A 277,471-nucleotide genomic window follows, 5' to 3' on the forward strand; every position below is an offset into this window, starting at 1 on the left:
GCTTTTTCCTCCCATCTCACTCTGTCCTAATTGCCACCCACATATAACTGCTTTTCTCCCTGGAGATCTTATGGGGCATCATGGTTATTACCCTTCATTCAGACACTCGCTCTGTGACCCTCCTTTACACTGTCACAGCAGTAATGCTTTGCTGTCCTCTACAGATCATGTTTTCTCCCCCTTCTTTTACTGACTTTACTAATCTCCTCTTTACAGCCTATTTGAGCCCCTGGAGGCGTCTCATACTCATTGACTTCAGCATTCATGTCTCTGTGAGTTATGCCCCTTTCACCAGTAATTTTGTGGTTTTATTGGATTCCTTCAGCCTCACTCAGTACATTTCATCGGCTACTCAGACAGGTAGACACACTCTGGATCTAGATTTTTATTGACTAATTAAAGTATAGATGATCTAGTTATTTCAGGCCACTTACTTCCCTGTGTTTTAAACAGGTCTTCTGACATCCACAGCCAGCAATCGCTCCATTTCTTACCTCCTCTTAAAGAGACCCCACCGCTTAAACTGGCGGAATGTGTATTTGCTCTGTCACCAGTCAGAAGTCTTCAGGCCCCATTTCTGTGGTGGAAATGAAATGAAGTACTGGCTACCTGCATTCCTGACTGGTTTCATTTACACCCCCGCCCTTCCTCCCCACTTGCATTAAACTGGAGAGTACAAATATTCATCGATCAATTTTACATGTGGTTCTTTCATAACTCCATAATATATACTATAACTAACTTATCTGCTTCCTGAAACACTGCATCTATATCGCAGTGATAACCGCTTTTCTATATCAATATTATAACTATCAGGCATCTTCCTATAACTTGTAAAGGTAAGTTTAGCAACACTCCAGATTCTGAAGTCATTAATCAGTCCATTTGATTCTTTCCCTTTTGAAACAAAGTGACGTAGTTAGTGGTCATTTATTAGTCTAACCCAGACTGTACTTATATAATGAATAAATAGCTGCTAGAACAGAAATTACTGCTTAACGAATGAGAGATCTGCTCCTGGTTTTATTGAATGATCAGACTGGAATTGATTTGGTGGATAAGAACATAAAAATGGCCATACTGGGTCAGATCAAAGGTCCATCCAGCCCAGTATCCTGTCTGCCAGCAGTGACCAATGCCAAGTGCCCCAGAGATAATGATCAAGTGATCTCTCTCCTGCCATCTATCTCCACCCTCTGACAAACAGAGGCTAGGGACACCATTCCTTACCCATCCTGGCTAATAGCCATTAATGGACTTAACCTCCATGAACTAGATAAATTCATGAACAATATGCAGGATCTGGTCCTCAATGTGATTTGGATTCACATGTGAGTTGTAAATTGATCATCAGAAATCTCTTGCTAGCGTTATTCCTGCATCATTATATGAAAGAATACCTTCAGAGTAATGTTGAATAGCCATATTTTCAATGGCTTTTCCATGGAGCAGATTGAAAAATGGAAACTTGTTGTGGACAAAATTCAGAATTTTGATGTTTACAATTCACAGTGTTAGAAACAGAACAATTCTGCAGATTGGCAAAATGAAAATTTTCCTAAGTGGTGAATGTTTTGAAAAGTTAGAGTGGAAAAGGGGATGGGGAAAGGGAATTTCTGTGTGTGTTCTATTGCACTCAGTGCAAAAAAGGAAAGAAGGGGGGAAGCCAGGAAGAACGATTTTGAAACTATGTTGGCTTTCAAATTTTCCTAGAAGTGTAGAACTGGACCTCAAAGGGTCTTCTAATCCAGTTCCCTGCACTCAAGGCAGGACTAAGTATTATCTAGACATTCCCTGACAGGTGTTTGTCTAACCTGCTCCTAAAAATCTATTCCACAACCTCCCTAGGCAATTTATTCCAGTGCTTAAACAGCCTGACAGCTAGGAAGTTTATCCTAATGTCCAACTTAAACATCCCTTGCTGCAATTTAAGCCCATAGCATCTGAGGATAGGACAAGAAGTAAAAGAGAACAATTTTTCTCCCTCTTCCTTGTAACAACCTTTTATGTACTTGAAAACTGTTATCATGTCCCCTCTCAGTCTTCTCATGTCATGCTTAGAACACTCCTGCTAATACATCCCAGAATGATGTTCTGGTTTTTTGCATCAGTTTTACACTGTTGATTCATATTTAGCTTGTAATCCACTATGATCTCCAATCCCTGTTATCAATGGTACCAGATGACAGAACAAGGAGAAATGGTCTCAAGTTGCTGTGGGGGAGGATTAGGTTGGATATTAGGAAAAACTTTTTCACTAGGAGGGTGGTGAAGCTCTGGAATGGGTTACCTAGGGAAGTGGTGGAATCTCCTTCCTTAGAGGTTTTTAAGGTCAGGTTTGACGAAGCCCTGGCTGGGATGATTTAGTTGGGGATTGGTCCTGCTTTGAGCAGGGGGTTGGACTAGATGACCTCCTGAGGTCCCTTCCAACCCTGATATTCTATGATTCTATGATCCCTTTCTGCAGTACTCCTTCCTAAGCAGCCATTTCCCATTTTGTATGTGTGCATCTGATTGTTCCTTCCTAAGTGGAGTACTTTGCATTTGTCCTTATTGAATTCCATCCTATTTACTTCAAACCATTTCTCCAGTTTGTCCAGGTCATTTTGAATTTTAATTCTATCCTCCAAGGCACCTGTAACAACTCCAAGCTTGGTATTGACTGCAAACTTTATAAGTGTACTCTCTGTCATTATCTAAAGCATTGATGAAGATACTGAACAGAATCAGACCCAGAACTTGTTTAAAAATTCCCTGTCAAAAATGGAGAAGTGTTAGTTTTCGGTGAAACACTGCTTTTTTTGGCAGGGAAACTTTTCAGCTGAAAATCTTTGACCACATCTAGTAAAGAATCAGAAGAGATGGAAAGTCTGCATTCATAGCTGACACCTGCCATTTTCTGTTACTGATGCCCATCTCAGTAACTCCCAGTAAACCTAAAATTCCTCTAATATGAATTTTAAAATGTCAGCCCCTTGAAATCAACCACACTAGATTAGTAAGTGGTGAAAATGAGCTGCACGTAGCGGCTGAAGCATGAGGAGAAAAATCACAGTGTAAAAGTAGTGGAAAAAGACATGGTGAACTTTCACTCTTGCAAAGAGCATTGCTTGGAAGAAAGGGGAGGGGGAGAGAGGGTGGTTACCCCCAGAAAAGCCCAGAGTTCCTAAAAATAAAATTGGAGTTGACAGAAAAGTTCATATTAAAGCAGAGAAACCCACAGAGGTGACACCCAGGCCTTATGTACGTCAAGTCTTGTAATTGAACCAGTTGTGTTACATCAGTTCACGCACATGATTGGTTCCTTCTGTATTAGCCATGCAGAATCAGTTTAAAAACCATGTCACATCTGCTGCCAGGGGTTAAAATAGAGGAATAAGAGTTGCTCAAGGATAGCTTCCCCTTTTCCTGGCTTGAGTTATCACCTTTTCTTATGGCTCCCTCTCCTCCTTGGCTGGTGTGGTGAGAGAGACCTCCCCTTTCCTGATTGGATCTAATGTAACCACTGTTTACCCTACTGCTGTCCTAAATCAATTCAGTTGCAATGTCCCCTGGGTACCTATTCTACAATTCATGACTCAGTTTCCAGAAGCAGTGTTTTCTGGGAAATCTTACAAGGCTGCTGGTTAATTTGTGGGACAGTAACAGGAGGACTAATTGAACCATTTCAGCTAATCTGCATCCACATTGGCACTGAAGCGGTTCAGGCTGAAATTATATTCATCCCTGGAATACTGAGGTTTTCTTGGCTATGACTGTTCTAGAGAGCTTATAGCAGTGCAGTGTAGCTGCTCTCAGCTGATGGGAGAGAGCACTCCTGCAGACTTAATTAATCGACCTACAATGAGCGGCGGCAGGAGAAGTTTTCCCACCAACATAGCACTGTCCACGTTAGCGTTTAGGTTGGTATAACTCATGTCACTCGGGGTTGGCTTATTCATACCCCCAAGTGACATATGTGGTAGTGTAGACATAGCCGTAGTATGATTTATTGCATGCTTATAAACAGTTTGGAGCAATTCACTGCATGGCTGCAGTACATTACAAGTCCAGAAGAAGGTTAAAATGGCACTCAGCACTGAAAATTGCTCTAGCCTAAACAAATCCCAAGAAAGAAATGAGATATAAGGAATGCACGTGAATTTTATTACTGATAGGCATGACCTTCCGGGTGTGATTTTTTTGCCTTAGCCACGCATCCATGCTCCCTATTGAAATCAGTAAGAGTCATGCACAGGATTTGGCTGTAGATTGTATTTCAAGTATATTCACTGTTGCCAACTCTTGCAGTTGTTACTGAGTATTATGGTACTAGGTGTCCTTAAAGACCCAGCTTCTAGAATCATGTGATTATTTGAGAATCTCATTTTTCATTTAAAAGGAAAGTACATTTCTAGACCTCAGGGCTGCAAACACAACCTTCAATATGTGACCTGGGCGCTTAAAAAACAATGCAAAGAAAAATCAAATGCATTTTTAAGTCTCCTGAGTTTTAAGGGTTTGCCTCCTGTCTTTGAACATCTGGGTTTGGCAAATACTGACTGTTTAAGTGACTATATAGAGATTGGGCCCATAGCATATTTATATAATGTTTATATCCATACAAGCTTTTTTCCCTCTACAAAAGAAATCTAAGGCTTTGGTTATACTTGAGATTCAGTCATTTTCTATATAGACCTTGTCTATGCTTGGGATTATCCCTGATTCAGCAGTCAGTGTCCAGCAGCTGGTGTGGCTGTGCTGGTGCAAACTCGAAGCAGAGACATGAAAAACTATGATTTATATCAATTAAGTTTACCCTAGTTTCAAGGTACTATATTGGTTGTTGGTCACTGATTGCTGAATCAGGGCTAATCCCAATCATAGACTAGGCCTATATTGAAAATGGCTGACTTCCAAGTATAACCAAGGCCTTAGTTTCCTTCTATAGAGAAAAACAGCTCATGTGGCTATAAGCATTATATATACATGCACTATAGGCCAATTCTCTTCTCAGCTATACCCACTCACTGAACTCAAAGGGTTTGATGCTGTTTTCATTAAAGTTAGTGGCAGTTTTGCCATTTACTTCAATGGGAGAAGAGGCATTCTTATTTGAGGATAGAATTTGGTGACCTGAAATAATCATGTGGCAGAAAATTTCCTAGTATATTTATTTCCTTACTAAACTTCCCTGAAGGGTATAACTTATTCATCATTCTTTATTTAGTGTGGCGACTGGAATATAGACAGAATACATTCAAAACATGCATTAGTTACTTAGTGGCCTCTTACTGAGCGATTGCAGTGTAATGTGTACATGTGTATTTTGGCTCAAAACACAAGTACCCCTATGAAACTTCTTGGTAAAAGGAAAGTCACTGCCCATGCACATTAATTACTTTGCCTAAAGGGGAGCCACAAATGGTTTTTTTGTTTGTGTGTTTTAATTAACTGCAGGATTATGCAATCAATGCTCCAAATAGCAAGAGGGAGATGGACACCTGAAAACCAGTCATATTTTCTTTGTTTTTTTCCCCAAATGCTTTTCCAGTCCCAAGAAGGGTGCAAACAATTTTTTTTCAAGTGATTTCTGGTTTATAAGAATGACAACATCCTTCCTTTGAGGGGAACAAGGAAATGGATGTTTTTAAAGAGACAAATCCGCCTCTGTTAATTAGCAAGGCCTCAATGCAACATCCCCCTAGAATGAGTGTGTGAACACCCTCACAAGGGGTGTGATTTCCCCTGCTCGTATATACACACTCATCCTAAATCTTATCCAACTTGTGCAAGTATAAGTGGCAGTGGTTAGTGGCAGCAGAGGCATGGCTGAGCCAGGCCAAGTGCATACCCCTCACAGGCCAATTTCTACTTGGCACAGCTCAGCTGCTGCTATGCATATTACTGTGGCTACATTGCCATTTATACCTGTGTTAGGTCGACGAGAGCTAGAATGAATATGTGCATGTGAGCTGGGGAATCGCACCCCTGGCTCTTTGTGTAGATGTAGCCTAATGGTATAAAGACCCATAGCACAATCACGACTGGCTGGGATCAGCTGGCTTGGGCTGTGGGGCTATCAAATAGCAGTGTAGATGTTCAGGCTCTGAACCTCCGAAAAGGGGGTGGGTCTAGGAGCCCAGGCTCTAACCAGACTCCAAACAGTGGTATGGGGTTTTTAACACAGTGTTGACATCCCATTAGAGACAGTCACTGAGGAAGTTCTCCTAAAAGAAATGTGTGTGAGATAGATCTAGATCATCATCTGTTTGGACACTGTAAATAGTTCCTAATCTTGTGAGAACAATGTTTTTTCCTCTCTGGATTCCCACACTAACAAGCGGAGGTTCACTCCATACGCAGTCGACTTAGCTGATTCTTCACTGCCTTGCACTTAGTCTATGAATGGATGCTTGTGCAATATGAAAATTCTGATGTCAGGTTTTATTCTTTTTTTCATGTGTGCCAGTGGGAGTATTTAATGACAGGTTTCAGAGTAGCAGCCGTGTTAGTCTGTATCCGCAAAAAAAACAGGAGTACTTGTGGCACCTTAAAGACTAACAAATTTATTTTAGCATATTTAGTATTTAATGTCTGCTTTGTATGGGTGTAGAGAACTACGCAAGGTGCAATGTAGGTGAGAATCAGACCCTATATCTGGTATGTGCTCAGGGCCTGATCCAAAACCCACTGAAGTTGGTGAAAAAGCCTCTGGACCTTGATTCTGGTCTCTCTCATACCAGAGTAACTCCACTGAAGTCAATGGTTAGTTTTGATTGACACTAGTGTAAGAAAAGAACCAGGGCCTGAATTTGCAATGATGAAGGCTATGCAAGCACTTGTAGTTGAGCATAGTACTTACTACAAGTAGTCCCACAGAAGCCTGAATCAGTGAGATTAGTTACAGTAGTTAATGCTACACTTGGTCCCAAGTGTCTGCAGGATCGAGAATACGACTTCCATAGACAGCCAGCTGCTGAGTGAATGCTTTGGACCTGATTCACCACTCCCTTAAATAAATGGGGTTAAACAACCATAAAACTGGGGGAACAACATGGTGAATCTGTCCCAGCATATTACAATTACCCCTTGGCTTGTAAAATCTAATAAGGGGGTAGTGATCCTTTAAAAAGGAAATAGAATACAGCACATCTATGCAAAGGAGTTATCAATTAATATTTTAACATACATGATAAATAAAGGGCACTAATTTCTTGGACTATATCCAGTGGGCCCAATTTTCCTCATACTTACAATGGAGTAAATTGGGAGTAATTCCACTGACACCAAAATACTTAGCTTGTAAGCTGTTTGTGGCAGGGGTCCATCTCTTCATTCTGTGTCTGTACGGTGCCTGGCACAATGGGATCCTGGCCCATGACGAGGCATGGACCACAAAACAAATAATTAAGTAAATAGTAAGTTCAAATGGTATGAAACCAGTATAAATAGGAGAATCGTGGACTCTTCTCACTCCTTCAAATATGATTCTGGGCTCTGTATTGTCTCAAAGCCCAGCAATGTGTTTCTCATGTAACAGCCACTCTGTGTACGTAGAGCAAGCATTTTCAAAAAAATCTTTTCATTGTTCCATGCTGTATAGAAATCCATATGTTGTCCTGAATCTCACTCTGTTCCTCATGCAGCAGGAGAACAGAGGAACTAGCATGTATTTATTAAAGTCATATTGCTTCAGATAGCTAAACCACTACATTATCCATTCTATTTAAGATATTGGTGTTGTATTTTATGCTGTTTCACAACTGCATTTCAGATTGTCCTCTTTGGTTTGTTAGTGGCCCATGCTAATAGGTGCTTCGGGGAGAAAGGGAAGGGCATTGTGTAACGGGTCTTCAACATTATACCTAGTTTTATGTTTTGTTGGGATCCGGCAGTCACCACATGACAGCCTCCCATGGGCATGAAGCTAAGGGAATATTAGTCAACTGCAAGAATGAGTAACTAAATATAGTGCACATCTTGGAGGAAAGGAGCCAAGTCCTGGTTCTGTGTCCTCCATCTCATGCCCAGGGCATTTTATCGAGTAAGGCTGAGGGGAAACATTTTAAAAAGAAAAAATTGAGCGAGCATGATTTATCATGTGATTGGAAAGAGTATATTGGAAAAGGTGACTGGCCAAGTCCCATGTTGACTAAGTAGATCAAGAATGCATGCCACAGATATGGCTTGGTTTTAAATGCCTGTTTTCTGCTCTCATTAATCTGCTAAATTACCCAGCTCAGATTGCTTATGTGTAAGCATTACATCAAGGTACACTATTTTGTATTAGCTGCCATATAAAAAGGAAACAGCCACAGAAGGTAAGGGAGAGGGAGAGTGAGTTATTGGCTGTAAAATAATCTGGTAACAAAGTACTTACTCACGGGGAAACAAAAATTGCCAAGAAATGTTCACGTTGGTATCTAGTAATATCTAATTTGTTCCCATAGTCACACATCGTTGTTTCTGTACACTCGAGGAAGACACAAAAACAGAGGAAGACGCTCACACATAATAAACACACAAGCATGCATAGAGTCCGGTATTATATCTCAGATACAGTGCAGACATAGCATAGGAAATGTTTATTATGAGCACTGATAGAAAAGCTTTGACATTAGGGTTAGATGATCCACCGTTATGAACAACAATCCCAAAATTATCCATGGCAATCACTTCTTGCAAAGGAAATGAATTGTTGCAACACAATACATCCTTGTTGTATCGATATGATTAGCTAGTTATCCATAACGTGTTGTAATTTGTTTTGATTTTTAAGTATTCTTTAGCCGCAGAGCCCTAATGAGGCTTCTGTAAATTGATTTGGTACTCCTAAATGCAGCATGGCTCACAGATTATTTCAAAAAGCTGTCAAGATCCTGTGACTTTCATTTCATTGGATTTAATGATCGTTGGAAAAGGTGTGCATTACAGCCAGATACAATCACATTTGTCAGCATGATCCTTTTAAGTGCAATTCAATTAAAGTGTTATTCTCTAATTTTATTATTGCTCAAGCTGAGTGCTAATGCTGGCTAACAATAAAGCTACAGGTAGATAATGGTATACAATTTAATTTAACTAATTGGAGTTTAGTGATCTAACATGCTTTTCATATCTTAATTCTTTGAATAATCTTTGCTTTATTTTTTTTGCATCTACTACAGTTCTTTTAATGGAAAAGGTCAACCCAAAACATCAGTTACATTTCAGATTAAATTATCTAGCAACATCTGCCTTTAACAGTATATCAGTATGCACAAGAATTTTCTTCTATTACCTGCCACTTGCATCCATTTTCCATTGTCAGTGTGCTTGACCTTGAAATTAATTTATCTAACTGTGCTTACATTCCTTATTAAGTTAACTGCAGCCTTGGAGTGCCAGAAACATTCTCACTGAGGGGATTCTGGCTAAATGACAAATTAAAGGGTCAGGATCAGAGATAAACCAGTCCCTCTAACTAGACAAAGACAGAAGTTTGTACTTACAATTCTAAATGGTTAGAGATAGATAAATGAGTGCATATGCAAGAACACATAGGTACATGGAAGCAAGAAGTTTCTCTTCCTGTATATGTTTCTTTCTTATGCCAACATCTTCACTAGTAAATATCTCCTTTATTGCAAGAAGTGGATATTAGTACTTAAAATCAAGGGAATGGTTAGGTAAGTTATATTTACAGGAAACTTTTAACAAGAAACTGTATGATTGCAGTGCCTCAAGTCCTGCAGGTCAGATAAGGTATATTGCAGTGAACTGACTGAACCTTATGAGATTGCATCAAGACACAAGAAAAATTAAACTTAAATGTGGTCCTGTCCCGTTTTTTCCTACAGCTCTCTCTTTTTGCCTTCTTTGAGCACTACCATCAATGTACCCAGGGCCTCCTGCTGTATCTTTTGGGCAATGGCATTCTGAGTTTTAAACTTTCTATTTTCTGTCAATTATTTTCACCTGGTTTGCAGGCACTTGCTATGTGGGGGAATGCCTGTACAAAAAAGTAGTTCTCTTTTTTCCTCAACCCTATTGTCAGGTTTCCTAAAGAGTATGTGAGTTATTGCACTAACAAAGACGCTGTGGGACATATCCTCAACTGGTGTAAACCAGCATAGGTGCTGTGTAGTGGCCACAGGATTGTTGGAATGTGTTCTGCTATCTATCATAACTACTTACATACCCACCTCGTCTAACATCCCATCACAGACCATTGGGCATATTTACCTGCTAATAATCAAAGATGAATTAATTGCCATCATACCATCCCCTCCATAAACTTATCAAGCTTAGTCTTGAAGCCAGATATGTCTTTTGCCCCCACTACTCCCCTTGGAAGGCTGTTCCAGAACTTCACTCCTCTAACGGTTAGAAACCTTCATCTAATTTCAAGGGTAAACTTCCTAGTGTCCAGTTTATATCCATTTGTTCTTGTGTCCATATTGGTATTAAGCTTAAAATAATTCCTCTTCCTCCCTGATATTTATCCCTCTGATATATTTATAAAGAGCAATCAGATCCCCCCTCAGCCTTCTTTTGGTTAGGCTAAACAAGCCAAGCTCTTTGAGTCTCCTTTCATAAGACAGGTTTTCCATTCCTTGGATCATCCTAGTAGCCCTTCTCTGTACCGGTTCTAGTTTGAATTCATCCTTCTTAAACATGGGAGACCAGAACTGCACACAATATTCCAGATGAGGTCTCACCAGCGCCTTGTATAACGATACTAACACCTCCTTATCTCTACTGGAAATACCTCGCCTGATGCATCCCAAGACCGCATTAGCTTTTTTAACCGCAATATCACATTGGCGGCTCATAGTTTTCCTGTGATCAGCCAATACTCCGAGGTCCTTCTCCTCCTCTGTTACTTCCAACTGATGCGTCCCCAATTTATAACCAAAATTCTTGTTATTAATACCTAAATGCATGACCTTGCACTTTTCACTATTAAATTTCATCCTATTACTATTACTCCAGTTTACAAGGTCATCCAGATCTGCCTGTATGATATCCCAGTCCTTCTCTGTGTTAGGAATATCTCCCAGCTTTGTGTCATCTGCAAACTTTATTAGCACATTCCCACTTTTTGTGCCAAGGTCAGTAATAAAAAGATTGGTCCCAAAGCCGATCCCTGAGGAACTCCACTAGTAACCTCCTTCCAGCCTGACAGTTCACCTTTCAGTATGACCCGTTGTAGTCTCCCCTTTAACCAGTTCCTTATTCACCTTTCAATTTTCATATTGATCCTCATCTTTTCCAATTTAGCTAATAATTCCCCATGCGGAACCGTATCAAATGCCTTACTGAAATTGAGGTAAATTAGATCCACTGCATTTCCTTTGTCTAAAAAATCTGTTACCTTCTCAAAGAAGGAGATCAGGTTGGTTTGGCACGATCTACCTTTTGTAAATCCATGTTGTACTTTGTCCCAATTACCATTGACCTCAATGTCCTTAACTACTTTCTCCTTCAAAATTTTTTCCAAGACCTTGCATACTACAGATGTCAAACTAACAGGCTTATAGTTACTCAGATCACTTTTTTTTTCCTTTCTTAAAAATAGGAACTATGTTAGCAATTCTCCAGTCGTATGGTACAACACCTGAGTTTACTGATTCATTAAAAATTCTTGCTAATGGGCTTGCAATTTCATGTGCCAGTTCCTTTAATATTCATCCTACCATTATCCCTAAGCTCCTCATTAGCCTCATTAAAGACTGAGGCAAAGTATTTGTTTAGATATTTGGCCATGCCAAGATTATCCTTAACCTCTACTCCATCCTCAGTGTTTAGCAGTCCCACTTCTTCTTTCTGTGTTTTCTTCTTATTTATATGGCTATAGAACCTTTTACTATTGGTTTTAATTCCCTTTGCAAGGTCCAACTCTACATGGCTTTTGGCCTTTCTCACTTTATCCCTACATGTTCTGACTTCAATAAGGTAGCTTTCCTAGCTGATCCCTCCCATCTTCCACTCCTTGTAGGCTTTCTGCTTTTTCTTAATCACCTCTCTGAGATGCTTGCTCATCCACCTTGGTCTACAACTCCTGCCTATGAATTTTTTCCCCTTTCTTGGGATGCAGGCTTCTGATAGTTTCTGCAACTTTGACTTGAAGTAATTCCAGGCCTCCTCCGCCTTTAGATCCACAAGTTCTTCAGTCCAATCCACTTCCCTAACTAATTTTCTTAATTCTTTAAAGTTAGCCCTTTTGAAATCAAAAACCCTAGTCCCAGATCTATTTTTGTTTATCCTTCCATCTAGTTTGAACTGAATTAGCTCATGATCACTCGAACCAAGGTTGTCCCCTACAACCATTTCTTCTGTGAGGTCCTCACTACTCACCAAAACCAAATCTAAAATGGTATCCCCTCTTGTTGGTTCTTCAACTACTTGGTGAAGGAATCCATCAGCTATCGCATCCAGGAAAATCTGAGCCCTATAATTATTGCTAGCACTTGTTCTCCAGTCTATATCTGGGAAGTTAGTCTCCCATGATCACACAATTCCATTAGTGTTTACCTCATTAAAAACATTAAAGAGGTCTCTATCCATATCCAAATCAGATCCCAGCGGTCTGTAGCACACCCCAAGCACTGTCTCAGGGGAGGCTCTAGTAGCTTTCTTTCCCAATGTGATTTTTGCCCAGACAGATTCTGTCTTATCCATTCCATCACTTCTTATTTCTTTACAATCTACCTCATCATTGATATAAAATGCTACTCCACCACCTTTGCCTTTATTTCTGTCTTTCCTAAACAGCACATAGCCTTCAAAACCTGTACTCTAGTCATGACTACTATTCCACCATGTTTCTGTTATCCCTATAATATCTGGTTTCACTTCCTGCACCAGTAGCTCTAGTTCCTCCATTTTGTTACCTAGGCTCCTTGCATTAGTGTACAAACATCTTCATTTTTGCCGTTTGGCTTCACTGACATTCTTTACCCAATTAGGCACAGACATTCTACCACCAGTATCACCTATTAGACTGGTATCTACACTACCCTTCCTCCTTATGTCCATTCTCATACCCACGGCTGTATCCTTTCTTACTTTGTTTTCTTCCCTCTCAATGTTAAATTCCAGCGTGGAGATTACCTGGACATCTCTCAACCATCTCCCCCAAATTCCTAGTTTAAAGCTCTCTTAATCAGTTGTGCCAGCCTCCATCCTAGAAGTCTATTTCCCTCAGGTGAAGCCCATCCTGAGAGAACAATCCCCTGTCCATGAATGCCTCCCAGTGGCCATACATCCCAAAGCCCTCCTTATAGCACCACTGCCTGAGCCATCTGTTGATCGCCATAATCTTGTCACACCTTTGTTGCCCTTCTCTAGGAACAGGCAGAATCCCACTGAAAGTCACCTGAGCCTTGATTTCCTTAAGCGTCTTCCCCAGCCTGGCATAGTCTCCCTTGATACAAGAACAATCAGCAGATTCTTTCCCGCTCCCGCTAGGATCCTTTTCAGCCTCAGGTCCACATCCCGTATCTTAGCACCTGGCAGACAGCACACCCTTCTGTTCTTCGGATCAGCTCTAGTTACAGGCCTGTCTATTCTTCTCAGTAAGGAGTCCCCAATCACGTAGACCTGCCTTTTCCTGGTGATGGTGTGATTCTCCGGTCTATCCCCTGTTCCCTCTGGCTGCAAGTCCTCTCGATTCCTATTGTCCCTTGCAATCCTCTGCAACCCATCCCGTATCCTCCTGGGGCTCATATTTGGTGGTGTTATCTCCATTGACTCTTCCCCTCTTCCTATAGGACTAGGTGCTCTTCTCTTCTTCCTTGCCCTCTCACCTTCAGCGACCACCTGCTGTGCCCCTTCTTCATTTTCCAACTCCACAAACCTGTTCCTGAGCTCTATTTCTCCTTCACTGGCCCATCTTTTCCTCTGCCTGGTTCTCTTAGTCACATGCTTCCACTGTCCACTTTCCTCACCCAGCAGTCTCCCCTTAGAGTTCTTTGGTCCTGCTTCCTTCTGCAAGTCTAAGTTTTTCCCTTCAGCCTCCTCATGTCTTTGCTCCATCATCTGCTCGAACCCCCTTCTAAACTCAACCAGAGTTTCCACCTGCATCTCCAGTCCTCGGATCTTTTGTTCCATCAGCTCTATCAGGCAGCACTTCATGCAGACAAAACTCTTATCAAGTACCCCCTCCAGGATCATGTACATACCGCAGCTTCCACATCCAGTCATCTTCATTGTGTCTTCCACTGCTGCCTCTGTATCGGTCATAGCCTTCCCACAAACCAAACCACCACCACCCACAGCAAAACAAAGCCCCAACGGGCACCAGAACACTGGCAGACCACCACCCACTCCCTTCACTAGCCTGTCTATTCCTCTGCCTAGCTCTCTTAGTCTCCCCCGCAAACTCCCCTTGCAAACTCCCACTGAAACTCCCCTGTTTACAGCTCTGTTTGCTGGCTCCTGTGCTGCTACAGCTGTCTATGCCGCTGTCTCACTGGCTGGCTACCTTTATAGGACCCCTAAGCAGAGATCTGATCCAAGTCCCGCTGAAGACCATGAGTCTTTGCCTGGATCAGACCCTAGATTAGCAGCTATATATCTGAATAGCTGGTATAGTACCTGTCTCATGTCCATCTCCGATCAAAATAAAGTAACATATATTTTAGACAAAGTGCCAGGACTGGCTATACATGCTGGTGGGTGTTCAAGGGGACAGAGACTTCAGGCTAAAGTTGGCTGCAACACACTTTCAAACACACACATGCATTCGCTTGGTTCACCTCAGTCGTTTGTCTCAATGACCGGATGCATGTCAGACAAACTCTTAAAGTACAAAGAATACATTAACCAGTGATATATTCACTGTCTTTCAAACAGCTCTATTTAGATTTTCCAACTGGGATAAATAGAGGAAATATATCTAGATCTAAGTACTTTGTCACGATTCATTGAGGTGTAGTCTGTACACCAGACCTAGGATACTGTTAGATGATGCTGTTGCAGATCATGTACAATACCAGGAGAATTAGAGATAGGGGTTAATTTCATGTATATTACTTTTTTGTTTTTCCTTCTATATTTTCAGAAATGTTATATATTGCTTCTATCAATTGAAAGAGTACATAACATTTTAATGACAAAGCAGTAAAATAAATGACCTCCAAATATTACTGCAGCTCCCCTGATAGATTTCTGTGCACTCTGCAACCTTTGGCTGAGCTAATTAAATAACCAACAGAATAATTCTGGGACTGCTTATGGTCAACACTGCTGTGATACTATTTCCAGAATAGATTTTTCCCACCCCCTAAGATTCCTCTTTTAAGAGTGATCTAAAATCATAGCAGTATAACCTATGATAGGTACTCTTGGGAGGGAATAGCTAAATCCACCCACAATAATCAGATATCCCAAGTGCAAAATAGCATGAAGGGAAAGAAAGAATCAAGAATATAGTAATATAAAGTATTGTCAGATCTGTTTACAACTGATTACAGACATAAGTAGAATGTCTGTTTGGTTCTGATACATTAACGATCTTCTTAAGTCCTTGCTAAAAAGATAGAGGGCAAGTAGATTGCCAAATGCCATGTGTTCCATTTGTGATGCTCCTGTTTCTCATTTGAGGAATAAATAGCATATTCAATGGCTTTACCACTAGCATTAGTCTTTGACAAAATTCTAAAGAGCAGAAGAGATGTGATCTAGTGCCAGGAATATTTAAATTCAATCCCAGAGGCTGGCAGTGTTTGTTACAATAGTGCCCAGAATTCGTAACTGGGTTCGGGGCCCCGTTGTGGTAGGCATTGCATGAGCACATCAAATAAGAGAATCCGTGCCCTGACAAGTGTTTTCCAAAATGGAGGAAACAGACCAAGGGTGGGGGATGAACTGCCCACCCACTGTCATACCAGCAGGTACTTGGGTAAGCTGAGTGTAAAACCCAGATCTCCTGACTTCCAGTCCAGTGCCCTACCCCCGTGTGGTGATGCTGTTGACTTGATCAAGTCACTTTACCTCTGTTCCCCATCTGTGAAACAGAGAAGAATATTTACCTACCTCACAGGTTTGTTTTGAGTCTGAGTTGCTAGCATGGCAGTTGTCCAAGCACTATGTTTAATTAGATAAACAAGCATTCTGAAAAATAAAAAGCATTTCAAATTACCCAATCGTAACACAGATGTATTACTGAGTATTAGCATGGACCCACTGTTCAAGTCACTGGGGGCCTGTATGCCTTTAAAAACATAATTTAAATAATAAATACATATAGGGTATTGACAACAGGCAATCCACAAACTCATTTGTGGTAACCACAAGAAAAGGCAACTCAACCCCACATCCCACCCTACTGCCCAAGCAGTGGTTCTTCACCTCCCAACACACACACTGTCTGGTGTGCATTAGTGTGAAGGAACAAGCCTGAGTCACCTAAAGTTCAACAGCCAGAGACTCTGACAGGCCCACAAAGGGATTTCATTCCCTCCATCAAAAATACCCTGCTGCCAGAGTTGAGATACTCAATTGCTAACTCCTTAGCTGATCTCAACAGTGAGGAGGGTGCTGATCTCAGCTTTAGAGATCGGCCTCTGAGACAGCCAAGAGGGACCATGTAGGGTTTTATAGATTAAAGTCATTACCTTGAATTACACTCCGAAGAAAACAGCAGGTTCAAGCACCATGCTGAGCCCAGATGTAATGTGCTTGGCATAGCTTATGTGTTTAAGCAAATGCAGTGTCTTCCTCTGAACTGACTGAAGCTTCTGGTGTAAATTCTTGGCGGTGGGGACTTGTGAAGCACTTACCACAGCCATCAGAAGATCCTCTGTCCCTGCAGTACTGCTTGGGGGAAAAGAGGGCATAGCCAGGATGTTCAAACTGCTGGAACACTTCTTGGGGCCATAATCAAACCTGCATTATTTAAAATGGCCCCCAGGTTGCTCTAAATAGCACCAAAAGGCTGGACTGGATTCCCCACACCTAGGGAAATAAAAAGGTGGTTTAGAGCCAATGCTGTACATACCCCCTCCTGAGCAGGGTCAAGCATTTCTCAGCCAGAACTGAGGATCGGGCCCATCATCGGAATAAACACTGAAGCCTGCGAGGAACACTAATTCTTTATTTTAATCTGCAGTGTAATCACTTGGTTCCCCCTCACTCCGCTTTGGGGGTGTATTTTGAGATTCCTATAGTGGCCCCATATTTCCCAGTATACATCTGACTCTGACACTTCAAGGAAACTTTTAAACTAAGACAGGAATTTATTTTAATCAGATCTTAGAATCATAGAATATCAGGGTTGGAAGGGACCTCAGGAGGTATCTAGTCCAACCCCCTGCTCAAAGCAGGACCAATCCCTGGCAGATTTTTACCCCAGTTTCTTCTCCAAGGCAAGACATTCAAATACTCTCTGAATTTGCTGCAGTTGGCGGGGTTGATATTTTGCTGCACACAGTACAACCTACCTCCTGCTCTGGTGATGACGTGGTTTTGCCATCCTTCCCAGAATCACAGACCTCTCCCTTCCAGAGCAGTAATTCCAGGAACGATGATGCTTTAGAGCGGCTGCCTGAGGCACCCTGAGGGATACAGGTATTTTAGGACACTTGTGGGCTGGCTAGCTTCTGGATTGCGGTGTTGTATATTTTTGTTCCTATTTTTAACTCCTGTGCCAGTTTGCAAAGCTGTTCAGTATAATGTCTGTGTCACTGCTTATACTGCAGCACATGTATAGTAAATCACCATGCAATACAGCTGAGTACTGCTTTAGAAAGCCATGTGGGGTCTGTGCGTGTGGCAAACTATAAATATTAACGAATGAAAAAGTACTGCACCCCTTGTATTTTACACATTGGCACTTCTGATCTAGCGACTCCATGTTAGAGGCCCATTGGGTGAATCTGAGGGGGACAGAAATACCTTTATATCACATCATGAACATCTCTCTCCTAGTTGTGGGAAGCAGCTGCGGGCCAGGTCACCCCGCAGCACAAGTTACATCAGTCCCAGGGCTGCACACCATAAGTAACAGCTTCCTAAAGATTACTTAGTTGGACCGGGATTGGCAGAGCACAATTACCTCTAGCCATCCACCTGCCTGGTTCCTGGGGGCCAGAACGGAATGGCATAGAGCCTACACTGGCTTTCACCTCCGGGGATCTGCCTTGTGTAGTGGAATTGCCAGCTACTCCGGTGGGGCAACTTTTAGTCCCTTTTGTGCTGCCCAAACAGTGTGAATGGAGCACAGTCAGGGACAGAATCTGGCTCCACGCAGCAAAGAAACATCATGAAAGCGGCAATGTACTAAATCCTTAAATCAGGGCACACCCCCAGCAAATGGGAAGCCAGGGAAGTCTAATCTCGACCATCCCATACAGTTGTCTCTGATCATCTTCTTTAAATGAACATTTGTTTCCACATTTAAAAGTGTTGGGTTTTTTTCAAACTCATTAACATAAAACTCTGAGACATTAAAGACCTTTCTTCGTTGCATTGCAGAGAGCTGGCTCCCTCAGGGTAACAGTAAAATGGATGGCAGTTTCCCTCAGTTCAGCCACCATCCGAATGGGCACCAGTTTACGATAGTCACAGTAGGCAGTGTTAGGCCAAGTGGTGAATGAGCATGGAGCAATCCTGCCATTCCATGGCCCTCCTGGTCAGGCTTGAAGGGATGCGAGAGCTGGCACTGCCCATGCTATCCCTGCTTAGTAACTGTGAATTACGAGCACCATGCGTGTTGAAAGCATTATACGTATACCATCTCACCAGTCCTCACAACAGCCCTGTGGAGGAAATAGGTAAGTAGCATTCCCATTATGTGGCTGGAGTTGCACGCTTGCCTCCCAGTAACAGAGTCCCTGAAACTTCCAGGGTTTTGTAAGCTGCTCCCCACAGTGTGTGGAAACCCTGAGAATATGTAATGAAAAGACCACTTGCCCTCCTCCAGCCTGACCCTGTGGGGTGCCGGAGACAAGCCGCTGTAAACCACACCAGCTTGTACCAGCAAGAGTGAATCTAGCCCAGAAAGGTCACCCGAATTGCCATGTCAAAGGCTGGATTACAATTCAGCTCTGACTTCAATCCACTAGACTGTGCTGCTTCCTTTCATAAATGCTCTTCTCTTGTTCATGTCCCTGTGGCCTGTCTTGTTTGGCTGCTTGAGGGGAAAACCTCACAAGAGTCAGCTTTATGCAGTACATTTCACCAATCAGGAAGCAGGGGGTTCTGGTTTATACCTAATTACTCAGGTCAGTGGAAATAATGACATGGTTTTCCTTAGATTTGCATTCAGAGAAGTCTGCTGTTAAGATTTCTATCAAAAATGAAAAACAGTGTGCAGCAAAATAATTATTTTTGGGAGGCTTTTCAGGTTTTACCAATGAGGAGGGAAACAGCAGGAGTTCGCGAAAGGGAATATATTTTATTGATGGCAAAGGTTTATTGCATCATTGTTTTAGAACTTCAGGGCCGTTTAAATGCTCAGGACAGTGAAACATTACATTGTTATGGAATAACGGCACCTTTGAATATGGGGGGGAAAGCGCTTTGATGTTATGCTGAAGTTGTTTCTAAAATTATTTTAGCCATTTGGATTTATGCCGCTGCATAAGGAGGCATTGGACTACTCTCCCTCCCCTTCCTCTGCCAATTGGGCACTGTATTTTTTGTGGAGGAAGATAGCATTAAAATGGGCCCTATTTTTTTTTTTAAGCTGGGTTAAAAATGAGCCCATCTATTAAAAATCCAGGGTGGGAATTGCCGTTCAGTCACTGACATGAATCTGGGCTTCTCGTGAGTGTTTTGTTCAAGTAAATTAGTAGGTTTTGGCCTCTTTTTAATGTCTCACTTCAGTGTGCTAATAAACTAAATACCAAATTTCATTCCAGGTGATTCAGCGAGGGGACCCCTGGGCTAAACACTGTTTATAAAATTGTTGCCTTGCTTCAGAACAGGCAGCAGCAGGATGGTGCTAAATGAGAAACCTGAGGAAAGACTAGAAGGAACTTGCTGATGGCTTCCTTCTAAGGGCAGTGGGATTGATCAAAGCATGTTCGGGAACTTTTAGTGTGTGATGGCAGAGTCCATCCTGAGACGTAGTGCGCAGCGGGCTAGGGCAAGGTACATTTACACCCCTGTTTCCTGTGAACTAAGTGTTTGTTTAGGCAAGGCCAGACAGCTGAACTCTCACTGAAGGAACCCAACACTTCACAGCCATTGAAACTAAGCAGAGACAAACTAAATGGCCTATTCACGGGGTCCCAACTGAGTACTGTTCCTGAGCCCATGTCCTTAACCTGCTAAAAAGTCCAGAGGAGAAGCTATTAAAGTCTTTGGACATGAAGCTGAGGCAGTATTAGGCAGAAGTGAATTACAAAGCTGCTACTCTTCAGGCTGTAATTCCATCCTTCCTCTTTGAAAAAATTAATAAAATAATGCGGTCCCACCCTTACATCCCTGAAACCATGCAAGACTCCTTGACCTACTATTCTTAACCTTTACTGACAAAAAAGATTGTAATATAAACAGAACATTTATAAACCAGCATTGGAAGTCTCTTCTGTTGTGTGATTATCTGCAAAGTGTTATTACCCCCTTTTTGCACAGGAAAATATGCCTGGATTTTCATTGATCCATCTTGAATCGATGCTTTTAAAAATCTTAGACACATTTTGCTTAAGAGCAAAAGCATGCATTTTATGTTTTGACATGGTGTTATTGATTGGAAAGGAGAGAGCAGTGCTTGCCACCTGACTGTCTCTTCAGCTTCCTAGTCTGGCAGTGTCTGGTAGCACGACGTCCTTAATGGCTTTGCTCCCGTTTTCTCTGCTGGTTCCCTTTCCTCTTTATCCTCCCAGACCTCAGCACGGTGCCTTTCTCAGTTTTTTAAAGTAATCAATATTGTGCTGAAACCTCCTGCTGTTTGCCGTCACTCATATTTGGCACAGTTATAAATTATGTATGGGTCTCTCTCAACCCATATAAAATTTCTATTGCATTTGTCAATTGCTAATCGATAGTTCACTTTTCTTATCCTCAAAGACACACACACGTTTTGAACTTTTAATGCAAATGTTTCCCCCTCCTGTCCCCCCAAATCTAGGAAAGGAGAATAAAATAGATTCAAATAGGAAGCCAGAAACTGCAAGGGTACAAGTTCAGAGATCTGCTGTAGTGCTTGATATGACATTAACTCAAATACTATATCTGAAGATGGAGAGTTCAGCTTCAATCTCTGTATTCAGCTGTGTAGCAAATGTATCCTAGGCAATATTTTACCCTGGCTGTGCTTACCTGTGACCCTTTCAGCCTTTGCTGCACAAGATGCTCACAGTGGTAGACTCTTTGAACTTCCAGAGCTAATGGCATCTGACATTTAAGTCAACCTTAAAGAAATCTCAGCAAACCCAGTCACTTAAACTAATATGGCCAGTGTCTCTTTAAGGAGGCATATTGATATTCTTTGTAAAATGTCATGTTATGGTGATGTCTCAATCAAGTGCACCACTCTCCTCGCTAGCTTTGAAATTGGGTTGTAAACCAAAAGTGAGCAAATAATCTTTTATAGAAAAGTATGGATTAAAAAAAAAATTGTCATCATCTGAAATAAATTCTCTAGCCCTGTAGCATCAACTTCGGTTGCAATGTCTTTAATATGGTGTTAGCTGAGGCAAGGAGAAGGCACTGGTCGAGTGAGACTGCTTGAAACCGGGTTTTGCTTTAGGCGAAACAGAGTGCTAAAAGAGTTGAAAACAAAAAAAGCGGCCTACTGCTGTCCCTGGAACATTAAACATCAGAACTGGAACCATTTGCTACTGCAGTTTAGTGGCATGGATAAATGCTTTAGTTCTGAGGCCCCACTGGTCACGGTGATGAGAAACAGAACTTGTTCATCCAAATATTAACAGCTCTAGTCACTACAAAAGATCGATGGCCTTCCAAGCAGTAGCCTCGCTCAGGCCTCAGTGTCACTGATCTGGGATCCTCATGTGGTGTTGGGATTCACAAGGGCATTTGCAATGTAGGGCCCTCCACTCTACAACAGCTCGGCTAACCAGAGTAGTGAAGCTGCAGCAGCCTGGACTTCAGCTGCTTGAGTAATCTGGGCAGGTTTGTACAGCCCATACTGAAGGCCAGTACCCGAGCAAGCTTAATTAAAGCAAGCCTCAATCACTACCTGTGAACAGTGTAAACCTACCCTGAGTTTGATCTTCAAAGGCAAAGGCCTCTTCACTGTGGGTCATATGGTGCCACCTTTGTTCATCCTGAGGAGGGTTTACTCCTCCAGTTTGCCCTGTTCATTTCGATGAGACAGTTGGGCTCAGTGACCCGGTCAGCCTGTCTTGGGTTGGGTTGAGGAGGTGTGTTAAAGTGAAGGGTGGGAGGACTGCGTCTCTGGCAAGGAGACAGCACTTTTGGTGTTAAGTGCCCAAATGTGATGTAGGTGCTTCACAGAATCAAGGCCCTGGCCCTGTAGATACTACGATGTTTAAGTAAGACATGACACGAGAAGTGAGGATTGTAGAAACAAAAATGGTCTGGGAGAAGGAGGATGGGGTTCCAAACAAAGCTGATGAGTGCTGCATACATTGACTGTTTTTATTGTAAGTGTGAGTGGAGGTTTGTGACAGAAATGTGATTTAAGTATTAATGGAACTAGATATATTGATTCCCAAGAAAGTGATTCACTGTGATTGGTTTAATCTTCTTCCAGGTTGATTGAAGTTGTTGGGGACACTATCATGTATGAGTGGAGGTATCCAGTGCACTGGACAGTGAGTCATTTACCCAGGTAAATCTGGAGTAACTGCATTGGATTCAGTAGATTGAGTGTAATAGAGCAACATTTTGGTGCTTATTTATATTTCAGTAGTGCCTAGAGGCTCCGTTGTGTTTCAGAGTCGTAGCTGTGTTAGTCTGTATGAGCAAAAACAACGAGGAGTCCTTGTGGCACCTTAGAGATTAACAAATTTATTTGGGCATAAGCTTTTGTGGGCTAAAACCCACTTCATTAGATGCTTGTTTTTACAAACACACAGTTATAGGCCCTGCCCTGAAGAGCTTATTATAGTCTAAATAGATAAGACAAAAGGTGAAGAAGCAAACAGAAAGGAAGTGATGTACCCAGCGTCACACAGCAGGTCAGTGGCAGAACCAGGAATAGACACCCGGTCTCTGACTTCCAGACCATTACCCCAGCTACAGAAGTGGTGATCAGTATCACTTCTGGGTTAGCTGTACACTTAACTTAGTTGGTGTTGATCCTGCTTGGAGCAGGGGATTGGTCTAGATGACCTCCTAAGGTCTATTCTATGATTCTATGATTAACCCTGTGGGAACCACACTTGCCTTGTGTGCTCCTTACTCCTCCCTGTCCCACAGTGCAGCTCTGTGTCAGCAGTGACTGGATTACCACCCCTCCAGAAGAAGAGACCAAGAGGAAAGGAAGAAAAACAGAGTAAACATAACTCCTTTATAGTGAGAGGGGGATGTTTGTGTGCTTGCACCATGGCACAACAGGAAATAATCCACTGTTTGCCAACATTTGCAATCTGTCAGCGAGTCCTGCCATGTTTGGTGTTTTCCTTGAAGCCCCAGCTCCTAGAGTCATGTGACTTTGTGAGACTCTTGGCTTTAATTTCTAAAAAATACAGTAAGTTTCCTCATGGTTAGGGACTGAGTGAGGGGGAAGCTTGAAAACATGAGCCCTTCAATGAAAAAACAGACAAATAAAAAAATTCAGCGCTTACATTTTAAAAATCTCATGTTTTTAAAGTCAGTCTCAGAACTTTTGAGGGGAATCATGATTTTTTTGAACACTTTGAAGTTGGAGCAGTGGCGTGTCTCAAGCCCTCTCTTTTTTGTCACCTTTTTGTTCTCACAAGGCCTTGTCTACACTACACATGGAGATCGATCCAAGTTATGCAACTTCACCTACGTGAATAATGTAGCTGAAGTTGACGTACTTAGATCTACTTACCGCAGGGTCCACACTGTGCTACGTCAATGGGAGATGATCGCCCATCAACTCCCCTTGCGCTTCTCATTCAGGTGGAGTACAGGAGTCAACGGGAGAGCAATCAGCGGTCCATTTAGCAGGTCTTAACTAGACCCGCTAAATCAACCGCCGATGCAGCAATCGCCACTTGTCAATCCCCCAGTAAGTGTAGACTTTCATTCCCTTTTTATTTTGTGCAGAGCATTAAGCAATTATTAAGCCCCCATATGCCTCCCCCCATTCAAGGACAGGCAGAGAAGAAACTGTGATGTAGTCAAACATCACCAAGGATTAAATATTGGCCAACTTCTCCCCAATTGTACAGGGCCTGTGGGGGTGCAATGTTAATAGGCTACGTGGTCAGCAAAAGCTGTAGAGGCTGGAGATCCATGAGAAACACCAGCCCCAGTAACTCAACAGGGTCTAGGCCAGACATGTAAAGAGGCTCCCCATCCACATCCTTCAGCCTGCTATGGAAGTGTAAGCAGTGGAAATGCCAAGCTTCTGTTCGCTACAGAGCATCTTCTGTCCTCTGTGATCCCTCAAAGGTGTGTTAGTTAATGCACCTCTGGACAGCATTGATCAATCTCCCATTTTCATATGATTTCAATCCATGCAGCAGGGGAAGCCTGGTTCTTCCCTCCTCCCCCTGGCTTCCAGGCCCCTCTCCCATTTGTCTGAGTGCATTGTTTGCAAATGGGCTAGGTAGCTATGAAAGGATTAGAGAAAAGGAAATATTAAGCTTTGGAACATGTTCAAATCTTGGTGATAGGTGGACTCCAGCTCTGTGTTGGTTTCCTTCAATGTAGACCCTAAGAGAGGCTCCGAAGACGCATGATGTGCCAGGAATGGAGTTTACAGTGGTAAAAAAACCACAGCTTCCATTAACTGTACTGGGAGCTTAGTGGGTTCTGCTGGCTAGGAAAGGAAGTAGCCATATTATGCCCTGATCCATTGTATCTCAACAGGGGCTCCCGCACATGAGGCCTAAGCCCATTTGAAGTCAAGGGGAGTCTTTCCATTGATTTCAATGGGCATTGGATCAAGGCCATGGAATTCCTATGGAGTGTATGTGAAAGCTACAGCTGCTGGTAGAAAATGCAAATAGAAGCAACAGTGGAATAGCCACTATTCTCCCTTAGAGTGAATGCCCATTGTGATGCAGGGAGATGTAATGTATGCCTCCCTGCAGTGAATATGTGACCATTGGAATTAATTCTCCACATCACAGGTTTGTGTTGCCTGACCCTTGATTCATGCTGAATGCTTCAGAATCCCGTAACTGGCAGCGGCAGATCCCAGAATCATGTTCCTTACAAACTCTCTTGTACTGATCTTCTGTGATAGCCTCCCTCTTAGCCAGCACTGGGGACTGAACCAGGGCCCTCCAGACCTAAATGCATGAGTCTCTAGAGCTTGAGGTAAACAGCCAAGTTCCACAGCTGAGGCCTGTAACAACCTTCTCTCCTGTGTGGCTCAGGCACAGAGGTGACCACACAATACATAGTGACTAGTGAGTTACAACTGCACAGAGTTCTGTTTCTCAGAGTTTGGTTTCTATCCCAGCTGGTGGATTTAGGGGCAGCTCCACCGCTGGTATAAACTGTCATAGCTCCGATTGACTTCAATGGTGTTCTTTCAATGGCTCATACATTTCTCTCTGTCTCCACGCTTTCAAAAACTTCCCAAAAACAGGCTTTTTATCACTCTTCTCCCCTTATGAATTATCTTCCCTTCTCTCCTTTTACTGAGTCATGCTGGAGCCACTTTATTTGGCCACGTTGCATGCAAAAGAGCCCTTATGAAGCCCCATTGAAGTCAGTAGGAGTTTCATATGGGAGCAGGGTCCACCCAAGCAGATGAGTTTGCAGCATAAGGGTTTGGGTTTTTTCCTCTCATGTGCTTTAACAAGGTATTTTCCTGGCTCTGTGTCTAATTTTTATAATACTGTTGTTGCGCTGTTGTGCAGTGCCCAGAGCACTTCCATGTAAGCCACTTGATAAATATTGCTCTTTTATTTTATTATTTTTAAGATACTTAGCCAAATGAAGGCACAGCTGAACTTTCTTTGACCTACCAATTCAGCTCAGTGTCCATCCACAAGCAGCGCTCAGCACGCACCCTTTGGCCAAAACTTGCATTGCAGCCAACTTGTTACAGAATGGACTTACATGTGATATCTGGTTTTACTTCCTTTATTTATAGACGTATTTTTTTTTGTGTTAAAAATAGCTAGTGTGAAATGTCTGTCTTATTTCATTTGTAAATGCTTTGATTTTCTATGTTTTTACCTCTTATCTTAATTTTGAATTTCAATAAAAATACAGGCTCATTAGGAGGTCCCTGGAGACATGTCCCTCAGGAGCCACTTTGTCCCTGGGCCCTAAGGATCCCATAGTTTGACTTTCTCTGAAACCTGAACTGGGGCAGCCATCCTTCCAGCCACAGAGCACTGACTTCAGAGCTTATCAACGCCATTCCTGAATAAGCCAGAGCATTTGCTGTTGAAAGATGGGAAACATTTCCTCTCCCTTAACTGAGATGCCTCCACAGCACTTCCAATCCTGGCTGATCCAGACAGCAAGAAAGCTGGACCAGAGGCCCTGGTCTTTCCTCCAGATGATCTGTCTAATTCCTGTGGAATCAATAATAGCTATTCATATTCTGCAGTGGGAGGATTAGGACACCCAGGGTCAGAAACCCAAATCATCTTCAACAATGGAGCTATATCAGTTCATCCCACATAAAGATCTGGTCCCAAGTCACCTACTTTGCAATCAAATTAATTGCTACTGGACAATCAAGCTGGTTCAGTTCCTATTGACTATGATTTCCCCCTTTGTTCTATTTTTGGATAGTAGGCTTTTTAATTAGTAATTGGGGTGAATTTATAACGTTGTGACTTATGCACCCCCCCTCCCAGAACATGAATTATGAGAGCACACTGGAAAAAAACGCAGGAGTAATTTAATGCCAGATCACTGTGTGCCCAATTCATAAAAACGTTATACATTTTTATGTGGGAAAAGGGAACTTCCATTTTGGGGCTTAGAATTCATTGACTCTTCTTCCTTATGACTCTTCTTCCTTAAGCATAAAAGTTGCCAGCTGCTCATTATTCATTGAAGGGATTCATAACTCAAAAGAAGGGAAGAGGCAGAAGAAAAATGAGCATGCCCTACATAACATGTAAAATCCAAATATTAAAAAAAAGAGAGAGACCTGGCAAGGAAAGAGAGTAAGTAAATCACCCTTTTTGAAAAAGAGAAACCCTCCATTAATTTCCTAAATAAAAGGTTTGTGGCAGATAACTATCCAAATCAGACATACTGTACCTGGAACTCCCCTTCCGGATAATAAAAAACAAGTGTTATGATTTGTGCAACAACCAGGTTATTTTTCTTAAATTGTATCCTTCAAACACAACTTTAAAATATTTACTGGGGGAGCTGCATGGAGGAAATAAGGTATTGGGGGAAGATGTTTGTCCATTTACAGTGATCCTAGAAGAGAATACAGAGAAAACGCATTAAGAAGCACTTCACATTTTTCCTTTTCCTTTAACCCAACCCAATCTCATACCCACAAGGGACAACCTCCTTTGATCATTCCAGATCCATATTGACATGTCCCATGCCATACTTCACTCTCTAATCTTTCAGCGCTGTGCACATTGAACACATTGCAGTACATACGTTCATTACCTCTCTGAGCCAGAAACCACGCATGCTGTACCAGAGACCACAACTAGACAGAAGTCACTGGTCAAAGATCTTTTACATTTCTTTTCTGCTGTTTCTGCTGCCTCTAGAGGAGGCTCTGATTTGTCCAGAGAATTGAGTTGAGTACTCTTGCATTGTACTTTGCTTCCTTACACTTTGGTGGGGCCATGGGAATGTAGGCATGAGAACTGGCTTATTCTTTTTATTCAATCATCTGACCTTGTGTGTGCATCTCATGCTCTGTTACTCTGCCTCTGGTCACCCATCTCAAATGAGAGAGCAGCTGGAAGAGACAGAATGGCACAGAGCACATGTCATGACTCAAAGTGCAAAAGTCCTTAAGGAGCAGAGCAGGTCCAGTTGTGCAGTGTGACATGCGGAGAATTGCTGTATCAAATGGCAAAATCATATAGACTCTGTGTAATATAGTTCTGCAAAACAGGGTGTTATTCTGCTACATTTGTGTCAATGAAGTGTAGCGTACTATTGTTTTGAGGTTTTGAACCATTAGATGGGAAATAATGTTGATTTCAAGGAAAGGGAAAAAAATCAAAGGACAACATTCAGGTGTGTTGGAGCTCTGAAGGAGTTGAGTGTTTTAACATTAACTTTGCGCCTCTGTGGTGGTGGTGGGTTTTAGTATGCAATATTTCTGAACAATGCTGGCATATCTTGTCTCATTAGCTGCATCAGTCATTCTGACACTTCCAGAGGAACCTCCAGTTCACTGTTCACAGTAGTTAACCTTGTATCAGGCCTATGTAACCACAACCACCTTAAATGATCTTATCCGTTCTTCCTCCAGTACCTGGAGAGAGAGCGTCAGCGGCAAGGCATGTGTGCTCCATGAGATCACAACCATGACACACAGAGTTTAGGTTTAATTGAATATGAATGAAATAATGCTATTACAGTATCCACCATTGCTCATCTTCCTGCATGTATTGATGGTACCCTAGGGCACAGGGGCATTTGCTGAGGCCACACCCACTTTTGCTGAGACCATGCCCCTTAATTGCAGGCTACCCACAAGTATATGCAAAAGAAGCTCATCAAGAAACCCAGTGAAGTGGACAGACAATTTTAACAGATCGCCATTTGACGTGAAGAAAATTGCTCTCATGGCTGACTTAGGAGGGTTTGGGCCCAATGCTGGCTCTCCAGGTGGAGTGTCACTAACTTTAAGCTTGTTTGAACCCAATCTTGATTCCATGGAAGTCAGTCGAAAGTTTGTCATTGACTTCCAATGGGTCCAGAACTGGGCCCTTAATGAGGTCAGCTGTGTGGATTGCATAGGATCACATGGGACTGACATCATAAGCAGCTCCTGAACTGCTCATTATTGGGTCTCTGAAGGAAATGTGCTCTGTCTGGCTTTCACATTCTGTAAAAGAGCAAATCCAACAGCTCATTCTTGGAGGGTGTGTGGTGTGTTTTGTTTTGTTAACAAATGAGATTCAAAAGTCAAACTATGAAGTAGCTGATAATCTCATGTCAGTTAATGTATAGTGTTCCTCTGCTCTGTTGAACAACTGCCATGTTCCACCCCAGAAGTGGCTGCATTTCAGTGGTGATTTCTGGATATGTAAAGTTTTTATAATATTTTCTACTGCGATGAGAAGTGCTATGAGACTATGAGATGTTATTTTATGGTGCATCTGATTCTGATCTCATTTTCAAAAGTTTTATACTGGAGTGACTCCACTGACTTCAAGGGAGTTACTTCCAATTTACTTTGGAGTTATTTCTAGTTTACTTTTGGTGTCCCTATAATTATATATCATGATTCTCAGCTGCTGGAAATTGGCATAGTTCCATCGAAGTTAATGTACTATGCTAATTTATACCATCTGAGAATCTGACTCATGCTATTTATACATTATGACTGTATTATATAACTATACTGATAAAATATTGTGTTCATATGTATCATTCTGTGTGTATGTAAACCTACTAACATACAGTGTTGCTAATTATTATGCTTATCCACTAACAAATTAAGAATGAAAGAAGTAGTTCATGAAAGACATCTTGCCAAGATGAGAACTATGTATCATTCCAGTGACTTGGTTTGGTGGACTGGTATTTGCTGAGGCCTAGAGGTGTCACATTGCCTACATTTTTTCAATTCTAACCTATCAACACATGTCAGAGTCAAATTTATGGCTGGGACTAAGTTTGGAGTTTGATCCAGGTTAGATGACTTCTATTAGCTAATGAACCGGTCTAAAAATAGTGGGAAGTCTGCCCTTTTAATCAGTGCTTAGGTAGTAGAGAAAAGTGAAGAGATTGGCAGCTTTGTTCAAAATAGATTATAGGAGGATTGACCACAAATTATAGTTATTAATTTCCATCCTTCTTTGAGTCTAAAAATATCTGGGCAAGTGGTGCTGTTGAACGTTTCAGCAGGATTTTGAAGAAAGATCTGAAGGCACATATTTTGAACAGCTCTAAGACATACTTTTCTCCACATTGCCATGCGAGTCTCACTAACTTGTCTGATGACTGGTAGCAAGTTTAAACAGCTACTGCATCAGCTGAAGACAGATGCCCAGGATGATTCAGGATAGGAGACATGGTTAGGAAGAACACGGGATGGATATCTTTAGTGCTACTAGGAATTTTTTCTAAATTCCATACAGACATCTGAATTTCCAGAAGATGGCAAATTGATGTATGATGGTATTTAAGTTCAGCTAAGTCTTTCGCTTAGCAGGCTGCTGCTCTAAGATGCTGTGACTAGAACTGAGAGAATCATTCACAATGAACAACTTGCCCAGTGCATTTAGCCTCTTATTTTTCTCTCTGAATATATTTCTTTGTTTGTGTGTATCCAGTGATTTTTGTATTTTAATTCTGTGGCATGGTGGCCAGTAGTTAGGCAAACATTCAGTATTCGTTTTTGCTTGATGAGCCATGGTGGTTAGTTGCGGTGGGTTAGCAAAAGCACACGTTCTTGGTTTTGTTCCCTCTCTGGATGAGTGCACATGGAGTTTCAGCACACATGCTCATGTATGTTATAAAATTTGTTTAAAGTGAATACTGGTGAAGGTGACTTTGAATTTTGTTCTCCACAAACATTTTTTGTGCCAGTGTAATTGGATCACGTGAATGTTGATGGAAAGCAAACACATAGTGAGTGCAAGCATGCTCAGAGCTTATGTGTTTAACAATTGAGATGTATCTTCTTTTTGTCACTTCCCTATTTGGGATTGATGACTTTTATATCCTCCTTCCAAAACTTTTGATTGTGTGCCTGGCAACTGTGAAAAGTGGTCTCTCTAAGGTCTGCTGATATCCAGTCCACGTATTGAGTCTTTGGCCTCCCTTTTGGTCATCTTTGATCATTGCAAGGGCCATCCTACTGATATAACTCTTGGGTGTCTGCTGGACAAGTCCATACCAATATACCCTAGCCTCCCTTACTTGTCTTCAGTTGGAGCAACCCACATAAGGCCCCTCACCTCATTTTATTTCCTATCGTGGATTGTCCAACCATTTGATCATCTCAACATCTTCATTTCCATGGTGGAGAGTGTACTGATTTATTTTCTTGTGACTGGCCAAATCTCTGTTCCATATATTAGAATGGGTCGAATTAGTTTTATACACCCTACCTTTTAACTTCAATGGCATCTTTTTATCACAGAGAACTGGGGTCAGCTCCGCTATTTGCACCAAGCAGCTTTGGTAGGAGACCAGGGCTCACTCAGGAGGGCACCATTGTCAGCAACAATTGATCCTAGGTACTTTAAATTATTTCACTCTCCTAAACTTATGGCCTGTTATATCATTTTTGGTTGGTCCTCCTCCCTCAGTGAAAAAGCCTCAGTCTACCAACATTTACCCTAAGTCCTGCATGCTCAAATCTGTGTTTCCACTGTTCTAAGTCAGTTTTCAGATTTGTACAATCTTCTGCATATCTTCTGCAATTCTCTGCTGTAGCCCCATTTGGTTTTTGACTTTGGTAACCACTCCATGTATGTGTTGGATAAGATGGATGTATCCTTCTGGAACACTTCTCCATCACAAACTCCACCAACTAATTCTCCTGGTACACTACTGTATGCCTTCTCCAAGTCCACAAAGACCCAGATGCTGTCTCTTTTCTCTAAACTTCTCTATAAGGGTTCAGAGACCAAATATGGCATCAACTGTACTCCTTCCTGGCATATATCCATATTGACCCTCCTAAATTTCAACTGTTCCATGCAGACACTTTTCAGTAATCTTCTCCCATAATTTCATAGCAGGTCGTCTTATTTGGGTGATAATTAGCACAGTGTAATATCTCCTTTATGTTTAAAAATGGGCACCACACATTTTTATACCACCCGGCATTTTCTCTTTCTTAAGAATATCATTGAACAGACTTGTAAAATACTTCAGTGCCTTCCCTTCCCAATTGCTTCAGCACATCCACTGCACTTCATCAGGGCCGGGTGCTTTGTTCTTTCCCATTTTCCTAAGTGCCTCCACAGCCTCTTCCTCCTGTACGCAATCTATCACACCCCAATTTGGCTTACGTGTTCTCAGTTCCTCCCTTGGGTTCTCATTCATTACTCTTTCAAAATAATCACTCCAGACTTTGTTGATTTATTCACCATTTGCTTGCAATATACTGTGTTCATTTCTAAATCTATGCAAACTCGTTCACATCCCTCATTACTTTCTTTCTTATAGATTCATAGATTCTAGGACTGGAAGGGACCTCGAGAGGTCATCGAGTCCAGTCCCCTGCCCTCATGGCAGGACCAAATACTGTCTAGACCATCCCAGATAGATATTTATCTAACCTACTCTTAAATATCTCCAGAGATGGAGATTCCACAACCTCCCTGGGCAATTTATTCCAGTGTTTAACCACCCTGACAGTTAGGAACTTTTTTCCTAATGTCCAACCTAAATCTCTTTTGCTGCAGTTTAAGCCCCTTACTTCTTGTTCTATCATTAGAGGCTAAGGTGAACAAGTTTTCTCCCTCCTCCTGATGACACCCTTTTAGATACCTGAAAATTGCTATCATGTCCCCTCTCAGTCTTCTCTTTTCCAAACTAAACAAACCCAATTCTTTCAGCCTTCCTTCATAGGTCATGTTCTCAAGACCTTTAATCATTCTTGTTGCTCTTCTCTGGACCCTCTCCAATTTCTCCACATCTTTCTTGAAAGGCGGTGCCCAGAACTGGACACAATACTCCAGTTGAGGCCTAACCAGCACAGAGTAGAGCGGAAGAATGACTTCTCGTGTCTTGCTCACAACACACCTGTTAATGCATCCCAGAATCACGTTTGCTTTTTTTGCAACAGCATCACACTGTTGACTCATATTTAGCTTGTGGTCCATTATAACCCCTAGATCCCTTTCTGCCATACTCCTTCCTAGACAGTCTCTTCCCATTCTGTATGTGTGAAACTGATTGTTCTTTCCTAAGTGGAGCACTTTGCATTTATCTTTATTAAACTTCATCTGGTTTACCTCAGACCATTTCTCCAATTTGTCCAGATCATTTTGAATTATGACCCTGTCCTCCAAAGCAGTTGCAATCTCTCCCAGTTTGGTATCATCTGCAAACTTAATAAACGTACTTTCTATGCCAACATCTAAGTCGTTGATGAAGATATTGAACAGAGTCGGTCCCAAAACAGACCCCTGTGGAACCCCACTTGTTATACCTTTCCAGCAGGATTGGGAACCATTAACAACTACTCTCTGAGTACAGTTATCCAGCCAATTATGCACCCACCTTATAGTAGCTCCATCTAAATTGTATTTGCCTAGTTTATCGATAAGAATATCATGCGAGACTCTATCAAATGCCTTACTAAAGTCTAGGTATGCCACATCCACCGCTTCTCCCTTATCCACAAGACTCATTATTCTATCAAAGAAAGCTATCAGATTGGTTTGACACGATTTGTTCTTTACAAATCCATGCTGGCTATTCCCTATCACCTTACCACCTTCCAAGTGTTTGCAGATGATTTCCTTAATTACTTGCTCCATTATCTTCCCTGGCACAGAAGTTAAACTAACTGGTCTGTAGTTTCCTGGGTTGTTTTTATTTCTCTTTTTATAGATGGGCACAATATTTGCCCTTTTCCAGTTTTCTGGAATCTCTCCCATCTCCCATGATTTTCCAAAGATAATAGCTAGAGGTTCAGATACCACCTCTATTAGCTCCTTGAGTATTCTAGGATGCATTTCATCAGGCCCTGGTGACTTGCAGGCGTCTAACTTTTCTAAGTGATTTTTAACTTGTTCTTTTTTTATTTTAACTTCTAAACCTACCCCCTTCCCATAAGCATTCACCATGTTAGGCATTCCTTCAGACCTCTCAGTGAAGACCGAAACAAAGAAGTCATTAAGCATCTCTGCCATTTCCAAGTTTCCTATTACTGTTTCTCCCTCCTCACTGAGCAGTGGGCCTACCCTGTCCTTGGTCTTCCTCTTGCTTCTAATGTATTGATAAAAAGTCTTCTTGTTTCCCTTTATTCCCGTAGCTAGTTTGAGCTCATTTTGTGCCTTTGCCTTTCTAATCTTGCCCCTCCGTTCCTGTGTTGTTTGCCTATATTCATCCTTTGTAATCTGACCTAGTTTCCATTTTTATATGACTCCTTTTTACTTTTTAGATCATGCAAGGTCTCGTGGTTAAGCCAAGATGGTCTTTTGCCACATTTTCTATCTTTCCTACCCAGCGGAATAGCTTGCTTTTGGGCCCTTAATAGTGTCCTTTTGAAAAACTGCCAACTCTCCTCGGTTGTTTTTCGCCTCAGTCTTGATTCCCATGGGACCTTACCTATCAGCTCTCTGAGCTTACCAAAATCCGCCTTCCTGAAATCCATTGTCTCTATTTTGCTGTACTCCCTGCTACCCTTCGTTAGAATTGCAAACTCTATGATTTCATGCCTTACTGAGTTTGTGGATGGTCTTTTCTCCCTCATCTCCTCCTCCTCCTCCTCCTCTGTCATATAGCCCTTCACAGGCCAAATTTTTAGCTGTTGCCATGCTTATTTTGTCCTCCTCTTTTTGCCTCCATGTGCCACATCCCATTCCTGCTCTAGCCACTGGTGTGTCATTTTTTAAAGGTTATCTATTTTTTTCTCTACAGATTCTTTAACTTGAGGATTCCACCACCAAATCGCCCTTTTTATCCTTTTCAGCACTGGTTTTGTCACTCCTAGGACTTCATGTGCCATTTCCAGCAGCGTTGGCTCTACTTTGAATCAGTTGTCCTCCACACATCCCTATGTTTAGTCAGGAAGTCTACTCATTACTACTTGTTTAAAGATTTTTTTCATTCCCATCTTTGTTTCCACCACTTAGGCTTTTTCTATGCCTGGGGGTTCTACAGACTTGTTTGGCACTGGACATGGGTATTGCAAACACAAGATCTGACCCTATATCTGGATTTTTTAAAATTTCTTTTTACCGCCAGTTCTCTAGTTTCTGCTTTTAGTACTCACTGGTAATATTAGCTACACACTTTCTTCATTGATTTTGGTTAAAATGTTCCATGACTCATGAGCTTGGCAACCTTTTTTCTGTGTTTAAACAAGCTTGCTTGTCGAACAGGTTTGCCCAATGTCACAAGTCTGTTGACAGAGAATTGCTGCTGCTTATCCAGGATGAGATCAGATGACTTGACAAGTAAGATGGATCAGAGCCATGAAGTTCAGATCAGAATCCAAACTTTCCCTTAATTCAAGGATTTTTGAAGTAAGTTCTGCTCTGCCCTTTCATAGAGATAGGCCTAAACTGTAAAGTTCAGATGTGGATCCAAATTCTCCCATCACTCAGGGGGCTTCTAATCTGTTATATGCAGTGATTGGAACTGGCGAAACCTGTTCAGATGCGGGGAGGGGAACACACATCTTGAACCAAAATTTTGTGTCAAAATAGTTTAACTCTGTGTTAAATACTACATATTTCTGAGCATGCGACTGATTTCTACTCAAATAACAGAGGGCTGCCATAATAGTGGGTCAATAACCCAGCCAAAAGCTGGAATTACTGGAAACCTCATGAAAACTACGTCTTGTGAGATTTCCAGTTGAGCTTTGCAGACTCAATAGGATTTGGTTATTCACATATGCTCATTTGTGCTATATGAATTTCTGGGTGCACATCCAAATCTCTGAACCATTTTTGAGGTTTGACTCATCACTAATACAGAATAATCCAGAAATTGATCCATATCATTCATGTGACAGTGTTTCCAAACATACTTTGCAGGAAAAAAAAATTAATAATGGAACTGCAAGGTCATTATACTGTAATGAATGGTCTTACCTTGATACTTTTTAATAGCAAGGGCAGCTATCGTCTTGTACAAAGCACTCTTGCATTGGCAAATATTTAACATGTTTCATCCGAGAAGAAATTCAAGTTTATAATTGTGAAACTGGAATTACTTTGGAAATGGCACTAAATTGTGTAACTGTGGCTTGGTACCTTATACAACATAAGCAAATGAATGTAACCTGTTGGAACTCTCTGAAGTTTACTTCATGCCAGGACTTCAAGGAACTTTTTGCTCCTTTTCCCCTAGCTAAATCTCAATGTAATCTCAGTGATGTAAGGTGAGCACTGTCCTAGCTAGTAGTGTGTTTCAAAGCCCCCCCCCCCCCCCGGCCTTAGGTAGACACCTCACCTTCTGCCTCTGAGGCCAGAATTCACCCAGGAATCACATCAATACCATTAACTGTCAGCTTGATTAGCCACCAACTCAATCTGAATCCAAACTGCCCCAGCTCCAGTCTATGGTGTGAACTCAGTGTGCTGAGTCTGCATCTACATCAAGGGCATTGGTGTCCAACTGCCCTTGGGTCAACCCCTCAGCAGTGAGTTCCAGCAGTCCTGCTCCCTGCTTTCTCTCCAGAGGCTGCAGCAACATACAGTCCAACATCGCCCGCCCACCCACATCAGACACAAAAGGCACTGTGCATCTGCCCTGCTCAGTCACCAATCCAGGGTCTCCTTCCCTCTGCGGTTCTGACTCTTAACTGCAGTGTGGTGCAGGCTCACTTGGGGTCGCAGGCTCAGGCTGCTTTTTGGACCTGTTCCCCAGTCCAGAGCTGGCGCTCAATCTCGTGGACCCTTGCAGCAGCCGCAACCACCCAGCATTCACACCGCTGCATCCTTCCCCTTCTTTCCAGGCCGCCTTGTTAAGGAAGTTGGGCTGGAATTTCCTGCTATCTCTGCCCAGTTCCTGTTTGCTCCTCCCCCTCTTCAATCAGGGCCTTGCTGCAATGTGAATGCACACACCTTCACAGTGGACTCTTCGTCAAGGCATTTTCAAAGACATTGTCTAAAAGAAAGTTTCTCCAATTATAGTCTATGGGCCATTAGTGATCTGCAGAGCATGCGCTAGTGGTCCCATGGTGCTGGCTCTCGTTTCCAGCTGTAAATTGCAATAAAAGAAGAATACTTTTCTAATACAATTTTTTTTTTGTAGTTGACACAACAATGTGACGTGATTGTCTTAGACAGATCACCTCCCACTGGCAATCCCTCTCCATTAAGATGTGGTCCACACCTTCAAAAATCTTGGGAACCTTAACATAAAACAAAGGTTCTATGAATTAAGTATGGTCTTCTAATCCGGCGGGGATAGGCTGTCAGGGATTCTGTGGCGGAGTCCCAGCTGTTCCAGTGCCTCAGCCCTTTAACTCTATCCCTCCATTTTTCTCATCTATAAAATGGCTTTAATGATACTTACCACATGGATGCTGTGAATATCCATTACTTTTGTAAAGATCCTTTGAGAGGTAATATCTAGAGGACCCCATACTATCGACATCAGTGGGACTAGCAAGCTCTGCATCCTGTAGCAATAGCTAGCAGGCTTGGGCCCTAAATGCTACTTGTTAGCACTAGTATTCCTTTCTTCTTCATCTATTCGCATATAAGGAGTTATATATAAATAAACTCTTACTGAGTTATTCCAGGTATATTCAGGGGGCAAGTTTCTATTCTTTCCTGTTTGCATTTCTCTTAAATTAAATGTTTAAGCTTGGCTATTACCAGCTGGAATCAGGGAGAAAAAATTTTAAGGGGCTTTTAACATGTGGTGTTTAACTAATTGCTAATTATCTCTGAGTAGTCGTGTCATTTCCAGCAGCTGCACATAAAGGGAATTTGGATTCTGGTTTTTTGGTGCTGCCAATGATGGCATGTGCCAGTGTGAAAATATTAGTTCAACCTATTGATTTAGGTAAAGAAGATAGATACCTTCTATTTTAGAAGATTTAAGGAGAAAATGTGGATTAAAATATGGTCTGGTACGGGTTCTTGGGTATAAATCTTGTAACAGCAGGATGGCTTGTGATCTAAACAATCTTGAATTTATTATCCTCCAGGTCCCCTTGCTATCCACAGCATTTCCTCAATACAGTGAATACAGCAAAATCTGCTGTAGATGTTACTCTTGAAGCCTTCACTCAGAATTTCGGATGTATTTTTGTGCCAATGGGCATACCTGTCTCTGTTCCCTAGGCATGTTGTAACCGCTCTCATTTCTGTCTCTTCACATTTTCAACCATGCTTCTGCGCTAGAAGGCTTTAAAGCAAGTGCTGTGATGTGAGTTTATACACAGTGCCAGATTGTGTTAAGTACATGAGAGAACCCTGGTGCCAGAACGTTACTAATTGTCTCTTCTGGCTGTGTCTGTTAGGGTTCTTGGGACAGCCAAATGTACAGACCATTGTAATTGTTAATCTTATATTTAAGGTCCCACGTTTTCTTTGTTAACAAACATGTTGACTCTTATCTTGATTTTGTATGCAGTCCAGGCAGTTATCATTAACAATGTTTTCTCTACTTCTTCCTCAATGAGCGTCTAACAGTTACATATGTTGCCTTCCAAAAATGCAGGTTTTTTTCTGTACTTCAGTAAAACCAAGCATCTGGCTGATTTGCCCCATATTTAATACTAAAGATGATACATTTGCTCCAGTAAATCCAGAAGGAAAACTTAGGGCCCTGATCTTGCAAACACTTTATGCATGTGCTTAATTTTATGCACATGTGCAGGCCCATAATTTTACTCATATCTGTGCATGAAGTTAAGCACATGGATAAGTGCTTGCAGGGTTGAGGCCCAAGACTCCAAACTCATCCTGGGCTTGCTTACACAGGGATACGTTAATTCTTAATGAGTGTATTCACACAGCGGCTTAATGAGTTTAATTAACTAAAAATGTGAATTAAAAGCAAATTAATTCAGATTAACTTTCCTGAGTTTGCATGTCCACTTTTCACTTTCTTGAAAGAGGTTTTCCTTTTATTATCCTTCTGCACACAAAGGGACTGATCCTGCTTGTCTTTACTCACATGAGTAGTCCCATTTAATTCAAGGGGACTGCTCATATGAGTAAGATTTTGCAAGTCATTAACTTATATAGACTCCTCTGGGTTCTTTCCTGAAAACCTTTACTCCCCTAAAGATTAAGAGAAACATGTCCTTTAGGCAGAAGACTGTCATTCAATATATACTCCACAGATTCTCACCTGGTGTAAATTGGTATCGCTCAGTTGATTTCAGTGGAGCCGTAGCAATATACACCAACTGACGTCCTGACCCTTAGAGTAGCTTATTTTCTGTACAGTGACATCTTAGTCTCACCATGACTTCCTAACTTGATCACATCCTCTCCATGAACCCAATCTAAAACCTGTATCTCAATCATTTGATCATCCTTAAGAATTGCTAATTAAAAAAACAGATGTTTAAAAATCTATTTTGATGTTTTCCATTTGGCAGAGTATTATGTTATGAATAATATAGTATGCACTTCAAGATCTTGTTAATTTTGATGTGATAATGAATGGGAATTCCTAGCGGAGTTTTTGAATGGTATTAGCTCAACAGTTATATGATTAAGTAATAAGACCTGCTGAGGCAGGCACTTTTTGAGGATGATTGACTGCTGTAATTGATTGACATCCAGAGGTAAAGTCAAGGGCACCAATTTACAGATCAGGTCAATTATCTCCTGGTAATGTCCACTTGGTATGTCTTATTGGTATGCTAATATTAACTGTTATTGAAACATTTTAATGAGTTTTTAATTTAAAAGTGGTAAATTTAAAAGGGGTGAACATTAAATTATTCATTTTGAAATAATGGGAATTGAAATATTCTGATTCACTAATAGTGATCTAAAAGTTTTGTTTTGCATACCAATTCTTGGAGAGATTATTTTATTTCATCTTCAGTTTTCTTCAGCATTATAAGAATCCATGAGCCAGCATGAAATACCTAGAAATTCCTGAGCAAACCACAGAGCCTGAAAAATGAGTGGATGCTGTCATATCTTAATGTCATTCCTGGAAAAGCCACCTTAGGGAGACTGTAGCAGGGTGAACCTCTGCTCCTGCTGTGAGGGGCTTAAAAGTGGCCTGGCAGGGCTTGAGAGCGGCTGCTCTCAAGGCTGGGCTGATTGGGGGAAGTGGCTGCAGCTGGGGCCACACCCCAAACTGAGCCAAGGGCCTTATAAAAAAAGGCCAGGGAAGCCAGAAGCCCAGGCAGTCTCTCTCTGCCTTCAGAGAGAGAAGGGCCTAGCTGCAGGGCAGTAGAGACTGGATACCTGAGTGAAGCAGGGCTGGGGACAGGCTGAGGAGCTGGGGAGCTCCAGCCTGGAAAACCCCAGGCTGCGGCCTAACAGTGGGCCAACAGGTACTAGGGGTTGCAGAGGCAGCCCAGGGGTAAGCCAAGGCAGCAGGTCCAAACCCCTTTGCCCGTGATGAGTAGGCTGATACTGCAGTCTGCCCCAGAGTGTGGGGCTAGACAATGACTGGCAGTAGCCAATACTGAGGCAAGGTGGGGATAGAGGGTGGGGATTCCCCAAGAAGAGGAGATCCTAAGAGAAAAGGGGTTACTGCCAGGGGGCAGCACCCCATGTAAAAGGGCACCGGGTCCAGGAAGGGACACAGGGGCCAGAAGACAGGCAGATCACCAGCCTGCAGAGGGCGCTCCAGTGCTGGATAGAGCTAATTCCCAGAGTCACCAGCAGGAGGCGCCGCAGGGGTGAGTCCGGCCTGTCTACAGAGACAGAATAATGATGTTGGAGCCCTGCTATGGAGACAGTGGAGAAGCTAGAATGTGCCTTTGTACCTCTGAATAGACGCTTGTCAACATGAAATTAACTGAAATGGGAGTTGTTCAAGTTTTTTACATGGAGGAGCAGGTTTTCAATTAAAAAAAATGGACCTGGGGTAGTTGGGCGCTGTATCTAAAAGCATGCTTGCCACACGTATGCATGGATATTGGGTATATGCAAGCCAAGTCGGTTCTAAAACACACACACAAACACTATCCAATTTGCACCCACTTACTAGAAGGGTGTATGCAGATGTAGGTGCACAGAAAAAAAACATTTGGAACCCGAGGTTGGTTGGTTTGGGGTTTTTTTCCCCTTGAATTATGCCAGATCATCATCAGCATCCCACTGTAGTTGTGTCTTTCTTTTCATAGAATCATAGAGTTGGAAGAGACCTCATGAGGTCATCTAGTCCAATCCCTGCTCAAAGCTTTTGTAAGTTTCTGCAAATAATCTTTAAGCACATAAAACTTGCGATAATTTGCGGGGTCTCACTCCTATAATCTAACCCATATTTTTCCAAGAAACATTACTTTCAAAGCGATATATCCCTTTCTGTAGAAAAGGACGTGATACGCATTCAGGATAGAAGAACCATTCTATAAAGCGGGGCTGGCACAAGTAGGTGCCCTATAGTCAAACTATAGAATGGATTTATTTTTCATTGGACTATTTTTCCTTCTCCCTCCCTTTGCTCCCTTTGTCAGTCTATTTAACAGAAGACACACTCAGTATCTTTAGAATTCAAGTCAAGCTAGTCAACCTACAGTGTTTCAGTAGGTGCTAAAGGAAGCCAAGCAAGTTTGCTCATCCCAGGCTGGAATAGGATTGTACAACTTCTGTCTCTGAGATCTTCACAAAAACTAGACATCGGTCATCAAAGTGAGGAGAATCTTAAATGAAAGATTAAGGGAAACATGTATCATGTGAACGAAGCTTTTACTGACCTCTATCTGCAGTAGTGGGATGGTGCCAATTGTGCAGTGGCATTTAAGGCAGCATTGTCTCTTCCATTATAAGGGGCTTGTCTTCACTACCAGGTTAAGTTGACCTAAGTAACACTACTCTAGCTATGTGAATAACGTAGCTGGAGTCAATGTAGCTTAGGTTGACTTTCCCCCAGTGTCTTCACTGCGCTGTATCAATGGAAGATGCTCTCCGGTCGACTTCCCTTACTTTTCTCGGAGAGATAGAGTACCAAGGTCGATCAGAGAATGCTCTGCCATCGATTTAGTTGGGTCTTCATTAGACCTGTTAAATGGACCCCTGCTTCATCAATTGCAGCAGTGTTAGTGAAAACCAGCCCAAATTCTGGGTTCTGAAATTCTGTTCCCAAAAAAACTTCTCTTTGGACGCAGCATGGCTCTCTAGATAGGTCATGGACTGGGAGTTGGAGAAACCTGGGTTTGTATTCTAAGCTCTGCCAGTGACTCACTGTGTGACCTTGGTCAAGTTTACTTCCCCTTTCTGTGCCTCAGCTTCTCTATCTGTAAAAAGGAGGCAGAAGTACCTTCCCTCCTTCCTTTTGTAAAGTGCTTTGAGTTCTGTCCTAAATATTAAATCACATTAAGCTTAACATTTAGGTAACAAGTTTTTACCCTAGAGTTTTTTAAAACAAATCAATCCACTGTAATGACACTCTGGAGTTACAAAATGTCTAAATTACATCATTAGCCCTGCTGTAAGCATGAATTGCACTTATGAAAAATTATGTTGATGCAGGCCACATTTCTATATTCTTTAGGTGCTTTACAAAAATACCCTTTTTATGCCCTTGAATTTGGAATAATGCATGGCAAAGGATCAAGAGTGATGTGAAGATGAGCTTCAGGCCACTCTTGACCCCTGCCATTAAGTTATTCAAAACTCAATGAAAGATCAGTTCCAGATCAAGCCATACTGAAATCCTAATCCGTGTGCTGTCATCAGCCAATAGTGAGTTTGGAACATGCCCTATAGAGGCATGGCAGATGTTGCAAATCATGCTGCTTCTTTCCTGGTTTCTCTTCAGGCATGTAACCTTATTGTAATGTATAGGAATAGGGTCAAGTCAGCCTCAGTCAATAACCACTTTTGGATTGCTTCATTTTCCATACCCATGCACTAATTGGTCCCTTAATGCATCCTTTAATCTCTCTCCAAACCGGCATTGCTCTGTTAATTTCTGTAATCCAGCCACCTAGTCAGAAATTATTTCATTTTGGTTTTGAGTCCGTTTATAGAAGGAGAAACTTTCAACCGTCACCAGTGACTTTGGGGATTTTACAGAATATCTCCAATCTCAGCAAACGTTCTGTCTCTGGGTTTAATAGGAGCTGTTAAACTGCACAATAGACTCTACGTTTCCCCCCCACACCTCCAACTTACACTTAGTAGAACAGCCACACTTTCTCATTGTTTATACCATTAGCAATTAGGTGCTATTGCGGTTTCTTTATATAGCTGATCCAGGCTGTTACTAAGTGATCAAACAAGTCAATTTTCAACAGACAGATATTTTAAACCCTTTTTTCCCTTCCCAAATGAGCAGTTTACTTATAGTCTCAGTGGCTGCAGGCTGCAGTTTCCTTTTCATCTTTACTTTCCCTAGACCTCTGCAGTCCCATCCGTCCTCAGCATAGGTTGTTGTCTTTTGTTCTTTCCACAACAATGATGGGAATGAACCATTCAGGCATGGTCAGTTCCAAATGATTGTGTTTTTCAGAGTATACCCAACATGCAAGATCTAACCACATATACACGCTGCTACTCTGGATGGGTTCTGGCAGCTTCTATAGAACATTGAGCGCCATTAGATGGCACACAAACTACTTAAAGGGATACTGCCCTATTCCTAATCACCACATTTTTACCACTTTCCATTTTGTAAATAGGCTTGAAATTCATGCCGGGGGAGGGGGTGCATGCGTGTGTGTGTGTGTAAATATGTTGTAGATCTTGGTCTATGCATCCCCTTTAGTGGGTTTTTTGGGGTGGGGGTAATCAAGGTCTTATATATATATATATATTTTTAAATCTTGTGGTAATAAATCACTGAAGAGTCCTGAAATGACTTGGGCCCTGGTCCTGCAATGAGCTCCAGGCAACTGTCTCTCTGGTGAGCTCCATGGAGAATCCAATAGGTCCACCTGTGTGGTGTGCCTAGTAGGATCAGAACTTAAGATGTCAGTGCAGTACACCTGATGACTTATTGTAGGGTCATATATCACTGGACAATGTTACATTCCACTGAGAAAGCATGTTTTCCACTATGCAACTATGTGAACATGCACAGATCTTTTGTACACAATTTATCCTAGAGCAGAGGTGGGCAAACTATGGCCAGCAGGCCACATCCAGCCCATGGGACAGTCCTGCCCAGCCCTTGACCTCCTGGCCCCTCTCCTGCTGTCCCTCCTCCCCCGCAGCCACACCGCTGCACGGGCAGTGCTCTGGGAGGCGGGGTTGTGCGCTCCTGCCAAGCAGCGCTGCAGCATGTCTGGCTCTGGCCAGACGGTGCGGCTGCCAGACATGCTGCTTTGAGCAGCATGGTAAGGGGGCCGGGGGATTGGATAAGGGGCGGGGGTCCCGGGGGACAATTAGAGGACAGGGAGCAGGGGGCGGTTGAATGGGCCGGAGGTTCTGGGTGGTGGTCAGGGGATGGGGAACGGAGGGGGGTTGGATAGGTGTGGGGTCCCGGTGGGCCTGTCAGGGGGCAGGGGTGTGGACAGGGGACTGGGAGCAGGGGGGTTGGATGGGGGCTGTTAGGGGTGGGGAGTCCCAGGAGGGGGCAGTCAGGGGACAAGGAGCGGAGGGGGGGGTTTGGTGGGTTGGGGGTTCTGAGGGGGGCAGGAAGTGGGAGGGGTCGGATAGGGGCCAGGGGCCAGGCTGTTTCAGGATGCACAGCCTTCACTACCCGGCCCTCCATACAGTTTTGCAACCCCAATGTTTGCCCACCCCGTCCTACAGCATTATAAAGTACAGCACTCTGTACTAAATGTGATGTCGCCCACTCTTATGAGAGGCTTTGGAGAAGGATACCGTGCTACAACACCCAAGCATAACTAGTTTGTGCCTCAGCCTTAAATATTGTTTTAACTTTATTGGTTTAATTCATACAGCGTGATCACTGACAACTCCACATTTCACATCACTGGAGCTGCAAGAGAAAAGGGGAAAACATATGATTTGTACCAAACTATTCAGAAGTAATATAGATTAGCTGCAAGCAGGGCCATTTGCTGTGTACAGGTATCTGCAGATAACCTAGCACATTATTTATTACATCTCTGCAATTCGCTCTTGTTCTCTCTCTTTCATCACATTCAATTATGTGTAGTCACTCAGAGGTACATTTTTAAAACACTGCATGGGTGATACGTGCAGGGCGGGGAAACTAAGAAGCAAATACCTGGAATGTTTCTGAGCACACGATTCCATGTCTCAGTTATTTTGACAATTCATCTCTTCATGTCATCTGTCTCACACTGTCATGCTGAGTCCTACTGTGTTATCTCAAAACAACATATTTGGAGTCATTAGCGCCTTTTAAAAAAAATCCACATACTTATTCATTATATTCAAGGTTGACATGTCTGCCTAGAGAAAATATTGGTTGGTTTATTCTTGTTCCACTACCTCTTTCGAGTTCTCTCTCTCCTATCTGCAGCCAGGGAAAAGATCCATATTCTAATGAATCCACACAGTGACACTGCACACTTAAGGGAGGGTCAAGGTCAAGTGACTCATCTGCATCTGGATACAACACTTCTAGCTGCAGCATGATTTTCACACACACTCATGATGTAGCCTATTGCTAAACTGCTCCTTTCAGACGGTGCAAGATAACAAGGTGGCTAAGAATAGGCAGAGATGACAGTGGTATCAAATATTAATACAGATGTATACAAAGCAATCTGCAGACTTCCTGCAGATGCTATTGTGTTTTATAGTTTATTATGTTAAAGGGACACAATCAAATTGCAATCTAGTCAATTTCAAAAGAGTTACCTGTAGGTTTTAGGTACTGCTTCAGCCACTGGGTACCCTGCCAATATTTTACAACAAGGTTTTAATCTTTTCCATGGCTTTTGATGAAGGGGAAACCCACCCAAACCAAAGGGGAACAGATTGAATATACAGGGGCAGCAATGAAACTGTCTACACACACACTGCTGTGAAATGCACAAAGTAAATACACCCTTAGGGGAGGGGATATTTTCCCCTATGTTCTTGTCTTAAATCTATTGTTTTGTTAAAGGTAACACATGTAGGTAAATATATTGTACAAAAGTGCAATTTTTTTTAAGTTTAACCCTTTAAATGATTGGACTAACAAAATAACATGCCTGGCAAACTGTTTTTTTTTTTTTTTTTTACTTTCTATTCTCCTGCATTGGTATGGAATTCATTTGCCATGTTGTCCTAGTTTCCATTTCCTGTGTTTGAAGCAATAACTCAGTCAGCTAAGTTATGCATAATTAGTTACATTTTTCAGATACTTCAAGGCACTTGGTTGGTGGGCTCTGTAGGGACAGGTCCCACATTACAAGCATTGAGAACTATGCTAATGAGCTGATGTAATGATCGTATGCAAGTGACTGTGCTAATACCTGTGTTACGCCTCTGAGCATGAACGGGATCTTATTCAAAACCCATTGTAGTGGATGGAAGAACTCCCATTGATTCTAATCACACCCTAAGAGTATGTCTACATTGCAATTAAACACTCGTGGCTGGCCCATGTCCGCTGACTCTGACACGGGGGGATCAGGCTGCAGGGCTCTAAACTTTCTGTGTAGATGTTCAGGCTTGGGCTGGAACAAGGGCTCTGGGACCCTATGAAGTGTGGAGGGTCCCAGAGCTCAGGCTCCAGTCGGAACCCGACTGTCTATGCTGCAATTTAAATGTTTCCAGAAGCTGGAGTGGGCTAGCTGACCTGGCTGCTTATAGAATCAAGATTAGTGCTGTGTTTTCTCTGTCTCCAACTCAAACATGGAGTGCTTGTGAAACATTACAGCTTTGTGCCGCGCGAGACGCCTAAGGACTGTGGACACCTCAGTAGAACTGCAGTTGTCAAGCCAACCAGAAAGGACAAAATCAGTGCTGCTCACACTAGCTCCATAACCTAGGTGTACAAGACAAGAGGAGGTCTGAAAGAACCTTCCCTACCGTCTTGTGCCTCTGGCATAGCACTCTTGCCATTATGGAGAGCTTAGGAGCTGCTTCCCTCCTAGCCTTCCCCAAGGCACAAGTCACCCCAGAGAGAGCTGGCAGAGGTAAGGACTATGGTCCTTTTCACACTAGCTCATGGAGCTTGCTATGAAGCAGTGAGAACACAGGCTATCTATGCACTTGGGGCAATGTGAGTTCTCTTTCTGCAAGCTGATGATAGATAGGAAGTGGGATTGTGAGTCTTCCATCTGTAAAGTGAGGTGGATGATTCTTTCCTCTCTGGCAGGACTGCTGGGAAGATGAATTTGTATTAATACAGTCCTTTAACAAAACAAAAATGGGTATGAAATCATATTTATAATATCTGGGATGTCTGCATCTAGTGTTCACCCTCTGGATATTACAAAACTACCAACTAAGTTGTAAAAGCTAGATTCAGACTAAATAGAGTAAACAATTTGTGGAGATCAAGTATTAATGGCAAGGGATTTATTTATTAATCATGAGTTAGTTCTATGGGGAGAACTGGTTCAGTTTTGTTTGTTTTTAAATAGGTTCTACATTACAATGAGATCATCTCAGAACTCACAATTATTATGAGGTTCTCAAATTTCTTGGATGGATTCTTCTGTTTCTTTAAAGCATATTCTTCTCTAGTAAGATTTACTTTAAAAGCTATTCTTCTACAGCAAGGCTGACCTAACCCTGTGTGAAACTGTACATGCTAAGAGTCATGCCCCTGAACTGAAAAGAAGGGCATCAGTTATGTGGTATGATTGTGGATCTCTGAATAATAAGTCGTTGAGTTAATTATCTAGTGTGAATGGTGCATCTGATTGCATTTAGAAGATTCCTTTACTGCAAACAGTGAGAATTGAAGCCCCAGTACAGGAGTTGCACAAGCAATTTAACATGTGGCTTCCATCCATTTCCCCTTCTTTATATAAAACAATAACAACAACATATTCCATGTGTGGGGTTGTGGCTAATAATAATAACTGGAAGGGCTGAGCAGCTGGAAGAGCAGTCATAGCTTAGTAGCAGATCACTGGTCTTGGAGGCTGGAGACCCACATTTAATCCAAACAATGGGTTTTCCATGTAAGATTCCTGTATTTATTGCTATGTAATTCTGTTTACCCCAGAGAAGCGTATTACTCAGTCAGACTTTGTAATATAGCCTGTGATTCTTAAACAGCAGGACTCTTGTTTAATCTTTTTTCCCTTATTAGTGACACATCACCCCAATACCCTCTAGAAATACTGTCCTGCATCTGAACTGTTGGATTCTCCCCAAGTCTTGTTACCCTTTTCTAAATCTTGGAAGTTCTTAGTTCCACTCCAGAGCAGGTGTTCTCTACTCATCATTCTCTGCTTGCTTGTACTGTCACTTGTGATTTCTAATCTTTCTGCTTTAGAAATGAAATGCTGCCTTCAGGCAGTATCTATAAGAGAAGTCCCCCAAAACTGACCAAGGAACGGGGCAGAAATAGGCAGGAACACAGTCTGGGAACCCCCTCCAGCTTTAGTTGTACCAAACCCAAGAACCTACACCAGAGTGAGTGAAAGAAAATGGCACAGAGAGCTAGATCCTCAGCAGGTGTAAATTGGATATAGTTCCTTATCCTCTTCTGGAGCAAGGCATAGCTTCCATGGAATTCTTACTGCTTTATCACGTGGAGTGCAATGGAACCACGCCAATTTACGCCCCCAGGGATCTGGTCTGCAGTCCTCTTCATCCTTGACCAGTGCCATGACAACCTCACATCCCCAGCTGAGGAAACCCTGTGATCCTCTGCCTATCTCTTTTGTTCTTCTGTGGCAACACCCAGAGACATCAATGGTGGAAGCTGTTGAGAGTTTATTTTAGGATCAAGCAACAGGTGTTAAAAAGGTTATTAATGTTTTCCAAGTAAAATTTTGTTTGCTTCTCAAAGCCTCTGTCAAGTCTGTCTGACGTGTATTCATCACCAAATGCTCTGGATACCGAGTACAATAATCTAGGTAGCAGATTTTCAGATATAATTTGTGACACATAATTAACAGATCAGAGGAGGGTCTCATTTTTTATTATCTGAAGTTTTCAGAGTAGCTACATTTGAACTCTGCTGCTCATAATAAACAACAAATGTTCACATTTTAGCAGATTTGAGTGTCTCACCATTCAATACTGGATTACCTGAAAAACACCCTAGTAAAATTATAAAAGAGCTTTCCCTGACAAATGTTACTTTGCTAATAGTGATCATGTTACCTACATCACTCCCAATGCTACTTTGGCAAAATACTACTCTCTAGGCCTACTGTATTAGAAATGCAAAGGAGAAGGCAGGAAGTCATATTATTGGCAGAATGGATGTGTCAAAAAACGGTGCTCTTAAAATAGTCAAATATGTGATCATAGCAGTTTAATTGGTGTGCAGTTCTCATTGGAACTGCTCTGTTTAATTTGAAAGGAGATACGCAAAACTGTTACATTTTCAAAGCAAATCATAAATATTAACTTATGGGCCTGGTTTTTCAAGAAGTTGCTGCACACCTAACTTGTGCATGCTATTGCGAGTGGAAATCTGGTACACGTGTGGCAGATGATATCCTGTAGTCATGTGCAGTCACAGGAACCAAGGGTGGGTGGACAAATCAGGCATTCGGTTGCATAAATTCTTTCACATGCAATTGTATACCTGAATTTTTGAAAATCAGGCCCTTCGTTTTAGTCACCTTGTGCAGTTTTACAGTCTGTTTATAGCTATACACTTTCCATCTCTCCTCATCCATCCATTCATTCCAGTCACTTTCAATACTCTTCTCTGAGCTGCTCCCAAAGTGTCAATATCCTTCTGGTAATGAGATTTCCAGAACGGAATACAATACAATCATGTCAGAGAAACGGGGAGAGGGGGAATGGGACTCTTACTTCTGGCCCCTGACATGATTCCTCCGCCAATACAACCCAAAATCTCATTGGTTTCTTTTCCTACTATATCACATTGCAAATTATTTTTTAATTCATGGCCACTCCCACCTCTCTAGCAGATTACTCCAGCCCATTGAATGTAGTTGCAGATTATCTCCTCCCCCTGTCTCTCCCCATCCCCCATATTCTGTGTCAAATGAATGAAAGGGCAATGGATTATATTCTAACAACAACTAGGGACCAGGTTCGGCCACCCCTTCTTATGTTGCTTTGCAAAAAGCTTTGCAGGGGGTAAAAAAGGGATTGTCTGCGGAGTAAGGTTACAACTCAGTGTGAGCAAGTGTGGCAGAATCTAACCGTAAATCCTCAGCTAGTGCGGAAGGAGGGCTAATCAGCATGAGGGCAGGATCCTTAGCTAGTGTGAATAGGCATATTGAAGTCAAAAGTACTGTGCAATGTGAATTTGTATCAGCTGAAGATCTAGGCCCTATTTTACATGTGTAGTAAAATGCTGGCCTTATATTAACTAATCACAGCTCGATCTTACCTCTTGTAAATGGTTTTTATAGCACAGTGTGTGAGATCTTTTGACTTCCTCGTAGCTGGAGTATTTTATCAGAGTTTAGAATCTGTCCTCGGGAAACATTTTCTGACAATTGTATTACAGATGCAGTTACAACCATGAAGTAGTGAAATTCAGAATAAAACATCCTGTAATGTGTACTTAGTGACATTTATATCCTGCAGATCTTAGTATAGAGTAGTATCTTTCCTAAATTTCTGTAGGCATTCAGTTCAGGTATAATTTCGATAGGTTAAGTATAGAGATGTGAGACCTTATTTCAGTTACTTGAAAGAGGCTTATATTGTCATTACAGAAAGAAAAATAGAGCACATATAAAAATACATCATGTAATTTATAGAGTAGGGTTAAAAGCCTATGTGCATTGGTTAAAAGCAACCTATTCCTGGTCGGCTCCTGTTCTCAAAATATTGGCTGGCACAGAACATGAAGGAGGTGGCTTCAACAAACACAATCTCTGTTACGGGAGCTTGAATATAAATATATAAATAGATGCTTTTCTGTACATCAGTCTCCTAGACTAGACTCCGTGACAGCTTCTATTTTAACCTTTCAAGCTAATAAAGATCTGCTTAAAAACAGGTACATTTTTCATATTAAAGACATTCTTAACTGGAGTGAGAATTTTTCTCCTACAATGATTAGGTCAGATTCTCTAGTCTGGCTAAAGTATACTCAGAACAGCACTGGAGAGGGGAGGGCAAAGATGGCTTTATGCCACCATTGTGGAGCCTTCTTGGGACTTCCTCAGAGGCTGCTTTTACTTATGCCCACAGCTCCAGTGACAGCTGGGGGATAGCTGGAGAGCTGAGGCACCCTGGCCATATCCCCTTTATCCCAGGAATGCACTAGCATGAAAGGAGAAGAGGGGATGAGACAGCACCTCTGTGCCATCCAAGGACACCCATCATGCCAGGAAACTCCTGAGTCTTGTTTTCTAAGTGATTTAATTTGAGACCAGGATATATTGGTGGGTATAATCAGTTAATCACATCCTCTGAAGAAGTGTCCCTAGCCTCATACATCTGGGCTTCAGAACCTTGAACGCTTACATTCAAGCTATTTCCTAGACTTGTACTTGAAGCCAACATATTAACTACAATGTGTATATTCTGTCTTCATCTACGTAGGTATAAGTTGCACAATTGATTGTAAAGGCCTAGGAATAAACTGGCTTGGAAATGGAACTATCCCTCACCCCGTGTGGGAAGTTCTTGTCTGATCAGTTATGAGATCTTTGGTGGGTAATATGGGAAGTCTGGTGCTGCTTCTGCCCCTCAGTACTTGGCCTGTGACTGCTGGTAAAGGGAGTTTAAAGTGCATTAATGCCAGTTCATCAGACACGCTATGAGAAAATAACCAACATGGAATCTGGAAAGTGTAAAGCTTAAATGAAACGTGAATGAGAGAAAAGAATCCTCACCTGGCAGAGTCTGGAAGTAGAAGATTAAGGAGCCCCACTGACTGGCTTGAATTGAACTTCCATCCAATGTTCTTGGTCCTGAAGGATGACACTCATAACATGGTGAGAATTTGAGAAGCTTGGGGAAATGGTGAATACTTGGAGCAGAACCACCAGCCTCCAGGAATGAAAAGGAAAAGTGCAGTGCTCAAATTTGGGGATGGAGCACAGTTAGAGATGCCACATTACTTAGGTTGTGTGGGTAACCTATACTACACTGGCTTACTGTCATCTAGTGGCTCGACATCATAGAGCTTTGAGTTGGCTCCCGAGTCCACTTTACCAGATCTGGTTTGTTGTCTCAAGCAGTTATAAGATCCAGAGGTTCTGGGTTCAGTCCCTGGTGACTACCTGTCCAGAAAGACAGTTACATGAGTTCTTTGGGGCTGGGACTCTCTACTTTTGTGTCCAGTTGTGCTTAGCGCAATGGGGTCTTGATCCTTGTTTGGGCCTCTAGGTCCTACTTCAATATAAATAATTAATACTTTCCCATATCTCCATTCCGTCAACTGGAAAATACATTAATTTAGAGCATATACTTACATCTGTCCTGCCATTTGAGCACTGGGGTAAACATGACGTATGGGGAAAAAGAAAAAAAAAAGTTCAGCGACATTATGTCCTTTACCACATAAATTGCAGTAATGATTCCTGATCTGTATTTTGCGCTGAGTGTTCTTGCAATAATGTTAAAAAAAAATACAGAGTACAAGAATAAGTGTTGTGAGTTAGAACTACCCTGGAGCATCTCTGAATTCTACACCCTAATGTGCAGGAGAAAGTCAGGTTTTTTTCAGTTTTTAATACCATATTTCACTGTATGTAATACAAGAACAAAACATAACTTTGGGGGATATTTTGTTTGTGCTGAATCTGCCCAGATTCTTTTGCTTACTGACCTCCACAGCACTCTTACAAAGTCTGGCATCTTTTCATGTTGTAGAGGAAACCAGGAAGCTAGCTAGGCTTGTCTTCACTCAGAGCACTGCAGCGGCACAAGTCTACACTGACAGTGCTGCGCTGATGCAGTTGTGCTGTTACAGTGATGGAGGTGTAGACAAGCCCTGAGACTTGAACGTAATTTTTTTTTAATCTAGTTAACATCATTGAGGGGAAAATATCTTATTTGCATAATAAATCTTATTTAGCATGTGTACCACTGTACACATCAAACCACGACACAATCATTAACAAATTAATCTTCAAAATGTTCCTTTGAGGCAGGTAAGTTTGTCAGGCTAATTGAGGTACCGGGAAGCTAAGACCTTGTGTACACAAGGAGTGCTTTGCTGGTATAGAAATACCAATACACTCTACCAATAAAAGAAAGTGTGGCTGCAGTTTCTGCTGGCAGAGTTGTGCTTCTATCACTATTGCTTATTTCACCACCCCCAAACTTCACAAGCAATCCCCAAAAAAGTGCAGTTTTAGCAGTTTAACTGCATCTACACTAGGGCTTCTGCTGCCACAGGTCTGTTAGTCATAAATCACATCTCCTCGTACCCCTGAGCACCAGCAATATGTAGTCACGTGCCTTCAGAAAGTTTGCCCCCAGGCCAAAGAGTGAGTTAATGGCAGAGTCAAGATTAGAACCCAGAAGTTTCTGGTTCTTCAGCCTTATCTACACTACAAATGCTTTGAAAGATTAGCTCCCTACTGTAGACACAGTGTATGCCAACAGAAGGAGTTTTTCTGCCGGTATAGTAACATCACATCTCCAGATGACATTAGCTATGCTGCCAGAACTCCTCTTGTGTTGGCATAGTTGTCAGAATAGTTGTCAATTGGGAAGGTGTTTTTTCACACAGTAGTTTGAGCATTGGTCTGCTAAACCTAGAGTTGTGAGTTCAATCCTTGAGGGGGCCACTTAGGGATCTAGGGCAAAAATCTGTCTGGGGATTGGTCCTGCTTTGAGTAGGGGGTTGGACTAGATGACCTCCTGAGGTCCCTTCCAACCCTGATAGTCTCTGAATAGAAGTCTATGTTGCCAAAACATTGTAGTGCAAACCTGGCCTCAGTCATAAGGCCCCCCTCTCATTTTATCTGAGTTTTATATACACTGTGCATGGATACAAGAGACAGATAATGCATGCCAGTGTGGTGTGGTACAAAGTCTGTTTGTGGAAGCCATGTTACACGTGAGTGGAGAAACCACAAATGAATTCAAGAGCTACCAAAGGAGTATTAATATAACCTTTGTCACACATGCACATCCTGCATTTTTTTTATATTCCTCACAAATGACAGAAAGTTATTTTAGGGATGTTTTTGACTTTTAAGTATTATAGGATTTATTTATTTTTTTACCCTTTCACCTGTGAAGCTTGGTATCTTAGTTATTGTGAATCTAACCACATGGGTCAGAGGGAGCCAGTAAAAACCTTTAAAAGCAAACTAATATAGTATTTCTGTTGGTAATTATGTCATGATTTTCAAGTCTGCCCTTATGGAAAGACTGGGTTTTTCACATAAAATCTGTCTTTGTGTGAAGGCCAGCTCCTCAGCAATTTCCTGTGCAGGGATTTGAGGACAAGGCAGTAGGAGAACAGAGCCAGGGCATTCACCACTTCCTGGATCCAACTCTTGCTCCCTGCAGAATGGAGGTGTTCAAGCACTGTGAAGTCTCCTCCAGCTATGAAGGCCTATTCCAAATAGTCCTTCTGAATAGATGATGGGGATCCTAAGCCAACTACTTGGCTCTGACGCTGGGGCTAAGATTTTTTCCCCTTAGTGTGCATCTGAGGCAGCCAGTCTGGCAAGAGCAATTATGGCTCTGGTGCCAGCTGTTGAGTTAACAATCCATTAACTAATAAAGATTTACATGATACATTTTGATTAAATCAAATCCAGTTTTAACCCTTAGCAAGATGCATCCTCAAGTTTGCCTGACAAATAAATGCCTTGGAGGTGGTTCTGTCTCCAAAGGGTTAAAAAGTACATCACTGGAACTGTCATCTCTATTAGGTAAATATAAGCCATTCTCCAAACCAGAATGCTTACCCCACAAGCTCTAGATCGGGGTGGGCAAACTTTTTGGCCCGAGGGCCACATTGGGGTTGCAAAACTGTATGGAGGGCAGAGTAGTGAAGGCTGTGCCTCCTGAAACAGCCTAGTCTCTGCCCCTGCCCACTTCCCACCCCCTGACTGCCCCCCTCAGAATCCCTGACCCATCCAACCCCCCTTGCTCCTTGTCCCCTAACTGCCCCTTCCTGGGACACCCCCGTCCCTAACTGCCCCCAGAACCCCACCCCCATTCAACCCCCCTTCTCCCAGTCCCCTGACTGCCCCGACCCCTATCCACACCCCTGTCCCCTGACAGGCCCCTCAGGACCCCATGCCTATCCAACCCCCCTGTTCCCCATCCCCGACCCCTATCTACACCCCTGCCCCCTGAGACTCCCATGCTTATCCAACCCATACCCCATGTTCCCTGTCCCCTGATCGCCCCCAGAACCTCCATCCTATCCAACTGCCCCCTGCTTCCTGTCCCCTGATTGCCCCCCAGGACCCCTGCCCCTTATCCAACCCCCCAGCCCCTTTACCATGCTGCTCAGAGCAGCGTGTCTGGCAGCTGCGCTGCCCAGCCGGAGTCAGACACGCTGCCGCATTGCTCGGCAGGAGCGCACGACCCTGCCACCCAGAGCGCTGCCCGCGTGGCGACGTGGCTGAGGGGGAGGCAGGACAGCGGGGGAGGGGCCGGGAGCTCAAGAGCCCAGCAGGACAGTCCCGCAGGCCGTAGTTTGCCCACCTCTGATCTAGAGCCATTGCATTCTACTGCGTAAAAAATATGTGTGATACACATACCAAATACTATCTGCACAGTTAGTAGAATGCAAGGGTTTTGGAAAAGAACTTAAACATGTGGTTAACTGACGTGGCAGACCAACTTTTTCTGCCATTCAGTTCTTTGGTAGATAATAATTGGATAATATTTGGTTATTTTAAAAACAAAATGAAATAAAAATAAATCCCTGTGGACATGATTCTCCCCGTCTCTCTAGCCTTATATCAGCATAACCTCACCAAAATCAAAGTTACACTGGTGTAAATCTGGAGTAATGCAGTGCAGAATCAGGACAATTATTTCACACCTGGGTCATATTAATGATAAAAACAACCACAGCTTTGAAATTCACAATTCAAGGAGTCACTTCGTTCTTCCTTATCCCTTCCCTAAATTTTATTAATTTATGTCACAATCCTCCCCTTGTTTAATCAGAGTGTTTGCATTTAATATTCGTTTCCCCACTTCCTCCATTCTCATTACTTATAATAATTCTTGCCTCAACACTGAAAGGTAATGTGGTTGTGATGGTGCCAAGAGCACTGCAGGGTAATTATGCTGACAATTGTTAGTATGATCAACTATCATTTTAAAACATAAGTTGAAATTTGTGGGTACTAAATGGAATCTTTTTCTTCACAAAAGCAGAATTTCATAAGTGAACTCTAGTAACAAATATTTCTATCTGCTTTCCTTGCTCTGCTACTAAGGAATAGTAGTAAGTGTCTTGGGTCTGATTCTCCAACTGCAAGATGTAAGTCAATCCCATTGGCTCCCATTGCAGCTACTCATATCCTACACAGGAGACTAGAGTCTTCACTGAGTAGCTGATTATTCAAGTTCTGCTGTGATCCTATCAAAGGACAGGATGTAGCCTTTGTGCAGAATCTATCCAGCAAGAGTACAGTTTGTAGCCACATAGAACCTGTGCTGTCAAAACCTATACTCACTCCTATACTGCAATACCTCTAAGAGACCAGGTGCTGAAGTCTGAAGGAAATAGACGACATGGATTGCTGGGAAAGTTTTTGGAAAAAGGTATGTGAAGCATAGAAAGTATATTCCAAAATGTTAAAGGAACACACCACACGTGCATTAGAGAGACAGAAGTTGAAAATCAGAAAAGCTTGGGAATATCCCATAACAACAATATTCGGGCTGAAGTCAAAAGTGAGAGCAGTGGTTATACAGTTTAGCGTCTGATAAAAATCTGTTCTGTAACTGCTCCTGAAAGACACTCTAACTTGCCCCATATTTAAGATGGATGAGAAGTTTGCTGTCAAACAGACAAGGCTTAAAAGAGTAGAGGAACTGAAGGTTTGATCTTTAACACCAGATGGAGAAGAGAAAGATGAAAGAAAAGTTAAGCAAAGCCTTTTCCTAAGCTGTACTGATTACTAGAAAGCTTTTGACATGGTCTGCAGTATAAGCAGAAGTGAGTGGTGACCCTTGATATTAACCAGCTCACCCAACAGTTGTTCCCCACCCCCAACTTTAACAGCCCAGTCAATATAGTGCTGGTACGTTGTTTTCAATTTTCCATTGTAAAAGCTGGCACAGTATTTTCTCTTCATGCCCCCAAAATGACAAAATGTTGTGGTACCTTCAAAGTCCAGTTTAGCTCCTATGAACACCCACAGTTCTGTAAGGTCTCACTTCACACAAGTGTATCGTTTCTCCTTAAGTATAAGTAGTAATCCATTACTAAGAGTATTAGTTCAGTTACTTAAGGAATGATTACTGACTCAAAGGGTTAATGTTGGCTGAAGATGGCTTGATCAAGCATGGTATCACTGGTGAAGATCTAGTAAAAGCAGGAAAGAGTCTTGTGGCACCTTATAGACCTTATAGACTAACATGTTTTGGAGCATGAGCTTTCGTGGGTGAATACCCACTTCGTCGGATGCATGGTGAAGATCTAATGATATTGGTTCGTTTTGAAAAGGTGTAGCTCAGGCTGCATGTGACATTACCTACTTGATTAGAATGAGGAAAAGAGTTGTAGGATTTTATTGCATCCATGGGTATGATGCTTTCTTCCGACATTGGTCTTGTAGGTCTTCACAAAAACCCTCCCTGCTATCCTGGAAGATCCCATCTATATATGAAGATAGTGAACTCTATACTCATTCACACCAAAGCCTTCTGCAGAGGCTGCCACCAAGGAATGCCAGTTCAGATTGTGGGGTGGTTTACAGGCATCTACATAACCAGAATTGGCCTAAGAGTTGTTGATACCAAATGAATGCGCCCTACCTCTTTCCTAGCCATCACTACCAACCTGTTCCAGATTCGAACCAGTACCTTAATAGCTCTTCTATCCAAGTAGTTACAAAGTCTCAGACCCACTTTACGTGCCTAAATCTCAGTTATAGGGGCCTAAATCCTGGTGTTAGCTCCCCTGCAATCCACAAAACACCTACCAAACCTGGTAGGTGCCTAAACTCACTCTGCACCTAAACTTTCAGGGTAAAAATTCCCTAGGTGCCTAAGTTTCTGCCTCTGGACATGTGCACTGCTGCCTCCCCCTAGGTGTCTGAACTCCTATCTCCCACCTGAGCCTCAGAGCAATTCAGAAAGCATGGGAAGACAAGCCACCAATGCTTGTGGGGGCCCAATTCATTAGTTGTGCCTACTAGCTTGGGTCCCATTCAAAACTGAGGCAGGAGGTACCCACATTGTGACTTTTACTCCAGTGGCTGGAGTACTCGCTTGAGATGTGGGTGATCCAGATTCAATTCTTCCCTCTCTTCTACAGGGGAAGAAAGGATTTGAACAGGGGTCTCCCTCCTCAGGGAAGGGTGTTGTAACCACTGAGCTATGGGATATTTTGATGTGGGCTTCCCTCTGTCTTTCCTGTTGAAGCTGTTCTCCTGTGGATAAATAATGAAAGCATGATTGGAGCAGGGTGACTGGACCCATGGTCCTCAGCTTCCAGGTGGTTGCTATAACCCAGTGGTTCTCATCCTTTCCAGACTACAGTACCCCTTTCAGGAGTCTGATTTGTCTTGCGTACCGCCAAGTTTCACCTCACTTAAAAATGACTTGCTTACAAAATCAGATATAAAAATACAAAAGTGTCACAGCGCACTAGTACTGAAAATTATTTCTCATTTTTACCATATCATTGTAAAATAAATCAATTGGAATTTAAACACTGCACTTACATTTCAGTGTACAGTATATAGATCAGTATAAACAAGTCATTGTCTGTGTGAAATTTCAGTTTCCACTGACTTCTTTACTGCTTTTTATGTAGCGCATTGTAAAACTAGGCAAATATCTACTTGAGTTGATGTACCCCCGGAAGACATCTGAGTACCCCCAAGGGTATGCGTACCACTGAGCTATGGGATACTGCAGTCATTCTCTCATATTTAACATCACAACCCTAGGTATGTAATCATTGGGAAGTAGCATGATCCCCTGTTTACAGATGGAGAACTGATGCATAGAGTGGTGGTCATTTGCTCAAGTAGTTACACAGTCCGTGACAGAGCTGAAAACTGAACCTAGATCAGGGGTGGGCAAACTTTTTGGCCTGAGGGCCACATTGGCGTTGCAAAACTGTATGGAGCGCCAGGTAGTGAAGGCTGTGCCTCCTGAAACAGCCTGGCCCCTGTCCCCTATCCAACCCCTCGTACTTCCCACCCCCTGACTGCTCCCCTCAGAAGCCCCAACCCATCCAACCCCCCCCCCACTCTTTGTCCCCTAACTGCCTCCTCCCAGGACCCTCCACTCCAACCTCCCCCCAGGACCCACCCCCATCTTACTCCCCTGCTCCCAATCCCCTGACTGCCCCGACCCCTATCCACACTCTCGCCCCCTGACAGGCCCACCGGGACTCCACACCTATCCAACCCGCCCCACCATTCCCCGTCCCCAGACCCCATCCACACTCCCACACCCTGAGACTCCCACGCTTATCCAACACCCCCAATCCATTCCCCATCCCCTGACTGCACCTCAGAACTTCCGCCCCATCCAACTGCCCCCTACTCCCTGTCCCTTGACTGCCCCCGCTCCGCCTGGCTGGAGCTAGACACACTACCAACACTGCTCAGCAGGAGCGTGCAACCCCACTGCCCAGAGCACTGCCCACGCGGTGGCGTGGCTGCAGGGGTGGGGGGGACAGGAGTTCAAGGGCCCAACAGGACAGTCCCGCGAGCCACCGTAGTTTACCCACCTCTGACCTAGATCTTTCAAATCCCAGTCTGGTGCCTTAACCACAAGATCGTCCTTTCCTCCCATTTCTAATGTCTAAGTTCTATCACTCCCTTATGAGTTGAGCTATTCCAGTGGTTCCCAGACTTGAAGCAGTTATCTGTTCATCGTTTTGTCAGCAGATCCATGGCATGGATTTTGACTCATCCATTGAAAGCATATGGGCTTTTGCAAGCAAACAAGTGAGCCTACAAGCTTGGAAACGCATGTGAACCAGAGTTTGACTCTCAGCCAAACAATTTGTTCTGGCTTTAATCAAGATGTCTTCTTTTAACTTCAAATATTATTTTTTTTAAATCCCATATCAAAACTTTTAGTATCATATTATGAAATGAATAAATGCTACTAGTCATTTAACTTTCAGACACTTCAAAGCAGTCTAACTGAGTGATAGCCATTATGTTTTTTAAAATACTCATCAAAGTGATGTAGTTAATAAGCTGGCAGAACAAAATTAATAGTAACAAAGAAATATGGGAATTATATTTTGAACTTGCAAAACCTTCCACACACACACACACACAGAGCTTGATTTTTATTTATTTTATTCCTGCTTTTGCAAATGAGAATTCTCTCTTTCTCCCTTCCACCTCTCCCAACCTCGTGTTGCCACCTTCTCCCATTTGTTCTCATCCTAACTTGACACGCTAGTCATGCAACCGGTGCCAGCCATAGTGTGTAGACCATAAGCAGCCATTTGATTCCGCAAGTAGTGTTGGTAAAGTAGGGCCCTTAGATCCACCCTAAATAAATGATCACGTCTATGATGCTATGGACTAGATTGTCGTATACTTATTTGTTTTGGTCCTAATTCAGGAAAACACCCCCAATTCAGGGCAACAGTTGAGGTATGCATTTAAGTCCCATTGACTTCAATGGGGTTTAGGCATATGCCTAAAGTTAAGCACCTGATCAGGTGCTTTCTTGGAGTAGTACTCCGTGTAAACAAAGGCATCAAAATCTGGCCCTAGGTAATGAATTTATAATAACCTTATTTTATTGCAATTTTTATTTAGCACTTGAATTCACAGGTGTAATACTTACAGGGTAGATGTTTTGACCAATAATTATTTTAAAAATCCTTATAATAGTTAAGACAGAGTAAATGCTGTTCAAGCTAAATATTTGTACTTGTTTCTTGCTAGATTCTGCTGATGTAAGTTTTTTTCTTTAGATTTATAAAATAATCAATGGGAGATAGACACCTAAATACCTCCAAGATCTGGGCCCTGAATACCTTTGAAGATCGAGGCCTAGATATTTCTGGTGCATACTTAAAATACCGATCAGAAGCAGCAGCCCTGGAGAAACACATAATAATACTGAATAGCCAGCAGCACAAAAAGAAACCCAACCCTGCTAGATCTGCCAATTCTGGAAGTTGATGATCACAATTCAAAAGCCCAAGACACCAAATGGAATATGGAAGATGTGCTTGTGGCAGCCAGGCAGCTCTGGCTAATGTACATTGTGCAGGCTTTCAAAGTCCCATTACATCCAGCTATGTTCCACATTGCAAAACTGCATCATCATTGTACTCAGCAGCAGTTTCCTGCATAAACTCTGAGCCCTTGTGGTTCTCAGTCACTTCAATGGGCTTTGTGAATGCACCACACCTCTGTAAATCAACACACTAATCTAAAATCCAGACTAAACATGGATTTAGGCGCTTAATTTTGGGCACCCATGTTTGAGACATGTTAGCTTTTATTTAGGTGAAAAACAATGGAACAGTACCTGCAGCCCAATCTTTCCCCACAGTAGATAACAGGGGATCCATTGCACAGGTATCAAGATAGAGCAGCAAGGGAAACCCGTTCTGCCATCTAGTCATCGTCGGCCATCTTTTGGGTGCTGTTTTCATTGGTCTCTCCCTTGCCACTGATTGGCTGGCCAAGAAATGAACAGCATGTGAAGTGGGCCATTCCATTCTCCACCCGCTCCTTTGGTGAGCTCTGGTCTGTCAGGCAGCATCACTGCACTGATTTTTCAGTACACATGTTGCAAAGGTGTAAACTGGTGACTATTTGCTGTAGGCACTAACTGTGGCTTCCCCTTTTCCTTACCAAGTAACTAGAGCCAGTCAAGCATCAGAGGGGTAGCTGCATTAGTCTGTATCCACAAAAACAACGAGGAGTCCGGTGGCACCTTAAAGACTAACAGATTTATTTGGGCATAAGCTTTCGTGGGTAAAAAACCCACTTCTTCAGATGCTGGTCAGAACCTCAAATATGCGTTCTGTGGGACATTCCAACATTTGTTTTCATTCCAGATCGGAACAATACCAAAACATTTCCAGTGTAATGAAACTTTCCAAGAACGTTTAGTTTCCAAAAAGTCAATCAAACCTTCTGTTTTGATAAAAATCAAATGTTTCTTTCAGATGTCAACTTTTTCCATATCTATAATAATAGAATGCAAAATCATTTTGTAAATGAAAAGTTGTTTCAAATCCAAATATTTAATTCCAATGAAATAAAGGCACAACATTTCAACCTTATCTTTTAAAAATATTTTTCTAAATTAAATTTCATCAACATAGACACCTTCTCACAGAAAGTTGTGATTTTTAATTTCAACAAAACAGTATTTTCTAATGGAAAAACATTCAGCTGGAAAAATGTTGAACAGTTCTATGACATTAAGTATTTGGCACTCATGGGTAACTATTAGAATTATTTTTCCACTATCTCCCTTTTCTGTAATGTGCACAACCAGGGCAGGGAGTTGTATGCGCCCATGGAGCCCATGCTCCAGGAATATTCAGAGCACGGGGGCCCAGCTCCACAAGTCTTTCCCCTGGCCACACCTGCCGCCCCGCACACATCCCTCAGAGCATCTCCCGGCCCTGCCTGCCACCCCCATGTGATTTAAAAGGGCCGGGGGCCCCCACTGCCACCACCAGCAGCGCAGTGAGGCTAAAGCTGCTTCCTGTCTGCCCTCTCTCTGCGCCACTCCCAGAAGCAGCCAGCACATCCCTGCAGCCCCTCGGAGGGGGGTGTCTCCACGCGCTGCTCCAGCCCCGAGCACCGACTCTGCCATTGGAACTGCGGCCAATGGGAGCTGCGGGGGCGGTACCTGAAGGCAGCGGCACACGGAGACACCCGGCCTTCCCACCCAAGAGCCGCTCCCAGAGGGGCATGCAGGTCACTTTCGGGAGCTACCCTAGGTAAGCGCCTCATCCCCTCCCGCACCCCAACCCCCTGCCCCAGCCCAGAGCCTGCACCCCACACCCAAACTCCCTCCCAGAGCCTGCCTACCCATACTGTCTCCTGCACCCAAACCCCTCCTGCACCCCAACCCCCTGCCCCAGCCCAGAGCCCACACCTGCACCCCAACCCCCAGCCCCGAGCCCACACCTGCACCCCAACCCTCTGCCCCAGCCCAGAGTCCACACCCCTCCTGCACCCAAACTCCCTCCCAGAGTTTTAGGCAGATGGGGGTGGGGACTTAGACCCATTCTGGGCACCACCAAGAATTATACAAACCTACTGCCCCTACAACTTGTAATATATATTCTGGCAAGGGGCTAAAATTCTGTGATGGCTTCAACTGTGGAGTGGTTGTCAGTGTCTGCCTTTGTAGTTGGCATTATTCTATGCTACCAGCTGACTTCAAAACCTACTAAAAGTAGCGACTGCACCTACCCTGATAGCAGTTTATTATTTCTATAGGAGTGGAGCATTCCAGGCCCTGAACACACAGACTATACTGGGACTGAAGCAGAGTGCACTCTGGCATTCCCCACCTAATTTATGGTCCTTTGGGGACTGCAGCCAGATGGCATAAATTAGAGCAGTCGAGAGAATCTGAGAAAACATTTGAGAATCTGGGCCTTAGTGTTTTTTGTTTAATAATCTCTCTTGAGGGGCTTTGTGAAAGACATTTTGAAATTGTCAACCACTTTACTGTTATCCTTTATCCACTACCGAATTGACATGCTCCTAGAGCCAAGATTTTCCTTTACAGAACCCTTGTTGGTTATTTTCATGTCATGCTCATCTAAATGTTTACAGTTCTATTTTGAATGAGCCTGGTATGGCTCACTAGTCTGTTATTCCCAGGGGGCGGGAGATGGGGTGTATCTGAGATTAAGTAAAATAGGTACAATGCTTGATACCCTCCCATCCTTTGGTTTAGTGACAGATTTTGAGTGAATATTTTTGTAAGCAACTCAGCTACTTCATTCTTAAGTTCTTTCACGAGCTCGTGGCTGATTACAATGGGTCCTACTGAACCATTGCTCATGTGTTTGGCAATTGTTGGAGTCCTGCATTCTCCATGATGTGCACACTCAAAGGAACTTGGAAAGATGCATTTATACGTCACATGTGTGTTTCATGACTTTGTATGTAGGATAGCATATAAATGCCATTATTACTAAGATATGGAATGCATATAGATCAACTAAACTATCCGTAGTCAATCAGTTTTTCACATTGTTATGTGACTGGAGACCTGTCGTTTAGGATAGAAAGTGAACTACATCCAAGGGCAGAGTCTCACCCTGATTTGCAAGAAAACTACATGCATTTTAAAAAAAAAGCCATGCAAAAGGAAAATGACGGGTTCCCAGGTGTTTGGGTTTTGTTAGAGTTTTCACAGTGTCTTTCTGAATGTCTCCCAGTTGGGAAATGAGGCTTGTTTTCCCAGCACAGACTTCATATTTTAAGTTTTTGACTTTTTAAAGGAAGACTTCTGTTTTGGAAATGTAGTGAATTATCATGGTTTGATTTCTGCCCAGCTATATGATGTGAGATGCCTCATCTTCCCTTTGCATCTCACCATGTAGGAATATGCAAGTTTGTTCCAAAACCCTTTTCTGAAGGTGTAAATCATTGCAAATGTACTGTAGCTTCTCAGAGGGTGTTTCGTCTTTCTGGTCACACACTGGCTCCACTCCCTGAAGTCAGCTTTGTAAATCAAAGTCTTCACAGAGCTCAAATCAAAATTGATCTACCTTCGTCTATTAAACATTCACTCATGGAGCCTTTATGTATAGTACTTTTCTTATTTTTCTGTAAGAACAGCTTTTACTACATGATAATGTGATCTGCTAAAGCCTATCCTGCATTGATGATACAAATCAAAAAGAGCTGTGGTGAAGAACCTGAGAAGTACTGATATTTCATACATAAATATATATAATTACAGCTCTTAGCAATGGCAAAATGCTCTGTTTTCCTAGCTCTGCCTTGGCACACTTTATCCCATTACCACTCAAACAGCCTACATTTCACATGGTCAAGAACTATCAAGCTTGGATCCTCAGTGCTTTGGCAAGAAAGCGTAAATGGATGTAGTTCATTTGAGAAAGTTTTCGAAAGTAAAGAAAAATAAAGTTTTCAATGTAATTTTTCCACTGTTGGTTTCAAAGACAAAATTAATGGGCTCGCTGCTACAAAGGAGAAGTCAGAAGATTGGCAGAAATATTATTTAGTCCTACTTTCAGGCAAAAGAAAAGTGTTTTTTTTTCCTTTTCCCTGTGCACCATTACCCCTCACCTCTGAACTAAGAAAGACTTTACGTGGTGTCATAATTTAGCAAATTACTTCCTCAAAGGAAGGTCAAACATTTTACCATTCGATCAATAGGAAGCGACTTACAAATCATGTGTATTGATCATTGTAATCATTCAGAGGAATGTAGGGCAGACACTAAAATCGCATGCACTTAGTCTTAATTGCCCACATTAAAGCAATTACGCCCCAAAACTGTCATTGTCTAATGCTGTGCACACTATGCAGCTTGGTAACTTTTAGCAATACATATTTAATCATATAAGTCAGCCTTTTAGGTCAGTTGCACTAAAGACCTACAATATTGCCGTAATTATGCAGATATAGGTACGTCTTTTTTCATCGGAGTGTAAAATCTTGTTGCTTTGGCGGATGGGAGGGGCGGGGCGGGAAATAAGCCACTATAGTATTGCAGCTGGTATTCAATATGTATATTTTACAGCTGCACTATGTGCTGGTGACACAGGTACTGAACGTGACCTGAAATTGCTAATGAACAGAGAGCATTTGTAAAAGCAGTCACAGGTCAAGGACTTGAAGATAAAACTTGTTGAGCTGTATGCTGATGGGAGGTTTGTGTCAGGGGTGTTATTTGAACGTGTTTATAAACTTTTATTTCCCAGGGGATAATTTTAGCTAAAAATGTCGCAGACAAGGGACAAGCAGCCAATTTGCCAGCGTTAAAATACATGTTTTCTGCTCTTTTAAACATCAGGTGAGTGCCTGGTTCGTTATGTCACAGGCAGACTCCAGATTCCAGACAAATCGCCCCCAAATGCGCATCCCCTTCGCTGGGAGGGGGCTGATCCCAAAGCCCATTGACATCGACAGGAGTTTTTTCCCCCCTGTCTCCAGGTTCAGGCAACAAATTCGGTACAATGGCTTTAGACAATAGCATGCTGAGAGGCAGGCTCCCTCCCACTAGATTGATCCTGAAGCAGAGAGACCACTAGAAGAGGGTCCTCTGATGCCTAGCCCAAGGCAGTGGTGAACATAAGAATGGCCATACTGGGTCAGACCAAAGGTCCACCCAGCCCAGTATCCTGTCTGCCACCAGTGGCCAATGCCAGGTGCCCCAGAGGGAGCGAACCTAACAGGTAATGATCACGTGCTCATAGGCAAGGAGAAGAACGGGGGCCGCTCATCAGGACAGATAGGTGAGAGCATGGGCAGGGGCCTTTTCCTTTCCGAATCGCGTCCATGGATCACATCACAGTCCATGGGCTCGGGCTGGAGAGTGGGGGGGAGGAAAGGAAAGGCTAAAAGGGGGGGGGGCACTAACCCCCCCCCCAATGCTGCTGTGATCTCCAAGCCCTTTTGTACTCTAGTTACCTACTTCTCCGAACTTCATCAGAGGCTAAAATGTCCCATGTTATTTTAGCAAAATCATCAGGAATTCTGCAAAACAGATACGCCCCCATGTTATCTTCCTTTGGAGACCCTCGGTACTAGTGAAAAGCAGACGTGAGGGGTAAATGTGTTCTCACACTTGGCAAGATGTTTAACTCCAGCGCGCAAAGAAAGCTCAATCTCTAGGAGCTATTGGGGAAAATAGTATTTTAACTGATGCGTTGTGATCGCAGCAGTAAGTATGGCAGCTGTTCCTTTATGCAGCCACGGGCATTTAGAAAAACGGAATCGCGGGTGATTTGCACTTTCATAGGTACTTAAGGTGTTTATAGCTCCTCCTAACTCTTCGGAAGGAGAACATGCTCACGTGCCCCCAAATAATCATTCAAGCACTAGCACCATTCAGGGGAAGCCATTTCAGCGTAAGAAAAAGAACCGCAGTCAATGGGATCGCATCACTGGTGACGAGTCCGACCGGAGCACTAATCTAATGTTAAATATTGGACGCAAACTGGGCGTGTTTTGCTGCAAAGGCCACATCGCCGAGCTAAGTGCGGTGCGTGCGCTTAGCAGTTCCACGCCTTTCCCTGTGCTCTTTCATTCCAGCAGCAATAAAGTTGCTTGGCTCGATCCAACTTTATGAAAGTTAAAACTGGTTTGTCTCCCCCCCTCCCCCTTCTCACACCTTATCTAGTTTCTACATTCTTCCCACTTCAGTAGTCAAAGTGATTGAAAAGCCGAAAACTGAGCAGATCCATCCCTCCAGCAACTTTCCTCACATTTCTCATTTACCATTTTATCAAACAGGCCCTTTGTCTGCGCAGTCCCCTGATGCTGCCTCTGTTACACGGAGATATTCTTCAGGTCATGTGGGTTAAAAGGGGGCTAAAAAGGAGATCATATTGGACTTGCTTTACACAGACATGTAGCATGAGACCCCCACGTCCAATAGAGGAAAGATATACTACTCCTGTTTGATGAGCAGCCGGCCAATAAATTCATTAATCATCATTTTATGCCTCATCAAACACTTCCCAAGTTCCTCCATGGGAGTTATACAAATTAGCCACTGAAAAGGCAGTAATTTTAGTTTAGCTAGGTAAGTGCTTTTTGATTGCCTTCCTGAACAATGCTTCCCTTGACAAGCTAATAAATCAGCCCTTTCTGAATCAGAAGTGCAGCAAGTGCGAACAATAACTCCACATAGTTTCTGCGCTGATTTCAGCTGGAAAGGCCTAAGAGGATGATCTGGGATCAAAGTCTCTTACTTTATTGCAGAGCGAAAGCTTTCTTTATGAAGAAGAGCTGACGGGGGGGGGGCTTTTTTAATCAATTAATGAGCATTAAAAAGGTCTTGAAACAAAAAGCAGGGCTGAGGCTCCCGCTGCAATGACGTCAGATGACCTTGTGCGTGGCGGGGCCCGCGCTCCATCTCACCCCGTTGTTCTGGGGAAGCGGTAGCGATATCACTGCTGGAGCGCGGTGAAATATATTCCGCGTGAGCCAGGTGGACAGGTGAGGGGTGGCTGCATAAATCTAGAGGCTGCTGCTGTCAGGAGTAACAGATTACCCGGGAAAGTCGTAACAGAGACTGTATTTAATCTGCGACCAATTGATTCCTAGAATGTTTCAGGTATTTGTAGTGTAGGTTTAGATTTGTTGGGTGGCTTTCCAGAGGAAAGCCTGGAGGGTGCGCAGTCTTATCGTCTTTTCAAATTGCTGCCTTTGACGGTATCATCCTATTTAAAACACACACACACACACACACAACTTGGCCGTAAATCATTTCACTAATCAGCTGTCACCAGCCAACATGCAGGCATTGGCATTCAGCCGGTGAATTTGTTTTGGAAGGCCGTTAGCAACCAAAACTGTGTTTGTATCAATAACCGTCTGTTAATGTCTCGTGCATAAGGATGTAGAACACGGAGAAGAAACAAGGAAAGACCGAATTAAAGGGGAACAATTTAAGGGGGGTGAGTATTAATTGCCTGTTGAAGCAAATCCCTTCCCCACCTAGGCTAAGGTAGACTAATTGCCTGGAGCAATTATTCTATTAGAAAAACCGCAGGGTTTAGTGATTCAGTATCAATAGAACGCTCAGCTAGAGCTGTAGGGAAGCGAGTGACCACGTGCAAGGTGCTAAGTTCCAATACTTTAACAAAGGGTGTTGCTGATTCCCCTTCTCCAAACACCACTTGTCCTAATAAGCGGCAAATAATTACTCTGCTCAAAAGTGGTAAAGGCTAGGCGTCCTCTCCACTCGTCTAGACCCAAGGTATTTTAAGTACAGTGTGTCTCTTCTCCTCTCCTCTCCATTAACTTTCCTTCCACACATCACTGCATGCCTCTGAAAATAACTTGGCAAACTGGGAGCCCGTTTATCTCTTTTATCTTGGGACCTGATCCAATTAAATAAGTGCACATTTAAAGTTGTATCCATCAAGCACGAGTGTGGGGAGTTCTGTAGTTTGCTTTAAGCAAATAAGTTAATTTCATTGAGAGAGGTTTCTGGACAAAATATCCCAGCTCATGTTAAATAAGGGTGACTTTAGAATCCCCTGAAGTGAAGGTGGGAGGCCAAGGAGATTTAAAAGTAATACCGTGGAACAGGTGAAAGTCAGCAAACGGTGTCTGCAAAGATGCTCGTTAACCAAAACACCTTTTTCATAAGTCTACAGAAACCGACACAAGAGAAGAAGAGAGAGGATTATTCCACAATAGCCTGCATCAACCAAGCAGACCTGTTCTCAGAACACTCTTTGCAAGTTCCAACATGCTCTAATTATAACAGATGAGTAACAGTGTGGTGAGGACATTTATTTTCTGGTATTTGGGGGCGAACTGATTTCTGAAGCTTTTACAAGTAGTCTATCAAACCACTAGAGTTCCTTGGCATGAGGTTTACTGTCAGTCAAAAAACACTGACGGCTTTCCAAACACAAGGGTTTTATTTATTTTAAATCGATGGAGTCAACGTACAGAACATTAAGTCTGGATCTGTACTTGTCTTGCTCGCTTACACATGGTTCTGCCACTGGAAATACACCAAACCTGCTCTCTTTTTTTAAAAAAAAAAAGGGGGGGTGAGTACGGAAGAAGAGTTAGCCAACAGAAAACAAAGGAAGGAATAGCTTCCTTAAATTGGTGCCACCAAAAGGCGTACAATTTGTAATTCGGTTCTCAGCCTGTTTGTAGAAGCGTTGTACATTTTGAACGTAAGCACTGAAAACTCAGTTAAATAATCATTTGGCTGCCTCTCTTACGTGTTTCTGTAAACTAACCGTAAAAAATAATACAGATTGCTTTCATCTGAGGCAATTAAGACAATTAAACAAATCCACCACCCTCAAAGAAACTATCTACAGCCAAGTGATGCTGTTTCCTGGAGTATTTTCTGGGGGTGGCAATATACCTGTAGGCCAAACTAATACGTATAATATATACGTTACAAAAATCAGCTAATTGTCTCCAGAATGTTTTAAAACACTGTATCTAAAATCAGAATGAGATAAACCATCTGATAGATCGGGCTCGCTAACAAATTAGTTCAAAACGCTGGTTGCTGGTAGTTATGGGTTGGAAACTCTTTCCAAGACCCCGAGTCCAGTTTCCTCTTCCAAACAAACAAACAATAGGTTGGTTAGTGTTGTAGCGCGTTTTGAGACCCTTGCGAACCCCCCCTCCCCCCGGTGGAATCTCGGTGGTTCGAACCGAGCACTGCTTTAGAAACTCTGGTCCCAATCCTGCTCCCCTGGAAGCTGGCAAGGACTTCCATGACTTCAGGACTGCGTCGTCTGGGCCTGATCCTGCGTTCCTTTAGCATTCAACACTAGTCCCTGCGAGCATGGGGAATGCTGGGTCCGAAAGGATCAGAGCCTATTCCCGGTGCCTTATACACTGTAACACAGGGAGGAGCAACAGCAGGTTTGAAAGAAACGTTGCGCCTGTTTTTGCCAGCAAATGCATAGAGCAGTGTCCTGTGAAATAACGTAAGTAACTATTGAATAAGGTAACTTAAATAGGGTAAAAGTCGTGAATAACGTAATCAAACTATTGGAACCAAATACATTCGAGCGAGGTGGGAAATCCCCAGTGACCAAAGAACAAGTGTGAAAAATCGGGGGAGGGAGTGGGGGGTACTAGGAGGCTATATAGGAAAAAGACCCAAAATCAGGACTGTCCCTATAAAATCAGGACATCTACCCCCCCCCCCCCCAGTTAGTACTAAATGACTCGATGCAAATAGATGATGTCTGTAAAGCTGAATCGAATTTCTCTCGCTGATTCAACCAAACGAGTTGGGTATGGGGTGGGGTTACAGTCTGGTGCTGCGCTAACTTTTTCTTCTTGAATCCTGCTGCTGGGTGACAGTGGCCTGGGTATTAAGGGTTGGCAGCGCGTTCAAAGTGCATCTCTAGGCACGGATTTCGTTCTGTTCTGCTACACAGAAATAAATCCGTACCGTGCTCAATCTTCGCTCTGTCGTGTATTGCACGAGACCGATTCTGCAGCCCTCCCCGGGGTAAGCCTCTGCAGGATCGGGCCCCACGTGGCTGCAGAACGGATCCCTTTAAACCAGAGGGCAGCTGGCGCTCTCAAAAACCAGAAGCGTGAGCAGGGGAAGGAGACATCGCGCAGAGTGTGTGTTAGATAGTAAAATGCAGCGCTTATTAATAGGAGCTGTCTGGTTTGAGGCAAGGATTTTGTTACTGGGCAGCAGCTTTCTTATGAACCCTCAAACAGCTGCAAGAATCCTGTGCAGCCTTTACCCACGAGCAGAACTCTGAGATTTAGGAAAACCCCGGGCTGGGTTGTTTATTTTTGTTACTTTTGTTTGTTTTTATGGTTAAGTTTCTCTCACAATCTATTTAAAGTAGCAGTCGGCTGTAATTGCCCTCTCCCACTTCACCCAGACAAGGATTTATTCATAAATATTTGTAAAGCAGATTTTTTAAAAAGCGACGGGAGAGAGGGCATTGCCGGCTCATTAATAGTCAAGAACTTGCTTGGACAAATTATTTTTAAAAATCCTGGCTAGGTACAGGGTAGAGGAATGCAGGGGGACAATAACCCATCTGTCAGTTACAGGTTCATTTCGTGGCTAGAAGTATCATGGAGGGGGGATGATTTATAGTGAATGTGATTTAGAAGATCTCAGCATAGACTTTGTCTTTGTCGGAGCCAAGTAAAAAGAAACAGCTGGCCTGAATTTTTAGCACCCATAATTAATTAAAAGCTTCATTCCTGGGATTTGATGATTCAATAAAGCAAGACCCTTATTCCCCTATGTGATTTCAGTGAATATCTACTCCACTCCAATTCTTTTGGGTCCCAAGATAGGGCAGATTAACGCTCTTTTTCTGTGGGAGAGAGGGCGAAAAATGCCTCAAGAGTGCATCTAAGGCACACACAAAAGGTAAATTCAAAACTGCCACTTGTTCTCTGCAAAGGCTCCTTATTCTCCGCTATTGATGTATTTGTGCCAGGTTTTAAAGAAACCAGAGGGGGGGATGAGGCATTAACATATTGCTCATTTGGAAAAACAGACGGTTCTGTTTTTGGTAACACTTGTTCCACTGCCAGCCACAGATGTCCTTGCTAATAATCTAAGCAAGTCATATAAAAAGGGGAAAGGGGAGGGGAGGAGGTCTCTTTACACTTTCTGTGCTGAATTCGATTCCGCGCTAGAGACCAGGCTGGCTCGAGTATGTTTCTCTAGTGATTTGGTTAATGCAAAGCCGGACGTAAGAAACCTGACTTCTACATCTGCGTAATAACAATAATTAACAGCACAGCGCTCTGTTTGTCAACAGAACCGAGCTGTATGATTAAATAGCCAAGCTATCCGCAATCAGCTGATTGAGTTGTGGGATTGGGTGTCTGGCTGCCGTTTACAGCGTCTCGTTTGAGCTACTCTACCTTTTTGACCTATGTAAACTCCTTTTTTTTTTTTTTTTTGCAGCCTATCTTCTATCAAGCCGATTCTTATGGGGTTTGTGGGTTGTCGGTTGTGTGGTTTTTTTTTTAAACATTCATACTGGCCAGATTTGGGGAGAGGCGGGGAATCCGTTTTAAACAATGATTCCTTTGCTTCCGAAACGAAGGCTAAATGTATTTGCAATCGCCTTTTAAACCTGCTGACCAAGTGCATTTCCTTGCTCTGGAAGAGCTTGGAAGTCGTTCCTAGGCATGACTAGAAAATATTCTGTTTAGATCATCTTACTAGAGGAAGGGAAGGGGTAAAAAAATACTGTTAAGCCAATTATATCAAAACATGCCTTCCAACAGAAAGCTAGATGCTGTTACTGTGCTCGCTCTCCGAGTAGTATTCGGTATGCTAGATGGCAAGGACAGTCTAGATGGTTAATAGAGACAATTGAAATGTATGTAAACGCGGTACAGTGTGCTGCGGATCGGAATTAGGCTTTGTTTTCTATTTCAAACGTGGGAGGAACCAGCAGGCTGCGGGATAATCGGAGTCTGTCAGTGACTCTCACTGAAGAGCTGAACTTTATTTTGGGGAGGGAAAAGGAACATTTCAATCCCAGCTGACTCTGGGGTGCGGTAGCCTTGGATCTTTTCCATCCAGGTCCTCTCAGCAAGAATAGATGCATCCTCCATCCCCGGGTTTTGTTATTGTTAAGTTTCCTAATGGACTTAACAAGTATTTGCTGTGGGGAAAAATACGGCGACTGAGGTCCCATTATGGCTTAGTGTTATTGACCAGGCCTTTCGTGGCCGCGCCCAGACGCTTCCTGATTATGGTTCCGATAGTGTGTTCAGTGAACGCGAACTCCAGGGTGCTCTGGATCCCACGCTGGGGGGGTACTTTGCTTTCGACAGGCGGGGGGAGGCTCGCTAAGCTCGAACAGGTGAGCAGCTCCTCTGCTTTGGACGCCGTGTTCATTTGCAAATATGCTTTAGGGTGAGGGGCAGACACGCCCCTCCCCCCTTGCGGAGGACAGCTGCCAGATGGGAAAGCCCCTCTCGTTGGAGCCTAGGGCTGTCTGACACACACACACACAAAGGGAACGGGTTAGGCGAGTTTAAAAATCACAGCGAACTTTCTGTTCCCCCTGGAGCGGACCTAGAACGCTGCATTTCTAGGGGAGTTTCTCCCCCTGCGCCCCCCCCCCCCAGTCAAAAGCAGAAAGGAGCCGCAGCGACGCTACTTTACCAACCGCTTTTAACACCTCTGACCTTCCTGGGTTCACCTGCACATCAGTGCACTCCTTTTTATTCTGCGTAAGGTCTCGGCTGATTCAGTTCCTAGCGTCCTGCAGCTGAGGACTGGGGAAGTCAGGCCCAAGTAGTGCCCCAGTCTCTGGGATGGCTTCACCCACTCACTCCCTGAGTGGGTGCCCGCCCGTGTGCGGGTGCCCTGCCCTTACAGCGACCAGTGTGCCTGTCCCGGGGGAGGGGCAGCGGGGCCCTTGCCTACAATGGGGGAGTCGCACGAGCCAGCGGACTGGATCCGGCTCCCGTTGGAGCTGATGGGAGTGTGGCCACGGATCGCGGGGAGAGCAGGATCGGGCTCCGAGCGGCTCTGTCTCCGTCCGCAGACAGCGGAGTCCTTCCTCGCCAGGCCCCGCACGTGCGCACCCCGCGGGGTTCTGGATTCCCGCAGGCCCCCAGGGGAACGCGGACCGGGCCCAGCCCAACTTCTGGCAAAGTTGGGCGAACTTAAGTCGCTCCTGCGGGAGATCTCGCCCAGTTTAACCTTCTCGCCCCTGGCCTTGCGCCGCAGACGAAGGAACCGACGCCACGGAGAGCGGGAGGGATGAGGATGGGGAAATCTGGTTCTAATGGGAATTAAGAGCGAATCTTTTTTAAGTTTCCCCGAGAGTTGGCAGCATCTCCGAGTTGCTGTTTGACGTGCTTTTACCTGGCCAGCAGCGTGATACTGAAGAGTGCTCCGTGTTCTAGGCGTGTTTCACACGCAACAGCGCTATCAAACCCACATCCCAATCGCCTAATCAGCCTGGGTCCTATAGCTGAGTATAAAACCGCATCCCTTCTTCCAGCCAAACGGCTTTTCCCTCACCCCTAGCTGGACCCATGGCTGTGAGAGAACACGGGAACGCGCAAGCACAGAGGCAGTAAAGGGAAGCATCTGAGAGCAAGATTCCTGGTAGATTATTAACATGTTAACACCCTGTTTCTGCAGGCTAGGGGACGCCTTAACCCCCTCGGCTTCCTCACAATAGCCCCCAACAGCAGCTCGGACACAACTGCCCCTTCCTCCAGCCCTACCCTACCCCCAGGAAACCTGCAACGCCCACTCAGAAACTGGCTGACGGGCCATTCTGCTGGCCACCTTTCTGGGCACTCTTAATTGGGCTGGAATGAGAAGATCGTTTTTTTCTGCACCATGCCAGCACCAGGAACTGGCTGCGTGAACGACTGAAAATGCGTGGACTGGTCTCGAATTTTAAAATGTCAGGATATCGGTATTAGGTTTTATTATTTAAAAACCCCGTAGCATTTTAAATGTGTTTGTATCCTTGTTGTCAAAGAGACGTGAAGGATTTGGGTGGACCTACATACACGTGTTAGATTCACCTGAACCTATAAAGGTAGCACAATTAACGATTACAATGATACAGCATCGTAATGTGATTTAGCTTTGAAGAAAATGCTCTCTGCCAATGGCTGCTTTAATAATACAAGTCACCACCAAACCTCCATCGTATGCCCCTTTCACTGGGCCAGTCACCGCACTTGGCAGAGGTGGCTCAAGAGTTGCATTGTTGTGTCTATATTATACCGATTCCGTGACAACACTGACATTTCCGAGCAAAACCAGAGAGATGCAGGTTGGAGAAAAGGCCAAGCTTTCCTAGCAAATCATTCAGTTTGAGAAATCTGTCAGGGAACCCCCTCAAAATATTGAGTGAACTGCCTTCTATTGACTGTATTTAAACATACATACGTATTTTTTTTAAAACCACCCTGAAACCAGTCTTGAGAGAACCCTTATTGTCACTCCTAGTTTCTCATCTACTCTGCATTTAAACCATTTACTTAAATACTCTGCAGCAAGAAAATAAAACCTCGTCTTAAATATCTGCAGCAAAATAGTTAAACCTAATTTGTGTTTATCATAACAAAAATACAGTCAGACTCGTATGCATACAGTATGTATATGGCTGTATATACCAGCCTTATGTAAATAATCATGTTACGTTATAACGGTGATATTTATAAACAGTCAGATATTTCAAAAGTCATTGATGGATTTTTAGATATTAATCACCGCACTCTGGGCCAACAGTCTGTGAAGAAGTTGACCCTAAGTAAGATATTTCAATTTAAAGAGACTGCATAAAAGTAACATCGGAGTTGCAAAATTGAGAGGTCATCTCAACTTGTCAAAAATAGATGAACGCTGCTTTTCTTTCTTTTTTTTTTTTTTAAAAAAGGAAAAAATGCTCCTTTAATTAGAAAAATAACATTATGCTGACATTAAGACCAAACAATTACATCTAAGATTTCATACAGGAGAGGGATGAGGGAAGCTCAGAACTATTTTTATTAAATCTACAATCATAGTTAAGACTGAACTAGGTACAACCAGGCGACAAACTGAATAGCTGCAATCTAGAGGAATTGGATTAGTTCCCTTAGGAATTTATACATCAAACGAAAACCCTATTGAGATTGCTAATAGACCTATTCAAAATACGCCTTCTTATAAGGGACTTGGTTTTTTAAACAAACGAGGTTCCTAAACTTATTCCCAAAGTAGTTTTTCAGGGGTAGAAAGAGCATCTGGGAGAAAGGTGTATATAGTGGAAGGTAAAACAAAATCCATCGCTAAATGACTAAGTACAAAAGTTTAATTTTAGGAATGCTTGTTTAACTGTATAACCTGCTGTCTCTAAAGCACCGTTGTGTGGGATTATCAACTTTCCTATTCCAATGACTTTGGACGTTTTAACGTAGGGTTCAACAAACTACCCTCTCCATCTTTAATAAGAGGGCTCCGAGAGATTAGGCTTTATAAAATACTAAGTGATTTTTTAAAAAAGGCAATCTGATGCCACGAACTGATGTCACTGTTTTGCAGTTCGTTTACCAGAACTAGCCAAACTTTCTCCTAATTTAAACAAGGCAAGTGAGTTAAATAAATTTGATTTAGTCTCAATCCCCTCCCCATCACCCAAAAAGCAGCTCAGTATAATTTTTTCACCAATGTAAATAAATGATCCGATTGTGGAATTCAATATTTTTTTTTAAAAAATTCATTTATAATTTATAAAGTGACAAAATAACATACTATTATCCCATGAATATTTGATTATTTACACTTTCAGCTTGAAACAATTTTGACTTTAAACCAGATTATCGACAAAGATGGTATAGCAAGTGAACATTTACTGTATTTTTAAAACATAATATACAAACTACTATTTAATATCCCATAAAATGTAAATATGCATGAATAAACCTGTTACAGCTAATAAATAGCTCTGACAAAGTTGAAGCGATTACAAAATAATTATCTGGCTTGTAAAAAACAAAAACAAAAAATAATTTAAAAAATAAATGGGTGTTTCAGTACTCTTGTTTAAGTGGTACCAGATATACCCCAGTCAAATTAATGTCACTGATATGTTCGAATACAATTGACACCCAGAAAATCCGATGTGAATAGAGCAAATTTGTTGCTATAGCTTTGTGGTGTAACAGTTTTTGAACATTAGAAAATTTGCTCTGGAATAAAACACACTGCTTAGTTAATTGCAAAGGCAGGGAAAGTCAAGATTTGAGAACCTGAAATACCCATGGGAGGTAGTTTGAAGTGCAGGCTTCAATTAATGTAGAATATCTAATTTGACTATGGATTTCCTTTTTTACTTTGGTTTTAAAGTGATAGAAAAACAGATTTTTTTAAATGGTTAAAATTGCTTCTTTTTTTAATTTACAAAAGAGAGATGACAAAATTCCTAAACTGTTAAATGTTACCAGTTTGCTAAACTGATCTGCTAAACAGAGCATTAAACTTTCCTGGCCCAATTTGTATCTAGTAAAGTTGAGATCTATCTTCCTTTGTTTTCGAGTCGTATAGTATAGTGGAATTGTGTATTTGAAGGCTCCTTGATTACGTTTTGATTCTCTCTCTTCCATCCCCCCCCCCTTTTTTTTTAGCACCAGTTTCAAAGTGGGTAGGTTTGAAATTCAGGACAAGTGTGACACCTACCTGTGAATGTGGGGAAACATTCCAATCCGACCCTCAACCTCCGTTTATATATGGTAATCTCCGGACAGACAGATTTACAAATCCTATCAATGCTTGCAATATGCAGCGGCGATGAAGCACTAATTTAATCAAATTAACCAAATATATCAATGCAAAATTCGGAGGGGGGGGGATGAGTTGGAGGGGGAATCTTTCCCCTAGTGTATATCTTAATGTGTATTCCCTGGCTCTCTTCTTAATAACTTTGCAGCACCTTTGAAATAGTAATAAGGGCTAAATCTGGCATAAAATCGAACTCATTAGCAAAGTTCACCAGCTGATTACTTTGCATAAAACACGACACTGATTGGAAGTAATTAGGTTAAAAGCTGGTACTGTACTTCGATTTGGTGTTTCTATTCTGTATTTTTATATATATCCTTATTTAATCTCTTACTCATAAATACATCTCGTCTTCATTTTATCTCCTATGCCATCCTTTCATTCTTGGACTATTTCTCCCCTCAAATTAGCCTAAATTACCACAACAAGTAGGCGCTCTTGTTAAAGATCCGCACATTTAGACATCCTCTCTCACTTTGAAAATCAGTTTCAGGTATTTAATGTTCTAAATTAAAACCCACATTTAAACAAACGAGCATTTCAAAAGTTATTTTTGTCACCAGTTATGTATGTATTTTCTCGGTGCAAAAACAAGTGCGTTTGATTCGGTTAAAATCTTCTTTTAATTAAAATATTTGCATTTAACAATGGCGACTGCAGGTTTTTTTTAAATCTAATAAGTATAACCTATTCCTTTATTAATTTATTATACTTTAGCTCACACCCAAGGGGGAAAAAATCAATAGGCGGCAAAAAAATTAAAATAAACTTGTGTGTATATAATATATATATATATATATTTTAAAACTATGAAACAATTCGGGAAAAGACACAAATGTATATATTTATATTACGGAAAAAACAACATTAATGCCTGTACAGGTGTCTTGGTTTCATAAGTTACTTCAAAGATACCGTATTATCAATTTAAATACAAAAAGCTACATTAAATATACAGAATAAGATTTAATACAAATCTTTCTCCTTTTGTGTGTAATTTTTGTTTTGTTTTCAGTTGATTAAGACATTTCTGAGTTCTTTTATACTCAGCCATTTCCTATGAATTATAAACTTTTGACTAGGAGTGTGTCTTTGATTTTGTTTGTTTGTTTGTTTTGTTTTTCTCTTGGTAGTGGAAAAATAACTGCCAAAGCATTAAATAAATTAAAAAAAAACCAAAGTCCCAAGGGGAGTTATCGGAGAAGAAGCCAATATTAAATGTTGGACATACCTTTCTTCAGTTCGTAAGGTGAGTCTTTGCAAAGATCTACTTGGGATTGGCTTCTGATCATTTTAGTTTCTTTAGCCAAGGTTTCTGCTCTGTTTAAAATAGTCTGGTTTAATCCATTGAAATGGCTGCCGGGGGGTCCGGCTGCCGGGCTGGTGCCAGCGTGGCTGTGAAGGTGCCCAAAGGTGCTGTAGTTCGTGTACCCGGGATAAAACGGAGACGCGTAGTAAAGGGGCCGGGAGAGGACGGCGCTGTTAGGAAAAGGGCACTGGGAGGAGGGGGACCGCGACGGGGACTGCGAGGTGCTGCTCCCGGCCAAGGGAGGGCCCTGGGTCGGCCCCGCTCCCGGAGACACCTCGCTGCTGCTCTCTTTCGATTTGTCCGCGGAGGTGGCGATCTCGGCCAGGGACCAGAGTTTGGGTTTGGCGAGGGCAGCCTGCTGCGGCGAGTGGATCACCGACGTGCTGTTGCTGGAGGGGGCGATGGGGTGCAACTCTCCCGGGTGAGGGGCGGCGGCGGCGGCTGCCGAAGGGGGCCGGTACTGGTGCTCCTCGCCGCCCGCCGCCTGCTGCAGGATCCGGCTGGCCGGGCACTGCACCAAGGCCGCAGGGCCGGCCGCTTTGGGGGGGCCCGGCCTCCCCTCCAGCCTCTCCTCCGGAGGCGCTTTACAATCCGAGTCACTCAGGCCGCCCTCGGCCTCCTGGCCCGCCGGGGAGTGGGGCTCCTGCAGCCGCTCGCAGCCCGGGGCTGCCTTCTGCTCTTCTCCGCCTGTGTGCAAAGCGGGGGGCGACAGAAAGTTTGCGAGGGCTCCGGATCCTGAGCCCAATTCCCCCCTCCATCCCCCCAGGAGCAGAGGGCGCAGGGAGGGAGGGAAAGGGGCATCCCCGGGCTGCCCTGTCCCTCTGCGCGCACACACCTCCCCGCAGCTGGCAGGTGACATTCCGCCCTGGCCTCCGAGCTGCGGCTCAGTGGGGCTGGCAGGGGGGAACAGGCCACAAGGGCATGCCCGGCAGAACCCCGCGCTGCCCCGCAGCGATCTCCCCTCGCTCCCCCGAGGCAGCTGGCTGCAGAGACCGCCACGCCGGAACCATCCCCCCAGGCGCCAGCCCCGCTGGGGTCCTGCCCTGGGATGTGCTCGCCCTCTCCCCAATCCCACCCCTACCTGTCTCGGGAGCCTCCGGGTCGCCCTTTTCTTCCAGCTTCTGGGGCTCATCCTCGTCGTTTTTCTCGAGGTCGATATTCTCCTCTTCTTCCTCGTCCTCGCTCCGGTTCCTTGGGGTCCAGGTCATTTTATTCTCCTTCTTGAGCCGCCGGCGGGCGTTGGCGAACCAGGTGGAGACCTGGGTGAGGGTCATTTTGGTGATGATGGCCAGCATGATCTTCTCGCCCTTGGTGGGGTAGGGGTTCTTGCGGTGCTCGTTCAGCCAGGCCTTCAGGGTGGCGGTGGCATCCCGGGTGGCGTTTTTTCGGTAGGCTGGATCTCCATAGGGGTAGGAGCCCAGGGGCGCCGCGTAGGGATGGTACCCCAGGGAACCTGCCATACCTGGTGTGTGGTCGTAGGGTGAGCCCTGGAGAGGGGGTGGGGGGAAGCGGGCACAGAGCAGACAGTGAAATCGCTAGTCAGGGAGCAGCGCAACCGTCACAACACAACCAACAGTGCCACAAGAGCAACACAATGGGGAAAGAGCCCCAACAATTACTCGCTCCCCCAATTAAAGTTCGGAGAACAGGAAAATCCCAGAGGCTGTTCCTAGAGGGGGGCAGTCACGCCTGGGCTCCCCCCTCCCCCAGCTGTTTCAAACAGCAAGGAAAAATGGCCTAGAACTTTTTTTTTTTTTTGGTGCATGTGTCTCTGTATGCAACAGACATACAAAGGCGACGGAGCACATCTGTTCTATCACATCTGTACACGTTAGCCCAAAGGACAGAACTGCGAAGGGCAGAGATTGTTCTTCATTCACCCCCCACCCCCCACCCCAGCAATAGCCAAGTTTCTGACTTGTGAAGAAACGCTAACCTGACAATCCATTTCTGCCCTGACATATTATTGTGCTAAGCAGCGACCAATTGCTTTTCCCACTGTCTAATTGAACATAACCTTTCACACAACCGCCGCACCAGGACGGGTTTTTTTCCGCCATGGAGGCACTCGCTTGAAAAGAGAAAGCAGGAAAACTCTTGCTAAACTCTGCCGAACCCCACGCTGGGTGAGTGGAGATGGGCGACTGTTATTTTTCCAAAGGGCTGCAGGGTTTTTCGCTGCAGCCAGAGACTTGTTCTCGGGGAGAAAGAAAAACAAAACCAGACTCACTTGGTTTTTTCTAAAAAAAAATAAAAAATAAAAAATACCCCAGATGGGCCCCCAAATGAACAAACATTTTCTTCTACGCTGAAAATATATTAAACGGGGGAGCACATGGCCACATCGTACAATTGTTGTTGTTATTATTAATGCTTCCAAATCGGATTGCAGTGATGGGATTACGGCTTTGCAGTATTTGGGAAGCCTAATGAAGGTTGGGCAGAAGAAACTTACATAGGTTGATCAGCCTGATTCCGAGGCTGGGCTGTTGGAGTCATTTTATTTTTTTACAATTGAAAAAAAAATGAGGAGCGGTACCACACAGATCATTAAAAAAAAGACATTAGTCAAAGGGTTTTTTTTTTAATTGTCTGTTTGGTGTGTGCTTCCCCTTGCAAAGCCCTTAATTGAAAACACAATAGTTGCATGAATTATTCCTCTACTACTTCTTTGCTAGAACCCGGCACCCCACCCTCCACAGAGACACTTTTGATCTAGCACCAGTGTAGACAAATACCAAAGAAGTTGCAAGTTGCATTTCCCCCGGCCTCTGCAGCGCTCCCCAGCAGAACCCAACCCACCCCTGCTCCAGCGAGGGCTGGCGAGCCGGGCTTTCTGCCGATCATTGTTGCTCTTACCACGTATGAAGTGAAGGCGGCGGCGGCGGCAGCTGCCGGGTCTGTGCCGTACTGGAGGTGGGAGTTGTAACCCGGAGAAGGGGCGGTAAAAGCGGTAGATCCGGCATAAGGCGAAAAAGCGGAGCCCGAAGAAGATCGCCCGAGTTCATCGGTCCTGGGTCCCGAAATCACGCTGGTACTGTAAGCCGGGCACGAGTAGAGAGCCAAGGAAGCGGAGGGCTGGTACAAGTAACCCTGAGGATACGACATGGCCAAACACATACATATACACGGGGGGCAGCAAAATAGCCAGGCGCTGCCGCTCGCTTTGATTTTTCTAGGTGACTTTTTTTTTGTTGTTTTTTTCAAGCCCTATTGCCAGGTGGGGCAGCTGGCGGATTAGCAGCAGCAGCAGCAGCCCAGCACCTTGCTTCTGGTTCTCGGCTGCTGCAGCCGAGCGCCCCTGTGCTGCTGCTGCTCGCTCCGCTCGCTAGCTAGCAGGGCTGCCTTTTTTTTTTTTTTTTTTTTTTGCCTTTGGACCGAGAGGCTTTTTTCGAGATCTGCTTTTGGCTTTGCGAAAGGTCCTGCCAAGATGCTAAGTTGGAAATTGAGGATTCTGACGCCTTCTACGCGGCGCGGGGGAAGCTCCTCCTTCCCGGGGTGTTGTCAGTGGAAGAAATGGCAGGATCCTGCGGGGCTTGCCACAACCAAACCCAACCAGCAGGAGAGCCTCTCTCTCTCTCTTCCGCAGCTCTTAGGCTCAAGTGCGCCGGCCCCTGGCTGGCAATCACATCCAAGCCATTTAAGATCAGCTCCAACTTTCTTCATTTGCTAAATACTGTGTGGAGCCATCACATTTTCCTCTTGATTTATGGCCGGGCTGCACTAGAATGCAAGCCAATCAGTTTATGAAAAAATATATATTTAATAAGATTTATTATCCATTCTCCCCCTCCCCTCACGCTCTGTCCCCATTCCCTTCCTCCCCTCCTCCCCGACCAGAATATAATTTGATCCGATCCCTTAAAAGGGCCAGGGAAGATGGGGGTGTGAAATAAACTTCCAATTAAAAAAAAAAGAAAAATCTATTTTCAACAGGAAAATTATGTTTAGCGGCTAGGATATATCTATATATATGGCAACACATTATTTATATTTTCTCCCACTCCTGGCTGGTGTTTGTGTGTAGACACACAATATGTAATATCATCTGATGTATATTTGTCTTCCCCCACAGTTTAAAAACGCTTTCAGGCAAGGAGGCTGTTTGCTCATTTCACTTCTGTCAGAGATCGCGCCCCAGAGAAGGTACCTGTTGCAATTTTAAGGGAAATGTGAAATGCTGTCCGGATTTGCAGCCCGAAATGTTGCCCTCGCCCCCCTCCCTAGATAATAAGGGATCAGGGGATATTTCCAAATAAGATGTTTCGGGGTGGGGGGTTGGCGTTTTTTTGATGAATCATTAAGCTGTGACTTCTCATTGTAGGAAAATGTAAGCATTTATTTTCTCAGCACCAGTCCCGGGAGGAGAGGAAGAAGGACAGGGGAGGTAAGAGGGGTGGGGAATGAGAGAGGGGTGGATAGAAACCCTTCAAAATGAGGGTTTACCAGCGGATCTAGAAGAATAAACCAGGTATTTTTTCTCTCTCTCTCTCTGAAACTCATAAAAGGGTAGAAGCGAAAGCAGATTAAAACCATATGAACTGGGATAAATCCCTGCCGATCAGAGGATGTAATCTCTTTTGATTCCACCAGATATATTTCCCAACAGGAACATATCCCGATTTATTCTCTTCTCTCTCACCCCCCCCCCCCCCGCCCAGCTAAGGCAAGCCGCTTTCCCTGCAATTTGTGGGCTCTGCCCTTCACCCATCTTACCAATAACTCCAGCTAAATACACACAGACACGTACGGGGAAGGAGGGGGGATGTCAAGTGCTGCTCTTACCTGGATCGCTTTCAAAGCGCCTGGTGTCTTTCCAAAAGAGGCTGCATTTGAATTATTTACTGGTACATTCTCGTGTTCTAATTACCCTCGGTCCTGTTCCGAGGGTGTCGGCTGGAGAATTTTTTTGCTTAAAATTAGTCGGCTCCTGGAAGATCCAAAGCGGCTGCGATTGGAGTAAGAAATCTCGACTGCCCTTCAGTTTAGTAAATGATCAGCAAAAGTTGCTGCCAGCAATAGCCAGATCTCAGTAAACAAACGGCAGACAAAATGCTGAAGTTTAGCCAACGCGTAAAGTTTAATTCACGCCACGTGCTGAGCAGAGAGGAGTCGTGGATCAGGAAAGTGGAGGTTCACGCGACAGATTTTTACTTCGAAAACCCTGGCTGCTTTAGGGTTGGAAAAAGGAGCAAGGACCGGTGTGTTGGTTTTGCCCATATGTCAACCAAATGTGTTTTCTTTTCTTTCCTTTTGTGTGTGTCTGTGTTAAGGGAAGATATAGCGAAGGTTCCTCTTTATTTATTTGGAAATCTGTTTAGGGTGGGTGGGACAGCGGGACATGTGGCTATGTACCCACTTGTGTTATAGGGGGAGCTGGTAGCGACCCCTATGTTGAGGTTATCTAGCGCTCTGGATGAGAACCCTCTTGTCAAGGTCTTAGACCATAGTTATGCTTACATGCGGTGCGCGTTTAGAAGTAATAGTGCGCGCCCCCAAAACAAGCACCCGTTCTTCCAATAGCAGAGAAGTCAGATTGCTTCTTGCTCTGCCATACAATGCCTGCCTCCCCCATTTCCAACTAAATGGGATTGACAGAATGTGTCACCAGCAAAAGGTTTCAAGCCCCAGCAGATCCCGCTGAAGTCGCGGAGGGAACATTACTTTCCCCCAGTTTGTTTTCTTGTGGTGATTAACTCTCTCTGCCGAAGAGAGAGATAGGGGGTGGGGGTTTGACAATCTCTTCCTTCCAGCAAGTCTGGCAAAGGATTCAGATCTCCAGGGATTTTTCTCATTGATTACCTCTCTCTGATCGCTGCTGCTGCTAATGCTCTTTATGAGTTATAAGAAAGTGATTTCTTCACCGAGAAGGGGCCTTTAACACGTGTGGCGTTTTGAAAACTGCTCAAATAAAAACGTGATTAACCAAGAGTATTTTCCAGAGAAGAGAGCAATGAAATGAACATATGCGGCTGCAACATTTTAGGGTAGGGACTTGCCTTCAGCACAGGGAACATCCGCACGAACAGATTATTAGGGAACTAAAAATAAATTTTTGCTATGGTTTTATTATAGTTTCACTGCTGCTCTGAAAATCCTAGTAGTTCTCCTACGCCGTGGCTCCCTCAAACAACACCGGACCATCAACTTTTGTGTGCGTGTGCTCGTGACAATGGCACATATACAGAAATTCGCACCATTGCCACAAGAAAAAGAAATTCCCCTCCGCTTGCGTTTCATCTCCCGCCCTCGCTCTGGCATTCCTACAGCTAAATACCTCTCTGTAAAGAACATTTTCTGTTTAAATGAATGCCCCTGAAAAGCTCTGGGTCAAAGGCTGCAAGCACGATCTTGCGGTGCAGAAGTTTCAAGTGATTTGCAGAAGCCCTGAAAATGTAATCACCCCCTTTCTACACCCTACAGTCCTACACGAACAACGATTGGGGAAGCAATGATTGCCGCTGGCACGAACGTAGATGAAAGGACAGTGAGAGGGAGAGAAAGGAAAGAGGATAAAGAAGGAGTAAAAAGAAAGGCATAAGAAGAGAACGTGAGAAAAAAGAGGAGAGAGAAAAACGAGGACAGAGGGAAAGTAGAAAGGGGAAGAAAACAGGACAGGAGAAAGCAGCGTTCCTCTCTGTATCTGGGCTTGGTCCAGAGGCACCATGAGGGCGGACTACATTTCCCAAGCGCCCCTGTTCCTAGCAGTTCCTCCCTTCCCTAGTCTCAATTGCTGGTTGGTTCCTAGCTTCAGTTTCCTTTTTTCCACGGCCCTCTCATTGGTCCTTCGGGCTGTCACTCTTACTGGAAGGCGGAACGCGGCGTGGTTGCCGGGGAGTCCGGAAGCGGGGCGGGCAGGCGCTACGGGCCAATAGAGACCTGCCCGGCCGCCTGTTTCCGCTGCGGCGCCGGCGCTGCCAGGAACCTGGCCGAGAGGTGAGGAGCCGGGGTTCCTCCCCCGGAGCGACCCGGGCCGGCGGCTCCCGGGCTGTGGGTCCGGCCCCGGCCCCGGGGGGGATCCCCGCGGGCAGCGGCCCCTGGGCTGTCCCCCCTGCGTGGGCTGGGGGCGGCCCCGGGCAGCGGGCGTTGGGCTGGGGGATGCAGGGAGCTGCCTAGGGGGGGGCCCTCTCGGTGTGACCGCCCAGGAGCCTGGACTCCGGTTGTTCCTGCAGCCCTTCGGGGTTGCCCTGCCCTGGTGCGCTGGCCATTGTTAGAGCTCAGCCGGGCTCCCGAGGCTCCTTTCCGTCCCCGCGGTGAAGGGTGGGCAAGTGGAGCTTGTACTTAGGCTGGTAAAATTGCACGAGAATTTTTGCAAAACTGATGTCGTGGGTTTTTCAAATCCCACCTCCCAATTGTACCGGGGCAGGGAAGGGATCAGCAGCCACCCCCTTGGGACTGGCAGCCAGTCCTGGGCTAAACATATAGCTTCTGAGAGGGGAAAAAAAGCCCCGTTTCCCCTTGTGGTTCTTTTTATTATTAACTAATAACTTAAACCCACATCTATTAAAGCTTCCAAATTCTTATGCGGACAATCAAAGTACGTCTGTGTTTTGGAGGATTTGAGTCACATCTGTTGTCCTTTTTTGTGCTTGTGCAAAATGTTCTAGTATTCAGGAGCAAATAAACGAGGCACCTATTTGCGTTATGTTTTTGTAAATAATTCATGCAATTATAAAAAATGATTTATTGAAATCCTGCTTAGATTAAATGCATCTCCTGGAATCTCTCAGTCATAATGCTGAGAAGACTGATATCTCTTCTATTCTCTCTCTCTCTCTCTCTCTCTATATATGATTAGTATATAATTGAGTTTTAGCTTGTTTTTTTTCTTTTTTTTCTTGTTCCTTTTTTTTTTAAATTAAGCTGAGCTGTGCATGGTTTCCTTTTTAAACATTCATGTGGGTTTTGCCTGTAGTAACCATGAAGGTTTGTTAAAACCAGGTTCATACACATTCTTACATACTCAATCCACACAGGTGTGCACTTTGATCAGTTTTCAGCTGCACAATGTCACTGGTATTTGTCACTGGGTTAATTTTAGCTATTGCTCTAAAGTGCTCTGTTTTTTTTCCCCTCTCTGGAAAGAGCTTCTGTCATAATCCTCTGACAATACCCCTTGCTCAATGAGTAAGGTATCATCTGGTAAAGTTTTATATGTTTAACATTCGGTTTATATGTGAGTAGAATGAGTAACAGTTCTTCCTTGCCAATTTATTTGTAGAGAGAAGCAGAAGTTTTAACTGCCTTCTTTCCTGTGTATCTGACTTTTTTGAGGAGGAGGTAAGGTTAATGTCATGTAAAATTATCCTCTTAATTTTTGACATTCTGTTAAAGTAACATTTTCCCCCCGAATTGTACTGAGTTTATGCCCAATTTCATGTACTGCAGTATAATACCAGGGTTGATTAATGAAATGTAACGAGAGGGCTTATGCCATCATGAACGTGTCTATCAAACAGACATCCTCACTACATTATTCCTCTATTATATTCTTTGCAGTTTTAAAAGAACTGGAGATAATTCTTCAAGATATTGGAACATTTAGTTTATGGTTCTATTGCTGTGGTTGTCACCTTCACTTATTGTCAAATTTGAGACTCATTTCTTAAGGATGTCTCTATTTTCTGCTTTATTTGCACATTGATAGCTCTGCTGAATTACTAGTCACTTTCCTATGATAGAAGTATATTCAAATGGGAAAGCCTAAGATTAATCTGCTTTACAGGACTGTTCAGCTCTTTGATTCAAGGGAAATACGAAGTTGATTCTAAGGCTATTTTTGTTTAACAATTATATTGACAAACATTGGATTAACTTTTCCCTTAACAGCCGTGATGGTGCATATGCTTCCTCTTTATGCATTTATTGTAATTAGTAGCTTTTGAGTTTATGGGTCTTAGGTAATGATGGGTAGGATTTGCAGGCTTAGTCTGCATCCTTCATTTTATTTAAATTGAGAATTTAAAACTACCTGTATAGATAATCAAAACTGTTCTTTTGTGTGTGACATGTAGTCTGAGGGACTGATGCTGCAAACCTTTATAAACTTGACTCCAATGGGATTATTGGCATGAATGAGAGTTTGGAAGATCAGACCTGAAAAGACCGCATAGAACTTTGACACAAATGTAGCAGCAGTTGTATCTATATATTAGTTTCTATACCATGGTTTCATTTGGCTAACTTGATTCAAAATGTGCAAACATATGGTGCACTGCATAAAGCAGTAAATAAAACAAAGTTTATGAATGTGTAATAGGGACTAGCTGTTTTTCTAGAGTGGGGAAAACATTTTGAATAGAGCAGTAAACAGCATACTTCAGAACCATAGCACTAGTAGTTTATAAATACAAATGATGTACTCCGGGGACTTTTTTCAGTATCTGAAGGTAAAAAGTTGGAATCTTGGATGATATATGTCTTAACTGACTTACTCTAATAGTTACTTTCAGTTTGAACTTTAAAATCCAACGCTCCTATTTCTATTACAGTCTTTAAAGATTTAATCATTCTTGAATGTGTGCTTGTGTATGTGTGTGAAGAGAGTGAGCTAAAACTACCGTGAGGAAAGGCAACAGATTGGTTCTGTCATATGATTTTGTTGGTTTTTTGAGTGTACTTAAAAGATTATGATTGATAAAGCTGTCTTGCCAAAGAATGCCGACACAGGTGTTCATCATTATCTTAATTAAGATCCTGAGAAAATGTCATCTTTTGGCGTGAATTATGAAAGGGGATGTAATTTTGATTCTTTTTTTTGCAGGGGTGGAGGAAGAGGGAAAACTCCAATGTTTATAAAACCTTTTATGATATTTCTATACCAGATTATTAGACTTTACGTGCTCACGGACTAACTACACAATAAAATCTTGATGAGCAAATTGCTACTGGGAGGATATAACTACAGAACATCAAAGGGAAAGAAGGCTTTTTTACAAGCATATTCATTTATTGAATCTAAACTTCAAAATTTAACAAGCAAGAAAATACTAGGAAATTTATTTCTCTGGGTGAGAGAGGATGGTAAGGGAGGAAAAAATGTATAAAAATAATAATTAAAAAAAAAGTATTGGGACTTCCAGATAATATCCCTCCCTTTATTTAAAAAAAATAGGTTTGCTGTGATTTTAAAATGTTTATTTAAAAAAATAGGCATGATGAGGGGGTGAGGGTCAGAGAAAAACCTATCATTCTAACTTTCAAAATTCCATGGAAATGAAATTGATTAGTGCAGAAAAGTGAGAAATTATGCTCTGCTACTTTAAATCAATATGTTATTAGCTGAGCGATAACCAAAATAATGCACAAAAAACATTGGCAGAAGTTGCAGCAGAAAAAGTAAAGAGTGCTTACTCATAAGTAGTTTTTCCTCATGTGAGTAGTTCTGACTTCCAAAGGATAACTTACATGAGTAAGGCTTGCAGAATCTGTACTTAAGGCTGAAACTATCTGTGCTAAATGGTTTGTTATACATAAGGGTTCTGTAGGATGTGTCCCTAGCTCCTTCAATATTATTCTTCCTGAATTGACTTGGTCTGAAAATCCACTTGTTAATTCACTCTGTTGCTCATAATCATGGAAATTTAAGAGTCAGTTCATAGGAAATGGAAGCCTTGACCAGTTTCTGCCTGTCTCATGCCTAACTTTCAGGTATTATGTAGTTCAAAACGTCTCTTTTCCCCCTCCCCCCACATCAGCAATATTTTGTACATCAACTTTTTGTCTCATAGGAAAAATATGGTGATATAAATTTTAGTAACCTTTGATTAACTCATGTAACCTCTAATTTTACAGTGTACAGGACAAAACCATATATTTATTTTAAATGCTTTGAGCATATTCTCCTTTATTCTGGGGCTAAAATTGCATTTATATAACTAGAAATATCTTGATATTATGTGTGAACTTGGAACTTTTTGTTTTCTTGTATAGTCACATAGCACCATTTATGTTAATTATCTGCTTAAATTTGTTGGCTTATATATAGACAAAGTTTAATATATCTTGAGAGATTATTTTTCTTTCCATATATGCATTTAACTCCTGCATGTATGGAGAGAACTTCCCCTAATGGTAATATTAAACATGAGTGAATTTTTTTGACTTTCTAAGTAAATAGGTTTCTGCATTTAGACTGAGCCCCTAATCTAATTTCAGTTCAGTTTGTATTTTGAAAGAGGATGTGCAATGCTGTTTGCTAGTCTTTGTGTTAAAATTCGAAGGACAGCTGAGCACCAGTGACTCCTGTTGACTCTAATGACTTCTAGCTGGAGTCACAGGTACTTAATATCTCTCAGGATTGAGCCAAACTTTCTCTTAAACTATACCCATACAGTTCAACTGGCGTCACTGAGGATTCATGGGTGTAATTGAGGGCAGAATCTGGTCCTGAGTGAATGTGTGTGTGTGTAATAGATGTCTGATTTAAAGAATTTGATCTTACAACCACTTTTTGAACATTACATTGTTATTATTTTACTTTCATTGTGATTTTCTTTCATATTTATCTACCTTATTTTATTGAAATGTAATAGTGAGTACCTGTTTGTGTGGAAGGTCAACTATATCTCTTGCCTAGAAACTTCAGGGAGACATTATTAGTTTCAAACACAAAAAAAAAAAAAAAAAAAAAAAAAAAGAGTTCATCAGCTGTTAATTCCTTATTTTTTAACACTGATTGTAACCAATAGGCAGTCATCAGTTCTTGCAGTTGTTTCTTGCACATTAACTGTAATGTATGTGTTCATCTGATATCTTCATTTGTTGCTATAATAGTACTTGTCTTACAAAGAAAAGCTAGCTAAGTGAGTCATGTCAAGGTGACTATAACAGATCCAGGTATGAATTTCTCTTTTCTGCATAAAAAGATTACAGCTGATGATTCTCACTCCTTCTGCCCCTCTTCCTCCCCCCCCCCCCAGCAGTTCATTTTCTTCCTGGGTTCCACTTTCTCATAAGTGCAATATTCAGCTTCTCCCATTGATAAGCATGTAACTTCTACAGTGGGCATTCCTGTCACAGGTAGTGAATCCTGAGATTACTTCTGAAGTATTCTCTCTTGGCATCTACAAAACTCGTCTCTCTACTCTTCACGCTATATTCTTTATAGACTAACGCATAGTGTAGTATTTGGGTATTCTGTTTCCAGTTACACTGTGTTAGTTTCCCCAGATCTTCTTTCATATCCTATAACAAGGTAGCAAGATCCAGATTGCCGTGTGCTGGGATGTAACAGCTACAGAAATGGCAGCTACTGTAAAGCCAAGAACTAACATTTTAGCTAGCACAATAAATAAAATGAGTTGTGACTCTTGCTGTATTGGAGTTGCACTAAATAATGCTACAGTGCAGTTTATGACTGGTTTCAATGGATAATATGCAGCTATAAAACCTGTTTGAAGTTTTTATTAAGAATACTCTGTCATTCTTAAAAAAAAAAAAAAAAAAAAAAAAAAAGATGCCTAGCACTTCTTTATAATAACTGTGCAGGAATGACTTCATTTATGCCGACTTCCTGTTTGTTACAGGGAAGAACCTTCTTTATCTCTCTGAGATGCTGTTTACTTTAGATAACTTGTGAGTCTCTTTGGAAGGAGACAACTCAATCAGTTTGAGATTTTGAAACTTACTTTGTTTTTCTTATCTGCTTTTCAATGGATAGCTCAGCAACTAGCTCAATTTAAATTATTTAAAGCAAGAAGTTCAGACACTTTGTGGTATAGCTTGTTCCATTAGCTCTTTGATTAAACCTTAACCACCACCAGGAGACCAGGTTTCAATAATATGAGATTCAGAAACTCCTAGATAGTGTTGCAATTAACTGTTTTGGGAGACATCTGTGAGAGGCTGTTGGGTAGCTAACTGGGGACTGTGCATTCTATTTCTGGCGCCACCATTGACACATCACATGACTTTGAATTGGTCCTTTAATCTCTTTACCTCAGTTTTACAAAGTTTTACATTCACAAAGAATGTGAAGTTCTTTAAAATCTTCAAATCCGAGTTGCTACCATACAGAAATGCATATTTGTTAGACCACCTCTTTTTACTGAGCAAATGCTATATTTGTGGCTAATACTGATGCAGGAATAAAGCCAGGTGTAATTCCAAGACTCAAAGTATATGAATACAAGTTTAACACCAAAATAGGTGATGTGATTTAGCCCCCATCCCCATATGCACCACACGTATATTGTGCTGTTTAACAGAGGATGCCCAGTCCTATATATTTACTAATGAAATGTTGTGGTATCTTACACTGTGCATCTTTGGATGTGAAAGCAAACTAAATAAACGGAAAATAGGTGAAGAGACTGGAATATGCATTGTTTGCATACATGTATTGTATTACCAAGGGAAATAGCGTTATTTTAATTGGCAACAAGATTACCCTTTCCCCTCCCATCCCCTCCAAAAAATCTGTTCTCCAGCTCGGTAGAGTGCAGACAGGAGTAAAAGCAGCAAGATCCCCAACAGGAAAGTTGACTCCAGCAGTCCATCCTACCAAGGGTGTCTGAATATAGGAAGAGGCCCCACACAAAGCCAGAATGCGTGCTTGCCTTGCGGCTGTCTTTAATCCTATTAAATCTTATTTAAAAAATAATGGTAAGTGGTTTTTTTTGTGCACATAATATTCACATAAATAAGATTTGTCCATCACACTGGTACTTTTTGCTATTGGTGCCAGGTTACCTCTCACTTTCATATAATACAAAGTAAGTTAATATCTTCTGATTGCAGAAAGTTTGAATTGATTGGGGTTTGCATTAATAGTGATGTGTAGAGGAGGTAACTCTTATTTTTGGTAAGTTAACAACATTTTTCTTTTTCAGACAAGCAAAGTGAGACTGATCTGAGGAAGACTGAAGAATGGAGAAACGGTTTTGGAGGGAGCTAGTTAAGCCATATCTGTTCCAGAGATGTTTTCTTCTTCACTCCCCAATACCAGAGAGATTTCATAAGATTCAATAGGTAGGGCACTGCTAACATGACCATTTTTTAGACCTCTTTTACTACATAACTGTGATAGTAGTGTACTATCAGTAATATTCCCAGAGCAGCTGAGGTTGCTTTTAAAATGTGTATTTGTACTGATCTCCATGATGTCTGAAAATCAGAATTACAAGTAAACTAAATAGATGAAGAATTTGAGTGGTGAAGGAAAAACTAATCTGTAAATAAAACTGCTGTTTTCTCTTCTAGACCTTCCATTGGTGATGTTTCCTCCCTGTGCCAAGGGGGGATATGAAGAAGAAAATGATCACTGGATTCAAAAGATGGAGGTAATTCTTCTTCCCTATCGAATGACTTCATTTTTCCTCTCTCTGTCCCCCACGCTATCCCAAGCCTTTGTAATATCTTAAGATCTTGTCCTGCAGAGAACAGCATCTGTGGTGCTGGCCCATGGAAGCCCTATAAACATCCCAGGCTATGCAGCACCGTACGCTGTGCGCGCACTCTCTCTCTCTCTCTCTCTCTCTCGGGTTTACTCCAGCTAAGGAGCAGTTATGTAATGCCAAGCATTATGCAACGTCCTGTGATCTCTCCCTTTCCAAGGATAGGATCTTTTGAACCCTTCCAACTGTAGCTTCTGGGAATCTGTACAGGGAAAAATATTGTAAAATGTATTGTAGGGAAGAATCTTGTATTGTCAGATGTGACTGGGTGACCTAATAATGACAAAAACAACAAGGAGTCCGGTGGCACCTAATAAATCTGTTGGTTTTTAAGGTGCCACCGGATGCCTTGTTGTTTTTGTGGATACAGACCATAACACAGCTACCCCATGATACCCAATAATGACAGTAATTAGTATTTAGTTTTTGTTTAGCCAAATGCTATATTTTTGGTTTTTGTTTGAGAGAAATAAGAATCTGGTAACGTTAACATGGTTAAAGTGAATTATGTGCTAATAAGCCCTATATGTGGAGATTCTTAGTGAATTAGTTTCTTAATCTTTAGACTCCAAAGCAAAATTTGCCTTGAGCAAGTGGGAATTCTGTCTGGGCAAGGTTCCTGTTTACTGCAACTAATCTCCAATCCCTCCATTAACGTCCACATAAGTGTCTCAAACATTTCAGCATGTCAGGAAATGAAGCCTTTAGAAGAGGAGAATGAATGAGCAAATAATTTGTCAGATATTAGCTTCACTCTGTAAAATAGGTTAGTTTAGTTTACACACAAATGATTCACACTTACAAAGATCAGTTTATAGCTCTTTGACTGCATAGTAGTTAATTCTTATGTATAAATTGATCAAATATAATTCCATATATAGTAATCTCTGAATGCAATATCAATATATATTTCTATTTAATTTATGCAGGTTATTACTTTTTTGGTATGCTACATCGATTAACCACACTAAAGTTGAGTTGTATACTTACTCTATTTCAACTTTAAATTTTCATTAGCTGGTGGACAGACACTGAAAATTATTGTTCATAAAGAAATACAGGTGCTATGTATAATTTTCCTTTCTAATTCTCTAATGAACCACCTTGAGAGAGTGAAATTGAAGACAAGGAAATTTTTTTGGCAATACTATTGGCTAAATACTAATAGCCAATTTTGTTGGTTTATGTTAAAAAACCAGTTTCAGTTCCTTTTAATACTCATTTGATCTTCAGAGGCTAATTTACAGTGAATATGTGGAAGATCAACATTGATTAGCTCAGAGTTTCTGTATGGAGGCAAGCCTAGCTCTTCTATCTGTGAAATTTACTAATGCAGCAACCATTTAAATTAAATGTTTGCTTACATAATAGCAATGGAATTTTCTCCTCCTCTTCCTTCTGGTTTTGTCCAACTGGATGTTCTGAGTGGCAGTTGCAGCGACTGCTAAGTGTTTAAATGATGACACCATTATGTGAAGTGATTTTGAAATGAGAGATTCCAGCCAAGAATTACATCTGCTCTCATCTCCTTCAAATCATACTCTCTGGCTGTGCAGATTATGATTGATTTGTTTGTGACAGATTGCAGGAAACAGTCATTGATTTTTCAATATTTTACCTTAAAATTATTTACAGTTGTAACCATGGGGAGGTATTTCCATAGGCTGTCAGCCCCTGAAAGACTGGGATAATATTCCCTGCTCCCTGACAAGACAAATTACCTGTAATGAGTGCAGTAGCTGAAGGGTATACTTTTATTTTAAAATATGTCAATAACCCCAGTGACTAAACGAATATTGATTCAGCATAATGAAGCCTGAGTAATGTGAAAATGAGCTCTTCAAGGAGCACGGTAAAGACTTTCTTTTTAGCTTGTAGCGAGCAGCTTTCGTTCTTTACGTTGGCTGGTTGAAAATGGACGGTCTTATAAACTCATTCTTAAACAGTAATAAAATGCAGCCTAACATAACTGAAGAAATCTTTTTACCAACTCCTGTTGTTCTATTTAAAGAATACAGCAGATCAGACAATTGTTTTTGAATGCCTATTATGGAGAGAGGTAGAAAAACTATAAATATCAATGTCTTTTGCAAAAACATTATTCAGCTAGCCTAGTGACATTCTTTAATGTGGTCCACAAATATAAGCATGGACACATGTAATTTTAATTTGATCTTTCCTTATCTCCCTGGACATACTGATGTTTATTCTGTAAGCTGAATCCTTTAACAACTTAAAAAGATGGTTTTATGAGCCTCTGTTCAATGTCATAAATCTTAGTTACCATGAAGAATGTTTTTTGTACCTTGTAGCTTTACATGCCTCTTACCAAATGAGAATCTTCAATTGATATTTCTTTTAAATTAATGTAATTTATGCAGTATTATAGGTGTGCTTAGCATCTTATAGTCATGTGAGACTTGATCCCTGCCATAAAGACCTTTAGGTGCAGTTTTTTGTATTACAGTTTGTGTTGAACCTACGATGGAATGATTTTTTTAATAAATATCCAATTTACATTTGAGTATATGTACTGTGTGTGGAAGGGTGAGTAACAGGGTGTATATACGTGCAAGTAATTCGTGTGTATATAGGGCTTCACTTGTATCAATGTGGGTGTGTATCATGTTTAGGATAATTACAAATAATATTGTGTTTAGGATCATCTAGTGAATCTGTAACTGTGGGCTTATAGATAATGTCTCAATAAATGCAAATTGCAGTTTAGTTCAATTAGTGTGTCAAACTCTTGGCAGGAAGATGTTTGCCTATCTTTATGAAGGTGAAAGAAAATTCTTCCAGTATTGCAGAAGACAATTTGATAATCTCTTGGGGTTAAATGGCAGTCATGGAATATGAGGTGCACATTCCATTTTTGGTTTCACTCAGCAAATTGAAGCAGGATGTGATACAAATTACATCTGTTAGTTTGCTAGGGGCTGAGCTTGTGCTTGGAAACTTGACTGTCTGACAAAATAGTTGAGAGGTGGTAAATACAATTGTAAAAGCAGAATGACCGTAAAAGTCAAGAGAATCTGGAACTGAGACCATGGCTGGACTATTTGACCTCAGATTGCCCTGGGAGTGTTTTTTATGCTGTCTCAAATTCTCTCCGTGATCTGCTTAGCCACATCATCCTTTTCTGAATGACACTGCATGAGCTCTGTCCACCACCTCCAGGAGGGGGCATGGCAAAGAGGAAGTTTCTCCATTCGGAAATAAACAAATGTGTGCTCTGCCTAAAAGTCTGTGTGGCCTGTTTCAAGGTAGACAGTAGCTCTGGCCCTGTTGCCTATACCCAAGATAGACCCACTCGGCTAATGCCTGGTTACCTGGAACTCTGGTGGCGAACATTATATGTGGACCTGGCCTAAAGACACTGGGTCCATATTGCCATGGGGACCGTAACTGGAGAGCAGGTGGCTTGAGACCATCCAGCATCTTTGCCTACTTCATGGTGTTTATGCTAGAGACTTGGTTCTTGTAGATGATGTCCAAGTACTTGATCTACATCTCCTTTTCAGTATGATACTTACATGACCTCCAGGTGATCGACGGCAATGTTTTTTCTTAATCTGATCAGCTAGAGCTCTGTCAGCATTTTAGGACCTAAAATGCAGTTGATTTTATATTGCACTCCTAAGTTTCAGCTCAGCTTTGTGAGAGCTAAACTTAAGAAAAGGTAGAAGAACAAAGCAGTGCACATGGGACAAAACCCTGAGAAAGGAAGAAAAAAGGTGAGAAGTAGTAGTAGAAAGAGGTGTAGGGGTGTTTCTTTGTTTTGCCTGTCAATGGTCAGTAGCAAAGAAGGAAGGAAACTAGGCAAGGGAATTGTCTCTATGTAAGCACCTAAGTTTGTTCATCTTGAGGTTCATTTAGGGGCTGATCAGTGGAAAGATTCTATTTGTTTCAATGGGTGTTGGTTCAGACCCTTAGTGTGCTTTTCATAACTGGAAGGTTCTGAGATGCTACAGTGGTGAGCATGGTATCAGGCCGTAGAGAAACATTACCTGCCTCCAAAACGTGCTTAATTTCTAGATTCTTCATCAGTCTTTTTTCAAGTTACTTGAAGTTATCTAGGAGGAGAGGTGCCCTTCAAAACCAACTTACTTTTGGGCTTAATAAACCAAGCTGTATACTAAGATAGTTGGCACTCATGCACAAGGCTTTTGGCTAGCTACTTAACCAAACTGCCCAGTTGAGTGTTTTTTTGTTTTTGTTTTTTTTTTGAGAGTACATGGATATAAAACTCACGAGGCGTTCTTGGAATGGTTGTGTATCTAGTTGAAATACAGGCTGTGGTTTCATCCAATGCTTGCATCCAAATGTGACAATCTATATTTGCAAATCTAAATGGAAAACATGGCCACTTGCATTTCTTTGAGTATGGTCTTGCTCAACTTTCATTGCCCAATTTGTCTCTTGCCATCCACCCACAAAAAAAAATTCGATACTTATGCAATAACAACACAGATCCCAGAAATCAAAAAAAGCAATTTTATTATGAAAATAAAAGTTAAAAAATATAAACTATAGCTGCCTCATGGTGGGCTCATATGAGAGGGGAGAAGTATAGACATACCCCCAATTAATAAAAATGCACACTAGACACATGGGCTGTATTTCCTCGGTCTCTAAGTTCAAAGAAGAGTGATATATGCTGTAAAAGTTTTTCCATTTAACTAGTTAGAAGTACAGGCTCCAGGCTACTATGATAAAGCACATGTGAAAAATGGATCCGCTTTCCATCAAGAACCATAGCCCCCAAATCCACTCTAGCCTCCCTCCTACCCCCGCCAATCTATGTAGTGTCTGCTGTCGTTGAAACATTCTCTTGTGTACAGCAGTCCTATACATATAGGACCTTCTTGCCCAGGATAGGAACTCACTTGATTTCTACCTTCAGAATACCTGCATGCTGGGGAGGGAGAAAAAGGGGAAGGAGTAAGGAGAAGAGGGAAGGCTGGTTTCTTTGGGAGAGGAGGAGAAAGCACAGTTTAAAAAAAAAATCACAACAAGCAAAAGTAAATGTATAGTTTCTAAATAACTTTGCCCTGGATGTGATATCTTGTGGCTTTCATCTAATCAGACCTTCAGCCCGAAGCGGTTTGGAGAGCTCATTTTTTATGCAGCAGCACCAGGCTATACAGATTCATTGTGCGCTCCTGGGCCAGGGTTTGCATCATCTCATCTCATACTGTTTTGTGGTGCCATATGTGCATGGGACAGGAGAGGTCATGCTTTCTATGTAAGCAATATACCTTTCACCAAATTGTATATTGTATTTGGTAATTAAGGGCTAATGGTTGATAGCGGATGAATCTAAAAATTCATTGATTAAATCTCTTCCTGAAATGTAAGGCAGTGTACAAAGGTTAATGTCTGCTTCACTCTGAAACACGGGAAATGACCTTAAAAGAATACACCAAAGGTCCATGAGGGTCAAAGATTCCAACCTGACCATACTGGCCAAAAGTTCATGAAAGGCTTATTACATGAATGTCTAAGATTAGGGAAATAGGGTAGCTATAGGAGAGAAGCAGAGAAACTACACTTGAATTGATTTGTAAGTATTTTGCCTTTTTAAATGCTTGGGAAGAAGATGATGGAGTGCACTTCTCTTCTCTTTAAAGACCCACCCGGTTGTTCCTTTTTTCTTTTTTGTAAAAGAAAATGTAACTTTTTTACGTAAAGCTTCATTCCCAAAGTAAAATGTCCTTGGGCTGGTGGCAACAGCTGGAGCTGCATGCTTCATGAATAATTCAGAAACAAGGGTAGCTTTTTTTTATCTTCTGCATCTTTACTATGTGCACTCATTTAATTTTAGATATGGTAAACTTTTCATTCATTTGCTTTGTTGGTTGCACTGACCTGTCATATTTATTTTGATGTCCCTCTTAAGGACCATATGCTCCTTCTCTTAGTTAAGCGGCTCTCTGTGAAAGAGGATGTAATTGCTACCCAAAAAGGCAACTAACTTCCTACCTGGATGAAGATCATTTCTCCCTATATCCACATAAATAGATATGCTGCTGGAAGGCAGCAGCAGAAACCCTACACATTGGGTCAACACAGTGAATAAATAGGTGCATGGTCTAGTGGAAGGTGGGAGAAATGATGATGAAATCCATTTGCTTTGTGGTGGTCTCTCATGCCTTCCTCAAACTTCAACTGGCATTAACTTGCAATATATGTGAGGAGACCGCAGAGTGCGGAAGATGGCAACAGTCACAACAGAATGCAAGCAGATCTTAGCATTGAAGTAAAATAGCAGCCATGATGGTGATGCCCCATGAAAATTGCAATATGATAGTGATATTAGTCATTTTGTGTGCTTGAAAGTGAGGTGGTAGTGCATCAGATCTTCTAGGGATGCACTGCAGTTTTCCTAGTTATGCAAGGTTCAAGTCTTCTCTTTGACCGTTCCTTGTCCTCCTTTCCTCAGAGATATGTTGCTTGAACATATGATGATGTATAGGCTGATCTTTTTGGAGGACTTGCTGCATTAGTTCTCCACCTCTCTTGTTCTGTGATAAACCTTAGCCCATCTCATCTGCACTCCTATTTGTGAGGAGGGAGGATATTTTTCTCTAAGAGAAACATAATAGTGTGGTGGTCAAGTATGTCCAGTAAGTAATATAGTATATGTTAACATGTAATCTCTGATTTCTGTCCACTAATATGCTGATTTATATTAGCAATTTATAGTAGGTCGTTAATAGGAATATGTCAACTTTACCTTTTTATAGGAGCTGTTAACCTGATAGGATGCAATCACTACAAAATTTTCATGGCATAAGAGGTAATATAACAGTGAGCAGTGATTTGTATGAAGCCGGTTGTGCATTGTGTTGATGCTGGTAGCAGAAGGAACCTAATTAAGTGCCATTAGTGAAATACAATAGCTAGAAGCGGTGGATGGAAATGATAACTGTATGTAAAATTGTTTCTTTTCTAGATCCTGCCATCAATGACTGAGCTTCCCTGAAATCTTCCTTATCAGTTACTGCCAAGATGAGAAGGATAACAGAAAGGAGGAGTTTTAAGTGGTTTAAATAATAGTTAATTTCACCTATTTATCAAATGACAGTCATTCTTAAAAGTCTTCAATTGTACAAAAGGACACTTTTTTTGGAAACTGTTTTTGTAAAATTTACTATTTTGTAAACAAAGTCACTGTTTTTTTAATGTGTATATAAAATGAATGATATGGTCATCGTGATAAACTTGTCTAAAACTTTTATTTTTGGAATTTTAAGCTGTGTACTCTACTCATTTGTTAGAATGGGTGGGGAATGTCACATGAGGAAGTGTTTCTTGCGAGAGTCCTCTTATGCAACAGAATACTTACTCTTGACACTCATAATTATCTAAATTACTGTTGCCTCAGCCTCCTGCAACAATAAATTGCAGACCTTTCTTTTAAGAATTTCAGATAGAAATATGCAGTGAATAGGGTTTTGTCTCCCTCCTCTTTTGACTGACACATTCTTCCTTTGATCAAAGCTCTTTCAATCTCCAGAAAGAGAGAGAGAGAAAAAGGTGCCTTACATGTTCTTCACTTTTCTGTAGCAACGAGAGTGACTCTTGGGTTTTTCTAGTATGAAGATTGCCCAGGTACAAATATTTGAGGGAGAGACAAACTGTTAGGTGTTTCTGTGTGACCATGGCTAACTGCAAGTGTTAGCTATTACTTATGCACATCTTGCTTCATACCAACCCCATCCATTCCGGGCCCGGGTTTACTGGACCTAATTGATTCTAATAAAACCTAAGGTACTATAGCCCCCTCCTCTAGCCCTGTGAACAGGTAGGTGGTAACTTACATTGACTTCATTAGACTAGCATTCTCTCGGTGAGATATAACGTAACCCCCTTCACATGTCTTCCTTAGGCTCAGGCTGGATTCAGAGGTGATGTGTAAAAAGGGATACACATCTGGAAGTGGGTGAGAGCTTAAGTTAGGTTAGACAGAGCTTACATGCTCATGGGGCTGGAGGGGAGTGTAAACTGTACCCATTTCAATTTGCCTCTGGACATGTCCCTGGACAGTTGGTCTTGCCAAAGTGGTGCTGACACAGATGGTGTGTCGTCTTGTTGGGGTGGTCAATATCAGTGAATGGTACAAATCTTTATATATCCAGTGTACAATTCCATGCTTTTCTGTCTCTGAGGCAGCCTGGACTGATACGTAATTCGTAAGAGCTGCCTGGACACACGGCACCAGTGTGGGGCCTTTATTACCGTTCCAAAAATCTACGTACATGTATGCTGCTGCATTCATATCCAGTACAGCTGATGTCCCTGCAGCCAGCTGGGGCACCAGAACCAGGGGCACTGTTCTTGATTTTCATATGCTTAGATGAGGACGATCTTATTCCTCTCTGCTACTGAAGATACTATTGGGTAAAAGCAATAAACACCGAAAAGCAGGAGTCATGAAGGGGCTCCTCCGAAATAGACTATCCTCTGAAACAGGTTGTTGAACTTGCATGTTAAGATAGGATTTTCCATTCTGCAGGCTGGAAACATCACTGGCTTGGGGCTTCAGGAAAAACGAGGGAGAGAATGGGAAACCAGTCCTAGACTCAGCAGACGTGCAGTGTGAAGTAGCTGAAACAGACAGCACTGCAATTAGTCAGTGGGGTGAGACAGAGGGAAGAGTCCAGCTTTCTTCCAGCCAGCCACATGCTAGAAAAGGGGAAAGTGTGAACCCTCCACAAGTGAACTAAATGGGGGAGGAAGAGGGGATACCATGCAGATATGTAACAGTGATACTGTCTGCCCCTCACGCGCTTAGATTTGTTTGGGGAAGGGAGAGAGGGAGCTTGGGAGAAGGAGGAACAATATCAATTTTCAGGAACAGAACAGTTCCCATGAGCAGCAATACCAGCCTTCCCCCATATCTTTTCATGCAGAGCCCACTAATGCCCAAAAATTTCCACATAAATCCAAAATAGTGGCATAAGGTGGGTGGATGGATGATGATGATTATTTTTTAGGGCAACAGGTCAGAGATTTGGGGACATAAGCAAACTTACAAGTCATTTCAATAGCTGTAGCATTTCTTAGAAAGTGGGTACCGACAAAGAAGTGTCAGCCATGTGGAAAACTACTTTCATGCTAGGGCTAAGGATTGACAGACCTTGCTGAGAAAATTCTGATCACTGGAGTCAAAGCTGCTTTGTGTTGGTCCATGCGTGTGGTGTGTTTCTTAAATGTGAAGAGTGTGAGGGGGCAGAATACTGACTGCTTAATTTCCAAGATCCTCCCTGCAACTCTTCTTCAACTGGGGTGCGATTGTGAAGGAAACAGGGCGTAGTTCTAGGCGCGGGCGAAATGCCATATGCAGCAGGACGCCCTTGGCGAGTTACTGATCAGCTCAGTGGCGAAGTCAGAGGCACTGCTACACTGGGAGCACTGTGAAGGGCCTTATCCTTAGGACCACTGAACATCTCCAAGTGCCATTAACTTAAAAAAGAGTTAGGAATGCTCAACTCTTCTCAGTCAGCCCTTAATTCATGTAAACTGCAGCTTAATTTTGGCAATTATAGAACCACTATTAAAATGCTTACTGAGATGCTTGTGATTGCTTAATAATCTTTGTCGGTCTGCACAGTAGTAATACCATGTAGTTATACATAATTAAACCAATACTGTGCAGTAACATATGGTTTGTGTACAACACAGTAAGAACTTCATTAGGTCAGTGACTTAAAATCTTACTTGAGCACATATAATGACTGCATTTTAGTTAAGATTGTCATACTGTTTATGTAGCTCTAAAAAAGAAAGTGTTTCAGAGCAGACAGATTTCTTTTTCTTTATAAATACTCCAAATAATAGGTTGGTTTCAACTAGACTTCCTGGCTCTACAATGATTGCTGTATTCTGTATGAATATTTCTAGATCCCAAGCATTTCATAATCTTGTGCGTCATTATTTTAAACATCTATTTCTTTTTCTCCACAAAAATGTTTGACAAAACACGTGGTTTACCTCCTGAACTGGTACTGTAAATTTATTTTTTAACTCATTCCTTTAATTCAGTCTTGGAGTGAATCAGCAGAACAAACTATAGTGCAGTCAAGAAAGTGTATCTAAATGTAGCAATTGATTTTAGTCAGTTGTTTTCATACTCCAGGTGTACCAAAACATTTCCAAGGGAATAGGTGTTCATAGAACCATAGGACTGGAAGGGACCTTCAGAGGTAATCTAGTGTAGTCCCCTGCACTCATGGCAAGACTAAGTATTATCTAGACCATCCCTGACAGATGTTTGTCTAACCTGCTCTTAAAAATCCCCAATGATGGAGATTTCACAACCTCCCTAGGCAATTTATTCCACTGCTTAACCACCCTGACAGGAATTTTTTCCTAATGTCCAATCTAAATCTCCCTTGCTGCAATTTAAGCCCATTGTTTCTTGTCCTATCCTCAGAGGTTAAGAAGAACAATTTTTCTCCCTCCTCCTTGTAACAACCTTCTATGTACTTGAAAACTGTTATGTCCCCTCTCAGTCTTCTCTTCTCCAGACTAAACAAACCCAATTTTTTTTCAATCTGCCTTCATAGGTCTTATTTTCTAGATCTTTAATCATTTTTGTCGCTCTTCTCCAGACTCTCACCAATTTGTCCACATCTTTCCTGAAATGTGGAGCCCAGAACTGGACACAATACTCCAGGTGAGTCCTAATCAGCACGGAGTAGAGCAGAAGAATTACTTCCTGTGTCCTGCTTACAACACTCCTGCTAATACACCCCAGAATGGTGTTTGCTTTTTTTGAAACAGTGTTACACTGTTGACTCATATTTAGCTTGTGATCCGCTATGACCCCCAGATCCCTTTCTGCAGTACTCCTTCCTAGGCAGTCATTTCCCATTTTTTATGTGTGCTACCGATTGTTCCTTCCTAAGTGAAGTATTTTGCATTTGTCCCTATTGAATTTCATCCTTTTTACTTCATTTCTCCAGTTTGTCCAGATCATTTTGAAATATAATCCTATCCTCCAAAGCACTTGCAACCCCTCTGAGCTTGGTATCGTCCGCAAACTTTATAGGTGTACTCTCTATGCCATTATCTAAATCATTGATAAAGATATTGAACAGAACCAGACCCAGAACTGAGCCCTGCGGAACCCCACTTGTTACGTCCTTCCAGCATAATTGTGAACAACTGATAACTTCTCTCTGGGAATGGTTTTTTCCAACCAGTTATGTACCCACCTTATAGTAGCTTCATCTAAGTTGCATTTCCCTAGTTTGTTCATGAGAAGGTCATGTGAGACAGTATCAAAAGCCATGTCTACCACTTCTTCCCTCCCCACCCGCCATCCACAAGGCTTGTTACCCTGTCAAAGAAAGCTATTAGGTTGGTTTGACAAGATTTGTTATTGACAAATCCATGTCAACTGTTATCACTATTATTTTCTAGATGTTTGCAAATTGATTGCTTAATTATTTGCTCCATTATCTTTCTGGGTACAGAAGTTAATCTGACTGGTCTGTAATTCCCTGGGTTGTTCTTATTTCCCCTTTTATAGATTGGCACTATATTTGCCCTTTTCTAGTCTTCTGGAATCTCTCCTGTCTCCCATGACTTTTCAAAGATAATTGCTAATGGCTCAGATATTTCCTCAGTCAGCGCCTTGAGTATTCTAGGATGCTTTTCATCAGGCCCTGGTGACTTGAATACATCTAACTTGTCTAAGTCATTTTTAACTTGTTCTTTCCCTATTTTCACCTGTAATCCTACCTCATTTTCACTGGTATTCACTATGTTAGACGTCCAATCACCACCAGCCTTCTTGTTGAAAACTGAAACAAGTCATTAAGCATCTCTGCCATTTCCACATTTTCTGTTATTGTCTTTCCCCCCTCATTGAGTAATGGTCTGACCCTGTCCTTGGTCTTCCTCTTGCTTCTAGTGTATTTGTAGAATGTTTTCTTATTACTCTTTGTCTCTAGATAGTTTGATCTCATTTTGTGCCTTGGCCTTTCTAATTTTGTCCCTACATACTTGTTTTATTTGTTTATATTCATCCTTTGTAATTTGACCTACTTTCCACTTATTGTAGAATTTATTTATTTATTTTTTTTTTAAGATCATTGACGATCTCTTGGTTAAGCCGGGGTGGTCTCTTGCCATACTTTCTATGTTTCCTTTGCAGTGGGATAGTTCGCTTTTGTGCCCTTAATAATGTCTCTTTGACAAACTGCCAACTGCCTTCAATTGTTTTTCCCCTTAAACTTGCTTCCTATGGGATCTTACCTACCAGCTCCCCGAGTTTGCTAAAGTCTGCCTTCTTCAAATCCATTGTCTTTATTGTGCTGTTCTCCCTCCTACCATTCCTTAGAATCATGAACTCTACCATTTCATGATCACTTTCACCCAAGCTGATGACAGAGTAGGGACTATAGACATAAAGTGAGTAAATAAGATGCAAAGTTTTAATGAGAGTCATGAACTATTGGAACTGATTGCCAAGGGATATAGTAAATTTTCCATCATCTAAAGTCTTTAAATCAAGACGGGATGCTTTTCAACAAGAGTGTCTCTCTTAGAAGCTCAGATTATTGGGCTAGATTCAGGAATCTCTGGGTGAAATTCTATGGTGTGTGTCATGTAGGAGATCAGACTAGATGATGAAAATAGCCTTTTCTGACATTGGGGACAAGGCATGGGCCAATATGCTGCTTTATCAAATACCCTTATCCAAAATGGGTGTGGGATTTCTGTCTTCCTGTGGAGAGTTAGAGAAAAGAAGGGTCTTTGGTTTTTCCATCTAAAGACTAAACACCTAGAGGTTCTCCAAACTCTTAATTTTGCAGGTTCTCTTTCTTTCAAGGGCCCAACACCCTGAATACCGCACTGCTTGGCTTTTAAAACATTAATTTATGCAGAGTAGCCAGAGCGGCACCGTCGCCCCTCTCAACACTAGTTTTCAGTAGGAGCCCAAGGTCTGGAGCATGAACCTTAGGCGTAGAACAGCGATTCTCAAACTGGGGTCTGTGAGAGTACCGCAGGGGGTCCGTGGGCCCCACTGATCAACTCCTTCCTCCTCCCAGTGCCTCCTGCATGCCAGGCATAGGTCATATTTTCTAGACAGGGAAAGGGTGTGCTCAGGGGATGGGGGTGGGAAGAGGCAGGGGTGGAGTGAGGGCGGGAATAGGAGGGGTAGGGTGGGGCCTTGGGGCAAGGGAAAGCGTGGAGTGGGGGTGGAGCCTGGTGGTGAGCAGGAGGCTTGGGGCATCCATGAAAAATTGTAAATCAAAATGGGGGTCCTTGGGTTGCTAAAGTTTGAGAACCCCTGGCATAGAGGACAGCATGCTACCAACAGAGGGACTCCTGAAACACTGTGTCTGCTTTTTGGAGAGGTACTGGCCAGGGAATGGAGTATTGTGAGTTCTATATATAATACTACTCGATACAGCATCTCACTTGACCCCATAAAAGTAATCAAGCCACTTGTGCATATATTTTAATGTAAACATCTTTTGCCTACTTCTACAAAGTGTAATATTATGGGGTTTCATCTAGAAATAATTATTTGGTTTAAAGTAATGCGACAGCCATCCTCCTATGCATATATTAGATTCTCTCTCTTCCAAGATTAGTTAGCTGATGCTCATTCACTTAAAGCATCCTTAAAAAAAATCAGGCAGGGTGATAGCACCCAGTTATTCCTCCCTTTTTAAAGGGCTCTTTGTGGCCTTTCTTTCCCTAAACTTATGAAAAAAATAAAGTCACTTGGCTCTGTAGGTTCTTATAGCCTGGAGAGCTCATGTTAGCTCCTCTATGGTATGAAAAGTTTTTGGATCATAAACGTTTGAGATTTTTTTGTTGTTTCTTTAGATTTCTGAATCCTGTAGCCCTCTCTTTTTTGGCTGACAGGTGTATGTTCTGCTGCAAACAATGCACGTTTCATCAGTGAATCTGAGATGCCAGCTATAATTAACTTACTTGTTTTGTAGGACTTTTTAAATGTAAAACTATAAAAACTTGTATGTACTAGTTTGCTTTCATGCATAAGCATATTTCTTACATGGGAAAAGTGTGGTTTAATCCGGAAGAGCAGAAAATAGATTTCAAATTGCCACTAGCCTTTTATATTTCAAAAATCAGCATGAGCCTTTATTTCTTTGTTTACAGTTTATTGGGGCTAGAGTTTTAAAAGCTTAATGCAGACTTTATAGATACTTTACAGTCAGTCACTGAGATTTATGGGCTCAGAGTGGTTCACATTTTTATTCTTCAGTATATCCATTATTGTTAGATGCCGCGTAGTCATTGCACATAGATGACTGATTTTTCTGGTATTTTACATTTTTACTCTTTAGGAAAAATACTTTGTTAAAGAAGCTCCAGGTGAATGGATTAATTAAAGAACTGTTATTACTTCTTATTGAAGTTGACACATAGTGCATGTTCATTTTAAGTCAGTGTAAGTAAGCAGAATGTGAGGCTGCAATCTAATCCAAAACCCACTGCACAGAATAAGGCCATATCTACACTATAAAATTATGTCGACCTAAATTACATAGGCGTATAGCTGCTGCAGTAATTACATCGCTTGTGCGTGTCTACACTTTGCTCCTTGTGTTGGCAGTGCATGTCCTCACCAGGAACACTTGTATCAATTGAACTGTCGGTGGGGGCATTGTGGGACAGCTTCTGAAAGTCAGCAACTCAGTGCCTACGTTGACACTGTGCTGACCTACCGACATCAATGTTGACTCTATGCCTCTGGTGGTGTAGTGGGCAAGTTATGTCAGCAGGAGCGACATTTTCATGTAGACACTTGCAGAGTTAGGTTGGCATAAGTTGTCTTGCTTCAACCTAACTCTGCAGTGTAGACCAGGGCTAAGAAATATTGCTCTCCCAAGAACTTCCTTCTCTTTTCCCCATGTCCTGTTACCACTCAGTCCCCACTTCTATCCTCTCTCTATGTACTGATGGCGTCTTTATTCACTGCGGGCCAAGGTTCTGTTGCCTTTGCTCATGTCTAGTAGTGCCTTCGTTTACAAGTAGTCCCACCTATTTCATTGTTATTGGCACTGTTGGAATTATTGGCACTGTATGGGATTACTCCATGTAAATTAGAGTGGCAGAATCTGACCCACTGTTATCTTTCTATAATGTAAATTCCTTTGAGCAGGTTATAGCTGTATAGAAACATGAACCCCTTCTGTATTATGTGCTCAACTGTTCACAGTGCTGATCATCTCCGTTCTCTTTGGGGAAAAAACCAGCAGGATCTGAATGTGCCCAGCACTCCACAGGAGTGCTCAGCACCTTGCAGGATTAGTCAGGCCTGACTAATCCTGCAAGGTGCTGAGCACTCCTGTGGAGTGCTGGGCACATTCAGATCCTGCTGGTTTTTTTCCCAAAGAGAACGGAGATGATCAGCACTGTGAATAAATATATAAGCACTAAATTAAAATAGTTCCAGAGAGTGTTAGTTCCAGTGTAAATATGGTATTCTTATTTTAAAATTAGAAATATTTAGGACAGTTATGAGACATGCATTATTAATCTGCAAGACTGGACCCATTACATTCTCTCTAGCAGACACAAATAGATTTGTGCCCATATATTTTGGGTTTTTTAAACAAATATCATACTGTTCAACCCATAATACATACAGGAGCATATCTATTCAATTAGACTACAAGAACAACTTAATGGGGTATAAAATTCTTTGACCAACCTGTGTTACATCAACCATATTTTGCACAACTAATGGTACATTACAGATGCAGGATAAAGCGAGTTGTACTTGTTATATATTACTTATAATGAAACTGTAGTAACAAGCCTGTAGTTTCAATTGGGTGAGATTCTTCACTTGCTATCCTAAACTGTTTCCCTGCAGGGCTTCAATGTGTTTCTGTTTTAAAAAATTCAATACATTGCAGATTCCTCCATCACCAAACAAATGGCTGTTCAAAGTTCACATTAAGAAATGTTAGGCATTTGCCTGAAAGAACTGGAATATATATTTTTGATTAAAGCGTAAGTTTTCAGACCTTAAATGTTTTCATTTGTGTTGGTGCATAAGAGAGAGAAAAGGGCAGGAATAATGGCCATCATTTTAAGAAATAGGTTTATTTAATAATGTAAAAATTATAATGACTTTTACTGCTATTTATCTGAGTTGCCATGTTCTGAGAAGGGCTATGGAGAGCACCTGGACAGACCCTACTAAAGAGTGCCGGGACAGGGACTGATGTTGGAATGGTAGTTGAAAGAAGGGAGACTCTGTAAAGTAATGCACATTGGAAAAAATAACCCCAACTATACATACAACATGATGGGGGCTAATTTAGCTACAACGAGTCAGGAAAAAGATCTTGGAGTCATCGTGGATAGTTCTCTGAAGATGTCCACGTAGTGTGCAGAGGCGGTCAAAAAAGCAAACAGGATGTTAGGAATCATTAAAAAGGGGATAGAAAATAAGACTGAGAATATATTATTGCCCTTATATAAATCCATGGTACGCCCACATCTCGAATACTGTGTACAGATGTGGTCTCCTCACCTCAAAAAAGATATTCTAGCACTAGAAAAGGTTCAGAAAAGGGCAACTAAAAGGATTAGGGGTTTAGAGAGGGTCCCATACGAGGATAGATTAAAGAGGCTAGGACTCTTCAGCTTGGAAAAGAGAAGACTAATGGGGGATATGATAGAGGTATATAAAATCATGAGTGATGTCGAGAAAGTGGATAAGGAAAAGTTATTTACTTATTCCCATATTACAAGAACTAGGGGTCACCAAATGAAATTAATAGGCAGCAGGTTTAAAACAAATAAAAGGAAGTTCTTCTTCACGCAGCGCACAGTCAACTTGTGGAACTCCTTACCTGAGGAGGTTGTGAAGGCTAGGACTATAACAATGTTTAAAAGGGGACTGGATAAATTCATGGTGGCTAAGTCCATAAATGGCTATTAGCTAGGATGGGTAAGAATGGTGTCCCTAGCCTCTGTTCGTCAGAGGATGGAGATGGATGGCAGGAGAGAGATCACTTGATCATTGCCTGTTAGGTTCACTCCCTCTGGGGCACCTGGCATTGGCCACTGTCGGTAGACAGATACTGGGCTAGATGGACCTTTGGTCTGACCCGGTACGGCCATTCTTATGTTCTTATGTTATGTTCTTATGAAGAGGGGTTTGAAGGAGATGACATTAACTATGGTAAGGGTAACTGTCTCCCTTGGAAAACCCATCATGTCTGTGTACATCAGTAAGATTTTTTTTACCTTCACTGATAGTGAAAAATATTCTTGGCACAAATTCTAGTCTGACTTTATGCCTCTATACAATATCCCATTGATATTTGGTATAGTCTGAGATTGGAGTGCTACCCTTAACCCTGAGTTCTTTGACTGAAACCTGGCCCTTTGTATTCTGTTGGTTTTCTGTGTGTTGTAGTAGTGTTCCACATAATTTCTATTATAAAGGAGAAATTAAAAATCATGTTTAAGGAAAATTATTAATCTGTCACAAAAATGATTAAAGCATTTAAAATTTTAACTTTTTGCCAGTTATGTAGTATGCTTTTTGCATTTCATTTAGGTTGGATAGTGAAACTGGATGGCTTGGTTTCACTTTCTGGATATGTGGTGTGTACAGTGGAATTGCATCTTACACGGGGGTTAGGTTCTAAAGTCAGCGCATAAGGCGAAAATGGCGTTTAGTCAAAATTACCCTTGAAAATCCCTTAAATTGCCTATAAAGTACAGTATACAACCCTGTACAGTAATATGTATAATGTATACAGTAATGTACAGTATATAATAGAGTACATATGCAAAATATTTTACAGTACTGTATTTTTAATTACAGGGGGTAATTACAAGGGGTTGTCAGGGCTTGATGTCGATCCAGGAGACGGAGGTGACGGAGAGTGAGTCGTAGATGAAGTGGTTGGCCCTGGTTCAGCTCGAGAAGTTGATTGCATAGGTTCATCTGCTGCTTGTTGTTTTTCCTTGAAAAACATGGTGATTGGCAACTGTCACTGTTTTCTCTTGAGCTGCTCAAACATTTCTTGATACGGTCTCAAATTGTCCGTAATATTCCGTGTGATTTTGAGGCTTCGTTCCATAGAGGGATTGTATTCAGAAATTAAATCATTCAAGTGTTTCTCTGCTTGGAACAGTTCAGCAAATTTATAAAGATTCCAACTTGCTGGCTCTTCCTGTTTGTCGTCGTCATCTTTTTCTTCTGTAGACGATTTTATCAGTTGCAGCTTCACCAGTAGTCTGCACGTTTTTGACGTTGAAGTGGTTCCTAAAACTGTTAAGTCAACCTTGGCTGGCTTTGAATTCCTTCTCATCAGAAGGCTGCCCCTCTTCGGCGGGAGGTTTGAACAGCATGTAGAGGCTAAGAGACTTTTCTCACAATGTGTTGCCATCGATAGGCACACGTTTCCAGTTCATGTCTTCCTGCCATAAGTTTAATGCCTTTTTTTCAGTCTTCACTAGAGTCTTATCACGCACCTGGCTTGTCCCTTAGCAGTTATTGGTGCACTTGATGCCACGGGTTGACGAATTTCTCTCTCTTGAATCTTGATGGCACGGATGCTAGATTCATTGCGCCATATTTACGCGCCACATTAGAGACCAACATACCATCTCTCAATAAGTCTAACACAACCAGTTTTTCCTCCAGTGTTGGAACATATTGCTTTTTCTTTGGTTGAGCACCAGATGAAGTAGTTGGCTTGCATTTAGGGGCCATGTTGTATGAAAAATACAACACTAGAATCAGACTCACGAGATGCTCATGCTATGAGAGGCACATGGGAACTGAGGCCAACTGAGGGAACAGCAGATTCACATTTCCCATCTCACGCTCACTCCGGGGCATATGCTCATTGGGTGGAACTGCCCACACTATTTACAGGTATCTTGTTGTTTTTCTTTTTTTTGCCGAGCGCGTATAATTGAATTTGTGTAAGTTAAATGTGCGTATGATGCGACTCACGTGTACCACTATTATGCTTTGTTTTAGATTTCGAATATTGCTTTTTCAATGTGAGTGTTTTTTGTTTTTGTTTTTCCCCAAGTGTATGCAATAATAGAAGTAAGTCATTGCATTATAGCTAGACAGCTGGGTGGGAATGCCAAGTACAATTACTTTTTTTTAAACCATCCATAAATACATTCCGGAAAACTGATTTGCAGGCTGTTCTGATAGGGTTCTGTAAATTGAAAACAAAATTTTTGGTCCAAACTACTTGCTTAATATTCTTCAGAGTAGATTCCTATTTGTAAATAACAGTTAAAATATTTCATGCAAGTTGCATTGAATATTCTAAATAAAATATTTCTTATGTGAGGTTTTTTTTTAATTTAATTGACATTAGGGGAACCCCAGGAATTCACACAGAGAAAATGTCACTGAATTAAAGAAATAATGTAAGTTGACTTTCAGCTATGAAAGATGGTAAAATCAAGTTTGGTAAACTTAGCAGTGTAGATTTTATGGATCATGGATGAGGATTATTTTTGTTTTACTGTAAGTTGACAGATACTTTGAGTATATTTGACTCTGCATCTCCTTTCACTAATTAGGGCTCATAAACATTTGTGTTGTAGAACATTTTTTTTTTCAAGAAACCACTACACCTTCACAAATAAGGAAACTGTACTGTGCATAACTATTAGGGGTGCAATGTTCATTCTACAGACTGTAATTTAATAGAATAACAGCGAGTAGAGTAGTGTATCAGTTAATTTTCAAAACATTTTATGCCACACAAATTAGCTCAGGTCCTGGAGGGCAAAATGACAAGAGGTTACTCGTATACTGTGTATTTAATTAATTGAAAAATGCTCAAATTGCTTTTACAGTTGTTATTAAAAAGCAGAATCAGTGTTGCCAGTGCTCAACCATAATTAGAACCCCGGGGAATTAAATATTTAGCATTAGTAATGTAACAGCACTTAGGACACAAATTTCTATTTTTGTAATGAAAGCAATACAGTGTAAGTGCAAATGGCTGAAACGACAGCTGTGACAAGTGAAACAGCCTGGGATATTTCAATAAGACACCTCATTGGACAGCAAGTCTTGCCACATTACTCGATTGTAAGAGATCTGCAAGTTTAAATCCCAGTAGTAACGCATTACCCCAAGTATTTAGATTTCTAATTGCTTGCAGGATGAACAGTTGGGCAAATGTCTTGCCATAAGTGGTTGAAATGTATAGTGTTTTCCTAAATAACCCTAAAGAAGTTCATGCCTTTGTCAGTTGGGGGAAGGGGAAAATGTGAGAATGTCAAAGGGTGGTGGTGGGGGGAAGAGATTTTGTTTGTTTTAAGTTTAATTACATTTTAAGCATAAATGCTTTCAGTGATACAACATGAAAAGTCAGATATTGGGCTCTAATGAGCTGTAGTGGTAGATGGCTGGGGACCCTAAGGGATTCATTCACTAAATTAACTGGATAAAAGTACTTGGTTTGGGCACAGAATGATGGCTGAGTTGTGCTTAAAACCCAGTTACCGAGCTGTCTCTCATTCCTATTTTCATTCTAAACAGGCCATGCAGAAACTTTAACTGCCGCCTGTTACAACGGTTCAGCTTGTCAAAAGGTATTCTATTACCAGCTAATAAGTAATAAAGTGTATTTTACTTCATTTCTCTTGGGGGGGGGAAGAGGGGGTTAAATTGAAACCAGTTGTGTATCTATCAGTTAAAAAGCCACACAAACCCCTCTCCCCCCACAGTGGTACTTAGATGAGGGGTAAGTTTGAATTTATTAAACAAAAAATTACTTTCTAGAAATTCCAGCAATCGGAAATAGTGGAAACAGCTGTTGATGGAGAAGACACACTCGTTCTGATGGCCATTTGTGTGGGGGACGTATTCTGTGTGTGTAGACAGAATGTATACGCTGTGTATACTCTGGAGTGCTTAGAGCTAAGTACTGCACCGAAACATGACAGACCATTTTCTGACATGCACACAGACACAGCCTGACGATCATTACAGGTACAGGACATTCCCAAACTATTGGTCTCTTGGTATTGGTGGTTGTCGTTGTGTCCATTACAAACCACTCTGGTTCAAGGTTTATTTGAAACAGGGTCCAAGCCTACGAGTATGTCTTTGTTTTAAATTGAAAAAGGCTTTTGTCTCAGCGTTTCAAAGAATAGCCTTTAATAAAATACCTTTTGTCATAAATGGTCCCAGCGTGCTTTAGGAACTATAGTTCCAAGAAGTGTTCAGCTGTCACTGAAATGCAGCCACTGCTGGGGTAAAAATAGCAGTAGCAGTTCAGGGGAGGTATTAAAGTATGTTATTGTGTGTTACATGCAGAAACTATTAAAAGAACATTATTAAGGTTGCAAACTCAAGTTAGGAAAAGTCAGACTTAAGGTTACCTGTGCCTCCAGCCTGTTCCTGTCCGGTCTCTTCCCCACTCCTAATGAGTCCTTTTCTACTTCTCGTCCCCGTCTCCCCCACCCCTCCATTTCCTTGTGCCAGTCTCTTTGCCCAGCCAGTCCCAGTTTTCTCTCCCCTCATCTCCTTATCAGATCTCCCATCTCACCTCCTTCACCCCACACCCCACCGGTTTTTGGTTCTAATCTCTTTGCTCAGCATGTCCCCGTCCCCTGACTCCTCATTCGATGTGTCCCCCAATCTACTGCCTGAAAGCCGCCTCACCCTGGCTTCATCTCGGTCCCAGTCTCCTTCCAATCCAAGTCCCCTCTCCATGCCCAGTATTCTTGCCCGGCCATTCAATCTATCCCTCTGTCAAACTTTCAGCTCCAGTCCCAGTTTGCCCCAGTCTACTCTTCTCCCCTCCCCCCAAAATCTGTCTCTTGTCCCCTCTGCATTTGGGTTGGGTGGCTTCTTTCTCCTCTTTGTCCCTTTCTTGTGCTCTCATTTTCTCCCGCTTCTGGTTCGGCCCAGGCAGTCTCCTTGCTCTCAGTGTAGGAGCCTGAACTCGGACCTGACACAGCCGGTGGCAGCCCAGAGCTAAAACTGCATGAGAGAGTCCTGCTCAGCTCCACTGGGTATGTGCAAATGAAGACTTTATTTAGAGGTTTATAATTTGGCCAAATTTAGGTGCATTTTCACTGGGTCAGCAAAGGCACATTATTGACACATAGGCCACCCCCTGCCAAATTATCAAGCCTCTGCTAGAGCTTTTCAAAGAAAAACCAAAATTTAACATAAGCAAAACAATTTATTTCCCCCCACACACTCTCGTTCTTGAAAAGGGCTGAGCCCCTTTGGCTGAAATTTCCCTCCCCAAACTCAGCCTGAGGCAGACACCTGGCATGGAAAACTTCAGCCCGAATATTTAAAGTATGATCAAATTATAAGCAAGTGAAAACAGGGTCTTTATAATGGGAAGTGTTGGGCAACTTTAAGCAGTGTTACCAGCTCTGCCTATAATCTGTGAAAATTGAAGGGTACGTGTAAGTAGGTTTGTAATTATCCAAATTGGAATGTGAGCAGGACACTTCATATGACACCTTACCTCTTAGCAAAGTGCCAGGGCATATTAATGACTACAAGTGACTAGGCTCCTTGGTTTTGTGTTCCAGCATCTCTGACCAAGTAAGGGTCCCCTCTGATAACTTGGTGAAGCATTGTTTCAGGATTGACTTGTAGGAAAGCGCGCCCCCTATTGAGACTTACTGGCAGCTCTCCTGGTTTTTCCATGGTGGTCTCAGAACAAATTTGACCCCATTTAGCTTGGGGGTAGATATTATGAGATTACAAAGGAATTAGGGTTTGAAAAACACTCTGTGGTCTGTAATTTAACAGATTTGTGTGCACTTGATAGAAAAGTGGCATTACAGAAAATTAGTATGTTGCTGGGTTAAAAAATCTTCACTGATGCTTAATTTTCATGTAGGAAAATGTTGCTGTACATGGTATTTCTCCCCCAGCCCCTTTAATTCCCGCCCCCACACACACACCTGTAAGGATTTGGGGCCTTTCACTCTCTTCTCCCATCGGTTTTATCCAGTGTAACTCCATTTAACACCAGTGTTTTACTCCAGTGTAAATCCATAGTTTTGATTTACACCAGTGTACGTTAGATCAGAATCAGACCCTTTGTGTATCTATGAGCTGCAGTGAGGCACCAGTGTGCATGAGCAGCAGCTATGCTGACACAATAGTGGTGCCTTTGCAGTCTATCATGTCAGGGATCTAAGCCGACTCTGTTCTGGCCTGGGACAACTTATTTATTTTTGAGTCTATTTCCACAAAGCTCTTTTCTTACAACAGTGTTGAGGCTTGATCCTGGCAATGACAGACAAGATGCAATTCCTATAAGTCCTGTCTCTTTCAGAGGATGTCAGCACAGTAGCAGTGGGGACCTGCTTGCATCTGAGTTGCCAGGCGATTGGCAGTTTTAAAGAAATCTTTCTGTTCTATTCTAGTTTTGTTCTTTGGCATCTCTTCCGCCAATCGATGTACCCAGTGTGTCCCGTGCCATACAAAACGCAAACAGAGTCAGTGACCCCTTTCCCATTTCTCATCCTTCAAATTCAGAATAAAATACTGAGGCAAATGCAGCTGCCCTCTTCTGATCCAAGTTCTGTCTTATTCTCTTCAGAAACATGGCAACAAGTCAAAGGAAATCAACTCTTTCCAGCATCCAGTTCCTGCTTAACGTTTTTTTTTAACTTGCAATATAATTAAATTCATCAAAAGAAAATTCAATGGTCAAGGTAACATTTCATGTGTAGCTTCACCTGCTATCTGGATAATACAGGAATTCTTTCTGAACTCTGGCTCATAATGGAGGAAGGCAGGCAGAACTAAGGCTACTGTGTCGATTGCATAGTAGCACCAAAAAGTGTGTTGGGGCTCCATAGACTTACCAGCATATTTCCTTGTTCGAGGTGGGTTCATGGGAAGCAGCAGCAACCACCATCACAGTGTGTGTTAGCAGCACCATTTGCATTGGAGGCTGGATTATCTCCACAGTTATGAAAGTTTTCCAGGGGTGCTAGTCTCATTTGTTGGCAGTCTCGTCCAGCCATATTTGACACCCTCTAGAGCCTAATGAAGGATTTATTTTTAACACACTTCATTATAATTCACCGATTTAAGATAATCCATGAATCTGAAGTTTCCTTTTCAGAAAAGAATAAATAGATTAAATGTTTGAAATATGTCCCACAATATACAACACAGCCCACCATTTCTACTTCCTGAACTAGATCTGCATCCTGCTGTTGCACATTTGATATTGACCAGTGGTAAAATTTTCAAAGTGTCTAAATCCCATTTTCAAAATTTCACTTTGGGATTTAGGCTTCTATGTGACTGAAGTCTTGTCTGTACTAAAAGGGGGTTGCCGGCTATACTGGCAAACCCTTCTCGTGTAGATTCAGATTATACTGGCAAAACTGTTTAAAAAAACAATAATAATCATATTCTTTAGTGATACTGGCAAAAGTTTCTAGCGTGAACCAGGCCTGAATCACTCTTGAAAATGGTACTTAACCTCCAAAGTCACTTAGGCTCTTTTGAAAATTTTTCATGCCTGACTTAATGCCCCTCTTTAATCTATTATTTTTTCAGTTTATTGTAACCTGTTGCACTTCAGTGATTATAGTTGAGTTCAGTTTGGTAATTAATGAGTAATGATGTTCTGGTGATGGCCTAATATGAGGCAAATTAAAATGACCTAAATGGTAGTTCAAAATGTAGCCTGGTATGGCTTTATATATGGGAGGGAGAGGCCCTTTTTTGTTGCTTGTTAAATTTTTGGTTTGGCTGGTTTTCACAACTTGTTGTCACCGTCACAGAGCGTCATATGAAAAGGAAGGAGACTGGTGACTGACTTTGTTGGTAATTTTCTCTCTAACATCTAGATTAGGAGGTTATGTGTTTGTCTCTGCCTTATTAACTAGATGGCTCACTCCACCAAAAATTATACTACACTAGAGGAGGACACTGCTGCTTGTCACCCCCAGGCTCTTTTGTACTCTATAGATCCAACAACTACTGTGCCCCTACTTAAAATAATGTTCTTTAAAAGGTTTAATATCAGTTGTAAAACTTTTTTTCTTTGGGGGGGGTTTGAAACATTTCATAAATTTGGAGTAAAGCTAGTAGGGGATACATTTATCAAGTTTCACAGGAGGGAAGATCACTATTTTTTCCACAAAGCATGTAACAATTTTTAAAACAAGCTTACTTTAGTCATTTCAAAACAGATAAGGCATCTGTAAAGTACAAGAAAACTGAAGTGCATATTTTAGCAACTTTTTCCTCTGTTCCATGGGAGCACAAAAAACCCAAACAAACAGGCTGATATATTCCAGGTACAAATTTGCATTTAGTTGGTAAGTGCAATAATCCTCTTTGCAGTCTGTATTTGAGTGTCACAGGTGGCATTGCATAAATAATACTTTGCACATGACTAGCACCTTTCAACCACGCATCTCTTGGCATTTTACAGTGATGGACAAGCATTCTAATCATCATTATATACATGGGGAAACTGAGGCACATAGTTTGAATGGCCCACGGTTACACAGTGCGTCAGTGGCAGAGCAGGGAAGGAGACCCAGCTGTCAGAGAAGAAACTGGGAGTCAGACTATTAGACAATGAAGGCAACTAATTGTATTGTCATAGGGTACTCTTGGTGCTGTCTAAATCCACATCAGATTTCAGTGTTAACCTGATTGTTATAACCCATGAGTCGAGGTCTTTGAAGAGATTCTTTCTGTGGATAGAAGTGTTCCAGAGCATGGCCTAGAAACTCCCTGTGGCACTTGGACAGCACTCAGTTAGTACCCTCCTGAGAAGTGAGGCTAAAACAAGCAGGTACAAAATGCCTCTTCTTGATCAAGGCCATTTTAAAATGCTGGTGTCTCATTGGGTAGACAGTCCCTAGGCTGTCCCAGCTGCTGAAGGGTTAACAGGCAGACTAGCTGCCTGCTCAGTTGGGGTTGATTAGTGGCCCTGCCACAGCTGGGGAGAGCAAAGGCTGCAGATCAGAAGGGAGGTCAGGCGCAGCTGCTGAGGGGCTGGAGAACCGCTGAGAGTAAGGTCCTTCAGCAATGGAGTGCTAGGAAGTCACCCAGGTTGCTGGCCTTCCAGAGGAAAAGGGTCACAGAGTAAGAGTCTGAAAAACAGCCTGCTAGAGAAGTGTGGTAGGGAAGTTGTCAGAGATTGGCAGAAACTGATTCCACCTGCTTCAGAAAGAGTCCCTGGACTGGAAGCCAGTGGAATGAGTGGGTCTGGGTTCCTTTTCCAGCCCCCACAAAGGGCTTATTAAAGCAGAGCACAGGTGTTTGAACCCCTTTTAACTCACTAGACTCATTGCTGCCCCAAGAAGAGAGAGCCTGTTAACAATTGAGGTGAAAGGCTAGAGTCAAAATGAGGAACTAGCAGATGGGGCTAAACACTGGTTGGCTGAACTGAGGCAGACTCCATAATACCTGCTCAGCCCCGGGGGACACCATCGACGGAAAGCAGCCCTGAACGCTCCCATTTTTTGTGTTTGTAAAAATGCAAACACATGTAAGTTTTGTGTGTTTGTGTATTTTTTTTAAACCTCAAAGGTGGTGTGTGCCTCAGTATAAACCAAACACTGTTGCTATTGTCAGCAAAAAAAAAATACTGCCTTAAAAACTAGGTTTTATTTAGAAAAATGGTTATTCTGAACTACAGTAACTTTCTGTAACCAAAGATATAACACAGATTTTAAATACTTTGTGTGGAACTAAGTTATTCTCTATTTACTTTATTAATATTGTGTGGCCTACATCACGGGGACTATTTTGGTAACAAGGACCATATCTGGTAGTGTTTGCAGAACAGGATCTTTTGACATTGGCTTTAACTTTGCTTTTAATGCTGACAGTTTTTATAAATAGGGTAACTAGGCCAGAAAAAATGTTTTGTACAGAGAACCCAGAATTGGGCTGACCTGTGTTGTCCTAATAACTTGAATGGATTTCCAAACATAAACGTAGTTTGGAAAACATACACTTGCATTAGCATGCCCAGCCCATAATGGGTGAATGAAGGGGAAATTTCTACTTCAGCTCTCCATTTGTACGGGTTTTTTGGTAGAAGGTTATTAGTCTCTTAATCTTACCTTTCTCATCGTGTATGTGACTGAAATGAATTGGTTAATGAGTGCCTGAACATCTGGTCAGACTCTGGTGGATACTTTGCCTGGGTTCCAGTTCCAAAAGGAGGATTAGCCACCTGGTGCAGTTTTCATGATAGGCTCACAAAGGAGACACCCACCTTAGTCTTATTGCAGATGATGAACGTATTTTAGAAAATTGCTTAACTTAAACACAAGGCCTTCCAAAAAAAAAAAAAAAAAGCTACAGGTTTGGAAAAGGTCCTTTTGTAGTTTAAAGTTACCATTTGCTTCATACTGAGGTCTAAAATGCCAATTATTATTTCTAGGAATGATTCCAAGGAGACTGACATGTACATACTGGACTTCTCTGGTGATTTCTCAAAACTGACTTCTTCACCTTTTATTAACATGGCACACAATGTTTTGCACACAATTATCTATAACACAGTGTGCTATGTTAAATCAATATAAACTAAAGGGCAATGAAGCATGCTGATGAGTAGCATTTTCAAGGGACAGTTATCATTACATAGCCTTAACCTACAAACAGATTTTGTAAAATGCAGAGATTGCTCAGCCTGGGCAACATTATGGGTTGATGAAAGGCCTGCACTAAAAGGTTCAAGCTTATATGATGGTGGTGTTGCTTTCCAAAGAGCACATTTTAGTAGAACTTTGACCCATACAATACTAGACAAGCTTTATAGCATGGCACTTTAGTAAACTTGTGGGATTATCCATTTGTTGCTTCACTTTGGAGTGGGTGAGTATAAAATCCTGAAACAAACTTGAATTAAAAAACAAAACACAAAACTAAATGGGTTAGATGTCTCTGCAAATCGGTATTACGGGTTCAATGTGTCTTTCTCAGTCAGAGGTGCCAGTTCTAGTGAAGCCGTGGTACTGAATGCTGTTAGCAGCTGCTGGGTGTTGGACTGTTTTGGAATAAAATGAGGACTCAGTCGAGTTCCTCAATGGACAGGTGTTCCTACTACAAAATATCACCATGACTTCTACTGACTGATACCCTGGATAATCAGTAGCTGAATTTTCAAGTTCCCATAGCACAAAGTATGGGATAGTAGAGGCCTCCTTTCAGAGTGTAACTTAAGGAATTTATTCCGAAGAGAGATCATGTAAAAACCTCTTGTAGTACATTTTATTTTTATAAATTAAACACAACCTGGTGTTCCGCCCCCCCCCCCCCCCCAACAATTTAGTAACATAGTCAAACCTTCAAATTAGACTAGAGATTTCCTGGGAGAAGTACAGCCAGTTGACCAGGATATCACACTTGCAACGCTGCCCAGAATCCAAATGAGCTTCTGACTCCATGTGGATTTGACTCTACATGTTGAGGTGGGCTGGTTCAAGGACTCTTATGAAGGGAGGATGAGGACAGGGTGGTAATGTGACAGGATTCATGGGGTGGATCTTGAAGTGCAAGTGCTCTCAGCTACTCAGAGTTCACGCAGGATTTCAGAAACTTGGACAGAAAATGAGTTTTTGTAAAACTGCTAGGGACAGATTCTATAGACAAGGACACTTCTGGATGTCAGGGAGACTCTTAAGTATTTGAGGCAGTTTCACAACAGCAGGACTTAGTCCTCTGCCACAAAGGGGGATGTTCTTGGTGTGTACAGGGGGGAGGAAGCCCTTTTGGTGGGGGTCTGGCCATACAGGTGTCTCTTTACCTCTAAGAACTTACCCTACACATTCTCTATCTGTAAAATGGAGATGATGATCCTGATCTCCTTTGTAAAGTGTTTTGAGATCTACTTATGAAAAGTGTTATAGAAGAGCTAGATATTGATTTACTTATTTTATGAGTGTAGTTGGGGGAAGAGAGTTCAGCATGGCTATGTACAGCCTCCTTTAGTCTGGCAAATGGATGGATCCAGGTTGGGTACATTTAGCTGAAATATTTTAAAATATACACCTCTCCCCTGACATAACGCGACCCGATATAACATGAATTCGGATATAACACAGTAAAGCAGTGCTCGGGGTGGGGGGGTTCTGCACATTCTGGCAGATCAAAGCAAGTTCGATATAACGCCGCTTCACCTATAACGCAGTAAGATTTTTTGGCTCCCGAGGACAGCGTTCTATCGGGGTAGAGGTGTATATGTGGTCAGTTCTTAGGTGAAGCTTTAGCATGGCCATGAAATGGACCCTCTCTGCTTTGAAAGAACCATTTCACCATACAGACTGAAAACTTCCTGGATAAAGAATTCTATTTATTTCCCCACCATTATTCTGCCTGGATCAAGTACAAGCCTTTTATATCTGAAGTTGGGTGACACCCTTCAACAGCTTTTATGTGTGATGCCTCCAACTTTTGGGTGCAGTTACCCACCATGAGCCTCGTCATACAAGCTGCAGTTTTAAGCAGGGGACCCCTTTACAATCAAAGGGACTAAATCTTTTCTTACATACAGTCATTTGTGGTCATCAGTTCAGGTTCTGCACTGTGCTTGGCTTTAAGCAGCTAGTATGATTTGCACTGAGAAATTATGGCATTTTCCCACCTTCCCATTTGGTCACATGACAATGGCCTAGGGTGCTCTAGAGGTAACAGGTTTTGTTTCAGACTATTTCCCAACCTAATGGTAAGGTTTCTTGAGTGGGTAAGTCACATTTGAAGAAGATTGATAACTTGGGCTCTATTCCTGCTAGGGAGTTTAAACATCACACATTGTCCTACATTGTGTTTCACAGAATTCTCTCTTGTTGGTCATCTCACCAAAGAGGCCAAGGCCTGAATTGGCATAATGACTGAACTATCATCTCATCCGAGGTCAGAGTTGGGATGCACGCCAGGGAACTTGGACTCCTGCTCCCTGGTCTGTATCTATTCTGTGGCTAACTAGAGGACTTCATTCTCCAGGGATATCCTCTTGGAACCTTTTGGAAGAAGCAATAAACTCTCTTAAACAAAACAAAAAGTAAGTTTCTAAAACATATTGCAGTTCTGAAGCATTGCAATGACTTGTCAAACTGTTTCTTTGGCTCTAAATAACCACGAAGCATAAAATTCAACAGAAATCTAGAGAAGCCATGGCATAGCTTACTTAAGGGCAAAACTCCATGCATACCACACCTTATTGTGATTCAAAAGATCATCTGTTGATTGTTGACCCCTGAAATGTACAAGAACATCATGGTGGGAAATTCCCATTGTTTCCTTTCTTTGGTTTCTCTGGTAGTGAATTACACATGCAGGAGAACACACTGTCTCGCCTGTTAAAGATTTTGTTTTGTCTAAGTGTTCTTTGGGCTTAAAAAGTCTATACGTTTGGAGGATAATTGGCATGGTTAACCTTTCTGGTGAAACGGAGTTGTAAAAAAATGCACGATGGCCAATTTTAAGTTGTATTTTTAAAAACAAAAATACCACAGTGTGATTTCTCGTCCTCCTCCCCCCCGCTCACCAAAAAATGTTGGTTGGCAAAACTTCATTTTAAAACTATTTCAAGTTTTGGGAAAGTAATGAACAATATAGCATCTTAGACTGCACAACCTTAGCTCTTGTGTAACAGGACCCTAAGAATTCTGTGGGATGTAATGCTGCAGCTGGATCCCTCAGATTTTGTAAAACTGCTGACTAGATCAATTTACTCTGGCTGTTTTTGGCTGGCAGATTCCAGCAGTCCCCAAAATATGCCTTTTATACAATGCAGAGCAGTACAATTCATAGTGCACATGACACTTGCCAGCTTCAGCTGAAATAAGCTTTGTCGATAGCTCTGAGTTTCTGCATGATTTTTGAACATTCAAACTTGCCAAGGAACAGATTAAACAGGCATCTTCCATCTTATTTTGTTATTTGAGCTTCCAGTGTCCTTGTCCTAGCAGGAAATCACAGCTGTATTTTTATTTATTTTTTTACATTTTCAAACTGAAATTTAAATCTTAAATCACCTTTTTGCAGTGAAGTATGGACATTTCTATGTAAAAGGTGACTTAATGAAAACATAGATCACTGAAAATAATTCCAATTTAATATACTGTGAGATTAAAAATATTTAAGAGCAACCACATCTGACTGGATTACACACAACACCCTAGATGCACTTTCTGAACAAAAGTGTTTTCACTTAACCTTAAATGTGTCTCCTTTATTTCTCTAACCAATTTTGTGGCAAGTAGGTGTGCTTCACCTCCTAGCCTGTGAGCATGTATCTCTTTACAGTAAGTGCTTGAGTGTGTGCCCAGGGAGGCTAACAGGACCCTCAAGGCAACCTGTGTTGGTGCTTAAAATTCTAGTCCATTAGCTGCTTATGTCTGTATGTGTATTGTAAGGGGGGGAAAATCTGATTGGAGAAACGCCATTTACATATGAGAAATTGTCTGTCTCAGCTTGGACACTGAAAATAATTGTTCGGTCTTGTCTTGTTTAAAGTACTCTCAGGCAGCAGTGGGGTTTCTACCATTTCCCGTGGGAGACTATTACACAACTTAATACAGCTAGCTTTCAGAAAGGGCTTCTAATTATGACAAAACATTTTTTTCGTTGGAATTTACTGATTCTTCAAAATCAGAATGTTCCAAGGGATGTTCCATGATAATTTTGAAGAAATGTCACGGTAGCCCAGGCAGCTTTCAGGAGAACCCGTGCCTGGCTTCCTGCTAGCTTGCCTGCTTGGTGGGCTGCTGGAAGCCTGAGGAGGGCCTGAGAGAGCGCATCAAATGGGCTTCTCTGTTGCCAAGGCTACTAGTAGAGCCGGGTGGAGAATGGGAATTCTGTTTTGCAGAGGATCTCAAAACTTTGGGGTTTTATTCTGAATCCAAATGAAACTAAATTTTGAAATCTCAAAATCCTCAATGAAATGGAGTTACTGTTCTCCATCCAGCCTTGCTCATTCCACTATGTACACTTCTGTTTACCAAACAATACTTTGTCACCACTTTTGGTGTTGGCACCCTTAAAATATTCTTCATCATCAAACACGGATAGCCTATTGAGGACAGCCCTGCCAGCCAGAGAGACCATGGTAGATGGCATTGCACCAGCCATCTTGTAGTGAAGTTCCCAGATCTCGCTCAGTCCTGCAAATGCACGAATCTCTGTGGTGACCCTGCATGCAGTGCCAAGTAGGGTCAGGATGTGCACCTCTTTGCATGTTGATGGAGAATTTGAAAGCATGGTGTGCTGGGGTGTCTTTGTCCATCCTAGCTATATGGCGCATATATATATATATATATATATATATATATATATATATATAAACTAGCACCTGAAGGAAGGCTGGATCTCTGCGAGAATGAAACCTGTTGCGCAAAGCCAAACCACGTCATGCTCAGGATTTGGCACTGACCAGCAAGTCTTCCTGTAATGGTGTCCAGATTTCTTACCCACATAGCAATACAGGTAGTACACAGGCTTGACAGATCGTGAACTTTATCTCAGCACAAAGACAGTTTTGCGTACATAAGCAAGACGTGGACTTCATGCTAGAGGCAGCAAGGCCTATTCGTCAAAGAATGTCTGGTTTGCTGTGACTGTTTGAACTCTCTGCTTGAAGCCTAGGTAGATGAACTCATCAACACTCTCCACACTACTGGACCCCACCTGCACTGTTGGTTCTGGTGGCTCAGCTCTGAGGTTCTGGATCTTGGAATTCAAATAGACTCTTATGTTCTCTTCATTGTCATCATTTAGCCAAACTTAGTTTCTCCCACTCCTCCTTCAAAAATCATCTCTTGAAATGCTTGGTTATTTTTGTTGCTCTTCCCTGAACACTCTCAATTTGGTGAATTTCTTTCTGGTACTGTGGTGCCCAGAATTGAATGCATTATCTTCAGTGAGATGCCCTCAGAACAGGGGAGAGGGGGTTATCTTGGCTTCATGATCTGATGGCTTTGCCTTTTGCCATGAGAAATTGCACTGACACTTAGAAAAAACATCTTAAAGAGCATAGTTGTTTTATTTGCTGTCCAGAGTCACCCACTATTCTCCTCCTTCAGTAATACTGCTTCCACCATTTCTTCTTCTCACTGATTATATGTTTTAGGTTATTTTTCTCCGGGTATGTTGGCTTGCATTTTTCCAAGTTGAATCTCATTGTGGTATTTTCTGGCCATTTTTCTAATCTCTATATTCGTCCATATAATTTCTGCTTCCTGGTGTTTGCAACTCATCAGAACATACTTATGCACATGATTTGGAATTCCACTCTCTATGAACTTTTGTGCCAGTAATACTTTGTCAAAGAAAAGCAAACAAAGAATACAAGCGAAGATGGATTTTTCCCTAATATTCAATTTTAATATTAGCTATATCACATAGGCTACTTCTAGGCATCAGGCCTGGCATGAATGAATTAGAGGAGATGATGCTTTTGTGTCTAAAGTGCATGGCTGGAAGTCAGGACATCTGAGTTCCACTTTCTTTTACATATTTATTTTGTGACCTTGGACAATCACTTAACCTCTCTCTGCCCTTGTTTCCTAGCCTGTAACAGAAGGATATTGTTTCCCTATCTCACAGGAGTGCTGGACATTTTTACATGGAGATATACCTATCTCATAGAATTGGAAGGGACCTTGAAAGGTCATCGAGTCCAGTCCCCTGCCTTCACTAGCAGGACCAAGTACCAATTTTGCCCCAGATCCCTAAATGGGCCCCTCAAGGATTGAACTCACAACCCTGGGTTTAGCAGGCCAATGCTCAAACCACTGAGCTATCCCCCATTTAATTCATTAAAGTTTGTAAAGTGCTTTCAGCTCCTCAGATGGCAGATGCTGTATATTTGTATATTAATACTCATTAAGTCAAGTACAACTTCTATGGCCAGGGCCTAGGATATCTAGATCACCTAAAGCTCTGAGAAAAGGACTGTGGTCAACTTGGCTTCTTGGGCACAAGGGAACTTTCTATCATAAGGGTAAAGGTCACCCGTGCATGAGACAGTTTTCCAGGGGCTGGTCCAAGACTGAGGAGCAAAGGCCCAGCAAAAGCCTCCCCGCCTTCTGCTCCAAGTCCAAGGTGCACTTCTTCAACCTGCCTCTTCTGAAACGAATGTGCAGCAGTGCATACATGAAAACGAGACACAACATGACCCAGCACTCTCCTACTGGGGGAGGATGTGAGCAAGAACAAACCACACGTGTCCAATGTTAGTCACATGCACTAGTGGAGGGTACATCACTTCAGTGATGAGGGAAGTATACGAATCTATATAGGATAGAATTTCTTCAGTTTTTAAATAATAGCTCTGTAGAGGATGGATTGAGAAAGCATCTGGACATTATCTGGTGCACTCTACGCTGACTTGAAGCATTTTCAGGAAGATGCTGGCAAGTGCTTTTCAAATCATACTTAGGACCCCTATCTTTTTCTGACCTATTTTAGAACTGTTGGTAAATATTAGTTATTCAGGTATGTGTAGCTTTTAAATGTTATCATATTCATTGTGTTGTGGCATGTCATTTTCCATTGGCGTCATGTCATAGGCCGGTGTAATATGTCAAAAGTGTTTTATTGCAATGGTTACATCACATAAATGAGACTTGGCAGTTTGCAAATCGAATATTCTGTAACTGCTTTTAACATCTATACTAAATACGCTAACAAGATAGATCGAGGGCTGGATTGCACTGGCTGAAAGTCTGGGTTCAAATTCTGGAGTAGGTCATGAGAGAAAACCGGGTTAGTGGTCACCTCTGCGTGTTCATATAACAAGACCACAAGTAACTTGGAGTAAGGAAGTCTCTCTGTATTAGAAAGGCCGGGACTGGAATTGCAGTGATGTTGCAGGTTTGAACAACGCAGAGCAAGGTGTGGGAAGCATGTACAATAATTGTCCTTGGTTCTTGACTGTGTTGTTGCTTTTTATCTTCAAGAGTACAACATAACAACACAAACCCAGGCCCTATAGGATCTTCCTGACCCCAAATGTAATCTTCCAGTCTGTCAGCATTCCTCCACCCCTCCCATGAGAAAAGCCTGAGAGAACAGGTATATCTTGGAGTGGTTCCTGAGGATCATCACACCAGGGCTTTGGTGAACCAGCAGGGGACGTGAAATAGATTTATAAGCACTTGTTGCTCTTAGTGCCATGCTCTTGGGCCTCTAGGGTTTATGCTTGGAGGGGGCTGTCAACTCGTGTGCCTCGGATTATTCCAAGTATGGCAGTAATGCACAAGGAGTAAAGATGTTGCTCCAGTAATGGGGGCCACTTCAGACTTAAAAGTTTAAAAACAAGAACCTTAATCTTCTCATGGAAATCTGTAGGTACTCAATAAAAAATATAGAGCACAGGTACAATGTGCTGTCTGTTTGAAACACCTGTTTTCTGCTCACTGCTTGATGAGTCAGAACAACGTATGGGAGACCTTGCTAATTGGCACTGATTTGGGAGATATGTCACAGATTAATGGCTCTTATGAATTAGGAAGTAACAAAGCCAAGATGATTCATGATGAAATGAATTCTCACTTATTTTGGCAAATTCAGCTGAGGCTTTAAATTGTGATAAAACTTCATGGAATTCTAATAATTGTACTGTTTGACAGTTGTAGAAGGAAGTAAACTTGGGTGATATGAGACTCGTGCTGAGAAGAAGGGAGAAACCACCATCTTTTGTGGGAGAGGTACATGGTGCCTCTTATTATATTTCAGGGAAGTTGTAAGTAAAACAAAGTCAAGAAATTTTAAAAGCCTTCTTAAAAAATAAAATCAGGTGGGTTTTTTTTTTTTTTTTTTTTTAAACCATTAGGAGCTGCTATTGTGATTGTGTGTTATGTGCATGGCACTTATCTAAAACAACAACAAAAAACTGGAGTCACTGCCCTGAAAATCTTGTAGTCTAAGGGTTCTGGCTGTAAAGTGTTTTCAGGATTCAGACATGAACAGGTGCAGACAATAATACAGAGAGGGTTTATGATGTGGGAAGGATAAAGTCAAAGGTGGTGTGATCATATGGTCACTTGGAGAGAAGTTTGCACTCCTATATAATTTATTTCCAATTTGCAGTATCACCTGGCTGAAAAAGTCATTTATATTGGGGATGGTTCCACAGCCTTTTTTAAACTTTTGTCTTTGGCTCCTTCTGTAAATCAGTTCCATGGATGTGACATGTCACAACAGTGTTACCATTTTGATGTGAAATCCAAGATATTCATGCTGTGAAGGAGCAGAGAGCCACTGACACTACCTTGTTTGCTTGTTATCTTAAGAGGAAAAAGTGTTTCAGTCATCAGATGCTAGCATAAGGAAGGCTGTTTGCTGGCCAGAATCTAAGTAGCTAAATAACCATAGTGGTTCTTCACCTCTGGAAGGCTTTGGTATATAACTGCAGATATTAAAGGACTTCTGAGCTTTTTTTATAATTAAATGTCTGCCTTTTCACAAATATATTTGTAGATTATCAGATTTGCAATTTACAAGGCTGTATGTGACACTTGCACGTCATGCCGTAGTAATCCAAAACTACCATTTACTTTGTTGAATATGTAACGTATGCACAAAAGAGACTTAAATGGGGAAATCACTCCAAGGAGGAATTTTTGAGACCATGTAGAACAAGGTGAATCAATAAGTAAATTGTATGTAAAAAGAACGAGGAGTGGCACCTTAGAGACTAACAAATTTATTTGAGCATAAGCTTTCGTGGGCTAAAACCCACTTCATCAGATGCATGCAGTGGAAAATACAGTAGAAAGATATATATACAACGGGAACATGAAAAAATGGGTGTTGCCATACCAACTCTGAGATGAATCAGTTAAGGTGGGCTATTATCAGCAGGAGAAAAAAAATGTTTGTAGTGATAATCAGGATGGCCCATTTCAAACAGTTGACAAAAAGGTGTGAGTAACAGTAAGGGAAAATTAGCATGGAGAAATAGTTTTTACTTTGTGTAATGACCCATCCACTCCCAGACTTTACTCAAGCCTAATTTAATGGTGTCCAGTTTGCAAATTAATTCCAGTTCTGCAGTTTCTCGTTGTAGTCTATTTTTGAAGTTGTTTTGTTGGAGAATTGAGACTTTTAGGTCTGTTATTGAGTGACCAGGGAGGTTGAAGTGTTCTCTGACTGGTTTTTGAATGTTATAATTCTTGACATCTGATTTGTGTCCATTTATTCTTTCGCATAGAGACTGTCTGGTTTGGCCAGATGTCAACTCGTGCATGTACGAACACAGTTTTAAAACAAAAAATATTTAAAAACAAGTTCTTCTCATTCAAGGCTTCTTCCATAGCTCTAGGCCTCCTTGACATGTAGGAGCTACAAAACCAAACCACCCAAAGCAGGATCTCTTCTCCTTTTGCCCCTCCCTACTACACATAATGTCATCACCAGTCATGTGACTCAGACAGCTGACGAGGCTGCCCTTGCTCATTGGACAGAAATCCGATCTGCACTTGGCTACCAGCACCCATTCCAACACATGGACTTTGCAACCTGACTGGAAGAACAGCAAGTTTGAGGCTGTTTGGACCTTGATGGGGTAGAGCATTCCCTGAGGTGGAGTACTGTGCCGGCTGCCCTGCCCCCTTCTTTAAATATTCTGCACTCAGCTGTATTTCCTTCCAACTCTGCCTATGGGCTAAGAGACTAACCAGTACACAGTTACTGGTGGGATCCTAGCACACTTTCTAATAAGGGTGTTAAGATTTTGGCTCAGCCGCCAACCTTGTTGGAGGAGAGATGGGGCACTTGAGGTTGACACTGTGCTACTCTGGGACATTTTTCTAGGGTAGGCTGACTGGCTCCCTGAGGCCTGGTCTACACTGGCGGGGGGTCGAACTAAGGTACGCGACTTCAGCTACGCGAATAGCGTAGCTGAAGTCGAACTACCTTAGTTTGAACTGCCTACCTGTCCAGACGCCGCGGGATCGAAGTCTGCGGCTCCCCCGTCGACTCCGCCACCACCGTTTGTGGTGGCGGAGTTCCGGAGTCGACGGGAGCGCGTTCAGAGTTTGAACTATCGCGTCTAGGTTAGACGCGATAGTTCAAACTCCGAGAAGTCGAACTCTACGCGTCAACCCGGTGGGTAAGTATAGACCTACCCTGAGTCTCTGGCTATGTCTACCCTATAAGCACTGCAATAGCATAGCTGGTGAGCTGCAGCTATGCTGGTGTAGTGTAGACCCTTGCTATGGTGATGGAAGGAGCCATAGTTATCTCTTGAAAGCTGGTAACTAGGTTGACCTAAGCCCTGGCATAGCAACTGCTAGGTCGACAGAAGAGTTCTTCCATTGAGCTAGCTACCACTTTTTGAGGCCGTGGATTCACTGCAGCAACAGAAAACCACCTGTTGCTGTAGCAACTATCTATACTACAGTGGCGTTGCTGTAGTGCTTGCCACTAGTGTAGACATAGCCTATCTCAGTGCTTAGGTCAGCTTAACTATATCTCTCAGGATTGTGAATTTCTCCCATCCCACAGCTACATCAACCTATGTTTTAGGTGTAGACCAGGCCTCAGATCATTTTTAATGGAAACAAGAAATTGTCACTGTGAAAAGCCATGCAGGACCTGGTTGCAAGGTGACTGTCAGTTCCCAACCCAGGGTTTTTTTAATTATTTATTATTAATGGTAAATTCTTGCAGAATTTATGAGACCAGCCAGAGGATTGTTTTTTTGTTTTGTTTGTTTTGTTTTTTTGGAGTCCTATAACACAGTAGAAGCAGCAAAGAGTCCTGTGGCACTTTATAGACTAACAGACGTTTTGGAGCATGAGCTTTCGTGGGTGAATACCCACTCCGTTGAAGTGGGTATTCACCCACGAAAGCTCATGCTCCAAAACATCTGTTAGTCTATAAGGTGCCACAGGACTCTTTGCTGCTTTTACAGATCCAGACTAACACGGCTACCCCTCTGATACATAACACAGTAGGTTTCCATCATGTAGCTAGGGTCTTAGATCCCCTCCCCAGCATAGAAACTGTCTGCAGAACCATTTTCAAACATTTCAGGGTTGACATGGTTTAGACTATGTTATGTGGCCAATGTGAATGGGGAAAGATCTAAAGCCTGTTGAAAACAGTGGAAGGGTTTCCACTGACTTCAGTGGTATGTGATCAGGCCCTACACGTTTTACAACCTGTTTAAACAGTTTAAAGTTTTTTTAAAACACAGACCTCCAGCAGTCTGGGTTAGTCAGAGACAAAGAGGAGATGGTAGAATGTGTTTTGGCCTGGGGGGAGATAATGGAAAAGGAGCATGAATGTTTGACTTCAGCTTGTATGCTAAGTTCCATTTTCAATAATTGAGATATTTGAAAGCTTAGAGTGGATACAGTAAGAGGCAAGGGCTGCTAATATTAGTGCCTTTTATATTGTCAATTTAACAGCTGTAAAACAATTAGGGGGAATTATGTTAATATATGGCTTTGTTCACACATCACTTGCATAATGCTTTTTTAGAAAATGTGCCCTTCCTACTGTGATTTTGAGGGCATATAAGCAGTGAGGAGACTCAGAGTGTTAATGAGTATGGCCAGTGTTGTCCATTAAACAGGGTTTGGAAATAGATCATCTGAAATTTTAACAAATCAGTTTCCCATGCTTTGTCTATTGAATTGTTTTAATATTGTTTCTTTTTTTAACAAACACACTGATTTTTGGAGAGTTAACCAAAAATATTCCTTGGGAAATGATGGCTGAATCATTCAGAGTGTTGCAGTTGTGCTTTTCTGTGAAGCGGTTGAAAATATTTGCCAGCTGGATCTGTGCAGGCAGATCCCCTGTTCCCATGTGAAGTCTGGTTGTGGGGCCTATTCTGTGTTAGAGACCTTAGTGGCTGCATCCTTCCATTAATGGAAAATACATTTATGCCCATGCACAAATTTACTCTGGGTCATGTTTCTCTGACCATTAATCAATGCAAGTTACCCCAGTTCCAAGTTAGATAAAATCTCCATTGGCTTTGGCTCCACTGGGTGGCCAGTGTCGATGCACATCCCACTGCTGGGGTAACACAATTTGTGTTTGATTAATACTATTCCTGCTGTTGTCCCATAGTGCATTGCAGAAGTGGTCTGTCTGAACACCCACTGCCCAGGTTTAACTTTTTGAGCGTCATTGACACTTTAATTTCCAGTGAAAGAGCCTGATCTCGCAAAGTGCTGAGCACCTGAAGTCCCATCCGAGTCACAGGAAGGCTTTAGCCCTTAAAGGATCAGCCCTACAACAATTAGCACTTTATATCAGAAATAATTTTGTATTCCAAACACAGAGTGATTGTTTCATTTTATCAAATTAAAGTGAAATAAATATAATCATAAATCCCATTTTCCTCCTAATACTAAAAGAATTAGTAGGTCTGAAAATATTTAATGCTGAACCAAAAAATGATCATGTACAGTTGATCCTCTAAGAAAGAAGCTCCCAAAATCCCATTTACCTTAAGAGCTGTCACTCTGCACTTTTAGTTGTCATGGCAGTGTATGCTTTTTCATGAATTACCAGTGCTGTTTGTTTTTTCTTTTATCAGTCATCAGCCCATCAGCTGGGCCATTCATAATGATTTTTGGCAGCTCATCAGGGGAGTTCAAAGCTATTGAATAGTGCCCTATCAACTCTCACACCTCATTGTGTGAAACTGTTTACCATGTTGCCTTTTTCTGTAAATATTACAAGCAGTGCACTAAAAGGATAGATGCATGAAAAAGAAATGGCTTAACCTTGTAGCAGTTAGCTGAGATGGCAGTCTGTGTTGACTGATAATTCACAAGTCCTTGGGTTTCCGTTACTTTGCTAAATAACATGTAGACATTCTGCTTTGAAGTCTTGTATATGATAGTTAATTAAACAACATTTAATTTGGCTTAACATTTGTGTCAGTTTTGTGAAAGTGAGACTCTATAATTAGGGAATACAGATCAGGTTTCTGTCAGACTTATAACCTCTCACTCTAATTTAATGCCTACTTCCACAGTGCAATGTCACACTTGGTGTGCAGAATTTTTTCCCACTGTCTTTTACGCTTGACTAGTAACAAAGTTGCCCATATTACACAACTGACAGCAAATGGAATCATTCACATAGATGTAAGGGTGTATGATTTGCCAGTATTTAACGGGAAATTCACCCATCAAAACAGATTACATTTTTGGAATCAGTGTAAATAATATGATCCTGTGTTTTTACGCAAACATGGAATTTAGTTAGCACTATTCTATATTTCTAAGGGACCCACTGCAATTTGTATGGTGCTTTCTAATAGATGTTTATATGGAAACATGGCACAGAATGAATGGCTTGTAATTAGAGGGCACTTTTCTGTATATTTGAGTCAGTTTCAAATACTGATTTCCTTTCAGTCGAAAAATATAGTTGAGATGATAATGCTGTTTACTGGAGGTTGATGCATAAGGCATCAAACACATTTATAGAATCGTGTTTTATACTATTTATATTAATTTTTTTCCACTCTAGACGTATTAACCACATCTCCCAAATATCAAGGGAAATTGATTTATCATACTGTTCATTAAAGTCACCCTTGCAGTGTTTTAAAAAAGCTTGTGTCAAATCCAGCAATATAGTCATTCGTGTTTTATTTGTCTTAACAAATTTTCTGAGGATAGACCACACGTTCCTTTAAAAGGAAATAGTACAATACCATACAGTTTTAATCTAGGGTGACCAGACAGCAAATATGAAAAATCGGCACAGGGTGGGGGGTAATATGAGCGTATATAAGAAAAAGACCCAAAATCAGGACTGTCCCTATAAAATCGCGATATCCGGTCACCCTATTTTAATCCTCCTTTTCCTCTCTCCTACCACAAAAGAAGATATCAGGGTTATGCTCATTGTGTGGGTAGGTCAGTTATCTCACACAGTCTGGGTGTTGCAACTAGCTTGGTTTCACTAGTTAGAATTGAGGATATGCAGTTTGTCTCCAATGAATGGCAACCTCACAATTACTACTCTTTTATCAAGCTTATATTGGTTACATTCCATGAATTAAAGGCTACTAAAATACTGAACTAGCTGGTACATTTTTCCACCGTGAATTAGGATGTTCTGAGACTCACAAATGGATCTTGCATGGGGAGAATATATTAAAGCTAAGCAAAAGGCCCCACTAACCAGGCTATGGCAATCACTCAGCCGAGAGAAGTTTTAACTGAGTGGCTTAACGTTTTTTTTTTCTCTTCTGTGATATCATTTTGAGACTTCCTGCTTCGTAGTTGATAAATGTGAATGACACATCACAAAAGGATGATCTAGTACACAGAGGACTGGACTGGGAGTCAGGAGAATTCTATTCTTGGCCTCTGCCACTGGCCTGAGTGACTGTAACCATGTCACTTCACCTCTCTGTGCCTCCATTTCCCTACCTGTAAAATGGGGACAATAATTACTTTTCCCTTTAAGACCTAAAGATAAAACCCCTCAATAAAAGTGAAGGATTTATTTTTATTTTGTCTGTGCAGGAAGTATTCAGATTCAGATTTTATTTATTAAAAACTAAAAGTATTCCCATGGCACTTGATGTTAAAGAATAATGCCTTTAGGGATATCTACAGTGGACCGGGAAGTACCAAGAAGATAAAACAGATCAGGAAAATAATTTAAAAAGGGATAGTTTAAAACTTATTCTGCACTGAAATGGTCCCTTGAGCCTGGCTAAGTGGTGGCACTGAGTAGAGAGAAAGGTGCTTAACTGGCCTTGTTTCTGCTTTGATGCTCCAGAAGGGCTCCTTGAGACAAGTTTTCTTAAACATGTTCACATACAGATTTTAACTTGCTGCCACACACTGAATAGACTATATATAGCCCGGGGACCAGAACTCATGACTTCCATCTCCAAAAACAGCCATCTCGTACTTGAGTTTAAGGACAATCTCTCTCTGTTAGCTCGTGAGCAGTAGTACAAAGGCTACTAGAAGATGAGGCAATTTCAGATAATCTCTTGACTATGCCTGATGTATTTCATTCCGTATGAGGAAATCGTGGCATGCAACATGTAGTGAGTGCATTATATAAGCTAGTTAAGGCAGAGCTTGTTCTCTGGTATCTGTTGTATGGCTCAAGAGTTCCATCTGACTGTCAGAAGCCAATCTACAGCTGTGATTGTATAAGTATGCAGTTAGTTGACTTTAGTGGTGTCTTTCTGAGCATCTGTTGATCAATACACAATAGGCAGGTGCAGCACCCTGATGAAATACTGTGCAGATGTAATATCTTGAATATACCTAGGTTGATACCATTCTTGGGAGTCCCTGTTAGTAACTATGTGGCCATTGTCAAGGGGTGGAAGGGGAGAGAAAGTAACAATTATCCAGTACATAGGTTTTAAACAGAATTGGAAATGACTTCTGTAGTTGACATTGGGGCAGATTCTCAGCTGGTATAAATTGGCAAATCATCAGAGTAGCTAGGGTCTGGCACATGTCTCGAGATAAGACTCTCATAACAGTGTGTGCTGTGGTTTCTGGAACTGACTCTGCTGTTTCCCAAAGATTGAGCTGTTTCATGAATATAGCCATACACTTGTGTGTGACGCAGTCAGCACATGATCACCTGAATGGCTTTAACTGGTGTACATAATAAAAGTTCATTGCATAACTTCATTAAAAGTGAAGTTCTAGGATTGTGTATGGTCCCCTCTTCCTTTTCTCAAAGCTCTTGAAACCCTGCTTTGTGTGGAAATCAACATTATGTCATTTTAGTCACAGAACATTTCCCTTTTGTTATAATTATGTCCTGTGTCATCTGGATATTCATACTCTGCCAGTTTTTAAAAATAATGTCAAGTTATTTTTTTAAAAGGCCAGAAGTAGAAACAATTAGCAAGTAGTGACTCAAATGAAATAATTTCTCTTTCTAATTAAAGGGCCAGATTACAATCTTTGATGCACAGAATGCATTACTGTGTAACTTGAAACAATGAATGTTGTGCTTGCACCCACATGTATTGCAATAGATTTTTTTTTCAAGGTATGTGGTGGGGAGGGGTGCTGTGCATTTTAAATTAGAAACTACTCAAAGTGGGAACCTAAAGACTCTCAGGACAGAGCAAATTAAAATATATGAGGGAGGAGGGAGAACAGTGCTCCAGTGAATGAATATATATAAAGCATTCAGAAATTTTTTTTTGTGGAAGTATAAAATTCTGTATATAAACACAATGCTAATAAGATGAGTATCAGAGTAGTATCAATATTCTATAACATTCCTTGCTAGACAGACAAGATAATTAATTTACTGGGTCAAATATCAGACAGATCCATTGAGTTCAGTATCCTGTCATTAATGGGGACCAGTACCAGATGTTTTTGAGGAAGGTACATAAAACCCTTCAGTAGGCAGCTAGGGGATAATTTTCTGATCGTCATGGTATTAATGACAGTATGTTTAAAATTATGATAGTTATCCTTGATGAGGCTGATCAAGTATATCCAAAATTATTATAATAGGATGTATACTGATTTTTTTTGTAAAGGGTTTCTATGTATTGTTAAATAGGTCATGAAAATGGATGAATGTTGGTGTAGTAACTTTGCTTTGCAACATCTTTTCCCTGAGAAAAGATACACACACTTTGAAATTTCATAAACTTAGGCATCATGCTTTCTTAGGATTCTTTATGTATAAAATATTGTTCATGGCAAGCTAAAGGGAATCAGTGTCCTATTGAAAGACCCATTCTGTCTTATCTTTTCTTTGTTCAACAGGGAACAAAGTTTGTCATCCTAAGACACCAGACCTTTAACGAGGCTCAGGTAACCTCTGACAGTGCTTATGGTGCTAACAAAGAGTCCCTGTCAGCCTTTGTAGAAGACTTTGAGACTTCAATCAGCATTGACTTTCCAGAAGATGAGGAGTATGTTGGTGAAGTGCTAGACTGTGGTTCTTCGGATATATCAGTTCATGGAAGAACAGAAGAAGCTCAGCTTGCAGATGAAAAAGATGACAGAAATAGCAGTATCCCAGAAGTTGTGATCACACAGGCAGATGAGGTGGGTGATAGACAATACCTGATATAAAATTCCTTTTTATCTTATCTGATTTGTATTCTTAGCTGTGATCAGGAATACAGCATGTTGTTTCTAATTAATTCTTTAATTTTCTTTTATTTATGTTTTGCATTTAAGAAAATTCTATTTCATGTTGGAAACTTCCTCCATCTAAAACCCAAAATGCATTGAAGGCTACTTTCTTTAATCAGTGGCATTTTTAATCTTATTATATGGTCCTCAGAAATGAATTTCTTTGTATTGTAGCGTACATATTTAAATAAATTAGTGTTATCCATGGTTATTTTGCCAACCATAATTTATATGCTTTTTAATTTTATCGCAAAATAAAATCTCGTTTCTAATATTCTGCACCATTTTTAGCATCATCGCAAATTACCTTGGAAAGAACTACAACACAGCCAATGAAATATCTCTCATGCATTTTTAAAAACTAAAATGCATGTCAAATATTCAGCCTGATTAACTAATGAATCTTGCCAGCCTCTTGTATTGTGACACTTTTAGTCAATGTTTCAAAATTCATAGTTATATCAAAATTTGCAAAGTAAAATATTTAGTACAATATATCCATTTAGTACTTTGAAAAGTTCTAAAATATTGTTTTTTTTTCCTATTGGCGATATATTGTAAAAAAATGCAGGTACAGTCCTTTAATTTATATTTTTTTCACATACTTTAATTCAAACATAAAATCCATAGGAAGTAATGGCTGTTGGCAAAATGTATGTCAAGATTTTTTTAAAGTAATATTTAAAGCCTTTATCTTGCAAAACACTTATTGCTAATTGCACGTTTTGGCACTGCAAGTTGTCCCATTTGGGCCCTAAAACAGTGTCCAGATGAATCCCAGACTATTGACTTCCCCAAGCTTTAAATATGATCAAAATTCTCTACTTTGAATGAATAGGGAAATTATCCAACTGGAGCAAAGTACTGTAATCTTATAGTACTTTTGTTGTCCTTCGTGGGTTGAAGATTAAGTATTGGTATTGTTAGATTTACCAGCAGCCTTCAATACTGTTGAACGTGACGACGTGCTGACTTTCCTGGAGATGACCATAGAGTGGATGAGATTGCTTGTGATAGACTCAGTTCCTTTTTTTGATGGGAGTTCTCAAAGGATAGCATGGGACAATTGCTCGGCCTCCCTGAGTGTCTTCCATGTGAAGTTATGCGGTGCCTGTATGTTTCCTTTTGTTTAACATGTATATGGGGCAACTGGGGAGTTAGTGACAATACCCAGTATACTAACAGCATCCATTCTAGATGTACATATCATCTGACCTAGACAGAGATGTCAGTTGCCTTTCCCAGTGACTGGTTGAGATTGAGGAGTGGATGAAGGATAGGGGCTGAGACACAATCAGGGTAAGAAGGGGTTAGTGATGGCTGGAAGATACAGTGAGGATAATATCCGGCTTCACTGGGTCTAGGGACGTGGTTAGATCTGCAGCAGCTGTTAGAAGATCAGGTAAACCAAACAGCCAGTATGGCTTCCCTCCCCCCCCCCACATTTATGTGTGTGTCTTTAGTGTTTGTATCATCATCCATTAAGTAAAAAAAACAAAACTTGAAAAGCAGAGTTTGTGTCCACAGACTTAGTGTCCTCTGGCACCTGGTTCTCCTTTGGAGGGGCCTCCCCCAGATAGCCCAACTGGTCTTCAGTCTAGGGGTTCTCTTGGATTCCTGTGTTGCTGCTGGGTGCCTACATAGCGACAACTACAGATAATGTTTTTGATCTATGATTAGCCTGAAGCCTGTGGATTTGGCCACTTTTCCATTCCTTCATGACCTCCAAGGTGGGTTACTGCAATTTAGTGCACATAAGGATGTTGTTTTTTAAATTTATTTATTTTAATCAGCTAGTCCAGAATGCATCTGCCATGTCAAGGGATGTGAACGTGTGTGGGGGGGGAGGGGGGAGAGCCAGGGGTGGAAGTGACGAATACGTCACTTCAGGGATCACCCATGCCAACCTGCAGGGCCCCCCAAAGCATGGGGCCTGGAGCGGTCTTGCACGCCTAAGCACCCTGAAGCCTGCCTGGGTGATTTAAAAGGGCTGGGGGCCCACAGGCCCTTTTAAATCACCTGGGTCCTTGGGCAATTGCCCCCTTTGTCCTCCCCATCAGCAGACCTGCGGGTAGAGAACAACAAAAAGAGAGAGGAGGTGGAAATAAATAAGGACTAGATGATGGGGTTATCAAGAGATTAAAAAAATTAATCACACAATTAATTGTGCTGTTGAACAATAATAGAATACCATTTGTTTAAATGTTTGGATGTTTTCTATATTTTCAAACATATTGATTTCAATTACAACACAGAATACAAAGTGTACAGTGCTCACTTCATATTTCTTTTTGAAATATGCACTGTAAAAAACAAAAGAAATAGTATTTTTCAATTTACCTAATATAAATACTGTAGTGCAATCTCTTTATCATGAAAGTTGAACTTACAAATGTAGAATTATGTAAAACAAAACAAAACAAAAAAAACTGCATTCAAAACCAAACAAAGTAAAAATTTGAGGCCTACAAGTCCACCCAGTCCTACTTCTTGCTCAAACAAGTTTTTTTACATTTTTAGGAGCTAATGCTGCCTGCTTCTTGTTTACAATGTCACCTGAGAGTGAGAACAGGCATTTGAATGGCATTGTTGTAGTCGGCATTGCAAGATATTTATGTGCCAGATGTGCTAAAGGTTGATATGTCCCTTGATGCTTTAACCACCATTGCAGAGGACATGAATCCATGCTGATGACGGATTCTGCTCAATAATGATCCAAAGCAGTGCAGACCGACATGTTCTTTTTCATCATCTGAGCCGGATGCCACCAATAGAAGGTTAATTTTATTTTTTAGTGGTTTGGGTTCTGTAATTTCCGCATCAGAGTGTTGCTCTTTTAAGATTTCTGAAAGCACACTCCACACCTCATTCTTCTCAGATTTTGGAAGGCACTTTAGATTCTTAAACCTTGGTTTGAATGCTGTAGCTATCTTTTTAGAAATCTGGTATTGGAACCTTCTTTGTGTTTTGTCAAATCTGCAGTAAAAGTGTTCTTAAATCAAAGAACATGTGCTGGGTCATCATCCGAGACTACTATAACATGAAATATATGGCAGAATGAGGGTAAAACCATGGAGCAGGAGACATACAATTCTCCTCCAAGGAGTTCAGTCACAAATTTAATAATTTTTTAAACAAGCATCATCATCATGGAAGCATGTCCTCTGGAATAGTGGCTGAAGCATGAAAGGGCATACAAATACCTTGCAGTCCCGGCTACAAAAGTGCCATGCGAACGCCTGTTCTCACTTTCAGGTGACATTGTAAATAAGAAGCAGGCAGCATTAGCTCCCGTAAATGTAAACAAACTTGTTTCTCTTAGCAATTGGCTGAACAAGAAGTAGGACTGAGTGGAATTGTAGGCTCTAAAGTTTATTTTTTAGGCTGTTTTGTCATTGAGAGCTGTTGTATAACAAAAAAAATCTACATTTGTAATTTGCACTTTCCCAATAAAGAGATTGCACTACAGTACTTGTACGAGCTGAATTGAAAAATACAATTTCTTTTGTCACTTTTACAGTGAAAATATTTGTAATCAAAAGTAATATAAAGTGAGCACTGTACGCTTTGTATTCTGTGTGGTAGTTGAAATCAAGATATTTGAAAATGTAGAAAAACATCCAAGAATATTTAATACATTTCAATTGGTATTCTATTGTTCAACAGTGTGATTAAAACTGCGATGCATCGTGATTAATTTTTTTGAGTTAATCACGTGAGTTAACTGATTAATCGACAGCCCTACTAAATAAATCCATCCCCCAACAGCCCTAGACAGCTTTTGGGGGAAATTAGATATGCATATTGTTTTTGTTTTTTTTTAATTGTATCTTCAGAAGTACTCAGGTGTTATGGTGGTGGGCACTCTTATAAGAACCGGGACAGACAGATATAAGTCATGTAGAGTTAGGATCATATATATGCCTTTTTTTTCCTCCAAAATTCAATGCATAATTTACTATGTGAATTCCTGGAATGGCTTTATTGTATACAGACAGGAGCACCGGCAGCCTTTTTGGCACCCTAGGCAGCGGAAGGTCCCGTCCCTGAAATACCGCCACTGACTGCTGCAGCTGCATGTTCGGCCGCCACAGTCGCTGCCCCCCAAATGTCAGTGCCCTAGGTGACCGCCTAGGTCGCCTAATGGGTTGCGCCGGCCCTGTATACAGACCAGGCTAAAAGGAATTCTATAAATGTATAATAGCTGTATTTCATAGGAATGGACTACAGGTAATTTATGTAACTTAATATATTTTAAAGAGCTGGTTGGAAATTTGACATCAAAATAAAAGCTTTCATGGATTCAGAGAGAGAAATTAAAAAATTCATGCAAACTAATTTCCACTTTGCCACGAGTCTAGCGGTTCACACAACGCTTATCTACTGCAAGCCAAAAATACACAACTTCTTTCTACAGCACATAAGGAATATACTGTGCCCCTGCATTTCTGACCTAACCTCTATTGTTTTCTCATTTTCAAACTGGATCATGATTTTGTTTTTGTTAAGGGCTCAACTAGAGTTCCCAACATTCTTAGCACCTCGGCTCCATCCCTCCTCCCACCATTATTATTATTTATTATATCATTAATAATACAATAAGCACTACTCACCTACATTCACCTCATTTCTTGCTGCTTTCTGAAGCACTCAGCAACTCCTGATCTTGTTGTATAGAGATGAAAAAATAAGTGATGTCTTTTGTAATGAGGGACTGTTGGAAACCCTAGACTCAACATTCTGCAAGGCTTCAACTCAGCCTCCAGCTGGGCCTGTGTACTGTAGTGCATCAACATCTGAGGTCTAATGTCTGCCAAAAAATACTTTCATGCACACAAAAACTCATGTAGCACAGGTGTTTGATTTTTAACACCTGTATTCAGAGATGTTTGCACACCAAAGTGTGCATAAACATGTGTGTCTGTGTAGATTTGCACACCGAGTTGGAGGCCATGGTGTGAAACTTAGCCCTGAAATTCTGCAATGAATGTACATATGTTCATACCACAGCTCTCTGTAGGGGAGGATATACTTTGGACCGCTAAAAAATACATCTATATTCTGGGAGAGAGATCCGTTTCCCCTGCTGATTGACCTAGTGGATTCCTGTGACTCCTAGGACTCTAAGGGCTCATCTACACTTGCCGGATGATCATCGCTGAGGCGGTTGATGCATCGGCTGTTGATTTAGCAGGTCTAGTGGAGGCCCACTAAATTGACTGCCAGTCGCTCTCCCGTCGACTCCTGTACTCCACTGGATCGAGAAGAGTAGGAGGAGTTGATAGGAGAGAGTCTCCCGTTGACGTGGCATAGTGTGGATCCCATGGTAAGTAGATCTTACCTACATCGATTTGAGTTGTGCTATTCACATAACTCAAATTGCGTAGCTTAGATCGACTTTTCCTTTAGTGTAGACAAGGCCTTAGAGGAGAGCCAAAGGTGGTAAACTCTATTTCCCATGCTGCCTACATGCAGTTAGCTGAGGACCATAATGTCTGTGTGTATGCATGCTGTCATGGATTATTAGAGTTCCATACCAGTCATCTCAAGCACTTTTTTTGTTTGCACTCATAGGCGACACCATATTGCCTAATTTATCAATAATATATGCTCAAATCCTATTGTTATTCTTTTTCTCCTATCTTGCCAAGAAAATGCAGATTTGCAAACAAGTTAATCTCGTATGTTGACACATAACTAATAGAATAGGATATTAGCTATGAATGCTATTAATAGATTTATTTTCTTTAGCCTTCAGAGTAGATGACTGCTTTATCTGATGTTTAATAATGAGAAAATGATATTTCTTCATACATTTATGTAGTTTATATATGTTCACTACTATCAATGTAATGTATACTTAATCATTGCATACAAAATAGATTGTTACTGTACATGATATAAGGAATATATCTGTGTATGATAATCATCCAAATACACATGGGCACCAGAAATACAGCTACTGAGACATACAGCTATTGAGGAAATGATGTAACATTGTACATGTGGCACAAGGATCTAATCTTCTCAGGGCATCTAGTTAAGTAACGTTTTATATAACACAAGATTCTCTAAACATTTTCTTTTCATTTCTCCAGTTGGTTCTAGACATGAGGAATCTGAGAAATTTGACTTCTTTTTTTATTGCTGTTGCCTGACAGGTGAACTATTTAGAGCTGATTCAAATTTTAATAATGGCAAAAATTGCTTGCTTCCAAAACTTGTATGTAAAGTGTTCAGTTCTAGCATTATTCTGAGATATTCATGGGGTCCAAAAATCACACCGCTATCTGAAAATGACTCAGATACTAACTAAGAATACTATTAAGAGAAACTGGAGGAAAACAAATGATACTCTGCTTTTTGTTGTTGTTGTTTTTGGTTTTTGTTTAGTTTTTGGATTAGTTACTTTGTGTTGTCAGTTTAATTGATTTTCCTGCACATTAAGAGGCACTTAGTATTTTGTGGAGTCTTTAGTTAGTTTCCCCGGTTGTTTGTATGGGTCTTTCACACAAGGACAAGGGAAAGAACAACATTACTTTAAAAAAAAAAAAAAGCAATTGTAAAACCTCCAAGGGTAGCAGGAGGACTCTAAGGAAGGTGTAGGGCCTGAAATTACTTTTTAACTCCCTGGTTGGTTATTTGTCCTCCTCCAGCACCTAAAGATCTCCAGGACAGTGTGCTTTTAAGTTTTATCTGTTTGAACTCCAATTATTATGCTGAAGGCTGAAGCTCCACTGGTGTGTAAACACCACCTTATTTTAATGTTTCCAGAATTTTTTATAACCTATGCCCAAGTTGGTTCATGAGATGGCTAATTTTTGTGTGTTAGATTTTGAGGATTTGTCACAGGTGGGGATATTAAGTTACTCTCACCAAAGGCTCTTAAGCAAAGTAAGCAGTCATGGGATAAGAGGGAAGGTCCTCTCATGGATCAGTAACTGGAAACAAAGGGTAGGAATTAATGGTCATCTTTCAATATGGAGACAGAGAAATAGTGGTGCCTCCCAAGGGATCTTTACTGGAACTGTCCTATTCAACATATTCATAAATGATCAGGAAAAAGGGATAAATAGGTGGGAAATTTGCAGATACAAAATTACTCAGGATAATTAAGTCCAAAGCAGACTGAGAGGAGTTACAAAGAGATCTCACAAAATTGGGTGACTGGGCAACAAAATGGCTGATGAAATTCAGTGATGATAGATGCAAGATAGTGCACACTGGAAAACATAATCTCAACTATACATACAAAATAATGGGGTCTGAATTAACTGTTAGAGATCTTGGAGTTGTTGTGAATAGTTCTCTGAACACATCTGCTCAGTTTGCAGTGTCAGTTGGAAAAGGTAACAATGATAGGAACCATTAGGAAAGGGATAGAAAATAAATAGTAAATATCATCATGCCACTATATAAATCCATGCCTACTGCATGCAGTTCTGGTCACCCCATCTGAAAAAAGATGTATAAGAATTGGAAAAAGTACAGAGAAGGGCAACAAAAATGATTTGGGGTATGAAACAGCTTTCATATGAGGAGAAATTAAAAAGATGGGGGACTGTTTAGCTTAGGAATAAGATGACTAAGGGGGGATATGACGAGGTCTATAAAAATCATGATTGGTATGGAGAAAGTGAATGAGGAAGTGTTATTTACTCCTTTACATAATACAACCAAGTATTACCTGATTAAATTAATAGGCAGCAGGTTTGAAACAAACAATAGGAACTATTTATTCATACAACACAGTCAACCTGTGGCACTCATTGCCAGGGATGCTATGAAGGCCAAAACTATAACTGAGTTCAAAAAAGAATTAGATTGCACAAGGCAAGCCGTACAATATAGAGTAGAAATGCTAACACAGGTGGTCAGTGGAACTGCAAAACACGGATGTTCAAGACACATTCTATGTATGGAGAATTCTTGGTTTACGTGATTTAAGACCTTCTGTGTCTGAAAATCAGGCCCTAGGTTCCTCAAGCTGGAGGATAGGTCAGTCAAAATAGTCTGTGATGCAATACCATCCTCTGTGTCCCTAGCCTCTGATTGCCAGAAGCTAGGAGTTGATGACGGGGGTGGGGGGTGGATCACTTGATAATTGCCCTGTTCTGTTCATTCCCTCTGAAGCACTTGGCACTGGCCACACTTGGAAGATGGTCTAGATGGATCTTTGGTCTGACCCAGTATGGCCATTCTTATGTACTTTTCAAAGGAGTTATCCACCATGTTGTTAACCTATGGGTTATTAATAAATAAAATAGTTGAATGTGATTTACAATGACTAATTAAATTAGTGGTTTTTTTTAATTTCAAAATTAAAATGTAATTCTTTCTGGATTTGGGGGAATCATGACTTTTGCATGAGTGTGGATTCTGGTGTCTGACAGTTGCAAGTGTCATATTTGCATCAAATATTCTTGCAAGGGTGAGGGGAAGAATTATCATTCCTCTTATTATAGAATCTGCATGCTCATGCTGTAGCAATGCTTCCTTTTTCCTATTATCATCTGTGTTTATAATGGGAACTTGAGTTAAATTAAAGGGCACTGGAGAAAACCAGCAATGATATTAGACTTCATTTGATTTTTGAAGTCATAGTAGTAGTAATAATAAATACCAACTGGCTCTTATATAGTGCTTTTATTAGTAGATCTGCGAGCACTTTACAAAGAAGGTAAGTTCAGATGGGAAACTGACGCACAGGATGTGACAGGCCCAATGTCACCCAGCAGATTAGTGGCAGAGCCAGGAATTGAACTCAGTTCTCCTGCTCACCAGTCCAGTGCTTCACCCATTAGGCCAGTGGTTTTCAAACGTTTTTTTAATCCGGCGACCCAGTTGAAGAAATTTGTTGATGCCTGCGACACAGCGGAGCTAGGGATGGAGGAGTGTGGGAGAGGCTCATGGCTGGGGCAGAAGGTTGTGGGGTGGGGCTGGGGATGAGGGGTTTGAGGTGCAGCAGCGGGCTCCGGGTTTGTGGGGGGGCTCAGGGCTAGGGCAGGGGGTTTGGGTTGCAGGTTTTCCTCAGGTGGCTGTCAGTCAGCAGAGCGGGTGCTAAGGCAGGCTTCCTGCCTGTCCTGGCACCGCGGACCATGCTGCACCCCAGAAGCGGCCAGCAGTAGGTCCCGCTCTGCATGGCTCTCGCCTGCAGGCACTGCCCCCCCCCAGCTCTGGCCAATGGGAGTGCGGAGCTGGGGCTGAGGGTGGGGAAGTGCGCGGAGCCCCACAGCCCCCTTGCCTAGGAGCCGGACCTACTGCTGGCTGCTTCTGGGGTGCAGCGCAGTGTCAGAACAGGAAGGGACTAGCCTGCCTTAGCCAGGAAGCAGACGGAACTTTTAATGGCCCAGTCAGCTGTGCTGACCAGAGCTGTTGCTACCCAGTGCCTTTCTTTCCGTGACCCAGTTTGAAAACCCGTGCATTAGGCCATACTGCCTAATTGTGATGCATTTGGAAAATAAGTGAATATTTAAATATTTTCTATGCTATTGTTCAGAAAACGAGTAAGAAACCATATCAGAATCCATCCTAGGCTTACAATGCGAGTATGAGAGAGAAACTCTACCATGCAAAGAACTCAGCTAAGGAGGAGAGTGTTGTAGGGAGCCCAATGCTCTGGAAGTTGAACTGAAAGGGAAGCTGTGACGTTATTGATATAAATTGGGACCATATAGAACATGGGTTGCAACCAAGGTCCTGCAGTGGCACCAAATCTTAGATAAAGGGGGTCATCTAAGGTGTCTAAGACCAGATTATGGGTTGCTGATTATAATTATGCTGTCTATATGTCTGTATCATTTGTAGTTAAAGTTATAAGTATTGGCTCTGTAATGTCTATAGTTTGTATTCTGCTCTGCCTCTGGGAAGTGTCCCAGACAAGCTGATGTTAGCCCGGCATAGCTGGCTTGATGGCCCATTTAAAGAGCCATCAGCTACACAATTGACCCATGGAGAGAAGGCAGACACGCCTTGTGACTCAGCAGAGTATGCAGGGACTGGCTCATGTGACTCAAGGCACCATTTTGCTGTAAATTTCCACAGACAAAGGGATTCTTACACCTGGAAAAGTCTATATAAGCCTAATGCCTCATCTCCATCTTGTCTTCAATCCTGCTTCTGACCTCTGGAGGGACTTTGCTACAAACTGAAGCTTTACACAAGGGACTGAAGGACCCATCCCAGTGGGGGATGCTCTCCAGAGACTTAATCTAAACCTGCAGTTTACTCTAGCACTGCTGCAAGCCTGAACTAAGAACTTTGCCATTACTGTATGTAATTGATTGCATTTAACCAATTCTACCTCTCTTCTCTACCTTTTTCCCTTTGTAAATAAACCTTTAGATTTTAGATTCTAAAGGATTGGCAACAGCGTGATTTGTGGGTAAGATCTGATGTGTATATTGACCTGGGTCTGGGGCTTGGTCCTTTGGGATCGAGGGAACCTTTTTCTTTTATTGGGGTGTTGGTTTTCATAACCATTTATCCCCAGGACGAGTGCACTGGTGGTGATACTGGGAGACTGGAGTGTCTAAGGAAATTGCTTGTGTGACTTGTGGTTAGCCAGTGGGGTGAGACCAAAGTCCTTTTTGTCTGGCTGGTTTGGTTTGCCTTAGAGGTGGAAAAACCCCAGCCTAGGGCTGTAACTGCCCTGTTTAAGCAATTGGTCCTGATTTGGCACTCTCAGTTGGGTCCCGCCAGAATCGCTCCGTCACAGAAGCAGACCAGTCTTGAAGGGACCATTTGTGACCCTCTCCTGTGGGGTTCAGGGTACCATAGCTGTGTGATCTTTGGCAGCCTGTGAACATGGCTTCCAGCTCTCTCTCTCCCCACCTCCCCCAGTCCTAGCACTCACCTCTTCCCACTCTCTATTAGAAGGGATGGAGCAAAGAGTCTCTTCTTCATTGGTGCAGGCAGCTGGTGGCTAAGTTGACAGGAACCTCTAGCTGAGTTGAGGGGCAGCTCTCAGAGAGAAAAGGGAATGGTGGGGAGCTGGGTTCAGCCCCTCCCAAGATAAGGCCCCACCATTCAAATAAATGTGTGTGTGGCTGAGCGTTTCCCTCACTCTAACAGAGTTCCCTCCACTCCTCTTGATACTGCTAAATTGATGGAGTACTGCTAAAAGTAAGCTGACATGGCTTTCCCCCCCCACCCTGCAGTCCTAATGAGCAACTTGATTTTTGCCTTTAGAATGCATCAGAGATGATCCAAATGTCAGATATTTAAAATTACCTTGGAGTTTCCTTGCAACACACCACAGAGGTTTTATTCTTCCTTCTGTGAGCTACTCACTTCTTTTGTACGTTGGTGACCAGTCAAAAGATATTAGGCAGTTGAGCATCGGCCACATAAGCATTGGTGGGGGTCAGCAAACGCAGCCAGAAACTCAGCCTAACAAACTCCAGCAAGATTGAAGGGTTTGCACTGGAATTAATTGCACATTTGTTAACGAGTCTGTACTTTTGGAAAGAGGTCTCCGGGTTGAAAGGATGTCAGTGTGACATACTTCTCAACCTTTGACTGTGCTTCATTTCAGAATGTAACAGAGGAGATCTTTGAATGACAGAAATGGATATCCTGTCCAGACTGAATCAATGGATAGGTAATGGAGCAAAGTACCTCCAGCGCTGCCCCAGGTATATCTTCGCTGATGAACATTGGCACTTCACGTGATAATGATAGCAGCATTGTAGTGGGGGTTTTGTATCAAAGTAGCTAAGTATTTGTAGTCTATTTACTCTGGTTTCCCTATTTTATTCACGTTTCTTCAGGGTTACTACTGAAATTAAGGTGTTTCACTGCCCAGATCTCTTTTCTGATTGACACTTAACACCTCTCAGTGACCATCTATATTTTGATTTGCACTGTTTGTAATAGTTTTCCTTCATCCCCATATAAGAGGGATTTCTCATTTCGCACCTTGTTTACCTAACTTTGCATTCTCAGAGTCAACTGTTAGTGGTGAAATCTGCATACTAACGGAGAATGGCTTGATACACCTTTACACCCTCTCAGTGAGGCAACCACATGGGGGTGGGTGGTTGGGTGGAGGAAGCGTGCTGGGATAGAGGGAACCAAATGTTTTAGTCTTCCATCTGCCTGAAGGGGAACTTCCCCAAGCAAGTAATAGGTTGGAGCCCATGGCCCCATAGTGGAGGCTGAGTTCTCACCACCTCCTTGGTAGCTGCTGTTCTACTTTTCTAAACCAAAAAGACTCCAGAAAATTTTTGTTTATGCTGAGATTTCCAAAGGAGATGAAAGGGGTTAAGTGTCCAACTCCTATTGAAGTGTATTGGGAGTTGGGTACCTAATTCCTGTAGACTCCTTTGAATATCCCAGGCTTAACATGTCATTCTCACTTCCTCCTCACTTGAGAAAAGTATGAACCTACAGTCCAGACCCATTCTCCTCATCTAGAAAGTCTAGCAGGCAGATCATTTTCAAGTCATCCAAGACTCTTCTTCATTGATAGGTGAATAGTGTATAGAATTTCATTTGTAGCACTGATGTGATTTTATTAAAATTAGCAATCTTGTATTAAATTATAATATTTATAGTGCATGACGACACCTTTGTTATGACACATTCTGCAGTATTTCAGTTACTTAAAACTTAGAGTTCTAAAAATGGCTTCAGAATCTCCTGCAGCTACATATTTGTCTTGCTGATGTGTGTGGTGCAGATTATCATACAATATTTTAACATGCTCTAACATATCATCAGGTATGTGAAAAAGTGAGTTAATAATGTGAATGTCTGCTATCCTGCTGCTTTGTAAAACCATTCTTAATTTAATCCATACACTAAGTGTGCTTTCCAGTTACAAACATTTATGATATGTATCAGGCAGGAGTGAAACCATGATACAGAATTGTGACTGATGTAAAACAGACATACAAAATGAGTAGCATTAGGACATTTACTTTGAAGTTTGTTAAAACCAGTAACGTGATATCCACTTTAAGTGAAACCTGCTGTTAAAGATACCTACTGGATTTGGGGAACATTTTACTTTTGAACTTATTTCTTGCACTTTGCCTTCCCATTTACTATGTTTTGTGGCATGTGAGGCAGGTTGGGGCTGAAATAGCTGACCTGCTCAGGTATCCATAGTATCTTTGTTTGTGGATAACCAGATATTTGAGCCCATCTGGTACCTGGAAAAAAGTGACATTTGAATATTTCTTATATGAAGAAGTTAACTGAATATGACTAAGAGGTTGAAATAAATAATGGTTTATCTGCATTCAGCATATTTCTATAGCATGGAGATGAATAAATATATAGAAATATGAAAGGTAGAAGAAATCATTAAACACATTTTAAAATAGCCGTATTCGGATATGAAGTAAAAGAGAGACAATAGGGATCGGTCAGTCTGTCTGTTTGTACACCCCCTTCATTCTGCCCTGTACAACTACTCTCTCTTACTTTGTCGTGTCCAAATTTGTTGTGCACTTGCACTCGCTCTGTCGTTCTACATTTCATATTTCTGTATATTTATTCTTCATACTATGGAAATATACGGAATGCACTTCATATATAATATTAAAGTGGCTTTTCTGCATATATAATATACATGCCTGAAGAGTTCTTTTGTTCATCTTTTAGCAAAGTGAAACGCTAAGTACTTCGGTACTTTCATTAAACAGGATCCTTTTATTCCTAGTCAGTGGTACTGACCATGTGTTGGGAGTATATGATGGATGGTAAACCAGATAGTTAAAGAATTTGATAAAGTTTGGGCATAGCAGACTTCTCACTTAAAAGTACAGTCAAAAGTTTTTGACACCTGTAGAGTCTCAATCTCAGGCCTTACCCTGAACTTTATTACCTCCTGTGCCGCTGACATATCAGGCAGTCCAGTTCTTCCATTGATTATGGTCGCTCACTCGTTGTGGTACTACTTCCCAGGTGATGCCAGTTCATTCAATATTCTGTGTCACTCTCTTTTGCAAGTTATTCCTTAGCCTTCGCAACTCTTTCCTTTCTTGGGTACCCAATTCAATGCTTGCTTAACATGTCTCCCATCTTTTGTACGATGTACGTGTCCCCACCACTCGAGCCTTCTTTCTTTGGTCAGATTTTCTAATATATCCTTTTAGAGCAGAGCATATTAATCAGATAAATGACATAATTTGATCATTTAATGTAGGTTGAAAAGATTTGCTTGTAAAGGCCTGCCTTATTTTATTGTATGTTAAAGAACATAACATAAGTTCTTTCTTTGAACTGATTCCGTGGTTCTGCAATTTGCATTCTGTTTTTAGTGTAGAGTCTAATTTTTCTTACAGCACTGTTTTTGATTCATAATCAAATTTGATTATTTTCTAGGAAGAGTTGCAAACCACACTAAACTACTTGCTAAGAGAGCATCTCAATGCTATTCCAGTGGGCAGAGTACTTTCTGGCTTGGTGCTTGCCAATAGAGGTGCAAGTGGGGTTCCTGGTTCTGAGAGCATCTCCAGCTACTCCATGAGTTTTCAGTGAAGTGGAACCTCCTGCTTGAGCAAATACTTAGAAATAGCTTTGTGAACTAATGTCCAAGTTAGTATGTTTCTGACAACTTGTGGTAATAACTATAGCTTTTACATATCATTCTATCTAGCATAGGTATTTCTATGGCATGCACCAGAACTGTGGTTATCACATATACAACTGAAAAGCAAGAGAAAGCAGTAGCGAGCTGGGATGAATAGTGCAACCCCATCCCCAAACTCCAAAACCATTGCCACAGGTATTCAATTATTTGTAAGTTTAAGTGTATTTAATATGTGCTGGCATCTGTGAATGTTTGAGAGAGAGAATTTTTGCTTGCACACTTGGACATTTGCACTGGAATTGCCCTAGTTTTGAAATAGAACACTGCTTAGCACAGCAGGGTTAGGGTTCCCAAACCACCTCACCCAGGTCCTGGCGTGGAAGGAATTCAACCAGACAAATGTCACATTTCATGACTAGTTAGTTGATGTGAGAATTTAAGTGTACCACAATAAATGCATTTTTTTTCCTTGGAATAACGAATCAGGCATAGTCTGTTTGGTCCCAAAAGATAAAGATTAAACATTCCTAAATCTACCAATCTTTCTTTATCTGCTGTGACTCCTTCCCAATGCGAGATTCACAGCTCCTGTGGCTTCTTCAAGCCTTCTTTGTGATTAGAAGAGTTATATTCACATTGTCCAATACCATACAACTTGCATGACCAGTCAGAATTTACTGATGCAGCTCAAATGGTTAGCATAAAAAACAAAGAGTTCATGATCAATCAGAGAGAAAATAATTTGCAAGAAGATGTTTCAAGTAATTTAGAATGAGTCAAAGAGGAAATGGTGTCCAGCTTATTCTGTGGGCAGAAAAAGAGGCCAAATTCACTGAATTACTTGCTACAAATTAATTTTGTAATCCTAGTAAGCAGTGTGGATGTTAAGTATCATATGTGCAGCTAAAAACTCCTACTGCATCATGGTCTGATAAATGAATCCAGCTCTAAATGGGTTGGGAGTAAAGCTAACTCCATATTGGTGCTGCAACTCAAATCCTTTCCCATACAGTGCTGTTTATTTCTTGAGGACAGTTGGTTGGAAGGATATGGGCCACTCAGAGCTGACAGAGTGGAAAATAGTCTGTTGTGCTATGAATGACATGAAATTTGATCCCTTTGTGACAAGAACAGGACCCCCTTCGGTTTCCTTTAGATCACACATTTTCTCTGCTCTGCCCATCCTCAGAAAGCTGCTGAATAACTTTTTCAAGAAGAAGATATGCCGAAGAGTGCAGCCATGGGAAGAAATGCAGCCATACACATGACTGCTTTGCTGGAATGCCCATTTAAAGGTTATATCATTTCACATGTGTGGACTCCATTGTGCAGATGAAGAATTTGTCTGATTCCTAAGCTTCCTATGCCTGCCCAGTGTAAGGGGAATCTTCAGGTGCCGCAGAATCTGTGCAGCAGCTCAACTCCATCTCTCCTTCTGGCCCCCATAGATGTGGTCCATAAGAAAGAGGCATGGCCCTGGTGATGCATGGTTACTGGAAAGGCCTCTTGGGGCTGATGACAACTGGCTTCTGATAGGACCTTAGTGAAAGGGTGTGTTGGGGTTGTGGTAAGGCCTGGAATGGGAAACAGAGGGTTCTAGTATTTCTGGACTTCTGGGCAGTCCTTTGGACTGACTGAGGCTGCTCCAGCCTATGCCGGGGCTAAACTGGCCCCAGAATTGTGGAGGTACAATGGTACCACCGTTCATTTCTCTCCCACCTGCGGTGGGTCTACTGAGCTGTCGCCTGAAAGATGCAGCTCCAAAAAAATAAAATAAATAAAATTAATAATAAAAAAAAAGCCTCTGACTCTTTTGACACTAGCACACATTTCTCGGCAGTCATACTTTAGCCTCATAATCCTGGATTATTAATTGCTTTCTCTCCTTGCATCTGTTAGGCTCTGTAACTGCTTGAAATAGTCAAAAAATGCATTTATTTTCTGTGAAAATTTTCAGCAAAATGAAATTTTGTTTGGTTTTTGGTTATGGAAAACTGGAACTTTCAGTTTTGATTGCCAAAAAATGAAAAACTTTTATTTAAAAACTCAGTTTTTCCAAAACCAGAAATTTTCTTTCAAAAAAGCTATTTTTGTCCAATTTTTCAGCCATGCTAGTCTTGCTTTCCCCTTGAGTTTCTTGAGCTTTTTATATTTTCCTTCTTTGCCTACAACTAAATAAGGAATGTAAAAATAAAGGAATAGGCCAAGGAGAAATCTGATATAGAATTAGACATCTACAGGCATTATAAAGCCCAATACCTCTTCATGTAATCTCTGCAAGTTTTTACTTTTGTTCTCAACAAGTCAGTTTAGTGACGCTGGAAAAACACTGAACCGAGCGAGGATTGTGTGATGGATGGGGGTGGGTGGGGTTTGGCTTATATCCACTATGATGCCTTCAAGTGTTGTCCTTTAGACCAGTACCTCAGGGACCCAAACCAGAGCTGCTGTAGGAGTGACTGGCATATCTTCCCTTATGTTAAATCTTCACAAGCATTAATGAATTTATTTTCACAACCTCTGTGAGGTGAGAGGATAGTCTTATTCCCATTTTACAGATGAGGAACTGAGGCACACCGAGATTAAGGTAAAAAGTACCCACTAATTTGGGGGTGTCAAATTTTGAGATGCCTAGCATCTAAATTTTTTCAGCGTATTTAGCATTAAATAGCCCTTTACGTTTGAAGAAGAGCTCCTATAGACTTCACTTGCAGCTGTGAGTGCTCAGCACATCTTCAAATCATAACCCAGGGCTTCAAGTTGAGCACCCAGAAAATGTGTACACAATGTGAAGTTTGATTTAAGTGACTTGCCTATCAGGAGATAGGAATCCTGTGTCAGAAGCAGGGACAGAATCCATTTCTCCAGAGGAGCATTCAGATCTCTTAACCATGAGACCATCCTTTCTCTTCTTGCAACTCCCTGCCTCATTCACTACTACTGCAACGAATGAAGCAGGAATCTTACAGACAAGTCTCCTTCACTACACCGCTTTGATTCCAGAGAAGGTTCTCCCTGTGCACTGAATGAGGCAGAGCTCCTGCGGGGTGAAAAAATATTAATTGAAGACTGTATCATAATGCATATAAACTCGGGAGATTAAGGTTGCACAAGCAACCTTAATTTTGGGATTTCCTAACTTTTGATTGCTTGACTTTGCAACCTTAATAAATTATACCCCACAAGGCATATCTTGTACAACAATTAATAAAATAGTGTGCAGGGTGCGAACATGGGTGTATTCCATCACACCCACAGAATAGGCTAATGAACTGTTTCAGTACATACAACACTAGGGCTAAAATTTTCAAAAATATCTGACTTCCAATGGAATTTAGGTTTCTTAAGTGCTTAAGTCAATTTTAAATGTGTCATGCTCTTAAGTCACTAAGGCACATCTAGGGTAACTTTGAAAATATATATATAAAATCTTTTATGTAGGGCTGTCAAGTGATTAAAAAAATTGTGATCAAACAATAATATAATACCATTTATTTAAATATTTTTTATGTTTTCTACATTTTAAAATATATTGATTTCAATTGCAACACAGAATGCAAAGTATGTAATGCTCCCTTTATATTAATTTTTTATTACAAGTATTTGTACTTTTAAAAAAACAAAAGAAATTGTATTTTTCAATTCAGCTAATACAAATACTGTAGTGCAATCTCTTTATCATGAAAGTTGAACTACAAATGTAGAATTATGTACCAAAAAAATAAAAAGCATTCAAAAATAAAAGCAATGTAAAATTTAGAGCCTGCAAGTCCACTCAGTCCTACTTCATGTTCAGCCAGTTGCTCAGACGAACAATTTGTTTACATTTGTAGGAAATAATGCTGCCCACTTCTTGTTTACAATGTCACCTGAAAGTGAGAACAAGCATTTGCATGGTATTGTTGTAGCCAGTGTGGCAAGATCTTTACGTGCCAGATGTGCTAAAGATTGATATGTCCCTTGATGCTTCCACCACCATTCCAGAGAACATGCATCCATGCTGATGATGGATTCTGCTCGATAATGATCCAAAGCAATGCGGACCAATGCATGTTGTTTTGCATCATCTGAGTCAGATGCCACCAGGAGAAGGTTGCTTTTCTTTCTTGGTGGTTCGGGTTCTGTAATTTCCACATTGGAGTGTTGCGCTTTTAAGACTTCTGAAAGCATGCTCCACACCTCGTCCCTCTCAGATTTTGGAAGGCACTTCAGATTTTTAAACCTTGGGTCGAGTGCTGTAGCTATCTTTAGAAATCTCATGTTGTACCTTCTTTGTGTTTTTGTCAAATCTCCAGTGAAAGTATTCTTAAAATGAACAACATGTGCTGGGTAACCATCCGAGACTGCTATAACATGAACTATATGGCAGAATCTGGGTAAAACAGAGTAGGGGACATACAATTCTCCCCCAAGGAGCTGGCCCTGTACTTGGTGTTTCAGATTTAGTGTGCTTGAACTTCTTTTTACAAGATCCCTCACTCAAGGCTCTTACGCAAAGTAGGAAGCTGTGGGATAAGAGGGGAAGGTCCTCTCATAGGTCAGTAACTGGTTAAAAAGTAGGAAAGAGAGGGTAGGAATAAATGGTCAGTTTTCACAGTGGAGAGAGGTAAATAGTGGGGTCCTTGAAGGGTCTGAACTGAGACCAGTGATGTTCAATATATTCATAAATTATCTGGAAAAAAAAAGGTAAACAGTCGAGTGGCGAAGTTCGCAGAAAACACAAAACTACTCAAGATAGTTAACTCTGAAGCAGGCTGCAAAGAGTTACAAAAGGATTTCACAGTGGGCAACAAAATAGCAGATGAAATCCATTGTTGATAAATGCAAAGTCATGCACACTGGAAAACATAATCCCAACTCTATGTACTAAATTAGCTGTTGCCACTCAAGAAAGAGATCTTGGAGTCCCTGTTCATAGTTCCCTGAAAATATCTGCTGAACGTGCAGCGGCAGTCAAAAAAGCTAATAATATTATTAATCGTTAGGAAAGGGATAAATAATAAAACAGAAAATATCATAATGCCACTATGTAAAGCCCTGGTACACCCACACCTTGAATACTGCGTGCAGTTTCTGGTAGCTCCATCTCAAAAAAGGTACATTAGAACTGGACGGATGGGGGGAATGGAACAGCTTCCATAGGAGGAGAGATTAAAAAGACTGGGACTGTTCAGGTTAGAAAAGAGATGATTAAGGGGAAATATGATAGAGGTCTATAAAATCATGAATAGTGTGGAGAAAGTGAATAAAGAAGTGTTGTTTACTCCTTCGTATAACAAGTACCAGGGGACACCTTATGAAATTAATAGGCAGCAGGATTAAAAGGAGTGAGAGGTTTATGAAAATTTAATACAAAGAAACAAATATTATGCATTTAACTCCACACTGGCAACATAGACTGGGATCTAGTTTTTATCATGGACTGGCAGAGCCATTTTAAAACTCAAACAAAGAACTGAGATAATTTAAAAAAATTAAAAGTGAAAAGGAAACCCCCAAAAGAATAGAGATTGAAGATCCTAAATCAGGCAGACCCTGGGGCTGACTTTGCTCTTGCTTTAGTGTGAATTGGAATTAATTCCATTGATGTAAATAGGTGTTAGACTGGCGGTAAAACTTGTGTAAACCCAGGGATGATCAGGCCCTTAACACCCTGAGGGATGGTCTATACTTGAAAATTAATTCAGATTAAGATAGGGTGTGAATTTGAACCACAATAGTTATTCTTGAATAATTCCATGTGTAAAAGCTATTCAAACTCTAAACTTCTGCCCATATGCCATTAGAGAAACAAAAATATTCTAAACTGAAGGGATATCTTACAAGAACAATTCCAGTGCCTACATGAAAACTTTCCAAAATGTAACACGGTAATTTAACTGTATCGTGGCCTGATCCAATCTCCAGTGAACCCAATGGAAGCCTTTCCATTGACTCAGCTGAGAGTTAGCAGAGGCCCACGCAGGTGAAAAAACCAATATATGCTGCTCATACTTTTGTAAGATTATTTCATTAAAAAATGGTACTTCCATTTGAAAGCCTTGTGTACAATGTTCATGTCTATGTATTTTTGCTTTTAGAGTAAAACCACAAAACATCAGTAAAAGATGTAAACTGAAATCCTGGTCCTGTTGAAGTCAATGGCAAAACTCCCATCGACTTGAACTGGGATCAAGACTTCACTCGTGAACTTTAGTGGAAAAAATTATGCCTCTCTCCTTTTCTACACCTTCCTTTAGCATGCAAGCCCCCAAACACAGTAGACCTACTTCAGTTTTTCTGAGCTGGGGATGCAGATTGCAGAGAGACCATGGAGAGAAGGAGTGTGAAAATAATATTCTACTATAGCATGGCGTGGTATGGAAACGTGCCCAGTTGGTCCACAGATCTACCAGTGGAGGGCTGCAGCTCAGAGGCTATAGGAGTTGCTATGGAGTGGCTGTGCGGGTGCTCCATCAGTTGGCTTAGGGAGATTGTCTTCCTATCTTTGCATAGATGATTTACAGCTGACCAGTTTACCCAGGCTTTGTATGAGTGATAAGACTTTCCCACAAAGGGCTTAATCTTGTCATTGCTTACTGCAGAGCATAATGCTTACTATCATCAGTAGTGCTTGCGTGCAACCAGTGATGGGAATAAATTCTTTCTTGGTAATTTGTCAAGATTAGGCCCTTGTATTGTATTTTACACTCATAACTTTCTGCTTTTTGTTTACATGTTTTGTTTTAATGAGTGCCATATATGTTGGTATTTTCTATGCAAACTGTACTTTGGTGCAGTGCCATATTATTTGAGATCTAACCACAAATTCCCACTTTGGTGCACAGATGGTTCATATAATATAATTCCTATGTATGCAAGATACTTGATTTTCCTAGATATTTCAATATGAAAACATTTACACTTTTAAAATGTAAATATTGTATGGGACTAACTCTCAGAAATGAGAACCTGGACATTTTAATCATGTGTATCCACACTCCTGTTAAACACCAGGAAGATTAAGGAAACAGTACGGACTGGATTTTTTTTGCATATAAGGGATAGTGGAGCATAGCCATTATGTATCTGACACTTAACTTGATCTGGGTATTTAAAGCAGCAGTAGTGGTGGTGGTATGTATTTTATTTATTTGTATTACCATATCAAGGAGCACAAGCCATGGACCAGGATTCCATTGTGTTATGTGCTGTACAAACACAACAAAAATGGTCCCTGCCTGAAAAAGCTTAGTCTGTGATCTAGATCTATCTAGTGTCTGGGCATATATTTAGACTTTGATCCTGCAACATGTAATACATTCGTGTGGAGCCCCCTTGAAATCAGACTTAGTCCACATGGGTGCAACAGTCTGCCTGCATGCTATCAGTTTCAGGATCCAAGCCTTATATTTTGGTAGCCTTATTAGATTTGCACTATTGGATTTACCCAGCAATTAGCCCTGTCTTTGAGATATAATACCAGCTTCTGAGCTCTGGAACATGGTATGTTGTTGTATGTGGCAGATTTCCTACAAATGATTTTTGTACTAGCTACATTTTAAAAGGAAATTGTTCCCTATCCCTTCCCAAACTGGGGATATAGCCTGAAAGAATTATGTATATAAAGGGTTCAGAAATAGTACTTTGAAGGCCTTCCCTTCTTTTTCTGAAGCATTGAATGGTGGCGAAACTAAAATGCACAAAGCATGTGCTTTAAAACTTTCGAAGTGTGTGGTGGCTGTGGTAATGACAGATTTAAGGTAGCCAAGAATTAGCATATACAGAAATATAAATGCAGAATAGATCTCTTACACCGCACGGTTCCTAAATAAAGCCATGATATGATTTCATAATGGGCAAATGCCTGGTAAAAGTTTTTGTCAATTTGAAGTTTTAACACCTACTCTTTGTTTAAGATTCTATAAGTATCTTAAGATTAGATTGTTTGTCTAGGGTAGAGTATGATAGTTATTTTTGCTTTACCAGAAGCCAATTACACAGGCTGGTTCCAGTCCCTTGCTAAAAAGCTCTTTCTTTTGCCATTAATTTTAATGTTTAAATAGCATGTGTATTTTCCTAAGGCTGCATAAAGATACGTATAAGTAGAAGGCTACTCTGGTTGGGAAGATCCAGTGCTCAGTGAAGCCTTTCACATATATAGAATACTGAATATCTAAACCATTATTTAGCATCAGAATCAGTTATGGTTGTCTGACTGATGGACAATTTTTTCCTGACCCAGTCTCTTTGCAAGTGACCTATACTGTCTAGACAGTTGCATATTATTTATACATTCATTTCAGATTTATAGTTCTTTTAACGAAAGTTGAGGGTGTTAGTTTGCACCTGACTTCATATCCATATAACTATTTGAAATACACTAAAACAATGTTATTCCCTTTATGTTCCTTACATTGCTTGCTGTTTCACCCCTCTTTACTCCTCCCTTCTTTCTCTCCCCTCCGTCCCACTCCCCTCCCGCCAAATATTAATCAACAAGCTAGGAAGATAGTACAAAACCTGCTAATTTCAAAGAGCTGAGATCAATTCCGACTGATCCCATTGGTTGGCTAGGGAATTGCAGAAGCAATGTTTGCATCCGTTTCCAAGTCTAAAATGCCAGGAGGCCTAAAATAAAAGACTTTCTCTGTGGAGCTATTTCCTAAAGGCTAGAAAGGAGGTCATGTTAAAACAACTCTGAATGCACTGTGTGAAGGATCTGCACAAAGGTAACTTGCAATAGCTCTTTGTAACGTGTGAGTTTCTCCCCAGAATCATGATCAGCCCCAAAGTGGGTGTGGGGGAGCATGAAATACTGCGGTGCTGCTGTTAAACTGAAGTCTTCTCTGCAGCCTGTACCCAGACAGAGGATAGCTTATCTATAAACACTTCTATAGTTAGATGTGTTACTTGTTTTAAAGGGTATTATGAGACAAAATATGAAATCACATATCTTTAGAATAGTCACATGGCCTTTAATCAAGATGGTTGCCATCTGCTCTCTTTGTATCTAGTTCTCTTTAATCTGCGTGTACGTTCACATAAATGTGCACCCTATGTGTGCTCCTCTGTCTATGTAAGTGTGTGTATATATAAGAGAATACATGCGGGTGAGGTGTAACGTAAAGGCTTCATCAGCCTGAGATTGGGATGGTCACACACTCAAGAGTGAGTTATGCAGGTCATTCCAATCAAGGGCCAGTGAAACCTTGCCATTGTGTGTTTTGCCTATGTCCCATGTTACACACAAGGTGTTAACATTTTCACTGGGCCTATTTCCTGTAAAAGTGCAACTGAAAAGCCTTTGTTAGTTCAAAAACCAAACCTCAAAAATATGTTTACCTGTATTGACTCTGTTTCGTTTTTAATGTGGAACTGAGGTTAGGGGATCTTAGATGGAAGGAACAAGTAATGGAAGTGAAGTTGGACTGGGTATTGGTGCTGGTGAATTGGGCTAGGTAACAGGGATAGAGATGTGTGGTGGCCGAACCAGGGAGCGCTGTATCCCAGTCAGACTGGCAAGGCTGGCCCCTAGTCCAGTGGTTTTCAACCTTTTTTCATTTACAGACCCCCAAAAAATTTCAAATGGAGGTGTTAGACCCCTTTGGAAATTCAACCTGTGGTTTGTCTTAGACTGAAGTCTTAGACTGAAAACTGACTGAACAGGATTCAAATATAAATGTTGCTCGTGCTTAGCACAGCATTTCGCGCAGCGCGAGAAAGGGTACTAAACCGTGGGCTTCTATGGTAATGACGGTACTTCTGGGTTTTGACCTGTAGGTGGGGGTATTCACATACTTTTGATTGATCAGAAAAATGGAATGCCTGTTCTGGGATCTGAAACTTTATTTCATAGTTGCCTTTCGTGGACTCCTAAGACATAGTCTGTGGACCCCCAGGGGTCTGCAGACCACAGGTTGAAAACCACTGCCCTAGTCTATTCACCAATTCTTAACTTCTCCCCAGCTTTGTCCCACTTGCCAACGGTGATATTTACCAATGCTGTTGCTAACTATCGATAACGTTTACAAAGAGAGGCATATAGGAGAGATACTAGGACAGGCAAGGGAAGAGGGCCTGGAAGAAGGAAGCCAGTATATATGATAGAGTGCAAGGGCTCACGAGGACAGGGAGGCTTCAGGGAATGGGGGTGGGGTTTTGAAGATGAATGAAAGAAATAGCTGGAGCAAAAGGAAGGATGCGGAGGAGAAAGAAAAGAAAGATGGTTAAAAAGAAAGAGGTGACTTACAGCATAGGAACAGGAGCATAAAAATGGCGGTGGGGGGGGTGCACATGTTGCACACCTTGGGAGCCATATTATGGGGGGAGACAAAGCTTTGTTTCTCAATAAATTCCCTTAATCTTTTCGAATGAAGCACGTGTGTGAAGTAATGGGCGTGGGCGTTCAAGGAACTGGATTTCAGCAATATTCATCAGCAATACTTATGTGGCTACATTTATTGTACATTTGAAAATGACTAGATGTAAATAACTAAAGATATCAAATTAACCACTCTTTCTGGAGAAAAAATAGTTTAACATTTCTAAATCATAATCCTAAAACCACACATTTTCCAGATAGCAGAGGGGGGGAAAATGAACCTTTTCGGAGTGCTACTTTCAGCCTCAGAATCTTTCCGTTTAGCTAATACAGTAAAAGATTAATTCTCACACAGCACATTGCCTGGAGTTCAGTGCACATGTTTACTGATGTGTACAGCTCTCAAATAAGTTTAGTGCTTCTTTCACCCACTGTTAAGAAGTATATTTAAAAGAAATTGCCTTTTATAGATTTAAATTACAAAAGTACTGATATCATGCAAAAAGCACTTCAACTCATGCAAGCATACAAATGTGAAAATCTTAGGGAAAAAGATACCCAAGACTAATATGAATGTAAATAGGATTAGCTGCTTGCATTAGTGTCTGAAATGCAATTTAAAATGCTTACTGTCTGGTTATTCTTAAATATATACATTTCAAAATATATCTTGCTAGCACTCAAATATAGGACTAATTATTGATTTTTCTGAAGAAGACTACACTCAAGATGTTTTTGCTTATTGACAGCTCTGTTAATAGTGGATTCTGGTATTTTAGTAAAGTATAGAAAAGGCTTTACATTGGCTGCTATATAGAAATTTTAAAGTAAGATGAGGACACACCGAATACATAGTAAGACCAGACTCCATCCTCTCACTGGAACATGAGAAACAACTACAGCCATCAGACTCTTTAAAAGTCGATGAAAAAAATAATTTTCAACTTATGGTACTGCTAAAGCTGCATAAATAAATGTAGCCAGCATTTCATTAGAGATTTCAGTCCTCTAGGCCATGGCTTCTATGGCAAAGCAAGTCCTGTAAGCAGCCTTAGTGATAGCATAGGGAACTTAATTTTGTTATTACTTATGTTAAATTGATAGAAGAATGGGTTATCAGAAGCCTAAAAATCAATTATCTGGCATGTGCTTGAAACTAGGAATAGGGCAAAATTTTTGATTCTCAGGGCTTTACGTGTTCCTTACTATAGCTACTGGGTAGTAGAGAGCCGGTAATTCCTTTTCTAGAAATAACCCTAGATACTTCTAAATTGTTCATCTTAAATGAGAGCTAAAATGTGGCAACGTTATTTTTCTCTTTATATGTAGCACATATATTTGAATAGTACATTAATAATTTCATATGATTTCCTATAAAAGAGAGACATTCCTAATTAAGGTATATGAGTGTCCTATCAAATTAGGCAAACTGCTGTCAACTGAAGCGATACTATATCTAAAATGCGAAAGCTAAAGTAACTGAACAATGTAGAAAAGATAATGTGTTCATCCAAAAATAAGCACTTTAAAAACATCAGCTAGCATGAATGTTCAGAATAAGATCCTAGTTTTGCATGTTTAAACTGAAGACTGCTGAATTGTTTAGGAGCGTCAAAACAATAAAATGAGTTTGAATCTGATGAAATTTCAATCTGTGGCTTCCGAATTTTTGCCCTGGGGTATATGCACAGAGCTCCCATTTACCTCCCTCATTGGAGTGGTCCAGGTTAATAATAACGGAAAATATTCCATATTCTTGCTTTATTTCTTTATTTGGATTTTGCTTTTAAGATTCTGATGGTAGGAAGCAAGTGGTCATTTTGATTGCTGTGCAGGAAATATAGCTAATTTTGGAGTAGTGTTGAAGAAATGGTTTAGGATTGATTATCCCTACCACAGTGTGCTGTTCACAGATCCTGAAGGCAATAGGAGGCACATGTATTAACGGTAGAATTTGAGTTGGTATAGTAGAACAAACTCATACATTAATTGTATCAGAATAAGCCTAGGAGCTCCTGAACTTTCAGCCATGGTACTGGAATGGTGTTGGTCTTTCTACAGCAGGCAGGTATTGTCTTTAAACATGCCAGCCTGCTGCAAAACCTAAGATTTGTGGCCACCTTTGGTTTGCAAAGTATGCATACATTTTTGGGGGTGGCCTAGTGACTCCATAATTAAGGTTGCATTGGCTTTTGCTCTTAGCATGAGGATTAATGGTATGATTTGCAAAAGTGCCTACTTTATTTAGTAGCCCAAGTCCTATTGAAAGTTGATGGCACTTGTGCTCCTAAATCATTAGGCACGTTTGAAGATCCCACCCTAAATCCCGTTATTAAACGTGTGCATAGACTCACAGAGGGAAGGATAGCTCAGTGGTTTGAGCATTGGCCTGCTAAACCCAGGGTTGTGAGTTTAACCCTTGAGGGGGCCATTTACGGGTTGGTCCTGCTTTGAGCAGGGGGTTGGATTAGATGATCTTCTGAGGTCCCTTCCTACTCTGATATTCTATGATTCTAAGTTAATTGGCTTGATTCTGATTTTATAGTATTATAAATCAGGAGTAACTGCACTGAAGTCAATGTAGTTACACTACGGAGCCCAGAATCAAGCCCCCATAAGACTACTCACAATGACTAGAGCAAGCAGGACTTGCTCCTTTTCATGCACACCCTGCTTCTTTCCCAACCCTGCCTACTTTTTCAAGTAGCACAACATATTGTAAGTGGATCAGTTGCCAGTATTATGTAATCTAAATAAAGACAATCTGCTACATCACTTTTTTCATTATACAAAAATAAAGGGAACATAAATAAAACCAAAATAGAGTTTGAGTGTTTACAGAAATAAAAATAAATGAGCATATTTTTTTAAAATAATATTTTCAGATGTTCAGGTTGAATTAACTTAAGAAATATGAATATGTATTGGTAGCGTTAATTCTTCAGGGTTTTGAAAATTCTTACAACCACATAATTAAATGAGTGCCTTTAGAAATACTGATAAAACCCATTGCCATTCAAATATCCATACAAGACAACAGGGGCTGTAAGCTGTAGGCTTTAGAGATTAGTTTGGCCATAAGCCAGTATTTATCACAACATTTCCATCTTAGAAGATAAAATTTAATCATTTTTATTTAAATATAAATCAAAATTAATGCAGTTTTTTTAAAAAAAGGAATGTATAAACTAATCACAATATCTTTATTTTAGACATGCTTGCATGTATTGTCTCTATTCAAACGAGCAATGCCAGCCTTTGTTGTGCTGTTCTCTTTTCTTCTTCATATTTTTTTTTCCTACAGGGTGCATGAGGAATGGGTGGTTGACCCAAATACAATCCTATCTCCTAATTTTGCCAAGATCAAAGACATTTCTAGTGTTTTATGTGCTGCCTCTCCAATTGGTGAAGTCTAAAAATGGTGCATTAGGCATTTTTCCATTTCCTAAACACATAGTCAACCCAGAGTCAGTCTTCTGTACTGCCTCATATTTTCTGTGTTCTGCTAGTAATGTATGCTGCCTGCATGTTATGATGTGTCTTGCAGACAGTAAATTAAACTTGCAAATATCTTTCAAGGTGTCCTATAATGTGCCTTTAAAACGGTGCGTGCAGTTTTATGAATGCAAAATCTTGAGATTTGTGCTGCATTTGTGCCTGCAAAATGGGTAGTTCTATGTCTATTCCACATACATACACAAAAACATGGTATGAAAAAAATAAGTATCAAATATCCCTGTAGTTTTCAGGCTGTTTTTGAAAATGTTGCTCACCTTCCTTCCCAGAGCATCTGACCAGAGTTCCTTGGGGTGAGTAGGGAGAGACAGCAGGAAATTCTAGTTGATTAGCCAATATTTTGAATTGGGGGACTTGGTTGCCCCTATTGACCCTGATTAGTTGGCTGGCTGAGAAGTAATTCCCTTAAGTAAAGGGAGCTGTAAACATTTGGGCTATTTTGCCCCATCTGTCAGCTACTAGGAGGCTTTCTCATTTCCCCATGTGTGCTGGAGTAGTGTTGTAGGTTAGCAATGCATGTTTGCCGTGGTTGTGCTTGCACTGTACACATTGCTATACTAACTATTGTATTTTGAAATACTGCATTATCATGCAATCAAAACTGTTTGTCTGCTTTGGTTTTGGATGTTGGTATGAACTTTGTAGTGCAGCTTGTTTGAATTGGGTTGAAGGATGAGTAGTCCTTACAGGGTGGTTAAATTATTAAACCAGTTTTACTCCAGAATGGGGGCAAAGCTGGTCTTTCTCTCCAAACTTGCCAATTGGGAGACAAGAGAATGCTTCACTCCTGTATTTCTTCCAGTGATGGAATGAAGACATTTCCTCCATACCTATAATAATTCTTGTCTGGCTGACCCTAACCCCCACAATAAGGAAAGAGACCTGCCTTCTCCATTTTCTCAGGCAATGTCCTTGTTCTTTTTGGCAAAGTAGTAACTACTGGGTGGGTAATGACGTCTGTTAGGAGAACCCAATTACATTTAACTGCAATGATTTTTCCTGCAATCAAGGGGGGAGGGATAGGTCAGTGGTTTGAGCATTGGCCTGCTAAACCCAGGGTTGTGAGTTCAATCCTTGAGGAGGCCACTTAGGGATCTGGGGCAAAAATTGGTCCTGCTAGTGAAGGCAGGGGGCTGGACTAGATGACCTTTCAAGGTCCCTTCCAGTTCTAGGAGATTGGTATATCTCCAGTTACTTGCTGTAATCTTAGAAATTCAGCTGGATATAGTGTGAACAGCGGGCAGTTTGATACACTTCTTCTGTGTAGTGTCTAAAAGCAGCTCTTTGTGTTACAATTTGGTTTAAATATTTACATAGTCAGAATATTTTAATTAGATAGTCAATATTTTAATGTTGTCAATGTTAGGAGAGATCTCAGTGGAGCACTACGTTACAGAAATCAAACAGAAGCATTGGTCTCCATATACAAAATATCAATGACCATCTGGAAAGGTGTTGTACAAGTGTACCGAGCGGTGGTCTGGTGCTGTAGAATGAAACATGATTAAATGGAAGGAAGGAAAATAGAGGCAGACGCTGACTTTTTTTTCTTTCTGTCTTTGGGCCAATGGCATTCTTCGTGTGAGGAAGGCAAGCAGGATTTGGCCTTCAAAACAAAAGTGGGTTTTCATTCGATTATTTCAGTGCTGTCCAGTAACTTCATTTAGAATGAATTTAGAACAGCCTATTCACTTGAAATAACCGTCTTTATAATATATCACATGATATTTCTAGACCCTTTGTATTTTCCACCGTGTGCATGTGTAGCAGGTTCATTGCCTTCTGGATAACATCAGCTCATCTAATGGGGGAGGGGAAAAGCAAAATGATTATTGAAAGAATTGTTGGAAATATTTGATTGCGATTTAAAAAAAAAAAAAGCTGGGGCATTGTTTACATATCCCAGCATTGACTGCATATATTGCCTCACTGTTTGCTGTGATAAATCATAGCTCCTACTGTCTTCTGTTTCTTCTGTAAACACTATAGAATTCAAAGCAGAACGGAAGGTGGTTCTATTTCTTCAGCTTCAATGGATTTCCTGGCTTGATTTGCAATAGCTCTTGAATACTAAATGGCAGTTGCTGAGCTCATGCTTCTTGACCTAAGGCTATGTTGGTATTAGTTGTTATAACCCTTTAGCTATTCAGAGTAAGTGGGGCACTTCATTAGCTTCTGCTAAAGACAAAACAACAATGTTTGTTTAAACTAGTAGATCTTAAAGCTTTGGGTTTTTTCACACCATTTAGATGATTTCCCACAAGCTTCCCCCTTGGGGTTGTCTTGAAAAAAAATCAATTTTTTTTTCAGGTGCTGCACAAACTTGAATCTAAGTTACTGTAACCTCTTATTTTCACTTAGCGTGTGTGTGTGTGTGTGTGTGTGAGAGAGAGAGAGAAATCTGCATGTGAAATGTGTTAGGCTTAATGTGGCATTTATTTCTGAGACTTCCTTGGGGGCAGTATCATACTGCACAAGCCACATTTTAACATTTTCCACAATAACAAATGAGACTGATTTCTAATTAGGCAAAGCCAGCTAACCAGGATGACACTCTGATCTACATCTCCTCCTCACTGAACCCCAGATACTGTGGTTGCAGTGTTTTCCCAGTGTCATGAATGGTGGAGGTAACTGATTTGATCTCAAACTGGATAAGAAGGAAATAGTGCTGGTAGATGGCAGGGAGATATCCAGAGAAATAGGCTATGGCTGTGCACGCTCTATTGGTGATGTGTTCCCAATCCTTCCCAATTTGGTTCACACTTCTGCAAGTGATATGGAATTGAGTGCTGCTCCTGGATTCCCAGGTGACAGCATTGTCACTGAGTGCCATTTTACACTAAGTGACTGGTCTTGCAGCTGCAACCATTCCTATCCTTGCCACAGCAATTCACACATTTGCCACTAAATTTTAGGCAGGGAGGACATGGTTTCCTTTGGCGGCAGCATGCCTCTGGAGTCACTTGGTGGTGAGAGTTGGGTTGTGTCACAGGATAGGACCTACCGGTTTGGTCAGGTCTTTGAGTCATTTCAATAGTGGTGATGAGGGTCTGTTCTGAAAGCTTTATTTCTTCATCTTGTACAGAAAGGAGATCAGAGACAAAGTGGCAACTGGCAATAGCTCTCAAGTCAGAGAGTTTCTCGAGCAGTTGGGTGGAACCAGGCAAGTTTAAGATGGTGTCTAGCACTCCTTCTGGCCCCACAGTCATGTTGCTTGTTATTAGCCACCATAATGGCCAAGTATCAGAGCAGCCGGTGGCAAGTGGTGGGGAGTGCAAAAGACAGTGGTCCTTGTCAGTTAAACCCAGCCATGGGGACACAGCCCACAGGCACAGCTCTCTCAGTGTAAAGGCTTAGAGAGATAGTCTAACTGATTTATGGAGACCATAGCAAACTCATCACAGGGATGAGCTGGGCTGCTTGCGGACACAGACTATGATAAATATAGCACTGCCAATGTGCTTGGTTTAACAAGCCACAATGGTCACGGGATGACTTTTCTGTGACCAGTCCAACATAAAGCTAGTGAATAACTAGGTCTCTTAAAAGTTTCAGGTGATCTACATTTTTGCAGTCTCAGGATCTGATGGTTTTCGAGGTATCAGCTATTGTGTAAGCAGAGGTCCAGATAGGGTGATGCTGGACATATTGTTAAAAGTGGTTAAACAGTAGGAGAGCAGTAGGAAGTAGCTGAGAAACTTGGGTTCTTAAAAGAAGTTTGGGAACAAGCCTTTTCATAGGCTTGATTCGTTCTCTGACTTTTGCCAGCAGAGCCCGAAACCCTGAGTGGTGAAAAGTTAGGTGCAGTGGTGTGACCTGTCTGCAATCCCCACTTGGTGGGAACAGCATATAACGTAGCATGGAAAATGAGGTGAGTGGATAGCTGGGTGTGAGTGATTGAGTCCACCAACTATTGAACCAAATACGGCACTAAAAGCTGACCCCCTCCTAATGGGGAAAAAAGGACTATTGCCATGGTATTGTTACTACCTGCGTTCTTTGGAGATGGATCTTCCCACCACCTGGCACAGAAGCATGCTACACTCTCCTGTACCCACTGCGATTAATCAAACTTGTGTTTGAACATGTTACAAAATGAGCTACAGCATCAGGACAAGAAGTAACTGTTGCTTAAACAACTTGTGCACCATCCAGCTGATTAATTCCTGAATAAACAATCCTTTGGGATTTTGGAAAAAATGTCCATCTGTCTTGAGATAACTTACGAGAAACATTTAAAGGAGAAAAATGAAATCTTAAAAAAAAATACAAGAGAAGAAAAACGGGGAAGAGCTTCAATGCAACACTACCAAGTATTAAAAGGGTAGCAAAGACCTTTAAATTTTGTGTTTGTGATTTGCATCAAACTTCACTGCCTAGATGTCTCATGCCAAACTTAGACTGCAGTTCAATGTCTGGTCCTGTTGAACACATTGGGAATTGTAACCATCATGTATATTATTGATTTTCTGGATCTTGAGGCACTATTCAGGGGTGTCAGTGGCTATGTAGTCGCCCGTCAGCAAAAAGATAAAAGTGTAGGAAATGATTCCACGTGTTTTCCTGGCTCAGTTGCTGAAGTTGGTGCAGCATCGGTAGGTATATTCACCATAGTGTCTTAGGTCTTCTTTAGAGGAGCTGCAGGAAGACAAGAAAAGGTGTCAGGAGAAAGATTTACATTGATTAAACCTATTCTTTCCAATGACATTTAACTTGCTAGCTTTAAAACCCATCAAAATGTGGAATTTGAAGTTTGATGATTGTGTGTGTGTGTCTGTAAACATGGACACATGCTTTTAAACATACATAATACATACATGCTTAACATGTGCATGCCTGTGAACACATGTTAAACATGTATGTATGTATGTATTAGGCTGGCATTCCAGTGCTAATGTATTACTAACATTATCCACTAAGGCACGATTTAAGTATCCTCATTTTAATCTCCATACTTAACATACACAAAAGATATCTAGATATGTTTTTATTTTTTATTTTATTGAATTATCTATTTTTATTTTTAAAGCAATACACTGCCATTTTTTGCTGTCACATATTCCTCATCTCCACAGATAATGAAAAGTACAAACAAGTAAATGACTTGCTGCTTGTATGTTTCCAAATACCCCGCACACTACAGATATGCAGTTTTATAACTTATCAAAGCTGCAAGACCAGACAATATAAAGCCCCTTTCATTTGTAATATACACCCACCCAAAAGGCAGATGCCCAGTTCTTTAAAATCACACTTAACTGCACAAACATAACACTGACCTTAATAACATTTTAGGTAGGAATAACATTTATTTTTTTAAAATGTTTTCTCTTGCAAAAAATATTTTAATGTCATTGAGGGTAGAGGTTAAGGGTGTGTGTGTGTGTATATGTGGATGGGATTTTGACAGGGAGTTTGTAGTGGAAGTGTTGAGTCTGTGCATGCATTTAGATGTTGTGAGTAAAGTTGGCTAGAAAATGGAGGGATGGGGTTTCCGCACAGAAAATTTTGGTGAAAAGAAACAAACAAAATTTGTCCAAATTTTCCTCATAAAATTGCAGCTTTTTGTTGAAAAATTGAAACCAAAACCATTTTCATCTGAAAACCCAAAATATTTTCTTGAGGTGTTTGATTTTTTCAATGAGAAGTTAAAAGATTTTGTGGAAAGCAGACACTTTTTGACTTTTAGTTTTAAGGTTTCAGTGGAAAATTCCAACCAGCTCTAGCTGTGACAATTGTGTGTTAAGACATGTATACTGTCACTGTGTTGTCACTAATTCATGTAACTAAATATGATTTTTTATCGTGGATTTTATATGTGTACATGTGCGCACAAACACACATTTTCCTCAAAGAATTTAGACTGAAAAAGAAATCCCTGCCGAATTTTGTTAAAGCTACATACATTATTGTTCTTTCCAACGTGCTAAATGTGAGTTATTAAATCTAAGGCCAATAGTTCAAAAAAATAAAAATCTGCATCCTTTGCAGTCATGTCAGCTTGAGCACCCAAAAATAAAAATACCCAGAATCACTAAAGTATTTTGGTCCCAATCATTTTCTTTCTTTTTATATTTCAAGCATTTATTTGGTACCATTACTGTGCTACAAGGCTTAAGCTAAGACACTGGAGATCTCAGAAAGAGCAAGCATAGATCTTAATATCTAATTATTGTCTCACTTGTGAACGCTAGGAGGCAAATCTTACCCTCATCTTATCCCCTCCCCTCCTCCTCCGTGTAATAACCACCAGGGGCGGCTCTAGGAATTGCACCACCCCAAGCAGGGCGGCACGACGTAGGGGGCGCTCTAGTGGTCGCCGGTCCTGCGGCTCCGGTGGACCTCCTGCAGACGTGCCTGCGGATGCTCCACCAAAGCCGTGGGACCGGCGGACCCTCCGCAGGCATGCCTGCGGGAGGTCCACTGGAGCCGCCTGCCGCCCTCCCGCAGCACACCGCCCCAAGCACGTGCTTGGCACGCTGGGGTCTAGAGTCGGCCCTGATAACCACTGTCTCCTTCCTTGGTCTCTCTGTTAAACAGTATTGCCAACTCCATGCAAGTTAGATTAAAGCTATCTGAGGTAGGCCTATCAGTGCTACAATCAAACCTTCACTTGCAGCATAGAAATATCAGGGGGGATGTGTAGCCAGCTGGAAAAAAGGTGTGCACATGAGTGGGAGAAATGGGCCATTCCAGATATTTTTTGTTCATTATTTTACTGGTCAGTGTTATACATGTGTCTCTACTAGCAGTAAACCTTTAGTATTACAGTATCATTCAAATGCGCTAGTCCCGACTAGGTTCCCATTATGTTGGATGCTTTGTAAACAAAACTAAGAGACAATCCCTGCCCTGACAGAAGGCTTTGGGATGCAAGAGACACACAGTGGTTGACAGGTAGGAGATGGGGGTCTAACATACAAGCAAATGAATATGACCAAGAAAACCTTAGTGACAGATTCTGCCTAACGTAGTTGGTTTGAGTAGCATCTTGCATCACGGGTAGTCATTTGAAATCAGTGGGATATGTAGGAGTAAGATGCTACAGGCTCTAAGGTGGCAGAATCTGCCCCTTACTGATAGAGTGAAATTCTGCCCCCCATTGGCTGTAGTGGGGCCAGGATTTCACTCTTGGTATTTATCTGGTAGGTCACAGAGTGGCCATCTTTTTGCTCTGTTTGTACAGAGCCTAGCACAGTGTGGTCCTGGGCCATGACTGGGGCTCCTAGGAGTTACTCCAATACAAGTAATTAGTAGTAGTAGTAGTAGTAGTAATTAATGATGGCTACTTGAGAGTTGTTCTGAGCAATTTAGTCAATATGTAATGGAAAAAAAAGTATTAAATTTATAAATATTTTTAAAAGTTACAAAACTTCAGTACAAAATAAATGTAGCCACAAAAAAAAATTATCAAGAGTGGGAATCTGTCCATCACCCACAAAAGTAAGGGTATTCAAAGTTAAGGCCAAAAAATAAGACCAGACCTTGCCTGTTAGTGTACATTTTTATTCCCTATACAGGAGTGAGTGAAGGCTGAAGCATTAGTCCTTATTTTCAGCCATAATTCTAAATTTCCTTGCATTTTGAATTTATCGTATCTTCAGCATTATGTCAGTGTATTTTTTTTTTTGAGTGGTTGAATACAAAGAGCAGGAGGTCACAAAAGGCATCACCTTGTTATATACAGAGGTCAAAGCTAAGAGAGTGTCAGTTTCCATTTTAGGCTTTTGTGGCATAGTTGACACTATATATGCTGTTAGGTATGCAATGCAAATCACATTCCTGCAAGCTAATTATAGGATAAATGCAGCCACTTAACTAGGCAGCAAGCATGTCGTCTCAGCATGGAGCTATCATATTATATACATTTGCTGTCTGCTGTATAATTAACAGGATAAAAATATTACTGCCAGATACCATAAAAAATTAACACATTAACTTAATTGTCTTTTCAGCTCAGGTATAGCCTATTACCATTTCAAAAAAGACCTTCTCTAATACATTAGAATTTTAAACTTCATTTGCTGAAGATGCAATTAATCCCTTTTCACACTTTGATCTGCTTTCTGATACCTTTGGACATTGACTTCTCTGTTTTTTCTTTTGAACTCTCCTTAAACTATTACTGAGACTTAGTAGCTTGAAATTTGAGGTTACATAGAACATTGTTTGATTTTTTTTTAAATGCTAAATGACATTACAGTAGGGTTTAACATAACACAGACACTTGCTGCCTGTAGCAAACCTTTCCTGTAAAACAGCTTGTTTCCCCGTGTTGCATTTTGGATAACACTTTTGTTTAATCCAATTATATTTGCAATCTTCTAAATCTAACAATCTATTTTAGTTATATCTAGAGTCCCATTCACTGCAGTCTCTGTGCTCCATTGTGGTAGCATATGAGCACAGTTTGAGTCAGAAACTACAGAATGTTTCATTACCATTCGTTACTGGACTGTTTCCAGCAGTATCGATGAAATTTTTACAGATATAGAAAGGCCTGATTTTTTTTCCCGATCAATTGCTGTCCCTAATCTGAGTTATAAACTACAGATAACATCAGCATAGGTTTAATGAAACTCTATTGGGCATCTCAGGAGAAAATAAACGTTGGTTTTGCTGTGTAAAATTAGTTGTATAATGGGTTACATGGGAAAGTAGTACCTTCTGAATATGTCTGTTTTCAGATCCTCATGAGAATAATTAAAGCTGAAAGCTTTCATTAGTTTATCAAATAATTCTTTGGAAATTTGTTGTTGTCTACAGACTGCTGGAGAGCTTTGACTCACACATGTTACAATATCCAGACAAAAGATAGAGCTAAAAGCTGGGACACTTATTCTGGAAAAACTTTCTCCGTTATTTGTTATACAGTAGGTATTCACATTTTCGGTGGTTCTTGCATATTTACCTAAATGTTGATATCAGTAATGACACACATGGCCAACAGATTTTCCTCTCTGGATGACATCTTCCTACTCCATCAGGACTCAGAGACTGATCACAGAGGCTGTTGATTGATTGCTTAGAGCACATGAGGTTTGGGGAAAACACAGGAATGACAGTTTATATTAATATCCTAATGTGCCACTTTTTCTAGGTTTGCCATAACTTTTATTTTTCTTTGACCTAAAAATTATTTGTTTTAGATGTACAAATACCCAGAGAATCTTTAGAAACATCATCGTCTCAGACAGCTTGTTAGCATTTTGTATTTAATTGCTTCTTTCTCTCCTTACCCATGGGGGAATTCTACATGCCAGGAAGAAGCTCAGCTAGACCTAATGGGGGAAAAACAAAAGAAACCAATAACTGGCCTTCCAAATTATTCTTAGTGGTCCAGTAAGGGGGAGTGCTATTCTTGTGCAGTGAAACCATTAATGAGTATAAATGCTCCATTCTCAGTTCATCCAGTCTCTCAAATGGTTACCAGGATTTTCAAAATTTTCAGACAGGAAATAAATCCTGTATTCCTGTAGAACAGGGGTAGGCAACCTATGGCATGTGTGCCGAAGGCGGCACGCGAGCTGATTTTCAGTGACACTCACACTGCCTGAGTCCTTGCCACCAGTCTGGGGGGCTCTGCATTTTAATTTAATTTTAAATGAAGCTTCTTAAACATTTTAAAAACCTTATTTACTTTACAAACAACAATAGCTTAGTTATATATTATAGACTTATAGAAAGAGACCTTCTAAATACGTTACAATGTATTACTGGCACGCGAAACCTTAAATTAGAGTGAATAAATGAAGACTCGGCACACCACTCCTGAAAGGTTGCCGACCCCTGCTGTAGAAGGTGTTGCTTCTCTCAGATTCCTGGGACAAAGAAGATGGAATCTGCTTTATTCAAGCCTTTTGAGAAAAGTTATTTATTCTAAGGAACATTAGGCTGCCCTAGTTGTATGTATAGCCAAAGCTTTAATAGCATATAGCCAACAAGGGGCTTCAGAAAAATGAGACATCTACAAAGATGGTTTCAAATAAATCTTTAAAAAAATAAATAAATAAATAAAAGTGAATGTGGCATGCTGGTAGACTTTCTTGCTGAAGCTATTGCAAACAGTAGTATTGCTTTCCATTTTGAGCTGTTTAGTCTCTCCATAGATCAGTGAGTTCCGAGATAAGTAGCTCTTTGTCTTAGCTTATTTTGGGCTGAGGGAAATGAGGGATGCACCTCTTCGATGATAACTTGATAGGGCGAAGAAAGAATGATCAGATCTAAATGAATCCTTTCTAGCACGGAAAAGGAGAGAGCTGACAATCTCATTTCAGCCCATCCTATGAGTCAGGACCATTTTTGTATGTCCTATCCTGTGTCAGGCAGGAAGTGAGAGCATTGGGAAGAACCCACAATACCAGATGTAAATTCTGATTCATTCCCTTTAGCTGCAGTTAGAAGACAGGATTGATGATTTCCTGAGGGAATGGGAGATAATTATTTCTAAAAGTTTACTTTAGAGAATTTTCCCTCAAATTCAAGGCATATTAGCCTCTCCAAAGTTATTGCAGGCCTCCTCTCTTCCTTTCCTTATACTGCAAGTTTGAAAAATGGACAAAGCAACCTTAACCCTGATAGTCGTAGGTTTGATGTCCTGATGCAAGTGACCAATAAACCAACTCACATCCTTCTGCACTTGTAACTTCTACTCACTTCATTTTGATCTTCCACAGTATCCTCAGCGATTTATCCCTTGAGGCTTGCTATGTGAAAAGATGATAATTCTAGGCTCTCAAGGTTTTTCTGAATCAGTTACATCCACCGTTCTCTTGTATACTGCTAATAGCTGGAGAGCTTTTTCAGACTGATAAAGTTTTTAAAAGGTTTTGAGTAATATCTCGCCCTCAGGATCAAAAAATAACCTTGTGTGAAGTACATTAGGAGATTAAGCAGCAGATCTTCATGCTACTTATTCAATAAGGACAAATGCAAAGTACTCCATTTGTACACATACAAAATGGGAAATGACTGCCTAGGAAGGAGTACAGCAGAAAGGAATCTGGGGGTTATACTGGACCACAAGCTAAATATGAGTCAACAGTGTAATGCTGTTGCAAAAAAAGCAAACAACATTCTGGGATGTATTAGCAGGAGTGTTGTAAGCAAGACACAATGAATAATTCTTCTGCCCTACTCCGCTCTGATTAGGCCTCAACTGGAGTATTGTGTCCAGTTCTGGGTGCCACATTTCAGGAAGGATGTGGATTAATTGGAGCGAGTCCAGAGAAGAGCAACAAAAATGATTAAAGGTCTAGAAAATATGATAAATGAGGGAAGATTGAAAAAATTGGGTTTGTTTAGTCTGGAAAAGAGAAGACTGAGAGGGGACATTACAGTTTTCAAGTATGTAAAAGGTTGTTATGAGGAGGAAGAAAAATTGTTTTTCTTAACCTCTGAGGATAGGACAAGAAACAATGGACTCAAATTGCAGCAAGAGAGGTTTAGGTTGGACATTAGGAAAAGCTTCCTTTCAGGGCAGTTAAGCACTGGAATAAATTGCCTAGGGAGGTTGTGGAATCGCCATCACTGGAGATTTTTAAGAGCAGGTTAAACAAACACCTGTCAGGAATGGTCTAGATAATATTTAGTCCTGCCATGAGTGCAGGGGACTGGACTAGATGACCTCTTGAGGTCCCTTCCAGTTCTGTGATTTTACTGGGGCTTAACAGCGGTGCTCACCTCCTCAACCAACAGTTCTGAGAGGAATTAATCATTTTAACCCCTAGGCCTGCAAAACAGTCTTGAAGCAGGGTGGCTCAGAAAGTGGTGGTTTTCTTCCAAGCTGTGCCCATTTGAGATGCCACGTGCAGTGGATTGTGCAGATGGTTTTGATCACATGGTCTTTGCTTGTATCCCCCTCAGCAGGACTGAGATATGCCCTTAGGCAGGCTGGATTAATGCATAGCTAAAATCTTGTATCCTGGTTCCCAGGGTCATATGATGATATCAGAATTTACCATTAATAGAGCTATGTGGAACTCATTCACAGAAAATTTTAGATAGGGAAAATTCTTCTTCTTTCTTTTAGAGGCAGCCTGTAACAGGGTGGTCTGCTCATTTAAGGGCCAGATGCCTGGGGTCCGCCTTGTTCATTAATTAGGTGCAGCTGAGGAGGAGACGGGCATGCCATATAAAGTCTGGGGCTATCCGTAAGAAAGGGTGGCAGAGGCTGTAGGGAGCAGGAGCAGCAGCCTGGGAAAGACTTACCAGAGTCTCCTGGGAGGGGAAGCAGTGGGAACTTGCTGGAAGAAAAGGGCCTCTAGGGAGAAAGTCTTGGGAGGCAGTGATTAGCTAAAAGATCAAGGAAGAATCCTGCAGTGGGCCCTGAAGCAGACTGAGAGGGAAAGGGGAAAATCCCCTGGGAGCTGTAACCCAGGCTGTGCTGAGGAACAGGGTTTGTGTTTTGCTTTCTCTTTGTATCCAGTAAGGAATACAAACATGAGGCATTCATTATTTTACACACATTTTTAGAGATTATTGCAAACATTTTTTTGTTACTCAAGTCTGAACTCTGTACCACTCTAGCAGAGCTATGTGGTGAAATAACAAATTAGACAAACCACCTTCACTGTTGCTTCTTTCTGGAAACATCCTTACCTATAATCCACCTACTGAGCTGTTTCTACGACATGGTCCAGTAATTCACCTTATTCCAGTGGTGGTGTTGGAACAGGTCCTTGGTTTAATTGTAACAATACTTAAGTACCATAATAATAATTACAGCATTAATACCTCTTGAGTTAATCTCAGACTATCTGCAGCAGTGATTTTTCACTTAAAAATGTACCTTACAAGTCATTGTTAAGGAAGCTAGATAGGTTTAACCCAACACTGTTGACCCTCAAGTGAAGTGAAAAGCTCTACCGTATTAGCCGAACTAGGCGTGTGTTTCTCCCTTATCACCTCTTCCAACTGGCTCTTACTGTCTGGCACATTGGAGATTTGCAAAAATCCATGATCTACTAATCCTTTATACTTACAGAAATATTGCAGTGGTTATAACCTTGTTCCCTAACATCATGACTGGGGCAGGAGGCTCTTGTTAATGGTTAAATTTTGAAAATGTTTTTAGAAACAGCAGCTGCTGTTTCTATACTGCCATGGCTGTGAATTACCCTGTCATCACTCAGTGTGTGCTACTATGTTATGGTTATTCTCCAGCAAGAAGTCTAGTCTGTCCACAGATAAGCATGCAGTGTAGTTGTAGCTGTGTTGGTCCCAGGATATTAGAGCGACAAGGTGAGTGAGGTAATATCTTTTATTGGACCAACTTCTGTTGGTGTGAGAGACAAGCTTTTGAGCCACATAGATCTGCTGCTTCTCTGTGTGGCTTGAAAGTGTCTCTCTCTCACCAACAGAAGTTGGTCCAATAAAAGATATTACCTCCCCCACCTTGCCTCACAGATAAGTATGTACATCTCCACATGACTTTGATGGGAATTGCATATTTGAAACCAAGAGCAGAATTTAAATCATAGTTTATGATTAGGCAGTGCTAATTACCAGTGAATGTATGAAATAGGATATTTTCAAGACATTTTCTATATGCAAAGAAGAGGGTTGCTTACCTGAACAAACTGGTCCGCCCATCAGTAATTCCCCAAAAGTGTGACATTGCTCTAGTTGTTATAAAGTAGCTGCCTCCTTTTTAGATTTTGGCTAAGATCTTTCCATGATATCTGGAAACCTGACTTCCAGACATCTTGATTAATCTTGTTTTCTGAAGAGATGATGGTCAGTGGAGAGCTATTCTGCTGTTTCAGCAAAGCTACTATAATGGGTGTCCATGCTTTGTAGATGCACAGAGAAGGTCGTTTGTTTAAATGGAGTATAATTTGGACACTTTTATTGTACAAAAGGACTAATGAGACTGGTTAATTGTGTTGTCAGAGACTTTTCATGAAGCACATGTTAAAATACCCTCTCTCCACTATTGGTCATTCTGGCAACAGAAATATACACCATAAAATTGGGCTTCCATTCTGGAATGTTGGTATCAGTGTTCACCATCTTCCAAAAATACGATATGCAGAAATACATATTGGTGCCCTGCCTCCTTCAGATCTTTAAAGAATTTCTATGTGAACAAAAAAAGTCAGTCACAAAGGAGAGATGAAGCAAATCATGGGAGGTAGGGTCTCATTGGACAAGGGGAAGCTCTGGTAGTTTGAAGGTAGAGGGGAGAAGGGGGATGTGTAAATGATAGAAAAGGGAGCAACATTATTTTCAAGAGATGATTTTTCAAGTCAACCAGTGAACTTTGGGGCATTTGAGGTGAGGGTGAATTGTTTGGGGGTTTTTTTAGAAGAAAACCACCCAAATTTCACCAGAATGATCTATTGGCTGAGGTTCTCCTCATGCCTAATCCTACTGGTCTCTGGAAGAATTGGCCCTGGCAAATGTGTTTAATGGTGAGCTATAACAGAGTTCAAAAAAGAACTAGATAAGTTCATGGAGGATAGGTCCATCCAGGGGCGGCTCTAGCATTTCCGCCGCCCCAAGCAGGGCGGCACGCCGTGGGAGGCGCTCTAGCGGTCGCCGTCCCGCGGCTGCGGTAGACCTCCTGCAGACGTGCCTGTGGAGGGTCCGCTGGCCCCGCGGCTCTGGTGGACCTCCCGCAGGCACGCCTGCGAATGCTTCACCGGAGCCGCGGGACCAGCGGCCCCTCCGCAGGCACGTCTGTGGGAGGTCTACCGGAGCCGCGGTCCCAGTGGACCTTCCGCAGGCATGTCTGCGGGACGTCCGCCAGAGCCGCCTTCCGCCCTCCCGCTGGGACGCTGCCCCAAGTGCGCGCTTGGCGTGCTGGGGTCTGGAGCCGGCCCTGGGTCCATCAATGGCTATTAGCCGGAATGGGCAGGGATAGTGCCCCTAGCTTCTGTTTGCCAGAATCTGGGAATGGATGACAGAGGATGAGTCACTTGATGATTCCCTGTTCTGTTCATTCCCTCTGGGGCACCTGGGATTAGCCACTGTCAGAAGACAAGATACTGGGCTAGATGGACTTTTGGTTTGACCCAGTATGGTCATTCTTATATTCTTATGAACCAAAGGAAAATGGGGATGGGGGAAGAGAGCCTAGTGAAGGGTGAGATTTAGCAGGTGAGAGAGAATGAAGAGGGAGATACAGAAGAGAGATTACGTATTGGAGCTTGCAGGGAGGGGAAGGAATCAGAGCAAAAGGAAAGGGAACGTTGAAAAACGGGTGGCTGGGATTCGCTGGTGCTTAGTCACAATTGGGGTCCAAAATGTGGGGAATCAATGCTAGAATTTTTTTTGTCATGTGGCATATGCCAGCAACAAAGAATGTGGTGAGAGGGTCTGGGATCCAGGGAATCTTGGCTTAGCATGGAAGGGAGGAGTGCTGGCTTTGTGGCATTTTCTGATTTCTCCCCAACCGCCTGAAACCTCCATGTGAAAACTGCAGGAATTTTGAGAGTAAGTAATAAAGACTCTGTGGTCCCCCTCCACCCCATCTACAGTTTGGAAGCACCTGTGATTTCTGGTTTACTGCCTTCAGAAGTATGGGTCCTTTTGTTTTTTTGCTGCTTTACTGCTTTTCACTCCTGTTAGAACTGTAGAGCCAACACAAATGTGGACAATTGGGGTGGATTCTAATTCTTCTCCTACATTGTCAACACAGTGTGTTGATTAAGCTCCAAATTGCAAACTGTGTTACCCCATTGAAAACCATGCCTTGCAGAATCATTATTACCAGTGACGATGCAGAAGAAGGAAAGAACCCAGACTGGTTCTCACAGGCTAAATTTTCAGGGGTAGAAGTAAGAGCATCTTTTCCCTTGTACAGTGGGCAGAACTGATCTGGAGTTACTGGGACAAAATAAGCCTGGAACTTCACAATGCCATTTGTAGAGTCACTTCTTCACCACGGCTGCATTAAGTGATGGCCTCCGGTGGCTTTTGAGATGAAGCAGACACACACACATCAGGTGATCTATTGAGGGGCTATGGAACCTTGCCCCTGTCCCCACAAGCCAACAGCCGATCTTGAGTGGCTGAGGTTGCTTTTTTCCTGCTCTCTCAGAGATCTCTTTAGCAATTAGGATGGTGCTGGGATTGGAACATGTGTTTTCAGACTCCTCCTGCAACCAGAGTTGAAAAAGAATCCACACAGGAGGTCTTCCTGGTTCATCTCCTTCTCTCCTATCCATTTGCCAGTTTGGAAAGCTATAATGTGTAATATTATGAGACTCCAATGTTTGGACATATGGGTTGCGAGAGACCACATCCACATTTATATTTGTTTCTCATTTCTTCAAGCATATGAGTTATAAAATTAGTTTCACCCCTCATCCCCCTCTGTCCAACCTTATTCCTGTTTAAAGGCCAATAATAACGGGAGGAGGAAGATTATTTGGACTAGAAAAGAAAAACATTGTTTTGTAAATGTGAATAATGCTCCTGTGCAAAATTCCAACGAACTGGCTACAATAGGGACATTGTGTTTATGCAAAATATTGTGGCCAATTAACTTAAGTGGGATTGGGGAAGGGAGAGAGGGTTCCTTTTGTGTTGTATAGACATTCTTTGGTTTTAAATCTGATTGATAACATAACTAATATTTTGACATATTAATCCCTAGATATTAACTATGGAGTGTTTTTTTGTTCAGATATTCACCCTCCTCTACTTGTTACTTGTTCTTAAGCAAATACTGGGGTGGGGAAATTACATGTTATTTTGTGACCTTTATGTGCTTTAAGAAATGAGAAGTGATTATTTTATCTCTTGTCACTTTTGAGTTTTCACAGCCATCTAAGTAGAATAATATTCTATGACTTAGTACACCAGATTAATCCCTGCTCCATTAAATGAAAGACACAGCTGAAAATGTACTGAGAAACCTGTTTCTCAAACCAGTGGTATTTCATGAATTTATTGTGTCCATTTTCATTATAGATACTTTTTGCATGTTTTGTTCATGTTATGAACAATAACATGAAAGTGCTTATGAATGCAATTAACTCTTTATGCCCTGTTCAGTAACAATTACTAACTAGAATCTGTTAATAAATTCATGTTTTTTTATTGTAATTTTTAGCAAACTTTTTGTTCTCTCAAAGTTGAATGCTAATTTTTCACATAGACAATATAGCAGAGGTTGCTGGTAGATTTTCTCTTGACAGATTAATGTTAGGCAACTCTTTTTATCTCTCTAGTATCACGCAACCACATGCTGTAATTCATATTTTCCTGTTTTTGGAAATCCATGTCAAAAATTAACTTCTACTAATTGTAGCGACCCTAAATTGTAGAAGCTGAATGCATGTTTACTGTATATTGCTCTCATCACGTAACAGTAGTGACAAGCTCAAAGATAAGTCAGTGCATAAATGCATAATGCATGACTCTGGTACCATATAGAAGATGACAAGCTTTCACTGAGCCAATGTTGTCTTTGGTGAATTAGGCATTTTTAATTATACACCATAGGCTTCCCATACTAACATCAGTTAGACATAAAAGGTCTGATTCTCATTTATATTAAAGCCAGTTTACACCACTCAAACAGTGTAAAAGTGCCTTAAAGCGAGTTCAAATGTAACTTACATCTGCTTTAAGGGATCTTTACACTGCCAGAGCAGTATAAAAAAGGCTTTAGTGTAAATGAGAATCAAGCCCAAAATGTTCAGAAATCCCCATAGGCATCGGCGATTGCTGATATTGTTTTGCAAAAGGAAGCACAACTGTGACATCGTCATCATCTTCATAACCCCTCAGTAAAATGCAGTTGTTAATGAATCACCAACATCAGAGGAATGATTTCTGGTCAGTTTTACGTAAAAGCTAAGGCTCTGATCCTTCTGACGCACGCTTATCTTTAAACATATGAGTAGCTGCATTGATTTCAGTCGGACACTTCAGGTACTTAAAGTGGCCTAACAAACAAATATATCTTGCAAAAAGAACAGGAGTACCTGTGGCACCTTAGAGACTAACAAATTTATTTGAGCATATGCTTTCGTGGGCTACAGCCCACTCTGAAATATATCTTGATGATTCCAACTTTGTTTTCCTTTAAACTTGGAAATACGGCACAGAATCAGACGATACACAGTAAGATGAAAATACCAAATCATACAATGTGAAGAATCAACTGCATCATGATTTAACTGTAGCAACACTTGCGAGCACCAATTGTAGGCTGGGAACTAATGGCACGAGGCATTGTAAAAACACAAATGAAACAAACAGGCAAGCACAGGGAAACAATGAAAGAAACCTCTCTGGCCAGCATGAGAAGCAGTGGTCACAACACACTAGCTGCTCAGCCATTGTCACCTTTTCGGGTAGGCATCATGGCAAGGAGATTTTTTAGTGGAGAATTAAAGGAGGACAGTGAGGCGGCTTTGTTTGCACGTGTTTGTTAGGAGTGCCTCCCAAACTTGAGATGTGGTATTGGAGAAAGCAGAAAAGTGTAGAAAGCACAAAGGGACCGCATGTGAAGAAAGCATGAACTGTAGATTGATGGGGCTTGGGCAAAGGAAGGTGGAAGTAGCCAAACCATTAACACCCTTGAAATTTAAATCATTAGGCAAATGACTAGTGTTTTACCAAAGGTACAGCCAATGGGAAGAACAGAGAATGAGAAATGAACCCAATTTGAAACATTTCTTAGGGTGTTTGTTTGCAGTTAAATGGCAGATAAGGAAAGAGAAGTCAGACGACAGAGAGAGGCTGAACATATTTGGTATGGTTCAGGTGCAGTACTGGAGTCTTAGAATCCCACCTGTCCTACCATTTTTACAAGAACTCAGCATTATTCAGCAGAAATTCACTTGCAGGGCAGATGGAATTCCAAGATGGAAGTATTCGGAATAGTGTGGGGGTTTTTTGGTATCTGCCTGACACTTTTTACCAGTGTAGGCACTACCTTGATTTAATTGTGATTCCTTCCGTTAGTACCGCTTAAAACAGTTCTCAGGTGGAGCATCAGACAGTTTCCAGCACTGCAGTTTCAGGGTCTTAAGAGGTGTTTTAAGGAGTGATACTTGCAGGAATCACATCAATATAATTGTGGAGTCCATGGAGGTGTATCACAAAACAGACACCAGATCCTCAGCAAGTTAATATCACTGTTACTCTATTGATTTCAGTGAGGCTATGGCAGTTTATATCAGCTGGTTTGGCCCATGTGCTCAAGAGATTCTTGAAACGTTTGGCACTAATAACCAGGTTTTGTATATGTATTTCGGTATTTTGAATGAGGTGGGCTTTTGACATGTTGCAATTTTTAGACAATTGCAATTTCTCTGTCCTTTGACATAAAAAAGTAGTGTGTCCTTAACCCACTTTCGTCATGCCTTTAAAAATCATCTTATTAGGATCTGACTATGTATTACTGGAGGGATAAAGACCAGTGGCTAAATCTAGTGACAGTAGCCTTCAGTCCCCATTAACAACAAAACCATCCTGGAAATCTCTTGTTCCCAGTGAAATCTTGGCAACAGTTGTGAAGAAGTTAGACATCTGTTTTCTGCTGTGCACAGTGACCAATGTTTACTGTTGTACGCAGTGACCATGCTCCAGTCAGATTTCACTGCTGCGTTAACTGTAGACTATAGATGTGCTAACCTGGGATTCAACTTCCAAATTCTCAACCTGAGCAAAGACATGGTCTGACACCTAGGGCTTTCCGTTCAAGCTCATCTCTATTAGAGACATGAGATCAGGCATATGACAGTAATATATTTTGCACCAATTTATTTTTATATAAAAACAAGAAAGCGTTCACTGTGGCAACCAATGATTGTTGACAGTTCTGCTTGTGACATTTCCCATGGTAGCCCGCAGTGATTCCTCTCTGATTTTCATCCAGAAACATGGTCAGGCTGGCTAGATTGCCAGCCACCCTTTTACCATATAGTCCACAATCTATAGTTACAAGCCATATAATAGTAAAAACTGTAATGACACTGTTGAAGTTGCACCAAAATGTGTTTGGTACAATTCCCTTTCTATACCTTTCTTTCTATTTTTTGCAAAAAGTCTTTTAAAAAAAATCAAAGGCAAAGGAAATATATTTTGATACCTAATTTCAAGACACGTTGTCAAATTATTGCCTATCTACAAATTCAGGAGAAGAGTTCAGAGCTTATCTTTAGGGCCCAACCTGTTTGCCTAACCCATGCAATGTTCCCTAGAACTCTGTAACTGGTGGTTGTTTTGTTTTTTTTTGTTTTTTTTTGACTGTTCATGTGGAAAATGCAAAGATGGATAGTAAGATATATGGGGGATAGGGCCAACAAAGTTGGCTCCAACTTCCCTTTGTTGTACATTAATGATCTGGAGGATGGCGTGGACTGCACTCTCAGCAAGTTTGCAGATGACACTAAACTGGGGGGGAGTGGTGGATATGCTGGAGCATAGGGATACGATACAGAGGGACCTAGACAAATTAGAGGACTTGGCCAAAAGAAACCTGATGAGGTTCAACAAGGACAAGTGCAGAGTCCTGCACTTAGGATGGAAGAATCCCATTCACTGTTACAGACTAGGGACCGAATGGCTAGGAAGCAGTTCTGCAGAAAAGGACCTAGGGGTTACAGTGGACGAGAAGCTGGATATGAGTCAACAGTGTGCCCTTGTTGCCAAGAAGGCTAATGGCATTTTGGGCTGTATAAGTAGGAGCATTGCTAGCAGATCAAGGAACGTGATCATTCCCCTCTATTCGACATTGGTGAGGCCTCATCTGGAGTACTGAGTCCAGTTTTGGGCCCCACACTACAAGAAGGATGTGGAAAAATTGGAAAGAGTCCAGCGGAGGGCAACAAAAATGATTAGGGGGCTGGAGCACATGACTTATGAGGAGAGGCTGAGGGAACTGGTATTATTTAGTCTGCAGAAGAGAAGAATGAGGGGGGATTTGATAGCTGCTTTCAACTACCTGAAAGGGGGTTCCAAAGAGGATGGATCTAGACTGTTCTCAGTGGTACCTGATGATAGAACAAAGAGTAATGGTCTCAAGTTGCAGTGGGGGAGGTTTAGGTTGGATATTAGAAAAAACTTTTTCACTCTGAGAGTGGTGAAGCACTGAAATGGGTTACCTAGGGAGGTGGTGGAATCTCCTTCCTTAGAGGTTTTTAAGGTCAGGCTTGACAAAGGCCTGGCTGGGATGATTTAGTTGGGAATTGGTCCTGCTTTGAGCAGGGGGTTTGACTAGATGACCTCCTGAGGTCCCTTCCAACCCTGATATTCTATGATTCTATGATACATCATCACCCAGGACCTGCACACTAAACCCAACAACTGAAATTAGATCAAAATATTACAGCCCACAGAAGACTAGACTATTATGTGCTACAGGCAAAGACTTGGAGGGTGGGAGGTGCACCAGTGCCCAAAGTCCCCACAATGGCAGAGATTTAATTAAGTGACATATAGCCAGATAATCTTGTCAAGTGACCCACATTCCATGCTGCAGAGGAAGATGAAACCCCTTCAAGGTCACTGCCAATTTGACCTGTGGGAAAATTCCTTCCCGAACCCATATATGGTGATTAGTTACACCCTGAGTATGTGCGCAAGAGCCAGCCATCCAAACATCTGAAAGAGAGAATGCTCAGTGCCACCTCAGAGACCTGGCCCTCCCTGTACGATGTCCCATCTCCGGCCATGAAGTTTCCTGATGCTTCAGAGGAAGGAGATTTAAAAACAATACATTGATTGGAGCAGAAGCCATTCCTGACCTCTGGAAGTGGCCATTTGAAACCCTGAAGCATGAGCTTTTAGGAACACAAGAAATAAACCAGAAGTGAGCCCCATCATTGCTGAGCTCGCTCTCAAAATTAATTGTTTGTCCCCACAACTTCTACTGAGAGGCTGTTCCAGACTTCATACATTAGTTATCCTAAGAATAACAGAGAACAGGAAGGGATGTGGTATTTACACCTCTTCAGGTGTTAGTTTATATTGGGATTTGTCAGAAAAATAGAACTTTGGTATAGTCATGGTAAGAGTGTCAAATCACCTTTATAATGTTTTTAAAATCTGGGACCTCAAACAATTAGACATGTCAATTTTTAGTGTTCATTAGTCATTTCTTCCCTGCCTTTCCCCCTGAAGGCTGGACAGTTGGGGTACTTATTTGGAGTATTTTCCATATTTCGTAGCATTCCTCTTTGTTATTTTCATGACTGCCTAGAAATGTTATCCTATTTTTTGAAAATGTTAAGATCTTGAGGACAATGTTGAAGACAACAAACGAGATGAAATGTTCTTGATTTGAATTGAGAATGTTGCCAATTGCCCCACCAAAAAAGGCTGCTTCTTTAAATTTCTGCCATTTAATGCCATGTTTCATGACATGACAGCAAATGAAATATCTTAATGTGACTTCCCACATCAAAACACTGTATTGTCACATCAAAATTGAAAAAATGGATGCGAACCATGGAAGTGTTCGGACTGCTAATAAATATGCATATTCCATTTTGCTGGCTGATGCATGAATCACTTTCAGACAGTTTTTAGTATATCTCAATTTTTTGACATTCATTACATTCAGCACTTTAAACCTTCAGCAAAATTCCTCAGTCAGGGTTTGGCATTAAAAATCAATATTTGAAAATAGAAACATTTGCCAGAGTAATGCAGTCACCATACTTAGAATAGGAAATAACCAGGGGCCAAGCTATATGTGGTATGTTGCATACCTTTAGTAAATACTAATTAGTAAGTGTCCAACACCATGTCTCAAGCACTAAATATGAATGCTGGAAAAAAAGACCATTTCCTATTGTAAGGATATTTTTCCTAAATGTATACCTTTCTTATTATGGATGCTTTCTTTTGCTTTTGCAGGAAAAGAGCAGATTGGCTTTTAAAATTAATGGTCTATCATCTGTAGATGTCAAAACTCTCATGAAATTTTCTGTAGTTACTTTCACTCCTTTTTTGTTGTTAGTATAAATGTCTCAGGACTGAGGTTTTTTTGGTATTTTTTTTCCTGCTGCCATCATTTCTGATGCTGTTTCTCAAAATCCCTTTTGCTCTGACATAGTTTTTCAAGGACTTGCTTCAGTTTGAGATGGAATAATACCTCGTCAGATTAGGTTTGGATTTGTTCTGTAAAATGTGCAGAAACATAATTTGTGACAGTCTCTGACTTAAAGATCTATCAGCAGCTTTGGCTGCTTACACTCACTGACAAGACCATCTCAAACTACTAGAGACGGGAAATCTGTCAGTAAGATTCTAAGGGTTTTAGGTGACTACATCTGCATCACCTATTAGCATCTCCCAGTCTCTATCTTTAGGCATCTTGAGCATGGAGAGTAGGTTCAAAGGTTGGAGTCTCCAACTTCAGCAGCGGTTTTAAATTAATTCACTGCAGTGCATCTGGGATCTGTCTTACTTACAACTGTGCTCCATTCCTACCAACTTCTCAACCATCTAGTATAGTGGGATTGAAATGTATTTTGTTGGTAATGTTGCTAATGAAATAATGAGCAATAAAATACTGTGGCAACTTCCCTTATTACTGGTAATCTCTTTCAATTTTGATGCCCTCAATGGATGTCTTTCCAGCACTCTGGTTTTTTTTTTAACCTAGGCATGTTTGTGCTAAATAGGACAGAGGTTCCACCAATTGTCAGTGTATTTGCAACATTGTTTCTGTGAAGACAGGATTGCACAGCATCTTTCCTGGGCAAAACAGAAAAATAAATGCAAAGAAAATTGGAAACTGAAGACTGAGAGAAATGAACAATCCTAGTATTTAAGCTAGGCGTGATGAACCAGTTGAGACAAAATTTAGCATCTCTCAGGAAATGCTTGAAATTTTGAAAGAGCCAGTTCACATGAGCTTTCCAGCCCAAATTTGTAGACTCAAAAGGTTGGTTAAGGTTCAGACTTCTAAAGCCTTCCAAATTTTTTGAGTTTCACCCCTCATCAGTTTGCACTATGGAGACTTAGTAAGGACATGCTGCAAAGCCCTTTGAAGTAAGTGAAAACACCTGCATTGACCTCATTGAACTTTGAATCTACCTTTATAGATTAATTCCCTGGTGTGTGCAGAAGTGCTGTCTAATGTGTTTTTATTCTTCTAGCCAGAAGTCCATTTCATGAAAATAAATGTTTCCTCACTGGACTGCGAGATGGTTTTATTTTGGAGAGGTTAAATCCAGAATTGCTTGGGGTTCTTGTATCTGAAAATATTTATGAATGGAAATAATCTTAATCATGAAGCTTTTCACTGTATATTGTACAGAAAATCAATGACGAAAAAAATAAAGCAGTTTGTGAGATTACCCATCATGTTTTGTGTCATATACTGTGTCAGTACTTTTGTCTGACATGAGAAGAATAGACCTAGGGGATTTGGTGGAATGAGGTAAGCCACCTGCTTTGGCAACTGCTGCTTATTTACTTCAGAATGATCTTTGTTAAATTTTCAGTGATTGGAGGGAAAAATTCTCCATTACACTACCCCAGTTGCAGGCCAGCGTGACTCCATTGAAAGTATCTGACATGTTGATACACACCTTTTAATCACCATCTAGTTGTTTTTCTGTGATTTTTGAAAAACACACAAGCTACCTCATTTAGCTTTGTAAAGAATAAACTGGGGCTGATGAGAGAGGGTGAAGAAAGGACAATTGTACTGGGGCTCTGAGCTCAGGGGGCCACCATAACATCCGTAATGTCTGTGGAAATTAAGTAAATTCAGTGAACATGATGTACCAGGACCCCAAATTCCCAGCCTTTTACAGGGTCCCACTTCATCCATTTTATTCCTTTGTCCTTTTTGACTTTTCATCTGTTCATAGATGAATGTGCACAAGATCAGTATTAGAATCACTGGGGCCCAGGGCAGAAACTAAAGAGTGGGCCCCCACCCCACCGAAGCCCAAGCCCTGCCACCTGTAACTTAGCGTCATGGGACCTGCAGTGGTGTGGGACCCTAGGCAATTTCTCTGCTTGCGACCCCCTAATGCCAGTCTTGAATTTGCACTGTCTTCTCTTTGGGGCCATTTCTCAGGTCTCATAGCACCGCTGAAGAAATGCAGTCTGGCTTGGGACCCATATGCATTACGAACTCCATCTTGAATTCTTTCTTTCTACATGAACATCCTTAGAATAGTGGGTTTTGTTAGCAAAAACCTCTCTAAGGCTCAGAGGCAACACTCTGAGTCTTCAATGAACCAAAACTAGGTGACTTTAGGAACAAAATCCGCTTTGGATTGGACACACAATTTTATTCAAAGATTGCTCTTTTTAAAGTGGCCACAGAGCTTTTCCATTGTGGGGGCACTCTAAGAAGTTAGCCATATGGGACAGCAATTCATGCTTTCAAGATGATGGCACTAAACAAGTCATTTATCTGATAGATACACTCTGCAGAATGAGTATCCAAAAAAAAAACCCCGAACAAACCCTAGTTTAAAAACAATCAATCTCCTTCTCTACCCTAAAGATAGGACTGTGAGGGAGTCCAAAAGGGTCTCCCTATGGTCATTTCGGCCCTCATGTCCTAGCTTCCTTAATGAAGGTAGCAACATCTGCTAGATTGGGAAGCTGTGACCCAAAGGAATTTTCTCAGGAGTGCAAGGGGAAAGAGACAGAATGGCAGCACCTAATTTTCACAGATAAATATAAAGAGGGAAGTTTTCTAGGAAGACTGTTGCTGCTAGGTGAATACTCTTAAGAAGACTCCTGGAGGGATTGTTAAATGAATTAATGGTTTGCACATTTTGCCTAGCAAATGTTTTTCAAACACCTTAAAGAAAGGGGCTTTTCTGAAGGAAAATAAATAGCCCGGACTTTTTCCCCAAAAGAGGTTTTCCTTCTGTTTTAAGTCTGCTGCTGTTTGTGGAGAAGGACTTTGGAGTTGGCTTCAGTGTAGATTTTTCTTCTTTCGAATATGAAAACTTCAGGATAAGGGAATGTCTTCAGTTTGTGTCATGTATAGTGCTGACAGCACTGTTCAGTTGATACTCCAGTTCTGTGTCCTTTTATACATAAAAACAATGTCATCTCACACTTCTCTAATCTAGTCACATTTTTCCAACTTCTTTGGTATATGTGGTGACAATACAATTAACTTCAAAATTACGCTGGTAACACACTCTGTTCACATGCTCTGGTATGTTTGTTCATTGCTTCCATGGCTTTTGTATGCTCCTAAATTATTTCCTTTTCTGTGTCATTTCCTGCATTATTTCCCTCTTGTTCCTTATCTAACCCAAAGCATTAATTCCACTGCACCCTTTCTCACTGTTTGACCAGGACTTACTACTATACAAGTCTGCAGCTGACATTTTCAGATTAGAATTTCTAAATGCCTATTCTCCCTTTAAAGATAGTTATTTGGCAGAGACTACAAAGAACTCACCAGGTGTTCTGGGCTCGCTGTGGAAAATGGTTTCACACAGTTGTAGATTCCCATGTTCTAGAATTAATACAGTGATTGAATAGGAAACTGAATCTTTCCTGGCTGATGTAGCTTTCATCGTTTCTATTGCCTCTTCACCTTGTGGTGCCTAGTAACGTGATATCAGTTTTAGCAATCTACCTTTTGATACATACCGTTACACTCTTCTTCCAGCTTCTGGGAAGATGCATTCGCCATAAACTTCAGCTTACCCAGTGTTTCTGATTTGTATGGGCTATGGTTTTAATGCACACACTACCACTCTAAGAGAACCATGCAGACATTCCTACTCCAGCATTCCTTAAACTTTATCCCATCAGGTCTGGTTTATGTGCAAATCACAAGCTATGCATTTGCAAATGGTTCCAATTTTTGAGAGTGATCAAAGGGCTGCAGCACAACAGGATCACTTTCTATTGAGATGTGCCTAGACCAAAGGTTAACATTTTTTGTATGGAATATTCATGTCTAGCATTGGTTGAACGCTCTGCGTACAGCCTAGCTGGAAGCAGTGGCTGGGGGTATAATACCTCCTAAGAAATGAAAGGGAATAAGAGCAGGCAGATAATTCTAGCATAGAGGGATTCCCAGCAAGAGCAAGTAAAAGTAATGGTGAAAAGTAGTTGAATTGAATAGCACTGGATGAAACAGGAGGAATTCGGCAAACGGGAATTCGAGAAACATTCTTGATGTCATTTGGGCCATTGAAGAAAGTGACCAGTGAGCGCTGAGTCCTGCCCAAGCTGCACACCCAGTGAGGCAAGGGCTCCTGTGGAGCGCTCCCTCATTTAGCACACACTTAAGTGCACTGACTGAGGCAGAGCTCCTGCTGCACTCAGAGTGGAATCCACTCTACCTATGTAAAAGTCCCAGGTTTTTGAGTTCTAGGTGGGTGGACTGTGGAATTACTGGAGAGGTAATATCCACCTGCAACCTCAGGCCAGGACACAAGGTAGCTGAAATAGCAGCCACAGGCCCTCCTCACCAGATGTGCAATAAGGCCATTGGATCCATGTAAAAGCAGATTGATCACCTTACTCTTGCCCTTTCCCAATATAGCCTTCCATGCCAACCTATATGGGGCTCACCCGCAGAGCTAATCTATAGCATTCAGTGGATGCACTGGTGCACTTGCACTGCCATTCTTTGCAAGGTTTAAGTGGCATGGACAATCTTCTTATGGAATCTTGTGCACACACTAATCCTAATACACATATTAATAGATCATATCAAATTGATCCACTTTTACTCATTATATTGGAACCTTGCCTAATTTGATATACACATTCTAGAATGAGTATCTACCCATGATTATGGGAAAAAAATCATCTCTGCTCCATTCATCTCCTTTTGCATGTATGTGCAGTGCTATTGCTTAGCAATTGTTAGCTTCAAAAACCCAGATATTTCTTCTTAAAAAGAAAGACTCCCAAAACATACCCCAAATTAAGGCCAGCTCTTTCTCTTTAATGTAAAGTTGGTGGATATGTTTTCTTTAAACCCTTATAACTCTGCCAAATATAAACAGATTTTACCCACATGCCAAAAGGCACATATCCAGTCTTGGGAAATGAACTTAATAACATTCCCCTTTCTGCTGCTATTTTATTTATTTATTTATTTAGTTATTTATTTATTTATTTATGCTACATTGACATTAATCTCCTGTGCACATTTGGAATTGAGTCATTTGCAGACTACCGTAACTCCAGTTTTAAATATTCTGTTCTCTTTCATTTTTTTTCCAAGCCATTCAAAGATTAGTAACACTGTAAAACATCTAAAAGCATGCTGGAAGTTTCCTGCTGCGTCAAGTGTTCTGTTATGTTATCTTTGGAATAATTTTAAGGTCCCGCTGGTGTAGTTTAACAAGTTATTGTGTCATGGAGCTTATTAGTATGCCAATGGGAAACATTAATTCACACTGACATCATATCACATTTTTCAATAAATCCGTTATTTTATATTTTAAGAAGCTATATGAAAGTAAAAGGTGATCAGATTATTTTCCAAATATAATAGGACATAACTGAATAGCCTGGATGATATGCAGCAATACCTATCTCAGCCACGTTCTGTGCTTCATTACAGAAAACAAGGGTTTGAGGCTTTTTGGAATTCATGGTGGTTGGGTTTGTTTGAAAGTTTTTTGGATTGGCATATAGAGAATGTTATAAATGACACTTTCCTCTGTGATTAGAACAGTCTTAAATTGCTTGGGTTTTGGTCATTATTATTTCTGTAATCCCAAAGTTTATGATATTACCCAGGACCAGGAAAATGGCAACCTCGATTTATATTTGGTAAGGATTTAATGTGTAATACATGCCTTTATGAACCAAAAAGTACGTTTTTTGGGGGGTGGGGAGGGACGTGGGTTTTTGTCTTTCACACACACTGCTGAAAAAAACCCACAGACTATACAGGCCCCAAATTATTACCAGTTAAAAATATGTGCAATAAAGAATGACCCTTGTTGAACTGTCTGTATGAAATAGATTTTACTCCTATTTCTCTGATACACAATTAGTTAATAATCTATTAAAATGTTAATTTGTCTGTGGACAATTAACTAAACTGAGAATTGAATTTATCCATCATCCGATATCCAAATTATGAGGCGACCACCATTTTAAGTTGCCTGACAAATATGTAGGGGCATGAGTTGGCTGCATAGATGTAACTGTTGAATTGAAGGCTCAGCTCCTGCCTCATTTGTGTGTGCAATATCACAATTTATTCACACTGATATTGGGATTGGCGCATGCAAATTGAAGCACCTCAGATTTTTGAGTTCACCACTTGGGGCCTGCTGAAAATCTGAGCCTATGATTCTGAGGTATTTTAGGTTGCATAATATTGAATAATTTCATCTGTATAGAAGATCTGTCTAAGTAAGTGCTGTTCACCACAATGGGATTATGAAAACTCAATGTATGTACATAAAAGACCAGTGGTGATGAATGTGGAGGTACTCTGGTGACCGTTACCTGTCGCTCACAATGTGTTTTATGTATAGGATTTCTGAGGAGGGTTGTAATGTCAGAGAGAGAAGATAGCTTCAACACATTCCCCCATAAGACCTGTGATTGCGAGCCATTAAGTCTGAATAGGTCTAAGTGCCAAACAGAGCAACCCTCAGAGGGGCATTGTCTTAGGTAGCCAGACTAGCTACAAAATAGTCTGAGGACTCGGCTACATGGGGAAATCTACCAGCATTGCTGTACTGTTAGTATACCATCTATTGTTATACCAATATAACTACCCGTGTGAACACTCTTCAACAGAAAACAGTGGCTCCGTGACATAAATTGAAGTGTAAAAGACTGCTATTACCCAGAATAAGAATGTTGTCCTCATGAGGTGTTATACCAGTATAGCTATAGCAGCATAATAATATCCATAAATTTCCTCATTTAGACAAGCCGGCAGTGAGGCAAAAGAAAGACCTCACTACTAGGCCCTGTAACAGAAGCCATGAGCCATATGGTAATTGTGTTCAGGCACACACAGAAGAAGAATGAGGCTTTGAGAAAAAGGAATGAAGGACTGGGGGACACTCTCTTTCTGGAAGGAAAACAGAGATCAGGAGGGATTTCAAGACTCCTGTGTTTCCTAAAAGAATGTCAGTTGGCTCTGTTCTTTTCCTGTAACTTGAGAAGGAAACCAATCAGCTTAGCTTGTTGTGACGCACACCATTAAATCATATAATCATAGAATATCAGGGTTGGAAGGGACCTCAGGAGGTCATCTAGTCCAACCCCCTGCTCAAAGCAGGACCAATCCCCAGCTAAATCATCCCAGTCAGGGCTTTGTCAAGCCAGGCCTTAAAAACATCTAAGGAAGGAGATTCCACCACCTCCCTAGGTAACCCATTTCAGTGCTTCACCACTCTCAGAGTGAAAAAGTTTTTTCTAATATCCAACCTAAACCTGCCCCACTGCAACTTGAGACCATTACTCTTTGTTCTGTCATCAGGTACCACTGAGAACAGTCTAGATCCATCCTCTTTGGAACCCCCTTTCAGGTAGTTGAAAGCAGCTATCAAATCCCCCCTCATTCTTCTCTTCTGCAGACTAAATAATACCAGTTCCCTCAGCCTCTCCTCATAAGTCATGTGCTCCAGCCCCCTAATCATTTTTGTTGCCCTCCGCTGGACTCTTTCCAATTTTTCCACATCCTTCTTGTAGTGTGGGGCCCAAAACTGGACTCAGTACTCCAGATGAGGCCTCACCAATACTGAAGAGAGGGGAATGATCACATCCCTCGATCTGCTGGCAATGCTTCTGCTTATACAGCCCCAAATGCCATTAGCCTTCTTGGCAACAAGGGCACATCATTGACTCATATCCAGCTTCTCATCCACTGTAACCCCTACGTCCTTTTCTGCAGAACTGCTTCCTAGCCATTCGGTCCCTAGTCTGTAGCAATGCATGGGACTCTTCAGTCCTAAGTGCAAGACTCTGCATTTGTCCTTGTTGAATCTCATCAGGTTTCTTTTGGCCCAATCCTCTTATTTGTCTCGGTCCCTCTGTATCCTATCCCTACCCTCCAGCGTATCTACCACTCCTCCCAGTTTAGTTTCATCTGCAAACTTGCTGAGGGTGCAGTCCATGCCATCCTCCAGATCATTAATAAAGATATTGAACAAAACCAGCCCCACTAAATATGCATGTAGGCTGTTTGTTGTTTTTAAATAATTTTCTTCAATGGTTTGTTACTTTTGCTAATAAACATATTTCCCTTAAGAAATGATTAGTCACAATATCACTAGTCACAGACTCCCAAAAGGAAGAAATTCAGGTGTCCAGTCAGATCTGCACAGTAATTAATGGTTGGCATAGATGGGGTGGTTGACTGGGATCAGTGTTCAAGAGGTGGAAAATGACATAATTCCACCCCACAACAGGTAGCATCTGTGTGGTTGACTTCAGAGAAACCAGAAAGGGACAGAGGTGCAATCAGCCCCGTAACTATGACACTAATGCTCTTTTTGTTTTCAGCCACATCTACATCCAATAAATATGTGAACATATTGAGCCAGATCCTCAGCTGGTCTAAGTCAGTAGAGCTGCTCAATTCACACCAGCTAAAGATCTGATCCATTGAATGAAAGATGGTTTAGGAATAGTTAGTCTATCAGGCCCCAAACACTTATCTCTTTCAGAATTTAAATTACATACTTTTTAGTGTCAACCTTGTTGTTGAAGTTGTTGGCAAATGTCTTCTTGACATCAGCGAGAGTAGCATATGTCCCAAACTAATGCCCCCTGAAATAAATGAGTATAGGATCAAACCCTACTGAATAGAGGGGCTAATGTCACTGAGGAAGATAAAATGGCCTCAGGGAAGAAAGATGCTGCTAGGACAGAAACCTAAACTATTGTGTCCAGTTTTAGGTCCTGGGGCTGGGGTTCCTGGAATAGGGTGGGCCTGTTCCCTTGGTAATACAACTGCTAGTCATCTTTGTAGACCTGCCAGTGGCCAGGTATACTGGAAAAGGGGTGGAGACTTATGTATAACAGCTAGTTTATCACAGTCTGGGGAGAGAGTCTGAGAAGAAGAGATTGCAGAGAGAACCTCTGGAGAGAAGAATAGTTTAGTGAAAGTGACTCAAATCTCTGAAAAATGCCCAGGTTACTGGAGACTACTGTTTTTCTGTTGTTTAGAAAGTAGAGATACAAATGTTTCTTTTATTCTTGTGTTTTTAATCTCCATCTTGCATTGTACAAAAGAGCTGCAGTCTTTTGATGGAAATCAAATTTGTTTTATGGCTGAAATAGATTCCAAAATCTCCATCTCTGTCCTCCTATCATAGGGACAACCTGAAACCTCAGCGAGTCAAGCTTGAGACGTAATAATGAAAGGAATAATTATATATCATGGTAATTGTTATATATTCACCTTAGTAGTGGCAAATTTGTAGTATATCTACCATTGAGGAGATTAACCATTCTTTCCTGATTGGTTGTTTAAGCGGATGATATGTAGTAACACATGAAAAGGTCAAGATGATACAGAGTATATATTTGTGGAATTATGGCAGTACTTTCTGGATTTTACTAAACTAGATTTGAAGAATATTCATACTTAACATGATGTTAAATTAAACAAAAAGTTACAAGTAAATGTGGGGGAAGCTTTATTACCAGTCAGTATTATTCATGTAATATCTAGGGAATTGTTGTATATTTTGTGAGTTTACAAATAAAAACAGGGAATATGTAGACTCTCACAGGCAGTTTAACAGGAATTATAAAGATGAATACAGACAGAGGCATAAAATATTGACTTGTTTACCTCTTTCGGGCAAAAAAATCAGAGAGAGAAAATCGACATGACACATGGGAATGTCATGTATTTCTTAAAATGATACAAACAGAATACCACATTTCTGATTTGTATCCATCGTTTGCTGATAAATACTAATAAAAGCTCAGGGATACAATGCATTATAAATAGCCATTGTCAGACAGTAACCATAGAATGCTAAATCTGTACAATCAGGTCATAATCTTAATTTTTCCTGGGACCGTGTCCATATGTGTCACAGAAACAGAGATCAAAACCTATAAAATACATCATTGATATGCCACTCCCCGTTATAGAACAGCATGGAGACCATTAATGAAAAGCACGGCTAGAAGAATATTTCCATGAGTTTATTTCCAGGTACACTGTGGCAAAAAAGCAGTGCCCTCTGGGAACTAAATACTAATAAAATTGTAAGAAACAGAAAAAAAGAACAAACGTGGTATTTGAATTCCTCCCTTCCCTGCCCCCCCAGTTCCTCAGTCACTGCAACAGCTTAAGGTAAAAAAAATTGCAAAACACACATGGAGAGCTTTTTGCTTCTTATTTTTTTAATCTCGGAAGTCCAACAGGGATGATGAAGGTAGCTGTGACATTTGCAATTTTCCATGCACCAGCCCATTCCATTTTCTTCCCTGGTGCCACTTACATGGTACAGTAAGCCTCCAGCATTGACAATAATTATAGCCTGAATAAAATGAAGAGGGTAATATGAACAAAGCTTTGCTGTAATTGCCTTTTCATTATTTGCTAACAGTTAGTTATTCAGTCACAGGGAAAAAAATTACACAGTAATTGGTTGACAATAGGAAGCTAAAGCTAAATTCCAGAACTATGATCTTTTGGTGTGTTGGTCTTTTAGCCATTTTATTCCTATTTTGATTAAACAGCTAGAGCATTAAAGTGAAATATAAATGTAGCCTGGGTTCAGATGCCATAACGTTCGTTTCCATCCCACACAATATTCATTCAGTTTTGAATTTTAAACTATCACATAGGGTAGATTTGTAAACATTATAGCCTATTGACTTCAAAATAAATATTTACCACTCTCCCTTATTTAGTGTTAATTTTAACAGCAGCAAGGAAACCTTTTTAAAAAAAGTATTGAAGTGAAAGTTATTCTGATAAAAGTGTTCAATATAACTGTATATAAACAAGCTTAATAAATAAGCCTAGTCTGCCTTATTTTAGAGCTGGCATTGAGTAGCTTCACACTGAACCTGTTTCAGAGATTTGAAAAGGGGAAAAAAAAGTTGTCATTGCTGTTGCAATTGATAGGTCTGATTCTAAAAGAAGTTGTGATGCGTCAGCACCTCTGACAATCAAGCATGCATCTGTAAGGTACCTAAGGGTTCATTTTCAAAGCAGAGCATGGGATTTTGACTAGAGTTACTTGAAACTTGTAGAATTGGTTCTCAGAGGTTCATGGGAAACTTTGCTTCTCATTTTTCTTTCCTCTGAATTTTCTTTGTTTCAGGTTTGTACGAACCCCAAATCAGAGGTGAGATTTGTTTGCTGACTTCATGAAGCCATGACTTTTTTGGATGGTTTCTATGGGCTTGCCTCAATGGGGAAATGTACTAGCAGAACTATACCAGTCTAACTATATCACTATAATTATACTAGTGTAACTCCACTAGTGAACACTCATATTTTGAAATGAGTGGCTTTTCTCCAGCTTAGTTTAAACTGCTTTCAAAGCAATGCAGGTTATACTGGAAAATGGCACTCTTATTCCAGAACAAGAGTATCTTCACAGGGAGTTATACCAGCATAAAATTCACACCTTGCCTTATACAAGTATGGCTTTCTGTCTAGAAAAGCTCTCTGCCACGCCATAGCTCATGCCAGGTTCACTCATGAAATCTGTGAACCTCTTAACAAATCTTCACCACATTAGTAGTTTATAATAGACTGTAAAACCATTGCGCATATTTTGCACAGCTCTAATTTCCACTGCACGTTTTCCACAGGAGATGCATCCAGTACACTGCTTCAGAACTTGACTTTTTTAGAGTGACGTTCACTTCTTATTGTTTGCATGTATAACTTTCTTTCAATCAATGAAAATAATGTGCATACATCAAAGGGAAAATTTAAGGGTACGTTTTCCAAAAATGAATGAATTAGTCATAATTGGTTGCCATTAGCTTCTGTTACGAACTGCTTTTCCCCCTAGAGCAATTCAATTAAATTTGAGAGAGGCCAGGTAGATTTTAGCCATTGATAGAAAACAACAACAGAATCCAAATATGTGATCCTAGGCTGCGGTACAGCAAGTATAAAGTTAACAATCTCACTCCCTGCTGGGTGGTCCAGCAAAGCATACTGGTTGCAGGCAGATGAACCTTCCTCTCTGTTCAGAGTCTGTTACCTCTCCACATGGAGGAGTTCTTAGTCCCACCCCAATATCTCTCAAGTTACACATATGCTGTGTGATGCTCACATGCACAACCTGCTCAGACAGGTCAAACCGCAGCCCCCCCAACTGCTGGAAAATGTGAAACACACGCTAAGAAGATAAACATTAAAACAAGAAGGGTAAAGGTGCCATATCCCAGGAACACAGAAGTGTCTGAGGGTGTGGCCTGCATGGGGGTTCTGCAGCCCCCTAAAATTTCTCATCTGATAAGGTGTATAAATGAAAAATAAGATTGATACTCAATTCCTGTACTCTAAAATAATCCAAAAGATTTAGGCCAACAGTTACAGACTTGTTAAGCACCTAACTAAGTGACCCTGCTTTTCAGAGCCTCTTGGCATTCTCAGTTCCCATTGAAGTTATTGGGAGTTGCGGCTGTTCAGCATCTCTGAAAATTTTGCCAGTTGTTTCGTTGCCTAACATTAAACATCTAACTTTGAATGTTAAGACCTAAAAAAATTCTAGAGAGAGTTGCAAATATTATATTGCAGTATTAAAAATGTATATGAAGGTGTGTTCCTTATTTTCACTGAAAAATAACCAAGTTTACACAATTAAATCAGATATTTCTGATCGTGTATGGCCAGTTATGCATTTAATTGGCTATTTGCACATGCAATTTGCACACACGTATGCGGTAAATGCACATTCAGATTAGTTGCACAGTTTTGGCTGCACAATTGTTTGCTCAACTTCTTAAAAATGTGTCCCTTAAAAAAAAAGAGCTTTCTAAAACAACAAAAAGCATAATGTGTGGCATTTGTTGAAATTCATTTTAAGAAATCAACTTTTGTGTTTGTACACGTGTGTGCAGTAGCAAAGTCTCCCAGCAGCATGACAATGCATACTGTGTAGCTGAGGGGGAATAAAGGTCCTTTATGATGCATTAAAATGTAGTTTGCTTCCTCCACATCTTACAAGTAATGATTTGAGGCGCATTTTCAAAACACTAGCTTACAATGTGTTTCAATGGTACACCTTCCAGGAAACATTTGTTATATTACAGATTCTGCTTTTTTTTTTTAAAAAAAGCTAAGAATCTTGAAAATTTTAAAGTGATGCAGTCAGGATAAAACACACTGGATTAATATGTTAATGATTTGCCCCAGACCATATCATGACTGAAGGGTTGAAAGATGGTTAGTATCTTGTTAATATTTTGTTCCATTTCAGGTGATATTTTATTACTTTTGATAACTAAGAAAATATGAACTAAGTAATTGGATGGCAAAAATTAGAGATCGAGAAAGCCCATTAGAAGCAACTTATCTATCCTCCCCTCCAATACAGCAATTTGCCACCTCAGGGGCCTGATTTATTATGGCATAAATCCATTGAAATCCATGGAATTATACTGATGTAAAATGGAGTAATGCAGTTTTGAATCAGGCCCAGTACATTTTTCAATGCTTTATCCCGTCGTTTTCTCTATCTTTTTAATGAAAGAGCTACATCATGGTAATGGATGGGAAAGGAACTTTTAAATCATGATTTAGTTTCTTTTGACTCACAAAACATGATATTTTTGCATACTAGTTTTTTTCAGTTCAACATGCATATTAATAGTCACTAGCACTAAATAATCTGAGGCCTCACTTGAGCAAAATATTTAAAATATGCCTAACTTTAAGTGTGTTATAGTCCCACCAAAGTCAATTAAATTTAGGCACATGTTTAAATATGTTGCTGAATTGGGGTCCCAAGGCATGCAAACAACAGTTCAATTATTGTTGCCTGATCCAAATCCCACTGAAGTCAATGGAAACCTTCCCATTGATTGCAGTGGGATTTGAATCAGGTCCTCTATAGGCCAAATGCTGAGTGAAACATTGGCAATGAACAAATATATCACATCAGGCCTGGTATGATGTATATTTCATACTTTGCTCTTACTTGTATTCTGATTACTAGATCTTTATTATAATCAGTCAAAGTCCTGGCTTTCAAGTTGTGAATGGGTGTCATAATTATCTAATGTAACTAGTCCAGAAATCAGATTAGTAATTAGCTGAACCAAACTGATTGGTGTGACTTCCTCTTTAATGTTGAACATTTACTTTGTGCTTGAAGGATTTGTTTGTATGTTTCTTGTGTGTGATGAGAGCTTTTCTGTAATTAGCTCCTGGGGGACAGCATCTTCTAACAGTTAAAGAATAATTGCAGCCCTATGAAATGTGAAATAGCTTGGGCTGCCTTTTGTTGCAGCTTAATTGTATGCAACAAGTACAGGAGGCTTTTCATTTCACATCCTGATAGTAAAGATGTAGCTTTCATAAAGAAAGAAAGGAATTTTGTACAGTGGTAAATAGTCTCTAGTATGTTAATTTTGCAGAAAAAAGTAAAACAAACAAAGCACAGTCAAGGATTCCAGAGTGTTATTGAAGTAGATGTTCATCATTGTTTCATTAGCTTCTAATTTTTATGTATGCGTTTAATGAAAGACAAAATGTGCATAGAGACAGAACTGTGACAATAATAAAAGAGAAAAATAGTGGTCAGTCAGAATTAAGGCATTTTCCTTTGAAAAATATGTGTTGATGTAACTAAAACTTATTTTAGTTCTCACACTTCATTTTAAAACAAAATATTTCATTTGTGGATGGCAGATCACAAAAATGTTTCCTTCCAGTGATGTTAATCAGATTTCATATTGCTGCAAGACCTTTTAAAGCTATTTTTATGTTCTTTTTTAGTGCCAATAAACCAAAGTGCACATTCTTCCTGTGCCTATTAGTATATTGCTGTCCACAGTTCCAAATAATTGTTAATTCCCCTCTTGCTATGTCATATGCTTGAGATCACCAAGGGATCTCCGGCCTTATTGCTTCCTCGCTGAAAGTGTAGGGTGTTGTGGGTACAGCATTCTTTTTAAGGAACCCTAGGTTCTTGAATCTGTTGTTCTGAAGTAGTCTGAATTTGTAGATCTATAGAGCACACTGTGAAAGCCTTCTGTTGAATAGGTCCAACTGAGGGGTTGGCATTTTGGGTAGGGAGGCATGGGTTTTGTTGATGTTCCAACAGGGTGGGTATGTTAACTTTTCTTATTGTACAGTGCTGGTGGGATTTTTTTATTTTACTCTGGTGGTGCAAAAGCCTATATGCAGTTAAATGTACACATTCAAAATATCACTCCGCTGAATAAAAAAAAAAGAAAAATTAAATTACATCTAGGTGATTATAAATATAGCAGCATATACCCATCCCACACTGCCTAAAGGTCCATATCCTCAGCCTTCTCAGCAGCCCTAACGAATGGATTGCTGTCAAAGCATGATAGTAAGTTTAATTGATGCTAGATTGAATAGAGCTCATGAATGGGCTTTTTTTCCTTTTAATTGAAAGACTAAATACAATGTTAGGCTAATCATCAAAATCAGACTCTGAGAACTGTCCATTGAGTATGTAGCATTGGTATAATATATCCATAATCTTCCATCCATTCCACTGCCTATCAGCATCCAACATCTAATTTTTAATATAGAGGACAATGGCAGTGGAGTATCTAATTGTCATTTAGATCTGATAACTCAGAGTCATTTTGATATGGTTATGAAGTAATCTATAATGTCAGATGCTCAATGTCGTCTTGTCACTCCCACTTCTTTCCATAAGCAATAGCTCTGCTATTGCTGGTCTTTCAGGGCGGGTGGGCGGGGGGTTGCTCACAAAGGCTACAGATTGCAGGAGAAGACACCACCGGAGTTATGTATGCTTGGTAATTAAAGCAGAATAGAACTCTATCCCTAGTAGTAACTCTGAAATTATCTCTGTGTCTTCGTCGTGGCCAAGATTCACAATGATATTTGCATCTGCTGCTGCTCAGTCAGAGGAATATCAATGGGATACTACTGTATTTCTTTGGCAATGGCCCAGGCATTAGATTTGCAAACTTCAGCTTCTATGTTCAGTTCTTAGTCAAGGAGGAAAGGGAGGATATCTTAAAATTCTCAACGGTGATTCCCTTGAGTGATCATTCTGAGGCAGCATTGATAAAAACAAAGTTTTTGTCTGAAATAACATATTTTTAATCTGCAAACAAATGTAGTATCTGTCAAGTGCTGTCAGTTGTGTCTTGAAGAGTCTTTGATACTGCTTTTCCCAAGTTAAGTTATAAGTGACCTGCTAATAAGATTTACATTTTTCCTCTGCTGATGGGTTGGGCAATGTAGTAACCAAACAAAGAAAAATTTAGGGTGACGATACACAGCAAGCCAAATTTTTAATAACTGGCTGTTCCTCAGATTGCCTGGAGGGGACAGGACAAAAGCAGAGAGGTTCAGTGTGCCTTTCATGAAGTATGCTAATGTCCTTTCCTTCTGGCATAAGAAGGAATTACTCAGCCGTGGAACTAGCCAGATTTTTCAAAGATAAAGTTATGTTTATAGTTGTTGAAAAATACCTGTTAAAAAACAACAACTTTATTTTGTAAAAATATTTTTGCTACATTTTTATTGGCATATTTTTTGTGTGAAAACAGTACTAAAGCTATTATCAAAATGGTTATTAGCATTTTTTTGTTCACAAATTTTGAGTGAATGAATATGTTAACCATTTTGATGGCATTTTAATACAAATTTTGAGCAATCATTTTGTAATTAAAAAAATGAAAAAAGCGTCTGTTTTGAACTTTCAATATGGTAACCACTTTGAAAATTTGAATTTTTGTTTGTTTTTTAAATAATAATTCTTCTACCATCTCTCTATGCTGCAATTTATGGAAACATGACTTACCCTCCCTCTGAAAGTTATAGTCCCATGGTGACTGATTCTGAGCAAGAGCCCCAATGCCAGTTGTCATATGGAAGTGTAGTTAGCACATGAATGAGGACTTTTTTCCTCTTTTGCATAGGGCATATTTATCACTGAATGTGCTCCAAGTAAATCAAGGGCCCGAGGTCCAACTTGTTATGAGATAACTGGATTAGGCCATCGATGTGATGTATGAGGATACTTGTTCACAAGTACTAGGTGATATGAACCCACCTTTGACTTGGAACGTTCCCTCTCCTGAATCCAGCACTATAACTAAGTTATAAGGACTTCATGCAGGGAGCCAAGTTTAATACAATTGTATCTTCAGTTGTGCTAGAAGCAGTAGGAACAATTGAGTAATATGACTATTGTACTTGATTATATACGTAAGGTGCTACTTTTGTACGTATGCAAAAGGCAGTGTCCATTTTTATTTTCAGGCAAAGTCTGAGTTTCAAAACTTGATGATGATCCGTAAAGTACATTCTTTCTATTGTTTTTTATCAGATACAGTTGACTGTGTTTTACCATTGCTCTCTTACAGGAAAGAGAGCACTAAGATTTTATGAACACAAAAAGATTGAAGAATCAAATCTCAGCAGCAGTAAAGATGAAACTGATAAAGGTTGGGACTTCAGAGGAGACTAATTACAGCATGCACAATACGAAGCATAAATGTGAGTCCTTTCAAATAATATGATTGTCCAAAGATCTTTCAGAAATAAATACATTTAATAGGACATAAAATATTGAAAGGTGAAAGGAATATGCCACTTTGATGCCATTGCTGTTTGTCAGGGAAACAAAAATGTAGTTCTTTCAAAAATGTTTGCAGAATTGATGCAAAAGGGAAAAATACTGTAGTCACAAATTACTCTTTTATCATGGCACTTCAACAAACTAGAGAAGAGCTGTGTAAATGTTGGAATTGGGCTGAAAAACAAAAGATGAAGGGATATATAACATTTTGGAGCAGTTTTTAAAATCAGAAACGCATGCCCCAAGCACCAACATGTATCAGCATTTTATTTGCTGATGGCTTTTAGAGGGGGTTAGGGGGCTGTTGTGTGTTTCTTTTATTTTCATTCTGTCTTTCCGGGGAAAGACTTGTGAATACAAGGAGTTAGCAGTGTTCACTAGTCATAAAATGTTTTCTAGCCTTCGGGAAGGTGACATTCCTAGAAGACCAGCATGTGAACCCTTACATCTTAAATGGTGCACAGGCATCTAGACAGAAATTTTGCCTCATATAAACAGTGCTCTCTGTAATTTCCAGCTGTTAGCCATCTTGGCCGCTGAAATTAGGGTGTTCAATTATATTCGTATTTGATTTGTTCATAGACTATTAGCATCGATTTCAACTTCTACACACTGTATCTCACTGTAAAAAAAAATATAAAAAATCCCACAACTATTTGTTCATGAATCATGCTGATAATCTGTGATCTGACACTTCACACTTCATTCTTTGCACAATTTTTTTTTTGGGGGGGGAACTCAAAAGGAATTTTTTCTCTCTCTGTAACTGGATCAGCAACAGAAGGTTTCTGACTTGACAGCACTTAATTGCTTGTCATAATTTTTTCCTGAGACAGTGTGGTTTATTAGTTACAATTGAGTAAGCAGCGAGAGGTTCTGGGTGCAAATTTGGTATGACTTATTCATTCTTTGTAAGGCCTTTGGTAACACCTGGCTTAATTGAAGTTGTACTTACTACCCAGTTGTACAGGTGGCAAGTAATTTATTCTAACATCACATAATGAATCAGTTGACCTAGCTTGTAGTAGAGCTCAGGATTCTACAGGATCCCTGTTTTTGTACTACCTGTTTGATCAGCAGACTGTTAAAATGATAACAGGTGGGCATTCTCACTATTCTGGTGCAGAACTCTTAAGAATTTGATCCACCAAAGGATTTAATAAGGCAGAAGTTCTGTGCTAAATTCTTATCCTAATAAATAGTACTGAAATATGTGGGAGATCATTCATTGTTATAAAAAAGATCCTAAAACACTTAACAACCAGTAGTATAGGAATGGTGATGAACCGACATGGCTACAACTACACTGTGTATGGTAAATAAAATGTTTATTGCCCACACATTTTGTTTTGTTAGTGTGATTTTTCCAAAATCTACTTTTGTCAATGAATACGACTTTATTAAAGATGAGTTGAATTAGCGCAACTGTTTTAGACAGCTGGAAGGCTGTTTATCCAAGTTTAATAAGATTAATTAAATGCTAATATTACTATTCTTTCCAGTGGAATAGCCAATATCTGGCTTACTTAATTGGAATGGTGGCACTTCCTAAACAGCCCTTAGAGCAACAAGAACACTGAAATAATGTAAACTACTGTTATGATATTTAGCAATCTGTCTTCAGCTCCATGTATGTTGGCAGAAGAAAATACAGTGTTTTCACAAAGCAGACATTTGTGTTGGACATTTCTTCTTAAAGGTCAAACTCATGGTGTCATGTCTTATCCATCGTTGAAACCAGTGAACACCTGGCTGGGTTGACATTTTCTGTGTCTTTCCATGTTTTCTGTATTTCTATCAGGTTCAGGATCTCATTCTTGTTTGTTTGCTGTATTTTCATGCTACAAGGCTACTCTGAATAAGAAGTCAGCTATGTACATCTCAGTACCTTTCTTGTAGTATCCACGTAAATTATAGCAATGCAGTTTCAGCAGCATATGCTGAAAGCATCTCAGGGCGGCTAGCAGTGGCTTTTTAAACAATGCTCTCTTATGGTTTGTGGTCACTTTCTAGTGAAATGGCTTCCTGTCCTTGAATGTGCTTATCAAACTTTTCACATGCAAACACTATTGCAAGAACTCTCTTTTCAATTTGGAGGCATCTTTATGAAAGTGACCTTGACATAAAAACTACCAGCCGTCCCTTTGGGAGTGATGCCCCAAGCCCCATCTCATTGTGTGGTTGCCTCTTTGTTCACATCATAGTAGTTTAGGATGGGATGGTTGGTCCTCAGCTCCTTGATTCTTGTGGTGGCCACTTCATACTGTACCTTTGTCCAGTAGTCACCTCAGGGAGTTCACAAGTCTGAGAGGCTTGGAAGAAATTTTGGCAGATCATTTACAAATCCTAATAGTGTCTGAACTAATTCAATATCTTTATGTGTAGACACGACCTATATTGCTTTGTTGGGGCCAGATCTCATAGCACCAGGGAGGTCAGCAAGTGTCCCATGTATTGTACTACAGTCAATTGCAATTTCATTTTGCTTTTATTCAATTTTAGGTTTTGTTCTCTGACTCTTTCTAGCAGGTGTATGAAGTTGTGGATGTATTTTGCCACAGCTTCCATCATGCTGTCTCCATATCCGTACACCAGAATGTCGTTAGCTATGATGCTGCCCCTTGTCAGCCCTATTAGTACATCTTTCTGGTGGTGATGGTATTCTTCCATGGTATGTTGGGGCTCAAATGGCATTCTCAATCATCTGTATCTATCAGCTGGTGTCAGGCAGCTGGGCATTCTCACTATTCTGGTGCAGAACTCTTAAGAATTTGATCCACCAAAGGATTTAATAAGGCAGAAGTTCTGTGCTAAATTCTTATCCTAATAAATAGTACTGAAATATGTGGAGATCATTCATTGTTATAAAAAAGATCCTAAAACACTTAACAACCAGTAGTATAGGAATGGTGATGAACCGACATGGCTACAACTACACTGTGTATGGTAAATAAAATGTTTATTGCCCACACATTTTGTTTTGTTAGTGTGATTTTTCCAAAATCTACTTTTGTCAATGAATACGACTTTATTAAAGATGAGTTGAATTAGCGCAACTGTTTTAGACAGCTGGAAGGCTGTTTATCCAAGTTTAATAAGATTAATTAAATGCTAATATTACTATTCTTTCCAGTGGAATAGCCAATATCTGGCTTACTTAATTGGAATGGTGGCACTTCCTAAACAGCCCTTAGAGCAACAAGAACACTGAAATAATGTAAACTACTGTTATGATATTTAGCAATCTGTCTTCAGCTCCATGTACGTTGGCAGAAGAAAATACAGTGTTTTCACAAAGCAGACATTTGTGTTGGACATTTCTTCTTAAAGGTCAAACTCATGGTGTCATGTCTTATCCATCGTTGAAACCAGTGAACACCTGGCTGGGTTGACATTTTCTGTGTCTTTCCATGTTTTCTGTATTTCTATCAGGTTCAGGATCTCATTCTTGTTTGTTTGCTGTATTTTCATGCTACAAGGCTACTCTGAATAAGAAGTCAGCTATGTACATCTCAGTACCTTTCTTGTAGTATCCACGTAAATTATAGCAATGCAGTTTCAGCAGCATATGCTGAAAGCATCTCAGGGCGGCTAGCAGTGGCTTTTTAAACAATGCTCTCTTATGGTTTGTGGTCACTTTCTAGTGAAATGGCTTCCTGTCCTTGAATGTGCTTATCAAACTTTTCACATGCAAACACTATTGCAAGAACTCTCTTTTCAATTTGGAGGCATCTTTATGAAAGTGACCTTGACATAAAAACTACCAGCCGTCCCTTTTTGGGAGTGATGCCCCAAGCCCCATCTCATTGTGTGGTTGCCTCTTTGTTCACATCATAGTAGTTTAGGATGGGATGGTTGGTCCTCAGCTCCTTGATTCTTGTGGTGGCCACTTCATACTGTACCTTTGTCCAGTAGTCACCTCAGGGAGTTCACAAGTCTGAGAGGCTTGGAAGAAATTTTGGCAGATCATTTACAAATCCTAATAGTGTCTGAACTAATTCAATATCTTTATGTGTAGACACGACCTATATTGCTTTGTTGGGGCCAGATCTCATAGCACCAGGGAGGTCAGCAAGTGTCCCATGTATTGTACTACAGTCAATTGCAATTTCATTTTGCTTTTATTCAATTTTAGGTTTTGTTCTCTGACTCTTTCTAGCAGGTGTATGAAGTTGTGGATGTATTTTGCCACAGCTTCCATCATGCTGTCTCCATATCCGTACACCAGAATGTCGTTAGCTATGATGCTGCCCCTTGTCAGCCCTATTAGTACATCTTTCTGGTGGTGATGGTATTCTTCCATGGTATGTTGGGGCTCAAATGGCATTCTCAATCATCTGTATCTATCAGCTGGTGTCAGGCAGCTGCTTTTCCTTATTCAGCAACACTTGCCAATATCTGTCTTTGGCATCACGTACTCAGAATATTTCTGCTTTGGCTAAGTCTGGTAATATTTCTTCAATTGTAGGCATTTGGTAGTGAGTTCTGTGTTATGCTTTGCCAGCTTGCCTGGCTTCTCAATGGCTATCATGCTGCTTATCCAATCTGTGGGTTCTATAACTTTAGCAATGATGCCTTATTTTCCCATTTGGTTCATTGGTCCCATTTTTTTATTTTTTATTTTATTTCAATGGGTGACCTGTGAGGCAGGTGCTGAATAGTTTTATCTATTTCTAAATGTAAGACTTTCCATCACGGTAATGGCTTCTTAGCTTTGCTGCCAAGATGCCACAGTGCATTGTCTGCTCCAGATATGGTTTCTGTTTTCTTTGTGTGTCTATTGTGTGAATCATTTGTCCCAGGTTTGGTGTCACAATATTCACGACTTGACTTGTTTTTAGCTGCAGTGGTTTCTATGCTTTCAGCCTGTGTGCTTTTCCTGAGTATTCTTCCTGTAACTTCCCAGTGGTGGTTTGCTTCTGCCATTGTATAATTTGAATTTGGCTTTGCTTGCTTGCACTATCTCTTTCTCCTCTTACATAATGCTGGGAAGTCTTTGTACCCTGACCCGTTCACTGATGTCCCACTGTCTACTTAGCATTCAGTTTCCTGTTTATTTGTGCGTTGCTGCTTTGTTTTTGCATCGGGTGCTAGTCTGAGATTTACAAACCATTTATTTTGCTCTTTTACACTGCATTAATATCGTATATCTGCAAAATCTCCTTTCTTACGGCACTATGGGCTTCCCCGATATGGTGTATAACACAATCGCTGGCTTCCTCCAGGCCCCGGGGTGCTCAACACCCCTCCCCCACTGCTCCCCTGCAGGCTCCTCCCCCCGCTCCATCTTGCCCTGCCTCTTTCTGTCCAGTTCCACCCCCTTCCCAAGTGTGCCCAGCCCCGCTCCCCTTTCCCTCCAGTGCCTCCTGTATGTCACGCAACAGCTGATCATGGCGGGTGGGAGGAAGGTACTGGCAGGGAAGGGGGACGGGCAGCTGGCTGCTGGTGGTTGCTAAGCACCCACTAATTTTAGTCTGGAGCATTAACATAGTCGATGCCTATGATGCACTATTTATTTGCTTTTCCTGTCCACAAACATTGACATAATGGCTTCTCTTGCTAGAAATATTTTATGTGACCCCATATATGGGCCATTTCCCATTACTGTGTTTTTCTCCACAATACACACAGATCTTCCTTTGCCTTTTCTTTTCTCTCTTTTGTTTTGTATTGGTGCATTTACTTTTGTATGCATTTTGGTGCATTTTCATACTTTCCCACTGTTAGTTGGTGAATTACCTCTGTGTTCGCAGAAGTTATTCTCTTCATTTAGACATGAGCATTGTGCGTGTCTATAGCTCACTCTGAGCATTTTCATTCGAGCATCTGCAGCTTTTGCCCCTATTGCTAATCTATCACAAATTAGTTCTTTTAAAATTTGATAATCCCATGCGTTGGCCATTGTGTGTGGTTTGGCAATATACCAATCTATTGTTTCTCCAGATTCTTGATCAAAATTGTTGTAGGGAAAAAATAGCTTTAATATATGAGATTTTGTTTGTTTTGTTTGAAATGCTTTTGGAGTGCTTCAGAGGTTTTACCTGGGTCCTCCTGGTCTGTTACTGACATATCCAAATGTTGGAGCAGGTGTCCGCCTGTCCCCATTACAGCTAATAGTGATGCTGTTCTTATTTTGTTTTCCTTTTTATCCACCCCCTTTGCAATTTTGTAGTTTTCCCATTGTGATCATGCTCAGGAATCTGGTATGCAGCTGTGGTTGCTGTTTCTCTTTGAAATTTGTGTGTTCATTTGTTTTGCAATATTCTTAGATTTTGATTTTATGTACCCGCAGGCACTGACTCACTTCTAGTTATGGTCAGTGTTCAAGCATAAGAAGAGAGAGCACCAAGACAGCGCAACATGCAGGCTTTTACTCCTTGCTTCATGTAGACAGTGCTCCATCATCAAGCACTTCGTGAAAGTAGACTTCTCTGAGTTCCTAGATATTACCCCATATATAACCATACTGTTATAGGGATCACTCACTGCTAGAGTGTCTCCTCTTGGCTGTTCTGGGGATTAGCTCCTTCCAGATCCGATGCCACTTTCTTTCACTCATTTGTTGACCCTCCTGCCTCTCTGCAACTCAGGTATCTTTCTCTTCTTGGCCTGGCCCTCTGGCCAGGTCACTGTGCGTTACCAGTCTCTCTATCCAAAATGGCAGTCTTCTCCCTCACTTCCCAGACTGTGCCACTTCTCCAGTGGCTGGTAGGGGAACCCAGTCCCACCTTCTACTCTGGGTTCCAGATCAGGGATCCTCTAATCAGCAGCCAATGTCTGCAATGTCACATCTTGCTGCTGTTTCACTGAACCTTTTCCTACTCCACTTCCTTCAGACTTCTGTTGCACCACCCTTCTGGATAAACCCTTCCTTCAGGGCTGGATCCCTGGGGGTTTCTACTCTCTCCCTGAGTTTCCTTCCTTCTCTCTTTAACTTCCAGAGAGTGGCCGCAGTCTTCCTCACTGCAGCCCTTTTCTGAGGCCAACCTCCTGCTTTTATATTTGCCCTGCCTGTTCCTTCTCAGCCAGGCTCCATCATCAATCTGGAGTTACTTAGGTCACCTAATTCCCCTCAGGTGTGGCCTATCCACTTAACTGTCCCATTCTGAGCCTCACTTAACCCTTCCTTGGCTGGTGTGGAGTGCACACCCAATCACACATACTATAATGTCCCTGAGTAGAAAGCTATCCATTGTAACAACTGAAGTCAATGAGAGCCTTTCCATCAACTTGAATGGGCTTTTGATCAATGCTGTTGTTAGCTAATATTGGTTAGGTTTTGACATGAACTTATGCCCACTAGAAGACAGATAATCAAACCTTGGGTTTGTATGTGTTTTATTTAGTGCTTACTCTACTGTGCTTTCAAATAAGTTCCTAATAATGACTGTTTCTTCCTGTGCAGTGTTTGTTTCAGTATTTAAAACTAATCTTTGTTTTCTCTTGCTTTTAGGTGGGACACTTACCTTAATCCTCTTATGTTTGTGTGCCTTGAAGTCATGGTTCTTTGTATGGTTTAGGATTTCAAGAGCCTGATTCTTCGAATGTTGAGGTCAGTTTGACCTTCTTCGCTGATTTCTTCTTGCTATCACAATTGTAGATAATTCTTATAACTTTTTTCTGACTCTAAGCTCCAGTTCTTTGGGTGTTTTCTTTTTTCCTTGCTACCTGTCTATAGGGCTTAGATATGAAACTATTTAGAAAAAATGTTTTCTGTATGATCCTAACTGAATTCTGTTTTGTCTCTATATGTTTTACTTTTTATGGGCTGTCTTAGTGTTACCCTTTGGCTGTCCTACATTACAATACTAATTTAGTAGTTCTTTTTTACAGAGCTTCCAAGGTTGGGTTAACTAAGTTATCTTTATTTAATTGGCCTAGTCAAATGGTTATTGGTTAACCATTTTCTAAAGAGGATGGATATAGATTTTTTTTATGACTGAAGTGTTCTTAATCTATGTTGGCCTTTTATAAAGATGAAATGTTTTGAGTCAGACATATGCAGCAAGCAGAGTTATTCATTTGAGGCTAAAAACGTGGAGGTCATTAAAAATGTATTTTGAACAATAGATCCAACCCCAACAGCACCCTAATTTCTTTGTCTTTGATTCATATTACTTCATCTAAGTTTTAACCTTTTTGGCTGATAACCAAGTCTTAGATTTTTATAATATCAGAATATAGTCAGCTAAAACAAATGGATTCAGACAGTTGTCACAGAAGTATTTAGCTAAAATTACTTCAAAAGTTTTACGCTGCTTGACATTTCAGTACTGTCTTTGAAGTGTATACCCTGAAAAATATTTGTTATTAACAATTCCAGACAGGTATTTCACTAAAGACATGTAAAGATGTGTAGAAAGAGAGATTAATATTTTGCAATAGGTTTAGCCTCTGGAGGAAATATTTATGTCTTAATTGTTTTGAATTCCACCTGTCATTTCACAAAAAGCTTTGCTCATATTCTAACCCCCCCCCCCCCCTCCACACACACTGTTTTTAGTCATAAGAATTAGTACAACGTATGTTTAGGTTGTATTCAAATATCACCTTCAGCTGTTGTGTGATAAATAGCAGGCAATCTTTTACAGACAATGGGTTTTGCTTTTCTGAGACTTAACCTTGGATACCTAAAGCCTTGCAATTAGAAATCAGTCAAATTAGGATTAAAACACTAAAAGAAAAGGGGGGAAATAAGCTACTTAAATGTTTCTTTTGAATTTGGATGAACTCTACTTGGCTTGCATGAAGCCCAAGTAATCTGGCTCTTTGCAAAAGACATGGTTAGCACAGGGGTTCTCAAACTGGGGGTTGGGACCCCTCCGGGGCCACGAGGTTATTATATGGGAGGTCGTGAGCTGTCAGCCTCCACCCCAAACCCTGCTTCGCCTCCAGCATTTATAATGATGTTAAATATACAAAAAAGTGTTTTTTAATTAAAGACACCGAGAGGCTTGCTATGTGAAAGGGGTCACCAGTACAAAAGGTTGAGAACCGCTGTGTTAGGGGAAGGCGAAGTGAAGTCCAAGGCCAGTCTGGAGGCCCCAGGCTTCATTGTGCAGCTGCTGTTCTAGCCTGTTTGTTGGTGTTTATTTGTATTACAGTAGCACCTCAGCTCTGGCTGAGAACAGGACCCCCATTGTGCTGGGCACTCTGCAGACCCATAGGAGACATAGTCACTACACCAAGGAGCCTACAGCTAAGTAGATGAGACAGAGGGCGGGGTAGGGGAAACAGAGCCACATAGGTCAGTGGCAGAGGTGGAAATAAAACTCAGGTATGCTGTTTTCCAGTGCAGTCCTCTGTTCATTGGGCCACACTTTCTCTCAGTCACAGAAACTCTGCATCAGTTGTGCAGGATGCAGAGGCCATGGGATCTATGGGATCCCTCTTCTGACCTGCCTCTCACCCCCCTCTCCCCCACAATCATTGTGGCCTTCTGCAGTGGCCCATAACCTTGTCCACAGGAATTAAATGTCTGATAATGAAGCGCTGCAATATCCCAGGAGAGAACAGAGCATTCTGGGACACATCCACTTTGGGGCCTCAGCAAGATAGTTAGGCACACACCTAACTTTAAGTACGTAAATAGTCCTTTTGAAGACAACAGGACTACTCACATTTGCAAGGTTAGACATGTGCTTATGAACTTGGCTGAATCAGGGCCTTGTTGAGTACTAGTTCTGCCAACCATGAGCTCCAGTAGAAGTCCTCTGGGTAGGAGGGGGAAATCATGGCTTGCCACCTCCAAAAACATCACTATTACAGGAAGAAGACGTCAAGGAAGTGAATGGGTAGCTGGGACATCATCGGAATAGAGGAAGCATACAGAAGTCTTGGATACAGAAGAGTTACCGGTAGGGGACTGTGAAATAAGCTAAGTAGGCCCAATGTCCGCCCATTTTATTTGCCTGGCTGTCTTTCCAGGTAAATTACTAATAATTTTACCAATAACTTAAAAAACTCTCTCTTGCTTCATAAAAAGGAAAAACATTTGCTCAGAAATAAAAATGTACATCATCTTCTCTATGATGTAGGCCAAATGTTGTTCTTTCATAGGAAAATATGTGGCGAACAATAGCTATGCATGTTTATAAGTCCTTCTCTTCATTCTTTTGTAGTAATGGTTGAGGAAGGATATTAGAAAAAATAAAACATACTTGCTCAATTGATTCAGGCATGAAAATAAATGATTTTGTTTAAGAGGTGTTGTGCAAAATGCTGATTGCTGAATCCTATAAGAGGTCAAAGAATAACAGGAGAACAATAAGTTACAAAGAGTAAAAGCAGAGTAGGTTTAAAATCTTTGATTTTTGGAGGGAGACTTTTGAAACCTGTGTGAAATGAAGGAATTTCTGTACGGAGTCATGTTAGGTATTGGGGGATATTTTTAAACAGTGACACATTTATTGACAGTGGAAAGTACAAAGCTCACGACACAGCTGCTGAGATCAAGAGATGCAAGGACTTTGATTCTTTGAGTACAATGTATAAAATTTGGGAGGGTTATTTCATTGCTGCCATGACCTGCTGTGTGAGGAAGAGGTGGTGTGTCCTCTGATTCCTATCAGTGAGCAGTTCTCACTCTTTCCTTACATGACAGCCTTTGTGTGCTTAGTGAAGAGCAGTGCTCCATGCATAGGGACAAGGTGTGGCTGATGAGTCCTAGATAAATTCACACACAAAAAAGCCACTGTATTGCTGAATGGGTTTCCAGTGTAGCTCTTTAATTTCATCTCTTGGAAATGTTTCTCCTCTTTTCATCCAACTGCCTTTATCTTAACTTCTGATCTGAGCAAAGCAGCAGCCTTTCAAATTGAACAAACCATGTTTCAAATAGGCTCTTCTGCTTGTGACAAGATGTACCTCATTTTCTCTGCAAGCCCTCAGCAAGGTCACACCTTTTTAATTTATTTTCTGTAAGAAAAATCTAGTTGCATGATAGAACAAGGTCCAGATCTAGCTAGAGGTCATTCCTTGAGCTAGTCATAAAGTAAATACGATTAGAACCATTTAATATCACAGAGCTCGCCAAGCTTAGTGCTATTAAAATTTAGGCTTTGTTTACACAAAGTAACATAAATAGCTGCTCTAAGTTGTAGCCAACAGAATTATAGTAAGGGAATTGTTTTAGATGTTTTCTTTTTATTTTTACTGTGTGCCCTCTTTTACAACTAATATGCATATAAATTTTGAGTACAACCAGATGGTGTAATGAATTTAAATTATTTTCACTACATACTCTTGCAAAACAGTCTAATATAAGATTCAGTGTTTGATTTCCTCTTGATCCTTCATAATTAAAAATATGAATAAAACATTATTAATGTGTGTAAGTTCAGTGTTAACACAATTAACACATTTTTACCACTCATTCAGCAACAGGAAAGTATTGGCATGCATGTGAGCTGTATGTTAACATAAAAAATATGGGACAGATTTTCAAGACTTTGGTCCCAAGCAAATCTGATCCTTGAAGACATTGTTTAAGTTTTGAAAGAATACGTATCCAAAAGTATGGTAGTGGGCTTTTCAAACCATAAAATTACTAAATGCAGCTTCCCATCTTCATATACTTTCCCTAAGAGACATTAACCCAGAAATATAGACACAGATGCTTTTCCCTTATATTCAATCATCAGATTTTAAAAATGAATTTAAATAGATAGCAAAACCCTTTTGTATATTGACATTGTTTTAGCAAGTGGCAAAGATGAATAATTACAGTTTAAACCTTTTATTAGACAAAAGAATGACTCCTTTTGCAACAATGACACTATTGTGTAGATCCATGTGTAGGGATGTTATTTTATGGACAACGTTGTCATGGCCTCCTCAGGCATTCCTATGTGCCCAGTTGTTTTTTATGGTCTATCATGTCAAATGCCTACTTTCTTACTTTGTACATCATTGATGCAACAGACCGGAACAACTCCTCCAAGTAGTTCCAATCAATTTGACTGACATGTTTGCTCACTATATGTCTATGTGATAACATTTCTGTTGAAATGTCTGCTAGAAAAACCTTGGCACTTAGGTGTGTTAGCCACTTTAATAATTTTTAAAAATAAAAGTTATTGAGCATTGTAGAAAATACTGTGATCTAGATCTGACCCTACAAATGAACATGACTTCTTTATATCATAAGGTATGGTGTATTGGCGTGTCCATCTATACTATTTACATGTTATAAATGCTGAGAGGAATGGACTGATGGTCTAAACTCAGGCCTGGAAAAAAAACAGGAGTGAACTCTGAGACTAACTTGCTGTGTGACCTTGGTTAATTTTTATGTCCGTGTTAATTATACAACTTCCAAAAGGTTTCTAGGCGCTTAACCAATATACGAAATGTCTCTGCCCTAAAAACGTTACAGTCTAAGGCCCCAATCCTACTAACAATGAAGTAGGTGTTTAACTTAAGCATGTGAGTTGTCCTATTGACTTTGTAGAAGTTGCAGGCTTCAGTGTTACTAAGATAGGGGTTTAAATCACTTAAACTCTGCCTTGGTTTCCCTTTTTATCAGTGGGTGTCAAAGTTTGTACTTGTGACCCCTTTCACATAGCAAGTCTTTGAGTGCAACCCCCCCTTATAAATTAAAAACACTTTTTAATATATTTAACACCATTATAAATGCTGGAGGCAAAGTGGAGTTTGGGGTGGAGGCTGACAACTCGCGCCCCTCCATGCAATAACCTCGCAACCCCCCGAGGGGTCCTGACTCCCAGTTTGAGAACCCCTGGTTTATATGAAGTGGGCATAATGCCCACCTACCCTGAAGATAATTTATTTATGTCTATCAATCCTGATGATGTTTAAGTTCTAAACTTGATCATGATTATATTCCATATAACTCACATTTCTGACCTCTCTTGACTAAACTTGACTGTCATTTCAAGGGGGCCAGTGGGAAGAGAGATCTGACTATAGTTTATTAACATGCAATAGTATAACAAGGCAAAAAGGAGAAAATCTTTAGTCAATTTAAATATTAAAATAACTGTTTTAGGAAGAATGTTTAATAATAATTTCAAGACCTAACTCATTGCATGTAAACTACCCAGATAAAGGGTTTGAGCATAGTTCTGTTTCCTAATAAAAATTAAAGGGAGCGTGGTCATTTTTCACTTTGGTGTTTTTCTTGTTAAGCTACCCTATGCTTAGCTGAATACAACAAAGGGTTAGATGATTTTGGGATGGTTAGTTGCTCCATGTGTGGGGTATGTGGACGTAAGTGAAGCCATGCTCAGAATATTGAATATGCAAAAATAGCGTCTTCTTACTCAACAAGTACGATCTCTGTATTTTGAATATTTGCTAGATTAGAAATGAAAATACGTTTGTGCTACTTTCTTTTCCTGTTAGCATTAACAGAGTCGACAAAGCTATGGCAAAATGATCTGTATTCTTTCCCGAATCACCGATCATCAATAGAATTGTTAATTGTGTTTCAGTGCAGAATCTATAGTACTGGAGATGATGGTTGAGCCACTTAGAACATATGCTGACTTCCAGAACCCAGACTGAGCTGTCATTTAAGGACAGAAATACAAAACTCTTTTTTAATTGTAAATTGTGCAAATATGGGCCCTGATCCTGCAAAGATTCAGCTCATGTAATTTGACTCACATGAGTAATCCACTTGACTTCAATGGGGCTACTTACTTGAGTAAAGTTACATTTATGCATAATTCTTTGCAAAACCAGGATCTTGGTCTGTAATCGGAGTAAGGAAGTAAATGTGGTACCCCACAATATCATTTTTTACAAAATTCCTTTTTGGGTTGTAACTATATGTAGTTCTTGATAGATAAATATACTTGATAGATAAATTTTACTTCTGTGTTTCTAAGAAGACAATGCTCAGTATTTACCACATACACTGCATTTTGAGTTTAGTTTGAGTACTGATAGTATTTTTTTTAAGACTGCTGCAAGTGGTTTATATTGGAATTTGTACAGAAAGGCTTTGAGATACATTTTTTTCATTTCCTCTAGTGAGATGAAATACATCCATATGTTTAATTCTATTCTTATTTTTAGTTTCAAGGCTAAATCCTGTTTTATGCTAAGTTCACATAGACCTTGATTCAGTAAAACACTTAAGCACATGCTTAAGTTTAATTGAGATATAGATTCAGATTACAGCAAATAAAATGTTACCCAAAGAAAACTGGGGTACATGGTATGAAAATGATTTAAATGGATTTCAGGATCAGTAGTAGTTAATGGTTTCTCTTTCCGTAATGATGATGATTTGTACAAAGATGATTTGTACAGAAGAAAGTTGAACATTCTTGATGTGTAAAGAACTTTTTTCCCTTTGGCATCTCCATATCTGTCTTTTAAATGTTTTCTGTTTTAACATTTTAATATTTCAGTGCACTTTTGAGGAATATTCAGTACTGGTAACGGGCCATTATATCAGGTTGTGTATAAGATGCTTGCTTTTATTAAGGTAGCGAGAGCTGCTTCTAATGAATATCAGTTTTAGGACTATAAAAGTAGAGAACAGTATGATTTAATTAGTTCAATGAAACTGCTCTTAAGTGTCTTTATACAGCTTATCAAACTATCACAGTTTTCCTAGTTAATAAAACCTGTATCATATTCATGAAAGCAGTAACAGTTTTACAGAATGACAATATATTTAGGGATTCATAACTGCCTATTTTAAATAGATTTATTTGGTAATTAAAAAAAAATAAAGTCTCATTGGGAAGGAAACTTTCCCTTTTCCTCTTCAAAATAGCTTGATTTCTTGAGAGTAGACATGATTAAATGGGTAGGTTTGCAGAAGGATATTCTGTAATAATTGAATAGGCTGTGAATTAGGAGAAAGCCTATTAAGGGTAAGCGGTTATTTATATCATATGCTTGATGATAATGAAAAACATTTTGACCCATCCTTGCAAACAAGAACATGGTCACAGTAAAGCTTGTCCCCAATTTATACATGACTTGTAAGCTATAATCTCACTAACTACTGAATTATTTCATAATGAACATTCACTCCTCCTTTCTTGTAATGTAATTTCTCGTCCTAATGTAATGGGTGTTTGAATATTTAACCCATCAGAGATGATGTGGGAAGACACTAGACAGTTCTCCCAACTGAAAACATTGGCACTTGGCAATTGCTAGGCAAGGAAATATTAAAGAGGAGCAGGATGTATGACAGCAAATTAGCTAATAAGACTAATATCTTCGGCTTGCAGGAGTAAACAACTATTCAGTGAAAGTACAAAGAAGAGTCTTAGTAACTAGGAATTCCAAACATCATGCAGTGGTGTAATGCTCAAATAATTGAAGGTAGAGTAATAGTCAGATTTGTTGTTCATTATATTAATGACCCTTGGAAGGAGACAGCAAAGACTTACTGTGTTCAGAGAAGGAAGTAATGCAGGAATATCCTAAGATGAAAAATGTCAGAGACAGAGGAACATAGACAAAGATGGAGAGACAACATAAAAATTGTAGATTAATAAAAAAAGAAACCAAAAAAAGAGGCTGATCATGCACACTTCTTAGAAAGGTAAGCTGCCATACACCCAGATTGGAAGTCCTTTCCATAGCTCTAGTTCCACAGTTAGTCGTTACTGTATTTATAAAGAAAACTAGTAAATCTGGGAATAAAGGCTAGATTTTAATCTTTCCACACAAAAACGATGTCTTATTTTATCCCTATGGTACTTTCCAAAGGTTTATTGTCTCTTGTATAATGTGCTGCACCTCAGCTCTCTCGTATTGGCAAAAGTCACGCCTTGAATGCTATCATCTCAACTGTGCTATTACTCCTGGGGAAATAAGCACTGATTAGTTAAATGTATGTATGTAAAGCTGTGTTTTGGGGCCTCGTTGTGTCTTCCAGATCCTCAGCTGGTATAAACTGGCATAGTTCATGGAGCTACACTGATTTAGATGAGCTGAGAATTTGGGCCTGGCGACCTGTGCATGGAGTTGGACCCTTTGCTCTCAGATCTCTCCATCTCACTTGGAGAGTAAGATCAGACAGATTTGCTGCAATGTTCTAGATTCTGCAGATGATTCTCTCTAGGTATAGATTGTGGGGAAATAGGTGAGCTGAGAGGGGAAAGGAGGTATCTGACAGTATGCTATAAAAAATTTATCAGCATAAATTTAGATTTCGTGGTCTGTCTCTGAAAGAAGTGTCCGTGAGTGGCTTGTGATCTGGTGAGAATCACTATATGAAGTCACATATGTTCTGGGTTCATAAAATATATGACAGTGATCAAAAAGCACCAATTATTCTAACTGTTCTCTTTTTAGAACCAATCAATGCTATGTTGATACTTCTGAGCCTAAGTAGATTCCAAACTAGACTTTCATTTATGATAGGTAGAGGATTGCAGAAGCAACATTCCTGATACGAAGCTGCACAATCTAGGCCTCTCTGATTTTGCACATCCCCTCCCCGGTACCCCTTCCTGGATATACCTCTCCTTATTGTAATAACTGACTTTCTAAATGCCCAACACACTACATTATGAGTATTTACATGTTGCTTACAGTATGGGACAAAGCAAACTGAAATGCATCTCTATATGTCCCCACTTCCCCTTAAGTAAGATGGTATGGCTTGGGGAGCTTCAGGTGGGGACCAGTCCCAGACATGTTGATACTTTGAACTGCTGAGGAGGGAGAATTATTTTGGATATGAAGTGGTGGGGTGGACAGTGCAAACAGGAGTTTTGGAGGGTGGGATTTAGCCCTGGAAAATGTAGCAATACCAGATGCTAATTACTGCATATTTTTAGATGATAAAACAACATTTTAAAACACAGATTATTTTTGGAAATAAAAAGCAAGCCTTGGTATTTATCTGGCATTACATACTAGAATCAACTGCCTCTGGCAAGTTATGGTCTGTTTAAAATAAGAAATGAGCATCAAAACAGAGCTTGGTGCACACCTGCATATCTTACATCAGATGTTCAAGGAATATTCAAAATGCCAATCACGAGCAGCTTCGCTGAGGGAAGGAGCCAAAACGATACCATGTTAACCTCTTGCTCCATGAAGAGGAGCAATTTAAAAGTGTTGGAGGGGTAAAATGAACCCTGAATTTTCTACCTATAGGCCTGCTTCAATATGGTGGTGGCAAGAACTGTGGTGGCAAGAACGGTAGCACTATGATAAATGAGCCTCAGCTTCTTTGTTCGTATCCCTGGGTCTTCAGCACTTGTAGGATCCTCTTCCACCAGCTGGTGTTCATGACAGGGTCCTTTTTCAAAGTTTACATACTAGACAGGAGTTGACACTGTTTGGTGATTCTGTTGTAACTGTAATATTTGAGCTTCTTGATGGCTTATTTTTTGATTTGCAGGCATTGTGATTATTACATTTTGGCAATGGTCCAACCTTTCCATGCAGGCTTCAGTGGCAGAGAGATTAAAGCTCTAGATTTTCTATTAGCAGCACAATCATCAGAATCTGGCTTCCCCTAACTATCTCTAGCATGACTAGAATTCTCTTTTTGTGCACAACAGTGAATATTATTATCTGGTTGCTATCTATTTAAGGAGTGCACAACAATATAATGTTTATGATCTTCTTTAATCTCTGACAATTAATATTATTATCATGTATTATACATTCTGCAGGTGGTTATTGTGTTAATGAGTAATGTGTATTGGCACAAGCAATTACTTGCCTATTTTATAAGATTAAGATAAGGTGTTCTCCTGCCATATAACCTTTAGTGTATAATTTTATACACCCCATAAAATTACTCCTTCGTCATTCATGTCTTTAATGGCTTACAGGTAGAATCTACAAACTGACTTAGGTGTATACCTTTCTGAAACTGAGTTTTAGAAAAATATTGGGTGATCCTGATTTTCTTTTTCAATTATACATCACTAAAAATATTTTCAGAACAAACCGATGTGTATGCTATTATTTTTATATGCCTACTTATACTCTTGGAAACCTATCCTCATAAAAGTTATTGTAAAAAAGCACATAACCGCAGTTTTAATCAACAGAATGGCTTTGTTGGGGAAAACTGGCTTTAAATATTCCTTTTTTCCTCATTTCCTTTTATTGGACAGTCAAATGGTATTGCAGAGAGAAGCTGTGTATACTTTCTTCACATTCTCCTTTGTTATGCATGCTGCAACAAAGCATGTACAAAACAAACTAATCCATGGCAGATCAGTGGAAGTTGTGTACTAATTGGAGCTGGGTCAGAAATGGTTTTTGCATCCTGTGAAAATTATCAAGATATCAACTCCATTTTCCCATCTTTTAATTGAGATGAAAAGTTGAAATCTCAAAATTTTCACACACTGGAAATGCAAAAATTATTTTGGTTTGGGACAATGAAATTTATTTGTTCCTATATTTTTGAAATGTTCCTTTTGATTTTGAGCATTTACTACTTGTTTTTATTATATTCTTAAATTTCAAGACAAAGAGGAGTGGTGGATCAGAAAACACTTTCATTTCGAAAATGTCAAAATGAAACATTTCAACAACTTCAAAAAGTTTTTGTCAAATATTTTATTAATCAAAAAATTGTTGAAATCAACCCTTTCCCACAAAAAGTTTTGGTTTTGCTGAATCAGCATTTTTCAACAGAAAACCATTTTCTGGAAAAATTCCTGACCAGCTCTAGACCCAGGGTACAGATCTGCAGTTACAGCTGACTTTCACCAGCTGGTAAAATGGACATTCTTTGTTTTTCATTGATAATGAATCCATATACATAGTGTCCCTAGCCTCTGTTTGCCAGAAGCTGGGAATGGGTGACAGGGGATAGATCACTTGATGATGACCTGTTCTGTTCATTCCCTCCGAAGCACCTGGCATTGGTCACTGTTGGAAGACAGGATACTGGGCTAGACGGACCTTTGGTTATTACCCACATTTTACAGTTCCGGAAAGTGAAATATAGAAGTCAGATGATTTACTTGTACATTTAGTACCGAAGAACCAGAATGATGGACTCAATATTAATACCTAGGTATAAAAAATCAGCAACGAGGCTGAGATCAGAATTATCCTGAAATTCCAATCCACCGAACTAGTCTGCATCTCACTTTAGACTGCACCAGAGACCATTTAAAAGCTTGTATATAGTAGCTCTAACACCATGTATTTCTGTAGGTGGTGATATGTGTTTGTTGTCCTCGCAGGGCTGGTAAGATGCCTATTATGCTGGTTTGTATAATTTAAGGAATTTATAATGTATCTTTCACTTAATAAAACAAAGCAGATTAATGGTTACAGGGATTAATTGGCAAGTATGAAAACAGTTGGGTAACGAATGCATTCTTAAAGTTTATTACAGCTCATTGCAGTCCTCAGTCACACTATAGAAAAACCATCATTATGCGTGTGTGTCTATTGAAGAGCATTTTCTGGATGTGGAGCAATCTACCAGCAGGTGTTCTTGCCATAATTTCTTAATAGCTGCCACTAATTCTTCATCATGGGGAGGATTTTCCTGTAGAGGCTATTATCCCAACTTGTATGGCTTTGAGATCTTATTAAAAGAAAATTAGAGATGGAGTAGAGAAGACAACCAGAATGACACAGGGAGCTTAGTGAATCCGAAAACCTTAGCACTTCTTTTCTCCTAAAAATATTGCCTAGGAGGTGGAATAGGGGCAATTGATGCTACAAGTGAAGCCAGCTGAAATTGTTTTTATTGAAAACACTTTTTCATAGAAAAATAGGGCTACATCAGGAACTTTTTAAATTTTGTTTTAAAACTGGAACTTTTGATAATCAGCAACCAAAAAACTAAAATAATTTGGGGAGATGAGGTTTTCCATTTTGTGATAACCCAATTTTTTTTGCAAAATAAATAAATAGAATAATAATGTCCTGACTAGATAAGAACAAAGCAGCATAAATAACCAAAAATACAGCAAGCTGCTCAAATAACTTCAGGTTCAATTTCTTTACAGCAAGTAAATATTTGCAGTTACTCAACAAGAAACTATTATGAATAATCTACTAGAACAATTTTTTAAAAGGCAGTTGCAGGTAGGAGTTTCAATTTATGAAACTAGGCTTAATATTGCAAAGAAAGTTCAAAATGACTTTAAAAGATAAACCAAGAAAATGTAGGCCCAAAGAATTTACACTGGACATGCAGTTTCCATATGCAACACAATGGATGATGTGAGAAAACTCTTTATCCATGAAACTGCTGCAGACTTAGACTAGTATAAGTAGTATGAGTATTGATGTGTAGACACTAACTCCAAAATTCATCCAAGACTGTTGATTCTAAACTGAGAACATTTGCTGCAAAAGTCACAAGCTGAGAACTGTGCAATGGAAGGAATTATTTAAGATATAATGTACCATTACACAGATACTTCACGTTAATTAAAATGATGCTGTAAGAGTCCCATAATTGCAGTTCTAGAAAATCCATTGGGGAGATCTAATCTGAGGGTTATTCAGAAAGAAATGATGGGAGTTCCCAACATCATTTTAACAACAGCAAAGGCTCTGAGACTACTCTACTTTTAAGACCTGCAAGAAATCAAGAGCAAATTATCAGCAACAAAAATCTGACATCCTCAGTACAAAATTAAATCATGTGAACAGATCTGTGAAACTGGCACGCTATTTGCATGTCAACTGGAAATAAATAAACAAAAACTAAGCAGCTGAGAATATTATTCAACCAAACTTCAATGAATAAGCGAGTTAGAGTTTTATTATGAATTGTGACAATAAAAATGTAAGACCATAGCAATGGCCATTAAAATACGCTGAGAAGAATATTAAAACAAAACAAATAGTCAAATGGAAAGAGACTAACTAGATGCCTGCATCACAGAGAAAGATATTAGATATTGCATCTTGTGTTATGGGTCTAATCCAAAGCCTTCCTAAATCAATAGGAAGATTTTCATTAAACACAGAGGAGACCTAGGTCCTGCTGGGGTCACCCCAGAAACATATTGCTCTTTTCCAAATGTATCATTGTGTAGACAAAGTATTGGGGGAAATAAAACCATATTTATCAGATGGAGTTTATAGAAGGAAGAAACCTATCAATATAATAGATGAGTCTAATGAAGCAGTGAAGAACATATTCATAATGAGGTTGGATATAGAAAAAGCATTTGATAGGGTAGAATGATTTTTGGAATAATGACATGAAAAGAATCAGAATTGTGTCTCGCTTTATAATTAGATTTTTTACAGGCTCTTATAAACTTATAACAAATGTATTAGTCAGTGTATAACATTCTCTGTCTTCTGGCTAAACAAGGAACCAAGATGTAGCTGCCCTCTTCCCACTCTTTAAAAAAATTATATTTTAGAACCATTTATACAGCTCATCAAAGAACGGCCTAAAATGAAGAGTCATAAATATAGGAAACATTAAAAATTACATTTCCCTTTTTACAGATGAGCCAATGCTACAGCTGAGTGAATACTCGATAGTGGTATAAATGATAGTGTAGAAATCTAATCTGGGTGTAAAATAAATACCAGAAATGGGGAAATGAGAGTCGGTCTCTCTTCTCTTTTTTCAAGATTCTTGTAGTCTATTTTGAGCTCTATGGAAAGATGATCTAGTGCTTAGGGAGGGTCTGGGAACTAGAACTCCTTTGTATCACATGGATTTAGACATCTTTGTGTCTAGAAGAGGTGTTCTCTGTTTATGATGGCTGCTCCATTCTTTGATGATTTCTCCACAGGCAGAGCACTGAGGGCATGTCTTACACTGCAATAAAAGAGCCATGGCAGGCCCAAGTCAGCTGACTCAGGCTGTAGGCCTGTAAAATTGCAGCATAGATGTTCATGCTCAGGCTGGAGCCCAGGCTCTGAGATCTGAAAGCAGCGGGGAGGGTCTCAGGGCTGGGCTCCAGCCCAAGTCTGAACATCTGCATTGCTGTTTTGTAACCCTGCAACCTGAGCCTCGTAAGCCTGACTCCGCTAATCTGGCCCCTGAGACTCATTGCTATGTTTTTTATGTTTCATTGGTTGGTTTGTTTGTGTTTTGTTTTAGGGGTTTTGTTGTTGTTCTTTTTTGGCAGTATAAACATACCCTGACAGGCTAGGTGGGGAATGATTAAAAGTCTGCATCACCCATAGGTGGCGGGTGGACCCCTCCTATGGGGAGGCTAGCTCCACGGCCCCACCCCTTCTGCACAAGGCCCCACCCCCCCATGGCTGGAGCCCTGAGGGCCCCCCCACCCTCACCAGAGGAGCTGCGAGCCAATCCGGGGCCAGAGCAGCAGCTGTAGAGCCTTCCCTGCAGAGCCTACCTGCTGTCCACGGCATCACCTGATATCTCCCTTTGCCTAGCAATTGCTACCAGGTGAACAAATAGAATCAGCCCATCAGTGTATCCTGTGGTTTGAGCCAGCTGACTTGAATTTTGTATTGCTGTCCATTACTTTGGAGCTGTTGGGTAAGGAGAAAAAGTAGTCCTGCATTGGTGGAAAAATAATTTTCCTTTCTCTTGAACAAGACCAGAAGCACAACCTGCCACAACACTTGTTCAAAACTCAGGTTTTCCTGCTGGGAGCCACCCTTGCGAGTGGATAATTAAGGTCTAATGTAAGTGATAACTCAGTCCCTGAAGACTGACTTCATATCTGTTTAGTCCGTAGTTTGTCCATGATCTCCGTTCACTAAGGACTAGTCCCTGGAAGGATGTCATGCAGCAGGGGCACCATAAATAATTTTAGCATTGCCCATCACGACTTATATTCAGTGTGCTCCTAACCAAACTTATTCCTCCTCCCTTCTCCCCACATACCAATGAACACCTCTCACAAGTTATACATGCCAGGGGTATTGTATAGATAAGCTGGTGTACTTCCCCTACAACACTATTGCTGAGAAGTGAATATTTTAGTTATTTATTTCAATGTATTCTACAATTTAAAGAGCACTCATCCCAAGCTCTGAGACCCCTCAACACACTTTAAAAATATATCCCATACACAACAGACAAACTCCCTTAATTGCTTCCAGAACATATGACACCTACCAAAGATATGAAACTTAAATTCTCCCAGCAGAATGCTTTCCAGCATTTTACCATCTCCCTGCTCCTCCCTAGTTAAGGAGAAAAGACTGACCTTGCAGCCCATCATGAAGGTTAACAGACTCAATCAATTACGGTCCAGAGCCCCTATATTTTTAAAAGTTTTGGGGGCTGATGACTGTGCATTCAGAATTGAGTCCTTGATTTTGGAATTTGCCTTTCATCATAGGACCGCTGAGCTTTATGGCACGTTGGAAGACTTTTTTTCTGAAACATTCAATTGAGAGCATGATTTGGGAGGTCACTGGCTTTTCAGATTATTTTTTATAAAATAAATTATATTATTATTTATATTGGGGTTTATTTTTCTTTCTGTTTACTGGGGTGGGGGAAAATAATTAAAGAAAACACATATGTGCTTTGTGATATGATAGGAACATGCAGTCTCTTCCCAAATACCCATCTCCCCGCCCTTGATTTCAACAGTAAAGTAGATTCTTATCCCTTACAGCCTTCACTTCACAAATAGTATGAATCTTATCGGATCCTAATGAAACATTTTATTTGAAGGTGTTCAAGGGTTACCCTCAGCTCACTGCCTGAAAGACTGTAATATCAACATAAGTGCACAATCACATTAATACAAAATCTGACATATATTATTATTTATTGATTTTTCATTACCTTTTAAATAAATTTATATTTGTCACAAAACACCCCAATGAAATGCAATTTCTGGCAGCATATGAAAGATATAAAGAACTGATTAGTGGACCTATAGTTTTGCCATATATGGTTCATCAAAGTGGTCAAAATGCTATGTGCAAACTCACCAATGTTTTCAGCTGTAAGCACTGATTATGTGCTGCAGACTAATCTACACCTCTCCATCTGGCAGCTGTGCAGAGAAAAAGAAAAGCAGTCCTGAACGTTATCAATCAGTTGGAGCCTACTTAAGTACTGCAGTGTAATTAGTGTAGAGTAGAATGGCATTAAAAATTGCATGTGCTATTCAGAAGAGTAGGTATTTCCAGCATAGTAACTCCAACTTGACTGGTGATTATTAGTTTTACAACTAAATAGTTATTACACTTGATGTATAGTGCCCATACACTTGTATATACAGAGTGGGCCACCAGCTCTTCCTCTGGTATAAATTGGCATTACTCCTTTTGACCTCATTGGTGCTATGCTAATGTACACTGCTGAAGATCTGACCTGGAAGGTGTTTATGGTAGGTTACACCTGTCTCGTGTAACAAGTAATCTGAGCTGTTTGTATTTTCACTGCATATGTATCATTTCCAGACTACGAACTCTGTTAAGAGATAGTTAAAGTTGAAAGTAGTTATCAATTAATCTAAAAGAGTGTTAAGGCAAAATTGTGAGGCACCCCTTACTCTCCTGCGCTGGCTTCCACATTGGAGATCACATCACAGAGGAAATTGAGAACATGCTTAGTAGGGCTATTATTCCCTGTCCTGCACAATGAATAAAGGTGCATCAGGACTGTGGAAGCAATGGGTGGAGTCTTGATTCCACCTCCCCAATGTTCTGGCCAGCACAGGTGAGCTGATGCACAGGAGCAATAATCTGATTCTTCTATTGGCTGGAAGTTTTTTCTCATAGCTGCTTCTCTGTTTGTCTCATGAATCTTATAAAAACACTGGCAGGGCTGAAATCCTGTAAATTAGTGTCGAGTGGGGCAGCTTCCCAGGATGCAAAGCCACGGGGGGGGAGGAGGGGGCAGAAAAATGGTGAAAAAACCAATAGCGGGTGCAAATATGCTAGCTCACCCAGGGTGCTAAAATGCCTAGTTACAGCTGACTGCTGGCATGATATGAAGTTCCATGAGTGACTGAGACATAGTGTCTCCAAAAGGAGAATGAGAACAGTTTTATAATGCGTAAAGTAGGTAGGAGATACCTATTAATCACCAGCAAATTCAGTTTTGGTTTATAATATATGTGAAGCTATGGTATAATTAATCACATGTTCTATAGATGAAGTGCTCTGGGTCTGCGGTGTTGGGTGGAACCTTGGCTCCATTGAAGACAATGGCAAAATACCCATGATCTTCAATGGGGGTAGACTGTAAAAGCAGCAAAGAGTCCTGTGGCACCTTATAGACTAACAGATGTATTGGAGCATGAGCTTTCGTGGGTGAATACCCACTTCGTCGGATGCAATGGGGGTAGACTCTCTCCCTTATAGCTAAGAGGAATACGTGTGGTAGCTTTCCTGGTAGCTGGCATGCAGAAGAAAACATATCGGTGGTTTCCAGCTCTAAACTTGGAGTACAGGCCTCTGGGGTTTTCCCACTGCTTCACTGCAGTGATGCTGCAAAGCAATCCATTGGGCATCCCATTACGCAAAGTGACAGATGCTTTGAAAAAAGGTGTTCATCCAATCAAGCAAGCTGCTTCAAAACAGTAAATGCCTTGTGTTCATTACTAAGATTTCATAGTCACACAATTTCAACAGGAATAAGCCGAATTGTTTCTATTACGCCTTAGAGTGCTTCTCTTGAGGACTGCTCCTTGCCCTGTGCTTTTTATTTTTTCAGAAAACTGTTTTTAGTCTGCTGTATTTCACTGAAATAGTTTTAGACATATAAGCTAAAGGGCATCCATAAATGACTACAGTGTTTTATGTATGTATCTGTTGTGTGGAATGAGTCTTTGAGCCTTATGTAGAGGTTATGATTACACGCATCATAAATGGTCGCTTTGATATTATGTTGTGACTGGAAATTCATGTTTCAGCACTAAGCTATCAAGTTTCACATTACAAAAAAAACAAAAACGTTTTGCCACTAGAGTTAAGTTCAAAATGGCACCACGGAAAGAGTGTTAAGGTTGTCTCTTTGCCTGTCGTACCAGATATAACACTTGTCAAATAACTCAGATGACCCTTAGGTATCTTCCAGGTACTTCAGAACCTGAGGACAGGTTAAACTACTGAAAATCTTTTCAGGAAAATATTTTCTGCTTAATGGTTTTCAGTGAAACAATCAACCTGATATGTACAAAGAGCAAAAGAAAATCACAGGAGGAGAAAAAGGCTACTTTGGTTCCTTTTGTTAAAAATAACTATAAGATGCATATTGCTATCCTGCCAAATTCATTACAAAGGTAATATTGTGTCATAGGAAGGCACGATGGAGAAATTTTAATTAGCAGGCAAAAGAAAAATTTTAATTGTGAAATTCTAGTTATACTTAACTTGTAGAACTAAGCATAGACAAACCATATCAGATCCTGATCCTGCAATATGATGTCGTCTGCTTCACTGAAGGAGTGACAATCTGTATATAATAATAAATAAAAATATGGGACAGATTTTCAAATAATACCTAGCTCCATATATTGTGTTTGTCATCAGTAGATCTCATGACTGTAGGCAACACTTCCAGCTCCACCTCTATTGTTATTTTATTATTATTTTATTTTATTCAGGAAAAAAATAGAATCTGTTTTGTTTTTTGTTTTTTTTCCAATGGCAAGTATAAGCTTTTGCAATATAACAAGCATATATCTCTTCTTGGTTGTAAGTACTGTAGACATTGTTCTTTTACAACATATGTCTTCACATGTGGGGTAAACGAGGAGAAAAGAGGAATGCTAAGCTAAAATGCAACTATCCAAACATTTCAGTAGAAAGCTACAAATACCAAGAATAATCTACCTAGCCTTAGATATTTGTAATTTATACACAAGCAATTTACATAAATGTTGCAATTCTTAGTCTAATATTACAGGAAAAACCCCACCCTAAAAGCGCACACACTGCTTGCTTGGGTAGGTGGGGAGGAGAGTAAAATGTATTTATAAATTCTCTATTTTCTGAAAATACTGTGAACAAAGTGAACATAAATATTTTAGTGGCCAGTTCTGTCCCCACCACATCGTAGTTGGGATTAGGCATGCTTTCCCCACCTTCATTTTCACTTGTAAGTCCTTTCAAGGCCTTGCCAGGTGACCATCTTCCTCCCCTGATCACACAATGAGCATTAACTTTAAGGAGCTCCCTTTTAGAATTAGACAATGCTGCTCCTTCTTCAACAGCAATGTTTGCTTTTGAGTGACATCTGTCACACTTTATCCTTGCCACCTCCTTTCTTTCATTCCCTCACCCACAGATGATCTTGCAATCTTGTGTGCAGTGCTTGATAGTACCTGGGATGTAGGTATTCTTCAAAGCGAATGGTTATAGGAAAACTGAGGATGCATGTAGGGTGACCAGACAGCAAGTGTGAAAAATCGGGACGGGGGTGGAGGGTAATAGGAGCCTATATAAGAAAAAGACCCCAAAATCGGGACTGTTCCTATAAAATTGGGACATCTGGTCACCCTAGATGCACGTGACAGTTTTTGGTTTGCATAGCACAAAGTACTGAACTTTGGAACAGTTTCCCATGCAGGAGGTGTCTAGCTGGGTGGTCTAGAGGCTAGCAACATTCTCATCAACTGCTCTTTTTGTGTCACATGCGTGCGTGAGGTTTTCAAGTTTTGCTGCTCAGGTATATCGTTTTTTGTCTCTGGACTTCTCCGTTCCTCAGCACACGGCTGAAATTTATTTCACCTTTTTGGGGAGGGGTGGGAGGAGAATGAAAAGAAGGAAAACTTTTGTAGAGGCAGGTCTCAGCCAGCAAGAGGCCTTGAGGCACTTTATATATGTGTGACAGATTTATTTTTGTCTTTATTGCCTGCATTTTTTCTATTTCTATAGATAGGTTTCTGTTTGGGTCTTGCATTTTGCTTGATAGGTTTTGTCTGTTCTTCTATGTCACAAGCATGCAGGAGCAAAGGGACAGGCTCAGTAGGTGCCCTGCATGTGCCCAGAAGAGATCTACCACTGGTTCATGTGTCATGTGCCTGGTCTGCTTCAGGGACTAATTGATTCACCTGGATGCAGGATCTACTCCAGGATGTCCCCTTGAGTAATAAGCTCCTAGGGTGATCCCTATGGCTGGCCATCCCAGAGACTTGCAGAAAGTAAGAGACTGGGATGAAGGAAGCTTTATGGTGAGAGCGGTTTCCTCTGGGGGCTATGACTTAAACTGGAAACTCTTGCTGAGACACAGATTAGGTTTGACAATCCTTGAAATGGTCTGCATTGTCCCAGCACTCAGAGACGAAGGCGCACCCTCAGCTTCACTGCTCTGCCATGGTATTGGAACTGACCTCTGTGTCTGTAAGCATATGTCACGCGAGCCACTCCTCCTACCCTCAGTGTGTCTATCCCAGCACCTCAAGTCCTTTTCCTAATGATCCAAGCTAACTTGGCTGACACAAGGGTTGAGCTACATACCCTTAACCACATGTCAATAGCTGTACTGACACATCAGATGATATTTGCATCAGTGGGTCTGACCACATGCCAGAGCAGCTTGTAGATTTGTGCAAAGAGTGCACTGATTATCAGTTTTTGAGTCTCGGGCACCAATGTGCTAACTGGTTCGCTGCTTTCAACACAACCTCTATATGACAGCCTGGTGGTTGGGCAGTCTCCTAAGTCTGTGTTTCATACCCTGAACTGTGAATCTTGTTGCTGGGATGTGATGGCCCCAAAGGGGACAGTCTTCCACCCCCATTGTCGAACAGTAGGTCTTCCTGAAAAATCCTGTGTGCTTTGTGAAAGAAGTCTTGCAAGTTCTCAGACTGTCTTCTACAGAAGGAGCAGAATGGTATGTGAGTTCCTTGTGTGTGTGCGCACACAAGGTGGTTGACATGTTTTAGTGTTTTTTGAGGCCTCAGGTGCACGTGGAAGAGCAGAAGTTGCATTGGGTAGAATCCACATTTTTCTTTGGTTACCACCAGGATATTCTGGTAGAACTTGAGGACCTCTCATTTGACAGAAGAGAAGCCACTTGGTGGATGAAGATAAGGTTAGTGTAACCTAAACACAAGAAAATAAAATCATGTTTAATTCCTTAGAGATCACCATCCAGTGTGGGGAGGGACTGGTAGCATTTCTTTTGGGAGAATGGATTGAATTACATTTTTGTGATGTTTTTACTGTTGTCATAGAATTGTGATCTCTGAGTGATTGATGGAGTCTGGATTTGTGCCACAGTAATATGTCCAAGAAACATTGTTTTATAAACGGATGTAGAGAATCTATGTGAATTCTTAGTTCCCCATATACAAAAGAAGGATGAGAATACTTCCCTTCTCCCACCCTGTGTGTTGTCTATTTAGACAGCAAGCAGTTCAAAGCAGGTACTGTCTCCTACTGTGTGCATGTACAGTGCCTGGCACAGTGGGACCCCAAGTGTGGTGGTGATTTTTGTAATAAAAAAATCAATACATGATAGATACGATAATGCTAAGAAAGCTCTTATTCCAGAAATCTGCTCCCTCTCAGCAACTAGCCATCAAAATTGTACCTTGAGGTGAAAGGTGGCAGTGCTTTGTTCCAGACATTTCCTGGCGTTAAAGAAGTCAGGATGGCTGCAGCACATTCCTGGGTCTCTGCTACCAGTATTTGGCCAGAGAAAAATCTAAAAAGAGATCTGTTAGAGGAAAGTGATTAGTTGTGTGCTTATGGATGCTAACGTGCGTAAAGGGCTTAAACTAACAATGGGGATGTAGCTCAGATTTCTGATAGATCTGCATTTATTAAACACTTCATGATCATGGCCTTGTATCGAACTAGAACTAGTGTGCATGTCAGATGATTGGTTGATAAGGGCAGGAATCAGAAGCTCTGTCAGTGTTGCCACTGGAGTGCTGGAGTCCCAGCTTTTCCCCCCGCCAAAATATTTGGAGTATGTAAGAGTCTTGATGAAACCATTCTTGTCCCTTTAAGGGGTGCAGGATATTGTGGACGTGGCAGGGAAGAGTTCAGCAGAATTGGTGGGTGGCTGCTTGGGCAACGATTTAAATATTGGGCATGATAGCCTCAGCTATGGTCTTGGTGCCTATGGCAGCTTTCCTGAATCGTCTACAAAGGGTATCACTTACTAGTTATCTCAGACCATGTAGTTGCTCTCCCACTGCATCTCTGTGACAGACCCATAGACCATGGGTTACATGCTGTGTGGAAAAACTTCCCAAAAGTGGTCATTGCCAATCATAGGGACCACATATGCAAGAACCCTGGCGTGCTTAGTCAATACAAAGGCATTTCATGCTGAAATTACAAGTTGTGTCCAACAGAATTCCCTTGTATAAATGTTCTAGAATTTAGCACAGTTTTATATGTACTTCATTGGCTCAAAGGCTGGCTCATTTAAATGTACAGTCCAGATGACCATCAGGCCATCTTTACATTACCAAATAAGGAGGGACAACATCACATCACATACTATGTCAGAGTATGGATTGAACATTGTCCAGTACAACACTCCTAATTATCCATTTCCTGGCAGAGGAAGAGAATTCAGTAGCAGACTGGCTCAGATGACCTCTACCAAGACCACATGAGTGGTGCGAGGGTCGAACAATGTTCAAAGAAGTCTTTCTCAAGTGGGACAGCCTACGTTCAGCCCTTGGTGAGCTGGTTTTAAGGGATGGTACTACTTACTTGCAACTCTCCCCACTAAACAGCCCCCAAGTGTTCTTACTTAATAATGTTGTCTTTACAAAGCTGAGGGAGCCTCCCTTTGAACCAATTGACACCTGTGAGATGGCATTTCTTAAACAGAAGGTTTCAATGCCTGTGGCAATGATTTCAACTTGCAGAGAGAGTATGCTTCAGGGTCTAGTGACTAATCCACCCAGTACTGAGTTTCATAAGTACAAGGTGGTGCTGTGGGCTCACCCTAAATTCCTGCCAAAATTAGTGTTGGCGTTCTACCTTAAGTAAATCATCCTGTCAGTATTTTTCCAGTGGCTTGGTATCTTTCCTAGCAAATCCTTTCTCTGCAAACAGCATTTTTAAGAGAGTGCTTGAATTTTATCTCAAGCAGACTAAATCTCTCGTACATCTTTTTGTTTTAGTTGATACCACGTCCCTTGGTCAAGGAATGTAAAAAGAGAACCATATGTATATAGCTGTCTGACTGAATTTCACATTATTCTTTACAAGCCTGCAACTTCAAGGCTATATTAAGGCACATTACATCAGAGGCATGTCATGACTGTTACTAGCCTCAGGTCAATTCCTGTACAGAAGTTTGGCAGGACAGTGAGATGGGGTTCTTTTAACTACTCTGACAAAGCACACTTATTTGGATTTAATATTATGGCATAAATCCAGTTTTGTCATACTGGTGATACAGTTCTTTTTCTGGTCTGAGATTTGTTCCTACTTTGCTGTTTGCTTGTTCTTTTCTCCCCCCACAGGAAATCTCTTGCAATGGAATACGCATTGTGCTTAGAGGTACTATTGCAAAATACAGTCTACTGACACTACAGATTACATTTCCACATGCAGGAAATTCCCAGCATGAGAAGTGACATATTAAGTTTCCAAAACTAGTTATTTCATTGCAATTCTTGCTGCTTGGAAACCAGCAGAATGGTTTAGGCCAGTCTAATTTTTGCATGTTGCTTTTGGAAGTGAGACTGGTGGATTTTCTTCACTTTCCACCTGTCTCTTTCCGGTGTGTAGGTTGTATCTGTACAATCGTGAGAAATGGTATAAAAAGCTATGGCTTATAGTATCCTTGGATTAATGCGTGAATCGTATTTTGGGATTCATTTCAAATTGGTATTCTGTGAGATTGGAAACAGCAAAAGAGGATAAGAACCATTGCCAGCGTACCTACCTCAGTTAATCAAGTACTTAGGTGAAGTAATAAGTGCTTTTAAGCTTTATGGGCCTTTACCGGTAGACACTTCAGCTCTTGTGTTTGAGAGGGTCATTGAATTTGAGTGTGCTTCCTTTCATATTGCAAGGCAGCTATGAACAATGAGAACTCATTTGTTCAACACCCAGAACCATGCTTAGCATTTAAAATAAGGCCCGTAAGGTGACATGGGACTAAGACGTGTCTCTTGCAACTAAGGCTTTGTCTTCACTGACACAGCGAAAGATAACAAATTCACAATAGTTATCTCGCTATAAAATCCCAAGTGGAGACAAGGCACTTGTAGAGTTTGTGAGGTCAGCACTATACTCTCCTGCCCAGAGTTGATCGCATCTGTTTTACCACATGGTACAAAATAAAGCACTTTGTTTTTTATTGTGTTTTTACAGTGGCATAGCTAATATTCATTAGTTATCCCAAGGTATAAACACACATTTTGGTCCGTGAAGGGATAGCCGTGAGATAGAACATTTTGCAAGAAATGCATAAGGAAGAAACTGTTTGGTTAAGAATTTGAGCACAAAGTTCTTTGCTGGAGTCCTACCCTTCTAAGTCACAAAATGCTCTTTATGTTTTCTGTTTAATAATCCTCTGTTCAACCTGTACCTAAACTGTATTAGGCTACAATAGCCTGTTTTTCAACACGTTTCTGTCCCACCGAGGGGGGAAAAATCTGGAATCAAAACTATTCTGAGAGCTTGGAAGCTCCTATCACTAATATTAATAGGTTCTTTTAAATGGTGGTAGCCACCCTCAAAACATGCTAAGTGCACTACAGATGAAGCCTCTTCGTTGAAGAGTTTACAGTCTGCAAAGAAAGCACAAGAAGGGTGATTGGAAAAGTATACGTCACAAAAGCAAGATACCAGGGTATCAATTGGCACAAGTCATCTTAGTTTAATTTTTTGTTTTTAATTTGTATCTAGGTGTTAATAGCCCTACTCAACTGCTCTTCTACAAGTCCATTTAGTTCCTTTAAAATAAAGTTTATCTAAACTGTTTCTAAGTCTCCACCATTTACCCCTTTGCTTTCCTACTCCCCAGATGCTTCTCTGTCCCACCTAAGACCTTGGGCTGAGAAAAGATGGAAAAAATGTTCTGTGTTATGATGATGGCATAATACGGTATGTCTACACTGCAATTAGACATCCATGCCTGGCTTAAGCCAGCTGACTTGGGCTTGCAGGGCCTGGGCTAAGGGGCTGTTTAATTGCGGTGTAGACGTTCTGGCTTGGGCTGCAGCCCAGGCTTGGCGATCCTCTCACCTCACAAGGTCCTAGAGCCCACGCCCAAATGTCAGAGTAAACCAGATGATTAGCTATACATTTCCAAAGGGGATTTAACCGTAGTGTTCATTTGGCATGTTGGACACTTCATTTTTTGTCTGCTAGTACTGGTAAAGGTTGTGCTTTATGACTGATTAACTGTTCCCAGGCAAAAACCATTTCAAGAAGGAAAGAAAGTCCTTACCATAACTGTTACAACGTGCACTATATCTAAATGCTAAAGGTACTGTGTTTTCCACCTGGAGCTGGTAATCTACCATGTAAATGTAGAGAGCTCTTCTTTCCAGTAGACCCAATGGGCTTCTCCAGGCATTAGAAGAAGCCATGCTGTATGCATAGAAATTTTGGATTGTGAATGCTTGTTGTGACCCTTCTTGTGAAGCATTTACCTAAACTGGGAGTTCTATAGGATTATTTTTTCCCAACCAAAGAGGTGGTGTGGGCCTAGTAAGGAATTTTGTGGCTAGCTGTGAACTGCAGATGAATATTACCCGCAGTTTTTAAGAGGGAAAACTTTATTCTCCTATGTGGTCATTTGCATTTAAAATTGGAGTTGAAAATAAGGCTTTTAGAAACTTTTAATTTCTATTTAATTACGAGAATTTAACTTCAGGGTTTCTATCTGATTTAAAAGAATAATTAAAATTAAGTATGGCTGGAGTGATTTTTCACAGTTTTTCTGCCTGTCCTTTAGGACTTAAAGTAACAGTAAATTATTTGTGGCTGGGGGTGATCTATATGTAAATTCCATTAAGAATGGAATTTTGTTATAGAGAAATTCAGATTATGAAAATGACATTGCTGCCTTGAACGTCAGAAGCTAATAAATGCATTGGTTGTTACCATTACTTCTCCTAATGTCCTCAATTAAAATGATTTAAAATAGTACAATAGATAAGCAAGATCAATTAATTTTATAAGATGATCAAAGGAATGTAGTTCTGCATTGTAAACGCTGTAAATGTGATAATGGCTTTATCAGGCGGGAAAATAATTTGAAGTAGCTTAAATCTTATTCATTTTAGCTCAAGGGGCTTTTATTTGTAGCTAATCGAATGGTCTTTTGTATTTGCTAAGGTAGAGTTTTCTGATCTTGTGCATTAATTTTACAGAGGAAATTTCAGGCATTTTTGAAAGTAACTAAAAAAGTCTCAGTGGTTATAGGATCACATATAAACAAAAAGAATTTGATTATATTGATGTTACTGCACATTGTAGGTTATCTACATTTATAGTTTTTGAGATTATTTTAATTTGCTTTGCAACTATAGAGTTAGTTTAATCATAGTGTTTAAGGCCCCAGTCCTGCCAACAGTTATGCACAGGATTAACTTTTATGCACATGCCAAGTCCCATATAAATACTCCCATGTTCAAAATTAAAATGGCATATAATTAGTGCTAAGTACATAACTTTGTGTGATGAACAGCAAATATATTTGCACATTGGTGAGGGAAGTGTGGTCTAGCGGTTACATCACAAGACTGGGAGAATGGAATGTCTAGGTCACATTCTCACTGACTAACTGGACAAATCATTTTGTCCTCTCTATGCCTCAGTTTGCCCATCTATAAAATGAGTTCTGTGTACATATGCTTGACCAGGGGCGGCTCTAGGAATTTCGCCGCCCCAAGCACGGCGGCATGCCGCAGGGGGCACGCTGGCGGTCGCCGGTCCCGTGGCTCTGGTGGACCTCCTGCAGACGTGCCTGCGGAGGGTCCGCTGATCCTGCGGCTCTGGTGGAGCATCCGCAGGCACGCCTGCGTGAGGTCCACTGGAGCCGCTGGACCAACGGACCCTCCACAGGCACGTCTGCGGGAGGTCCACCGGAGCCGCGGGACCAGCGGACCCTCCGCAGGCATGCCTGCGGGAGGTCCACCGGACCCACCTGCCGCCCTCCCGGCAAAATGCCGCCCCAAGCACGCGCTTGGAGCGCTGGGGTCTGGAGCTGGCCCTGGGTGGGAGGGAGGCTGAGACTTAATTAATTAGTATTTGTCAAGCATTGCGATACCAAATGGTAGCACTAAGTAACTGTTCATCTTGCCCAAGGGCTCAGCTGCTTATTCATACTGGTGTAAACTATAAGACATTTGGGCTGCAGCAGCATCGCTATGTTGACGATTCTCAGTGTTGTCATCTAACCCACATTCTATCACCTCATTACTTTCTTGGTGTCTGACCCCCATAAGAATCTAGATGAAAACAAACTATCTGTTTCTTAGTCTGCATGAGATGGAAATTTCATTGGGGGGCGGTGGGGTGGGAGAATTTGGAGGAACAAGTGAAAGCATTTTCTGCTCCATCTGCAGAGGATGTTTGCTTATCTTTCACCATGATAATTTTCAGCTTCAGGGTTCTATTGAATCCATTGCTAATCCCAGGTATCAGCACTACGTTCACAGCTTTTTGATATCTATGCTGGCCCAGGGGTTTCAACCATTCTTCTCTAATGTAGACCCCATATTAGTCACAGGGCCGTCCTTAAGCATACACAGCATACGTGGCTGCGTAGGGCACCCGAAAATTTGGGGCATCCTTGGGTCTTAGTGTCTACCCCCACACACACCTCTGCCAATCCCTGTTCTGACCCTTCCTGCAAGCTTCCACCACAGCTGGTGCTGCAGTCTGGTGAGTCTTCCTCCAGAGAGGCACCAGTTTAATAATTCTGCATAGGGCCCTATAAATCATAAGGATTGCCCTGATCAGTCATCTGCACTTTTGTCATTCCCCGATTAGTCTATTGTAATGTCCTGTATTTGGTGTTCCACAAAGCCCTCCTCAAGTCTTCTGCGAGTACAGAATCCAGTGGGTAGTCTTTGGATCAAAGCTCTACCCCAGTTCTCTCTGCTTGTTTCTGGGCCCAGTTCCACGTGTTTTTAAAGCTGAAATATGCATGCAGAGCCTGAAGGTAAATGCCTCATTAGGTGATAAAGATGAGAAGGAAAAGATTGAAAATGTCCACATTAAATTCTCTAAGCCTAATTATTTCCCAGTACCCCTCTCTCCTTAAAGGGCTCCTATTTGAAAGAATCAACATCCCTGAAGGTTGCTCAGGAACTCCTCTTGCTTGTATAGGTTAGATCAGCCCATCAGAGATAGATAAACCCTTTGAAGAGTGAAGTCCAGTCCATCAAAGCGAAATATGTTTGTGCAAAATTTTTGTTAAAACATGCCAAACAATGAAAAACCTCACAAAAATCATGATCTCTATGATGGTACCATATTTTTTTCAAGATTTCACAGCCTGCAAAATAATTTTAGTCTGGGGCTAAAATGGCAGAAACCATATTCAGGGAACATTATGGGTGTGGAATTAAGTTTCTTTCAGTTAGAAACACCTTTAGTGCCAGGCTCTCCATTGAGGTGAACTGTAAATGAGTATATTCTTGCCCTTGCTACGCTGCGTTGGCCCCTTGTTATACTAACAATTATCAGCTGCTCTGGGTGCAAAAATTGCGCGTGCTTCTGAAACCTCTTCATACCATTTCTTCAGCAAGAGAGACTGAGCCACATCCCCCTTTCTACATGCTACGCTATCTCCGGCTTTTAGGACAGGGGTCTCTTTAAGCTTTGCGGTAAAATTAGTGGTTAAGAAAGTGAGGGTTTAATATCTTTGACTTGAACCAGGAATGTGCAGGCTGTGTAAGTTTCTTCAAACAGCTTTGTCAACGCGCTCCATCCTTTCGCCTGCTAATTCTCAGTCGTGGCTTCTCGTTAGCAGGTATTCAAATCTCTTGAGTAATTTGATTGTAAATTCTTCAGGGCTGGGACAGTTTTTTGTTATGGGTTTGTATAGCACAGTGGGGCAATATGTTGCCTGTTGGTCTGAGCATATGGTCAGTATCTGAGGCCTTGTTGAGTCCCCTCGTGCCCCATTAAGAGAAGAAATAGGTAATACATTTCTTTGGTGCAATCCTGTTTATTTACAAAGAATGTACACCGTTTCTGCACAAGAGGAAAACAGGAAGAACAAAAAACAGGAAGCAGTTTCCAAAAATCCAAGTCAGCTTTTCATCCAGTCCTGTGCCTAGAAGAAGCTCACTTTCTTGGCTTTGTCCCAGGGCCATGCTCACACTGCTTCTCTTACTGATGCATCAGCAAGAGATGTATCCCTAACAGAAATATGATCTCTAAGAGAAGAGAAGTGGGGGATGCTTCATCTCTACAGAACCTGCCAGTGTTTGTCCATATGGTCCCTCCATCACAATAGAATCAGCACGTCACAATCATTGATGCAGTGTTTCACAAATATGGGGTATACTCTTGAAGGAGTGGGTATGGACAGATTTCTGAATTGTTCTCCAAAGTCTTGCCTTTCATTTAAAAAACAAAAAAAATCCAAACAGATTTACTGCAGAAGAAGTCATGTAGGAAGTTCTCTTGTAATCCAGAACACAAAGTTAAGAGCTACCCAGCTATGGAGTATGTGACCATCAGCTTCACAGCTTTCTTTTTCCTTGCTTATTCCTCTCTCCTTCTTCCGTATGCATGTGTGTATAAGCAAAATTACACAACAAGTCAAGAGCCAAGTTGTTTTGTTGGATTTGATCTGGGGCAATTAACAGGTCTGATTACATTTAGTATGTTGTTCAATGATTGTCAAGGGTGCTTGACGCAGGGGTGTGTGTGTGTGTGTGCGTGTGTGCGCGCGCGCAAAATATTGTGTCTGTATGTGCTCACGCATCTATGTCCGGGGAGAGATGGAGGTAAGAGAAGATAGTGATGCCCGCCCTGGCATTGATATCTCGTATGTGGAAGTGGTGAGTTGCTGCAGTTACTGTGATGATAGGTGCCAATATAAGAGTATTGGTGGAGCAGCTGTTTCCACAAATGGGGAGCTTGTGGAATGCACTGTGGTTACAAGCTCTGGATCTGCTGGTGTGTTGGCTCTCTTCTCTTGCCTTCTCCCCTCCCCTCTGATCGATGTGTGTATGACTCCTCCCATAATCAACTTAAACACATGCACACACACGGTTTAGAAACATGTTCCTAAATTTTTAAGCATGCACAAGAATACCTGTGGTAAATCAAATGCATCCATGTGAATCACTTGTTAATACTGTACTGTGGTCATGTTTGTAAGCTGCCTGATAGATTATCACCATAAGGGATTCCAGACTGGCAAGTATTAGAATTTCGCTGAAAAGGAAAACATACCATATTTGAGTTGTTGTTAGCTATGTTCACTTGCATTCAAATTAAGCTCTATAATACAATGACCAAATGAAATAAGCTTGGGTCAGTCACACAACTCCAGTATGTGTTTGAGCTGAAGTACTGCACTTCATCCGCAGTGTAATTCCATTTGTGCTATTACATAATTAAATTGAGACTTGAATCATGCGTTTTAAAAGATTATGTGACCATATGCAGCTTGAACAGGGGCCAACTTTTGAAATAGTGCTCTTTTCATGATGATTTCTATTAGGTTCGTTAAGGTTTAAAAAAAAAAAAAAAAGAAATCAGAACTGAACATTGCCAGCAGTTAATGAATTGATATGATCTAAACCGAGAGTGCTTCTCTACACAGTTCAAAATCAGCTCTGGGAATGAAAAAACCTGTGAAGCCCAAAATGTGCAAAGCATGAAATAACGATGTCTTCCCCCCACATACTCTCTCACTCATATGGGAATGTAAACTAAAACTGCAGCATATGCTTTATCAAATCACACTCTTAATTAGGTTTTACCAGAATGCTTTATAATCAATGTTTTGTTGAATAATTTAATTAGGAAATAGCACACCTGACTTTCAGAATAAGTCCAAGTAGGCCACGTGCAGTAATCGTACTGTATGAGCAACTGTTTTTTATATATATGCCTGATAAGAAGCAAACTTGGAGGAAAACTCCCTTTTCTCCCCTTGGAAACACTTTATCAATTGTATTTCTTGAAGTGGCCTGGCAAGTAAACTTAACAGGGGAAGCTGGTGACATCTGAAAGCTGGGAGGCAACCTAAGATGTGCTCAGAGCCAATTCATGGCAGCAGGTAAAAATTAGACTGTTTCTGAGCAATAACAGAGTCTATTTGCACGATGGCAGCAATTTGTTGAATTAAGGTGAGATTTCACCTATCCTGGGCTGAAATCACATAAGAGCTGTTCATGAAATTTCAACATTATGCCTGAACTCTAGCTCTTACCAAACCTAGAAGTTGAACTCAGAACCTGGACCATAGTTGAAGCCTAATCTGGATCCAAACACTGCTTCCACAGCCCTTTTCCAAAATAATGTTCATTTTGTTATTGTACGTAGGAGTTTTGAGGAAAAAATTCAGTGGAGTGTCAGTGCAGAAAGCACAGCATCAGTATCATGTGTTTATAATAACCTGTGTTGCTAACTAGATGGGCTTAGCAGATAGTGATTCCATCTACTGGGTGCTAATGATTCACTTTTAATGCTCATTATATGTTTATGCAAAATAAATCAGCACTTTTTTCAACATATGTATGGCTTCATATTGAGTTAGAATAATCATGTGTGGAGTTCAGGAATGTTGGGACTGGCATGTGTCCGGTATGATGGAGCACAGTCTTCTTGCCAATCAAACATGAAAGTGACATTACTATGGCTCTTTGGACTTCCAAGGTTGGAAAAGGTGATCAAGGTTGCTGATCAGTTTAACAACCCGAGGGCAGATGAGTGATAATGGTGGACATTATAGTTCTTCTGGAAACTTGACCCTTGGTAACATCACCTTAATCCTGACTTTGTTCAGCTTTAACAGCTGCTCCTCACCCAGATGCTAATTTTTGCACTGAGAAGATTGGAGAAGGTGGTACTTTTCTCCTTTGTATTTTATAGTCTTCTTTCTTCCAGATTTTTTTTTATTCTTTATCCTACAAAACCACAAGGAATTCAATTACAGTCAGGACTTTCTTTATTGACAGTTAAATCTCTCATTGGTTTATCCTGTTGACCTGATGTATTGAGTAACAGAGGGGTAGCCGTGTTAGTCTGGATCTGTAAAAGCAGCAAAGAGTCCTGTGACACGTTATAGACTAACAGACGTATTGGAGCATGAGCTTTCGTGAGTGAATCCCCACTTCGTTGGATGCATCCGACGAAGTGGGTATTCACCCATGAAAGCTCATGCTCCAATACGTCTGTTAGTCTGTAAGGTGCCACAGGACTCTTTGCTGATGTATTGAGTTCCTCCACCTCACTGTTGTGCAGAATGTTGTGTTGCCACCTTCCACACCAGAGATGGCTGCATTTAAGTGGGAGTGTGTGTATATATAATTTAAATGTTTTTATATTTCTTGGAATGAAAGGCACCACATAAATGTTATTTTTTACCTTATAATATCAAGAGACAGGATTGTTATACCCATAACTGTTCAGTAGCGAAGTGGGGGGGGGGAGGAAGGGGGAGGAGAGGATCTTTACCTCTTTCCCCCTCATTCTGACAAACCCTAGACTTGAATGTTCTCCTGCCTGATTTTGGAAAAGCTTAATTCAGTACTTTGTTTACTTTAATGGAGCTTGATTTAAGGACTGTTAGGTGATCAGTTTAATTGGTTTGTTGTCTGTCTTAGGGTAGGTCTATACTTACCTGCCAGGTCGACGCGTAGCGTTCGACTTCTCGGAGTTCGAACTATCGCGTCTAATCTAGACGCGATAGTTCGAACTCTGAACGCGCTCCTGTCGACTCCGGAACTCCACCACTGCGAACGGCGGTGGCGGAGTCGACGGGGGAGCCGCGGACTTCGATCCCGCGGCGTCTGGACGGGTGAGTACTTCGAACTAAGGTAGTTCGACTTCAGCTACGCTATTCGCGTAGCTGAAGTCGCGTACCTTAGTTCGACCCCCCACCCTAGTGTAGACCAGGCCTTAGTTACTTATATGACTCCTATTACCAAAGTATCAGAGCTTCTCATATTCTTTTATATTAATCTTACAACACTCTTGTGAGGTGCACAGTTACAGATGGGTAACAGAGGCATGGAGAGACTAGGATACTTGTCCAAGATCACACAGGAAGTTTGTAGCAGAGAGGGAATTGAACTATAGTCTCCTGTGTCCCAAGTCAGCACCCTAACTCCTGGACCTTCCTTCTGGGTGCAATACCTCATCTGTTAACATCTTGACATGATGCTCTGATTCTTCTGTAATTCTGTGCTAAGGAGATAAGTGAGTTACAATTTGGTGTCCAGAGTGTTCACTTTTCTGTAGTGGGCTAAGTATGGGGACATGTTGTGTCCTATTCTCAGAAGCTTCTGGCGGTATAGGGAAGGTTTTGCACTAGTGGCACATGGCTGCTCCCACAAGTGTCTGTGAATTCTTACTTTTAAGAGTCCCACCGGTAAACTTTTTTGTTTATAGACTGGCAAATAGTCTGTGGAAAAACTGCTGTCTTCCAATAAATGTGAACAGTAGAATATGGTTTTAGACTTAATTCTTCTCAAGAAGCATCTGAAGAACATAGTAGATGGGTATCTAACTTTCATCCACAGGATTACTATTTTGCTATATTTTGGCTAATATACATTTTGCATTATTATTATGTTATTAATGTTATTTCAAAAATCTCTTACCCTTGCTTTGCTAAAGTTTGTATATGAAATAGAGAGTAAAGAAATATTTTTCTATTAATTTTGCATAAATGTATAATGACAATTACAAATTAATCATTAGCACCTGACCTGGTAAAAGGATTCAATGGGACTTATCAGATTGTAAGTGTGCATCAGGATAGATGCTGTTGCAGGATCGGGGTCTTCCAGTTCCCACTGAAGCCAGTGTGAGTTTTTCCATTTGCTTAAATGGGAACTGGATCAGGTCCTTTGATATTACCTCATCGGATTTTGAATGATGTATTCCAAAGGATTTAAATGATTATCTACTGTTGCATGTAGCTTAAGACTCTCTAATATATGATTTTCTAAATGATGATCCAATCTTTGTGATACTGAAGGAATGATATATGCGTTATTAAAGCATAATGGTATATGCAATAAATGGGATGGCATTCAAACTTGAAGTACATATAATGTAAAAAAAATTATATAACATATATAATTATCCCATTCGAGAAAAATAAGAATAGTCCTTTGTTGTGTTGGAATGAGTACTAACTTACTCTCCAGCCTATCTGAAGGCAAAATTTCCTACTAGATACAGAAAGAGATATCCAGTAAACCATTTTACTGTTCTTTTCAATGCAGTACTTCAAACTGGAATCATTTATTAATTATCATACTTCCTTAATAGTGAAGTCACAGCATTCTCTGACCTGAGCTCCCACTGATGTTTTAGATGAGGAGATAGTACAGATTGAGTTCAATGCTTGCAAGTTTTGCTGCTGTCGATCAGGATATTGCACAAACCCTCCCACCTTTCAGAGAGTGTGCCAGTTTGTCCTGAAATCCATTTGCATCGAACAGTTCAAGTTCAGTTTCTTGGTGTTTTCAGATTTAGAAAACCCATGTTGACTTTTGAGTTGTTTTTCCCACTCTCTGGTGGAACTGCATGGTCAAAAAGAGAAATGGCTTTAACCTTTGATGATTTTAAAAGTTGACTGAATAGAGCTACAGAGCCCAATCCCATCCTGATTCCATTGTTCAGTCCCTCCATATTTGTTTTTTAACTAAATCTGGGAAATCAAAAGCCACAGTCAGGTGATGCATTTGGGGCATTTGTGTCAATGTATAACAACATTGTTGCATGTATAATATCATTAAAAGACCTTTAAAACTGAAGTAGCTGAATAATAGTCTAGATTTAAAAAAAAAGTTTCATGGCAGTACTTTTAATGTTTCTGTGTGTGTTTAACATGATGCAAAGACCATTTTTTCCCACCTGATCTGTTAGGCTAGTTAGATTTCAGAGGTTTATCTAGTCATTATTGGTCCTTAAATACAGTCATCATCATAAACGCCCCACTGTTTCCATTTACTCTGCAGAGGTCAAAAGATGAGGTTGGTTTATGAGCTTATTCTGCCATGTATCACTATAGGCAGTACAATAGAACAGCAGGATGGATAGGCAGTACTCACCTCTCCATTTATTACTCTTGTCAACTTGGAAAGGATTTTTTACCTTGTGAAAGCCCCATCAGCAATGAATCAGTGAAGTGAAGACGACAGTTGATTTGTGAATTCAGATTATATAAAGTGACTAGGCTTCAGTGGACTGTGTAGATAAAGCAACTGTCATGATAAGATGGCATGTGCAATTCCACAAAACCAAATTTATTGCACATTTGAGGAAATCACCTTATTTTAAAATGCCATAAATTTGAAATTGAATATTACTTATACCCTTGAATTTTGATTTATATTTTGAATATTTTAATGTGATGCTAAGTAGAGTAAATTCACAGTTGTGTTTATGCATTTCATATATTAAGGGTCATTTTGACTTTTCCTCTGAATGTGTAATCAATTCCTGATATTTTTTTTTACAAGCCAAAAATTTCACTTTATTATATATTTATACTTAATATGTATCATTGCAAAGATCACCCTGTGATGGTCAAGATGTCAGAGACAACGATTATGAAGAAAGAAGGCAGGGCACATCTTTCTTTAAGTGCACAGTCATATGCATAAATAGCATATGATGCAGTAAATGCAGTCTCTGTTGTCAGTAAAAATTACCATGCATTATTAAGTGTCTAATAGAAGCGTATAAATTTATAACCTCATAGAAGCTCTTTCTCATGGAAAGAATTTGAACCCTCACATAAGAGCATCCATCTGTACCCTTCTCTTAAGGCCTTTCCCTGCTTACAGTTGCAGATTTCTTTCACATTACTGACCCCTTTAAGCAACACTTTGATATGGGATTTTTTAAAGGGGTCCAAATGCTGTGAGATTAGGCAGGGCATCAGCATTCGTCTCAAAATATTTCACAATAGTGTCACATTAAATAGAATTTTAGATTCTGCTCTACCTGATGAGGCTAATGGTCCAGTAACCTGTCTCAAACATTGGTCAGTACCAGATACTCAGGGAAAAGTACAAAAAAAAAATAATCCTGTAATGGAAAAACCTGGCGAATGGAGAAGTTTCTCCCTGAACCCAGTGTCATGTTCTATCAGGGGTTGTGTTGTACCATATCAGTGAAGGGGTTGTGTCATACCTGCCCTGTAGCCCTGGGTGCCTTCAAGTTCTCTCCTGCTTTAGCTACCTTGTTGGGACACTCCCAGCCAACATAAGAGCATACACTGAGTGTCTGTGTGATAAGCAACCCTGGACCAGCATTTATTACACCGGAGCCACACTCTGACCTCCACCAGCCTTGGTTACATCTGGCAAGATGACCCCAACATCCCCCCCCGTCCTGAATTTTCCCAACACTTTCTCAATATAGATAGAGGTCATAATATTAGTGAGTTGGAAATGGTTAGATCAACTGAAATGCAAAATTCAATACCAATGAGTTCCTGCTCGGGTCACACCCAGAGAGCTAAGAGTTGTCTTGTGCCTGAAGTATGAGTATAAATATCACTTATAAATGTTTTTTTCCTTTCTCATGTAACTGTGGATGTTCTTGTTAACAAATAATTGTCCAATCCTTTTTTGAATCCTCCTAAGCTCTTGGCTTCAATAATAACTTGTAACAGTGAGTTCCAAATATAAATTTTGTGCTGTGTATATATATTTCTTTATAGATTTTTTTTTCATTATTTCACTAAGTGCTTTTTCAGCGATTATAGCTTTTTGCAAAAACTTCATAGACAAACATGGGGTACGTCCACACTACCCGCCGGATCAGTGGGTAGCGATCGATCTATCGGGGATTGATTTATCGTGTCTCATCTAGACATGATAAATCGATCCCCGAAAGCTCTGCCATCGACTCCGGAACTCCACCAGTGTGAGAGGCGAAAGCGGAGTCAATGGGGGAGCCGCGGCCGTTGATCCCATGCCGTGGGGATGGGAGGTAAGTCGATCTAAGATACGTTGACTTCAGCTATGCTATTCTCATAGCTGACGTTGCGTATCTTAGATCGATTTCCCTCCTCCCCCCCCCCCCCCGAAGTGTAGACCAGGCCATAGTTACAGTAACATCTTTAATGTGTTTCATTATTATTTTTTTCCTACTTTAAAGTCATGAAGCAAGGAACATTCATAGGGTCTAAACTCTGTCTTAAGAAAGGCCTTTGTTCCTTTGACAGCACATAAAGTCACTTTAGAGATACACCTCCCCTTGTAGCCCATCATTGAGGAGTTAAGCAAAGAGTTTCTGCCTTAGCTGTGCTTATTTTTTGAATTTTAGGTTTAAATCCGAACTACCGAGATGAATGTACTTCAGCATATTGTTGATTTGCATATGCATTCACAAGTTTGATAATTATCAAATATGTGGGTTTCTCTGAACCTCCTTTGCCCAGAAAATGACATCTTGGCCCAGATCCTCAAAGGTATTTAGGCTCCTAGTTTTCATCTGGGCCCCCGTGCAATTAGGCTTCCTTGTGCAGTCAGGCTTTCCTGTGAGAGTCCCATTATTGTCTTGTTATAATCTATGAGGTAAAAATGAACACAAATGATTTGAAAAGCAGGTATTATTTACTGGAGAATTTTGCAAAATTGGCCCCACTATGTGGGCTGTTGTATATTTGATAGGACTGTGCATGGAGCCAAACTCCAGAGTATACGATTTGGGGTCATAGCTGATTTGTGGGGTTCAGGACAGTTTTTTTTCTGAGAGAACTTCCTGAAAGCTATTTCTGAAATAAATTATTTCCGAGGGTCCGCAAATATGTCCTAGCCCAGTGTTTCCCAAACTGTGGTCTGCGGAGCATTTGATGGCAGTCTGTGGAAAGCTGGCTTGTGAGATGTGGTGTTGACTTTCTTCCTCTTTTATTGATTTATTTATTTTAAACTGCTTCTATAGGTGTCCAGACGGCAATTGAAAACCTGGGGTGAAATCAAGTCAGTGGGAATTTTGCCATTGGCTCCAGTCAAATCGGTGGGAATTTTGCCATTGGCTCCAGCTGAACCAGGATTTCACCTCTGGAGGCCTATAAAAGCAGCTAGAAAAAGAAGCCAGCCTTAATATGTCAAGCCAGGCTTGCAGCCTGTAATAGGGACCTTTGCTATATAAGAAGAGAGGAAACAGGGATTGAAACTGCCAATCACCTGCAGAAGAGGAATGTCCTGGGGAGAAAAGAGCAAGGCTGACAGGCAATATGTCCAGAGGAACAGGGGAGAAAATGACTGTGTGACTGGGCATAGTGTCCAGGAAGCAGGGTAAAAGGAGAGAACCAAACTGCAGGGTAGTAAAGTAATAGAGAAAAGCATAATTGGGGGGAGCAACATAATTAGTGATTCAGAGCAACAGCAGACAGTATGAAAACACATTGAAGTGAACAGCTGAAAACACATAAATGTATTAACGTTTCCCTGTTAGTAATTGCAAGAAGGGTGTTCTATTATCATGAATGGAAGGGGAAAGTTCATCCATTGAATCATGACTATAAAGGAAAGTGTCTAGGAGATAAGCTCTGTTTTAAGATGTGGCCTATACTATGGAAATGCACGAGGTCTCCTGTCCTATCTTGTGGGTCACGCTACTGAGCTCACCCGCCAGTCATTTCCACTTAGTAGAGCACCAGCACTATGCTCCTGTTTCTTAAAATACTTGGTTGGGTTTCAGTCACTGGATCCCACCACTCAACAACAATGGGGACAGAGGAGAAATGACCTCCTATTTGATCTTTCCGCCCTCTGCTTGGAGTTACTAATAAAAGACGGTAGCCCTACTGGCCACTCTTCCTTCTCTCCTACACCAGTCCCAATGCTGCCTACTGTCCACAATGGGAAAAGGGGGAGAGAATGGCCCTGTGCCCACACTTCACACTGTGGGGAAAAGAAGATTTGTCATTTATGTGATATGTTTTCTCCATAGATCTCAATCACTTTACAAAAATAAGTATCATTCTCTCCATGTCACTGGCAGAGCTGGAAATAAACCCAGGCCTCTAGAGTGCCAATCCCATACCCTATCCACTGAACTATGTTGTCCCTCTGAGATCAGGCACTCTTGCTGGAAGGAAAGTATCCAGCATAAGTTAGGTGTCCTTAAGAACCCTGATGTTGAATCCCCAATGAGCTTTGCTAAATATGTCAAATTGTGACACAAAATTAATCTGGATTCTGGATCCTTTAGGATCAGTGTGTACGTCTAGTACTTTAAACACTTTTTCAAAACACTTTTTTAAATTCAGTAAGCCTTACTGGCTCCTTGAGAGAATGTTTTATCATTTTCTAGCAATACAAATGATAAAGTGTAAGGTTAATATAGGTCTATACGTGAAGCTGCTGTGGGAAAAGTTACTATGTCTGCAAAGCATTTAGTTTAAAAAGTGTAACTGTGCTTTCCAGCCTGGATGCTATGTTGTTTGCATTCCTACTGGTCTTATATGGTTTTAGTTTGAAATATAACTCTGTGGACTGTCCATCCACAAAGCAGACTAGACCTTTTTTGTTTATAAATACTTCTTAGGCAATCTTCCCCCTCCTTTTCCTGCTGCTATCATTTCAGCAAATCCTTTTGCAAATATATTTGTTTCTGAAAACAAAAGTTTTTTGTTTTTAACCAAGTCTCACAGGGGAGTTAATTATACAGCTGAAAATACAGCTTTGTGCTGGAGAGCAGAGACACCAGGCTTATCTATAGTAGTGTGGATGCTGCCACTATAATGTAGGTAAATGAGGAAACACTTGTGATTCTCTTTGTAGGGGCTGGCAGCTTTGAAAACTGGCTTTCATGTGAATATCAGAAACTTTATTGCCTTGACTTGGGTGACCTCATCTACTAGAATGAAGTCATTCATCGAGCCAAGGAAGACAAACCTTCGTTCCAGAGAATTAATCAAGTCCATCAAGTGCTCTGCTTACATCCTTATCTCCAGCCAGTGAGAGCGCAAGCAGTTATAAACTTGACAGCCACCAGATAGCCTCCTGTTCCTCATGTTATGCTAACATCAAAAAGGAGCAAAGAGGCTTCCAAAAGCTCCAACTTGCTACTGGATAAGCACAGCTTGACATAATTTCTGACTTGGGGATTACATTGTTTCAAATCAAGGTATTTCTTAGAGAACAAAAACATGGCATTCCAGTGAACTTTAGCTTCTTTTTAAAAAAAACTATTAACTCTGCCAGATAGGAATGCTGAGCACATAATTGCTCACCCTGCCTTTTCAGCCCAAGCTATCCCAGAACCCATAAACATTCCAATTAGGCAGCCAATTAAAATGAGAAAGAACCCTCCTGAATTATACAGCAGTTGGAGGCTGCTCTGCCTTTTTAGTTGTCAGCCAGTGAAAGGTTTTTATTGCATTTGAACCGAAGGAGGTGAAAGAATGAAGTGAAACAGTGATGTTTGAAAGGCCCATGTGAAGGGGCAGAGCAGTGATAATAGTTCTCAGCACTAGTGACAGGGAGCCATTAGTAAGCTACGAAAAGCTTTGTTATGCTAAGAGGTGGACATTAAAAAGGTAGAAGAAACCATTTACTTATTTTTAAAACAATAATACCTTAATTTTATTTGATTGTTGCTTTGGCAAGTGATGGGGGAGATGCAGGATGCACAGGGGAATTCTGAAGGGATTGTGCACTGAAGGAGCTGAACGCCTCCTTTTGTTCCGATAGACAAACATTTTGTAGGGTTGTTTCCCTACTGTTCCCCGGGCCGTACTCTCCCCAAAGAGTGTCAGATGTTTAATCTCTTCTGAATAATTATTTTCTGTTAAAGCGACACACATTAAGATTTTAGATGCTGATTCTATGGCTATTGGCAAAGCTGAAGAGGGCAAGGTGAAAAGTTCAATGGAAAAGGATATGCAGTATGAAAAAGAATTACAGCACAAAGCTTTCTCTTTGTTTTCCTCCACTGGGATGGGAAGGGTCCTACCACGTCCTTTTAGATACCACAAGAGTCCCCCTGGTTGTTCTTCATTATGCTTTGGAAGCTCCATGACATGGCCATCATACTGCTAACAAGCTAGGGACGAATGGGAGCTGCTCAATGTCACTCTTCAGTCAAGTTGGGGAGATGGCCATTATGGCTTGTGTAGATCATCTCTCCTTCTGAAACATTTGCCTGACTTTAGCTCCATTCTTCACATACCTGCTTTTCCTCTGTTTTACTGACGTTGCTAATGATTTATACACACAAAGCTGAAATTACTGGAAATGTTGTTTATGATAAAGAAATGGACCCTACATTATTATGAGCTTCCTCGGCTGGCTGTTTGTTTGCTGCTGCTGTTGTCTGAGCAGGCTGAGATGTATAGTCACTAGTGAGCAAGACAAGGCACAGTCCCAACACCCACCTCCTTTTCAGGCAGACTGAGCGCTTTCAGACACGGCACCTAAACCCCAAGTGTGCTCCAGCATCAAGAGTTTAGCCTGGTTCTTGCAGCATGCTACCCACCAGAACACTGGGCAGGATCCAGCCGTCCCCAATTCTCACCTTCTTACCCACTTCTAATTTATTAGATTTCCTCCCTTAGTTCAGATGATTGGCTTCTGACACTCCTCACCATCTCAAGCTTTCTGCAATTACACACCAAATAGATGGATGAACATATGTATAGAAAAGAAGGCCCAGAGGGGAACTGTGGAAATGCCATAGGCAGACAGACAGATCCCTCAGCCTGTCTCATGTATCAGAGCTATGTTCTTTGTCTGATTTAGGCTTTGTCTACACTACAGACTTTTGTCAATGCAAGTTAAGCCAACAATCAAAATCCAATATAATTACATCATTTGTGCATGTTCACACTACGCTCCTTCTGTCGGCAGTGCACATCCACACTTGGTGCTCTAGCACTGACAGTGAGAGCAGTGCACTATGGGTAGGTATCCTACTGTGCTACTCATCACTTTCTGAAGCTAAGAGTTGTGGAAAGGCGAAGTGGATCACAGTGGATCCTGAGTGTGGGCTCAGTGTCTCATGATGCAGTTCTTTCCGTCCCAGCATTCCATGGGCTTCTGACTGCATTTCACAGCATTTTTCAATGGCCCCTGTTTAATGTGCACCTGCCATCTCTGTCTGAAAGGATGGACCCTGCACTGCTCTCTACTGTTGTGGTCACTATCATGAACACATTGTGGATGGTTATGCAATATATCATGAGCTCCCAATCTGAACAGGAATCAGAGGTGCCTCACCTGCTGTGTGCCATGAAAAGAAGCAACACCAGATTACTTTTGGCATTCATGGAGCAGCTGCACATGGAAGACCATTGCTTTTGAGCTTGGGAAACAAGCACTGAATTGTGGGATCGCATTGTTATGCAGGTCTGGCATGACGATCAGTGGCTGCAGAGCTTTTGGATGCAGGAAGCCACCTTCCTGGAACTGTGTGCAATTCTCGCCCTAGCAGTGCGGTGCAAGGACACCAAAATGAGAGCTGTCCTCTCTGTGCAGAAGAGTGTGACGATCGCAGTGTGGAAACTGGTGACTCCAGACTGCCACCACTTGTGTTTCACTGACATCAGCGCTGGGTGGTCCATGAACGTGCATGACACATGCATCTTCAGGAACACTGGACTTTACAGAAAGCTCCTAGCAGGGAGTTTCTTTCCAGACCAGAAAATTCTAGTGGGGGATGTTGAAATGCCTATAGTGACCCAGCCTACTCCTTACTCCCTTGGCTCATGAAGCCTTATATGGGAAACTTGGACAGCAGCAAGGAGCACTTTAACAATAGGGAAGGATGACCATGGCACATTCCTTTGGCAGATTAAAAGCACACTGGCACTGCCTTTACGGCAGGTTAGACCTAAATGAGGAAAATGTTCCCATGGTCATAGCAGCCTGCTGCAAGCTCCATAATATTTGTGAGGCCAAGGGTGAAAAGTTTCCCCCAGGGTGGAGCATGGAGGCAGATTGCCTGGATGCTGAATTTGAGCAGCCAGATACCAGGCTATTAGAGGGCCCAAGGGGAGCTATTTGAATCAGGGAGGCTTTGAGGCAACATTTTGAGAATGAGCACCAGTAATGTTTTTTCTATATAATACTCTGCCATGCTTTAACTTGCCACCTTGCATGAAAATTGTGATGGTTCCTGACCGGGATTTGTAGTCAGCAAATTATCAAACTGCCACTATGTATTAGTACCAGCAGCAGTCACCATGTGTAGGAAATAAATAAAAACTGGTTATCTTTTAGACAGTTTGTTTTTATTAAATACCAGTTAAAAACAACACACAAAAGGCTTGGTAGGAAGAGAGAGAACTGTGCAGGGAAGCATAGACTCTCATAGCTGTGTGTAAGTCCAGCTATTATTCTGGAAGCTATCTGAAATGATGGAGTGAACAGGGTACCAAGATGTTCTGGGAAGTTGCAAGGAATGTGTGGGAGCAGTTTGGAGAAGGCATGGAAAGCAGTACTGTATTGGCTGCAGGGAGGAGCAAGCATGCATGTGTTCTGCCTGGAGTGTGATTAGGGACTTCAACCTCTGTTTGCTCCTCCATCACTTTTATCATCCGCTCCCCTTTACAATGTGCTCCTCACTCTCCTTTCTGTCCTGCCTTTCTATTTGAAAAATTTCCTCCAGGGTCTCTCTCTCCACTCCTTGAATTCTCTTTTTCTTCCGGCCTCTGAGGATTGGAGCACCTCTCGGAACATGTCCTCCTTGCTCTGCCTTGGTCACTTCCTTACCTGTTGGAGGTGCTATGCCAGTGTGTAAGGGGTTCCTCTGAAGGCAACATATGCAGAAGCATAAGAAACAATGCACAGAAGCATGATTGTCTGTTCATGCAGAGCATTGAATCGTTATAGTAAAATGTACCTCTTTTAACATGCCAATCACTTTCTTACTGTCCCTTGGCAAGCACACATCTTGGCAAACACCCTAAACGTGGTGAGTTTGGCCTGGGTGGGGGGTTGGGTGTTCAAGTTGGGGCAAAGGGTCTAGGTGGTTTTTTAAGAGGATCAGTGCAGGCAACTAGGGACAATATTGTAGATTCTGCCACCATTTTCCACAGGTGGGGGTCATTGAAGCCAACATTTCACTTTTGAGGGTATGCAAGAATGCAAGGGTGCATCTCCTGCACACTTCAGACCCAGTCCCTATGCTGCTTGCCTGTGTGCCACTTTAGTCTCTGCACAAGTGATTGCCAAGTGGCTGGAAAAGTTCACTACTATGGGGGAAGGAACAAAGCAGCTCTGCCAAGGTTTACCAGAGATATCTCTGGAGGATTCCCATGAAATTTCAGTAGTCATTAACACACTGTTCTGCTGCACTGTTTAGCTGCACAGGGAAATGTGGAAAATACTCAAACACAGCTAGTCTTGTACGTTTCTATCTCTTCACCCATTTCTAGAATATACAGAGCAAAGGACATCTCTACTCATATAACCGAGCAGCATCAACTCAAAAGATCACTTACCAGGGCTCTCCTCTCATGCATCATGTGCACCAGAGATGGACTGCTAGGACTGGCTGACCCCTCTGGAGTAGGAAAGAGGTCCTGACTTGCCATGCCACCAGACAACTCTGCTGTACGCTCAACATTATCCTCCAACTCGACCTCCTCATCCACGACTTCATCCTTGGGGTTAGGTCCACTGTCCGCTGCCTCCAGCCCCACCAAAGTATCCACAGGGCTTTTGGTGGTGGAGGCGGGGTCATCGCCAAGGATGGGGTCCAGCTCTTTTTATAGGAGCAGCAAGTCTTCAGCACAGCACCAAAGTGATGGTTTGCATCCCTTGCCTTCTGGTATGCCTGCCTCAGCTCCTTGATCTTCACACATCACTCCTGTGTGTTCTGTTTGTAGCCCTTATCCATCAAGACTCGAGAAATCTACCTATAGGCATCAGCTATATGATGATCCAACAGCTGGAGCAGAGCTGGATCTGCACAGCCTTCTCTCCCCACAGTGCCAGCAGATCCAACAACTCAGGTGCACTCCAAGTGGGAGAGCATTTGCTGCATGGAACTGCCATGGTCAGCTGGGAAGATGTGATGTGAACTCTACCCCAAGCAAACAGGAAGTGAAATTTCAAAAATTCTGGGCCTTTGCATGGGGAGGAGCAGATGCCTGGGTGCAGGGCAGTAGAGTTCGAGCTACTGACCACAGTGGGACACCTCCTGGAGGCCATTTACAGTGATATAACCAAGCACGGTATCTACACCAACACTTTGTCAATATAACTTTGCCGCAAAAAGCTCTACCGTTCTCACTAAGGCGGTTCTATTTCATTGGCAAAGCAGCAGGGTTTTGTCAGCAGAAGTAACAGTGTAGTGGGTAATGTTTTGTTGATGAACCCTGACTTTTGTCGACAAAACTGTATAGTGTCTGTAAAATCCTTGATGCAGGAACTATGACTTCCTCTATCTTGTAGAGAGCTGAGCATGCCTAAGGGTGCTTAATTAATGATAATAGGAATGCCTAAATATGCTTTTCTGGTGGCAGTATTTAATGTAAAAGCAGCAAAGAGTCCCGTGGCACCTTATAGACTAACAGACAAAGCTCATGCTCCAATACGTCTGTTAGTCTATAAGGTGCCACAGGACTCTTTGCTGCTTTTATAGATCCAGACTAACACGGCTACCCCTCTGAGTATTTAATGTGTGGCCCCGAGGAATGTATGATATGATGGATTTTCCCCATGTTTCTTTGTGTTCCTCTGGCTTTGCCTTCTCTTTTTTTGGAATTGATTCCTCTCTTAATCTTCCACTCTTTTTCTCCGAGTATATTTTCTTCTTACCCACAATGCTTTCTGCCCCATGTCCTGTTGTCCCCCATTATTATAGTCCTTCACCGGCCTTGTTCCATGTTGTCTCTCACCTCGTGTATCTATCTTCTGTTTCCCTAACAATGTTTCTCCTGTATTTTCTGTTTCCTCTATTATTATTAAAATTTATATATATCTCAGAAAGACCCCAGATTCTGCAAGGTACCTGAACAGAACCCATGGAGATTTACCTTCTCTTCCCCTACACTCTTGCCCTCTTGCTCCAAATAGAAGAGATCTATTCCTACATCTTCAGTCTGTAGGGATTAAGCACAATTCATCCAGGCTTGTTCATGATCTCCCTCCCAGTTCTCTTCAGTTCCACCCTCCGATGGTAGCATGAAATCTGAGAAATCAGTTGGTGTTTCTGCAGGGAGAGTATGGTCAGTAAATTGGCCACAGGAAAGGAAACATATGGGCATTGTAGAGAGAGAGTTTCTCCAGGTGAGAGATGGCAACTAGATGCATTTGGAAAATGGATATTTGGTAGCCACTGAAGGTCATAAAGTGCATGCAATCTAGTGTTGTTTAATGCATACAAAATCAAGTTTCTCAGTACACAGGAAATTTAATTTTTCAGAAAGATGTTTTCTTCTAACTCTTCCCTCTAAACATTATAAACATCTTTTTAGATATATTTTTAATTCAACAGCCATTTGCCTGTAAAAACAAACCAATGTATATCTGTGATACCTTATGCATGGTAATGTAAATAGCAATGGATGGGCCCATTTGAAACATAAGGGTATACTGTACTTTGTTCTTTGGTTTCATATTTATTTCTTTACTTGTTACTGTTTAATACGCTGTCAGCAAAGCTTGTTTGCTGAATTACAGACTTGCATTCAATCAGGAACCTTGCTTTATTACATATGTAAGTAGCTGTGTTTGTGCAAGTGCATGTTCATTGTGAAAGGAGAGGTTGCTGATTATTTGCCTTCACAAAATGGCGGATGCTCTGAGAATAAAATTTCTTCTTTGAAATCTGTATGTAATTATTTTTAGTTTGTGTAGTCACCTCAGAAAAATCCAGTTCAAAGTGTCTGAATGAAATTCTATGGCCTGTGTCATGCAGGAGACCAAAGTAGATGATCTAATGTCCCTTCTGGCCTTAAAAATCTATGAATCTACGTAAAAAGCTTTTTGCTTTCAAATTGAAATATAGCATTTTACAGACTGTAATCTGTTTCAATTTGATTTCTCTTTTGTAACATTACCATGTATAAAATACTAATCAAATGATGTAGTCACTTGCATTGGCAATGCCCAAAGCATTTGGCCTATCATAGAATAGAATATCAGGGTTGGAAGGGACCCAGGAGTTCATCTAGTCCAACCCCCTGCTCAAAACAAGACCAAGACCAATCCCCAGACGCCTCCCTCAAGGATTGAACTCACACCCCTGTGTTTAGCAGGCCAATGCTCAACCCACTGAGCTATCCCTCCCCCCAACTCTGCTTCTCTTGAACTCAGTGGTAAAAGTCCCACTGATTTTAGTGGGAGCGTTGTCAGACCACTGCTGAGCACTTCTGAAAAACTCATTCTTCATCCATTGGCCATAAGTAGCAATAACTAATTTCTAAGCTCCTGATCCATATAGCATTCAAGTAAATTAAAAAAAACCCAGTTGACTTCAGTTAGCTTTGGATCGGCCCCTAAATTAGCATCAAGACTATAATTCACTTTTTTCAATGTAGTGTATTGAATACATTAGTTTGTCCCATGTGTCCTGAAGATTCATGATCCAGCATTGTACAATATAACAAATATTGCCTACTTGATTTGCCTTGAGGAATTTTAAAACTCTTGTTTTGCAATTTATTTTAAGTGACCAGCTTGTAAGTTCCATCCATATTTTTAAAGTTAAAAGACAAATGAAATTGTGCTATGATGCATAATAAAAGGCCTTGTTTGAGGAGCAGCGTATCGAAGATAATTGCATTTTTATGATTTTGGACAAAACATTGTTATAGATTTTTACAGCTAATGGATCCATATTTCAGATTGCCATTTTGATCTGTAATATAAGAAATTCATTTTTAAAACAGTAGAAAACATGAAAAATAGTCAGTGTTGTGACCGTTTTTTCATACTTACTTTCTTAATACTAGAAATTTACTGCAGAGATAATGGGAAGAAAGGATGACATCATGCGTATAAAACTGCCTTTTAAGCGCCAGGGCTGGAGGAACCACTTACAGTAATTAGGAAATCCTTAAACGAGTGTTTGTGAAGTATTGGCTAACCCTCACTGTTTGCTTTTTTTTTTTTTTTTCTGGCATCAAACTAGAAAGGTTTGACCTTGAATAATTATCTACTCACTGACTTTCAATCCTTTCCAGTTGCTGGAGCACATAGGCTGCTGACTGATTGCTTCATTGTAGTATGATATTTTCCATATTTTAAAATACAAATATTAAGGCCTCAATCTAAAACCTTTACTCAAGCGACTGGTCCCATTGAAGTCAATAGGATTACGGACATGTGGCAGGATGCAGGATCAGTCCCTGAATGGTTATTACTGAGTGGTATTTCAGACAAATTATATTAAGTAATATTCGATTATCCTTATACAAAATACTTCATAGTAAATGACCAACCTCTTTATGTTATGTTATGTTATGCAAGTTTTTGCTCTATTATCATCCCTTAAAGAATCTTGATACAATATTTCTTGTTTATATTTGAATTTAATTATCCTAAGTTCCATTTGTTTAGCACGTTTTATGTTTCCTAAACAACTTGAGACTCTCATGAGAAATATGTGCATCTTAAAAACAATTTCTGAGCCTATTCTGAATGATTAAAAAAGCTTCTTTAAGAAGGCTGTTAGGGTGAAGGGTTAAATACAGCATCTTTTGTCTGATGCAGTCAAGTTTCAAACTTGTCATTTAAGTACTTTAAATTCATCTCCTTATTCAGCCTGCATAGCATTCAGACTTTGGACCACTGGATGCAGAAAGCCTAGTTCACTAGTGCATTGAACCACTATGCCAATTGGTCAAAATCATTCTTCTCCAGAATTATATTAACTCACATAACAGGATATTTTTGTATCTGAAATCTTACCATATTTGTGTGCGAGTGATGCAAAAATGCCTTTTGGACATATTGATAGAAAACAAGAAACCAAGTATTGCAATATGAATATTTCTTTCCACTGAATTAAATTCATATAGAGCTTTTTTGCCTATCCAGTACTGTTTTTTAGGTTAAAAGGTATGCTGAGTTCACTGTAGGGAAGATGGATTATGACATTTTCAAAGAAATCTAATTTTAAAATAAACCCTTGCTTTGGTTCAGCCTTATTTTTGTTTTAAATTGCTATTTTACCTCAGCCACTACTGAACAAATTCATACAGGTTTCATTTATAAAAACCTTATCTTATAGTAAAATTAAACTGTCACACAGTACTGTTTAAGGGTCTTGTATCTAATATATCTAAGCATCACCACCACTGTCAAAAATAAACTATTTAAAAATGCACCTCTAGAAACATCTTTTAGGAATGATAGCACCAGTAAAAGGATTGAAGAACATGGCATCCTCTACTATATGCTTATTGTTTTTATCTCTTCACTGTGCTGGGCTTTTATTGTCTTTTATATCCCACGTAGTGTTTGCATGGTCCTCATTGGCATCAGCGGGCTTAAAATTCAGGATTTTCTGTTCAGGACCCTACTGCTGGAGCAAAAGCAAAACCTCTGAGAGCTGGACTAGCATTAAGACTTGCCATATATATTTGTGTTTTATAATTTACATCTAGATGATGTTCAAAAACTAAGTAACTTATTATGTATAAGGTGAATTGCTTATACACAAGTTTTTACAGTAGGATATAGAAATCACCATAGAGACCGGAGAGCTATAGGAACAACCTGGGTTTCTCAATCCATTAAAAGGTGAAGAGGCGCTGCTGGACTCCTTCCTTGGGCGGAATCCCCCGTGAATAGCATGCAGAGCAGATAAACTCCTCAGGTTCCTCTGTCCTAATGTCTTTTTCCCTCTAGTAAAGATTATACCCTCAGTATTACTTAGCTTTTGACTGTCCTAAATAGAGCACCTAAAACAAACATACCCAGGTGCTGCGTAATTATTATTAGAACCACAGAGAGCTCAGAACTCCTAAACATTCCTGCCCCTCATAAAATGTTGCCTGATTTAAGGCATCTGGCTAACTGCAAGAGCAAGAAACAGCGTTCTGCCCAAAGCCTGGTTATAGCATGATCTGAAACTTGCCAAAATCAGGCTCTGATGGTCAGTCGTAGGGGACAAGTTCCAAAGGTGGAAGCCTGCAGTGAGGAATGCTGTGCAATCGGGAAGCATGTTATTTGTACAAAGGAAGTTGAAATGCCTTACAGTCTGTGTTGGGGTTTGTCCCCCAAGAGGGCTGTCTCATACTGCATTGAGGTTGGACACGAGGTGGGACTTTTGTATATAGTATAATTCCAGTTATCAGAATTCCTTCTATCCGAAAGTCCTGGTTATCCAAAGCCACAGCGTGTCCCCATGTAGCCCTATGTTGGTTAATAGTACTTTGGATTTCCCCCAGGCCTTCAGATAATCTGGAGTACTCTTTTGGGGTGAGGAGCTAAGATCAAATATCAATTTAGATACAATGGTCCATATCCCTCGTAGGCTTGCCACTAGAGGTTAACATTTTCACAGGTTTAGCAATCCTGGCCAAACATTTCAAATCTCAGTGCTTAAATTTAGGGTCCTAAATCCATATTTAAGTACCTAAATAGAAATGATCCGATTTTTAAAAGGCTCCGAGCTGCTGGAACAGTAATGGACTTCAGTAAAATTGTAAGTGCTCAGCTTGACTTTGGAAATGAACTTCTGCTAGATAGCTTGTGCTTTCTCTGCTGCTCCTGCAGTAGCACAGCATGATGCCTTGTAGACCCTATATAAATACAAATTTTTATTGTTGTGCAGAAAAAAAAGTCTTAGCATTCACCTGATAGATTAACAATGTATATCTATAAACACCCATTTATAAAATATATAGGAATCATTCCTCCACCAAATTATAACAGTTTAATACAAAATAAACAGGAATCACTTCAATTAACACTAGTTAATCCGCCTCTGGGGTAAAATTACTGTTTAACAGAGCACATCACAATACATAACAGCTTGAGACAAGAAGTGACTAATATCTTATCCACTTGAATTTACATCAGCAGAATCTTAACCTTGATGTCTTGGCCAAATTTAACTTGGGTAATCACCCTTTCTCATATAAAATAGCTATGAGACCTTTAATGACTACGGCGTGATCAGATTCTTTGTTTTAAATCTGATCTGAAAGATTGCATCTCTTGCAACACACCCTAAGAGCTTGCTGGGACTCTGGCCCAGTGCTGCTTCAAACGGCAGGATTTCACTAACTGAGTCACCATCTCCACTCCCTGCATCAATTGGCTTTTCCTTGGTGGACTCCTATCCAAGTGCTGATCCAGCTTGACTCTTAGCTTATGTATCTAACAGGGTTTAGACATAGCCGATAGGACCCCGCCCAACATTTTCCTCTATTCCAGACTATGAATTGTGGAGCACCCTCAAAGAACCCCTTTTTATGGCAGTCAGTGGGAATTGAGGGACTCCTCATACACAGGATTATCCCTGAACATGTTACTCCTCCATTAATCATCTGACACAGGAGTCTTGCATAGTCATCGGAATCCCTATTCCCTCACCGAATGGGAGATCTTACAGTATCCTTTCTGGTTGCCTGGACATGTAGAAAAGACAAATTATTCTTTGGTAGGTTTTTAATTCAGATTCAGGAGTCTGACTCAACATAAAAAAGGATTGAATATCTGCCAAAGTACTAATGTAAGTAATTGGAAGAGGTCCTAAGTGGCTTTAACGTACAAATATTTTTAACTACTCATTTTAAAGGTATAATACAGTCAAGCGGAAGAGGGTAGAAACATGGTATTTACTTTTAATTTTTTAAGAAGTGCTTGTGTGTGATTTTTAGAGCTTGTGTAAGGCAGTGGATTGAGAGCCAGAAAGACGTAAGTCCTCACCTCACAGAACAAGCATAGAATCCGTACTGCACTACTGAGATGTCTCAGTCCTACCTTCATGGGAAAAAAGTCTAGAGAATGAGAGCAAAAGTCAGCCTCCAGCCTTAGCCATTCTTTGTCCTCTCTGCTGAGAATGCCAGCAAGAGTGCTCATTGGAGACCAGTCCTGCAAGCTGCTGAGACCCACCTGAGACACTTCAAATGCCATGGCTTCAGGGGGTAGTCGAGTCTTGCTCAGGAGTTAGTTTACGGTGCCAGTTGGTGGTGATGGTTTTTGTTGAACAGAATGTTGCCCATTGGAATGTGGACTGAAACTACCCCCTTCTTTCACACAGACCATTGAACTGCTATTAAATGGTAATTACTTTTGATCAACAGGCTTTATTTGAACCTGAGAAGCTTTATGTCCCATTGCTGATTTAATTTTTTATTATTATTTTTAAAAGGAGAAGGGGGGGTGGTTTTAAAAAGGAGAGATTGACACTAAATACTTAATAGACAATAGTATAGAAAAAATAGTCTGTAGTGTGTCTCTGTGTGTGTGTGTGTGTATATAATTTAAAAAAAAGGTTTATACTTCATTTGATTTTGTTTTCAACAGCTAAAAAATACAGTAGAACCGCAGCGTTATGCACACCTCAGGAATGGAGGTGGTTCATAACTGAATAAAACATTATGGTTGTTCTTTCAAAAGTTTACAACTGAACATTGACTTAATATAGTGTTGAAACTTTATTATGCAGAAGAAAAATGCTGCTTTTAACCACCTTAAATTAAGTGACACAAACAGTTTCTTTAACTTGTTAAATTTTTTTAGTAAACTTTCCATTTATTTTTTAGTACTTTACATTTAATACAGTGCTGTACTGTATTTGTGTGAGTTTGGGGTTTTTTTTTTTGTCTCTATTGCTGCCTGCTTGTGTACTTCCAGTTCCAACTGAGGTGTATGGATGACCGGTCAGTTCGTAACTCTGAGATTTACTGTAGCGCTAAAGCCACTGAAAATCTTCATAAATTTCCATAAAACACACTATGAGCAACATTTTAAAATGTTCCTTCGGAAATTATTCATTATGTTCTGCATTCAATTTATCTCTTAAAAAGACTCCCCCACCCCCCGCCCGCAATACGTGTGGTATCATTGATATAATTTACATTGCATCCCTCATATTAATACTCTGATCAATCATTGCTGACAGTACAGTGTCTTTGTGTGAGGGGCTGTAGGACAAATGTTTTAGCTTGTGAGAAGAAAATTGTTAGCATTTGAATAGAGAACAGTACGGGAAGGATTAATAGCCTACTTTGATGGATTAGAATGTAGGGAAATTGCTCAATATTAATATGAAAATGTTTGTGAATTGGCTGCATGGTGCTGTCAATGGAAAATGAAGGCCAGTGATTATGTCTCCAAGGCCTTATCAGTTCAGACTTGACTCTCACCAAAGACTTTCACACAAAAGACTGATGAGAGCACTAGAAAATAGCTGAATAAGAGCTGCTACAATAACCGAACCATTCAACCACCAGTGTCACAATGTCAGTTTTTGTGCCCTTTATGTAATATTGTACATCTTTATATTAACATATCTGAATATGGATTTGTAATAAAAGAGGCAAATGAAAGTACCTGCCAGACATTTTTATTTCTATAATTTTAACTTATCTCTGAAATATGATTGGAAAATGAACCAGGGCTAGTTGTAATAAACAATTCTGTTTACAAGTGAGATTTCTATTTGTGCATTGGTTAAGGGTTTCAAATATGGCTGCATATTTACACTTCTACGCAAGGGTTGTTTGATGGTCCTGAATGACATTTCAGAAGAACTGTATGACTATTTTTTCAAAGCGGACAAAAGAAAATCTTTCTTCCATGTCCCCTGCTTTCATTAATGTCATTAAACAGTGTTGTGACAGGTCTTTTTGTTATTTTCAATACCCCAAATGTAATAGTGTACCTAGTTGTAGGTCTGTTTAACATACTTGGTGTGTTTCAAGTGAGCTGAAATATTAAAGTAGCCAATCATATTTTCTTTGATCCATTGTGCATATTTTGTTTTGTGACTATAGCAGTACATCACAACAAGGGTGTGCATTACTAGGTAAATGGTGCCAACTTCATGTGTGTGTTGTGAGGAAGAACCAAGAGGCATGCTGGTATCCTGCTATTACATACCTTGAAGTGTCTTGCAGCTGGTAGAGTATGCCTTGTTCATTTTAGTTCATGGCTAAGTACTGGAAGAAGTTATCAAGGGAAGTTGTGGAATCCCTGTCATTGGAGATTTTCAAGAATAGGTTAGAAAAACAGCTCAGAGGTCATCTAGGTTTACTTGGTCTTGCCTCAGTGCAGGCAGACTAGTCCACAGCTTCTCAAAGCCGGACTGCCACTTGTGCAGGGAAAGCCCCTGGCGGTCCGGGCTGGTTTGTTTACCTGCCGCATCTGCAGGTTCAGCCGATCACGGCTCCCAATGGGATGTGCTGGCCACCCTTCCCGCAGCCCCCATTGGCCTGGAGTGGTGAACTGTGGCCAGTGGGAGTCGCAATTGGCCGAACCTGCAGATGCGGCAGGTAAACAAACTGGCCCAGACCACCAGGGGGTTTCTCTGCACAAGTAGCGGACCGGCTTTGAGAGGCACTGGACTAGATGATCTCTTGAGGTCCCTTTCAGACCTACATTTCTGTTGTTCTATGGTTTTTATATTGCATTTTTGTATAGATTTATGAAGTGTATCCGTCCACTATGGAACAATAGCTGCCAATAAAAAGATAAGTATTAACAGTAGGGGAAAAGTTATAAATACATTTTTGCCCACTATTTTGCTGATTTTTTAAGCCCTTCCCCACCAGTTGGGCTGTTTAGACCCCTTCTCTTGACCCAACAGCTGAATCTTGAGTTCCCTTTCAGCAGCAATTTGTGGCCCAGCAGCCAATTTTAACTCTTCTCTTAAACCCCCTTCCCCCCAAACTACCCTATATTTGGAATATTAAAGAGTTCCCAGTTGGGCACCAGTGTAAGAATTTGGATAGACATGGAAAGTGAGTTCAAACATGCTGCTAAAATAGCACTTTGGAGCTGAGGGTGGTGTCAAATATTCACTTTGCGTCTCTGACCCCTCACTCCTTTCTCAATCCTAAATTCCTCTCTTTACCCCACAAGAAGGGCACCTTATTATCATCTTAGCAGAGTGCTCATACAGACTTTTAGTGCGTTTCAGTGATTAAATCCCAGCTGTGCACCATCAGGACTTGGTGCATAATTGTGACATCAATAAGGCCCAAATGGCCAGTCAGCCTGGGGCTTTGAATGAACAGTGTCCCCAGCCATACTCCCACCTATAACAAAGCAGCCTATAGAAGATGTGTTTAGGGCAGAGATTCTCCTTTAAAATGACACTGAAATAACACTGTTCTGTTGTATGTAATTTTAGAAATTAGAGCTGATTGAAAAATGAGGGACATTTCAGAATGTTGAATTGGTTTCATTGAATTTGAAATAGGCCCATTTTTTGCAGATTTTTAAACTAATATTTAAAATAAAAATAATCAAAATGGTGATTACATAACCCTGGATTTGGGCAAATGAAAAGTTTTGATAACTGTCTTGATTAGAAAAGTTGAGAAAAGAAATATTGGGGGAGGGGAGGAAGCCAACACTTTTTCACAAAAAAAAAATTCCTTTCTAAAACACCTTTTTGTTTATTTAAAAAATGTTCAGAAAATTTCAGCCATCTGAATGAGAGATACAAGTACAGTATCAATAATTGTATTTACTTTTCACCAAAAAAGAGGAGATCACTATTTGAGGGCAGCCAGCAAATTTGTGTCCAAGCCAAGCTTCCCAAACTGGAAAGAAGTTAAAAATACTGGGCCCACATCAAGAATTTGCTTAAAAATTTACATCTAAACTTTAACAAGGTACAAAATTTCAGAAGTTGAAGTTGATGCAAACTATTAGATACATTCAATATTTCTGAATATCAGGTCATTTACTTACATGTCTCATTTTAGGCTCTTATTTTTAAAACTTGGACCCCACTCTTTTTTTCACAGCAGTGTAAAACAAGACAAGGGCGTTACAGCAGTGTAAATCCAGTGTATGTGAGAGAAGAATCAGGCCCATCTGGAATAGTACATATTAATCTGTGTACTTTGGCATTACTTGGGATTAATCAAGTTAAAGGTGGGCCGGAGGCCATCAAGAATCAGGCTGGATAGTAATAGAATATATAAATGTGGGGATTTATGGGTGGAACTCTTTAAAAACAAACAAACAAACATACACCACTTTTCTTAGAGAGAAAGGATTTCGGTGTACATAGCTGGTCTTTTGAGCACTGAAGGAAGATCTTTCCCCTACAAAGCTTTACCTGTAGTAAATGCACAGTTTGCCTTGAGGATAGGGTTTTGTACTTATTTAGTAATCTAGTTCCGTTTCCCTCATTGTAAATCTCAATCTGGTGCTAAGGCACTGTTTGGCAAAAGGCTATTTGCAATGTACTCTGTTTAGTACTGGATCTCTAAATCTTTGTAAATGGTGCCAGGTCTCCTCAGCACCTAAAGAAGGAATGTGTGCATGTTGCAGTAATCCTAGAGCACTAGACCAATGTTAAAAGATAGTGGTGGTTTTCCCTTGGAGAGAATGATTAGCAATGTTAGGGATGTGTTTTTGTTTTTCTTAAGGACAACAGCTGGCCAATAAGAACAGTAAACAATTTCAGAAATAATGGCAACATAATATTTAGAAAATGCATTTTCAAAAAAGACATTGGCAATGATGGCCCCATTTAAATTAAAATAACAAAAGGTTTTCTTATGCAAAAAATGCACAGCCTATTCTGAATAATTTTTTACATACACATATACTGAGTGTGTATTTTGCATGCATAAAATATACAAAATATTACAGATGATCTACTATCCTCTGTTACAGTTTCCACCTTTATTTAATCAGGTTATGATTGTTGCAGGAATAAACTGATTGCTTCAATATTCATTTTATTACAGTACAAACAGTCATTAGAAAGAGCTGATATAATTATAATGACTTGTCTGCTACTGACTATTTTAGATTTCTGAGGGTGGAAAAAACACCATGGCCAGATCCCAAGCAGGTATCAGTGGATGTTACTCCATTGAAATCAATGGAGCTGCTCCCATTAACATCGGCTGAGGATCTGCCCCCAAGTACTTTCAGTTTCCCCTTGATATTAAATTCATCCCATTCTTATTACATTCAGCAAATGAAGTTGTCTCTTTACAACAGCTAAAATTATTTCTTTTCCTAGCAAGTTACATAGTGCTAGTGTGTGAAATACGGCTAAAGACTTAGAGCCAGACCCTCAGCAGGTGTAAATCAGTGCAAATGAGATAAGTCAATAACAGAAGCTGAAGAACTGACCCATAAAAAGTATGTGAATCTTAAAGATGCTATTTTCTAATAGAGTAAATAGAATTGTGGTTTCATAATCAGGGGGTTTTAATCCATAAAAAGCTGTAGTTGTATGTTACAGTATAAATTCCAGGTTCACATCTAACCGGAGCGAGGCTTTTCTGAGAAGCCTGTCCTTAGTGGTTTTAAAAGTTTTACTCTTATGAAGAAAAACAGCAAGCTGACTATTTTAAGTTATACAATAACAGTATAATGTAGTGTACTCTATAACTATAAAAATTCCCTTTAGTAGGTTTAAATCTGATTTACTCAACTATAAAATAAATTAATACTTGGAATTGCAGTCATTGTAAGTGTGGTGAGTGGAGGCGAATGGAAAGTCATTGGTTTCCATTGTCCTTATCTAATCCATTTAGAGGCCTGCAACATACAGTATATACTTGATCATAAACCAGTTCATTTATAAGCCAACCCCTCAAATATGGATAAGTAAAAAATGGCAAATTTTTATGACCCATTCATAAGCCGACCCTATAATTCAGGGGTCAGCAAACTTTGACTCCCGGGCCATCAGGATAAGCCACTGGCAGGCCAAGACAGTTTGCTTACCTCGAGCATCCGCAGGCACGGAGGTAAACCTAAGTAAACAAAATGTCCCGACCTTCCAGTGGCTTAGCCTGACGGGCCGGGACAGCAACTGGTGGGGAGATTTTTGGGGGGAGGAGATGCTGGGGGTCAGGGGAGTAACCCCTGTGACCACCCCCCACATGACCCCACCCCTAACCTGGGACCTTCCCACATGACTCCTCCCCGTGTAACCCCTCCCCGTCCCACCCCTAGCCTGGGACTCCCCACACTCTCCCCATCCCATCTCTTCCCATCTTACCTGGGGCAGGCCAGGGGAGGATGTCTCTGGCCTGGCCACAGCATGGCCAGGCAACGTGGCTGCAGCCTCCCAGCCCCGGAGCTGCAGCTGCTTCGGAGGGTGGCCAGAAGTGAAGAGACTCTGGCCCCACCTCTTCCCTTCTGGCTCTGCTGGCTGTGTTGCCTCTCCTTATTCCCTCTGCTGGGGGGGGGCTGTGTCCCTCCTCTCCCTCTCTATACCTGTTCATAAGCTGACCCCCTTCTCTGGTGCTTCCCTTTTTTACTAAAAAAATTCAGCTTATGAACAAGTATATACGGTAATTTGTGGACTCTCCCGTACATCCACCAAAGCGATAGAATATTAGCAGGTTAGGAAATATTATGCAAGTTTTAAGACTAATATCAAAAGAGAAGGTGGAGCAGAAAAACTTTTTTGGTAGAGTTTGAAAGGAAAACTATATTCTGCACTGTAATTACAAATTTTAGGCCCTTATCTTACAAATACTTTATGGACATCAATAGTTGTTCTGCATTCAGTAGGACTACTCCTGTCTGTAAAGTTTCTCCTGTGCATAAGTGTTTGCAAGATGGAGGCCTAAGTTTTGTTGCAGCTGTACAGCACCTGGCAGCCAAGCAATTTAACAAAGGACTTTTCCTGTTAAAGCTTAGGAGACCAAGTTTGGGAATGTGATCAAAAAATGGAGTCAATCAGGTATAGACCAGAAGCTCGGTTGTGGGAGAAACCATTTTCTCACACACAGCGAGGGCTCCCTTGTTGTCAAAGCCGGTGGAACTGTGTTCCTCTAGAGTTGGGCATATGGAACAGCTCGGGACTTGCAGAAGTTGGGAGTAGGAGTGTTCCATTTGGAATTAATGTAGCCAATGTCTTTAAAGTTTTGTTCTTTTACCAAAATAAGTGCTCATTGTGGCTATTGTCCATCACTCTCTGGCAATGACAGTGTGCAAATATTTGAAAAGTAGAACTTCATTCTCTTTATTCATGCACATATATGATGATGATTGTATCTTTGGCAAATGTTTCAATCTCAGTAATGATGATAATTAAATAATTGAAAACTTAAAATATAAAATGATTATAAGCTATTTAAATATATTAGACCAATTCTTTGTGCTGCTCTGGTGGCACAATGGTTTTACTGTCTAAAACCATTTTAACTATCTGCCTTGGTATTCCTTCTGCTTAGAGGAAACCCTGTACAATGTAAAGCTAACAGTGCATTTGCTCCACCAATCCCTAGTATAGTAGTAGAAAAAGGAGCAATGGCCTGAACATGGTTGCGCTGTACAATTTTCACCTGCCAGAATGTAGACATGCAGTGGGAGCAATTTACAGCAGTCCTTAAGCTTAAACCTCCTTTAACTTCCACCTCTAGGTTCTTGTGTTCTGTACATCTTGGCCAACACTCAAGAATCAAGCCAAATCTATATTATTTACTTTTTATAAGGGTGCAGTATTGTTTTCCAAGAAGATGCTGCATTCCTGTATCAAAGACTATGTGAGAATTGTGTATCTGTGTGTTAGTACTTAGTACTTTGTGATTTCTTGACTCATTTCACAGTAGACAACCAAGCAGCCATTTCAGTTTCATACCCAAGGACATGAAAAATTTAAAATATATGTAATGCAGAGTTTAATTTGGAGCTAAGAACAATTTTTATTATTAGCTCTTTGAATGTATTATTGTACCATACTCTTGCATTTATGGAATGTCTGTTCAAGAGAGACGAATCGATGACCTTAAAAAAATGTAAGGTGATATGTAGATACTGTTTTGCACAGTTAAAGGTCACCTTGACTTTTAATCTTGACTGCCATACTTTTCCTCTCATTAAAATATTTGACAAGAATTCCTTGCATGAGTGAACATCACAGAACACCTTAAGACTACTCAGTTTTCACTAAAGATGTAAATAATTGTTCTGTTAGCTAAAAATTCTGTTACACATACATTAACAAATAAAACTTATGTTTTTACATAGTTATATTTTCTTGAAGAGCATGGATTACACTGCATTGTTGAATATATTTCTTAGATTTTCGTCTGACTATAAAATAGTGTCTATTAGGTTTTCTTCCAACATTTGGAATCTGAACAATTGAGCATGTTTGTTCATAATTGATTGTAATTAGTCAGTTCCTATTGTGAAATTTCTATTCCTAATTTCTCTTATCAAAAGCTAATTAACTTATTTTTCCTAAACATCTGTCTAAAGGCCTACTGGTCTAATGCCGTTTATAAGGAAGAACCTAAAAATACAAGGAAATTTTAATATGGAAGGTTTGTTATTTTCTATACCCAGATGTCATTCTGAAATAGAACAAATTCAAGTTTAACTGTCATGAAATTTGACATCATAAATTTTATACTGCTGAATAATAAGCCAAAATGGAAATCACTATGCATAATTCAAAAAGTCTTGTAACTTGACCTTTACCTAAAAGAAATTATTATATGTAAAAAGGGCCTTGTGAATTAAGAATGTAATTCTTTTCGCCTTCTGTAGCTTTAGGGATGCTATAGGCACTGAGGTTTTTTCCCCACCACTTAACAGAATGTTGTTTCCAGGGCTAGATTGTGAGGATTTACAACAGTGGGACTGAAGGAAAATAGGTCAGAATGTGCTTGCTCTGTCTACCCTTCCTTTGAATGTGTATTTGCAGAAAAAGGTATTATTGTTATAGTATTATGTACTTTTGCTTAGAGATCATTAGCACATTTTGAAAATACAGATAAATATATAATTTACACCAGTGACTGGGAAAAATCCAATGTAGACTATCAGATGTTGCAAATTAGATGTAAGGGTCCAATCCTGCAAATTGGTGAGCACAACTGTTAAGTTCTGAGAGACCTCAACTCCCATTGAACTTAGAGGAAGCTGAAGGTGCACAGCAGTGCTCAAAATTTTGCTTTGTGCATAAAAAGATTTATCCCACAATGTATTTTGGGTGCATTTATATACTTAGGAAACTCATTGCAGTACACTGCGTATATAATGGAGTATTAAGAATAAGAGATTTCACTGCAGCATTCCCCCATTCCTGTAGATAGTCAGATTCACTCTAAAATTTGCATGTTCAGTATTTTTCTTTGAAGATATTCCTTAATTTTAGTTTTACAATAAATAAATGAGTAAAGGAGACTCTTAACTCTTTAAAAAAAAAAACCTGCAAGAATTTGCATATTAAAATAGTGTCTGCTTTAGATACAGGACTTATAAGGAGATGAGAACTTCTGTTGGGTATCATCAGGAAAAAAGGTAAATTTTTGTTTTTCAATAAAATACATTGCTTGAATTCATCTTGAAGCATATCCATCACTGTATACTTACTTCTCTAAAATAAAATCACTAGTTTGGCAAAAATTATGGCACGTTAGCTAAACCAAATATTAATACCATCAAAAAACCCACGTTAAGAGAACATTAAGGTTGCATATTTTAAGTCAGGAAATGAGAAATCTGAAGTTAAATGGGCAAATTTAACTCTGACTGTTGGCATGCACTGTTGTGTTATGATAATGAATGGATGGATCATTTACTAT

At 40.8% G+C, this 277,471-nt stretch overlaps 1 protein-coding gene and 3 long non-coding RNA genes across 4 annotated transcripts; 3 read left to right on the plus strand and 1 right to left on the minus strand.

The window, feature by feature from the left end:
- Positions 1-68,103: 68,103 nt before the first annotated feature.
- LOC120384812 lies at positions 68,104-75,911 on the plus strand. Its single transcript, XR_005589123.1, has 4 exons — positions 68,104-68,266; positions 68,667-68,727; positions 69,426-69,560; positions 74,922-75,911. It is a non-coding gene; the product is annotated as an uncharacterized LOC120384812 (long non-coding RNA).
- Positions 75,912-78,937: 3,026 nt separating this feature from the next.
- Positions 78,938-82,713, minus strand: IRX5 (iroquois homeobox 5). Its single transcript, XM_039503874.1, has 3 exons — positions 82,228-82,713; positions 80,450-80,855; positions 78,938-80,055 (listed from the first exon to the last, which is right to left on the minus strand). The coding sequence occupies exons 1-3, from the start codon at positions 82,486-82,488 to the stop codon at positions 79,274-79,276; spliced, it is 1,449 nt and encodes a 482-aa protein (XP_039359808.1). The 5' UTR covers positions 82,489-82,713; the 3' UTR covers positions 78,938-79,273.
- A 3,453-nt stretch (positions 82,714-86,166) lies between these two features.
- LOC120384811 lies at positions 86,167-101,007 on the plus strand. Its single transcript, XR_005589122.1, has 5 exons — positions 86,167-86,304; positions 87,590-87,648; positions 93,201-93,339; positions 93,571-93,650; positions 100,723-101,007. It is a non-coding gene; the product is annotated as an uncharacterized LOC120384811 (long non-coding RNA).
- An 18,788-nt stretch (positions 101,008-119,795) lies between these two features.
- Positions 119,796-217,738, plus strand: LOC120384787. The gene is made up of 6 exons (XR_005589107.1): positions 119,796-119,868; positions 123,573-123,799; positions 138,495-138,779; positions 207,662-207,794; positions 215,330-215,428; positions 217,645-217,738. It is a non-coding gene; the product is annotated as an uncharacterized LOC120384787 (long non-coding RNA).
- Positions 217,739-277,471: the final 59,733 nt, after the last annotated feature.

This window comes from Mauremys reevesii, linkage group 16, assembly GCF_016161935.1.
Source record: "Mauremys reevesii isolate NIE-2019 linkage group 16, ASM1616193v1, whole genome shotgun sequence".
Taxonomy (NCBI): domain Eukaryota; kingdom Metazoa; phylum Chordata; order Testudines; family Geoemydidae; genus Mauremys; species Mauremys reevesii.

What these genes read in the sequence shown, in the direction of transcription:
- IRX5 (XM_039503874.1), bottom strand. Translation starts at nt 82,488, where the DNA reads ATGTGTTTGGCCATGTCGTATCCTCAGGGTTACTTGTACCAGCCCTCC. An exon ending in CCGCCTTCACTTCATACGTG is followed by an intron (nt 80,856 to 82,227) that starts GTAAGAGCAACA and finishes CCCCCTCTCCAG; the next exon opens with GGCTCACCCTACGACCACAC. An exon ending in CCCGGAGGCTCCCGAGACAG is followed by an intron (nt 80,056 to 80,449) that starts GTAGGGGTGGGA and finishes CTTTGCACACAG; the next exon opens with GCGGAGAAGAGCAGAAGGCA.